Consider the following 245633-nt stretch of genomic DNA (forward strand, 5'->3'; position numbering starts at 1 on the left):
CGTACATAGAACACGATTTGTGAAAGGAAAATTATTGTAAGTAACTCCGGACTAAGATATGAACGTTTTTTTCCGTGCATGAAATCACAAAAACCATTATCCAAGTGACTTCAATCGCTCACTGAACGTTCCGATTACAATCTCTGCTGTATAAACCTGCAACGACCTTAATCCCGGAGCTTCGGCTCAGCTGTTGCCCGTTACTCTTACTCTAAACAGCACAGGTCGAGGTAGAAACATCTCGATTGAAAGCCTCGTCAAAACCGTTATTCCGTGATTCGATCCACGTAGTCCCTGGTTTTCCTTTGAGCGGGGGATTCAATTTGTTCGTGGTCAATGCTGAATCAAAACGAAATTATCACGGTTGGGAGTTACATTCAGTAATTTTCGTCGAGCGATTCGTGTTCTACGTGAAATTTTCAAGCGGAAACATGTTTCAAAATGCTTAGAATCGTACTTTGTCTCATGGTCTATTCACATCGCAAAATTACAGACTTTCGCGCGGCTCGGCAGCGAGGTTCACGCCAGTGGCGATTCTGCAGGTTGGCAAGACCGTTTAAATCCATTGAAAATATCGATTTTAGGTGAGTTAAGCTGCCTCACCAAGAATCGATTGTTTCACATGCATTTCAATGTAGGATACCCAGTATTGCCTACTTTCAATATCGCCACTGGTTCGCGCTTGGATGTCGAATTGGAATGAGAAAAGTACAGCGTTCCCATTCTAGCTCGAGTCGAAACGCGAGTTGGTCCGGAATAAATATTTAAATGAACACGCACTGCACTGGCTCCGTTAGACCACCGCTAGGAGTTGCTGTGTGCGATGCACAATGAAATTAATGTTATCCCGGGAATTGAATTGCTGGCTGCTAATTCGTTTCATTTGACGCGGAGATGGCGCGCGCGGGCAAACCGCGAAAGCTGAAGTGCGGACTGCGTGTGTCGGGTGCTCGCAAGTGGGCCACGCGGAGTTCAGCAGAGTCAGTTGCGCTTTCAGAATATTCACCTATACATGTAAATCGACTTGAGTTTGTTTAACTGAATTTCGTTAGCGTGAAAGATGACTGAGTAGTTATCGGCGGTGCACATAAACAAAAATGAAAACTCTTCGCTATAGCCGCTTGGATCCAGTCGATCCTTCACCCGATAATTGGATTGCATTTTGCAAAAAGGAATCACTAGCATTGCAATGATGCTAAGATTGTGCAACTTCATCTTTTGCAATAAAATTGCGGAAATCGCGAAAAACTATGAAATTTAGATATGTAATTTTTGTCTTAAATTTACAGTTTTTAGCGAGTAAAATAGAAACTATTAATGGATAATCGGGTTTTTCCTCCAAGACAAAAGAAGTTGCACAATCTTAGCAACATTGCAATACTAGTGGTTCCTTTTCGCAAAAATGCAATCCAATTAAGGGCCAAAGAAATGTAACATACAATTTTGGAAAAATCGAGTTATTTGCATTTTTGACATACTTGGGGGGTTTGCAGGGCAGCCACAAAATTTAGAAAATGAAATTCCCTGACGTTTCCCTGCTTTCCCTGACACATTTGGGTAAAATTCCTTGACGATTGCGGATATGCCAGATGCTTGAAAAGACTTGATTTGAGATAGTTTTCGAGCAAAATTTGTTGTTCAAAACGTCAAACCCATTCTGGAAAGGAAATGAAGGTCACTTGACAATTTTTCCCTGACATTTCCCGGGTTTCCCAGTATTTCCTGACTGCAGCAACCCTGGGTTTCACATGAGTGTAAAAAAAATGATTATGGTCAGCGCAGGCTTAGCGGGGGTGCAAGGGTGCTGTAGCACCCCAGGCCCCCTATGGCGGTTTTTTGCTCTGGATCCACTAGAGTTCTTCAAAGTCTAAAAGACGGATATAGAGAGGCCCTATGACTAGAATGTCGGGTGTCATTAGGCCGTTAATTTTAGAACTTGGGGTCCAGAGTGACCAGCATCCTGCAGGATCCCGGAGCGCTAGCCCGGTTCTGGTTATATCTGACACCTGCAGGCAGCAGAACTGTGAGCGCTTGTCGCATGGTTTTCCTCTGATTTTTTGATTCGGTGAAACTGTGGTTACGATTCTTCGGCCCTTAACTGTAGATATCGGGACAATATAGACACTGGGGGACTACTCAAGGGCTCGATAGGGCTATATCTCGGATCCAAGGGAGCTATAGCAAATTGAGTAAAATGACTTTAAAAAGTGCACTTATTAGTTTAAAACACCGTAAATTTGACTCAAATAACATCCAGAGTGTCCCAAACCACCCTTGCCAGTGTTTTCTCACGAGCACAAAGTCGGGGACGGCAGAGGCAGATCGCTTATATGTCTAATCATACACTGAAAAAAAAAGATTGGTAGAATTTACCATTCCTTCACGCTGTATTTCACACAGCCTCAATTTAGAGTCAATTCTACCAGAAGAAAGGTAAACGTTCTATATGTATACTGGTACAGGTAACCATTCCTCTGGCAGAATCGACTTGAAGGTTGGTAGAATTTACCATTCCTTCGCGCTGTGTGAAATACAGCGTGAAGGAATAGTAAATTCTACCAATCCTTGCTTTCAGTGTATTTATTACTCCACTTCAAAACAGATTCCTTCCCACGCACTCTCTAACCGAGAACATGCTTCGCAATGTGCGTACATCTCGTTCACACGTGAAAAAATCAATCGGATACCGAGAATTCAGTAAGGGCCGGCGTAGAATTATTCCCTCAACCTGCAACTCTTTCAATAGGGCGGAGAACCTGGATTTTCCCTCTCGAAAAATGCAACAAAATTAAAATATATTCCACACGAACCATCCGCGCACTTCAAGCACAGACAATCCGACGAGCGGCAAGGGCGGCCGCGACGGCACTCCAAGCGCTCGCCGCGCGAAAATCCGAAAACCTCGCGATTTCCTCGCGGGCGCTACCGAAAATCGCGGATCCGCGCATCACCTGGGAGTGGAAAAGGGGGGGGGGGGGCGCCGGGCACTCGGACCGAACGCGTCTCGCGAGATGAAGGCGCACAACTGTCATCTGAAACTGAAATCCGTGAACGGAGCCGATAGCTCTGTCTCCTTTCGCCGATTCCCCCTCCTCCCCCCCCCCCAACGTGGTGCTCCCCCCCCCCCCCCCCCCTCGGGCGAGAACCGGTAGTAAAAAGCTTTCAAACGCGGCCGGCAGTAGAGAGTGAGAGTGAGACGGAGCGAGAGGCGGAGAGGGGGGAAGGGTGAGTGGGCTAACGAGCTAATAAGCTCTGTCCGCGTTCGGCGCGGAGAAACCTGAAGGGACAGCCGCGGGGTCCTGCACTTGCGAATGACGAGAGGACCCCTCGCCGTGCAGTGGTGCGAATTTAAGCAATCTGATAGTTGTTTCTTAACCAGAATTTTACGTAAAACACGATTCTTACAACGAAAATAACTGAAACATACTTTTAACGAAGATATGAACGTTTTTTATTACACATTGGTTACGAGGAATTTGAACTACACGCTCACAAGAAACTCAAAGCTCTACGTGAGTCAAATCGCGCACTACAACGGTTTCAGCAAGCTTCTCAATCGAGCAATGTTCATTTCCCACCATGTGTTGTTCAAACTATAAGCAATTTGCTATAGCTGAGCCAAAGCGTCAAGATCGAGGTTGCCAGATTTTTATATCGCAGACTGTCGTGATAACGTTTGGCGCTCGATGTGAATCACGTAGAGCATTGAGTTTTCATGAGCGGATGGTTTGAATTCACGGATTAAGAACCGTTAAATATCTTCGCAAGGTATTGATTTCGGTAATTTTCGTTGAGCGCATCGTGTTCTACGTAAAATTTTGGTTTAGAAACATGTATCGGAATGCTGAAATTCGTACCTTGTCTAGTGGTCCATTGCGATACATCGATTGTTATGCCATTTAAACCTATGGTAAGGAATCGATTATTAAGGTGTTCGCTGCGAACACCCTGTTTATCGATCCTTTCCCATAGGTTTAAACGGCCGATCAATCGATATATCGCAAAGCACGCCACGCCACTGCTCGCCGTGGACACTTCAAGCGGATGCGTCCTCGGACACACTAAGCTCGTTAGACTGATTTGGTGACTACGTCATTCGATATGATATCAGGGGATCCACTGAAACAGGCTAGCCAAAAATCAGTACTTTTTCAGTGCGTTCCCAAGAAATTCAGTACCCGTTCAATAGAAAAATCCAGTCCTTTTTAAGTACCTCCGATTGGCGAAATTCGAAAAATTTCAAAAATTTGAATTTCTCGCTCGAATTACGTCAAGAGTGACAAAAAATTCCGGACCTTCTTGCGGAATTTCCGCACTTTTTCAGTGCTTCCGGACCGGCCTTAAAAAATCAGTACTTTTTCTTGACTTTCCGGAAATTCCGGACTTGTAGACACCCTGAATATCGAACTCTTGGTTCAAACCAAAACAAACTGGCATACCCTCATGTACGAATTCTTCATAAGTTAATTAAGTTAATTTACTCAGATTTGGTCGTTGACCGGTCATAAATCGATTAAAGACTCATTAAACACGAGAAATTCCGGTTGTAAGAAACCCTTGGACGCATTTACCACCATGGCGTAAGGGGCGCGAATCAGAAACAAGATTCCGTGTTTGTTTACATTTGAACACAGGATTCGATATTAAATCGAATTACGTATATACGTACCCGCACTAAATCCGTCTATTGGTGGCTAAAATTTTCGATTCATCGATGTTCGATAATGCGGTGAGAAAAAATCGTGATTCCAGTCCAATCTCCGAGTTGAAGTATTGGTCGTCTCAGCTCGTGGACAATTTTCTCAGCAATAAGTCGTGAATCAAAGCGTGATTTGTCGAACCCCGTAATTTCCGTTGTGAAAAACAAAAATGAAATGGAGGCATAGGAAGATATCGCCCACTTTATTCTTTAAGGGTGCAACTTTGGCTGCGCTACTCATTTGATGGCTATGATTTTCTGTGGATCGATATTCGGATGGTCCAATGTAAACAAAGAGATGATCGAGAAAAAAACACGATAAGATACATGGCCCGAACAAGGTGGGTCCACACAATTTCAGTGGGGAAACAAGGCCAAAAACTTCAAAAATTGCAATTAGCGTCAGACCTCTTCGGAGCTCTAATGAGTACCATCACGTGTTTAGCCCCATCCAACTTTTCTACTCTACGTTAAAGTCTCTGAGTCAAACGAAAAGATTTGACGCTTTCCTCAATTTTATCGATATGAAATTTTGACAACTTGGAAGTCAAAATAGGTGAATCACGCATTTCGCCCTGTCCAACTTTTCTTCTCTAGTCTTGCTCTCGCCTCGCGAATAGCGCCAAGTTCCAAAATACGGAAAAAATTAGGAGGACAGCATTTCGAGAGCTACATCTGCTCTCAATACAATCGTTAGTGCATCGTAAAACGCAGGTTTTTTTTTTTTTTTTTTTTTTTTTTTTTAATTTACCTTTGAATCAATTCAACACAATAGTAACAGAAACGCGTAAAACTCGTCAATTCGAGTATCAAACTTATTGGGAAGCATAAGCAGAAAAATAGAAAAAAAGTCATCACATTTTAATTTGGACGTATTTCTATTAAACGGAACTAAGCACCATAGGGGGAGGAAGGGAGAGAGGAGCTTGAATTGGCGGGTGTTGCGGAACGCGATGTTCGTTCCGTCCTATACTCGCAATACTTCTCCCTGGCGCTTAGGTCCGTTTGACAGAGCGCGCTATTCGGATTCCTCGAAAAGAACTCAATTTGGCGCTTAATTCCGTTTAACAGGGAACGTCCAATTGAAGGGAAATTCGGCGGAAAGGCGACCGGAAAAATGTGGAAAGTCGGCGGCCAGGCGCATGAAAGTACCGAGATCGACGGGCGCTGCACCTACTCGTGCAGCAGTGCCTTCGGCGAAATAATCGTCAATGGTTCGCGATCCGCGGGTTCACACGTCACTTCCGTTCCCGCGGTTAATTAGGAGCATTTCACCATCCGCGTTTTCTCGCCACTGAGAATTCTGCGGGCTGATCGTTGAAGTTGATAGACAAAGCTGTAGACAAAGAAGACAAAAGGGACACGGTGAGATCCTATCGGTGGAAGCGAGTTGTTGCAATGGGCAAAGGAGGTAGACCAAAGACTAACTAACGGTAACCCACCAGAGACCCTATAGTTAGCCCATCATTCACCCCGTAGCCACCCATTTCAACCGATAGAATCGCTCCATACTTCGTATATCTTCCTTGTCTATTGCTTTGTCTATAAATTTCAATTATCAGCCCGCAGAGGGAAAAATTGGGAACTCACCGAGGAAAAGTAGTCGTCGAAATCGGCCGCTCCATTTCCTGAGCCGACCTCCCCCACGGATGCAATGGCGATTTTGGAAGTTTGCAACACTGTTATTCCTCAATTTAAATCCATTAAAAATATCGATCGAGCGGTGAGGAGAGCTACCTCACCAAGAATCGACTGTTTTACACACATTTAAATGGAGGAACGAGAGTGTTGCCAAATTTCAAGGATCCACTGCGCGGATGGAAATGGACCACTGGCCAGGGAAAGAATTAAAGGTGGCACTTTCGAGAGAATGATTCGGCAGGTAGTCGGACGACTTGTATACCAGAAGACAAGATACAGATTTAAACATTCTGATACTGATTCCATTACCAAAATTTTACGCAGAAAACGATTCGTGGGATGCCCATTACTGAGAACTCCTTACTAAGATATTAACGTTTTTATTTGACATTGGTTGCAAGAAATTTGAATACTCCGCTCACAAGAAAAACAATTGTCTACTTGAATCAAATCACGTACCCCATCGGTTTTGGTAACCTTCTTTGTTAAGAGTGATAACAACATGCAATAGCTGAGTCGGAGCGCCGAAAAAACACGCGCGTCGCTCAAGTCAGGAGAAAGAAACATACTTAACGACGATGTAAGTCCGCAACCACGTATCTCGGTTTGCGACGTCGCAGACTTCCTGTCATACTATATTTTTTAAATGGAAAACTATTCATCGGCAATTCTTACAAACTGCAGTGATTTTTCTTCTCTGTGCCAAGAATATTCTGCGAAAATTTCAAGGAATGACGTCAATTTGTCCTCCTTTAAAATAATAAAATGGGAGCGGAGATTTTCAAACACCGCAAACTAGATACGGGGTTGCGGACCTAAGCCGTCGTTAAGTTTCAAATACCTAAATAAGGTAACTTCTATTACACAACCACCTTGTACACGTTGAGTAAGATATATCTATATGCAGATGCCAAAACAATGTAAGGCTTGACTCCGATTATTTTCAGTTGAGGCTCTAAATATAATGTAAGGCTTTACACGGAGAAAACAATGTCAGAATGCTTTGACTAGTACCTAGTCCTTGTCTACTGGTCCTTTGATGAATTTTGAATTTATTTCCTTCCAAAACATCCGCAAAATTTCCGGGCAAAACATTACGCAGTACAGGGTGTCAAGCAATTTTCAAAAAAAAAAAAAGATTCTCTGACACTTCTCTGACAGGAAAAGCGTTTTTGTTGTTTTTTTTTTTTTTAAAACAAAAAAAATTCAAAATTCCCTGACCGAGGGAAAAACATTTCCCTGATATTACTCTGATAAAAAGGAAAATTATACGTAATTTTTCGACACAGTTGAAGCGTTGAACTAAAAAGATGCAAGGAAGAACTTTTTCGTGTTTTCAGAATATAATGAAATAAATAGAGTGAAATACACGGTGCCTAAACTCATTTTCGAAAAATATAGATCATTCGATTTCCCTCATACAAAATCGCTTGCAAAGTGAAATTCCCTGACATGCTGAATTTTTGCGGCTTTCCTAACGTTTCCCTGACAAAAAAAAAAAAAAAAAAAAAAAAATTCCTGACATTACCTTGATCCCTCGGTCGCTTCACACCCTGCAGTAGTGTGTTAGGTATTAATACAAAAAATTTGACCAAGAAACATTTTGAATTAACTTCAGTACTTGGTATACGTCTCGAGTGAGTACAGCACATAGGTTTCCTTTTTGATTTGCGTCATTTACTCGTTGCGTACCTACTTTTAAAGCGATTGCAAAGTGTTTCTTGGCGAAATTTTGTAAAAAAAATACCTGACGTACTGCAGCGTGGTGAGGTACTTGGAAATTCTATAGAAATGTCCTAGAATCTAGTAATTATCAGTTCATTGACTGTCAGCTCATTCTTCAAGGAGCTGAAGCATCAATCTTGAGCAAGGTGGGGTATAATTTAAGGGTGCAATTTGAGGATACTTACAGTTGATGTTCTATGAGTCAAAAATCAACACAGTCTTCGTCGGATGGGGGGGGGGGGGGATATGAGTCTTCATTATTTTAATTACCTAGCGACTCAAATGATTAGTCGGAATTTCCAGTTTTTGACTAACGATGAAGCACATGAGAGGCTTCGAGGACAAGGCGCATAAGTGTAGTTTTTACTATTTTGAGAAATACTTGTATGAAGTTTCGAAATTACATGGATCCTTTTGGCGGGAAGACAGTCCAAACTTAATTTCTGATGCTCAAAAATTTAAGTTTGGGAGCGAATTTTCCAGGGAATTTGCATTGAGACTAAGTTTACTTGAGATCATTAATACCTCAATTTTTCCAAAAACTGCACTTGTGCGCCTTCTCCTTCAAGCTCCTCATTTGACGCTGAGCCACTGTTCAATCTTGAAGGAGTAGAAAAGAGCATGTTTCACAGTGCATTTTGAAGACACTTCTACTAAGGGAAGACCATTACAGTGATTGGTTTTTGGAATTTTTTTCACAAATAATTAGTGCAAAGAGCAAGGAGTATTTCCATGAAACTTCGTCTTCAACAAGAATCTAAAGTTTTTGGGTTCGCATTAGAGGTCTATTTGAAATTTTGAGCAACAATCAATTTCCTTGCATTCCTGAACCCAACCTAATATACCTCAACATATTCCTAACTTCAATAATGCAAATTAGACACGATCTAAATAGGTTGTAGGAACTGTAGAAGACAGTGTGCCAATAAAAAAAACAATCTTTATTGGTGCTAACTACATTGTCAAAGTGAACTACTTTACTTCATACTACTTTATGAAGCTTTTCACCCCATACCAATCGTCCGATAATGTCCCAAATCATTTGAATTCTATTCCGAATATGCTGCAAGTTAACATTTGAATTAGCGACAAGCCTACCAAATACTCAAGAGTTTCCTTACGTGGTTTGGACTGGTTGATAACTTCTAGTGAGCAGAGGACATTCGAAGTATCCCAGACGTTTACTTTGACAATAAGGCCACTATCAATGAGACTGAATCAATACCAATTGAGTATCCAATACCTGTATGTTATTTGAGACATTTACTGATGTTAGGCCTTGTCTGGAGCGACTAACTTAGAATCTCAAGATGATGACGACCTTAGCTGAAGCCCTTTCTAAACATTCAAAATGATAAAACATAGGTAAAGAACATTTGCTTTTATGATGGATTTATTACGCTTTACTTCTTTTCAAGAAAACATCAATTTGAACCAAATTTAACACTTGAGTAAGGAGAGGGTATACCTAGAGGAAAACTACGTGGCGAGTGATGGTGTTTTTTTAAGGTTAGAAATCAGCAACCTTTGTCCAAGTAGAACACTGATCCCTCATAGTACAATGGGGGCTTTGCTTTGAATGTAAGCTCTACCGATACTTTCCCAATTAGATGGTCTCTGTAAAAACTTGTCAATTAAGTATCTTAGGTACAAGAGACTTTCCTTCTAAGATAAAGAAGGCTTGTGACTGGAGTTTATCACAACAAGGAAAACAAAGGCAACAGAAGGTAGCTCATGATAAAGCCTATTAAGTTGGAGTCATCAGCATAAGTTGGAAAGATTAGAACAGGCTGAAGTATACATATTTAATGACAAGTTGGTACCTAAATATTACACCAGGGTCTGCAGACCTAGTGGTTCGCCTTGAACTGACAATCTTAATTAAAACAATATCAGACAAGAGGAGATCCAACTAAGTAGCAAGTAATTCGATATCCGAGGTCACTGAAATAATGAAGTTGTGTCAAGAATAAGAGCACCGCGCCTTCGGTAAAGAGCACTAGAGCTTTCTGAAAAGAAAGCTGATGGCATGTAGGTTAATGGTATAACCACAAAGTGGTGTCTAGAGGTTAGGGACCACTCATATGATGTGAACATGAGCCCGTGAGCCCATTAAAACCAAGCTACACCCATGAAAAGATACTGCGTTGAAAATACTGGACAGCTTCGTATACAATTGAGATAGGGTGTACATCAATCGTACAGAGAAACTGTGAAAAACTTGAGAGCGAGCTATGTTTACAAATTCAAATGAGTACGGATCAGATGGAGATCTCTATCAATCATGAGACGGAATATTTCGAGGGAGAAGCATGAGATGTGTACTTGTAGTCTGAGGAGGTCAAAAGAAAACAGAGAGCAACAAGTTAATTGAGCAACCTTCTGAAAGTAATTATGATCCCACAGTGAATGGGTCGGTGTTTGGAGGAGGAAAGTTTGAGCCCTACAGAGGACAAAGAGGGCGCAAGTAGGACTAATTGATGGGTTGAGGAGACAAGTGTTCTTTAGGAAAATTATGATCATACAAAGTGCATGCAGCGGTAATGACAGGTGAAAAATATCTCACCTGGTAATAACTCGAATCCGCCATCTTGATGAGAATTCCACTCCGAGTACTTGAGGTTAACGCGAAGAATAATCCTTCCCTGTCAGAAAGCACATCAAAACAAAGGCACTGAACTTAAGGAATTAACTTAATCAATTATTGAGCAAACTGTTTACAAAACACAGAATAAAAACACAACAAAACAAACATCCCGAAAATTCGACGGGAACCGCAACCGTTCACGCGCAATCCGGCCAACTACTTCACTGTTAATTCTGATGACCAATGAAATGCGAGGAAAGATAGCTATTTTGGGCAAATCCTGTTATTTGAATTGTGATTGGTGAGTTCACACCAAGCTTTTCTGAGAAACGTCGAAAGCGCCACCGTCGCCTTTCAATCTTCGGTTCATTCAAGATGTGTCCAAAATCATTAAGACGCGCCGTGCTAGTGCTGCAACTAAACCTACGTTGATAACATGGGTGTAGCCATCGATAGATGATTGAAGGCGTTTAGCCTCTGTAATGATAGTGCTGATACATAAACATTTAGCGGATTATCTCAACGCGTTCATCCCCCTCTCGACGATTTGGGGGAGGAGGGTGGAGAATTCACAACATATCCTGGATAAATGGAGAAGTTGAAAAAACAAATTACAACCACTCCACCCGTCCAGCTGGTTTAAATATACCAACTGATTCTGTCGTTAATGTGTTTCCCACAATACATTTCCTTTCTCTTATTTAGCAGTTACGCTAATCTGTCATAGCGTGCAATGCCAATATACCTCCTCTTGATTGCATGATTGCCTTGAAAATATCGCCCGGCTATTTTGGAAGCAATAGCTCCAAAGAATATGGACCAAAAAAAAAGCTCATATTTGAGTGACTAGCAGGAAACCCGTGCTACGCACAGGAAAACCCCACCATCAGCAATCACTGTGATTAGTGATCAGTTACTAATTGTGTTTCTGAATTATTATCTACTATTTCAAAATTGGCGAGACGCACTGGTTTGATAAAAATGCAGAGATTAGTAGTATGCTGATTAAAGCTGCTATTTTGGTCTGTTCTGCAGTAAGCGCATGTGATAATTATAATAATCAAAAATACCCAATCAAAAGTTGGTTATTTTCATAAGGATTTGTTACTTTTGTCAGTTCAATGTTTAATTGAAGTTAGCATGGTGAGTTTCAGCCGCGAAAATTACGGGATTTAACCAGCGGTTTCGTCTAATTCTCAGAAATGGCGGGTTTGTCATCTACATCGCGGAGAAAACGTGATTTTTCCAGGGATTTTGTAAAACAAATTAGAAATTACACGATAATCACCACGATATCACTGCAAATACGTCGTGTTCCTAGCGAATTTCTAAGATTATTATAATTGCACGTTATTCACATCAATATCGTGGTATACACGCGAATTTCTGACTCAATTAAGACTACACAATGTGCGCATAAAACTCGTAAACATATGTTACTTGGGATGGGCGAAAACGTATGATTTTCCTTCAATTTTGTATGATACCACATACCCACTCCGGAGTTCAAATAGTTGCTCGTCTTATTTCTGCTCGTTTAAAGTGACGAATTGGAAGAATCCAAATTCAATTTCACGAGAACTATGAAATGTAACCATGTGGAATGGTTTCCTTATATAAGATTTAATGTTTTGAAATAAAAAAAGAAAAAAAAGAAAAAAAGGCATGTCGAAGCTATGTTCTAGTTTTGCTCCGCTGTCAGCACCGCGTCTGCAGGCGCAGTGTGACCGAGCCGTCATCACAGTACAAAACGCCTTCAATCTAGCAAGCGGCAATGTGGACATCCCCCGTGGAGTAATAGTTCTATCAAAAGCGCCTTCCACGATCGGAGTCAAATATTGATGAAATGCGCGCGAAAACCCCGTTTCTCCTCCGATTGCAACGTTGCACATCGTCTTTATGGTCCATTTTGGTTTATTTATTTTATTTTTGAAGCCAAACAACAGCTTCTCTTAAAATTTCCGAGAATTTGCCCAAATCATTTCCAAACAGAAGATAAAAAAAGTAACAAAAAATAACCCTAGGCGATGTGAAGACTAAATCACAACAATTTATTTACTTTCGGACTTGAGCAGTTAAATTTTCGCAAAAAAAAAAGAAAGAAAAAAAACAGAAAACGGAAGGCTCCGCGAAGCACATTTTTCACCAATCTTTTGCAAAAAAAAAAAAACGGAAGAAAACAAAAGGATCCGCGGAGCAAATATCTCATACTTTCGCAGAGGAGACCAGTGCCATAGAATAAAGAGTCTATGCCAATGCACAGACAGATTTTCCAGATTTTCACATCCCCGAGAGAGTAGCCCGGCAACGGATGCACGAGTCGGAGCTCGCAAAAATCATAGCGCGGCGTTTCCAACAGCGCTACGCCGAACTCGTTCCATCTTCCTCGCACTCGTTGGACGCCGAACTCCTTCCATCTTCCTCGCACCCGTTGCGCGTACCAGAAGAACACACGTAAAATTTATCAGCTGTCTTCCAGCGTGAGCCGCGGAACTTGCTCCATCTCACTCGCACTCTCTCTCGCACCCGTTGTCCTTACGGGAAAATCGACCCACGCGGACCGCGATATCCCGCGATCCGCCCGCCGGTTCGCGAAATCCTCCCTTATCCGGCGCCTCGGGGTAGAGAGGGATCCCAGTGCGGAATCTCAGGGTCACACGGCCTCCCGTTCACGAGATCCGCTGATACGTGAGTCAGTCAGTCAGTCAGTCAGTGAGTCAAACAACGTGAAGTCTGCTTTATTAGTATAGATTTCAATTCAATTCATATCCGCATTAATCCCACTTTTTTTCTTTCTTTTTTTTTAAGTTGTTTTAGGCTTTATAACCGGAGGAAACTGCGGCCTTGGAAGCAGTGTTCGAAACTCACCTTATAGTTTTCGGAGCCACGTGGTCCATAAAGTCCTAAAGTCGTGGTCCAAAAGTCAGACGCAAGATGTTTTCGTTACAGAATTAGCAGTTGTAACTTGTAACTTTCGAAAAATCACCAAAAAAGAAAAATTAGGATTTTTTTTTTTTTTTTTTTGGGGGGGGGGGGACTTTTTAGGGGCCCGCACGTTGGTGCAGAGCATTCATTTTTTAGGCGCCATATGACCGATTTTTAAAGCGCATTTGGCGCCTGTGAATTTCGAACACTGCTTGGAAGGTAATCTCACTTTATTAGGAGATAATGGGGGTAGGTTAGGTACGTAATGGACTTCATAACGAAGGATACTATAGGTTGTTTTACATGGCCGTAAATGGGAGGGAGGGGGAAGAGGTCAAAAAAGCCAAAAAATGTACTACATTAAATTGGTGTACAATCCCGGAGGAATTAAACAATGTTTTTTTTTCTCAGCTATTTCATCATGGTCTTCTCCTAAAGAAAGAATTGTCACATATTCCTCATTTGGTGCTTTTAAAATTTGAGCCATTAACACCTTAGAAGAGAGATCAAAAATGGCTAAAAACGGAACTACGTATCTATTGCGGTGTTTCAAAATTTCCGGTTTCAGTATATTTTTTCGAGGAGAAACGAGTCAAAATTCATAGCTTGAAATTTTCCTGAATATTCTTCTGATGGAGAGGAAAACTCGAGAAAGTTTTCGATGAATTAGGTAAACCAATTTTTCGAGGAAACCATGAAATTAGACAGGAAGTCTGTAACCGTCGCAAACGGAGGTACGCAGTTTCACACTTTAGTCTTAGAAGTGATATCAGGTGTTAAGCAGAGTATTGCACAGAACGCGTGAAGATCATTATCGAATCGGGGATAAAAACGCCTTCAATGTGGATGGTATACTTCCAGACGAAGAAAGGCCCTATAGTTGGTCTAAAACGTTTGCTGAAGTAAAACAAGACACGACACGTCTCAATTACGTAGATTAGGGCTGTCACTGGCAGATAAATCGCACAAACACTTAAAATATAAAAAAGATCTACGGAGACTGGAAAAATACATTTCAAAAAGACCCATGTATTCAGATGGAGGGGGATGGGGGAACATGGCTTTGCAAAGGTGGCCCAAGTAGCATTTTGCAACGAAAAAATTGCAATTTAAATGAAATAAAATTTCCAGATGATTTCAACTTTCTTGCAAGAAAATTGCAATTATTTTACAACATCTGACCCCCTCATTGTAAAAAAGTTGCAATTTTTTTTTTTTTGCAATGAAATTTCAATATTGACGACCTTTAAATTTCAACCCCTAAATTTTCCGGGGAAATTATAATAATTCGAACCCATGCTTACCTAATGTCCTACTACGTTTAGCAGCATAAAATACCGGACGCCCTTGAGTGGGCTTGAACCCGACCCGCGAATGTCATAGCGGAGCACTCTTCCACTGAGCTACAGGGAGCTGATGATGAGCTTGGTTGAAATCACGCCTGTTAAGGCTGTTATCGCATGCATTGCGTCAGTGCGTGGCTCAACATTCATCATAGATTTGATTAACGCCGTTTTTCTCAGGCTTCTTTCTTTTGCCTATTATTTATTTTTTTTCGTGTTATTTATTTTTTTCGTATTTTTTTTGTCTGATTTTTTTTTTCGATATCACGTAATAGGTACTCACACTAAATTAACACCGGTGTAAATTATACCACATACTAACTTGAGAACTTAAAAATATTTTCAAAAAATATTTTTAAAATATTTTCAAAACTTTCTTAAGGAATATTTTTAACATGCATGTTTACAGGCAATATTTTTGAATTATTTTAAAAATATTTTTTTGTAAACATTTTCAAAATATTCCTTTAAAATGTTTTAAAAATATTTTGAAAATATTTTACTTACAATATTGCCATGAAAATATTTTGATAAAGGTGACAATATTTTCAAAATATGTTGGGCTATATGGGTTAGGTAGGTGAGACATTTAAGTCGAAAAAACTTTAAAACAACTAGAGAATTGGATGCCAGGCACATGGCGTGAATTTGTTACAACATGATTGCACCGAAATTGCAGTCTTTATAGTGCCTTGAAAAACAAGCATAATCTACATTTCTTGCAAACTTATTGCAATAAAATTGCAACTTTTTAAGCGCCTTCAAATGAACGTATAGGCAACAAGCAAAAATTGCAATCAACTCACAATCCATTGCAATGAAATTGCAATCCATGCTACTTGGGGGGCGAGACTCGGCTTAAGGGCCCCAAAACCTCCCTCTTAAGGGACGCCTGAATTAATCTCGCACCAGGCCGAACAAATTTGTAAAGTCTCTACGACTAAAAAACCCGGTAGAAGTAATTCAAGCTCACATTACAGCGAACTATATTTATTGATCATCTTGTAAAACGCATCCATCGGGTTTTGGAACTTTGTAAGTCCAAAATCAAGTTTTACTCCGGTGAGAAATTAGCGTTCATAGACAAGTACAATTTTCAAAGGAATCAGTTAACTTAAATGCTAACAAAAAAAACCAAAATAGCTCATCGGTAAAAAAAATCGGTTTGCAGCAACAAAACAATATGAGTAGCATAGCAAATAACAAATTTCTTCCTTCTACATTATGCTATTATAAACGGCCTTTTCTTCTTAAATCACCAAGTAAAATTTAGTACGCTGTACGAATTTATAACTTACAGATTCTCGCACAGCACACTGAATTTTATTTAAGGACAGGTTTAATATTTTGGTGACAGTCTATAAACGCGAACTCTTCGAACTTGGTCATTTCCGAAGTGTTCACAGTGTTCTACATCATGAAAATTTAATTTTATTCATCACCTGTTTCCATTTCCGCCGACATGAGTGGTTTTCGATGTTTCCGTTGGGAGCGTTTCCGGTTTCTTAAGACGTTGTAGTAGCGGGGGGGGGGGGGAGGGGCAGGACATAGTCCGCCAGTGGCGAGGCGTAAATGATCGACTATCGATATTTCCCTATTTGAAGTTATAGTAAAGGATCGATAGATAAGGTGCTCGTTGCAAATACCCTGTCTATCGATCTTTTTCCAGAGATTTAAATCGCAGATCAAACGAATCGATATATCGCAAAGCACGCCACGTCACCGGAGTCGCCGGGTCCGGGGGCCATTCGGCTCGGCACCCGGCGAACCCGGCCATTTTGATTCCGTGCCCGTGACTTGCAAGATCTTCTGCTGCCACCTGTAGCGCTTATGTCCGCCATTGTCAATGAATGTTCATTGTTCGATTGTACTTAGCAGCTAATAAGCTTCTTACTTTTGAAGAAAATAAGTGTCCTAATTGCTCAAGTTATCGTTACAATGATTAGTGTACATCATTCTACTGAATTCAGGAGCAAATCATCGGTGAGTTCTCGTGTATTTTACAATTTCTTCACTTGAGGTACTGCTTCGTTAGTTAGGCATTATCAATTCCTACGTGGCTGCTAGGGTAGGCGGTATTGCTGGCATCATAGTCTCAATTGGAGTCGCTCTATAAGTGCCTTATCACTGGGATCCTAGTTAAGCACAATTAATTCCTCCTAGGTTGAGAACCAGCCCTAATTCCTAACTCTCAGCTTGCCCTTTATTTACCCTTTACTGCATCGATGGAGTCAACTTTTGCCAGTAAGGATGGACGTAACTCCATTTTGTTTCTATGCTTTTTATGAAAATGCCTGCGTCTGCAAATTCCTCCATCTTCATTTGGGATTATGACGGTCGAATCTTTAGTTGCTCTTACCAAGTTTTGCCCTGTGCAGGAAAACCGGACAGCATCAAATCTTAGCTGCTGTAGTCTGCTCCTCAAACTTATTTGGCCATTCTTTTGCGATTGAGCACCAGGGAGAGCCAATTCCTACTCAGAATTCCTGGCCATTGGAGAATATGTGTGAGAGTGATTGAGTAATATCTCCGGAGAATAAAAGGTAGCCGTCGGACGACGTTTGGCGGGTTGCATCCGTTTTCACCCTTACCCCTTACCTGCCCTTATTCCATATAGTGTCTTACATTTAAGGTGATTTGATGGACGCCATATTTTGTGTCAGAACAGCATGCAATATATCGCATCAATCGGTTCCATTTTTTCAGCTACTCGTCATTTTTCTCCAATTTTAAGATCGCAATTCTGTTGTCAGGAGACCGAAGCACTCACTTACCAATTTTAACAGAGAAATTCTACGTTATGAAGGCATGGTTTTTTTGAGAGAAAATATTGCATTCGAGTGCAGTTTCGATATCGGTATCGGATGCGATGTTTTCTCTCTGAAAAAACCACGTCTTTATTCCGATGAATTTCTTTGTTAAAATCGGTAAGTGAGTGCTATAGTCTCCTGACAACAGAATTGCGATCTCAAAAGTGGAGAAAAATGACAAGTAGCTGAAAAAATGGAACCAATTGATGCGATATATCGCATGCTGTTCTGACACAAAATATGGCGTCCATCGAATCACCTTAATAATTTTTCCTTAATTTTTAATGTGATTCTGCTGAACAAATTTGTTTCTCTTGATAAAACTTGCCAAAATATTCAATTGAGAATTCCACGACCAGAATAAATTCACTTTTTCAAGTAAAAAATCATCCTTTTCTAAGTCCTCCCTATACGATCCTGTTTGTTCTCGGGAGTTACGAATATTTAACCCCAAACCCATGACCAGGTATGGGTAGATGGTATTGGGAGAGCTCCCGTGATGGAGCCCGCAGGTGATATCATGAAACGTCATCCGGATTTCGGGCGAGAGACAGGCGCAAAATGCTGGTGTTTTTGTTGGTTTTTGTCCACTCAGTTGTCGTAATCGTTTCTTCGGCGGCTGCTCCATCTATAGTGGATCAGGAAATCCCATCAATGGGTATAAATTAAACTAAATTTATGCTTTGTTTCTGACCCTTCAAGTAGATAAGTAAGTAGGTCTCGAGTTTTAATTTGACCCTGATAGACGAACAGTAAAAGCCTGGCGTCTCCAATAATGTCTTCCTTTTCTTCTTTGAGAAAGGCTATGTCTAATAATAGACTTAATTAAAGATGAACTTTGGAGTAACATTCTCCTCTTAATTTTGTACCATGATTTGAAGAGAGAGGTCCTCATGATTTTCCATTCCGATACTTGGAAGCAAGTTAAGTTTTTATAACATCTTTTCTAATGGCACCCAGCTGGGGCACTAAGTGGCTTCTTTTATTTATTTTTATCTGTTAATGTGATTAGACATACACATCAATGGTGAACCTAGAATAATTTCAATTGTGCAAGGAGTGATAGCGTCTCAGAATCGCTGCATTACACATATTTTTTTCTCCATGTACTGATCAGTTACCCTTCAAAATAGTAAAATGTTAAACAACATCTGCAATAATGTAATTGGAGATAGGATTGTGGTTAAGTGATCTCACCTTCATTATGCACCTTATAATGGAAGAATTAATAAAATGAACTTCAAATTTCTGCAATGAAAGTGAAAAACTCTACTAAAATTGCGTGTAAAAATCAATGCCTCATTTCTGTGAATTCAGAAACGAGTCTGTGAAAATGCCTCCCTTTTTTTAATTTCATGGAAAATAAACTTGGATTTTCTTCTTCTTTGAGTATCATATCCTACCGTGTTGTGCAAAAGGAACGCTTGACAGGTATGCCATAACTTTTTCCATGTTCAAGTAAAATGTTCTGCTTAGGACTGTTGTGAAAACTTTGAGACTGTAAGAACTTTTTAGCTGTAGAGAGAACTTTTTGGGGAGTCACATCATCCCGACCCAATCTTGTTGATGAGAAGAACAACGGTCCAAATCGGAACATTAGCTCAAACATTGAAAAAGTTATGAAGCATCAAGTAGGTATCAAGCATTTCTTTTGCCCATCTGGGCATATCACATGAAACAATAATTTTGGAGTTCAGTGTAAGCATTCGATTAGCAGCCGCTTCGCTTCTCGCATCGGTTGAGCTAAAAACACTCGGAAGCTCTCAATCCTGTTCACGGCGGACTAAGTTCAATCATTTTCAAATCGCATGGGCACTCAGCCAGCTGAAATAGATGGAGGTCCACCGTGGTAACGTTGACATTTCTTGATTCCACCTGCGGGCCCCACCACCCAGAGCTCTCCCTGGTGCTCAATCGATTCTTTTGAACTCTCAGATTTACCTCACTGCTGACGAGTGTCCTATTGGTACATGTACCGTTAAATTCACTCCTCACAACAAGCCATAGCCAAGTGATAAGAGGCTCCGTACACTACATGTGAGGATGAACGTGGGTACAAAGCCTGAAAGATTGGATTATTTTTTATTTTTGAAATTATTATTCTTTAATTTTGGTAAGGTTCTAAACCTTTCCATACGTTGATACGTCTTACTTTCCATGACTTGTGAGTGACGTTAGCAGTGGCGTAGCTAGAAATTCTCTAAGGGGGGGGGGGGGGTCCATTCAAAAGGTACAATTAATGAGGCCAAGGGGGAGGGGGGTCCAGATCCCCCTGCCCCCCCCCCCCCCCCCTATCTACGCCACTGGACGTTAGCAACTTTATGATTCCATTGGCATTTTTAATGCCATGTTAGGTTAGATTAAGAGTTAGTTTTAGTTCTTTGTAAATAGTCGTTTTTTCTGCACATGGTCAATCTCAGTCTCTCAGGCAAAATTTTAATAATTGACGCATTCTGAAAATTCAATTAAGAATGAAATAAACAGCAATTACTTACAGTATAATCAGTCCACCTTAAGTCAGAAGAAGAAAAAAAGAGCGGTGAAAAGTAAATTAAATGATCCTTGTGGACGGATGAAATTGAAGGAGTTGCCTTTACTCGAATTTCCTGCTAGGTTTTTTGGTGGCCATCAAACCGTCACCATGGTTTTTGTTGACATTCGGGTTGTCCGGTTATCCTGTAGATTGTCATGCCCTAACTTGCCTAGGTGAGTCCTTCCTTGAACTGCTAGCCCTTATTGATCAAGCGATATGCCCCAGTCTTGCCTCACTGATTTTTGTCAATGAAGCAGTCCTGAGAAATCGTAGTATTCCTATTTTTCCTGACATGCCATTATGGTCCTGCTTTGATAATTATCTTCTCATTTCATCTACCAGTGCATTTCATGTATATCAAATACTATATCTTTACTTGTTTCGATGTCTAAGTGATATGCTGGGAACTGCTAAACGATACTCAAGACTATTATATTTTCAATTGCATTTACTCTGTATTCATAATTTTCTCACGGGAGGAGTTTCTCTTTTATTTCTATCCATATGTATTTCTCTGAAAAGGAAGCTAAGCTCCACAAATGTTTGGACCAGGCTATGATGCTGGTCAGTCTTATGTGACAGAGTGCAAGGCCTTTTCCACACGAGCGCAGTTTGGGGGCATTAGTTTTACTAATCAGGGGGTTGCTAAACAAGTCATAGCTTAGTTTTAAAGAGATCCTGGCTCAAATTTGCCGGAAGTTCCGCAAACTGCACTTGTGTGGACAAGGCCCAGTGTTACTGGGTGTTTAGGACACGTTCAGTGTGTTCGACTTCATTTTAAAACGGTGCCTCTCTAATGAGGATAGGTGTTATTTCAGAGTAGTCATTTTAGAGTACGTATTGCATATATTTTAATAAAAGAGTACAAAAAACGTGGTCCGACGAGGAGATCTGAGAACGAACTAGCTAACAGGGAGGGGCAGCTATGAGCGTAAGTTCTTATCAAAATGGAAATATGAATCTCATTATTCGCAGTATGAGTCACCATCGGAATAATGCGACGTTGTCAAGTTGTCAAGATTATGTATAGAATTCCAGGGTTCAACACTCTCTAATGGAGCATTTGCATGCCACAGGAATCGGCAATCTTAATACTTCATTTTATGTAAATTTTTTGGGATCAACTTGATAGTGTCACTGGCTTTTTCAGACATGAGTTCTGTAAGCTGAGGCTATGCACGATTGAGGGGATCGCCTGCGTTATATCCAAGTAGCACAGTTTGAAATATGTGGCAATTGCATACTCATAATATTGCAATACCACTGAGTGTAGTGTATGTTGCCTGGCTCCTATTTGAAGGGGCCCCGTTTGCTGAAACTGACTGCAGTCAAATTTAAATAAATTGCAATTTTTCATTGCATTGCATATTGCCTGTATATATTTGTAACACATGCAGCTCATTTTTTTGATCGCTTAAAATCGGCATAAATCGACTAAATGATATAATAACATTGATATGTAATGGTATAGAAATTAAACTTTTATTGAAATCAAATTGCAATTCTTAATAGTAGGGTATCTAATCCTAGTTTTTAACAGAAATTTATATCTTTATTGTTAAGATTAGGTATCTAAATTTTAAAAATTTTACTTTATTTTCATCGCACTGTGCTACTTGGGAAGAGGAGTCCATCTCTATTTTTAGTCATAATCTCCATGGCCAGGCAAGATGCTCGAAGAGTTGTTGTGGCTGAAGCTTCAAAGTTCTTACTCCAAGTCCCTTTTCTGCCAAATTATTTGCATCTACCTATGGATGGAGAGCCTGGCCTGAAATAGAGATAGACTCCTCTTAGAATGTGGGCAATCTCCTCTCGTATACTTAGGGCCGTAACTGGGAGAGTTTATTGTTTAAGTTTGGGAGTTCGCTCTAAAGAGAATCATTGGCACCATTGTGTTTCTCGCAAAATCTTACACATTATTTTATGTGCCTTAAATTGCAAATCCCTGTAGTATGCCAGAGCTGCATTGCAACTTCTATTGTTCTATTTTTTTTATAGCAAATTGTTCAACAGTTCCTCTTGAGATTTCCTGCGTATTTTCTTCACTCGTTTCAAAATATTGACAAAAAATTTAAATGAGATATGTCGGCTAGTTTCCTTTTATTTCCTTTTAACATAAGCATTCGGAGATTATCAAAAGCTTTCTAGAATTTATAATTTTTTCAACTCCAGCCTTTAAGTGAAGTCACACAAAATGAAGAGATTAGGGCCAGAGGGTCTTAATTGAAATTTAACTGCTGGCAAAACAGCTCTTGAAAGTTATTTCTAAAAATTATCTTTTAAATCCATGTATTCAATTTAGGAGAATAAGGTCTTTAAAGCTGCAGTGCTGACAAAACTATCTAGCTTAAATGCTGTTCAGCAGAGAGCCCTGTAACTCCAGGATTCAGGATTTTCCAAAGCTAAAGCCGAAATGAATATCTCTGTCGTTTCTCAAGACCAATTCCCATTTCGATGACATAATTGCCAAACCACGAATCTCCATTTGCAATGTTGCAGACCTCCTATCATACCCAATTTCTCCCAGGAAAACCAGTCAATGTAATTTCTTGAAAAATATCTTGAGTTTTCTTCTCCGTTGGCATGATATTCTGTAGATGTAAAACTCGAGGAGTAGAGCTTGCTTATTTCTCTTCTAAAAAATAGAAAAAGGGCGGAATAATGAGACATCGCGATAAGGAGACGTGGGTTTGCTCTTGAGCCTTTGATATGCCAGCCCTTCCCATGGACAAGTTTTGAACCCGTCTTAATTACTGAACGAAACTGTGCCCAGTGTCAACGTAAAACTTATCTTCAGTAATTGGCCAAGTGCCTAGAAGTTGACGTCGAGTTTTAGTGTATTTTCCGAAGGAAATACACTATTGCGTTCTCCCCTGATGTCAGATCTGGACCAAAGACCATGTAATGAGCATCGATCATGGGTCGTAGATTACGAATATGCATGCCGTTTGAATTCATGTTTATATATATATATATATATTTATTTATATATCTGTTTATTTATGTATGTATTTCCGACTCATCGTGGTTTTTTCCGATTTTTGCTTGGTTATATTTCCCTCATTTTAAAACATTTCCGAATGAAACTTTTTGCGATGTAAAGAAGAGAAACAGGACTACCCTTCTGCGAAAAAAAAACGGAGATCGAAGTATTACATTTCGAATGGTGGGGGCGAGAAGTGGGGGGAGGTTCAATTTTGTGGGCGCGATAACTCGCGCAAATTAAAAGCTTTCCCCCCGAAATTTTTACAGAAGGAAGATCTTACTTAGTTCTAGGCTGGTATTGAATCTGAGCGAAATCGGTCGAGCCGTTTAAAAATGGCGAGCTTTGAAAGTTTTAGGCGGGGGGTGTGCGGCAAAAGGAGGGAAGCCGCACAGTGGGTCACGAACTGAAAATTGGTGGACAAGACGGCAATGTTGTCACACAGTGGGTCACGAACTGAAAATTGGTGGACAAGACGGCAATGTTGTCGCACAGTGGGTCACGAACTGAAAATTGGTGGACAAGACGGCAACGTTGTCGCACAGTGGGTCACGAACTGAAAATTGGTGGACAAGACGGCAATGTTGTCACACAGTGGGTCACGAACTGAAAATTGGTGGACAAGACGGCAACGTTGTCGCACAGTGGGTCACGAACTGAAAATTGGTGGACAAGACGGCAACGTTGTCACACAGTGGGTCACGAACTGAGAAGTGGTGGATAAGACGGCAATGTTGTCGTACAATGGGTCACGAACTGATGAACTGATGGCTATATTGCCGCACAGTGGGTTAAAGACTGATAATTGGTGGACAAAACAGCAATGTTGTCGCACAGTGGGTTATGGAGATTCATCCATCGTCATTCAAGCTTGCCACAGCGTTTGTTGACATTTTTTCATATCAGACATTACATGAGGATTGTTGTTACAATCTGGCGACATGAAGTCCTTATTCGAATAATCAATGCCTCCAACAGTGTAAACGTAGATCCAACCTCCAAAGATTGATAGCTCCCCACCCCCTCCCCTCCCTTCGGAAAATACACTCTTCCCGCGGTGGACGCGCGGGTCACTTAAAGACAGAACAACTGAGGCCGGACACTCAAACTAAAAAACGCGCGCGAAGCGCGCGTCCTGGGGGGGCTTGGGGGGGCGAAGCCCCCCCAAAAACCGGCGCGGAGCGAAGCGGAGCGCCGGTTTTTAACGTTACATTCTCGGGGAACTGCTGCGGAGCATACCACTAATAGTATCTCTCTTACAGCATTCTCACCACACTAACGTTGGTGATATTTTCCCCACTAAGCAACGTGTTATCCTTGTCGCTTGGACTGAAATGCTATCTCGCTCAATTTTTGGGCACATGGCCTGTAATCCATTAGAAGTCTTCAAATATCCGTCAGTCCTGTAGTTTCACTACTGACTTAGTTTTTTTTGACAAACTGTATACCCTCATTTTCTAATACCTATTCAGTTTGTTCTGGGGGAAGGCTGTCCAATTTTTTATACATTTAAAAAAACCAAAAACAAAAAGAAATTGGAACGAACCGTGATGTTTAGTATTTGAAGAAAGTGCTACATCTTTATTTTCTACCTCCAAAGAAAAAAATACAATTATAACAAGGAAACGTGTGACATTCTTAAGTGTTGAGGCACAGTTTCTGATCACCGCAGCACCGTTGATGGTACATTCTTCGCTTATCATTAGTGTTTTTCTTAAGAGGGAACTAGTGATTAAATTTTAAAATAATCTTTGCCTTGGTGTATGCACTCCAATATTCACCGCACTGGAGCAAGTCTATTCACTATGTAATTAGTATTCTGTAGCAACATGCACAACCATGTTTCTCTGCTGGTTGAAAATCAAGTGACAAAACATTGAAACGTCTTGGTTTTGTCTATACCTTTTTCAGGGTGGCTAGCGACCGGGAAAACAGGGATAAGTCAGGGGATAAGATTCGACGGAGAGAAATTAGGGAATCGTTAGGGAATATTTTGTGGAGCCCGCAGGTTCCACGTAAAAAACGGGTGGGCGGTAGGCTATACCTGATCGCAATGTTGTTCCAACGTGCCATAACCGGGTGGCGCTCTCAAGCTGTGTTTCTCATGACTTTCAAGTCGGGGAATTTCATAAAAAGTAAGGGAAAAGTCAGGGAATGGTATAATGAAATTTTGCTAGCCACCCTGGCATGGCGATACCGAGATGAAAAGCTTTATAACTTCTGAGGATTCGATGAATTCGGAGGAGACATGACGCACCTCTTGTGACATTGAAGTGCACGGAAGTGTATTTCGCGTAATATCTCATTTTTAAGGAGTGGAATCCTAAAGAGCAACTGTTCGAACTCCCGTGTAATATTGTGGTACCAAGCGAAATTGAAGGAAATTTACAGATTTTTGCCTATCTGGAGTTACAGATGTCATTGAATGATAAGCTCGCATCGATACGAAAATCGCGTAATTTCGGCAATAAAGTGAACATTTTGTCGATATTTTGTGATTTCAATGACCGCTGAAAAATGTGCGTTTTCGCCGCGATAATGAGGTAAACTACGCGTAATTTACAATGACTTTTCGAAACAGCTCTTTTGCCGCGATGTCGCTGCGATTATCGCGTACTATTTGAATTTTTATGTAAAATAAATGAAAGATCGCGTATTCACCGAGGAAGAATGCTGGTAACTTGCGAGGATTCGGTGAATTCAGAGGAGATATAGCATACCTCCTGCGATTTTGAAATGACATTCTCGTAATTTCTCCTTTTTCAAGAGGTGGAATGTAAGTGAGCAACTATTCGAACTCCGGTGTAGTTTTGTGGTATCACGCGAAATTGAAGGAAATTTATTGCTTTTAGCCTATCTCAAGTTACGGATGTTAATGACTATTTAGCTCGCATCAACACGAATAACGCGTCATTTTGGCGATGGGGTAAAATTTTAGTTGAATTTTTGTGATTTCAATGAACCGCTGAAAAATGTGCGTTTTCGCCTTGATATCGAGGTAAACGACGCGTCATTTTTAATAACCTTTCAAAGTATTGCATTGCCACGATATCGCTGCGATTATCGAGTAATTGCTGAATTTTTATGTAGAATCGCGTTAGTACCGCGATACTGAGTTAAAAAGCTTGTAATTTCGGAGGATTCGATGAATTTTGGGGGAGATATTGCGTCCCTCTCTTCTGTTGGGGAAAATGCCATCCACTAGTAATTGAATCTGATGTTGTGGATTGCTACTTGCTACTTGCTACTTAAAAATACACTTAAACTGCATTACTTAGGCTTGAGTTTTGAACTGCAAGAACGCGCAGTATTCCTAACTCACCGGGATACTTTATACACAACTCTAGCAACATGGACCGAAACGTCAGTCGGTCAGTGTTAAATATGGTTTCAAACGATGTCACTTTGCTGTACAATGCGCTCATTGCGGCGGTTTCAACGCTTTCCTACGCACTCACCTCTGGTTTTTTTTTCTTGTCGGCTTACAGTGGTGTAGTAGTTGTAGCACTAGCTCTACGAAGAGCATCGGAGACTGGAGGGAGGGGCTTTCACTGTAAATGTGGGATTATTTATGAAGCACTGGAAAAAAAAAAAAAACACATTGGATCTACAGTCCAGACTCTTAAAAACAGCGACAAGAAAAAGTACTCTTGATTCAATCAGAATCTAGAAATCAAGAACCAAACCTCTTAATTTAAGCGGGTTCCGTTGTGATTCAAGCAAAAATCCGATTGAATCAAGAGTATTTTTTCTTGTCAATGTTTTCAAGAGTCTGGACTCTAGATCCAATGTGTTTTTTTTTTCCAGTGAGGGGTACTTAAAAAAGGAAAGGAGAAAGGCAACTGATCTTAGAGTTTGCGCTTTTAAAACCGTTTTTTTTAAAACTCCCTCCATGTGTGATGATCTCATTGTTAGTGTTGGTCAGCAGGCTTTCCATGCAGTTAGTCTTCTTAGGTACAATTAATTAATTCATGCATCAGTTTCTAGTCAGTTACCAATGATGAATATTTTCTTCTCTGTTTTAGATGAATTGTACAGGTGTCATTCAGAGTATTCCAAGAGGAAACAATGTCTCCAGAGTACGGTGCTTGTACTTCATAAGCTGAATGAAAACAAGAGTGCTTCACATATCAAACTAGGTATATGTATTTTTGACCAGTTGGTGGTAAGTCTTAACTACCCTAAGTTTACTCCCTATATATCTCAGTGCTGTGCTGAAGAATTAGAGTTACCCACACCAGCAATTGAAGTGAGCAGTTTATTTGGGGAACAAATTGCTAGATCCAAGTTTCTGTGGAAACCGTGACGGTAGGGAACCAAAGAATAAGTTTTTTTTAGCCAAAGACAGAAGCAAATGTTTAGTAAGTAGTTTCAAAGCAGACTTTAGGGTCAGTTTTTAGGTATATAATTCGATCAGTTTTAAGTTTGAATTCCTCACTTATTAGCTCCTTCAAACCTGAAAGAATTTGAAACTCGCTATTGGATAGATGACCTTTATTCAAAGCACTTCTCGCAAATATATTAATAATACTATCGAAACTTCTTTCTCTGATAACATATGGGGTTATTTTATCTTTTTGTGACTTTGCTAAAGTCTGTAACACAACATTTTGAAATTGAAAACTGTACTGAGCTGGGTTACTATAATATAGTCCTAACGTATTGTAGCCACGATAATTGGTCCATAACTTAAGCGGCTCGGGTACTATCTTAGCTTCTTCAGGATGGAATTTTTCGAGTAAATCAACTAGATTTTTCAGGAGTGTCGATTTTCCTGCGGAAATGCCTCCTTCAATAGAAATGTATCGGGAAGAATTCATTTTTTAGGTAGGTACCTTGATTGGAGCTGTCGATGAATCAAGTTTACTCTCAAGAGCAATGCTCGGTCACTCTTGCTTGCCTCACATTTTAGCATTTTTTGTTCACGTCGCGTGTTCTGATATCACCCATTATTTTTGCATGTCGATAAGCAGCAGCAGTGCAGTGCCTTTACATTATCCAGCACCTTTCGACCTGCTTGTCTTGCAAGCTCTGTATTTTGCTTACCCACCAACTTAGTCGGTGTGAGCATAATTGACTTCATCATTACCTATCCATCGAGATTCGTGTGCAGTTTGCATTTACGTCATGTGTCTTGTCCAACCGTACTATGGGTCCCCCACCTCACACTTCTATCTCTTGAAATAGAAAATGAGGGAACATATGTACGGCTGAGCCCGCGCTCCATACTTCGTTGGCTCAGCCGGACCTAGGTTCCCGCATTTTCTACCTGCTTTTTTACTTCAAGGATTTAGTTTATTTGGAAACATACGGGAAATTGAATCTGAATTAGTTTATTTGGAAGCAAACGGAAAATTTAATCTGGACAGAGATCTTTTAATCGCTTACATTCCACTGGTGTCTGGAAATCTTTGAAATTGCTATCGGTCTGGTTCATAGCACGAAAGAGCCCCACACCTTCACTCTAGTTAGTGCTTAGTGACATGTTTCGCGAGATGATTGTGACATTCACGTCGTTAAGCTTCACCTCCTGGCTGACGAAGGACATGGAATAACTCAGAGTTCGTGTTCCATCTCGGCAGGGTGGACATGATGTAGGGCAGTAAAGAAGGGTGAGGATGCCGGCCGTATCTGTAGTTGGGATCTGGCGGTATCAGAGAGATATTATGGTCTGATCGCAATACCTTACGAAGGGTAAATCGTTCGATTCAAGCTACCATATCATCGGCCGGAGCGCTTGTTTACAAAATTTTGCAACGCGTTAACTGTCTTCAACACGGGCGTTGAACCTGATATCAAAGCCTTCGCATCAGATCCAACCCGACTTTTCGGGATACACATACACAACTTAGCTAACGCTGTGAAGTCATCGCGGAAAGGGCCGTTCTGCACACTGCTGATGGAGGAATCAAACCCTACATAGTCGCAGGGGACCATCTGATCAGCGAGCATGTCGGCTCGCTCTCCTATTTGGCATATACTTCGTATGAATCCTTCGTTAATGTCTCGACGGTATGTCTCCACCGACTGAGCCAGCTGTGGTAGCCGCTGAACTCAGTGGCATGTTGTATCCTTTACTGAACAACGACCCCCAATTTTGCGTTTCTGCGTACAGTAAAAACACTTTCGTGCAAATATGCAAAGAATGTTCATGCACAGAGAAATCACCATGTCTCCTCCTACTGTTTCTCATGGAGGACTGGATGAGACTTGGAAAAAAGAAACCGTATCTGGATGGATTTTCGTAATAAAGATCGAGAACATTCGTCCCATGATAATTCTGCCATATGTCAACAGGTTCCAGTTGTATATCGGTAAAGATAGAAAATTCCTGCAAAGCTTTCAACAGAGTGGATTTCCCACTTCCAATATTCCCCTCCACGAAAACAACAACTTTTTGTTTCCGTGTATTCTTTGCAGGTCCCTGCTCCGTAAATGAAAATGTATCATCTTCAGATTCAAGACTTCTTTTCTCGTCATTGTACATAATGATTTAACTCGGTAGCTTGAGTAGAAGAGAAGAAACAGCACAAATTGCTCGGATGAAAGTAGTGTAGATATAGGGATATACGGACACTTGACCTCACTTGACCTTTAAGACGGCCGCAGACAGAGGGAATCGGTGTGACGTCACTGGCGACTGGTTGCGGGTTGCCTACCTATCGTTACCAGTGTTGTAAAATTGTGCAGAAAAATGTTGATTATTACCAGTGTTGTAAAATTGTGCAGAAAAATGCCGATTATTTTAGGATGAGGGGTGGGGTACGGTGCATGGTGTGACGTCACTAGCGACTGTTGTGGGTTGCCTACCCATCACCCGCGTTGTCAGTCTGAGCAGGAAAATCGTGATTAATTGCGGGTATTGATGAAAAATTTGCGGGAAAATCTGTATTATTTTAGGTTGCCTGATCTTACAACCATGCTGTGACGTCACTAGCGACTGCTACGGGCTGCATACCTATCAGGGGTGATGGGTAATCGTTATCAGTCTAGTAAAATCGGGACAGAAAAATCGGAGTTAATTTACTGGGTGATATAGCTTCAATGATGTAAAATTGAGCGGGCTGTTTTACTGTATAAAATGATAGACGTCGCACCAAACAACATTGAAAATTGATCAGGGAGGGCCCGGGATGAATTTTCAAAATGAGGTCCGGCAATGAATTTTCAAAATTGAAGGATGTCTGATCTTATTTGTTTCGAGTGATGGATAATCGTTATCAGTCTAGTAAAATCGGGACAGAAAAATCGGAGTTAATTTTCGGGTGTTGGATGTGAAATTGAGCGGGAAAATTTCGAGAGTGTTACTGTATAAAATGATAGCCGTCTTTACGTGCTGTGTCGTCACACCAAGCAATATTGAAAAATTGAGCGGGGGACCGGGTTGAATTTTCAAAAATGAAGACCAGCAAACGATTTCCCCAGACTTTTGACAAGAGTCGTGCAATTTAATCACCCCGTACAACGGTGAAAATTTCCGAAATTAAAGATTGAAAAATTCGAGTATAATCTTTGTATGTATTTAATTTATCTGTCAACAGTCATCTAAATGCTCAATTTCGGAAATTTCCCCGTGTATAATCTCTCCTACGAATATCATCAGACATTAGTTTGTCTTTCATTTTTGAAATTTTCTCATCTTAAACACCAGCCGAAGGAAGGCGTGGAGAAAACTTTAACCTTTAAGGTTTCATATTAATTTTTTTTGTAAAATTCATGAATAAACAGAAGATGAAAAAATATTTCTTTATCTATTTCATATATGGAACAGGTGAGAGGGTGACACAGCAGAGGGAAGCCATCTCCTGTTTAGACTAAATCCTAGGATTACCATGAGTTAATCCTAGAATTTAGCTCAACATTGACAGAGATAGAGCCCTGCCACCTGCATTTTTTCATTGTAAATGTTAAATCACTCATTAGTTTAGTATCCCACCCACCCACTCATTCTCAAAGTGAGAAAAAGGAAGAAAGAAAAAAAACTCGGGTATTTCCTCTTCGTCTCCTTTATTTGTTTTTTTATATATATATAAAACATGAATAATATATAGATGAAGGAAACAGGGAGAGAAACCTATCCCCGGTATTGTTTCACGCTCCCATCAATACCAGGGATAGGGAACTCTCCCCCTCTGTTGGTCAGTATTGGAGCATGAATAAAAAATAAATTGTGGCAATTTTTGACAGGGAGAGAGAAAAAATAAGAAGTTTTGAAGAATTTATGGCAAATTGGCATATGACAATTGTGGCGGTTTATGCCTCAGCAGGGGCAGGGTCCTCTAGCTGGAGGGCCTCCACTGGCGGCGGGAAAAGTTCTTCTGGGTTATCTAAATGCCACGGGCGAAAGTCTGGTACAATTTGCCCATACAGGAGCTCTGGCATGGGTACACTGTGCAGATCAGGGTGGCACGGACAGCTGTCCTCTTCCGGAGGGGCGAGGTCTAAAATGAGCGTGCCTTGCAGTGCCATAATGTACTGAATTTGCCGCCATGTAAAGGCGTCCATGTGGAAAAATACATAACGAGCCAGATGGAGGTGGCTGCGGCACTGCCATGCTGTGACCGGGTCCAGGGTGTCGTGGCACGACACCCAAAACCAACATACCCTGTTTCGGAACGTCAGCAGGTCCTCCCGGGTGAACTCATGGCGGCGGGACAGAAGACACCAGTCGATCCTGTCCGCGTACCGACGTAGCTGTCTTGAAGTAAACTTGTAAGACAAGGAGGCTGCTTTCCAGTTTATAATCGAAGAATAATTTCGAAGGATTCTTCTTGGAAGTTTGTTATAGAGGGTGACCGGGGCGAGGAGGGCCTCATCTATTGCCCACCCTATGGCTAGGTAGAGATTTACAAGTTCATGGGGTTTCAGGAACCCCGTCAGCAACAACCAAGGAAAATTCGCTGAGCGTATGGCTTCGAAGCGGATGATTGTGTCGGTGTTCATTGTGACTGTAAGAGAAGAGGTATGCAAGTAAGTGAATGTAAGAAGAAAAGCATGTAGTGCCTACTTTAAATTCATGAATAAACAGAAGATGAAAAAATATTTCTTTATCTATTTCATATATGGAACAGGTGAGAGGGTGACACAGCAGAGGGAAGCCATCTCCTGTTTAGACTAAATCCTAGGATTACCATGAGTTAATCCTAGAATTTAGCTCAACATTGACAGAGATAGAGCCCTGTGTCTGCTCACCCTGCATTTTTTCATTGTAAATGTTAAATCACTCATTAGTTTAGTATCCCACCCACCCACCCATTCTCAAAGTGAGAAAAAGGAAGAAAGAAAAAAAAACTCGGGTATTTCCTCTTCGTCTCCTTTATTTGTTTTTTTTATATATATAAAACATGAATAATATATACATATAGATGAAGGAGACAGGGAGAGAAACCTATCCCCGGTATTGTTTCACGCTCCCATCAATACCAGGGATAGGGAACTCTCCCCCTCTATTGGCCAGTATTGGAGCATGAATAAAGACCCAGCCTCCTTGGACAGGTTATATCCACCTGGAACATTTTCAACGGTTATCTGCTGCTGCCTTGATGATATCCAGGTGGATATAACCTCTCCAAGTCGGGTGACAGTATTTTCCTGCATATGTCTCGGACCCATGATGTTGATCATGATAGGTAGTGCAGCTGGATTGGAGGCCCATACATAAAAATGTGATTGTATTACAGTGAGAATCTGTATCAAATGCATGTTTACTGCTGTTTTTGATACAGCTGGAGGAGGAGGAGCCGATGAAGACGAGTGGTGTGAGACCTGGAGAGGAGAAAAAAAAATTATTAGAAATGTAATAGAAAAAAATAAATAAATAAACTTAGGAAAGGAAAGAATAAGATAAATTTCGTATTTTGTTTGTTAATTCTCATATTGCTTAAACAATTTGACTAATCATATTGCTTCACAATCATATTGCTTAAACAATTTGACTGGTGAGACAATGGTTAGCACATTCCATTTGCTAACCACGAGTTTATACGGGAATATCTCTGTGAAAATTACTGGGACCGTGCTGGCCGTCTAGTTATAAATCTGTCTTTCGTTGAATGTTTTATCTTGCAGTCCTGGTTCATGGAATGCAAGACCAGCGTGTATTCCAGCTAACTGCAGTACCTGGAATAGATTAATAACTCCGTGAATTTTTGCCATTTGATTTTCTCTCACGTTTATTTCTTAAACTTACGGCTAATTCAGCAAATATCGCAACGCGCAACGAAGTGAAACGTTGACGAAATAACGACCAAAATGGGCAACTTCAAATCATATGGTATGTGGTAGGTATTATACACACACATCATGCCAGTGATACGTAGGTATGTATACATGAAGATTATTCAAAGTAATAGTTTTCAATAAGGGAAAAACGTGAGGAACAGTCAAGACAAACCAACTGACTTAAATACAAAGCGGCATACTAAAATACATGACAGTATTGACTTCGTCACTACTGACTGTTTTGACAAAGTAGCGGTAGGTAACCGAGGAATTTTAAGGAGAGAATAATATGAGTTATTAAATAAGAAAGAAAGGAAGAAATAAGAATGAACTCATTTTTGCATGAATGCGTCCTAATATAATACAGGTAGTACCTTAAGTTATTCGAGTCCTTTTCTTTTTGTCCAAAATGTGATTCGCACTTCGCCTACTTATTACTGTCCGTTTTTTCGGAAGGAAACAGATTCCTCAGTAGCCACTCGCTGAAATTACTTATTGCAAATCCGGTCTCAATCTGAAGAAAAGAGGGTTAAAAAGTAGATCAAATGGAAATATCTACAATAAAAGGAACTATACGCCACTTCGCCCCGAACCCCCCCTCCCCCAACGCAGTTGAGGCTTTACCCCGGGGCAACTCCGCTTATCCAGCGGGGGGTCCGGGGTAGAGCGAGTCAAAAAACATCGACTTTCAAATTTCAAAAACGTATAGGGGGGGGGGGGGAATTACGGCTATGACTGATTCCTTCTATCAAGTAAGTCCATTGTTAATGTGTTCCATGATCAATGCAATGGTTAAAATTGTAATAAATATTTTCTTTGCATGTGCATATATTATTGAAAGTCTTACATTAAAGATAATTGACAATTTAAGCCTATAAATTCATTTTCCTTGACACAGCGTGTCTTGTCCCATACTACTTGGGACTTTGTCGTATCGTTGAAACTGTGGGCTTTGAACTGGAAGAACTCCTTCAAAGTTTTGTCCCACCGAAACTAGTCATGGACCCTGATGGTTTCTTTCTCGACAAGAATGCCACACAGGTGATGACCAGTCACCCATGATAACATTCCCTCCGTATCTGAAAAAGTGTCTATTGTCAGCCATATGAGCATGAACCATACGACGACTAACCGCGCGTTGGCCCATCTCCTCGTCTGTTTACGGGCGTCCTCTATTCGTTTTTCGGCGTTAGCCAACTTTAAGTCATATTTTATCTTCAAGCGGTCACTGTTACCCTTAACGGTCTTTGCGTTAACCACGATGTCGTTGCTAGACGAAGCCAGCGCTCTAACCGTTGTCGGATGCTTGTCGTTGTTAGAATTCTGTAGTCCGTGATAGCTGGGTGGTTGAAGAAGGGGAATGTCATGGTTCATTTCTGGTGTGTAAGGTTTATATTGCGACATGGCGTTGCGCACCTTACGTAGCTCAGCAGCGTGCGACGAATCGCTTCTGATGAACTGGTCAAGCCTAGAGAGACTTAAATAACCCTAATAAAATGAAGATTCTGAAGGGGATCCTCGGCCGGCCTCGGCGTGGAGTTCATGTCTTACACCAGGCTCCCCAGTTGCTGGTGCGTCCGAGGCTCTTCTTTTTTGTCTTTTGCTAGAAGATTGACTCCTTCCTGCGGGGAGCAAACCCACAGGAAGGGTTTTGTAGCTGGATTTTTTTTTCAGCTCGCGGTGTACACGAACCTACTTCCTGGGATACCACAGGATCAAAGTTCGGTCGGCCAGGTGTCTCCAGCTACTGGCTCCGGCGCCAGTAGGTTAAAAACCGGTTCAATAAATCAAAGGCTGGCAATGGCGTGGATAGTTAGCTTAGCACGTCTGACTGAGACCCACAGTATATCATGGATTGCGCGGCAGTCCGGATCTACATTGGGATCACCACCAAACATGCACATGCGGAATATCCTATGGGCCCACGCGACAACCCGATCACTTATCACGCTGTCGGCGAGCGACGACGAACGTAGCGTGACGGCGTGACTAATGTCTAATGGAACACCATCCATGGCCTGCACTTTTGACCAACACTCTGTTTCCAGATGCACATCGGACTCTCCGACGATGAAGGTCCCGCGATAGAATTCGTCAGCCAGCTTGAAAGTAGCGTTAAAGGCCTTTCCCGCGGACACACCACACGCGAGACAGGCCACTTGACGCTCCCTCTCTAAAGCCGCCCGCAACTCATCCTGATGGATCGCTCCATTGCATAGCGCACGAAGAACAAAAGTATCGAGATTATTATATCCTAACGATGACCTTTTTATCATTAGCTGAGCAAAGACGGAGGGGACGTCGTTCACCACTATTCTCGAGATTAAATCTTGGAGCTTCATTTTACGGCCGGTCAACTGCACTACCCGCCTCACAGCATCATCACGACCGAAAAGGACTGCGTGGAGTATCTGTGCGCGCTCGCACAGCATCTCGCACTCTATATCGTCTATATTATCAACTGGGGTAGCAACATGAAGGATAGTATCTATGGGCTTACCCTGCAATGGTCCCGAACTAACTACCTCTCTACTATCCAGCCTATGCATAACATGATGCATAACAATCCGTCGGTACGCCGCGAGTGGAAACGCGCGAACGCAGATAATTTTGCTATCCGCAGGTACTGGCACAACAGGGTCGGTGAATTCGTAAGGGAAGAGCACTCCTCGGGCCTTGCCACGGACCCGGAGGAAGTACTTGTCTACATAACAATAAGCGTCCTTAGGTTTAAGAAAAGAAATCAAGTTAAAGTGACGTTCACTTCGGTAAGACATTTCGATATGATCGGTACGGATTTTTGTCAAAAAAGCTGCCGTCAAAGGTCAGTACAACATAGTATAGCACATTCCGGGTATAGTTATCGAATCTATCTCTCCATCGAATAATAAGTCAAAATTTTATTATTTATATTTATTTATAGGAATCATTTTCATCCATTTGTTCGACAATTGTACCATAGAGAGTCTGATCTTCCTCCTCTTCCGCCACCTTCTCGCGATATATATTCAAAACTCTGCACTTCTCCAACCCGAACTCCATACAAATATCAGCGGATACGGACTCCACAACACCCAGCAAGATCTTAAGCTCACCCGGCGATGAGGAGTAGATTTTAATATCATCTATGAACATCAGATGACTGAGAATATACAGAGTTTGTCTGCGCTCCTTAATATGAAACCCAAGTTCAGTGTCTTTCAAAGCATTCGACAGGGGATTCAAGGATAAACAAAACCACAATGCACTGAGCGCATCTCCCTGGAAAATTCCACGTTTAATGTAAATAAGTTCAGTTTCCAATTGGCCGTCCTCCGTTTTGAGGGAGATTTTCGTTTTCCAATTTTTCATTACGGATGCCAGGAAGTGTCTTAACACAGGGTGTATCCTGTAGATTTCGAGGACTCTTAATAACCAAGAATGAGGCACCATGTCAAACACCTTACGATAGTCGATGAATGTGGTGTTCAAGTTTCTGCGGTTCTTTTCCGTTTGCTTCAGAATAACTTTATCCATTATTAACTGTAGCTCATCGCTCCCCGAGCCACCCGTACTCCATGTTGCGCAGCACCTCGTCCACTACCCGAGAGATGTAATCCGACTTTTTGCCTTTTATGTTTTCTCCCTCCCTAATGGCCTTCAGCACAAGCGTGGCTTCTATCTTTTCCGCCAAAAAGACTCGTTTGGTAGCGTCAGCACTCTTCAGGGCCAGGAAACACGCGACAAATCCCAACATACAAGCAAGGCAGACTATAGGCGTGTGGTTCCAAACGAAAAGTCGCGTGCGAGTAGTTATGTAGTCAGCAGTCCCTAGCCATGTCGCGTTCACTGGCGCGTAACCACCTTCAGGTACGCACTTGGTCGCACCTATAATAGTCTTGTCCTGACTAGTCTCGTTGAAGACATGAGACTTAAAGACGAAGAACTTGCCTAAGGCATTATCCCATTTCATGAGGTCATGGATGCGGATTGTTTCTTTGTGACCTATGACATCGCAGAGATGGTGACCGCCCATCCAGCTAGTCATTTGGTCAGTGTCAGAAAACACGGTAACTACCAACCAGGAGAAGACAAACTAGAGGAGGTATTTCCTCAACTCCGACCATGTATGTTCTTGTTTGTTCGCCGAGTCTAAGCAACGCTCCGCGTTCTCTAGTTTCATTTCATATTTTATTTTCAATCCATCCCCGTCGCCGCGAACTGTCTTAGCACTCACTGCCACATCGTTACTAGACGTGGCGAGAGCGGAGACGGTTGTTGGTTTCAGATTTTGATTGTTCAAGGGGTGGTAAGGGTTGGAACTCCTCTGCATTAGAGGCAAATCGTGGTCCATATTGGGGGCGTATGGGTACATACGCGCCAATTTTCTTTTTGCTTGCGTTTATCTTGAATCATCAATTAGTATAAAATTTAATCTTCGTCCCCGGCAGATCCCCACGAGCATTTACAAGCAAACGATAAAAGCGTTGTCCCCAAAGCCTTGTAATTGGTTGAAGCTACTTGACCGAGATTGTTAATATGGATTATTGTCAATGGTCTTATGAGCAATACCAAATTATGCAAACTCAGTCCTGTACTGGGAGGATACTACCTACCTACTCCCCTGGGGGATTCTGAAGAGACTTCCCCAATAAAAGTCTGGATTTGTGGTCATAGCATCATTGATTGCCTTGTACAGTGCAAGGCCCTCCCACTGACACTGAATGATGGTCAAACTCACTCGAAGGCACTCTGGAGGACAGATGCTCAGCCAGTATTCTGCCATACCACGCACTAAATTCGCATCGACTGCCTTGTTGAATGCGTCAAAGATGTTTTTCAGAAGGGCTTTATCGACGGTTATATCAAGCTGAAACTGAGCAACTCCCTGCTTGAACTTGTTGACAAAATCGTCGGAGATGGTCCCTTTCTTGACCAGCGCCAATACATTGTGCATAAAGAGAGACTCAGCATACCGCGGTTCCACGGCGTTGAAGGCATTAGATGCAGCCACTAGGATTTTAACCGCGTTGACGGCTGAACATTGACTGACTGCTGTCTCAAGAGCTTCTATCGCATCAATGCCAGGATAAATGACCTTGGCTTCCGCGAAAGCAGCCTCCGCCACTGACTGGACCGGATACGCTAGAATCCTTGAGACGACAGTCGGGAGGTATTTTTGAGCAACCTCCTTAGACCGGGAAAGGCTTGACAGGTTTGGAAACAGAGTCTCCCCGGCTGCAGATGTGCCGTAGACAACTGTTGCCCTTGGTGTAGCCGATCCTCCCCAAGCAACAAGTCTAGATGATGACACCAGATTAATGCTGTCCCAAGGCTCCTTGAAAGGAGCGATATCCACATTTCTGAGGATAAATTCCCGGTACAGAATCTCTGATTTCGCCAATCTAGACCATAAGGGAGCTTTGGCTGGGCTGAGGAAGGAGTCTAAGCGGTAGTGGACGTCTTCGTGCGTCCGGTACCGCGTGCCTAGCAGATCAAAAGCAATGTACATGCCGCGACAGAGGTCTGCCTCCTCACCACGGGCGGTTGCGAGTTGACGGGCAAACTCGCGTATTCTTGCGGAAGATATCATCGCATTGGCGGGTGCTGCGAAATTGGCACCATAACCGAGGATGGTAACTATCACTTCCGGCCACTTGACGTAGCAGAAGTCGGGCGTACGCACGTTAGCTGCTGCCGCAACGCGGTAGCCTGGGGCAGCTAACCAACACAGTACGTCATACTGGTCGGAGGCAAAGTCCTTGTCTCGCGTGAACATGATGTGCCCGTTGTTGATGGCGCGCAAGAAATTGCCTGTTTGAGGTCCGGGGACACCAGCGTCTAGCTGGATGTAGTCGATGTAATTGGCCATCTGGGGGAGCGCTATGGCTTGAGTGGCCAGGCCGCTGTGATCCATGACATCAACAGGACCTGCCCAGAACATAAGTTTGGCATACATGGCGCAGTTGTCAAATACGGTCTGATTCTTAAGCAGCGAACCAGCTACACAATCCCAGAATCGTATATTGGCGGGTGTCGGGTAGTCCCCGGATACGATTGATGCTACAGCTTTGCTGTTGACGTTTGATTCCCCCGAGGTGTAGGGGGAGAGTACTGCCTTTGGGATTGCTCATTTTACGCGAGCAGCACCGTATTCCACCACGGCCGTGCGTGTTGCCTCCTCCAGCAAGGCGACTGCATTGTTTTCAAATACAGTGCAGTTCTTCTCCACTGGAGGAAAGGCCTGTTGTGGCTGGTTTCCCACTATGACTCTTGAGCGGATGCAAAGCTCATTGTGGTTGTTGATTATTATTATTATGTTCTCGTATCTCAATTCACAGCTCGAGGCCGGCAGATATTTAGTCCTCCCCCGGCAATTCAATGCAAAGGAGAGTCCTTGAATTTAAAATTGAAGTAAAAATTTAAAATTGGGATTAAAACTTTATAATTGGGATTAAAACTTTAAAATTAAAGTACAAAATTTAAAATTGGGACTAAAACTTTAAAATTTGGATTAAAACTTTAAAATTGAAGTACAAAATTTAAAATTGGGACTAAAACTTTAAAATTGGAGTAAAAAAAACTTAAAATTGGGGTTAAAACTTTAAAATTGGGGTAGAAATTAAAAGTTGAAGTTTAAAATGCAGGTTAATCTATCGGTTGGTGGTAACTATCCATCACCCAGAACTCGCCTCACAATCATGCAGCTCCCTAGCAAAGCTGCTTTCTGCAATTGTTGATACAGCTTCTCTCTAAGGTTGATCTTCCTAAGACCATCAAACAACTTCACAGGAATCTCCCCCGTTGCTCCAATAATAATTGGCACAATTATTACTTTGTCCAATTTCCAGAGGCACTTGATTTCGTCTGCCAAAGGCATGTACTTGCTTATCTTCTCAGCATAAGCGCTCTGGATATTCACTGCCGACGGCACAGCTACATCGATTATAAAAGCAATTTTGGCATCCTTCATTGTGAGCACTATGTCTGGGATGTTATTAGGAATGGTTCTATGGGTGCGAATCTTCCTGTTCCAATAGAGGCGGCATATATCATTTTCTTTCACCTGGGGAGGTTCGAACTCATAGTAAGGTTTCATGTCCGTTTCGTTGATGTGTTCTTTAGCCAGCTCTTGATAAAGTATCTTTGCCACAGAATTATGCCGCTCAAGGTATTGCTTTGGTGCCAAGTTGGAACATCCAGCTAATAAATGGTCGAGGGTTTCCTCTTTCGCTCCGCAAATACGACATCGTTGTCCGACCACGGTCAGCCTTACTTTTGGACTGCCCCTTCCCAGTGGCTGGTGTCCTGTTTGGGATGGGGCCCATGTCTATAGCTGAGGCATTTGCGGGACCTCCTCACCAGAGGGCACGCGCCGTATGTGGCGCTCATGAGTCTGCGACTCGGGATCAGTGCTTTCGCCGTCACTGCTCTTTTTGAGCATGTTCCGTCTCTGGCGAAAGGTTAGGCGAGCCAAAGGCGTGGGCTCGAATGACTCAAGCTGCACGCGAATTTGGCGTCTAGCTGGATGGGGCGAGGCGTTGGACGACGGAGCTGATTCGTCAGTTGTCAAGTCGATCTGCTCGAAACTATCCGTAGCAGCCGATTCATATTGCTCTCCGTCATCAGATTGCCACCCCGTTGTTCGGTGTGGGGCATGCGCCTCTTTGGGGATGGTGCCGTCGGGGTTGCGGCCTGAGACGAGGTTCTCGTCCTCGTCTCTAATACTCCCAATTGTGTGGGAATCCACATAATCAGAGATGGCCTGGGTGATGGCCGTCTCCAGTTCAGGCACCGCAGCGGTGGCGGCCCCGTCAGTGACCGCATCTAGCACGGCTACAGTGGGGATCGCCACAGTCTGGCCGATGACTTGGCCCTCGACACTGCGAGCGGTACGGGTGCCAGACCGTGAGGCGGACCGACTAGCTCCCCTGGATCCAGAGCTGCCTCTCGACACAGAGCGGCCTCTGGACCGGGTATGATAGCCGGTCACAGGCATATCCCCTTCAGGTTTGACGACGGGGGAAGAGGGGAATACTTCCTCCGCGCCGGTGCTAACCACACCAGGTTCAGCCTCGTGGCCCGGATTTGGGTGTCCGTTATTATTATTAATATTTATTTTTTTTTGTAACTCAGAAGAGGGAACACTTCCGGCACAAGTATTACTGACGGGCCACAGGCCAAAGTCAGTAACACATACTATCTTGCTTGAAAAAAAAGGGTAAACGTTATTTTAAAGTAAAATTAAAAAAAAAAAAATTTAGAGTCCAAGCCATGCGTTGCCTGAGTTTCCCTGCTTTAGTGGTCGTCGGCTGACTAGTCGACGAAACACTTGGAGCAGGGTTGGTATTGTTGGTTGGCCGTCGTGCCATACACTGGGACGATCCACGACCATCTTCGTTCCCAGCGTGGGGACTATTATGCGCGCCATGTTCCCCAACCCTTGACGCGACCGAGGCTCTTCTTTTATCGTCTTGTGCAAGAAGATCACTGACTGGGGGCTGCAAACCCCCAACCAGGGATGCGCAGCTGGTTTTTCAAGTTGGGAGAAGCCCAACTCTACTTCCTCGGACGCCCCTGGCGATGTTTTGGCCACGAGGATGCCCAGCCACTTGCTCGGGTACCGCGGGGTCGCCAGCCCTCGAAAGGGCCTCCCGTACGACATTGAGGTCGCCCCTGAGGTTCTTCAGTATCCTCGAGGGGGTCAGTCCCCGATATGACGACGCCACACCATCCCCAATAAGGACAGCAATATGGCCCGAACTACAATGCCATAGTTCGAGAGTCACCAGCTAGAGTTTTTAAGTTTCGGTAATCGTCGTACACGGCGATAATGCCCAACGCTTCTTGGTACTGAGTCACAAGAGCGTCTCTCTTTTCCGAGTAGGCTAAGTATCTCTTATCCATAAATTGCCTCAACACAAGGCTTGAGACGATAGTCATATCTATGACTATCCTTAAGACATTGATTAAGCCTGCGTTGAAGAGACTCTGTCCATAACTTGAAACTATTATGCTCATTATTGTCATTACAATTAATGCTAGATCAGTTAGAAATTTGAACTACAATGCCATAGTTCGAGAGTCACCAGCTAGAGTTTTTAAGTTTCGGTAATCGTCGTACACGGCGATAATGCCCAACGCTTCTTGGTAGTGAGTCACAAGAGCGTCTCTCTTTTCCGAGTAGGCTAAGTATCTCTTATCCATAAATTGCCTCAACACAAGGCTTGAGACGATAGTCATATCTATGACTATCCTTAAGACATTGATTAAGCCTGCGTTGAAGAGACTCTGTCCATAACTTGAAACTATTATGCTCATTATTGTCATTACAATTAATGCTAGATCAGTTAGAAATTTGAAGAACCCTATTGACGCTATATAGCGCTTGAGAGTCGCGATCTTTGGGACGTGTCCGTTTACTATTGTGTTGGCTTTCGCCAACATCGCATTGATTTTTTGCTCCTGTGTAACTGACCTCTGAAACACATCAGAGTCCAGCAGTTTAGCGGCGTCTTTATTTACAGCTTCTTTTAATAGCTTGCGTTCTCTATCGTCCTTCTTCATCTCCTTCTCAGTCTTGTCCACGCCACTAGTCGATGCAATGACGCGGGATTCCAGTTTTTTAATTTCCGATTTTAGAGCAGCGATGTGCTTTGCTTCGTCGCTCTTTAATGTGGCTATTTGTTTTGCTTCGACTTCATTATCTTTCTTTATGGCGTCCATGATCGAGTTTGTTAGTGCTGATTTCTCAATGTACTGCGGTGATTTCTTTACTAGTTGCTGAAGCTCATTATACTCTTTACCTTGTAATATTGGATAGCGGGATACAACGTCGCTAATCACGCTTTGTCCTAAGCGGTCATAGTGTAGTCTAACCCTTTCATCTATTAATCTAACATCAACCTCGTTATTTGCTTTACGCGCTGGCGAGCCCATATTCACACCGAAATGGATAGTGCTTCAGCCGGCAGGAAACCTCTATGAAGAAAATTACCCTATGAGAAAATTACTATTATTATTATTACTATTATATATGTTCTTATATCACGTCTCAAGGACGGCAAATTTTTCCTAGCGGCCGAAGTACCAGAAGTGTACCTCACTTCTCAGGTACTTCAGTCCATGACTTTTCTAACAATATGAGCTGTCTTCAAGATGACTGTCTTTTGGAGAGCGCTGAGGTTGTGTCTGCCCGGAATCTCTGAGATTGCCTTAGCTGCACTTTTAGAAATGGTGCCTGTTGCTCCAATTATTACCGGAACAACTCGTGTTTTCATCCCCCACATTCTTTGCGTTTCGATTGCCAGGTTCTTATATTTGGTTCACTGGGACACAGGAACATCGATGTTTGAGGGGAGCTGTACAACTTGTGAGAAGAATTGGTTTGCGACTGGCACTGAATTGGTAATGTTGCACTGGTTTTTCATCACGAGCGAGATTGTACGAGTGGCTGACATAGGATCGTGACAGTCGAACCCGTAGATGGAGTTCAGTCTATCGGATTGAGGTGGTCTCAAGTCCTCCGGATGATGTGCAGAATCGATTTGCCATGAAGTTGAAATCTGAAGACCGACCTCGATTACAAAGAACAACAATTTTGACGCCATTTCAATAGATGATCTAAAGGGCATTATTATCAGCATTAAAATGAGTTGGATATCGCAAAGATTTTACTCTCTTTGTTTATTCCTCATTATTATCAGAAGTATACTTTTCTCACAAAAATACGTTTGTGGAAAGAAACTCATTGAAAGACGGACCGTAGCCAAGTCTTTCAGAGCTAGAGCCTTTTAAAGTTGCTAAAATTTGATTTAAAACGCTAAAATTTGATTTAAAACTGCTAAAATTTGATTTTTGATTGACGGCACCAGCAAGTGGTGTCAGTAATATCTTGGGCTCAACCTCTGCAGCAGCCCTTGTGCATATTCTGCCTAAAACCTCTACAGCAAGCAGACTGGCTTGTTTTATGGTCAGCACTATCTTTGTTGTGTGTGCTTCACCCTTGTAGCTGCTGTTTGGATTCTTAAATGTGCTAATGTAAGCTGTCTTGATTACCAACTTATTGTCCTTATTGTAAGGGAAATGCATAATCCAAGTCTTGTCACTCATGCTTCCCTCGACTTTCCTGCTTTCCGGCCCAATCTCGTACAAGACTTTCCCACAAAAAAAAATATGCACATCATTGGTTTGTCCTTGTGTATAGCACTAGCATAATCCTCACAGATGTTTAAGAACTGCTTTTCAAGTTCGGCAAAGTCAAACTGAGCTCCTGTATGCAATTCTATAAACTCAGCATAAGTCATCCCCTTTACATACCATTCAGTATTAATGACATGGTTAAGAAGTTCGGCAGGTTTCTGAGCAACCACAGTTGTTGTCTCAGGGCTAATTGGGTCTGTTATATTAAGGGCTGCTGCAGCTGCTTGGATCGTATTGTATACTTGGCTTGTATTTGGCTCCATATTTAATGTAAGAGAAGTACTCTGCTAATAAATGTGTGAGCTCTACAGCGTTGACTTGCAACTTAGTGACTGCTAGAGCTATATCAGCTGTATGATTGTGCTCCTTATCACTAAATCCTAATCTGACTTTGGTGAAAACCCTTCTAGAGCTATGAGCGTGAAACTTACCCAAACCAGTAGCTAGGTTCAAGACACTTGGATATTCTACACCACAATCACAATATGTGACCATTCTGCTCCTTACTGACTCTGTAGTCCGTACAATCTTCACACCAATAAAACTAGTTGTGTGATGTGTTGTATGGATGTTAAAGGTGATAATCATCTGATGGCTCTGCGTGCTGCTGCTAAATTCTGAACTCACCCTCCCCCCCAACCTAACCTTATTATTATTATTATGTTCTCGTATCTCAATTCACAGCTCAAGGCCGGCAGATATTTAGTCCTCCCCCGGCAATTCAATGCAAAGGACAGTCCTTGAATTTAAAATTGAAGTAAAAATTTAAAATTGGGATTAAAACTTTAAAATTGGGATCAAAACTTTAAAATTGAAGTACAAAATTTAAAATGGGACTAAAACTTTAAAATTGGAGTTAAAACTTTAAAATTGGGGTAGAAATTAAAAGTTGAAGTTTAAAATGCAGGTTAATCTATCGGTTGGTGGTAACTATCCATCACCCAGAACTCGCCTCACAATCCTGCAGCTCCCTAGCAAAGCTGCTTTCTGCAATTGTTGATACAGCTTCTCTCTAAGGTTGATCTTCCTAAGACCATCAAACAACTTCACAGGAATCTCCCCCGTTGCTCCAATAATAATTGGCACAATTAATTCTTTGTCCAATTTCCAGAGGCACTAGATTTCGTCTGCCAAAGGCATGTACTTGCTTATCTTCTCAGCATAAGCGCTCTGGATATTCACTGCCGACGGCACAGCTACATCGATTATAAAAGCAATTTTGGCATCCTTCATTGTGAGCACTATGTCTGGGATGGTATTAGGAATGGTTCTATGGGTGCGAATCTTCCTGTTCCAATAGTGGCGGCATATATCATTTTCTTTCACCTGGGGAGGTTCGAACTCATAGTAAGGTTTCATGTCCGTTTCGTTGAGGTGTTCTTTAGCCAGCTCTTGATAAATTATCTTTGCCACAGAATTATGCCGCTCGAGGTATTGCTTTGGTGCCAAGTTGGAACATCCAGCTAATAAATGGTCGAGGGTTTCCTCTTTCGCTCCGCAAATACGACACATGACGTTGTCGACCCTTACTTTCATTATCCGCTTTTTATTGGGTCGCGGGGTTGCCAACGATGTCAAACACGCTATGAAAGACTACATACTTCCGCCAACTACGGACGTCGCAAGTAAGCTTCTCAAGCAGCCTCAACTTGTTGTACGTCTCTGTGAATTTAGTACGACCGGAATACCAATACTTGCGGGCCGTCACACCCAGCAAGTACGAATCCTCGGAAAAAGTTTGCCAGTGATCTGGCACCATGAACACTCTGGAGAACTTGTTATATCGTATGAGTTCAGCATTCAGATTGCCCTCACGCGCATTATTTATTTCTATGCCTCAGCCTCAGGAGGCCACTGACTGACTAAACATTCCTCATATCCCATCCAAATGGGGAGCGTATAACGACCCGGATGTCTGGATAGTTGGGCTATCAGTCGTCGACTACTCAGATGGAGATTCATTTCATCAAAAGTCATGGCTGCGATCTCATTGGGAGGGACTTTGGTATCGTTCTGATATAAAATCCCGGTGGTGCGTCGTTCTCTATAAATAGCTTCGGTTACGATGGGGGTTTCTCGGAATTCTCGTACAACGTTTTGCGTCATACCGAAGAACTCAGGATTACGCAGTACGTCTTGCGACGCAACTCTGTAATTGACAGCCTCGAAGTCATCAAATATGGCTGAGACGGCAGAGACATCGTTGAGGGAGAAACTTTTAGAACCGTCGCTTGAAAAGGCTATTTCAAGAATTTGTTTCGCGAAGTGATTAGACTCAGTGCCTGACAGAATAATAGACAACAACGACCCCTTCCCTATGAGATCAGCTCTGCTATCGACTGCAATCTGATCTCGGGTAAGCAAGATCAACGAGTACAGACGCTGCAGCTCAGCAGAGATCGCGCTCTCGATGACTGGTTGTTTAGGTAAATAAGGGCTGGAAAGATATTTAGCAGGCATCTGTCTCAAGAATAACATTACGGAACTGAGATTAATGTCCAGGATGATGGGTGCTTCCCTAATCGCGCCGCAGGGGTTCTCCGCTCGCGGATCGAGGATGCCCAGGCTATTCAAAGTTGACATGCGAAAACCCGTTTCGCCGGTGCGTAGTATGAAGTCGTTCAACATACTTATCGAAGTCAACCAAGGAGTGGCCAACGTATCAAGAATCACTTTGATCTGATGCAAGGCGCTCGACCTGGTGGCTTTGAGAGATACTATAGCACTTATGATGTTCGCAAGAACCGGCGGGTACGCAATAGCCTTTTCAAGATTATACGCATCTCGGGTACCGTAGTTAGAAATGCCTGCGTACTGTGGTAGTTGGATTAGATCCGGATAGAGAGGATCTTTAATTTGAGTATAGCCCGTAAAACCTTCATTTATCCATCCCCCCCTGTCGGTTAGACCGATGACGCGTTTCCAGAGGCTTGCGCATTTACTGTAACGCGATTCGAAACTTACGTTTCTGGGATCGGTTCTATCCGTTAACACTACACCAGACGAATATAAGAACTCGACTATCATATTGTCTATGTAGTCAGCGGTGTCAGTTGTTATATTAGTGTATCCTTTGGTGCGTGAAAAGAGCATCTTCGCACTTAAGGCGCATAGACCCTTGATGGTATCAGCTACTTCTTCGTCTCGCGTGATGTTGACCATGACCTGGTTCGGCATGATCATAGCCAAAATGATCTTTTGGTAATCCTTGAAGTTTTTGTCCGTAGGTGCCATGGAGAGGAAAAGACCTACGTCATCGCTTTTGTTAGTATTGAGCGACATATTCCTAGAAATAGTGGTGACATCAATGTCGTTAAGCTGCACCTCTGGACAGATAAATGGCATGGAGTAGCACAATGAGATAATATTCCATCTCGGGAGTATGGCAAGGAAACGAGGCAGTAGCCTGGGGTGGGGGTGGCGAATGTATTTACAGTTAGGATCAGGTGGAACTAGTGAGACCTTATGGTCAGATCGCAAAACTTTCTTGAGGGTAAAATCCTCAATCCATGTCACTAGTCTTGGACGGGAGAACACACAAATTTCTGTAAAGCCTCAACCGTGCTCAGCATTGGACGCGGAATTGCGATTCTGATAAATTCGCGATCAACATTAGGAACGGAGCGTGGAATGCATAACTTAGCTAGCGCCTTCAAATCGTCGTTGAAGACACCATTTTGCACCTTCATGATCGAAGAATCAAATCCCACATAATCGTAAGGGACGATCCTATCGGCCATCATGTCCACACGTTCATCTATGCGATACACGGTATACGCGTCTTTGGTGAGTTTCTCCACTGTGTGACGCCACCGCTTCAACCAGCTATGATAGTCGGAAAATGGCGTCGTGGCGTGAGCCACTTTCTGTTGCATAACGACCCAGTCGTGGGTCTCGTTATATGCGAAAAACACATGTGGATTAGCTCTAATTAGCTCTTTTGGAAGCTCAAGCTTTGCCGTACTAAGCACCTCTCCATAACTACACGCCTCTCTGACGTCGATAGAGAGGTCGATTTTGAGCGGACGATTTGTATGAAGGCTGATGGACATCATGTCCACCAGATCACTCAGAGTGATGATCGGGGTCATAGTAACAGTCTTCTTTACTACATCGCCGACTAACTCGCGATGCTCATCGACATTGTTATGCTCAGGAGGCAATGGAGCTCCCTTTCCTGGCTTTAGCTCAGACGCAGCGGGTACGGAGGATGTGGAAACATGCTGTGAGTTCGATGGTTTGTGAGAAGAACCAGAACTTTTGCTGCCATCAACACCATCCTCGTCGCTCGGATCTGCGTTCAGCTTGGGGCTATTTGCACCGTCTTTACCAGCCTCAGCATCCTTAGGCCCGCTTTCGACGGATTCATCGACCTTGAGAGATCTGTCATTTGCGTCAGCAGGAGACGATTCTTTCTCATGGGATTTCTTATCCTTCTTGGGGCTCATGATTGTGCGAGACGTTCGGTAATACGGAACTTGGACAAAATAGGGCTAGTTATGAGAGTACCAACAATTTGAAGGTAGCGAAAAACTTAAAGCTAGTGGTTTGGCTTCGGAATGTAGACGTGACATGCATTGTACTACACCCACTGGGATACCAGCTTTGAAACCATTAATAACCATTAACAACACCCACTGGGATACCAGCTTTGGGCTCCATCCTCCATGAGCTCCCATCCTCAAGGTGAGTGAGTCAGAGATACTAAGTGTCGTAACTACTGTGAGTCAAGAGGTTGAGTCACGGAGGGTGAGTCACAAATAGGCTATGAAATACGGATATAACAGGACCATTGACCCATTTTTTCCTAGAACGTAACAGAGTATCTATGGGGCGATAAGGGCGATGGAGTTGAATACCGACTCGGGAACTAAACGATACAAACGCGTGAAGAAGAGAATGGTACGCCCTACTAGTAGACGGAGCGATTATAGTGGAATCTAGAAGCCGTATTAACTTTTCTGCGGAGGTCCTGACCACATTTTTATCATTACTAAGAAACTGTCTTACATCAGAAAAGAACTCTCTATTATCCCAAGCTAAATTAATTAGGTTCTTCGGGCGCATAGTTATGAGAATAGAGGGAGACAGGTAATATACAGATCCCTGCAATTCGATCCATATGGAGATATCCGACAAGAAATGCGGTAACAGCAGGATGTGAGAAAGATGATCTAACATCACGAACCTCTTCAATGCGAGCATATTCCCTATTAGCCAAGGCTAAAAGAATTTCATCTGTGAGATAATACGCTAGGTGCGTCTTGATGTTCCTTACATACTCTTCGTCTAATTCGAATACTTGGTGTATGTTACGTATTTTAAGCTTCATTGATTTATTCAACACACTAAGGAAAGGAGCAAAATTTGATTTCAATGAATGAGCAATGTTGGAGTCATATGTCTTAGGATCCATGTAAATCTCCTTTCCACAAAATCTACGTAGAGCGGTATCGGAAAATAAGGCGCTGAGAAGGTTCAAAGCGGTCTCCTCAAATCGCGCAATCTCTAGCAAATCTGGCTGTCCAATACGCAACGCAATACGACACGCAGATCTAATCCCTAAAGCCCACTCAGCGAAAGAGTGCCGAAGTTGAGTATCCTCATTTTCAGGACAGAATAGATCCACGGTCCCACCAACAATCTCACACTCAACGGGTTTGCAAATGAAATGAACTGCGTAAACATCTTTCGATACCAAATTCCTTGATATACGTCTGCCATGTATCTTAAGAAACTCCTTTAAATTCTTCGATATCCTATAGAACTGACTATATGCGCAAGTCCTAGACATTATGTCGCTAAGGATACTTCGTAACATGTGCCCAAAAGGAGACACTAACTCATCACCCAATGAATAGAAGTTAGTCCATATTTTAGGAATTACGGTCCCATATTCCGCCGCTACAAGAGTACGTATGAAATCATAGCCTTCGGAACCAATATGTGAATATATAATAGATAATTGGTCTTTAATAACGTATAATTCGGAAACCATTAAATCATTGCAATTATCAGATAGATTAATACAAGGCACGTTAGTAATAAAATATAATGAAGATAACTTAGCTTTAATTAGCACCCTAGAGTCGAAGGCTTTATAACCGAAAGTCATAGCAGCGAGATATAGACAACTCAAGTCGTGCTCTTCAAGATCTAGCTTCCATTTACGAAAATAAGACATAAACAGTTTATACGAACGCATATGTTTTATATACATGTAGATAGACGCATACTCCATATAGTTAGCCACAAATAGCACTACGTGAATCGCTGAAGGTCAAAGGCCAGTGTACAGAGTATAGTTCTGTCGACTCTCCAAGCAAGTGTATTCAACGCTAGCAGACGATCCGTTTTTGACGCATCGATTCCAAGACCGAACTTATTTTCTGCAAACTCCCTCAAAGATTTAGCAATGGCGGTCTTAGTAGCACAGTCGAAAGAGAAATCTCCATATCCTCGAGAACCTATGGCCCTAAGTTCCGTGCAACGTACAAAGGATTTGTTGTCATCGTCAAAGGTGCGAAAGTAAAAAGGCTGCAAACATAACCGAACCTAATCAGAAAATCGAAACCGCTCCAGAAAATCGACGTGAACTTTAACGCGAACGACCGAGCCGAAACTTTACCGTGGCGCGTGACCCAAAGAGACCCAAGACGACGTTCCAATATTAGGGAGACTGCTCACTCACAGTTGATCCCCTCACTCCCTCTTAGAAGTTGCCTCCCGCGACAGGAAAGGGAAGTTTCACGTGGTGATACGATTGAACGTCCGGGAGCTGACTATGACACAAATCCCCGAAAACTTTCGGTAGGCGATTCGGCGCGGCGTGACACGATCGGGAGAGATGTAACTGGCGCGGAATTTCCCTGTCGCTTCTCTACATCCCGTTGCAATGTTACTCGGCCAATTTCCGACACTTGAAACTAATCGCGGCAGACTCCTCCTCTTGCTGTATTCGAGCCATATGGGTGGCTGGAATCCGCGATTCCTCACCCTCTAGGTCGTTGGCTAAATCGATTGGAAAACGATGCATTTTCGGATTAAAGCTAGTATCGTATAACCTACAAAGTATATCTCACTAAATTACTAACTTTAGTCATTTCCTTCCTCCTCCTCATTTTAAATTAAATCAAGAACGTCTTCGATGGCACAACGAGAATTATTATGGATACATGATATTTGCCAATCTTTATGATTCTTCAAATTTTTTCCCTCTCCGTTACAAACTAGTGATGCCGGTTTAAACGGAAATAATTTTCGAAAACATTTTCATTCTTTACATTCCAAATGTCAAATTGACTTCCTGTCAATTCTAAAATTCATTGTAAGGTACAGTTCCATCTTCATACCTGAATCCAGTTTCTTTACTGAAAAGAGAAACGTCAAATCTCTCGTTAGGATTAATCTGTGTCAAAGGAAAAGGGGGCTTGAAGTCCTACATACAGGGTGTACCAAAAGTCCGTCCCACCCCTGCTAACTTTTGAACGAAGTGAGCTAGGGTAATGCAACTTTGGGAATGTTCCTATTTCAAAGGGGACCATCTTTTGGGGGGGTCAAAATATTGGTCCCCCCTCAGGGGGGGCGCGGGGGGCCCCCAACTTTTTAATTTCAAATGGCAACCCCTATCTTGTGATACATCATTCGAAAGAGCATAAAAAACTAAGAATTTTGGCGCAAACCGCAGATCAATATCTTAATTTTTGACCGAGTTATGATAGGTCAAAGGTCAAATTTGACCTATTTTCAAAAAATCATAACTCCAGTTCAAATTATCGTAAAGAAAAAAATAAAACGGGAAAATCTACCAAATTGTGTCCGCTTTTTAGTAAAAATTGCAGAAATCACATCGCTGTAATTTTAAGGGGAGGCTCGGACCCCCAAATACGTCAAATCAAAGGTCATTCAATTTTCCCGCGAAAAAAGGCAATTTCCCCTAGATTTGCCTCCACATTATCTCAGTAAGGTCAAAATTAGTTCAACATTACGTTGGCAAGTCCCCAAATTTCGGGAAAAGTTTAAAAAAAAACGAAATTTAAACGGTCAAATTTAATCACCTTAAATTTCGTTTTTTTTTAAACTTTTCCCGAAATTTGGGGACTTGCCAACGTAATGTTGAACTAATTTTGACCTTACTGAGATAATGTGGAGGCAAATCTAGGGGAAATTGCCTTTTTTCGCGGGAAAATTGAATGACCTTTGATTTGACGTATTTGGGGGTCCGAGCCCCCCTTAAAATTACAGCGATGTGATTTCTGCAATTTTTACTTAAAAGCGGACACAATTTGGTAGATTTTCCCGTTTTATTTTTTTCTTTACGATAATTTGAACCGGAGTTATGATTTTTTGAAAATAGGTCAAATTTGACCTTTGACCTATCATAACTCGGTCAAAAATTAAGATATTGATCTGCGGTTTGCGCCAAAATTCTTAGTTTTTTATGCTCTTTCGAATGATGTATCACAAGATAGGGGTTGCTATTTGAAATTAAAAAAGTTGGGGGCCCCCCGCGCCCCCCCTGAGGGGGGACCAAAATTTTGACCCCCCCAAAAGATGGTCCCCTTTGAGATAGGAACATTCCCAAAGTTTCATTACCCTAGCTCAATTCGTTCAAAAGTTAGCAGGGGTGGGACGGACTTTTGGTACACCCTGTATGAAATACTTTTCCTTATTTACAGATGATAGCTAACTCTTGGAAAATAAACTTGTCTGTGAAGGATAAGCCTTTTACACCGATATTACAACTTGGCATGTTATTCATTTCTACGTGGACGAGAAGGGAACTTGAACTCTTGCAAAATCAATTTGTAAGGGAGTATTTATCTGATGCCCGCTTTGTGCCTCGCCGATTTATCACGGCATTGCTATTTTTGTTGGTTTCTGTCATGCAACGTCACCACTTTAGCCATATCGAGTACACTAAGAGTAAAACAATGTATCGTGACCAGAGGAATCTCCTACGAAAGCTCATTATCACAGGTGTATAATTTGATAAAATCTTCGTGACACAGACTGGAGAGAGGTACTTGGCACTACACAAATTATCATTGTTATGTAAAAATATTGTGTTCGTTAAATATTAAGGAACAAAGTAGGATTACAACACTGGAAAAAAACCATATTGGATCTAGAGTCCAGACTCTCGAAAACAATGACAAGAAAAAATACTCATTCAATCGGATTTTTGCTTGAATCAAAACAAAATCCGCTTAAATTAAGAGGCTTGGTTCTTGATTTAAGCTAGATTCTGATTTAATCAAGAGTATTTTTTCTTGTCCATGTTTTTAAGAGTGTGGACTCTAGATCCAGTAAGTTTTTTTCCAGTGAAGAAAAGAAGATAAAGGGAGAGAGAGAGAGAGAAAAGTGAAGCCGGAAGCGGAAGCAATGGAACATCGCTGCGCCCTATATTGTACTGAGAATTGTATCTTGTCCTAAAACAGTTGAATTTTTAATCCGTACCCGAAAAAATGTATGAGTAGAAAAGAAAGGGGAGAAACGAATTGGTAATTCACTTTTGAGCGTGCGGAGAAAATTTCCTGCAGTTTTATCATTCTGTGTTGGGGCAAATTCAACAACCATAGATCATTATGGACATGAGTTGCACCTCTTTTTCATCAAAATTTCAATCCGAATTTTTCCTCCAAAGCCAATAAGGGTACAGAATCCATTTTTTTAAAATCACGGGAGTAAAGTTATCTCTTCTTCTCTTTTTTTTTCCTTGTTTAAATCGGTCGTAGATTATTTTTCTCTTATGCTCAGGTTACAGAGGAAACAAGGAGTGCTCTTGAATTTACCTTTCTCTTTAGTGAGCATTCTTGCCTTAATTTTCAGTGCTGTCCAACCGGTTCTTCCTCATTGTTTGTTTTATGTCAAACCTGATTTTTCTCGGACTGCTGAGTTGAGTTTTTCATTGAAATCTGTAACCTGACCAACACATCCTTGGTCCATACCCACCCCTGGAATGTCTACTCAAACCCATGTTCCCATGTGATCAATTTTCGTCGGAAGTGGTAAAAACGTCTACCGATTTAATTCCCACGTGAGATGGGAAATAGGTTTGTTCATTTTTCAACGTACCCTTTTAGTAAGCTCTTGAAGGCTTTCAAGCATCTGAATGATAGCAATGCTTGGCTTCGGAGGCCGAAGAAAACACTAAGGTCGACGGAGGGCCGCACTTGATGCGAACTGGCCACTGTACAGCAAATTCTCTCGGTTAGTACGGTCACTGCTTGATTTGCCTAGCTGTCAGCAGGGCTGCCTCTAGGTCTATGGTACAGATTTGGGCAGGGGCAACACGTTTTTGTAGAACTGACGAGTGGGTCTGCAGAAACAGATTCCACTTGGCCTTAATCATGAAAATGTCGACGCCTCCGTATGGACTTGTACTCTTTCGCAAAGCAAACCGGTTCACTGCTGAATTTTCCGCAGATGAGTTAGTACGGTCACTACTGGGTAATCACTACCCAGTACACCGGTCACTGCAAAGACATTACTGCTAATAAGTACACCAGTCGCTGTTCGGCTGTTTGAAAGGGAGCTTTAAGGTCTATTTTTTTCCGTTTTTATCACTTCGGCGGAAAATACCTGTCTCTTTTTTTTATTTTGTCCCCTCCTGATTCCCTGTTTTGATTCCGGTCATATTCATTACTTTACTATTTATTTCCCACTCCTCTTGCATAAGAAAATGAACTTAATTGCAGTCCGTGGATGGTTGGTCACTTGCCTACAAACTATACCATGGGGAGGAATCTGTCGAATGCCAATGCTTCATAATTAGTCTTTGAACAGTGAAGAATTGAAGGATAGCAGAAAATTTAAGAAAAGATTAGTTTTGGCAAAGAGAAGAATTTTAACATATAACAATAAAATAAAGATAGAAGAAGAAGTAATTGATGAATGTGAAAGATCAAGGTAGAAATAATAAATTAGAAAAGAAAAATTAGAAAGTAGCATTAAGATAAGAAAATTACAAAAATTATGAAGATTAAAAAGGAAAAAATGTTGAGCTAAAAATTCGGAGGGAAACGGATGAAAAAGGAGGTTTCTCAAAACGAAGAAAAGTAAAATGTAGTGAAAATATGTAGATAAGAAAATTAATTTCGCTGGTACCGATGAAAAGTTCAACTGTTATGCCTGAACAGGCCACTAACCTTTTCCTCGTTTTCGCATATTTTCTGTAACGGTCGGGCGCTTTTGACCCCACTCCAGCCATCTGGCTACTCTCTGTCGAAGAAGTACTGAGAGGTCAAGACAACGCTTCAAAATTTTTTGATGACATCCTATTTCTTCCAATCACACCTAGTTAGCTTCTCAACGTTTTAATAGACGTCTTTAACGGACTCCTCAAAGCCGGTTGAAAATCAAATCCGAAAAAATGCGAATTCCCTCTAACAAGTATTGAATTTCTCGGTCATCAAATTGATAGGCTTGGACTGCATAAGCTAAATAAAAACAAGTCCTCGCTGTTGCAAATGCTTACAAACCTCAATATGTAGATACGCTCAAGACATTCCTATAGGCTAAGTCACCTATTATCATTCATTTGTTCCGAATCTCTCAACTCTCGCACATCCGTTAAGAGAAATGCTAAATTCCCAAAAGTTCAGATGGACCAAAGAGGCCGAAGATGCTTATTTTTTTTTTGTTTATTTTTTTTTCCCGTAACTTCAAATATCCATCAGAGGATAATCCCTCCACCACAGGAGGCCGACAAAGAGGTGCTGTGGATCGATTTTCCATATTTTGGGAATCGCTCCTGTTAAATCCTCCGTCGGCGGTTTGGAGCCCATCTTCGGGACTCTTTTGGGTCTAGAAAAACCAAATGAAGTGATTTTGTTTTACATGAAGTTTCTCGAGTAAAAAAACGCTCAATCAAATTGAAAGTTGTTTTCCAAATCAGTATTCGATGATAGATTATTATTTCATTATATTAATTTCCTATTTTATTAATTATATCCTCATCAGATAACTCATCTCAGATAGAGTGCTGACACTATTTAATACCGATCCGTCGTTGATACTGGCTGTCGATGCCAGCCCCTGAGGACTTGGTGTTATTCTCCCCCACGTTATGCCCGGCAAATCGGAACGAGATGACTGACTGTTCGGGAGTTAAAAAAGCTGTTATTTTTCGGCATCTCGCTCTCATTCAATCGCCCCGGCGAATCTGCTAACTCATAACAGAATACAGCATTCCCTCGTGTAATCTCAAATTGCTCGTCGGTAGTACATTATTTTCGAATAAAGCAAAAATCTGAAGTATCCAGGGTTGAAGCAAACCGATCCAAATTCGCGCTTAAAAACCGATAGATGTCTATGAAGTTTAAATAGAAATATGGATGTATGTAGACTTTAATATTAATACAATTTTCATCAGTTGATGGAATTACGTCAATTCGATTTTTTAGCCCCTTCAATCCCTACGTCACGTAATGAAAATCATATTTACTCCCGTTATGAAATCCGATTGTGAGATTTTTTGAATGTTGAATTTTAATAATACATAAAGAACAAAGCACCATTCTATAGTCAGATTCTTCGCCTGGGGGCTTATATTCATGAGAATGATCACGAACCATTTTGACGTTAGGATCATTAAAATCGACTTTACAGATGGCACAATGCGTAGCATCGTCAAAAATAATTTGATCCTCTTCACTCATCATTATCTCGCTTTCCTTATCATTATACTTGTTCGCAATCCGAGTACCGAGATCCATCACGTTCTAACGAAAGGCTTATGTGGTCCTTCACCATTATGTATCACGGGGGATTCCGTAGCAAATTCCGGATCCGAAGACACGGGCATATGCCCATAGCTTTATGGCTTATGATTATGAAAATCATAGGAATTAAGAGACGGTTCACGATCGATTTTCTTAAAATAACTTTCAAAGTCTGCGTAAACCTCATAATTATGTCTTATCATTTTATTATGATGTCTAAATTTCCAATTGAGATCATTCGGAAACGAGGTTATAGAAGAATTTTTAGTATGGATAAAAATAATCAAGCAAGGATTTAATTGAAATTACGGATTTTCATTTATTTCCATCGTATACATTATACTACAGCAAACGTCTTAGAGTATGAATAAATGAGTTCTCCCTGAAGGACCGAGGTAAAGGAGTTTTAGTTCATCAGCTTTTATATTAATGTCCTCGATTTCAGGATCCGTTAACATCCTAGCAAAGATTCCCTGTAGATTCATCTTACACTCGTAGACCTTCGAATAGAATGGTGGCAAATATGGCTTTTCCGTAACCGCCTTCATGCCTAGTGAGAGAGATGATGGGATAAAGAGCACGTTTTTTAAGGAATGGTACAATCAATATGATACTCCGAAAGTCGGCTATTCTCTGACTACTCTAGAGAAATAACTAATTTATCACCTCCATATTTCTTTTAAGTGTATCTAAATGATGAAGCTCTAAGTGTAAAATGTAATCTTCCTCCCCGGCAGATCCCCACGAGCATTTACAAGCAAACGATAAAAGCGTTTGCCTCACACATTTTTATTGTTTCATCTATTAAATCGGAACATAGTCGAATTCTTTCGAATATAGCTGACTGCATAACAAAACTATTCTCTTTTTCAATAAACAAAGTGGATTTGTTGAAGAGCCGTCGAAACACTAACTTGGAATCACCGATGATAATATCCTCAATCGGAGTCGAGATATGCATTAGGTGGTTATGTATGACATCAAAATACAGCTTAAACAAATTCCATTCTTCCATGCTCATACTAAAAAAATTATTCGGCATGTCCAGTTTGCCGAATAAAATTGAAACTGGGAAGTTAGCCGCCCATTCGATGCCTACACTTTCTCGCTTTAAACCGGTGTTGTTTAAGTCGTAAACTCTAGACAACAGTAAATATGGTTTGGTTCTCCACTCAATCAATCCTCTTTTTCTGAGTGGCTCACCTACTGAATCGGTAGAAGCAGCATCATTGGTATCAAGGGGGGTGGTGGGGGGGGGGGGGGGGGTTGTTCCTATTTTGTTGCTGTTGAGGGGGCACCTCTGCTACCAGCACATCAGCATTGATGACAGGAGAGGACAAGTCCAACGCTTTCTCCATTTCGGCCACTTGAAAAAAATAGAATTATACAAAATGTTTCGTGTAAAATAAATTTATTCAAACACAAAATGGTTGTTATTAATTATTTCAAATATCTCAAAAAAAAAAAAAAAAAAAAAAAAAAAAAAAAAAAAAATACTACGTAAAAAAACGTATAACGACGTGTACGTATAACGTAAAAACAAAGAAAAACAGAAAAAACAAGAAAATATCAATGAGCAAAGAGTACCAAGTAATTCCTAATACCTAAATCCAGACCTGTCATTCTTATCGTATCCGTCGCCATTTCCGATACTCTCCACGCCTTCTTCCTCGATCTTCTGTAGATCGTATTCCGCAGGTGGTAATACGGTATTATCTCCTCTTCTACCCCATGCTGCTGCACTTGAAGGAGCGGGAAGGCGGGAGAACCTGCGGGACGCGATCTTCTTGGAGAATACAGAGTCTGCCCCCCCCCCCCCCTCTTCAAATCCTGCAGCCTTGCAAGCGCCGTCCTCTCCCTTAGCATGCAAAACCGTCTTCGAGCCGTAACGTTCTTCATCTCGAAAACGTAGGATTTATGACCAAAACCGACCTCCTCGAATGTCGTTTTCATTTTTACGTCAGAAAGTGAAAGAGCCAATTGAAATGAACCTATGCTACGAGTAACACCGCGCTGTACCTCTAAGAAAATTGTCTTATCATTCTTGGACTTCGGGCAAATCTGGAAGAATGTTTGTATTGTGGAAAAAGGGTTCGAAAAGAACTATATCGGCACGAGCTTTGCTGTAAACCTTGCGGCAAGTTATGTATTATCGCTCAGATACTTTAGTTTCTTTCTCTTTGTTCCGAAAATGCTTAAGGTGAGACAGAAGGTCTTTTTCATAAGAAATGTAATTCACAGTATAATCCTTTCTGTGGAATAATTTCGCGTATAATCTACATGCGCTAATTTCTCGTAAATAAAGAACAAATGGCTTCTTACGATTGTACGAGGTAATTTTTCGAATCCAATGTTGCGGGATTGTCAAATCATGTGTTAGAAGGTGAAATATGTACGAAAAATAAAGATTACAACGTATTCGTACGTACTTAAGGCGAGACAGAAGGTCTTTTTCATAAGAAATGTAATTCACAGTACAATCATTTCTAGGGAATAATTTCACGTATAATTTACATGCGCTAATTTCTCGTAAATAAAGAACAGGTGGCTTCTTACGAATGTACGAGATAATTTTTCGAATCCAATGTTGCGGGATTGTCAAATCATGTGTTAGACGGTAAAATATGTACGAAAAATAAAGAATACAACGTACGAATTATGTCAAGAAATTATAATTTATATTGTAAACATAGCATTAGACTTCCATAACATCCCGCACCTTCGCTTGCAAGTCCGCAAAATCATTGCGCATAGTGAAGAGATGATTCAGTTCGGGCGGCCGGATTAAGTTGTTGTTGGCGAGCAACATTCTCCTCCGCCACCTGCGAATTGTTTGCGAAGGAGAGGATCATGTTCCCGCCATCAGAGAGGGAATTCGCTAAGGCACACCCACGCTGACAGGAGTTTCCGGCACTTTTCCGGCTTGTCAGCACTTCAAATGGAGGTGGGGGGTTGGGGGTTTGGGATTTCTGATCGATGATCTGGATTCGATGGCTGCCCTCCCCTCCCGAGATAGTACCCTTATTAACGCAGGATACCATCTCGTTTAAAATCCGCGGTAAATGAATCAAATGAGCGTCGCGGCGATATTTGATGTTCGGCCGTTCATTAGGTATCGGGGAAACCAGACTTAATGGCTCTACTCATACGTATTCGCGATATTAATTTCATTAAGTCGTCTAGATCTAAATCAGCCTAATGGCTAACGGAACGTTTTAAATCATAAGTTATCTCTCACAATTTACGATTCTACCTAAACATTACTCGGGACAGATCTTCCTGCTCCGTTATCTAGTACATACATTAAAGGAACATATCCTTTTTATAGCTCCATAAGAGAAGTTTAAGGAGAATACTATTTTTTCGATTCGTTTTTTATCTTTAATGTTTGATCGCAAGACGAGATACATACAACATTAACAAGATTATTTGTACACGATCCGTCCATTCCATGGTAACCGTCCCATTTTTATTCGCGGGTGAGCTTCCAACTGTTTCTGGTGAATCCAAAGCTTCTTTTTTCGAAGGCCTAGGGGCTCATTTAAACGTTTCAGGCGGATGGAACAATTTTTTAAAGTAAGAAATTCCTCCCACAGTACTTTAATTATAACCGGATCGGGGATGTAAACATATTTTGGGTCCAGCTTTACTGACCAAGGTAGCCGAGGCCCATTTGCCCAAGGCCCAAATTCCTTTAATGAATAATACTTAGCGAAGGCAGCGCACAAGAATGGCAGCTCCTTATTTAGATCTGCCCACATGAGTAGCACAGGGTTTAGAATGACGATCCACGTGGCTGGAAATTGGGAATTAGAGAATTAAGCGAATTTGAGCAGGATGATTGTCACATGGAATCCTCTTCCAAGTAATGTGGGTTTCAAACTTTGCTGCCAAATCTCACAGAAAAATTCCCTTCTTATCTGCCATAACGCGCGAACTTCACGGTTGAATGCATGGCATGACTGGAGTGTGGGTGCAAAAATCTGCAATTTAGAGTCATCATGCGTGAGACCCAGAGGCTGGGTGAAGGAACTTCGCCTGCGTTTCATTCAATGGACAAAGTTTGCGGATGTACGGGTTATGCAGTTGCGGTTATAAAATGTCTGCGAGATCGCAACGTCCCGTGCAAATGTGTTTGAGAAGCTCGGCTTGTTTACTTGCTTGACGGAGTGATAGGTCTATCACATAAGTGAAAATTTTTCATCTTCTGAAAACAGGTGCCATCTCGAGGAATCTAACATCCTCCCCACTTATGATCAGTGTTGGCGTATTACGTAGAATTTGAAATTTGACATGAAAAATTGAAAAAGCGTCGTAATGAATAGTTTCCCCTGCTAGAGCATCTGTTTCTTTACAAAGTTAGACAGCATTAGTGTTCCGACGATATAATCGGCTTTAGCATTCAGACAGAAGGTCTTTACTGTAGTACACTATACACACTTAGCATGGAACCAGAGATCACAAACCTGGCATGCCAGGCCCATATCTTCGTCTCTTACCGGTGCTAAGCAGTCCCTACATTCAGCTGAGACTGTGCTCATGCTAGCTTCTAAACTCTCTTTTACATTATTGTCCTTCCCTACTTCTTTTTCCATTTTATCCATCAATGAAGTGATACTCCTTGTGCTTCCCTTTTCGCTCTCTCCTTTCCCTTGTCTTACAATCAGTTTGTCAACCCTTTCTACTAGATCATCAACTACCATCTTCCCTACCTCATTTTCCGTACCCTTACCCTCCATGTTCCTATACTCAAAACCCAATCAAAATAAAAAATCAAAAAATCAAATCCCCACTTCCTAACTACTTCCAAAGATTCCCTAAACTAACTTCCACTAATTCCCTATACTACTTCTACACTGCAATCCAACAAATCACTCCAACACGTGTTCGCACTTGTTGCACTGTGCACGCCGCAAAGTATCACGCCGCCCGCACACACTAGTAGCACACACTAGTTGTCTTCCGATCTGAGACAGGAATTGTGGGTCTTTTAAGTCTCAGCGCTTTGACTTGATCCTCAAGGCTCTGATCCTCATCTTCATCTGAGGAATCAGATGAAGTCAATTCAACCTCAGTTGGGCCTGGCCCCCTCTTCAAAGGAGTCTTTACTCCTGACATGCCTGGTGTAGGCTGTACAGTCTATCCCGGCTGCCTGCTCTCCGGTACGAGATCTTGGATCAGGTGGAGGGGGACCCGAAGGAGGTTGGGGCTGAGGCTGAGGCCGAGGCTCAGGCTGGGGCCGCGCCATATCTTTATAAATCATTATAAAGATATTTACAATTGTGCGTAAAATATGTAGAGTGCAAAATAAAAGAAAAAATACCAGTATAATTGTCCCTGATAGTCTAATATCATAAACCACCGTGAAAAAACTATCACTAATCGACCCTTAAACTGTCATTTGAGGTATTTTTGATGGAACTGTCAGAGGATGATTCTGTGTCAATGAATAGCAACTATGAGGTGTTTTTTTTGGCAATGAAGAACGTATGGACAGTTCCCATGTTTAAGTTAACTACCGCTACCATCAGCTGCTTTCTTCACTCACGCCGCCCAAAAACCCAATTAACTTGAACCTTCTATGAGTTGCAGCAGTTGCAGGATAATAAAAACAGAAATTCTTACCTGATTCAAAAAAATAAAACTATAACCTAACACTACAACGAAAAACTATAAACTAACACTAAAAACTAAAAAAACCGAGGCACCTTTGGGTACGCGATTACCATTGGGTGGGCGGTGGAAGGTGTGGTACCTCAAGGAGCCATACGAAAAGTTCTTCCTGGTCCCCGGTTTCCCATTCAACTATAAATCGTAACAGTTCGCGGCCAACCCGCCCATCCCTATTAGGATCACCGCCCGCTCGGCCGTACTGAACTTCCCGTACAAAGCGGTTTAAAAGTCCGTGACACATCTCCTCAAGATGCCACCCGAACTGATAACGCGGCCCGTCGCGCAAGTAATACGCTGCAACACCATCTTCGTAGGGTTTTATCACGCACGGACTACACCATAAAACGGCCGTCATAAACGGCCATAAACGGCGGAGCACCGTCAGTACTCCGCCCACCCCCGCCCAGTTCCTCGAAAATCGGCTGGAAACATTGTTTTGACACTAGCTACGGAACTTTAAAAAGAAAGCAGCACGCGCAAGCGACGAAGCAATACCTTAGACTGAAGCCGAGAACCAGGCGTCATACGGACAATAAAAACTATGCGACTTCAGCATTTAAGGACTAGTGGGTGATGCTTCCCCCCCCCCCCCCCTACCGCAGGGACCAAGAGAAACTGATCACCAAATGGTAATTGCCAAATCTAAATAAAATTATACAATTACTATTTCTCATTAGAACACAAGACATACGAGAATACCTTCCACCATCATGAGATTCTTGGTAACAGACACTTCCTTCAATGTAGCAACCAAAATTTTATGTGCTCCCCCTTTCACTTCAAGGTTTCGTCCAAAAGATATTCTTACAAAAATAAATAGGTATCTTAATTAATTTTTTTTTTAAAATACACTTGCCTTAGTGAAAAAATTCAGTTCCCCACTTCAGAGCGCACTCAACAACACCTTTTAATAAGAGTGTATTTCACAGTTTGAAACTATAAAGCTAATTTCCAGGAGAGCACTTGGGGGCACGGGAGGGGCAAGGGACACGAGCGTTGCTTCAGAAAATTAAGAGAAACGTGAGTTGGTTTAGGAGCAACGTACGTGCCCTTGCTTTCCCTATGCACATAAGTGCTTTCCGACTAAGAAAGAATATGTGGGTCCAGATTGCAGACTGCAGTCCCGTCGATCAACGCCGGAAAAATTCACAATTTCTTACAAACTTGTTCACCAGCAATATCATTTATCGTCTCTGCGTTGCTAGCATGGACGCGCCTTTGCGCCGTGCCTTTGCTTACTGCATAACTACGCAATAGCGGGAAAAATATAATCACACAATAGGAGTGCCATGGCAGCGTTAAAGGACCACCTTCAGAGCACAGAGCATTTCTTAAAAAAATCGAGCAGACGCATTTTTTTCCGTCGAGCGGAACCGCGGGCATCGAGACGTGAGCCGTGAAACAAATAAAACCATGGGCAAACTACGACTCATGTCGCGGTGCGCGCGGTCTCGCCTGATGGAAGTGCGTCTGCCTTTCTTTACAATGAAACGTGCAGGATTAATTAAATTGAGTTTTCCGGTAGGGAGCCGCTGTCTTCGGCTCTTCCGTAGAGACACATACCTGCATAAGGAAACCAACCGACCATATGCTGTTCCTGGACTGAGCTGAGGATAGCGGTTCCTTATTGTGGAACGTACTCCAATTTCACCTCATATCAAAATATGGAAACTTCATTTTTCGCACAAACAGAGCGTTCGTTGTGGCCTGTTGGAGTACTTCAATGACTGAGGCTAACAAATAGGCACCTCCATTAGTAACATTGTTAATTTCCGTTCATATTTTGTATTTTACAGGAAAATTGCTCGACGTTTCTGTTGAAATTTTCAATTTTCCCCCTCACAATTCTCTCTAATTGTTTAATCAATAAACAATATCAAAATGATCAATTATAATTTGTATTTTGATTTTTCATGTGCAGGATACGGTTTTCATGGTTTACTGCGTTAGACCCAACCAGCAAGAGAGCTAAATGGACCAATAAACCGTGCATATGAGCCCGGTTGAGTTTCTGCGCGTGCATCCAGTCATGCAGCAGCCACTCGTCATCTTCAACTTTTTAAAATAATTTCCTAAAGTAGATTTTTTTCTTTAGCTTATCACCATTGAATTCCGAAAGTTTATTTTTGAAATTTTTGTATTTTTTTCAAAAAAAAAATTGAAGGTTGATAATTTAGTTTTTTAGAAAATTTGTCTCAATTATTTTCATAGAAGTAATCGAATGGTCTTAAAAATTGGGTATATGGGCTAGGAATTGTAATTCCTAATTGAAAAATGAAGTCTACTTGGTGATACTCACATTAGGAGCAGAAAACTTGGGAAGGGAGGAATCGTTTTCTTCCAATAAGTTAAAGCGTCTTCGCTCCATCATATAGTGTTCTTGGCGCTCCGATTTGGTCGCTAGTTCGATCGGAATTATGACTTTTCTGTCCTCCAACCTGGCTTTGATATCCGCATTGATGGACCTCGCAGTCTGAAATTTAATCAGATAGGAGTTAACAAACAAAATTTCATGAAAATGAATGACTCATGGACAATTAAATTCAAATAAGGCTCGTTGCGACTGCAGTATCTGTTTTCGACGCGCGGCGTACAAGTTAACATTGAGCCTTGACTCGAAAATCGTACTACCCGAGAGCGTTAAGGTTACAGTGCACCGCTCGAACTATCCGTTTCTGCGTTATACAGAACCAAACAGTCCGGTCGCAATTGGATTCGGTGCTTATTGATATGTAGAGAGTTTTACGAGAACTTAATTTTTCGCACGGAGAAGGACGCGCGAGAATGACGGACTACCGAGAGTAAGCACCAACAAATTGAATTTTACATAATTTATCGACAATTTCACTGCAGTTTTTTTTTTCTCCATCTTTCTTGCTTGCTCCGCACAAAAAGAGAAACAAAATGAACACGGCTATTTTTAATGAGCTATTACCACAATAACTTTCACCTGCAATGAAATTAGTAAGTGCGACACAGTCTTCGCAGTACTCGCGCCTCCTTTTCCTCTCTTAAAAATTTAACTAAAAAAAAAAAAGATATATTGAGAATCATCTGATTGGATCTTAATAGAGAATGGCAGATCAAGAAGCGACAAGTGTTCATAAATACAAGTATAGGACTGTTGCCACCGTTGCAAAGTTGCATAATGGTCTGACAAATCTTGTATTTCTCCTCCTTACTCCACCAAACATAAATCAAACAGTTCAAGAAGAACTACAAAAATGATAATGATTAAGATGGACTTCCCTTTATCTATTGATCTAATATATTTGAGTACTACTTTATCTAAATCACTGATCAGCAATGCTCATCAGACAGCACTGCAGTATAAGGCTCTCGCCGCACAGTGCAGCAAGTCAATTGGAGAAGCCGGATTTTTTGTTGATTTTTGGATTTTCTTTTTTTCTCAGTTGGATTTTTTTGGAAAAAAAAAAAAATTCCACCTCTCTCTCTCTCACACGACTACGATCAAGAACTACAAAACGCCTGCATGGGCGGTTGAAGTTACAGCAGAGAGGCAGTGAGGAACGAACGGGCAACGCCATTACAAAACAGTGGCACTATTCTTTCACGTCAGTTGACCTTTCGTTACTCCATGCCTCTCCGGAACATCATAAACTAAACCAAATTAGTTCCGGAAACTAATTCCATAATAGTCCGTAGTTTAAGCGTTAAAAATTACTAGATATGATGAATTTTAACAAAAAGTTACATAGAGTACAACTCAGTCATATCTGGATGCCAGTGGGATATCCACCCATTTCTTTTTTTCTCTCTCTTCCCTCACTTTCCATTTACGTAACATTCAGACCGAACGTGCAAATAGATTAATTTGCATCAAACACTTTTAAAACACGAATCATGCGAACAATTCATTAGAATTAAGAAGGTTTAGGGTAGCAAGTAAAAAAAAATTTATTAGAATTAAAAAGGTTAAGGGTACTTGGTGATACTCACATTAGGAGCAGAAAACTTGGGAAGGGAGGAATCGTTTTCTTCCAATAAGTTAAAGCGTCTTCGCTCCATCATATAGTGTTCTTGGCGCTCCGATTTGGTCGCTAGTTCGATCGGAATTATGACTTTTCTGTCCTCCAACCTGGCTTTGATATCCGCATTGATGGACCTCGCAGTCTGAAATTTAATCAGATAGGAGTTAACAAACAAAATTTCATGAAAATGAATGACTCATGGACAATTAAATTCAAATAAGGCTCGTTGCGACTGCAGTATCTGTTTTCGACGCGCGGCGTACAAGTTAACATTGAGCCTTGACTCGAAAATCGTACTACCCGAGAGCGTTAAGGTTACAGTGCACCGCTCGAACTATCCGTTTCTGCGTTATACAGAACCAAACAGTCCGGTCGCAATTGGATTCGGTGCTTATTGATATGTAGAGAGTTTTACGAGAACTTAATTTTTCGCACGGAGAAGGACGCGCGAGAATGACGGACTACCGAGAGTAAGCACCAACAAATTGAATTTTACATAATTTATCGACAATTTCACTGCAGTTTTTTTTTTCTCCATCTTTCTTGCTTGCTCCGCACAAAAAGAGAAACAAAATGAACACGGCTATTTTTAATGAGCTATTACCACAATAACTTTCACCTGCAATGAAATTAGTAAGTGCGACACAGTCTTCGCAGTACTCGCGCCTCCTTTTCCTCTCTTAAAAATTTAACTAAAAAAAAAAAAGATATATTGAGAATCATCTGATTGGATCTTAATAGAGAATGGCAGATCAAGAAGCGACAAGTGTTCATAAATACAAGTATAGGACTGTTGCCACCGTTGCAAAGTTGCATAATGGTCTGACAAATCTTGTATTTCTCCTCCTTACTCCACCAAACATAAATCAAACAGTTCAAGAAGAACTACAAAAATGATAATGATTAAGATGGACTTCCCTTTATCTATTGATCTAATATATTTGAGTACTACTTTATCTAAATCACTGATCAGCAATGCTCATCAGACAGCACTGCAGTATAAGGCTCTCGCCGCACAGTGCAGCAAGTCAATTGGAGAAGCCGGATTTTTTGTTGATTTTTGGATTTTCTTTTTTTCTCAGTTGGATTTTTTTGGAAAAAAAAAAAAATTCCACCTCTCTCTCTCTCACACGACTACGATCAAGAACTACAAAACGCCTGCATGGGCGGTTGAAGTTACAGCAGAGAGGCAGTGAGGAACGAACGGGCAACGCCATTACAAAACAGTGGCACTATTCTTTCACGTCAGTTGACCTTTCGTTACTCCATGCCTCTCCGGAACATCATAAACTAAACCAAATTAGTTCCGGAAACTAATTCCATAATAGTCCGTAGTTTAAGCGTTAAAAATTACTAGATATGATGAATTTTAACAAAAAGTTACATAGAGTACAACTCAGTCATATCTGGATGCCAGTGGGATATCCACCCATTTCTTTTTTTCTCTCTCTTCCCTCACTTTCCATTTACGTAACATTCAGACCGAACGTGCAAATAGATTAATTTGCATCAAACACTTTTAAAACACGAATCATGCGAACAATTCATTAGAATTAAGAAGGTTTAGGGTAGCAAGTAAAAAAAAATTTATTAGAATTAAAAAGGTTAAGGGTACTTGGTGATACTCACATTAGGAGCAGAAAACTTGGGAAGGGAGGAATCGTTTTCTTCCAATAAGTTAAAGCGTCTTCGCTCCATCATATAGTGTTCTTGGCGCTCCGATTTGGTCGCTAGTTCGATCGGAATTATGACTTTTCTGTCCTCCAACCTGGCTTTGATATCCGCATTGATGGACCTCGCAGTCTGAAATTTAATCAGATAGGAGTTAACAAACAAAATTTCATGAAAATGAATGACTCATGGACAATTAAATTCAAATAAGGCTCGTTGCGACTGCAGTATCTGTTTTCGACGCGCGGCGTACAAGTTAACATTGAGCCTTGACTCGAAAATCGTACTACCCGAGAGCGTTAAGGTTACAGTGCACCGCTCGAACTATCCGTTTCTGCGTTATACAGAACCAAACAGTCCGGTCGCAATTGGATTCGGTGCTTATTGATATGTAGAGAGTTTTACGAGAACTTAATTTTTCGCACGGAGAAGGACGCGCGAGAATGACGGACTACCGAGAGTAAGCACCAACAAATTGAATTTTACATAATTTATCGACAATTTCACTGCAGTTTTTTTTTTCTCCATCTTTCTTGCTTGCTCCGCACAAAAAGAGAAACAAAATGAACACGGCTATTTTTAATGAGCTATTACCACAATAACTTTCACCTGCAATGAAATTAGTAAGTGCGACACAGTCTTCGCAGTACTCGCGCCTCCTTTTCCTCTCTTAAAAATTTAACTAAAAAAAAAAAAGATATATTGAGAATCATCTGATTGGATCTTAATAGAGAATGGCAGATCAAGAAGCGACAAGTGTTCATAAATACAAGTATAGGACTGTTGCCACCGTTGCAAAGTTGCATAATGGTCTGACAAATCTTGTATTTCTCCTCCTTACTCCACCAAACATAAATCAAACAGTTCAAGAAGAACTACAAAAATGATAATGATTAAGATGGACTTCCCTTTATCTATTGATCTAATATATTTGAGTACTACTTTATCTAAATCACTGATCAGCAATGCTCATCAGACAGCACTGCAGTATAAGGCTCTCGCCGCACAGTGCAGCAAGTCAATTGGAGAAGCCGGATTTTTTGTTGATTTTTGGATTTTCTTTTTTTCTCAGTTGGATTTTTTTGGAAAAAAAAAAAAATTCCACCTCTCTCTCTCTCACACGACTACGATCAAGAACTACAAAACGCCTGCATGGGCGGTTGAAGTTACAGCAGAGAGGCAGTGAGGAACGAACGGGCAACGCCATTACAAAACAGTGGCACTATTCTTTCACGTCAGTTGACCTTTCGTTACTCCATGCCTCTCCGGAACATCATAAACTAAACCAAATTAGTTCCGGAAACTAATTCCATAATAGTCCGTAGTTTAAGCGTTAAAAATTACTAGATATGATGAATTTTAACAAAAAGTTACATAGAGTACAACTCAGTCATATCTGGATGCCAGTGGGATATCCACCCATTTCTTTTTTTCTCTCTCTTCCCTCACTTTCCATTTACGTAACATTCAGACCGAACGTGCAAATAGATTAATTTGCATCAAACACTTTTAAAACACGAATCATGCGAACAATTCATTAGAATTAAGAAGGTTTAGGGTAGCAAGTAAAAAAAAATTTATTAGAATTAAAAAGGTTAAGGGTACTTGGTGATACTCACATTAGGAGCAGAAAACTTGGGAAGGGAGGAATCGTTTTCTTCCAATAAGTTAAAGCGTCTTCGCTCCATCATATAGTGTTCTTGGCGCTCCGATTTGGTCGCTAGTTCGATCGGAATTATGACTTTTCTGTCCTCCAACCTGGCTTTGATATCCGCATTGATGGACCTCGCAGTCTGAAATTTAATCAGATAGGAGTTAACAAACAAAATTTCATGAAAATGAATGACTCATGGACAATTAAATTCAAATAAGGCTCGTTGCGACTGCAGTATCTGTTTTCGACGCGCGGCGTACAAGTTAACATTGAGCCTTGACTCGAAAATCGTACTACCCGAGAGCGTTAAGGTTACAGTGCACCGCTCGAACTATCCGTTTCTGCGTTATACAGAACCAAACAGTCCGGTCGCAATTGGATTCGGTGCTTATTGATATGTAGAGAGTTTTACGAGAACTTAATTTTTCGCACGGAGAAGGACGCGCGAGAATGACGGACTACCGAGAGTAAGCACCAACAAATTGAATTTTACATAATTTATCGACAATTTCACTGCAGTTTTTTTTTTCTCCATCTTTCTTGCTTGCTCCGCACAAAAAGAGAAACAAAATGAACACGGCTATTTTTAATGAGCTATTACCACAATAACTTTCACCTGCAATGAAATTAGTAAGTGCGACACAGTCTTCGCAGTACTCGCGCCTCCTTTTCCTCTCTTAAAAATTTAACTAAAAAAAAAAAAGATATATTGAGAATCATCTGATTGGATCTTAATAGAGAATGGCAGATCAAGAAGCGACAAGTGTTCATAAATACAAGTATAGGACTGTTGCCACCGTTGCAAAGTTGCATAATGGTCTGACAAATCTTGTATTTCTCCTCCTTACTCCACCAAACATAAATCAAACAGTTCAAGAAGAACTACAAAAATGATAATGATTAAGATGGACTTCCCTTTATCTATTGATCTAATATATTTGAGTACTACTTTATCTAAATCACTGATCAGCAATGCTCATCAGACAGCACTGCAGTATAAGGCTCTCGCCGCACAGTGCAGCAAGTCAATTGGAGAAGCCGGATTTTTTGTTGATTTTTGGATTTTCTTTTTTTCTCAGTTGGATTTTTTTGGAAAAAAAAAAAAATTCCACCTCTCTCTCTCTCACACGACTACGATCAAGAACTACAAAACGCCTGCATGGGCGGTTGAAGTTACAGCAGAGAGGCAGTGAGGAACGAACGGGCAACGCCATTACAAAACAGTGGCACTATTCTTTCACGTCAGTTGACCTTTCGTTACTCCATGCCTCTCCGGAACATCATAAACTAAACCAAATTAGTTCCGGAAACTAATTCCATAATAGTCCGTAGTTTAAGCGTTAAAAATTACTAGATATGATGAATTTTAACAAAAAGTTACATAGAGTACAACTCAGTCATATCTGGATGCCAGTGGGATATCCACCCATTTCTTTTTTTCTCTCTCTTCCCTCACTTTCCATTTACGTAACATTCAGACCGAACGTGCAAATAGATTAATTTGCATCAAACACTTTTAAAACACGAATCATGCGAACAATTCATTAGAATTAAGAAGGTTTAGGGTAGCAAGTAAAAAAAAATTTATTAGAATTAAAAAGGTTAAGGGTACTTGGTGATACTCACATTAGGAGCAGAAAACTTGGGAAGGGAGGAATCGTTTTCTTCCAATAAGTTAAAGCGTCTTCGCTCCATCATATAGTGTTCTTGGCGCTCCGATTTGGTCGCTAGTTCGATCGGAATTATGACTTTTCTGTCCTCCAACCTGGCTTTGATATCCGCATTGATGGACCTCGCAGTCTGAAATTTAATCAGATAGGAGTTAACAAACAAAATTTCATGAAAATGAATGACTCATGGACAATTAAATTCAAATAAGGCTCGTTGCGACTGCAGTATCTGTTTTCGACGCGCGGCGTACAAGTTAACATTGAGCCTTGACTCGAAAATCGTACTACCCGAGAGCGTTAAGGTTACAGTGCACCGCTCGAACTATCCGTTTCTGCGTTATACAGAACCAAACAGTCCGGTCGCAATTGGATTCGGTGCTTATTGATATGTAGAGAGTTTTACGAGAACTTAATTTTTCGCACGGAGAAGGACGCGCGAGAATGACGGACTACCGAGAGTAAGCACCAACAAATTGAATTTTACATAATTTATCGACAATTTCACTGCAGTTTTTTTTTTCTCCATCTTTCTTGCTTGCTCCGCACAAAAAGAGAAACAAAATGAACACGGCTATTTTTAATGAGCTATTACCACAATAACTTTCACCTGCAATGAAATTAGTAAGTGCGACACAGTCTTCGCAGTACTCGCGCCTCCTTTTCCTCTCTTAAAAATTTAACTAAAAAAAAAAAAGATATATTGAGAATCATCTGATTGGATCTTAATAGAGAATGGCAGATCAAGAAGCGACAAGTGTTCATAAATACAAGTATAGGACTGTTGCCACCGTTGCAAAGTTGCATAATGGTCTGACAAATCTTGTATTTCTCCTCCTTACTCCACCAAACATAAATCAAACAGTTCAAGAAGAACTACAAAAATGATAATGATTAAGATGGACTTCCCTTTATCTATTGATCTAATATATTTGAGTACTACTTTATCTAAATCACTGATCAGCAATGCTCATCAGACAGCACTGCAGTATAAGGCTCTCGCCGCACAGTGCAGCAAGTCAATTGGAGAAGCCGGATTTTTTGTTGATTTTTGGATTTTCTTTTTTTCTCAGTTGGATTTTTTTGGAAAAAAAAAAAAATTCCACCTCTCTCTCTCTCACACGACTACGATCAAGAACTACAAAACGCCTGCATGGGCGGTTGAAGTTACAGCAGAGAGGCAGTGAGGAACGAACGGGCAACGCCATTACAAAACAGTGGCACTATTCTTTCACGTCAGTTGACCTTTCGTTACTCCATGCCTCTCCGGAACATCATAAACTAAACCAAATTAGTTCCGGAAACTAATTCCATAATAGTCCGTAGTTTAAGCGTTAAAAATTACTAGATATGATGAATTTTAACAAAAAGTTACATAGAGTACAACTCAGTCATATCTGGATGCCAGTGGGATATCCACCCATTTCTTTTTTTCTCTCTCTTCCCTCACTTTCCATTTACGTAACATTCAGACCGAACGTGCAAATAGATTAATTTGCATCAAACACTTTTAAAACACGAATCATGCGAACAATTCATTAGAATTAAGAAGGTTTAGGGTAGCAAGTAAAAAAAAATTTATTAGAATTAAAAAGGTTAAGGGTACTTGGTGATACTCACATTAGGAGCAGAAAACTTGGGAAGGGAGGAATCGTTTTCTTCCAATAAGTTAAAGCGTCTTCGCTCCATCATATAGTGTTCTTGGCGCTCCGATTTGGTCGCTAGTTCGATCGGAATTATGACTTTTCTGTCCTCCAACCTGGCTTTGATATCCGCATTGATGGACCTCGCAGTCTGAAATTTAATCAGATAGGAGTTAACAAACAAAATTTCATGAAAATGAATGACTCATGGACAATTAAATTCAAATAAGGCTCGTTGCGACTGCAGTATCTGTTTTCGACGCGCGGCGTACAAGTTAACATTGAGCCTTGACTCGAAAATCGTACTACCCGAGAGCGTTAAGGTTACAGTGCACCGCTCGAACTATCCGTTTCTGCGTTATACAGAACCAAACAGTCCGGTCGCAATTGGATTCGGTGCTTATTGATATGTAGAGAGTTTTACGAGAACTTAATTTTTCGCACGGAGAAGGACGCGCGAGAATGACGGACTACCGAGAGTAAGCACCAACAAATTGAATTTTACATAATTTATCGACAATTTCACTGCAGTTTTTTTTTTCTCCATCTTTCTTGCTTGCTCCGCACAAAAAGAGAAACAAAATGAACACGGCTATTTTTAATGAGCTATTACCACAATAACTTTCACCTGCAATGAAATTAGTAAGTGCGACACAGTCTTCGCAGTACTCGCGCCTCCTTTTCCTCTCTTAAAAATTTAACTAAAAAAAAAAAAGATATATTGAGAATCATCTGATTGGATCTTAATAGAGAATGGCAGATCAAGAAGCGACAAGTGTTCATAAATACAAGTATAGGACTGTTGCCACCGTTGCAAAGTTGCATAATGGTCTGACAAATCTTGTATTTCTCCTCCTTACTCCACCAAACATAAATCAAACAGTTCAAGAAGAACTACAAAAATGATAATGATTAAGATGGACTTCCCTTTATCTATTGATCTAATATATTTGAGTACTACTTTATCTAAATCACTGATCAGCAATGCTCATCAGACAGCACTGCAGTATAAGGCTCTCGCCGCACAGTGCAGCAAGTCAATTGGAGAAGCCGGATTTTTTGTTGATTTTTGGATTTTCTTTTTTTCTCAGTTGGATTTTTTTGGAAAAAAAAAAAAATTCCACCTCTCTCTCTCTCACACGACTACGATCAAGAACTACAAAACGCCTGCATGGGCGGTTGAAGTTACAGCAGAGAGGCAGTGAGGAACGAACGGGCAACGCCATTACAAAACAGTGGCACTATTCTTTCACGTCAGTTGACCTTTCGTTACTCCATGCCTCTCCGGAACATCATAAACTAAACCAAATTAGTTCCGGAAACTAATTCCATAATAGTCCGTAGTTTAAGCGTTAAAAATTACTAGATATGATGAATTTTAACAAAAAGTTACATAGAGTACAACTCAGTCATATCTGGATGCCAGTGGGATATCCACCCATTTCTTTTTTTCTCTCTCTTCCCTCACTTTCCATTTACGTAACATTCAGACCGAACGTGCAAATAGATTAATTTGCATCAAACACTTTTAAAACACGAATCATGCGAACAATTCATTAGAATTAAGAAGGTTTAGGGTAGCAAGTAAAAAAAAATTTATTAGAATTAAAAAGGTTAAGGGTACTTGGTGATACTCACATTAGGAGCAGAAAACTTGGGAAGGGAGGAATCGTTTTCTTCCAATAAGTTAAAGCGTCTTCGCTCCATCATATAGTGTTCTTGGCGCTCCGATTTGGTCGCTAGTTCGATCGGAATTATGACTTTTCTGTCCTCCAACCTGGCTTTGATATCCGCATTGATGGACCTCGCAGTCTGAAATTTAATCAGATAGGAGTTAACAAACAAAATTTCATGAAAATGAATGACTCATGGACAATTAAATTCAAATAAGGCTCGTTGCGACTGCAGTATCTGTTTTCGACGCGCGGCGTACAAGTTAACATTGAGCCTTGACTCGAAAATCGTACTACCCGAGAGCGTTAAGGTTACAGTGCACCGCTCGAACTATCCGTTTCTGCGTTATACAGAACCAAACAGTCCGGTCGCAATTGGATTCGGTGCTTATTGATATGTAGAGAGTTTTACGAGAACTTAATTTTTCGCACGGAGAAGGACGCGCGAGAATGACGGACTACCGAGAGTAAGCACCAACAAATTGAATTTTACATAATTTATCGACAATTTCACTGCAGTTTTTTTTTTCTCCATCTTTCTTGCTTGCTCCGCACAAAAAGAGAAACAAAATGAACACGGCTATTTTTAATGAGCTATTACCACAATAACTTTCACCTGCAATGAAATTAGTAAGTGCGACACAGTCTTCGCAGTACTCGCGCCTCCTTTTCCTCTCTTAAAAATTTAACTAAAAAAAAAAAAGATATATTGAGAATCATCTGATTGGATCTTAATAGAGAATGGCAGATCAAGAAGCGACAAGTGTTCATAAATACAAGTATAGGACTGTTGCCACCGTTGCAAAGTTGCATAATGGTCTGACAAATCTTGTATTTCTCCTCCTTACTCCACCAAACATAAATCAAACAGTTCAAGAAGAACTACAAAAATGATAATGATTAAGATGGACTTCCCTTTATCTATTGATCTAATATATTTGAGTACTACTTTATCTAAATCACTGATCAGCAATGCTCATCAGACAGCACTGCAGTATAAGGCTCTCGCCGCACAGTGCAGCAAGTCAATTGGAGAAGCCGGATTTTTTGTTGATTTTTGGATTTTCTTTTTTTCTCAGTTGGATTTTTTTGGAAAAAAAAAAAAATTCCACCTCTCTCTCTCTCACACGACTACGATCAAGAACTACAAAACGCCTGCATGGGCGGTTGAAGTTACAGCAGAGAGGCAGTGAGGAACGAACGGGCAACGCCATTACAAAACAGTGGCACTATTCTTTCACGTCAGTTGACCTTTCGTTACTCCATGCCTCTCCGGAACATCATAAACTAAACCAAATTAGTTCCGGAAACTAATTCCATAATAGTCCGTAGTTTAAGCGTTAAAAATTACTAGATATGATGAATTTTAACAAAAAGTTACATAGAGTACAACTCAGTCATATCTGGATGCCAGTGGGATATCCACCCATTTCTTTTTTTCTCTCTCTTCCCTCACTTTCCATTTACGTAACATTCAGACCGAACGTGCAAATAGATTAATTTGCATCAAACACTTTTAAAACACGAATCATGCGAACAATTCATTAGAATTAAGAAGGTTTAGGGTAGCAAGTAAAAAAAAATTTATTAGAATTAAAAAGGTTAAGGGTACTTGGTGATACTCACATTAGGAGCAGAAAACTTGGGAAGGGAGGAATCGTTTTCTTCCAATAAGTTAAAGCGTCTTCGCTCCATCATATAGTGTTCTTGGCGCTCCGATTTGGTCGCTAGTTCGATCGGAATTATGACTTTTCTGTCCTCCAACCTGGCTTTGATATCCGCATTGATGGACCTCGCAGTCTGAAATTTAATCAGATAGGAGTTAACAAACAAAATTTCATGAAAATGAATGACTCATGGACAATTAAATTCAAATAAGGCTCGTTGCGACTGCAGTATCTGTTTTCGACGCGCGGCGTACAAGTTAACATTGAGCCTTGACTCGAAAATCGTACTACCCGAGAGCGTTAAGGTTACAGTGCACCGCTCGAACTATCCGTTTCTGCGTTATACAGAACCAAACAGTCCGGTCGCAATTGGATTCGGTGCTTATTGATATGTAGAGAGTTTTACGAGAACTTAATTTTTCGCACGGAGAAGGACGCGCGAGAATGACGGACTACCGAGAGTAAGCACCAACAAATTGAATTTTACATAATTTATCGACAATTTCACTGCAGTTTTTTTTTTCTCCATCTTTCTTGCTTGCTCCGCACAAAAAGAGAAACAAAATGAACACGGCTATTTTTAATGAGCTATTACCACAATAACTTTCACCTGCAATGAAATTAGTAAGTGCGACACAGTCTTCGCAGTACTCGCGCCTCCTTTTCCTCTCTTAAAAATTTAACTAAAAAAAAAAAAGATATATTGAGAATCATCTGATTGGATCTTAATAGAGAATGGCAGATCAAGAAGCGACAAGTGTTCATAAATACAAGTATAGGACTGTTGCCACCGTTGCAAAGTTGCATAATGGTCTGACAAATCTTGTATTTCTCCTCCTTACTCCACCAAACATAAATCAAACAGTTCAAGAAGAACTACAAAAATGATAATGATTAAGATGGACTTCCCTTTATCTATTGATCTAATATATTTGAGTACTACTTTATCTAAATCACTGATCAGCAATGCTCATCAGACAGCACTGCAGTATAAGGCTCTCGCCGCACAGTGCAGCAAGTCAATTGGAGAAGCCGGATTTTTTGTTGATTTTTGGATTTTCTTTTTTTCTCAGTTGGATTTTTTTGGAAAAAAAAAAAAATTCCACCTCTCTCTCTCTCACACGACTACGATCAAGAACTACAAAACGCCTGCATGGGCGGTTGAAGTTACAGCAGAGAGGCAGTGAGGAACGAACGGGCAACGCCATTACAAAACAGTGGCACTATTCTTTCACGTCAGTTGACCTTTCGTTACTCCATGCCTCTCCGGAACATCATAAACTAAACCAAATTAGTTCCGGAAACTAATTCCATAATAGTCCGTAGTTTAAGCGTTAAAAATTACTAGATATGATGAATTTTAACAAAAAGTTACATAGAGTACAACTCAGTCATATCTGGATGCCAGTGGGATATCCACCCATTTCTTTTTTTCTCTCTCTTCCCTCACTTTCCATTTACGTAACATTCAGACCGAACGTGCAAATAGATTAATTTGCATCAAACACTTTTAAAACACGAATCATGCGAACAATTCATTAGAATTAAGAAGGTTTAGGGTAGCAAGTAAAAAAAAATTTATTAGAATTAAAAAGGTTAAGGGTAGTATGTAGAAGAAATTTTTTTTTAGGAGGTCGCTCACTTCGCCTGAGCGACAGTTTCCAAACAACATGGAAATTTCATTGAATTCATGTAAAATTCATGTAATATCCATTATAACGCTTTTGTGGTTGTGTCTAGACACTATAATAACGACTAAAGGTGGGACGATATAATCGGCCTTATCATTCAGACTGAAGGTCTTTACGACCGCACGTGTATTTTTCAATTTTTCCCACTCACATTCCCACATAGTCACGAGATTGTAAACAGTGTCATTATTCGGGTCTCTTACGGCTTTAATGGTAGACTCTTTGGTTAAGGTTCGTTTGAAACGCATATTATGGGTCTCATCAGGTGCATTTGCGATTGGTCAGTCCCGCCTGTCTGTTTTACATTTTACTCAGCTATGGTAGAAACAGCCATATAACTCGAAAATTAGGTACATTTTAGGGACGTAACCATCAATTTAGCATCGAATGCCAAGAAGTACTACCTCGCGACCGTTACCAGTATGCCGAACGTCCAGATTCTGATAGTGAGTATTGCAATCTAACCACAGCAAAGCGGCTGTGCTTTGATGTCAGCTCTGCGGTAATCGATTTTCGGAATGATAGCTATAGTTCGAGGTTCGTAAAAGAGCATAACTAACACAGACATAAGACATAACTTACTGAATTCAGAGACAAGGTGGAGACGGAATCAGAAATACCACCCGGACAAAGATGCTTTGTGCATGGTACAAGTTGTCTTTTGAAATCCGGCTTTCGGGGGCAATGTTGGTGTTTTTGTCTTTTTAAAATAAGATAAGATAATAGAAGGTAATATAATTGATTTTTTAAAAAAAATAAAACAAACACAGTGGCGACAAACTACTGAGCTTTTTGTTTGACTACAGAAAAGTAGCCAAACCAATACGCAGCAACAGCAGCGCAAATAATAGCAGCCATATCTTCGTCTCTTACCGGTGCTAAGCAGTCCCTACATTCAGCTGAGACATTGCTCATGCTAGCTTCTAAACTCTCTTTCTAAACTCTCTTTTACATTATTGTCCTTCCCTACTTCTTTTTCCATTTTATCCATCAATGAAGTGATACTCCCTGTGCTTCCCTTTTCGCTCTCTCCTTTCCCTTATCTTACAATCAGTTTGTCAACCCTTTCTACTAGATCATCAACTGCCATCTTCCCTACCTCATTTTCCGTACCCTTACCCTCCATGTGCCTATACTCAAAACCCAATCAAAATAAAAAATCAAAAAATCAAATCCCCACTTCCTAACCACTTCCAAAGATTCCCTAAACTAACTTCCACTAATTCCCTATACTACTTCTACACTGCAATCCAACAAATCACTCCAACACGTGTTCGCACTTGTTGCACTGTGCACGCCGCAAAGTATCACGCCGCCCGCACACAGTAGTAGCACACACTAGTTGTCTTTCGATCTGAAACAGGAATTTTGGGTCTTTTAAGTCTCAGCGCTTTGACTTGATCCTCAAGGCTCTGATCCTCATCTTCATCTGAGGAATCAGATGGAGTCAATTCCACCTCAGTTGGGCCTGGCCCCCTCTTCAAAGAAGTCTTTACTCCTGACATGCCTGGTGTAGGCTGTACATCGTCTATCCCGGCTGCTTGCTCTCCGGTACGAGATCTTGGATCAGGTGGAGGGGGACCCGAAGGAGGTTTGGGCTCAGGCTGGGGCCGCGCCATATCTTTATAAATCATTATAAAGATATTTACAATTGTGCGTAAAATACGTAGAGTGCAAAATAAAAGAAAAAATACCAGTATAATTGTCCCTGATAGTCTAATATCATAAACCACCGTGAAAAAACTATCACTAATCGACCCTTAAACTGTCATTTGAGGTATTTTTGATGGAACTGTCAGAGGATGATTCTGTGTCAATGAATAGCAACTATGAGGTGTTTTTTTTGGCAATGAAGAACGTATGGACAGTTCCCATGTTTAAAATCATTCGGTGCATGATTGAGCCTGTAATTTTTGATGAAGGCTGAGGAGTACTTCTTCTCATTTTCCCACTTACTATTGTCAACATTGTCTAGAAATCGATTAGAGTAGTCCGACAATGTTGCAATGTAATTTGAACAGATGTTCTCTCCACATTGGCCTCTACTACAATAAACTACTTTGTTGGAAGGCTGGTAAATATACTCAAGTGAGTAAAGCAAACTGTTCTTCAACTGAGTTATCATTATCATAATTTTGTTACCATTTTTTTGTTCGAATACCAGTTTATTACAAATATGTAAACTGACCTTGTTACTATACATCCTTTCATAAATACACTCTGGCGAACAATCTTCAGTTATGAGGGTGTCTTCGTCAGGATACAAATTACTATATGACTGTGTGTATTTCTTGTACAAACTAAGTCTGTCGAGTCCGCTACACCAATTAGAAGAAGGAGGGTGGTCTTGCAGTCCAGTGCGCGGCCTACCCAGCGCAGCTGCGCGTCCTCCGCGTATCGCAACAGTCGCCATGTCTCCTCTGGTGTGCTCCCATCGAAGCCATAACACTGACTCAACAGTTTGGACACAGAAGACAAGGGCATCCAGAACCGTGTCGCGTCCCCAACATCGTCAACCGCGAGGTACAGTTCGTCCCCTTCCAGCACCAGAGACCTCCTGAGATCCGCCCCAGCGGGATGAAAAGTCTCCACTTTCCTCACTGGCGGAGTAGCAGGCGGAGTCCTGACGATGTCCGGAGCGTTTTGTTCGCCAAACGACGAGTAGTCCTCCGCATTCGGGTATATTAACCTCAATGCGGAGGATTTTCTTCCTGCCTTTATTTTTGCTCGAGGGGCTGCAACTGGGGGCACTTCCACCGGTGTGGGCAAGTCGTCCTCCAGCTCCAAGTTTAAATTCGGGCTCTAGCTCCAAGGATACAACGCCACTTGTTCTTAATTACTCCATCCACCCTTTCCACACAGTTCCGCGCTAAAATGTGTGCAGCCGTGCAGCGGCCCTCTGGAGAATCGGGGTCTGCACCGACGATTGGAACCAGCAACCAGGATTTCAAAGGATAGCCGCTGTCACTAGTGTGTTTTGTAAGCTGGTCTCGTTTATCTTGGACCTGGCATAATTCTAGGCAAACATAGATGCTGATATTTGAGAATACTCAGCATTAGACAAGATGGTCTGTTCGTCCGACCGGATATGACTCTCTACACCATCGATGTGCTCTTTGATCGCCTTTTGAGAAAGATAAGTATATAATCCCATGCCTAACGAGACTACACCAAATATCGTGGCGGCAATTGGAATTCCCGCAAATCTCTTGTTTCTGAGAGATTGCTGAGAGCGATTGAGAATCTGATTGCAATGTGTTCCAGGTAGGGTGCAAGGTGTATCACCCTGACCGTAAGATGTTTTTGGCAATGACTGAATAATTTTGGCAGTCCTTGCCTGGAAATCTTTCTTTAAATCTTCTCGACCTATATGCTGTTTGCAGTTGGAGTACAATTCAGCTCTGGATTCTGGAAGTACAGAGACTAATTTCAGGACCACGTGGTATGGTAAACATCATCATGATGCAGCACCAAGTTCTTGGGTTCAATCAATATACCGGGCTCGCGCAAGTACACGGATTTGGTGTCTAGAGGAGAGTTCTCGGCGAATCTCATGGATATGTCTAGAAAGAGAATGAGCAAGAGAATCATGGTGCCCTGAGAGCGGAGGAGTGACGTTACTAGACAGCAGAAAAAAACGACTGAACACAAACTATCTCTGAGATTGTATTGCGAAAGACACTTCTTATTATATATTATTATCATTATTTTTTTTTTTTTTCATTATTATTATTATTATTATTTTTTTTTTTTCATTATTATTATTATTTTTTTTTTTCATTATTATTATTATTTTTTTTTTTTTTTTTTCATTATTATTATTATATGGGGTGACACCGTGGACAAAAACATCCGTGATATAAAAGAAGGAAATTTGTGAACGAAAATATTTTTTTTTCAAAACGAGAGAATAATTCTTATAATTGATCATGACAGCGTGGACAAAAATCGTAAAAACAATAATATATATATTTACACAGATGTATATCATATATTTTTCACGCTTCCGGAAATGTATATATTTTTTTCCCCCTGTTCGAAATTCCCGTGGTAGCAATGAACTCATCGATCAACACATCGTTGCCAAACTGAAATAAAGCAACCAAAAAAGGAAAGGATGGAAAACAAAGCTAATCAGCCAATAGAGGTTATGGCTTGTAACATTATTATAATTTATTTTATCTTATCATTTCCGAGTCCCAACATTGTCTTCCTTCGGAACCTAACGTTTACATATAAAAAAGAATCTAAACCCATTTCCATGTCTCTGGGCTGTGACTTGATAAGTTAATTGCCCTTTTAAATTGAAGAACGTTATTGAGCAGTGTCAATTTTGTGTATCTCACACAGAGATGAATAGCCCAGAAACGGTGAAAGTAAATCTATCATCTTGATTAGGAAATTAATTCCTATCCACTAGCCGGCCTAGAAATGCCGATTCCTGTGTCCTGTCAAACCGGAACTTATAGAACCGGAATCTTAAACTGTCTATTTAACTCCAAATCAGATTCTTCAGAGAACCTCTTCGCTACTGACCACGGAGTGAACAAAGGGATGGTCCTTGAGAGAACAGATTCATTCCTCCCTTAGGAAAGAATAGATGCATCAGCTCATCAGCAAAATTGGTCTCTTAACTACCAAGAAGATAGTTGCTTTCATTGTGAATGTTTTTATTTGTTCACTGAAAACCTGAAATTCTCTCCTTTAAGATCCTATTCATTGCCCCATTACTGTGTCGCACTTACGCATTCTGAGCAGTCTTATTATTGATCAAGAAGAACGGGACACGTCATTATGAAAAAAAAACATATTTTTATAAAGTGAACTACTTGATGTAAGTTTCATGTCCAATATATAAAACCATCGGGTTTGACAGTTTATTCCTTCTCATTTCTACCAACCTATAACTAAGAACGGATCAATAGATCTACGTTTGAACGTGGGATGAAGTCAGCGGAATTGTTTCTTTATGGCAGTCTTATCAAAAGGAAGAAGAAAATCTAAGTCTAGCTCATTGCCCCTTTGACACTGGAATTTAACCCAAGTGTTTTAGTTATTTCGGTAATAGAGAACATGTGTGCCAGAAAATCTGAAGATTCAATAACATGAATCTCCAGTGAACTTCAGTTGCTTTAACGCTGAAATTGTGGCAATAAAATACTTCCTTTTAAACTATTATGGATGTTTTATGGATCTCCCCTAGTTCTTGGTTGTAATTTTAAGACAGTTGGCTCTCATCAGCCAGTAACAACGTAACTTTGAAAAGGCCAGTTGATAATCTGAAAATTCATCAGTTCATCGGAGGAGCCGATAGATTCCCTTCAAGAGATGGTTCATAGAGTGTAAGGATGCATACGAAATGTAACAATATTTTTTTATTTTCCGTCGGTACTTCTGGATGTAAGTAGGTAAATAGGTGAAAAGGTATTTTCAAGTGACATCTTTGCTGACAAACTTGTTCTTCAAGATTTTCAAACGCAAAATACAATTAAACCACTTCATGTGGTATTCTCGTTACCTTTGCCTAGTATTTGTAAAAGGTAATCCTTAAATCAAAACTTGTTTTCGAAATAATATCCAACTAGAAATTCCATAATTCGGCTAGAGCCTGTTTCAGATAACTTGTCCTTCTTCACTATGTGCGTGAAATAGCCGTCTCATTATTACCCACAACAGCAAAAAGAGACAAGTCATGTAAAATGTTTTCTATACCTGAATTTTCTGATAAGAAACCACGAATTCTTCCTTATCTTAGAAATAACATAATTTGTCCATAGTTTCCCAATGTAGATGGGTGCCTTTATAGATAATCGAGATTGTGGCTTCTTATTGCATAATGAAGTCTAATTGGACTTCCAATTGCGGTGTTAAGTGGAAAAAGAGCATTTCTTGGTTATCGTATTATGAAGACTCCACTCCTAATTTATGTTTCAGAAATGGCACTTATTGGGTGAGTTCTCTAGGACTTTCACGTTTTAGCATTGTTAAATCATAGAGAAAATTCAGTTAAAGTTACAACGAATGCCATCCATTTGCTTGAATTACAATGTCTACTTTCCTTGCATACGACCGTACGATAACTTTGATTAAGGAGGATTCAAAGGGAAACATTGCCAACGCTGAGCTGAACATTTTAGGCAACCAATAAAAGTATCATATTAAAACAAACTCATTTTTTTTTTCCATTTTTTTTTAATGAAAAAAGACAATGATAAACAACTAAGACTAAGACAAATAGCATCATAAAAGCCAAACATTGAAGTTCGACCACAAATTTAACCATTTAAAGAAGTAAAGCAACAAAACGTCATTTTCAGCCTAGCAGCTACCTACAAAAAATACCCACAAAAAAAAAAAAAAAAAAAAAAAGAAGGCTGGACAATTCAGTTGTTCGGAGTGTTTCAAAATTTTGAAGGATACTGTCCCCATACGAGCGTGAAAAATTACTTCTTTACTTCGTGGAGTAACAATTATAAAATGTGAGTTAATTAAGAGCTGATCATATATTTCCCCCAAGAACAAAAAGAGGGCATTACTTTTCAGAACACCAAGTCAAGATAATCTCAAATTTCTTCATGAAAGTGCCGGTTCATGAAGATTTCAAATGACTGCTAAAGTTCCAGACATTTCACAGAATCAAGGAGTCTTTTCCCCTGGAAACTTAATCAAAGAATTACTAAAATATTTGTGAGCATAAAATTAATGAGGTACCGTATGATATTACATTCATCAAAAAGGAAAAGCTGTCCATAATATTGGCACGTGACATATCAATCAATTAACACCAGTTAAAGGAAAGATGAAGTATGTATGTAATAAATCATTAATATTTTGAGCCTAAGTGTCTTGCCTTAAAAACAGATCATTCAAAACCTGGTGGTGAATACAGCCGTTTTTTGAGAGAAGAAAAACACTGTCAAACGACAAAAAAAAATTAAATAAATAAATCAATACTACACATTAATGATGACAACTTGACAACAACCTGTCATCGAAGTTAAAATTTAACCATTGAACTCAATCATGTCACTTACTGACGAAAGTAACCGAATGGTATGGTTCTCCCCTCAAAATTGCAAAAGTAGTATAATGTTAAAGAAAAGCATGAACTACCCTTTGAGGAAGTCCATAAATCTCAATTTGTTAGGATCAAATCTGATAAATTCATTGTGAAAGAGGGCAAAATATAATTTTGATTGCATGAAGAAATGAAAAGTCAATAATAAAACGATGTCAGTTTGCAAAAATACAGGTTTTACTTTTAAATCTTCCGGCGTCATCAGGCGTCCTGCATGACTTCATAGGGAGAAAAGTCTTTTCCCTTAATCTGAAAAATACACGCCTGAATCTTTTTGTGATGAAATCAGGACACCCTGTGGATCCCGATTCGGTCGGCCACTTAAACTTAGGGATCCTTTAAGATCATCTCTATTTGAATTCCAAGTAAACAGTAAGGTTCCCATACAGACCTAAAATCACAGGAATATTTGAAATAGACACCTGACATAAATAAACTCCTCCTGTAACCATTATAAATAAACGAAGAAACAAATAAATTTCATCTAAATATCTACCTGAGTATTTTTACTAACATACCTATGGGGTGTTACTTGCGACAAAAATATCTCTCCTGTAAAAAGGAAAAATTTATGGAAAAATTAAAAATATATTTAATTACCTATTGGAAAAATAGATTTCAATCTTGAATCATTTGTATAAATATTTCATTGGCTTCAGAGACTTGTAGCTTATCTTTTCCATCGAAAACTATTCACGAGTGAAATTTAGTCTTTGAAGTTATGATCAAATTAAGGAAATAATGTTAAGCCAGGCGTATTCTTCCACCATATACAGCGTGAGAGATAATTCTGTTCCCAAATTTACCCCATGAATACAAGAAAAAAAGGCAAGAATGTTCAAAAATAAAAATTACTAACAACTGATAATTCTAATCGTAGGAATTACAAAATTAAGTTTAAATTTTTGCAGGAAGACCTTTGATCATCCCTCCTCAAAATCGTTATCCAGGGTTCAATAGCAATAATGCAGAAATAATTACCTCTTCAATGAATGTTCATACACAACATTTAGCCTTTTTGCTGATCGATTTTGAGGAGGCATGATCAAGAGTTTCTTTTAAGGTGATCTGTCAAGGTTTCTGACCTACTTGAACGGGTATGTCGTATATCGCATCTATTATGTAAAAAAGTTTGGCAAATTTTTAAATTTTGCCCAAAAAAACCAATTTAAGTTCCTGCGCATGAGCTCAAGGAATTCATCCTACACAACAAAAAATTGGCAAAAAATCAGAGGAATGAAAGCGGAATCCTGTCCAGAAAGAACCTTGCATTGGATGCAGAAACCGATAACTGCATCAGATGCAAAATTTTTTTCGAAACAGGACTCTGCTTTCATTTTTTTGACTTTCGCCATTTTGTAGATGTAGAATGATTTATTAGGCTCATTTGCCAGGGCTATCATCTTTTTTTTGGCTAAAAATTCAAAATCTACTGAAATTTGTAACACAATATGTTGCACGCCATGAACCTTGAAGAATCACTTAAAGTTTTCTACGTTTGGTGGGACAAATGCATCGGTGGGCAAAATTTCTTATACTTAAGAAATAAAAAACAACAACAAGCTTACCAGCTCAGGTGGGTGTGGACGATTAAAAAATTAGGATTAAACAATAGTGTATTTTCTTTCAAAAATGCACTGAGAAGAGGAAAAGAAAGAGAAATCGGAATCTATTAACTAACACAGATATGCCTGCTCACAATCTAGACAGAAAAATATATAACTCAATTGTTTAGCTAGAAAATTATATGGCTCACAATCTGTCAAAAAACTTTACGTTTTTAAAGGTCCAAGCACACCGAGTCTTAAAAGTATCATATTCTGCTGTGAAGGCAGTCGGCAACAACAGAATATTCCCACATTCATTTGCGGATGGGAACTCCACCTGCGTGTGTTCATGATTGAAGCAGATTTTTGGCCGGGGCTGCAGACCCGATGGTGGTGGTTTTGCCAAGCCCGTAACAAAAATAAAGATATCTTTGAAAGACACATCAACATTTCCTGGAAAAAAAACCAGAAAAACGTACTTAATACGAGGATTCTGGAACTTAGGGGCCCAAATAACCCAGCATTACACAAAATTAAGATGCAATTTTACAGCAATGGTGTTAGGATTACCAGTTTTCTATTTTTAAATTAAAATAAAAAAGGGAACAAATAGGAACAATGAGTAATCAACAGATTAGTGGTACTTATGAAAACACTTTGTTAAAAAAGGTAATTGGAGTAATTTCTCTTCTTTTCTATTCTTCCTCTCTTGGAAATCTACTTTCCTCAACAGCTTCACATAGTCTAGCGAAAAGGAAAAAAATCGTTCAAAGTGTAATTAATCTTGGGTAAGAGGCTACACTTGCTCGATCCAGAATTGCAAGAGGAAGAAAAATTCATAAATACATGTTTTCATTACTTTTATAAATGCTTGCTTAGAAATACCCAATACCGCCATGTTGTGTTTTCAACAACCTTCATACCTAATTAATACATACATTTTTGAGGCGATCCGGGGTGGCAAAAAAGTGACAGGCTTGTGTACCTCAAGGCATAGCTTGCCTTCCCCTCAGCAACTCGCTTAGACGAGCTCAGACCTTACCTTCCTCACTCAGTGCCTCATGCAATAATTCAACAACCCCTAATGGAGATTTTTTTAAAAATCACAATACCTATCAATAATTTTCCATCAAACTTGCATTGGCAGCACATCTTTCAACATCTCTTGTGCCACAAGACTCCATGTAAGTTTTCAACTTTATACTTGTTTTTTTCTCTGAGGTATTGAATACCTCCTTCCTCCACTGGAAGCTTAAAAAATGTTGACCATTTTCACCAGGCGACTAAAATAGAAGCAGGACATTGAAAATAGGTGCAACATTACGTTATAGGTTGATTCTGAATTTCTCATGGGCATATGTAACATTTTGAGATTTTTTTCATGAGTCTCTTTACAAAGACACTTCGATACGTTCGATACGCATGAAGATGGTGACTGCCTGTATCTTTAGAATCTCTGCATCACATCTTCATTATTATCGAAGCCTCTCATCTCTGTTACATTTTTCCTCTTACTCCTTCTTTTGGTCAATCAGTAGACACATTTATCAATGTGAGGAGATTCTCACCCTTTAAGGTTTCAAAGTTAAACATACTGGAGGAAAAGAAGTAAAGAGAATGCCCATGTTACCTCCTTCAATTTCCGTCAGGAACCTTTCCCATAAGGCGATGATCCTCACTTCCTTTCGGAAGCGAAGACTGCCCAATGGGGCATACTCGATGTCAAATTGAACATTGAAACTGTCCAGTGAAAAATCCTCCAGGTGTCGGAGAGTGACGTTTCCGTGAATCTGAGATTGTCGGCAACGTCCCTCTCCGCCTCGCTATTGCGGCCCGAGCGCGCATGCGTTTGCGTCTGCGCACTCGCGGAGGCCGGCAGCCAGCGAAGCTGGTCTCGCGCTGGCGGAGCAGGAGCAGTCAGTCGGAGAAATGATCTAGCTGTGGCTCATGCCTGCGATCTTCCTTCACTCAATTTTCACAGCCAAAACCCTACCTCTCTCTTTGGTTTGTCATTGTCACCCGAATTTTAGCGAGTTGCTCTCTTCTGCCCTTGTTGGCTGCTTTACTTTCCTGATCAGGAGCTACGCATTCCGACGTTACGCTATTTGCGGCAACGAAGCGGAATCGCGGCAGCTCTAGACAGGGGGCCCAGCCAACACTCCCGTAGAGCCCTGGTGATCCCCACGAGGGGGATCCCCACATGGTGGAAGCGCCTTAGCATTCTCTCAGGCAGAGAAGATCCCTTATGCTGATGTTTGAAATTTTATTCGTCTCGATTCACCTTTAATGATTCTACCAGTACTGGAAAGATATTCTACAAAGGATTCGTTGGGAGCACGAATTTTCAATTCGCAACGTGGATCTTCAAGCTGAGCATCGGACCCGTTTCGCTCCGACCGCGCGACGAGTTGACACGTCCAAGATACGTCAACCGATAGATAGTGTCTAGATACAGTGCTGATATTCGTTCTCTTTCGCTCGTTAGGACAGAGATTCGATTCGCACCTTATCACGCACATAGCAATGAACATTATCTAACCGTTTTAATACTTAAGTATTTGAACACTAGCTTTAATTAGTCAATCACTGTTATAACAATTATTATTGCATTATTATTTCAATTAATGATTAATCTTTGTCATTAATAAGTAGAAGATATTTTTTCTTTCTTTTATTCCTCTTGTGCACGTTGAATTGCACGTTTTAATTTTTGCATACTTGCACATTTAATTACTTTTCAATTCGAAATTTCATCAATTTCCATCAAAAATTTGCATTGCAATTTCTTCGATTCACTGCATTTGCGCATTCTTGGAAAAATAAATTTGGATTTCCTTATGTGTTTCAATTTTTCGCCTTATCTAGGCATACATACGCAAAGCAATAAAATCCTCTCGGATTAATCAATTCTCAACTCCTTTATAATTTGTATTTTTGTATACATTTTTGAATTTTCTATTTTGGAAACCCGCACTAGTACGCGATGTCTTCAAACTCAGCATTTATATTGCGTTTTGGTACCATTTCTTTGCGCCTACTGCAGAGTGAACTAAACACATTTTTGCATAATGAGTTCCCTGCACTCGCAGACTTCGAGTCTAAATCCACCCCTGACCTCAACCGCCTCATCATAAAGTCAGATCGAAAGCGCCTGATCTCCTACCTTTTGGACCAACTCAACTGCTCAGTGCAGCCGGATCAACTTCCACTTTTGGATACGTCCATTCCGCAACTAGATTCAATCAGTGAGGACGAATTTTCTCGGTTAGAAAACGATCCAGAAAACCCTACATCAAAAGCTCCAGACACCACTACTTTTGCGCAGTCAATTTGGACGGACTCGTTTCTTCCTACTTCACACTCCGCATACACTCAGTCTATGGGCGCCATTCATCGACATCCCTCAGAATTTTATGAATGGAAATTTTTTTGAGCTCGCCCACTCGGGAGAGCTCTTTGCGATCGATTTCTTTTAGCATTGGTAGTGTCCGTGGCGACGAATGGATGGTTCTCGTTGCCGTCGGAGGAACGGCCAAAATCCCATTGATTTCAAGGTCTAAAAGTTGAATTTTCGCGGGTTACAGTTTTCCTCCGTCGAACATTTCCGTTCCCTCATTCAACTGAGGATTAATTGTTCCTCGTTTGCTACACTAGAGAGCAGCACTTTCCAGTGGCCGAGCATATCATAGCATGTTGCTATGGTTTTATATCAAATAACCTAATTGTATGTTATCATCCTCTTATTTTTTCAATGCAGTTTTTGTGTGCAGTTGTACTTGCAATTGTTATTATTTCTTAAAATAAAAAACATGGTGACCTCGACGTGATTTAATAATTTGTTCAATTAATTTTAAGTTACTAAGACTAAGATTGAGATTTGCGCATAATTAATGGATAATCCTTAAGATTGCCGTTATTGGTACCATAGAAGGTTAATTAACCTCAAAATAATTGCATGCTTGAGAGCTCGGTTGAGACTCGCATTGGGATCCTTTCAGAGTTTGTTTAAACCTCATATTAAGAATGCTTTAGGATTCGTTTGAGCCCCTCGCATCAAGAATGCTTGGGAATTCGTTTGAGCCTCGCATTTAGAATGCTTGAGAATTCGTTTGAGCCTCGCATTGAGTTTCTTTAGAGTTCGTTTTAACCTTAAAATACAGATGCATGAAGTGCTCTTTCGAGCTCCGTGCTATTTATAGTGCGCGAGGTGCTCCATTGAGCCACCCCATACCTACAAAGGCGTGATGTGCTCCATTGAGCCACTCGCATACAAAGGCTTGAAGTGGTCTCTCGAGCTCCACGCTGAAATTCAAGTGAATTCCTTTTCAGCTCTTAGTGTATACCATAAGTATTGTGTAAGAATTATGGCAGAAACGTTCCTCCAAACCGTGCTAAATTAAAGTTTCTTTGAACTCTGTGCCGATAAAAATTCAGAATTTCAGACTGCCAGCTTAACAAAGTATAACCTTAATTCAAGTTGGCGACTTGATTTAAAAAAAAAAAATTAAAATTAAATCATATGGTTTCATTACATTGTTGACAAGTTAAGAAAAAGCTTATCAACGATGAAAGCCAAAAACAAAAATGCGATGGCAAAAATAGCCATTGCAACATTTGCCGCAAAATCACATTCATAAAAGATAATTCCATTTCTCTCTCTTTATTTCTCTTTATTTATTGTAATGTGAAAAATTTGTCATATGAAATTACGTCATAACATTTTGCATCGGCATGTAACCTTTGATAATTGGGTAAAGATTCATTTAATACATATACAATTTCAGAAAAAATCATTAATAGTTGTTAATAGTTTCCCAAAGGCGAGCTCTCCAACACAGTAGTGTTGGAACCAGCAGCTTGTTTAAATTTTATAAATAGAATTTTATGAATGGAAAATTTCCTGAATTAAGTGTAATAATGTAATAGTGAAATAATGTTTCCTGATGTAAATTTTTTGTGAAAAAAAAAAACAAAAAAAAATTGTGCTTTCATAATAAAAGGCAAAACAAACAGAGAGATCCCCTTTTCAAAATTTCTATTTTCAAGCATTTCGTTTCCCTCCCCCCCCCCCCCCAAATTCAAACTTCCATTTTTCAATATTGTCTTTTCAAAATTTATCTTTCAGATTTCCGATCTCTTTTTTGCTTCTCCAGCCTGTGTCTCAGTTTTCGTCCATTTTCTCTTTTCGCCGAGTCGGTGGTATGTCGGAGAGTGACGTTTCCGTGAATCTGAGATTGTCGGCAACGTCCCTCTCCGCCTCGCTATTGCGGCCCGAGCGCGCATGCGTTTGCGTCTGCGCACTCGCGGAGGCCGGCAGCCAGCGAAGCTGGTCTCGCGCTGGCGGAGCAGGAGCAGTCAGTCGGAGAAATGATCTAGCTGTGGCTCATGCCTGCGATCTTCCTTCACTCAATTTTCACAGCCAAAACCCTACCTCTCTCTTTGGTTTGTCATTGTCACCCTAATTTTAGCGAGTTGCTCTCTTCTGCCCTTGTTGGCTGCTTACTTTCCTGATCAGGAGCTACGCATTCCGACGTTACGCTATTTGCGGCAACGAAGCGGAATCGCGGCAGCTCTAGACAGGGGGCCCAGCCAACACTCCCGTAGAGCCCTGGTGATCCCCACGAGGGGGATCCCCACACAGGGAAATTGTGAACAGACTTGCGAATAATTCTGGGTTTCCCTTGATCATGTCTAAAAACCCAAGAGTTGAGAGGCCTTTGCATAACTGCTCCATGCCCTGTGCCGGTAGTTGTTTGGCATAGAAATTGAGTGCATCTGAAACGAAGAAACATTAACAAATTGATACGTATTGGTAAGAAAGAATACAATACCAATTACGTCAACATTTCCATTAGTCACCGAGGTAATTGGTGTTCCTCAAAAAAAGAATGACTGATTGAACGGATCAATTAATTAATTAATGAATAAATGAAGCAATCCGAAACTTTGTTGGTCATTCGAAAATAATTAGGTGAAAATTTAATCTGATAAAGTCATAGCTTTTATAGCTTGAATGAGAGCAGAAGAACACTGGACAGGCATGAAAATAGAGAAATGAACTACTTCAGTAATTTGTAATTATTACATTTTAAAAGTGGAGAGTGCACTTAATTCAAACAAGTCTTCTTACATTTCATGGAACAATATCGACCGCCAAAAAAATAACTTCAAAGTTCCATACTTAGAATTCCCATTTAAACACACATCGTTGATAAAGCTTGTGATAGTGTGACAAAGAACAACCAAGACATAAGGATGATACATGTATTTCATTGACTGGCGTTGTTGAGAATAAACCTACAGAGAAGTAGGAAATACTATCGAATTGAAAAAAACATTCAAATGTGGGCAAGAAATTTAGTAAAAAAATTTCAAAATGTAACAAAGAATGCAAGAATGCCTCTTTTAAAAATGAAACTACAGAATAATTATTGTGAAAATTAATAAGAAAGTTAAATAGACGACTTGTTTCATCACAAGGTGTAGTGCGTCAGGAGGACAGTGAGTTGTAGAAAATTCCTCTGTATTGACAATAAAATGTTTTTTTTCAGGTAACTGAAAAACTTTAATTCAGATAACAGCAACTAGTATAGATGTAATTACCTCCGATAACTTCCTCCTTGTCTGCTGCTGATAAAATAACAGTTTTACTGGTTACTGCTCTTAGAGATTCAGCTCCTTGCAAGATATCAGAGCAAATAGCAACATCTTCTTCCTTCTGTAAAGCCATCAGCTGGCTTTTAACTGTCGCATTCCACACGTCACTGATTGATGGAACAGCTTTTGAGGCATCGCCGAGGATACTTTCAAACAGAAAATTGGAGAAGAAGTGAGGTGATGTACTATCGCCGAATTTAGTTTCACGCAGAGTCTCTGGTGACTATTTAGCGACGGCGCGGCGCGGCGCGTTGCCTGATAACGCTCTCATGAAGACGCACTGGTTCCTTTGTGAGCGCGTAGTCACTAACACAGACGCACATGAAACACACACAGACATTTTCACTCATTCACCGTGAGAATTCACGTTTTTGGCTCTTTGGAATGTAAACAAAGATTCGTAATGACGTATCGCGCATCGATTCCCATTCTCACTTGCCTCTTGTTCTTGTGACTAGAGCAAGGAAGAAAGGACCTCATTCCAAATTGTCCGTTTCAACCTTGGCCTGATCTTCGAAATATTTTCAAAGTTGATAGAGGATCTCCTCCCGAGTCTAAAACACTGACGCATTTTGAAATCGGACGATCACGGAGGGAGGGGGAGGGGAGTCAAAGTAAAAAAATTAAACTCGCAATATCTCGCTAACGCTTTGTCGTAGAAAGATGATATTGGTCTCAAAATGTAGAGAAAACCACCAGCTTTCAGGCGATAATTACAAAATTGGTCCATTTTGGAAATTTTATCCATTGTTGCCACGTTGCCGAAGTTCAAATGTTCAGTTTTTCACCTTTTTAGCTGCGACGTTGAAGGAATCGCACAAAAAGTAATCTAACTATTTTTTGATGAAAGTAGACCGTTTAAGCTTTAAAACAAGCACAAGTTTATCCTGAGGAAACAAGTTGGAGGAGAGATATGATTTTTCAAAGTGGATGTGGTACACTTGGACCTGGTTTGTTCCGAGTCCCAAGATCACCAAATGCCCCCAAACCAATCACGAATTGCAAGGTTGTGCATTTTTATACCCCATTATAGCTAATTCCCGAAGAAAATTATTAAAAAAGAACAAAATATCGAGACATATGAATGTTACAAGACTAGCCTCAGCTGACTCTCGTTGCATCAACAAAAATTCATGCCTCTTTTTCAAATCGTTTCTGTAGGATGGACTTAAATTTAAAAAGCTCAAATGGTACGATTTTATTAGCAATTCCTCTTTTTTCCTCTTATTTCTACCGAGCGAACCGTTGAAGGTAAACATACATTTTTTATGATCGAAAACTTTGATTTCCCTGTATCCATTGCATATTACTCATTTATCCTGATCTTGTCATTTTTGACGAATGATTTAATCTAGGAGTGACCTATAAAGGTATCGCCCCAGCTAAAAATTGAAAATTTGAACTACGGCAACGTGACAGCAATGGATGACATTTTCAAAATGGACCAATTTTGTCATCATTGTCTGAAAGGTGGTGGTTTCCTCTATATTTTGAGACTAAGATCATCGCTTTACGACAAACCGTTCACGAGATATGCGAGTTGAAATATTTATCTTTGAACCCTTTTCTCTCTATCCGTACTTGTTTGATTTCAAAAATCGTCGGTGTTTTGGACTCGGAAAGTGATCCTCTATCGCGAAAAATTAAAAGCGCGATGGCGTGAGTCGTGAGGCGTGAATTCGCAATATGCTCTTCTCTAGGCTGTTAGTCAGATCCGCGAGAAAAGTTAAAAAGCGAGGCCGGATTACGTTTTTCTTACCTTCGACTGTGTTGCGCTCACGTAGCCTTTAAAGCACCACTACAAGTGAGACAAACGAAACCAACACAATAAGGAAATGGAGCAAGGGAGAGGACTCGCGTTGATCACGGCGCAGAGATACGACTATTCGTGCTTGATGGATGTCCGTGTTGCATCTGCAAAATTGAAGGCGCAATGGCCCGGGGCATGAACTCGCATGCTGCCAATGAGGTGTCTCTTAGATCCAGGGAGAAAAGTTAAAAAAGAGGCCCAAATAGGTACTTCCTTTCTTCGACTGTGTTGATTTGATACTCGATTCTTTTTTGGAATGATTTGCAGACCAACATCTAAAGCTCGCGTGAACCGGCCCCATCCAATCTGCCGGGCAGGTTTTGTTAGGAAGCCTCGCAATTTGACCCGGCTTCAGCATTTAAGTGTTAATAAAAATATCATTAAAATGACTGCACCTTCCTCGCAAAAAGTCAGTATTCAACATTGGATCCAAAATAGGCCATTCACGCATTCAGTCTGTGAATTTCAATAAAATTTGGTTATGCTATCTCACAAAGTTAGGCTTCAATTGTTCGGTCACGTCTGAAAATATTCTCATTTCCATCAAAATTATTGCTGAATGGATCTTCCTGCCGTATATACCTGATGCATTTAATTGATTTGTTCCTATCTCTTTTTTTTACTTGCCCTACTAAACACCTTGTCCTTTGCTACACTCAACACTCTTTTTCCCTTTCTCTCTCCTTCAAAATTTCACCTTGTACTAACTAGATTGCATGTTTCATTTTCCAATCGAGGAAGCTAAAAAGATCTTTCCAGCTGTCATGTTTCTTGGGTTCATCATTTTCAGACTTTTAGTGTTTAAAAGCAGTATTTTAGGTGGCCAGATCTGCCTCAGAATCTCTAGAAATAACGGAGCTTGGATGCGTCTGGTAGCTGTGATTTGTTCTCTTTTTTTTCGTTTCACAAGTCCATCGGTTACTTTAACACGCTCAATTTTAAAACATTTTCCCTGGGGGTGCATCCCCCCGGGAAATATCATACGACACCCCCTTAACCGGCCAAGGGTCCACGCTCTTAGATGTGAGCCAGTCCGTCCATGCGAGGAACGTTTAATTTTACGAGGGAACTGGTGTCCGATAGAAATGAATAAGGTTTTTTGGATCGAGTAATACAAAAGGATACAGGTTATTGCACGTCCAACGAATGTCTCTCACTTTTTCTAATAACAATTTTTCTCCAGTCAAATGACATAATGCGCTTGTAAAGCCCCAAGTGGAACGCATCATTTTGTTTTTCGTCCGAAAGAACGGAAAAATTATTTCATCTAGGTCCTTAATGGAGGACCTTCCACTAACTATATGTTTGCTGCTAGATCAGAGAATGCCCGTGTTTTTTTTTATATATACCTACTTCTGACCAATATTTTGGAAATCCGAAGGTTTATACAAATGCGTATTTTTGGCATCTGAATAAGGGTTTTTTTTTGTTGCAAACTCGATCTTTTGGAAAATTAGTGGGTTGTGGAAAATACAAAGGTCGATTCGGGGTCAGAAGCAAAAAATAAGATATAGTAGCTCAATTATAGCTATCTGAATAAAATGATTTTTTGTCCTTCCGGACTCAAAACAACGGATCAGTTTTATATATGATTCGTGGGTGGATAATGCCATTTTGACCGGAAAACTCTCATCAGAAAAAGGGAGACATGTTTTTTGGACATGCGGTATGCAATACATGTCTGGCTAGTGTCTATGTATCCTTGGCCCCTAAATTCAAGAATTACTTCGGTTTATCTCGATCATGCATCAATTTCCAGAAAATCAAATTTTCCTTGGAAAATTCATTTTTAAATAATCCCAATTTGCCTGGAAAATGGCAGAGACAGGGACAACCCGAGGTCATACTTGGACCCAGGGCTGAATATTACACGAGAATTCGCTAATGAAGCATTCATTTTTTTTTCGGTGTATACTTGTGTAATCTTTCATATTCAACAGCGGACCAGTTTTGCGTCAATTTCAAACATCCTGCGCGAAGAAGTATATCCTGAATTAAGAAGTCCTTTGGAACAAGGGTGTGTGCTCAAAAAGGTAGTTCCGCGGAAATCGCATTTGAAAGTTCAGAGGTGCATAGCGTTGGTACTAGCCAATATCTTCGCACGAAATTTAATTAGTTTGAAAGAACAAGTCTTTGAGAGTATACTTGCAAAAACGGAACATTGTGACTACATTCCCCTATGATCCCTACAAGATAACGTGGATCGTTGTGTAAAAAGGGTGGGGGGGGGGGGCACGACTTTTTAATACACTATGTATATTTCCTGAAACTAGGAAGAATCCAGTTTCAGAAAACGCGTTCTCCGGAAAAAGGGCGGATGCGCGCATACGCCTTTGTCCCAAAGAACTCCATGTAACCTGCCGGCACGGCGGTGTCTAGAAGAAAAAAATCAGTTGCACCTCATGAAATTTTAGCTCTATTTTCGAGTGACCGCGTTGTTGCGCTGTCAATTATGGGTTTGCACCTATAGATGCTTGTCTGAGGGATATTTTCTTGAAAAAGTAGCAGATTTGTCAATTGTTCATGTGCCTCCGTTTTCCTCGTTGGCATGAGATGAGATAGGTCCAGTTAGCACCCGATATCTCCGAAACGCGCCACACCGCGCTGCGCCTCGTCGCACAGTTTACATTTGATTTGGAGCGGCCTATGCGTGAAACTAAATTCGGCGATAGTACCATACATAAATGACAAGGCAATAACAGCCCCTGCGAAAAAATACCAATTTTCCCTCAGAGAGGTGCCACTTGGAACTAGCTGTTTCTTTTTCTCTGGACCAGCAAAGATATTTAAATTCTGTATTGATGACGTAGCAAGGCGGAAGCACTCCCTGGTTAGCCCACCTTCATCTGCACCTGGCTCATTGGAAAAAATAACTCGGACCTTCCTTCTGAAGTTAAATGTTGGAGTTTAAAACTTCCTTCAAGTCTCGTAGAATGGTTTCTCTTCCTACAGTGATAACAATTTCATTACTCCCATCTATCGATGCCAGCATTTGGGTTACAGCTTCTTGTATTTCCTGAATTACAGGCGCAGCAACGACGGGTACATGCTCTTCCACTGGGTTAATATTAACATTAACTTCAGCAGGCACAGCCATGGGTTGAAGTTCATAGACTGGAGGCATCTCCTCATTTTCGTCCTCAGTGTCATTCCCGCTTTGACTATCGGTATCACTGTTGTAGCCTCCTGCATCTTCAATCATGCCGTAGTTACGGAATTCAGGCAAAGCCCTTTCGGGCCAAACATACACAGTTTTAAGGCGAAAAAGGTCGGCTAAGAGCTGTCCATTTAATTCCTCCCCCCTTGAGAGGACAATTTTCCGCACTTTCTTGAATTCTGGTCTGCCAATTGTAAAATCAATTCCTGTCAATTTTTCAGGGAAAGTTTCTCTTATAGCAGATTTCAACTCATTTTCAGTCATCGCGTTATTGAATGAGACCCCATGGCTCCGCAAATTGTTTTGGTCGTAAAAATCCACCGTTCTGGAATTCATGACTTCTGTCACCAAGTCAGCTGGTCCCGGTAGGACAATTACAGGTCGTGTGAAACCTCGAACAGATCTGGAACGAGACCGAGAGCTGCTGCCCCTCCTACGCTCACTGACGGCATCTGTAATGCAAAAAAAATTTCAAGTTAAGCTAGTTACAACTCCAAACCGGCAACGACTGTAGAAAAAAACAACATGCTTCTAAAAGATCCAATATCGATTCCTTGGACAGTATCTTTAACCGAGGCAGAACTGTAAATTTTGCAAGCCATCATTAAAGGCAAAAAAAACTTAGTGGTATCATTATTCACCGTAGTCTAGCTGAAGATTCAAGTGTCTCAGTGAAAAAAATCTTCTTCTCAACAGGCTCTTTCCAAAACACATTGAGACCTGCGTCCGAAGCTCAGTTTGAAGTGCCCGTCCGTATTACCAGTGTGAAGCTATTGACCTTAAAATAGGACACTTTTCAAGACTTTTTGCTTAGTGTGATTTGAAAAACATAAGACAAAATCAAATAGTTTATCCCTAACTTGTTCATGGCAACATCGCCAAAAGACGATGGACCAGCTACGTTGTTGACATTGGCAATACCTTGTCCTGTGAAAATTTAAACAAAAGAATGAAGTAAAGCTTTACAGAGAAGCATACAGAAAACATGACTTTGAAGGCACTTGCTGTTTCAAGTGATATTTCCCATGTTGTGGAAATACTTTGCTTTTCAAGGCTTCAACTTTGAGCCACTTCCCCTCTTTGCATAACAATTTCACACATCAATTTTTTGGTCAGTTTCAAAAGATTATCTTTAAGAATGCCCTCAAGAGTACAGACGTGAAGAAAAAAAATCAAAGCTTGTATTCAATGCAAGGAGTATACGACGTTTTGTTCGAAGATGTTGTTTGTTTCAGGAAATTTAATGGTTTGCGCATGCCATGCAGACTTTAAAATCTAAACTACACTTCCAATTTTTTTCCAGCGAAGAATTTTCACATGTCTCAAATGTTTCTGAGTATTTTTTCATATACAAATAATTAAACATCAATACAAAAAATCTGATATACAAATATTCTTGGTTTTTACGAAGGATCATGCCAGCCCAAAATGAATAAGCAAAATTGAAAAATATTGACTGTGATGGTCTGTTGGCAGAATGATAAAACGTAAAGATGGATCAATACACATCTTTTATTTTCTCTGGGTGTATGGTCTCCTATGGATTTTAAAACCAAGATCATCTCTCTACAATTTGCTGTTAAGAGGATCCATTGTTTTAAGTTTCGAGCTTGATCTACTGCCCTCCTTCGCAAATTATTCAATTTCAAAAATGTTGGGCTTATAGGACTCGGGAAAAGATTTTCTACAAATCCTTCAGATATTCTGAAAATACGGTTAAGGATGGAAATAACCAACTTATGTTAAGGCTTTCTTCATTAGAAAGTAGTTGCGTGAAAATACCAACTTCACATATTATAAATGAGGATTTTTTGACTGTCTGTTACACTTCGTGCTGCACTTCTCTCCAATGAAGAACGGACAGCTTTTGGGAAATTAGTTGGAAACCCAGTGGGGATAACACTATCAGCCGGCTTTACGGCCTGCTCCAGAGAAAATTTGCCGTTTTCCCTGGAAAGTGACTTTGGCTGCCCCTCAACTCCCCCCCCCCCCCTCTCATCACAAAGATATCTCTGGACACTGCAATTTCGTAATAAGTAGATTTAACATCCCAAAAATTCAATGGGGGAGAAAACATTCCAGTTGGCTGCTATATATCAATTTCATTCATTTTTTGGTGGGAATGCTTCCTAAATTGTGTTTGAAAAACCATGGTGAAGCAGCAACCACAACTTCGTACATGTGACAGCTTCCATAATCTTTCTCCATTCCCGCTCACATCTCTCTCATACAAAATGCAGTTTCGTTCCAATTCTTTGTCATTTCCACTTGTATAAAATGTATAACTGACAAGAGATTAACCTAGTGATGACTTCTTGCCTGATGCAAATTGTAGCGGGGTGGGTGATACTAGGGTGTCAATGAGTGAGATATCACAGTGCTATTGATGCAAAATACATGTTTATTAATAACGCATGTGAGAGGGCAAGGCCCAGAAGGTGAGAGGGCAAAGCCCAGCAAATGAGAGGGCAAAGCCCAGAGTACTAACCTATGGCCTGGTTACACGATCAAATTCCCGTTAAATTCTGATAAAAATGATGACCAAGATGGCAGTAGAGAGTTATCTAGATTGATGAGGAAAATTAATTAAAACAGCACGTTTATTGAAATAAGCATGAAATAAGCACGGTTGTGTGGAAATCAGATGAAGGATGAGCCCCACAGCTCCATCATCTTCCATCAAATTTTTGCAGGCCGCAGAAATTTGATGGTAGATGGTGCGCACCAGTCACCATTTGATCGGAATTTGACGGGAAATTGATCGTGTAACCAGGCCACTAGAGTTTTAAGCCCGAGCGGAGCTTCCCAAGTTGCTGCTTCGACCGACTGTAGATGGAGTGAGAGTGTTTTCGTGCGGGCTCCGCCGCCCAAATTATAGGGGATTGGCGATCTCCCTCCATGAGCCGCCTCGGGGTAGGGATCAGGGATCGTAGTGGGAGAGGCCGATCGCAGCACCAATATCGGCAATCGCGGGAGACACTCCACCGGACAAATTACGAATTTAAGCAATCTGATACGTGTTTCTTAACCAGAATTTCACGTAGAACACGATTCGCGCAAAGAAAATTACTGAAACCAACTCCTTACGAGGATATTAACGTTTCTATTTCACATTGGTTACAAGGAATTTGAACTGCCCGCTCTCAAGAAACTCAAAGCTTTGCGTGAGTCGAATCGCGCACTACAACGGTTTCAGCAAGCTTCTCATTTGAGCAATGTTCATTTCCCACCATGTGCTGTTCAAACTATAAGCAATTTGCTTTAACTGAGCCAAAGCGTCAAGATTGAGGTTGCCAAATTTTTATAACGCCAAAGGCTGTCATGATAACGTTTAGCGCACAATGTGAATCACGTAGAGCATTGAGTTTTCATAAGCGGGTGGTTTGAATTCACGCATCAAGAATTAATAAATATCTTCGTAAGGAGTTGATTTCGGTAATTTTCGTTGTGCGCATTGTGTTTTCAGTGAAATTTTGGTTAAGAAAGAAGTATCAGAATGCTGAAATTTGTACCTTGTGTAGTGGTCGATTCGCGAGCGCACAAAGCACGGCGGCTGGGTGAGCCGATGGATAGCATGGATGGCCAGCTGCCACAAAATTACACTTTAGGACTCAGTGACATCGCTCATGCCGTAATATGTTAGAGGGCTTTGATTGGTTAGGAGCAAAATGCGAGCAATGCAGAAAATGTCGTGGCTATTATAGGAGTGATCAGCATCTTGATCTCTCATCCAGTAAAAGAAATAAAACTGAAAATGGGCAAAAAATGAAACAAAGTTCAATTCAGTGGGACGGAGGGAAGGAAAACCAGATGTATGAAGTTACATTTCCTTCCACACGTGGATCTCAATTGCTGGGAAAAAAGAAATAAAATTTGGATTTCATGGGTTAAGAGAGAATCCAGAAGTGTAAAAACACAAATGCAATACACAGGCAAGCAGTATTTTTCTTTGAATTTTTCCATCTTTGAGTATGCGAAAATACCTATTCATAGTTATTCCTGAAAGAGGGAAGAAATAGGAAATGAAACAAAATATTCATCACTGAGGCTGGAATATGAAAAGCAAGCAACAACCATCATGTTTCTCATATCTTGCTTCATGAAAAAAAAGTATATTTAATATCATGGTTAAAGATTCAACTGTGGTACCTACATTTGCACTCATGAAAATGTGCAAGAATAATTATCAATCTTTTTACAAATGGCGCGCATCCAAAAGGAGCAGACATATTTTCCAAAGACAATTTATAATGAATAGGGTGAAATACAAACCTGCATTATTGCCATCTCCTAAACCACGATTTTCCCTCACTCGTATTAAAGCTGCTCTCCAATCCATGACTGAAAAAAAGGGTTGGAAGGATTAGAAGAAGCTAATAAAGGATTTGAATTGAAAATAAAAACTTTTAAATGACAGATAAATTTTTGTATACTTAGGCCATTATTTCCCAGTGATACGCTTGGTCTTCGAAGATAAAGGATCCTGTACCTTCATTATCGACAATTATTGTCAGAAGGGTTGGTCAAACATGACCCCAACTAAACGCTTCGATAGAAAACAAGCAGGAAAGCTCTGATATGTATACGTATTAGAGTAGCGCCCAGCGGTCAGCACGATTTTAAGAGTTTAAGCTTCAATTTAGTACACATTTTTACCTGTGTATGTTTAAATTTGAAATAATAAAAATAAGTGGTTCTTTACACCCAACCTAAAGGCTAAAGGTAAAAGCTAAAGGTGGTATGGAAAGAAATAACACTCGGAGGACGCTTTTAGATCACCTTTATGGGCAAGGTATCATACCGAACTGAAACTGAGAAATGAAAAACTGGAGGAATCAAAACTTTACAAAACAGCTGACGCTTTTCGCCAACACGCCCCCTCAAAATTTAACTTGGGGATTAAATTTTGACATTGAAAAATGAAATGTAAATTTGAAATGTAAATTTGACTTTTTTTTTTTTTTTTTTTTTTTTTGGGGGGGGGGGGTTTAAAACGTCAAAAAAAATTCTTTTTTTTTTTTTTTTTTTTTTTTTAAAAAAATTAACTTTATCTAATATCTGGGAAGAAAAGAAAATAGATTCAACATTCGTTGCAAGGATGAGGGAAACCCAGATGAAAACCTCATCAAATCTCTCACTCGGTACTGGCTGATTGGAGCCCAAATTCAGCTCTGAATTTCAAGAAGGTCGGAGTTGGTAGAGGCTTCGTGAGCAGATCTGCTGGCTGATCACCTGTGGACAAATGATGAAGGATAATAGTATTTTCTTCAACTTGCTCTCGGGAAAAGTGATATTTAATATCGATGTGTTTCGATCTTTTATGACTAGACGGGTTGTTAGCAATGCTAATACAACCGTTATTATCCTCATAGATAGGGATTGGCCGTTGTATTGCCAAATTTACGCTATGCAGTAATGACTTCAACCAGAGAGCTTCCCTAACCCCTTCAAATAGGGCCATGTATTCTGCCTCTGTAGACGAGGCAGCAACAGATTTCTGTTTCTTTGTATTCCAACTAACGGTGCACACACCAAACAGTTTGAAGAAAAACCCAGTGGTACTTTTCCTGTCCGTTGAATCTCCTGCCCAATCAGAATCAACAAATCCACTTAGAATATGCTCATGATCATTATTTCGTTTATACGTAAGTTTCAAAGCACGAGATCCTTTCAAATATCTCAGGACTCGTTTTAAACACTGCCATAGCTCCTTGTTATTTTTACTAGCGAATCGACTCAAAATATTTACTGCAGTGCTTAAATCGGGTCGAGTACTCAGCATTATATACATGAGACATCCAATAAGGCTTTGGCAAGGCGCGTCGCACCTTTCGTCTGAATTGAGAGCTTCGAAGTTTAATTTGCTCGGAAGAGGGTTGCTAATAGGATTGCAATCACTCATGTTGAATTTTTTAAGGACTGCGTCAATGTAAGCGCATTGACTCATGGTTATCTCTTCATTACCTCTTTCGAATTTAATTCCCAAGAATAATCGAATGCTGCCTAAATCTACCATGCTAAATTCACTCATTAAATAGCGTTTGAAACTCATCATTGTTTTAAGATCTTTGCAAATTATTACCACGTCATCGACGTAAAGAATAACGTAAATATTTTTGGAAATATCACCCCTATCCAAAAAGTAAATGCAACGGTCCGCAGGTGAAGTTTTGAAATCTACCTTAAGGAGTTTTATTTCAAAAGTTTCAAACCAGCATCGTGCTCCTTGTTTAAGACCGTATAGTGCCTTATTTAGTTTGCAAACGTGATTTTCTTTACTCTCCATCCCTTCTGGTATTCTCATGTAAATTTCCTCTTTTAGAACTCCATTTAAGAATGCAGTTTTGACGTCCATTTGGTGAATTAACAGGTCAAATTGGTTTGCAAAAGCTGTTAAGATTCTAAGACTAGCGATTCGAGCAACTGGCGCAAATGTTTGGTCGTAGTCCTCCGCAAATTTCTGACTATAGCCGCAGGCTACAAGTCTAGCTTTATACTTTACTTTTTCCCCAAATTCATTGTTTTTAATTGCAAATACCCACTTGCATGCAACAATGTTTCTTCCTATGGGCTCTGGCACAATATTCCAGGTTTTATTGATTAATAAAGAATCAATTTCTTCCTGAATAGCTTTTTTCCATTTTAATTTGTCGGGGCTTTTCTCGATCTCTTTAATGGAAGAGGGAATGTCACATTCGAGTGATTGAGCACTTAAAATGTACCGAGTTAAATCATCGGTTTCATCATAACTAACATGTGGCAATCCCTTAATTCGTTCACTCCTTCTCAGTTCATGGGGCTTTGAGTCACAGTTTGCTGTAGGTAAATTAACATTCACATCCTTATCATCCATTTTGTCCTTGTTAGAGTTTTCAGGTTTAAAAGGCTCACATGTTTTCTCACACGTGTTTGATTTTTCATTTACTCCAGCTCGTTGCTGTGAAACTGATACTTGACCATTATCGAGTTTATGGTTTGCACTATTCCTATCACCATAGGTTTCACCATATTTATCTCGATTTTCTAGAATATTATTCAAATTCAGCACAGGCCTCGAAACCAGGTAATTTGTCTCATCAACAATTACATCTCTAACTTTGACAAATTTTTCGTTTTCTACGTCCCACACTTTATATCCATTTGGTTCATAACCAACTAGAATGGCTTTCCAGGATTTTTCATCAAATTTTCGTTTCCTGGTTTTGTTGTGGACATAGACCGTAGAACCAAAAACTCTCAAAAATTCTATTTTGGGCTTTTTTCCATGCCATGCTTCATACGGAGTCATGCATGCTGATAAAGCTTTGGTAGGAGTCAAGTTTATCAGATACGTAGCTGTTAGGACAGCTTCACCCCAAAATGCAAGATCTAACTTAGCTCCATGAAGCATTGCACGTGCCCGTTCTGTGATACTTCTTACCATTCTTTCAGCCACCCCATTCAACTGAGGCGTTCGTGGAATGGTCGGATGATATGTTATTCCCTTATCTATACAAAACTGTTTCATCTCAGTGGAGAAATATTCGCCACCATTATCTGAGTAGAGAGTAACGAATTTTGAATTAAAATGAGCCTCACTTTTGGCTACAAAATCTTTGAAAGCAGGAAAAACTCCCGATTTTTGTTGAAGCAAGTAAGTTACACAGTAGTGAGTGTATTGATCAACAAATAAAACGAAGTAATTCTGATTATTCAGAATAGTTGGAGGACTAATTGGTCCAGACACATCTGAATGTACTATAAATAACGCTCTATTGACGTGACTTTTATCTTTTATCTTGTGAAATGGTAACCTTGCTTGCTTACCTTTAATACAAGCTTCACAAAAATGTTCACTCACTGCAACATTTTTGATCCTGTCAATATCATCAAACATGTTATGTCTTTTCAACTCTAAAAATTTTCCCTTGCCAATATGTCCTAAGCGTTCATGCCACAGTTTATAAGTAGTATTGCCCATCGCACTATAAACTTGCATGTTTGCATTCTGGGAATTAATCAAAAATGTAATCGAAAATAAATTATGAAAGGGCTTACCCTTGAAAAACACTGTACTTCCCTTTGTAATTTGTACGCCCTTTTGATCGAAGGTGACCGTGAATCCAGCTTCCTGGATTTTCTTCACGGACAATAAATTATGAGGAACTTCAGGGCAGAATAGAACGTCCTCGAGAAGTCCGCTGAACCCGGATTGAGTCGTAACGTTGATATTCCCTTTTTTAAGGGCAGTGATGAAGGCTCCACTCTTTGCGATGGCAATCTTCATTGGAGGATCTAGTGTCACGCTGCTGTTGAAGAATGCATCAGTTTTTGAAATATGGGCCGATGCTCCAGAATCCAGGATCCAGAATCCAGCTTCTTGATTTCCTTGAGATTCACCCGCCATGAAGGCAAAAGCAGAGATATTTGCACTTTCGGGTGAATAGTCATCTTTATCTTTAACTTTCACGCTCTTTAAGTTGGGTCTCGGTGAATTTTGGCTCGATTGATTGCGTCTGTAAATGCAATCCTTGATCACGTGATTTTTACGGCCACAATGGAAACATCCCATTGATTTCTTCTGAAAAGGTTTGAAGTTATTCTTCTTCTTAATGTTCGGATTGAACTTTTGAGAATTGAACTTTGAACCCTTTAGTGGGAACTTTCGTTTTTGGTGGTCCAAGAGGAGGACTTTGGGGCTTGTATCATCATCACCCTTCAGCTTTGTTTCATGATCAAGTAGCCTTGTCTTAACAAAAGCTAATGTCAAGTTGTTTTCTGACAAAGTCTCGATAGCTGTAACGATACCATCATAGCTGCTTGGCAACGTCACTAAAAGGTGAGCCACCTTATCAGATTCGGTCAACGTGGCGCCAGCGGCACTCAGCTCAGTCATCAAATCGTCAAAAACTGTGAAGAATTTCATTAAATCTGACTGTCCTTGGAATTTTAACGCGAGCAACTTCTTTTTAATCGATATTTGCGCGGCCAAACTCTTCCTCTCGTAAATGGCATCTAAACTTAAGAAAATGTCTCGTGCACTTTTTTCGTTGCTAACGAAGTGAATGTGAGAGTCCGCGAGATACTCGAGAATTACATTTTTCGCTTTTAGGTCCGAATCGTCCGAGATTTCACTTGCACCACTTGCAACACTGTTATCGCCCGACGCGGTCTGAGTCGTAACCGTGGTTACCGAGTCTACGGCGGATAAGACTTTTAACTCGGCCAAGACCGCTCGCACTCGCAACTTCCAAATTGAGTATTTGGTACCGTCGAACGGCTTAATATTTCTTTTAGTTTTATGGTCACCACTCATTGTTAATTGGACACTTAATGAAATCACGAATAAAAACTGCACTGCTCTGGGCCCATAACCTAAAGGCTAAAGGTAAAAGCTAAAGGTGGTATGGAAAGAAATAACACTCGGAGGACGCTTTTAGATCACCTTTATGGGCAAGGTATCATACCGAACTGAAACTGAGAAATGAAAAACTGGAGGAATCAAAACTTTACAAAACAGCTGACGCTTTTCGCCAACACAACCCCCCCCCCCCCCCAAAAAAAAAAACAATAAGACATAGATTAATTTTCACCGTCAATGCTGAGCAAAAAAACAATAGAGCCACCATTGGCTCAGCATTCCTTATAGAAAAAAAAAAAACGTTATCTTGGAGTCGAAAAAACATCGAAATATAAGCTTACAGTGAGTGGTAAATATACAATCACAGAAAATTGATTAGTAAAGGGATGCAATATTTTCGGTGAGGAAACATTAAGTAAAAATTAACTTAATATAAGATAATGAGGCAAATTAAAATCTGCAGGAGGGTGAGTTGTTTCTGTATTTAAAATTAAAGAACGATTCGGAATGTAAAAGGAGTACCTTCTTGGGCGAAGTAGGTGCGTAAGTCTATGAGGTCCCTTAAGGTGATTCCTCCCAGGTTGTAACCAAACATCGATGTATCGAACAAATTTTGCTAAATTACGATTTTGGCTTTTGCTTTTTTGTAGAAACAGAGAAGAGACAGTGTAGAAGCATTCTTAAGCAGTCTTTTGGTGAAAAAATATTTTCCAAAAATCCTAAATTAGAGCCGAATGAGACTAAATGCGAAATATCGCATTCGATTGGTACCAGTCGAATTTTGTTCCATATATCGATGTTTGGTTACAACCTGGGAGGAATCACCTTCAGAAGTCATAATCAAAAGTTAAACTTTTAGAAAAATGACAGTAGAATCAAGGAGTTGAATAATAATAGAAGTTAGTAGGAAACATTTTGAAAGTGATTTAAAATGACTTCAACTTGATATGAATGCTTCTGCTGCTTCAAAACGACTTTAATACTTAATAAATTATTGAGTATCATAGAGGAATTCCCAACTTTTTGTAGGGAATGAATATGAAAAATATGGTACGTCAAGATTTGGGTCATATTTCAATAAGCCAACTCCGGGGGAAACATTTGAAGTAGTAGGAGGAGTTATTATTGTAAATAGATATATTTAGTTACTTCAATATAAGGTCATTCAAAGAGTTTGCAAACCACAGTTCTTAGAAGAGCATAAATCTGTTTGCCATCATTGTGATCATCCATCAGAGGATCTGCTACAATTTGCATTGCTAAAAATTCAAAAAACTTTAAGTCAGAAACAGACATGACTGCTGAAAAATCTAGTAACTGCTTATGATAAAAGGAGTTGTCAGTTGACAACGTCTCCGAACTTTCGGAACAATCGCATTGTTGATGGTGAGGGGCAGGGTTGGTTAGACGTTGCTGAATGGTACTCATTGCCCACAGCTGGTCAGGAGTGTGGGAGCTTTCAGTGCTAAGTGAGTGAGCGTTCCACATAGCAACAAAGTTCTGGATGCTTTTATTCACTCTCCCATAGTAGATGTATGACAGGCAAAGAAGATCTACTAAAGAATGCTCATCTAGAAGCCCTTGGTCCTCCAATTGCATAAATATGATTTTGAATTTAGAAATGACAACACGGTTCACCTCTCCCCACAAACGTTCAATTCGTGTGTTATGTACACTCCTTCCTGCAATAAATGGGTTGTTGATTTCAGTATTGACTTCAGACATAAATTCTTTGATCAGAGCCATTTCAGTGCCTCGGTCCCCCCTCACTCTAATAGGGACACCATGAGCTCTCACACCATCGATGAAAACATCAAGAATTTTCTCCGCTGTTTTGTTGTGCGTCAAAGTCACGTATATGACCTTCCTGCTATAACCATCAATGGCGCCATGAATATACATTCTAAACGCGAAGAGTTTCTCATCACCATCTATACACCTGAAAAATTGACAGAATAGTATCAAATTTAAAACTGAAATGGAGAAAAACGTAGTTAAATGGAGTCGGTCTGGCTGCTAAAATTTTAGTCGCCTACTCAAACTTTGAGCAAAGGCAGCAGCAACCCCTAGGATTCTTCAAATTTTTACTGTTTATCGGAACCATTTCTGAGGTACATAAATGAGATTCTCTCGTAGGTAAGGAGGTCCAATGCTCTAACACAGCTATTGATAAAAATTTACGCAATGTCTAGCTGGAGGGATGCAAAACTTTCTGGTATAGTCGATGGTGTGAACCAGCTGAATGTAGAGAGAAAGTTATAAAAGATAATAATATGATTATGAATTTTATTCGTTTATTTGGCGTAAATTGGATGCCCATCCTTCAGGATTTGCAGGCTTGATCAAATAATTGGAACCCGGAGGTGAGAGGCCCTCAAGAGGCTATAGGTAAACAATAGCTACAGGTGGAAAGAGAAAAAATTTGGGAGGTCAGAGAATGAAAAAACAAATTGAGGTCAAATGGTTCTTCTAAAGCCTTCTTTCCAAAGCGGAAAAATATATGGCAGTCAAGCCAGGGGTGGAGATTATTCTCAACCACGACAATGCAGTTGAAGCGCAATTTTGGAAGATGAGAATTTTTTTTTTTTTTTTTTTTTAAATTAAATCAAACTTTTTTCTTATGTTCTAAGGTTTTGAGACATTCAACCCTTGGAGAATATTAAAGAGTTTGGCACACATTAGAAAAGGATTAAAAAATCAACACAATTTTGATCGTCGCACTGTGTTGACCTTTTCGCTAAAAACCAGGGGGTCGCAGAAAATTACGGATGCCTACAATTTAGAACCCTGAATATAACATTCTCCATGTGGGGAAAAAGTCTCTTGGAAAAAATTCTAAAAATGAGCTTTGATATACAAATTGAATGGGTTAATTTTTTTAAACATTAACCATAAAGATAGCAATTTCATCTTGAGATCAAACGAAAATTTTTTCAAACACATTCTACTGGAAGAGATTTGTTCCTTCATTCTAATTTCTGTGCCTTGGTTAAAATTACTAACAGTCAACATAAGCAGAAAATTGACTTGAGAGTTGAATTAAATTTTATCAGTTTCCTTCTGATAGGTTATCAATTTGAGATTCCTCGGAGTGAACAAATTCAAACAATGCTACTAGCTAGGAAAAGAAATAAAATCATGTCAAGAGAGAAAAGAAAAACCTTAAAAAAAGAGCCGAGTACAGACTCGCGCAGTAAGGATACTCACCACAAGTATCGAGAAGCCTTAACCTTAAACTTTCTCCTCAAAATTCTTCTGCGAGACCGTAGGAAAATGCCAATGGGGTCTAACACCTTCATCCGTGTTATGACACGTCTGAATGGAACAAAAATATTTCTGGCTTTGAGGGATGCCCAAACATAGGTGTAACCAGAGGAGGGATGTTCATCAATAATGTCTCTTAGGACGACATCCAAGTCATGGTCTTGTATGTTGGTCTTTCTTTCAACAAGTTGTAAGTTAGAGGCCTTCATTCGCCGTTTGAGAGTTTTTGCAGAAACATTAAAAAAATCTGCTATTTTGGTCCACGCCAGACCTGTATTCTTCAACATCTTGACTTCTTCCTCAGGGATAATGTATGATGGACGACCAGGACCATTATTTGCAGTTTTTGGCAGCCTAACACCTGCCTCTGTAGGGTGTTTCAGAACTTCTTCTATTATTTCTAGGATATCAGTCACTTGATTCAAGAAAAAGTTACTAATTTCTGCTACATCACCATCACTTTCATTAGCATAGATGTTTCCCAAAGCTCGAAAAATAGATTCCAGTTTTGGATACAAAGCACTTAGTTGTAATTCATCCTCCTCAATTATGCAAAATTCAGCACGATGCAAACATTCCTCCGCAGCAGAAAACAATTCTTCCATTTTGAGAGACAGAAAAGGCGAAAAAGCCCTGAAACATAAATATATATTTAGAAATGAAACTCGAGAGATAATTTTGTTTTTTGTATCTCAACTGGAAACACAGATACTTAAGGTACAAAAACCTGGTTCTAGAAGTTCTGACGATTTTCGAACACTGAATTAAAAAGAGATAGGTATTTATTGTGACACGGCCCGGACAATTTTTAAAAGGTTCATGTTTAGAAAACACCAAGGGGGTATTGAAGGATTACGTAAGACATTATGGGGAACTTTTCCGGTCCACTACACTTTTGTTAGAGGCACGGATAAGATAAGGTCTCACCCTCTTTTGAAAGAGAAAAAATTTATCTTAAGGTGATTTATCCAGGTGTCTGGCCTGACAGAACTGGCGTGCGATATATCGCAACAAGTAAGTTAAAAATCTCTGCAGATTCTAACTTTTTATCCAAATAGAGGGATGAGCAGTGCGAATGAGCCTAAGTGAGATTAACACCAGCATTGGTAGTTTTTTGTTTTAGCATTCTAAGCATTAGGTATTCCATGCTGACGTCAGAATCAGTGTGACGCCGCAATCACACGCTGAATGTGGGAGCTGAATGTGGCTTGAATGTGGGAGTCATCGGCCCGATGGCTTAATTTTGCGCGTGATGCGCAAAATTCAGCAACCATTCTCAGCAACCATCGGACCAATTTTGAATTTGTTTGAACTATTCGAGTACATTTGATACACATCTAGATGAAAATAACTCGAATCTGCTAAATTTCAGCCGTTGGGCGATTACTGTTGACTTCCACATTCAGCTGCTAAATTCAGCGTGTGATTGCGGCATCAGATTTCAAAAGCCTCTTGAAAGCCAAAAGATGCTCAGCATTTTGAGATGAAATACTTAAGAATTCAGTTGGAGATAATTAGAATTATTTATTTAGAACATTCAGTTGCAAATGAGAAACAAAACATTATTCAATTGCTACAATTCCTCACATAAATTAGCCACCTCTGAAGTGACCAACGAAGTTGGATATGACAGAGAAGTGAGGTTAAGTTAATATTCGAGTTCAGAGAAAGGGAATAAGTGGTTGAATTAAAACAACTCGACGTTATGATAGGGAGGAACAGAAACTTACCTACAGCACAAAAGTCGACTGGTCTTTATTTCCTTGGAGAATGGAGATCACCCGATCACCTCACCTCACACCTAACCATAAATAAATAACCGGACACCGGAGTCCGGACAACAGAGGATTCATGCGGTGATAATAAAAACAATAATATCGACGCGCTATTGGCACCGTTGCGTTGAACGATGGAATCGTGGCGTTGAGGAGGTACTCGGCGGGAAATACGAAAGTGGAAATATTATATATTTTTCTTTAAGTTTGTAGTAAATATTTCAAACTTTTAAAAATATTTTTTCCCCCCCATGAATTTCCTTCTTTTATATCACGGATGTTTTTGTCCACGGAGTAGAATCAAATAAGTTTTGCTCTTGGAGCCATCGTTTTTTAAAAAAGTGACTTTAGTTATTTTAAGACTTCAGCATGTTTTCTGAAGTCCTCATACTCTATGAAAGTCGATTTTAATAGTGGTCAATCTTCGTTTTCAACAAAAATTTTTTTTTGGCCTCTTTTATCACTGGAAGTTAAATTTTTTGTCCGTACCGTAGACCAACTAAACAGGCTTGTTTTTCCATCAATACGTGCAATAATAATACCGTTTTAAGTTTTTTTGCACTCATTGAGCTATATTCTTGTAGAAGAATAAAACAAAATACCCTTCAAAGTTTTTACTTTCAAAATTTAGCCCCCAAATTGCTCTAAAGTCCGATTTCTAGAATTTTGCGCCATCATTTTTCTCCTAAGAAAGCCAGGAAATGTATTTAAACGCTTAATTTTAATTATTGTCTTTAGAACTAACTTAGAAGATGTGGTAGACAACTTTTTTTAAAGAATTTCTACAGGTATGCTCTTCTTAAAGCTACAAATTGTACAATTTTTTACTGGTCTACGGTACGGACAAACGGGCTACGGTAAGGACGAAGAGGCATTCGTAAATATTACTGTATGCAAGGGCCGAATTATAAAGAACTGAAATTCATTGGGGAATAAACTGCTAAGTTATAGCATAGCTTATAAGTGCCACTTTCATAAATTATTACAGGCAATAAAGGTAAAAAGAGTAAGTAAATCAGTTTTTCAAAAATAATGAACTGCTTTTGTTTTAAAGTAAACGCATTAAATAATTAGGGACAAATCTTAGAAGCTGAGTTCTTAAAACAAGCTTGACAACGTTAGAACGTTTTAGGTGCACTTTTACAAAAAAAGAAAGAAAACAAAAAGGTAACTTTATCGAAAATGTGGTCACAAATCACCTTAAATAAATATTTAAAGAACGATAAGAAAAAAATAAGTTAGATATTAACGAGTAAATATTAAACGAATAAATTGCTATAAACTTCAGACGAAAAAGAGGACTCAAAGTTCTATAAGAAAAAATGAAAAAAATAAAAAGATGGCGATCCTTATGCAATCATCGAAAAAAAAAGCCTCCTTCTTCTAAGTCGCGTCGTACTAAAAAAAATACGTCTCTCTCTCTTTTTTTTAATTCCAAATTTTGGTGATAGATAAAATAAAGTAAAGTGGGATGATCTATCAAACAGCGCACCGATTTTTGGATGACTTTCGCATTTTGTCTGTACTTACCGTAGACCCGGCCGCATCGCGCGTGAGCTACGGGCTACGGTACGGACGGCTACGGTGCGGACAAATCGTGTGATTATTGGCAACGGTGCTCGGGCATATTCACGCATGTGGTTGAAATTCTGGATTTGAGGTTAAGATATCAGAGCGTATCAAAATATACCAAAATTCGAGAGTTTGAAGTGATTTATGCATTAAAAAGGTAGGTATACGGTAAGGACATCCTAGATGGTCGTTAAACCTAGAAACTCATAAAAAACGGTCAAAATTTACCTTTTCATTCCGGTTTTTTCCTCCTCTCGGCTACAACATGCACGGCAGTTACGAAAACACAAAAAAAAGTAAACAAAGTTCTTCAGTGCTCCACTTTAGCGGACGAAATGATGCTGAAAACAGGGGGCTACGGTACAGGACGCGAATTTCGCAGACAAGGCTGCTTGACGCAAAGACGGTCAATATTTTCACTTATTTGGATGAATATAACTGAAAATAATAAGTTAGGTACAAGTTGAGTGTGAATTTACAGCAGAAGTGGAAGTATTTAGATGCAAGATGATGGTTGTGAAGCGTTAAAGTTGCGCACTTGAGTCGCAGACAGGCTACGGTACAGGACATTTCAGCTGTTTAGGGCCAAAATTCTGATATTAAATGGCAAAAACTACCTAAAGCGATGTTGGGACCTGATTAAGCGTAAAATTTTGAACAAATTTAAAAAAAAAAAGGTCAGATTTTTCCATTTTGAAGGGCTAAAAAGTCGGGAGACATGGTAGAGCAAAACTTATTTGATTCTACTCCACGGTGTCACCCCATATTATTATTATTATTATTTTTTTTTTTTTCTTTTTTCATTATTATTATTATTATTTTTTTTTTTCATTATTATTATTATTATTTTTTTTTTCTTTTTTCATTATTATTATTATTATTATTATTATTTTTTTTTTTTTTTTTTTTTTTTTTTTTTTTTTTTTTTCCCTCACAGGATTTTTCCTGGTATTAAGAGCCCAAGACGAGTCAAAGACTAGAGTCTTGGGTCCTGTTTATGCCCTAACAATTAAGATTTTCAAGAATAGAAAACTAAAAACCAAAAAAGAAATTAGAGAGATGAAAGAGAGGGGACTATTCCATGTTAAGGAAACTCCGAACTATATTGCAGGTGCTGAGAATAACTGACTTCTGCATGGTGTGGAGAAGGTGATCCGGGAGTTTCAGCTCTTTTAGGTGTTTAATTAGGCTCTCCGGTACGACTCCTGTGACGGACATGATAATAGGCCTAATATAGACAATGTCCATGGCCCAAATTCTCTTAATTTCCACAGAGAGAGGCATATATTTTGATATCTTTTCCTCATACTTCGACAACAAATTGTGTCCGTTAGGGATGCTAAAATCCAAGAGCTGCACAACACGCGCCTGTTTATCTATCAAGATGACGTCAGGTCTATTAGCCATAACCATCCTATCAGTTAGGACTGGGTTGTTCCAATACAGGCGATATCGCTGATTCTCAAGTACAGGTAGCGGATTATACCGATAGTAAGGTTCCGGATTCTCCAACAGATCGCAATTACTTGCCAAGGCTTGATACACTATTTTTCCCATGGTGTCATGACGCTCCGTATATTCCTTCGCCGCAAGCTGAGCACAGGCAGAAGTGATATGATCTATTGTTTCAGGGGCCGCATTACATCTTCTACACTTGTCGCTACCTGTGTTTTCCTTCGTGATATACTTCCTATAGTTCCTCGTACCAATTACCTGATCCTGGATAGCAATTGCGAACCCCTCCGTCTCTGGGTAAAGCTGTCCCTTCGTGAGCCATAGATATGACTTAGCCTGATTCACATGCTCTTGCATGCTCTTATTATTATTATTATTATTATTATTTTTCATATTCATTGCTGTCACCAGCTTTGCTGGGTTGCTTTAAGCCCTCACACAGGGGCAAACAATGCTCCTAGGTATGAGGGCTGTTTGTGGTTTGGGTGGCCGGGTGGTGGTTATTTCACTCCCCCTTGGGGGGTGGCTCGTCACGGACTAGGATACCTGTTTTAGGAACCGAGGCAGGGTAGGTGTCTGGAGGACGCCTGCCTAAAGGTTTCTTTCCTGAGGTGGTAGGCGGTAGGGGTGTTTTTGGTGTGTGGGAACGTTCTAGGTGTATTCGCGCTGCTCCACCTAGCTTAAGACCTTCCGGAGGATTCTGGCAGTGCCTAACACAGCAGACTTCTGGGCCAATACTAGCGAATGTTTCCCAGGGATTTCGTTCTTCAGTTTAGTCCAGTCTTTAGAGACTGCTCCGGTAGCTCCTATCACAAAGGGTATGACTCGGGTTTTGGTCTTCCACATCCTGCTGATTTCGATCTCTAGGTCTTTATACTTTAGTTTCTTCTCAGCTTCCTTTTTTGTGATGTTCCTGTCTGCTGGGATAGAGACGTCAATCAGCAGACACGTTTGGCCTTTCCTACGTAGGATGATGTCCGGTCTGTTTGCCTCAACAGTTCTATCGGTTCTGATAGGGAAGTTCCACAGGATCGTTGTCTCTCCATCTCTGGTTGTTGCAGTGTTTTTCGGTTTTATTATTATTATTATTATTATTATTATTATTATTATTATTATTATTTATATAAGTACTTTTTTCACAAAAATACGTTTGTGGACAGAAACTCATTGAAAGACGGACCGTAGCCAAGTCTTTCAAAGCTAGAGCATTTTAAAATTGTTTGTTGTTTAAATAATTATGTTCTCGTATCTCAATTCACAGCTCGAGGCCGGTAGATATTTAGTTCTCCCCCGGCAAGTCAATGCAAAGGAGAGCCCTTGAATTTAAAATAGAAGTAAAAATTTAAAATTGGCATTAAAACTTTAAAATTGGAGTACAAAATTTAAAATTGGGACTAAAACTTTAACATTGGAGTACATTGGGTGTTCGCGGCTGAGAACCTTAGCTTGGGACGAGTCCAAACCTACTTCCTGGGACGCTACGGGTTTGGATTTGGCCGACCAGATTGTTCCCAACAGCTTGCTCGGGTACCTCGGGGTCGCTAGCCCAAAAAGGCCTCCCGTGCAACACAATGTGTTGCCCCTGCGGTAAAAAAACTGGAGGGGGTCAGTCCCCGAATTGGCGACGCCACATCAGCCTCCAAAAGGATAGCAAGATAGCCAGAACTACAACGCCATAGTTCTGGAGTCGCCAGCTAGTGTTTTTACATTCCTATAGTCGCCATAGACGGCGATGATCCCGAGGGCTTCTTGGTACTGAGTAACAAGTAGATCCCTCTTTTCCGAAAAAGCTATATATCTCTTATCAATAAATTGTCGTAGTACTAGACTTGACACAATAGTCATGTCAATAACTATTCTGAGGACGTTGATTATGCTAGCACTGAAAAGTGATAGCCCGTAGCTTGAAACTACGATGATAAGTATCGTCATGAATATTATAACGGAATATTGGAGTTACGGCGGTTTTGGAAGCAGCGAGCCAATATCGCGCCGCGAGATCGTGGATCCGCGAGTTTTTCATGACACAGCTTGTCACATCCGTCAGTGACATCGCTCGGTGACATCACCAGACACAGCCTTGTCAGATAGCCCGAGGAATCCCCCAATTGCGTATACCCCAGCCTCGGGCGCCGGGCGACCAAAGTCCACGGGGCGGCAACCTAACCAGTTGCTTTCCGCGGATTTCGGAGTCCTGACGGATATGACATGCTTGGTCAGGGGATTTTGGCGAGCTAACCGTGGGAAACGACGCCCAAGTTAGCAGGCCTAGGGGGCCCACGAGGAGTTCTCTGAAATCCCCTGAAGTCAGTCGTCTCGCCTCCTGTGCCTGCGCCTCCTCGCGGATCCCCGACACGCGTCTCACCCCGTAGTCGAGTCCACGAGTATCCCTCGGTCGAAAGTCGTGGTCCTACGGTCCGTCCCCGACCCTTCTTTCGCCCCAGCGGCCTTTCACCCCCTTCCCGAGTCTTTGACTCCTCAAGTTGCCCCGTCCCGCGTCTCACCCCGGTGATTGAGCTTTTGAGTATCCCTCCCCTCGCCGAAAGTCCCGTCCAGCGGCAGTATCCCCGACGGCTCTTCCTGCTTGGAGACCCCTCCCCCCCTTTGTAGTAGTTGTATCTGTGTGATAGTTGTTTGAGGTCTGTGTGACCTAGTTGTAGTTTTATACCATCGTTATATACCATCATTATACCATCGTTATATACCATCATTATCGTTGTTACCATACGAGTACCCAATACACGAGCGGCCACCCCTAGACTGTGAGTCTTATTCTTTCCTTAGGATACCACTCTCGAGGTAGGTGACCATCTATTTAGAGTGATAGGGCTCTTACACCCTCCCTAGACCATTTCCCCTTTCTCTAGGACTACCCTATCTGGTGGATACGCCCCCTTATCTGCGATCATCCCCAACGTGTTCAGCTGCTTGGCTTGAGAGCTGAGCGCGTGATAAATATTAAAGCTAAGCCTGTGAGAAATTTGAAAAACCCAATCGACGCAATATACCGTTTAAGGGTTGCGATTTTGGAGACATGTCCATTTACTACTGTGTTCGCTTTCGCGAGCATCGCGTTAACCTTCTGTTCTTGTGTCACTGATCTTTGAAAGACGTCCGAATCAAGAAGTTTCGCGGCGTCCTTGTTCACTGCGTCCTTTAATAGTTGCCGTTCACGGTCATCTTTTTTCAAGTCTTTTTCCACTCTTTCAACACTACTTGTAGAGGCGAAAACCTTAGATTCGAGCCTCTTAATTTCACTCTTAAGAGCTGCGATTTGTTTAGCTTCGTCGCTCTTTAGAGCAGCTATCTGTTTGGCTTCGTTTTCATTATCTAAAGAGGAAAAAAAAACATTTTCGTTTTCTAATGGCTTCGACTATTGAATTAGATACTGTTGCCTTGTCTACGTATTGAGGGGTCTTTTTTATTAACTGTTGGAGTTCCGTGTAATCTTTACTTTGTAGCATGGGATAGCGGGAAAGAACATCATCGATTGCGCTCTGTCCTAAGCGATCACAATGTTGCTTGACCCTTTCATCAATCACTGTTAAGTCCATCTCGTTATTTACTTTGCGCGCTGGCGAACCCATCTTCACACCGAAACGGTTGATGCTTCAGCCGGCAGGAAACCTCTATGAAGAAAATTACATTACATTATTATTATTATTATTATTTATGTTCTTATATCACGTCTTAAGGACGGCAAATTTTTCCTAGCGGCCGAAGTACCAGAAGTGTACCTCACTTCTCAGGTACTTCAGTCCATGACTTTTCTAACAATATGAGCTGTCTTCAAGATGACTGTCTTTTGGAGAGCGCTGAGGTTGTGTCTGCCCGGAATCTCTGAGATTGCCTTAGCTGCACTTTTAGAAATGGTGCCTGTTGCTCCAATTATTACCGGAACAACTCGTGTTTTCATCCCCTACATTCTTTGCGTTTCGATTGCCAGGTTCTTATATTTGGTTCGCTTTTCGGCTTCTTTCTGGACGATGTTGTAGTCTGAGGGGATAGCAACGTCGACAATGATGCAGGTCTTCTCCTTTTTGTTTTTGATTATAATATCTACAACTACAACGCCATAGTTCTTGAGTCGCCAGCTAGTGTTTTTACATATTGTGTCAGAATCGTTTTATCTAAAATCTTTATGTAATACGACATGAGCCGGTTTAAACGGAAATAATTTTCGAAAACATTTTCATTCTTTACATTCCAAATGTCAAATTGATTTCCTATCAATTCTAAAATTTATTGTAAGGTACAGTTCCATCTTCCCATCTGAATCCAGTTTTTTTACTGCACCAAAAGGGGCCTCCCGTACAGTTCAAAATACACGGTACAAAGTACTGCCCGTGCGGGCAATATTTTGCAGTATTGGTAAATCCAATTTCACCACATTATACATCTCAACAGATGCTAATTTAATGGGGCAAATTTCGCCTAGTTGCCGTACTAAATATACTTCTTATCATTTCAGCTGTCATTATCCGCAGATTCTATTTTGAGTAAGGCAGTACTAACCCACTCCCACTCACTTATATCTAAAGAGTAATCCATACCAAGATTTACATCTAATTGTTTTTTTTCTAATATCATTAGTAGCATTATCCGTTGTGTTGTCCATTATTGTGTTATTATTCAATAAGTGTGTACACTTCTGTGTATTACTTAACCTTATTAATAGTGTGTGTGTAAGGTGAAATATTCAATATATTTCAATGTGGACTATCACTAGCCTAAGTGCTATCAAACCTAGATAGGCAGACAGATGAAAGAGCCAAGAATTTTAAAAAACTTTTTAAGTTGGTGATTGTTACTGCGACGAGAGGCGGCGATCAGCCCGAAGTGAGCTCACCAGTGGGGGGGGGGGGGGGGGAGGGCTCAAATGGTAGATGGTAGCTTACCCGCAGTGCGGCGGCTGGTGGCAGTAGGTGGCGGGGGGTAGCGGGAGCAGTGAAAAAGAACACAATGAGTAGTGGCAGCACGTCTATGTATAATAATCCAATCCACCGTAGTTGCACAATCAACGTAATGCACGCGTCACGATGACGAGTACAGTCTAACAAGAATGTCAACACTAAAGTCTACAATAATGTCACTATAAAGGCTATACTAAGTAACGAGGAGTAAGTGGTACACGAAAGTCTAGCGAGAATTTACAATAACAGGAGTCCACAACGAGACGGCGAGAGTCTACAATAAGGTCCCAAAAAAGGCTATGATTGAGTAACGAGGGATACGCACTGAGAAAAAACTATGGTTTATAAACCTATTAGAGGTAAATATGGAACACCTATAATAGTCGTAAATAAACTAATGATTCTCGGTCTGTGAACCATACTAAGGTCTCTGTACCTAATTAAGGTACCCCGTACCATAACTAAGGTATATGTGCTATTATTATATGTAGAGGTACTACTATTAGTGGTGTTCCATATTTACCTCTAATAGGTTTATAAGCCATAGTTTTTTCTCAGTGCGGGGCGAGCAATATTCACACGGAAGTCTCACGATAGTTCACAATAGCGAGAGTCTACATCGAAACATCGAGAATCTACAATAAAGTCCCGATAATGGGCCTGTTGCAAACTTTTGCTAGAGCAAAAATAAGAGTTGTTTCTTGTAGATAATGCCTCAAAAATCACGATGAGCGCATCGGCAAAGTCTGAAATGCACTCATAACTTCACAATCTGCGTAAGAAATTTGCGTTTTTTTAAGCTTCCCGCTTCAAAAACGATACTACGGCGTAGGTGAACATTTTGTTAGAGGAGTCGCTCCATCGTCGGCGATATTCATCATGGCCGACGCTTGCACGCAGTTCCGCGCGTAATTCAAGGAGAGTTCAAGGTCAATCCATTCGGGCGTGGAAAATATGAACGTTAACACACCGATTATTATCTGGTCTAATCCAGTTCAGGTGTTATCTCGTCCCATCAAACGTGATTTGGCGGATTGGCGTCGGCTATGATGATTATTGCCGACGATGGAACGACTCCTCTTACAAAATGTTCACCTGTGCCGTAGTATCGTTTTTGAAGCGGGAAGCTCAAAAAACCGCAAATTTCTTACGCAGATTGTGAAGTTATGAGTGCATTTCACAGTTTGCCGATGCGCTCATCGTGATTTTTGAGGCATTATCTATAAGAAACAACTCTTAGTTTTGCTCTAGCAAAAGTTTGCAACAGGCCCATAGGAGTCCACAACGAGACGGCGAGAGTCTACAATAAAGTCCCGATAAAGGCGATAATTGAGTAACAAGGAATGTGGGGCGGACAATGTTCTCGCACGGAGGGCTTCCGAACTGGGGGCTTATGCGCGATGTCGCGGGGATGCAGGCCATACACCGGTTAGGAAGACACTAACTGGCCGCGGGCAAAATCGGGGGAAAGCTCGCCAATTTTCCTCAGTTCATTCGCCCCGAATTTCCCGCGATCAGCAGTTAGGTCCCGGCTTCAGCTTAGTCGCAGCCTGATTGCCGAACCGGGCCCCGGAAGAAGCTCGAGGTGCGAGCCTCGGCAGCCCCGGCGCTCGGTCTGGCGATCATGCCGCCGCTGCAGTTGTCCCAGCCGGACGTGACGTCATGGGGCCAGCGGCCCCGCTGCACCGCGCACAGGCCTTGGTTTAACGTCGCGATCTGGGGTCCCCGGCCAGGTCCAAGGGCTATTTTAGGCGTCACCCTTTTGTCCCTTTGGGTGCCTTGTCTCGTCACATTACAAAATACGCTTCTGTGTAGAAGAGATCAGTATAGATCCGAGGTTGAGCATCGGTGGATAGCGGACCTTCAAATGCAACACTGGTTCCCCGTATATCGTCGAATGTTTTTAAAAAAGTACCAGACTAGGTCAAAGGTTAACATGTATAAATTTTAAGAAAACTCACTAGTCAGAGAATTTTAACAAGCCGACGCGTTTCGACCCGTAAGGTCATCATTAGGGACGCGACTCCTCTCTGATTCTTTGATGCAACTCGTATTTTCCCATATTACTCGTGACTTATCTGTTTCATTGAAACTATGTGATTAAAAAACGAAAAATTCTCCCAAATGTTTGTCCATCGATACAGGTCGTGAACATGAACGACTTCCTTTTGCACTACACTGAGAAAAAACTATGGCTTATAAACCTATTAGTGGTAAATATGGAACACCACTAATAGTAGTACCTCTACATATAATAATAGCACATATACCTTAGTTATGGTAAATATACCTTACACCACCACTAGTACCTCTACCATATAGTATGATAGCACGTAGTAAGGTTTCTGTACCTTAATTAGGTACAGAGACCTTAGTATGGTTCACAGACCGAGAATCATTAGTTTATTTACGACTATTATAGGTGTTCCATATTTACCTCTAATAGGTTTATAAACCATAGTTTTTTCTCAGTGTAGTACACCGCACCAGTCGCCATGGATGACCAGTCATCCATGATAGCATACTCTGAGTGTTATAACGATCTTTCCAACGACTAGGTTATTAGGGTGGTCTTTAAACCATTTTTTCCTCGAATGATGTGAGAGTAGATACTCCTCCTCCAGCGCTTCCAAAATTCTTGGGTCATGAGTTCAACCGCGTCCAGCTACTCCTCCTCCAGCGCTTCCAAAATTCTTGGGTCATGAGCTCTACCAGCGTCCAATGCTGGACGCGGTTGAACTCCCTAGGGTCCATGGCCGGCTGAGCGATGCAAGGCAGGGGTCACCCAGTCCAAAAATGGTCCGGACCAACGGATTCAGATCATTCGGGTCGGACGAACGGGACGACAGGGGGCGCGAATTCAGAATCGCTTCGACACTGCAACAGAGTACCCATTGTAAAATTTATTGTGATTTTACTTATTTAAAGTACTTATTAAAAAATGTACTGTAATCTTGTTTTTTGTTGAAGTACTTGTTGTAAAATTTACTGTAATTCTGCTTATTTGAAGTATTTGTTGTGAAATTTACTGTAATTTTGCTCATTTGAAGTTCAAGTTCACTGAGAAAAAACTATGGCTTATAAACCTATTAGAGGTAAATATGGAACACCACTAATAGTAGTACCTCTACATATAATAATAGCACATATACCTTAGTTATGGTACGGGGTACCTTAATTAGGTACAGAGACCTTAGTATGGTTCACAGACCGAGAATCATTAGTTTATTTACGACTATTATAGGTGTTCCATATTTACCTCTAATAGGTTTATAAACCATAGTTTTTTCTCAGTGTTGATTATGTACTGTAATTTCACTTATATTCTTCTGTAAAGCTTCACCAACCGAGGGGGCGGGGCTGTTGAAGTAATTGTAGGGAATTTTTCATTCTTGCGGGATTTTTTGTTTTTCCCTTTTCCCCTCTTATTGTTCACTCTGACAACCCCCCACCCCCCGCTTGTGTGCGACTCTTCATTCGGAGTAGTTTTCATGTATGTCCGTTTTGCTTTGTAAAGTTCATGAATAAATTTATCTCGGGGCCGGTGGGACTCTTCCTCACTATTAACTGCGATTTTTCATTTCATTCTGGTCTCCGATTCCAATAAAAAGAATGCAGATATTCATTTCCTTCATGGTATAATAACATTTTATGTAGAAATTTCACTCGAGTATTTGATCATTTGTTTTATTAGTATTTTAATTTTTTGCTTTTATATTTCATTTTTTTGCAAATAGTACACATTAACAAAAGGATGTGATAACATGGTATTTACTTTTCGACTTAATGAAAAAATTAAACACTAAGAAGTGGCCCGAACTGTATGTAACAAGGTGGAGAACTTATTTGGAGAACTTTAAACTTATTTTAACTCTTTTCAACTTATTTGGTCGATTTTCAAAGAATACTACAGGAATTAATGAAAGAGAAAAAGTGAGTTTTCTTATTTCTTTATTAACTATGATGACAAGGGAAATACTAGTTATTGCGACAAAGTTGAAACTTCTTTGAAGTATCATTAGAAAAGAAGGTTCTTCAACCATCCCGAAAAACAATTTTAAAAAAAATTGAAAGCCGAAATTATAAAAAATAATTTTAGGGTGGAAAAATAGGGGTGAACTTTTTGAAAATTAGTTGGCCACGGCATTTATAGGGGACAGAGGTATAACTGCTATCTTCATTAATTGAGTAAGCCTAAAATTACGCGAGATCCGATATTGATTGGTACACACTTAACTTAAATTGCTTGAAATTTTTAATGGCGGCACTGCCCTACAGTGTGTACACCTTGATAATGAGTGTAAAATGTGGAGTGCGGCAAAGTTAGCGAAGTTTGAGGTCTAAGAAAGATTCGCGCGAAACAGATTCTCAATCAGTAAATAAGGTTTCTGTTCAATCACGGCAGTTATTGCCACAAGCAACAGAGGCAAACCAAAGACAATTATTTCAGTCCTTCAAGTATGATAAAATAACGATAAGATAACGAAATCAACACTAAAATTTGTCTCTTTATTTTTCCCTATTATTTCCATTATACCTTGGAAAAAAACACATTGGATCTTGAGTCCAGACTCTTGAAAACATTGACAAGAAAAAATACTCTTGATTCAATTGGATTTTTGCTTGAATCGAAACGAAATCCGCTGAAATTAAGAGGCTTGGTTCTTGATTTAAGCTAGATTCTGATTTGATAGAGTACTTTTTCTTGTCGATGTTTTTAAGAGTCTTGACTCTAGATCCAATGTGTTTTTTTTCCATTGTATGTGCAGTAGAGGTAAGCTTTTATTGCACCATCATCTATGAAATGATCAGGAACAATGCTTCTCGTAAAATGAATGAAATCAGGACATTCAGCGATTTAATTATCCCCAGAGGCTTCGAAGTCATCGGAGTCCTCACAGTCCTCCAAATCAGACGATAGGTTGTGGCATAGGGTGACTTCTGGATAAAGACCGGTTAGGTACAGCTCACTGGGGGTTTTATTATTAGCAGTTTTCAATTTATGGTGGTTCCACTGATCTTTGAAAACACCAAGACTTCTCTACATCAGAGGTAGAAAAACATATGCAATAGCTCGAACGAAAGTCCTCTATTTTCAACTGCTCGTTGTTGGAGGAGAGATTCCCTCGCAGAATTCCCCCGCCGACGATCAGCAGGCCAAAGCTGGCCAAGTCTCGTACCAATCATGATCAGTAACGACCAGACTTGAATGAAAAGCTGTGACATTCTTCTTTACATGTTGTTTAGAGGGGCAAGAACCAACACAGAACAATAATGCACAGTAGATTTTTATTCAAATTCATAACTTAGAATTACAGGTCAATCACAAGTTACAAAATTCTAATTTAAGCATACTTTACAAACCACCTTAAATACACGTTTGAGGACAACTCCCCAAGTACAGTGGAATTTCTTAGTTTTTCTGTGAATATTTTTTTGTAACCCGCGTTAAAGTCACTGAGCAGCATGACTAAATACCTCCACTATTCATCGCAATTGTAGCAAACGAGCATCTTAATATGGTTGAATGACCTAGATTCTGAGGCATCCATATTGCCAACCTCTATCAAATTGTGAGAACCGCCCAATTCTTGTCAAGCACGATTTATAGAATGATGGATCTATGATGGCCAAAACTGAACTGGTTATGTAAGCAACTCATGGCATAATCGCGCAACGTTAGTTTCATTTTTTACTTGATGTTAGAAGAAGTATTGTTTAAAACTCTTAACATAATAAAACCAGACCGGAAAGGAAACACTATGTAGCATCCTCTGAAGTAAAATCTGCGAAAGACCCAGTTCATCCATATTTATTTTTTTTCGGCATCATCGTTCCTCTTTTATGCCATACGCAAAATTCCGGACACTTTATATGTTTTAATTTTTTAAGGATCTTTTTCTATTTGTGATCTAAGGATATTCAAGAAATTTTCAACGCTGCACGAGCCCTGTAATTATTTGCACTGTTTTCGTTGCTTTTATCATGCACGGAGTAAAAAACCTCGTGCGTGGGACCCGAAGTTTAGGTCATGTGGATCTCTGAAGTTTTCAGATTGAGCATGTGAACACTTCAGGTCTAGCTGCTGAGGCTCGGATCACACACCTGAAACTTCAGTTTTTTCTTATGAAGAACTGCAGATGTAAGAACCGAAGTTTTTCGGTTGAGAGAACCGAAGTACTTCAGATGTAAGAACTGAAGTTTCAGACGTGTGATCCGAACCTCGACAGCTAGACCTAATGTGTTCAGATGCTCAATCTGAAAACTTCAGAGATCCATATGATCTAATCTTCGGGTTCCACGCACGAGGTTTTTTTCTCCGTGTGGAGATTCCTTTTATTTCCCCACTGGTCAACTAAATCAGCCTTTTACAACTACTTGATTATGAATTTATTCTGGACTATTTTCAGAAATCCTTCGAGTCAATATTGAATGTGTGTCATTTCGTTTTCCCGCGCCTACAGGGTTATTCCGAAGTCACGCACCACTGGCCTTAACTTTAGCTCTAATCAAGGTACCGACTTGCGGTTTATGAAATTTTTCCTCATATCGAGGGGAAAACTTTTTTTTAGGTACTTTCCAGTTTTTTACCCCCCGGTGGGGGAGGGGGGGGGGGGCAACTCTAAAATTCAAATGGCCGGCCCCCTCACGGCCAGTGGTGCATGACTTTTGAATAACCCTGTATACTAACAGATTCAAGCCTGTCAACAAGAAGCTTGTAGGAAGTAATCGCTATCGAACTTGGATCGATAGGCTATCTTGCCATTGGTCCGACCGGAGTCTATATACCTTGCAGTCTCTGCTCAGAGACAACTAGATCGCATTTAACGGAAGGGAATCAGCCTGATCATATTGTTGTTTTCCAAGTCTTTGAAATCCTTCTTTCTTTTAAGTATTATTGAATACTTGGACAGGAAAAAATAGTACACGATCGTTTTGCTTTGGAATCGTTAGTTATTTGATGGAAAAACTGAAACTACCCGTCACTCTTAGCATATATTTCAGACGCATGATTTTGACTACACTAATGGAACAATGGACATTACTCATGTCATACATAATGATCGACGGATAAGAAAACATCAAAATGGAGTAATCCTATTGATTGATACCGGCGTTTGTCAAAAACCAAAGGCGAAACCGATAGACTAACTTAAAGGGTTTCGCTCAAGTTGCCGTCTCTAATTTTACTTCCCGTCTTTGTCCATCGCAACTACCTGCTTTCACCGAGAGGATAGTTTTATTTCCTTCCTTTGTCTATTGTTTTGTCTATAAATTTCAACAACCAGCGTGCTGGTCCCTTTCTGTTAGATGCGATCCGAATGACTTCTGCCCTAGAGGACCTTTATAGATAGAGTATGGCCACTGAAGGTTCACTAAGGAGGCCCTAATGGAGCTCCTAGGATCCTGAAAAATAGCGGACGTCACACGCGGACATAATTAGTTTTGCAAGGAGTACGAAGGTTTACATTTTTACCCAGTTTCAATCGAATGTTGTGCATTATATTTGGAAACGCCTTTTTAACTTGAACATCTATAGCCGGGTTGGTTATAGGTGGAGCAGGTGACAGTCGTCAAAGCTTCCAACATCCCTTTCTCACCCGCTCTCACCTAGAGTCGCCGCCATTGTAGCTCCACGGAGCCCAGTGTTCATACTCTCCCGAGAAAGGTACTCGTTCTCTTCGCAGTGCTGCCGTTTCCTGGAATTAATTCAGAGTTTCGCAAATTTGCACGGAATCCTCGGAATTTTCTGCTACACGGAGAAAATTAAATCGTTGATTTAACAATTCAATTGCTAAAAAAAAGTGACTGCAAAGTTTCAATGTAGATTTTACAACACAAAAATGTTTTTTTAACCATCCCCGTGGGTAAATTAGCTTACAATAGTGGTCAAAGTTGTATTTCGTTGTTGTAATATCTACGTTGAGACGTTGCAGTCACTTTTTTCAGCAATTGAATTATTAAATCAGCATTTTAATTTTATCCGTGCATATTTGCGGAATTTCCTTGGAATCTCCGTTTTTTTTTACCGGTGTGGCCGATTATTCGATCAAATCGAATGATTTTTGGTTCAAACATGACGATCTCTCGAACTCCACCCGTGCATATGTAGGAATCTTTCTCCGGAACTTGCGAAAAACGGAAATTTTGGATATCTGAATTATTTCCGGGAACTCCGGCCTCTCCGGTACAATTTGATGGCAGCACCGCTTTTTCCTCCGGGGGATACCCAAGCCCCGTCCGCCGTGACCTCGAGCGACGCCTAGTTTTGCGAAGACGCGCATCAAGCGCGGAGCGTGTGGGACGTTCGTTAGGAGGAGGACGAGCTGGTGATCTGGCGCTCGTGGTCGTGCGTGTGGACGCTGTGGTCCTCGGTCGTCATCGAGAGGTCCTGGGCTACGTCTTCGTCTCCGTCGTCCGGTTCCTCCGGGCGAGCGGACCGGGGTCCGGGGGCCGCCCGCAGTCGGCCCCTGTCTCGCGCGCCGCCTCGCACTTCCCGTAGTCGCCGCTCCGGTGCTTCTCGCTCGGGGGGCCCGAAGGCGATATCGACATGTTTTCTGGTTGGACGTCGTCCTCGTGACTGTTTAGACAACCGAACCAAGATTTCAAGTTAGTTTCAGCTTTAAGTATCTATATAAAATGGATTGCATTTTGCAAACAGGAACCACTAGCATTGCAATGTTGCTAAGATTGTGCAACCTCTTTTGTCTTGGAGGAAAAACCCGATTATCCATTGATAGTTTCTATTTTAAACTTTTACGTAAGAATCAACAGTCAAATCGCAAATTCCTCACACATGCAACATCTCCATTGTCCAACAGTAATCGGAGATTAAACGCGGCCCGATTTTGAGCGTAATCGATCCTCTGTCTTTATTGGACGACTTAAGTTTTGGTCGCTTGCAAACGGAATATAAACAATAAGTGCCAACTTAGCTGATAGTACTAACTGTAACTCATCTTATTAACGTCCAGGGTATTAGTATGAAAGATAATGACGGGGATGCCTTCGTATCAAACAGAAATGATGATCATCTCCAACAAAAATGATGCTTATATAATGTTTCCCATACCTCAGGGCGGTTGGTGATTTCATCGTGTAGTTATTGTTCCTAGAAGGGCTGCTCTCAAGATACGATAGATAGTTCGCTTCGTCCTAAAATCGTAAAGAGGAGACATGTTAGTGAGATCAGCCAAAACTTCCTTTAATTTTTGATCAATCATAACTTGTATCTTTTGGGCCTGCTGTTGCTGATATGTTTGCTGATTTTCACGGCAACGTGACACTGTAAGACAGTCTCTTAATGTACAGAATCATGTTTCGATGGTTTTCTGTTTTTTTGTCACGTTTTTGTTGCTTCCCATCAATAATTTTCTCTGAATTATTTTTACAAGTTACTGAAAATATGCCAAGCAGGGCCCAAATGTTTACGAAGAGGTACGTTGTGAAAAGGCACACAGATATAAAAGGTGTGCTCTGGCTGGTGGCATTGCTGGGATCCTACATTTGGCATTCATCCTTCAATGTTTTGGACTTTAGAATCCTTTTGGATTTTTAGAGTCTTATAATAAAATCTTTCTCCGTCCTTATTTTACAAATGCATTTTTTCTCGGGCCTCTTACGTTTTTAGTAATTTTTATGTTTACTGTTCGCTTTTTTCGTTAATTTAAGTCGACTCTGGGAATTTTTGTGAACCAGAAACACTTGACATTCTGGCGTGTCGCTCATGAACCTTAAAAGTACCCTGTCCTGTCAATCGAATTATCTGAATGGGTCACGAAGCATCACGAATAGATCGGAGAAGCTGGCGGGGTTATAACTCTCAACTGGACCGAACAATTATGGTCGCAAGTTGCAGGTCTCTTCCTATGGAGGTACAACTTTCAGACCTCTTCCCTTTTTCACAATGTGGGATTTACGTCCAGAAATGACGCGAGCCAATGAGAAAAAGGGAGTCGGGAATGAGCAAGATGACCGGCAAGGGCCGGTTGGCGCAAGAGAAGGGTTACAGGTGCCCTAGCCAAGTTACCGAAAGTTTCATTTTCTCGGTCTTCAATTTTCCGTGCCAGAGAAAAATTCTGTTCAAAGAATTAAGACAAAAAATGATCTCTGACACATATACCATGCTTCACGCTCATATTGCAAGTCAATCTTCGCAGCATGCATCCCAAAGATTTTCAAAGGGTGGGATTCGCACCTTCCTCAACTTCTGCTTGATCCATACAGATGCCATTACATTCCACCTTTCTTTTTTTCTTTGTTAATTTAGTCAGAGTTCAGCTATACTCAACGAATCCCATGGTTTTAATACCATCGGTTATGTGAATCTCATGTGCCAGTTCGGATCAGCGTGAATTCAGCACTCACTTGGGCTCAAATGCCAGCTTCTCAACAATACCCATTACGTGCACCTGAAGAATGATCTCTTAATTCTTGAACCAATGCGCCGCATTCGTTCTACCAAGACATTATCGCCGCATGTTGATCCGGTACCGAAGATGGTATCTCAAGTATGGGATCTCAAATATGAGAGTTTACTTACTTACTTAGCGAGCAACGTACGCTGGAAAAAAAAAAAACAAATTTGATCTAGAGTCCAGACTCTTAAAAACATCGACAAGAAAAAATACCCTTGATTCAATCAGATTTAAGCTTAAATTGTAAACCAAGCCTCCTAATTTGAGCGGAGTTCCTTTTGATTTAAGCTTAAATCTGATTGAATCAAGAGTCCTTTTTTTCTTGTCAATGTTTTCAAGAGTCTAGACTCTAAATCCAATGTGTTTTTTTTTTTCCCAGTGTAATAGCGATGGGTTATCCAGCCGCTAAAATAGAGGAATTCTATCAAAATCGAAGGTAATATGAATACTACTAAGGACCACTAAAATCCCTCGTAAATGTGTTTCTCCAAACTGTAATTTTTTACGCCAATTTTTCAGTACTGAATGTGCACGATCCTTTCATGTGTGTGACTTGTGAAACGGCGTGTGTTAGTGACCGCTTAGTTCAATGACGCGACTCACCGGGCAAGGCTCTGCGTCTTCAAGGTGAGTACACTAACTTGATATATTTACCTGAGCACTGGTGTTGTGAGAGTCGTAAAGTCTTGGACTTTTGATTATCGGCGAGCTGTCGTCCGATTGAGCATCTCTGGAAAAACAAAAATCGAAGAAAGACTTCAAGACCTTGAGGAGACAAACGATGGGACTATTGAGACAGTTCGATTCAACTTTTCATACAATTTGATCTGACTAGCAGTTTGGGAAACATGATCTCAAAAGCAAATTGCGTTTTAGGCCGAATTTTAAATAGTTTTCTTCAGAAATGGCCATTTTAGTCGTAAGCAGTTTTTGTCGTGGAAAAGCACAGTAAGTAATGTCTTTGCTTCAACGTGTAGCCCAAAACTACGCACGATATATTTGTATGTCTTTGTGGAAGACCATCAACCGCTAAAATTTTCATTAAAATTGTATTTAGTATTGAAATTATGCAAATACATTTTTATATCCAGCGAATAAATGTAATTGATTCTCCATTTATTGTTTGTTAATCGGCCCTGCTAAAGAGGGGCAACATGTATCATCAAATATAAATGTTAATGTGTGCTGTAACTTGCAAAACTACGTTGTTCGCAGTCAAAAATTGCATCTTTCAATTAAGATCATGCATCATGCAGCTTATAGTAAAGAGCATTAAGCTGTGAAAGTGATGTTAAAATGGAAAAGCACCCCCCTAAGTTCCCCTCGACTTCTCATGCCAGTCCATTTTTCCTAGAACCTCTACCTCGCCGTTTTTTTCTCGGCTGGATAAATGTTTTATTCCCGTTGTAACCCAGCCATATTTTCATCAAAGCATCTTACATTGATTAGCGTCCAGTCGCGCCTCCTTTTTCTGTTTTTCACTCGAAATTTTGCTTGATTTTTTCTTCCTTCAGACGAAAGAAACATTTATTTCCACGCTAAAAAAGCGCACGGCGTCACTCCTCCTGCGATTGTCATTTTCCAGATGACGTGCTCGGCAATGTTACACGTCTAGGTAACCGAGTCACTCGTTAAGGTAACTGTGCCACGCGCACAGGTACCTATGCTACAATTGCCACACGCACAGGATACCTATGCGCGTAGCATAGTTACCTCAACGAGTGACTCGGTTACCTAGACGTGTAACATGGCCCAGCAGGTCGTCTGGAAAATGACAACCGCGAAGGGAGTGACACCGTGCGCTTTTTTCTTGCCTGCAGTCTTAGTCTTAAAAGCTCTTTACGTAAAGAGTCAAGGAATATCTTATGTCTATAAGAGGGAGAGGGTCATTAGTATTACAACTATTACAATCACACAAAAGCCATGCACATTTTTTGAGCAAAAATTTTGGATTCATCTCCAATCAGGCGTTTCGCTCTGAAGCTTACATTCATGCGTGAACATGCGCAGCTAACTAAGGATGACCGTGAACATGTTAACTGATCAAACCGTATTTTTAATTATCGACTAGCACGGAGAATCAAGTCAAATTATTATTCTTCTCGTGCATTTGAATGCCTCTACAGCTGAAAGAACTTGAGCATCACTAGGTTCGCGCGAGTGTCATTGAACCAATCACTCATGCTATTTCATGGTGGTTTGGAATCAGTGCCTAGGCTGATTATGATGTATAGTACAATTCATGATCTTCGATTTTCTTTTTTTTGTAGTTTATGATTTAGTTTTGAGTATTTAAGCACAGAAATTTATCAAATTTTTATTATATATCATCGTATAGCCTGTACGGCGTACAAGCTGAAACTTCTTAGCTCGTGCCATCCATCTAGTTGCCGGGGTGAAGCAAATTTTATCATTTCTAAGGATATGTATCAAAGCAAGTTTGCCTACGTACAAAAATTAACCTAGCGAATACCTAAGCTCAGCCAATACCTAATGTAACAAACTCGCAAGTTTGAGACCATTATCTTACATTATTGTATACAAATTATTGCATTATTGCAAATGCGGTTAGGGGTATTCTTTTAGTTTCAGCTTGTTTTTTAAGAAAAGTAATTGAAATGAATATGCTCGGTTGAAAACCGATGTACTTTCCGTTTGTTTTATACAAATTGCGTGCGGTTCTTATTACCTTTATGTTTTAGCGTCTAAATAATTTATATTTTAGTTAATCACCTAAACAGTGATCCATGTGATGGTCTCAAAGTTTCTTAATACTTCGATTTACAGAAAGCCGACTCAAACTTTTTTCCCTTCTCTGCAAACTTCGCTGCCTAATATGAGTTTCTGCTCAGACCCGCTCTCACTTATTATAATCGACCGAATGAGGTACTTTTATTGAGGTATAATTTATTTTATGTGAAAACGTAATTTGTTCTGGACAAAACTTGAAAAACGACTGAAGGTTTATTTGCATAAAAGGTAAAAAGAACTTCTCGGGTACTGTTGGCCTTGCTACAAAATCATGCACGTTAATATTTTCGTCTTTTACACTGTTCCTTGGAAGTCGGTGCGATGTTGAAATCAATCAGCTCCACAACTAAATCCTGTTGCCGTTTGGAAACAGATCCCATCATTGTAAATCTAAATGGGATAATTTCAAATATCTTGAGCATGATTAATGGATTATTCCCTCTGCGCAATGTAATTTTTCTTGATTTATAAAAATATATCATAATGATTTGTGTAAATGTTTCAACGGTCGGGGTTTAACGGAAGTTTCAAGTTGAATGTTCGTGTAATTGTAGAGAATGCATGTAGCAAAAAGTACCTTTCACAGAGAAAATCCTAGAGCTGTGCCAATTTCTTTGGCTACGTGAATCGTTTCCTAAAATTCGATACTCTGAATTTAATTGGCTTACTTGAAATAGGACATCTTCTAAAACCCTGGCTTCATCGAAAGAGACTATCAAAAGTGAAGAATCTTACCGGCAGCTGTAGAAAGCGAGTATGACGACTGACGCATAATCTAGTTTCCTCAAGAAATCGGCCATGCAGTATTTTTCTCTCTCTCTCTAAGTGTAATTGGATCGCCTTACGCAGAAAGGAACCAAGTCGCATCAGCTATTGCCAAATTTAATCGGGCAATTTAAATTTTTCCATGAAAACGGATGTGCGCATTATGGTGCAAATTTCAGTGAATTTTCTGCATAGTAATTTCGTAAAATTATCTAAGGAATCCTCACAAACGTTCATATTGTGGAAAACAGAATTTCCCGGTTCAATTTGGCCCTAGCTGTTGATGATTGGCTCCTCTCTGCCAAACTCGTTCCAATAAATAATAATGCATTCCCTTTCTGATTAAAAAAATTATATTATTATTAACAATCATGTATTAAATATCCACCAAGACAATGTATCTCAAAGGGGCTCTGCCCTGGGAAAATATCTGGTGCCGGGCAATGTGAGTTTTTAACCGACCGAGAAACAGGCGAACATAAAAGGATTCTGATAATGGATTAGCTGAAGATATTATTTCATATCTACTTATTTAATTATTGACGGAGGGATTACTATTCATGGTGAGGCCGTCAAAGAGACACTAGACCCTCCACTGGCCTCCTGCGATAGGTGGGAGCTCATACTTTCGGAGATTCAACACTTCCTTATAGACAATTAGAAAGGAGCAATAGTCACCACTCATTTTCCGGCTGGTGGATGATGAGCTTTCGGTGACGTCATAAGACAAACGAATCACCCAAACTTCGGTTTGTCCACAAAACGAAACTGCTACCACGTTGTTAACCGTCAACCAGGTAGGTAGGTCCACAGTTGAATGTTGAAGTTGCGAAAGTTTAAGCTTCCACCATTGCCAAGATACCAGTGGAGTACTGGAAAAAAAAGTCACTTGGATCTGGAGTCCAGACTCTTGAAAACAATGACAAGAAAAAATACTCTTGATTCTATCGGATTTTTGCTTGAATCCAAAGGAGATCCGCTTAACTTTTAGAGGCTTGGCCTTCGATTTAAGCAAAAATCCGATTGAATCGAGAGTATTTTTTCTTGTCAATGTTTTCAAGAGTCTGGACTAGAGATCCAAGCTACCAAGCTACTTTCCCTTCCAGTGTAGGGTCTCCTAGAGTACCTGTATAGCGAGAGTATAGACAGATGCGAAACTCCGAAAATCCCTGGCCTTCACCGATGTCTGCGCGAATAAAGTTAGGGTCCAGAAATGCAGCCAACCTATGAATTTCAATTATCCAGAGCGCTTTACTAATACAATTGTTACGAATAACCATCGTTTATAAAACTCGTATTTGACTTACTTTTTGCATAAATTTACTCATTTTTGCGGAAGAACGCTCATTTATGTACATTCTTAGCCATCTCGGTTAGAATTGGAATCTGCACTGGAAAAAAAAGAATCTTAAATTTGCCGCCAAGAAGTATTTCTTCTTAAATCAAGAATTTTGCTGGTTAATATAAGCTACTTTTTTGCTTAACCCAAGCATTATTTTTCTTGAATCAAGAAAAAGTCAGCTTGAAGCAAGATAATGAAAATTCTTGGCGGCAAATTCAAGAATTATCATGCTTGATCCAAGGTACTTTTTTTTTTCAGTGTGTAGACTGGCAGTGAAATTTTGTGCGTTAGAAGCTGGTTAGAAGGTTGGCTGCACTTTTGGGCCCTAAGCCCTCCATGAAGCGATCTGTCCATACTCTCGCCATATGGGCACTCTAGGGTCTCCTGTCACAGGGCCGTCATAATACGATTACATCCGTGAAAGGCACTCTAGATCCAAAAGCAACATGAAGGAAGCAGGCGAAGCAGGTTCTACAGAGCATCTAGCAACTGGCGAAGAGCGTATAGCTCCTACATTCGGGCTTGGGCCGGCTAGCGCGAGCGGCCTGAGGGCGGGTGTGCTTACGGGTGGGATGGAGTGGGTGATGGGATGGGGTCATACTTTCGCGGGCGGCCGCGGGACACGTGCCGTCGCTTGACAAACTCAGCATCGTCCACCATCCAGAAGGAGCCGAAGTCATCCTCATACCGTACAAAACACTTGTGGAGCGAGAGGTTGGTGCGGATCGCGTTCTGTACACACACATTGTCAACAAACAAACACAGGTGTTGAGGCCAACCACAAACATGAGAGATAGTCAGATAGCAAGTCGGTGTGAGAGTGATAGCAAAGTGCAGGTCTCTTCGGTCCACCCTCCTTCGACCAACCGGCATTCGAATCGTCGGCCGTTTCTGCTCGGGGACTAGGATCGGGTTCGGGGGGAAACTATACCCTCGGGGATGTCCAGCTTTACTTCGACGCTCCTCTGACGTAGAGTCCCTTTATACTGAGAGTCAAGACTATGTGAATCCATTTCTGATTGGTTCCCGTATTTTAGGCCTTCACAGTGTCACAAACGGGAATAAAGATTACAGTTTCACCGATTGCAAAGATTATAATCTGGAATGGACCGGGGAATTACGGGTTCATTAAGGAACAAACGGAATGAGGGAAGGAACGAAGAAAGGAATTCGAGAATGGACCGATCAAAGATTACGAAAAACGTTCAATCTCTGTAATCTTTATTCCCGTTTGTGACTCCATCAGGGGTGTTGTCTTGACTCTCAGTATAAAGGGACTCTACTCTGACGCAAGCACGTATCTTAATTTCAACGTGAGTCAGTGACGTGGCGTGCTTTGCGAGAAATCGATTGTTATGCCATTTAAACCTATGGAAAAGGATCGATAAACAGGGTGTTCGCAGCGAACACCTTAATAATCGATTCTTTACCGTAGGTTTAAATGGCAGAACAACCGATACATCGCAATTCACGCCACGCCACTGACGTGAGTCCTATCTTGCCGTGCTAGGGAATATACGCCGTATGAGCCTTCAGACGTTACCAGATTTCCTTTGACTAATCACGTGTTTTCGGGAAATTTTACAAATGTTTTCCGCCCAATTTCGTCATGTGGAAATCGAGATACGTCTACGCGTCAGAGGAGCGACGACTTATGATGCATATTCAGGTAGAGGACGCTGTACCTTAATACCCTAACATAACGGCGTCTCAATTGACATAGCGTTTATTTGCAAGCTTTTTTCGAAAAGCAAGACAATAAAAGCTGTTACTATATTTTCATGATGTCTGAGGTTTGATTAACTCTTCACGGATGATTCCTTAGCTCAAATTAAGACCTTCTCCCCCATTAAAAATGGATCCAATAATTTTATATCTACAAGCCACGGCGCACAGAATTTCAAAAAAAAATGTCGATCTTCTCAAATTCCTAAGGACCTATCAATTGCCGTGGAAAGCTTTGATCTTCACTGAACCTCTCTGAAATCGCAGTGGGGTAGCTTCACTCAAGTGTGATGTAATAACACATAGATTTTATCAGCAATCTGTGTGTTATTTATTTACTTATTTCTCTTCTTTAAAAATCACATTCGAGTGCCGTTTCTTTATTATTCGTGGATTAATATATCCACGAATAATAAAGACACATCTCATCACTCTAGCCCCACGCTATGTGGAAATGGGTCTGATCCTTAATGCATGACGTCTAGTCATCCACAGAATACGGCCATGTCATACTTTATTAAAACTACGACAGCATCTGATAATTTTTCACTAGTGGTTATATGGAGCGCTGAGGATTTACATTTCGTCAGCACATTTGAAGCTCGCGAGCAGTGCCTTAACGATTTTTAGGTCATTAATTGAAATTTTACATGAACTCCGAGGTTTTGAAAAGATTTCACGCAAATCTCGTATCTACTTAGTTTTCTTTTAACAGTGATAGCGTGGCTTGGCTTTAATTAGTACATTTCAAGTAACATGCACTGCGTGTTGCGGCGTCGAAGTTTCCCCCTCGTTTTATTTTTTGAATAATAACTAAGTAAGAGCTCCCTTTTGTCACTGTATATTGATGATCTGGGAAATATTCACTAAAATCTTCAAGAAATGAGCCGTCTGCGTTGTACTTTTAAGGCATTTAGTACTATGTAACTCAAATAATGCGAATATCGCTAACATAAGAACTATATTTTAGGTTAGTACTAGTGCCCAAACCGTTCAAGTTCCTGGTCCAAACATACGTTTCCGTTTCTCATTCACATTCTTCTTTCAATTACATTGTATCACATCGGCTTAAACTTCGCACAATTCTTTCTAGTCTGGAATAGCGCCGTAGTGAATTAGTACCAAATGATTCTAATTTTCGACTCCATCCCTCTGGATTAACTTTTCATATTTTAAATTCATGGTTGGACATTCCCTCTACACTATGCAACAGGGAATCAATTCTTCTGCTTTGTTTTGAAAAGAACGTATGTGCTATTAGTTTCTTATGCAAATAAGCCTTTTCATATGTAGATGATTCATATACGATCCACTTTTTAGTGAGTTCCACTTTTCAAATTGAAATCCTCATCGCCGAGGGGACCGGCGACGAATCGAGCGCGGTGGGGGAGGCTTTTCTAATCAGGTTGCCAAATTGCGCGGTAGACCATGGATAATATACATGGATTTAAATGGGGGAAGTTCTGAAATTTCAGCACTGTCTGGCAGCAATGTCTCCGACGGACGAGCCGACCGCAACTAGCTTTGCCCGTGAACAACGACGTGGTCAAACGGGTGGATTGAGTAACTACTTTCGATCCAAGAGCAAAGGGAAAAAAACAGAAAATCATACTCAGTAAACAATATGGATTCCATGCGTAAAGGATGCACGTCTACTGAAGTGTAAAGAAGAGAAGTAGAAGGGCCAAATACGGGTGTGTGACAGAGTGAGATAGAGGAGTCAAAACAGGGAGAATTCGAATGCGGGGTCAGAAAGGTGCCACCGAAAGAGTTGGGGGTTGCCTACCCAGGGAGGGAGCGTTGGGGCCGGCGTTTGTAAAACTCGACCTCGTCCACCGTCCAAACAGCACCCTTGACATTCTCGACGCGCATAAAGCACTTGTGCAGCGACAGATTGTGCCGCACTGCGTTCTATACATAAAATAAATCACTCATCATGGTTGCATCGGAAAATCATTCGTAGCTTCGCTGCCCGTCAACGGACAAAAGCATTTCAAATCTGTTTTATCATAAATTGACCCTCACCCCCTTTGTTTCTTTCTCAACGAGCTTGTGGCTCTGTGAAAGAGATATGTCCAAATTCTAATGAGCCCTGAAAGATGTACACCGTCAAAAATCGAAGAGTGGAATTCGATGACGGAATCCACACAGCACCCAAAAACCCTGAGTAACATGAATGCGAAGTAGAATTACACTGGAAAAAAAAAACACATTGGATCTAGAGTCCAGACTCTAGAAAACATTGACAAGAAAAGGAAATCCACTCAAATTAAGAGGCTGGGTTCTTGACTTAAGCTTAAATCTGATTGAATCAAGAGTATTTTTTCTTGTCGATATTTTTAAGAGTCTGGACTCTAGATCCAATGTGTTTTTTTTCCAGTGTAGCATCATCGAAGAGTGTCTCACTCCGCCAAATAAATAGATTCCGCTCTTTGATAGTGTAAGTCACTCAGTGAGGATATAAATTCCGCACTTTAATCAATCAGGGTTTTTAGGTGCCATACAGACTCCGGCGCAGAATTACACTCCAAAATGGGTAACGGTGTGTATAGGGACACAAGTACGTAATGATTCATTCTGAAAATCAGGCATCTTCCTTTTAATAGTGTAAATTCTCTTGAGCCGTGGTTGCAACAACGGAACATATTCATTTCCGGAAAACTCCTCGAACCGAATTTTATTGGCACTTAAGAATACTTAGGCTGAGTTCTCTCAAGTGCACTTACAGCCGGCGGAGCGCCTCTGATTAGCCGGCGGTGCTGTCTGGACCCATCGATGAATGTTGCGTCTCCGTATGCAAGTGCCTGCAAAATTCGGCCCCTTAACGTAGCAATTCGTATTCTTTCAGGGCTCATTTGAAATCGGGCACGTTGCTCTTAACGGTGTAAAGTCCTTAAAGCTGTTGAATGAGAATATATCAACTTCCGAGGAAGCTTTTGAACACAAACAGGAACCTGAACTTCTCAGCTCACCTGAAACTAGGTACATCCCTTCCTAACGACCATCGGTTCCGACTGAAGCGCCGCAAACCCCCTGCTTTCATCGGCTTCCTCAGTTTTTACATGTTACTTATTTCAGCTAGTGTATTTTTAAGCATTGAGTAGTCTATCTTCTCTTTATCTCTGTTCTTAGTAGCGATGACTAAGTCTTCGAATAAAATAATCATTCTGTAACTGGAGTTAGAACTCGTTCCCAAATAATAATTCTCTCTCTATTCGCGATACTTATCAAGTAGCTGAGGTTTCTTGAGGCGATCATAGTATTATTTCAAGCAGACCATTATTTTATGTCAAAATTGAATTTTTTTCTCATTCCAATGTAACTATCCCGAAAATAGGATTCAAATCTATGCCGAGACTTTATTTGTCTCAGAAATTTGATTTCCTGTAATAAGTGACTCGAATTTGCTGTCAAGAAAATTTCCTCCCGAATAACAAACAAAATCGCTTGGCTCGAGTAGGTTTCTGCCCGATACAAGCATATTTCTTTCCAGATCCAAGAAATTTTTTTTCCTTGCTGTCAATTGAAGAATGTGTATGCCTGAATCACGTCCTTTTTTTCTGTGTGTATGATTTTGGCTGAAATGTAGAACCTTATTTGGACTGAAAAATCTTCGCTTCTTGTAAGGAAAACAAAAACACAATGCAGGACTATTTTAAGTAGTTATTTTTTTAAAAAACTAGCAACTTCCACTTTTGAAAGTGAGAAGTGAAAGTGGTGAGTTTTTCCAATAACAATTACGTGTATCAAGCACTTTTATCGTTTGTTAAAATTACATCTTAATGCTGGATAATCTCAAAGTGATTTTTCAACTTTGTAAGAACGTCACAGTTATTTATGAATGGAATTTGCGGAAATGAAGCAATGAGTCAAGGTGACGAAGGAGATGAAATCTTATTAATGTAGCCAGCACTTTCCCTTCCCTCATAATGAAAGAAAGACCATAGGGCATCCATCGAGACATCCAAGAGAGAAGGTTAAAAAGTCTCTCTTAAAAGAAAACTGAAGCAACCTAACTAAGACCACTGGAGTCCATTGATGCCCCCAATGAAACGTTTGGATAATCGCTTCCCTCAGTTCTCATATATTCAGTTTATTTCTAACTTTTTAGCAGTTATTTCATATCTAAACATCTACTCGGCGTACTCAGCTCATGTGCAATGCTTTCGCCACAGAATTTTCAAGGAGAGCACCTAACGCATTTCAACATGTCAGATGTCGTATTCATATAGTGTCAAGGATTTGTGAAGTTTTCCAACTTGAGTGAAGCATACGTGTTGTCTACTCACCTTCCATGTAGCAGCGTTCCGCCGGAAGTAACAAAAGGTATTTTGGAACCAATTATATATTTCATTCAACGTTAACTGTTTATCTGGTGATTCTATAATAGACTGAAAGAAGAAAATAGAATAAATATAATCGGAAACCTGTGTAATGATGGACTGAATTTTGCAACAAGGAACTACAATTTCAGGCTCATAGAATCCTGAATAAGAACTCCTCTATGCACAGGAGAACTAATGACACATTAGGTGATTTTAAAAGAAGCCGAAAATTTTAGTTTCTAATTGCAACATGGGGTCCAAATCAGAATATTGACTACAGTTGGACGGTGCAGCGCAAAGGTGATTTTTTTCTCAAGCCTTCTAAAAAAAGTGTGAATCGACTGTAAAGAAAGTTGTATAAGTTGGGCTTTCAGAATTGATGTTTTTTCTTTAAATATTTGTTTGCCGTATCGTCTCCTCGTGACACTTTAAAACAAAGGGGTGTAAAATCAATCTGCTTTAGGGACATACTCACAGAAGTTGGCATTCTCTCATGTTTTATTCTGTAAATCGCTCTCATTCTCTGATGGTAAACGATCGCAGCATTGACACACTGTGACACCTCATGAGGTTTGTCTTTTAAAGTTAAAACGGAAACAAAAGGCATCTCGCACCTCAACAAACACATATACATATCATTTGTGCACGCTTATCTCTCATTAAGAGAGATCGAGCCACTAATAATCATATCAAGATCAGTATAGATCGGAATTATTTCCGAGTGATTTGTTTCAATGGTTTGAAGTTCTTTTATCTAGCATTGAGCCGTAAATTAATTATTTTCATTAGTTTACCCAGTTCATCGATTTGTTTATGTGTTTAACGTTTGCCTTGATTATCAACGTAACATACAACGAATCTTAACCGATATTTTAGTTTCAATTCTTTCGTCTGGTCTGTTTTTGATTTACTTACCTGTCTAATTAATGAGGCATACGTGAATGGTGGCCGAACATCAGCATTCTTGTAAAATTCTCTATTCCTTTGAATTTCTGAAAACATTAACGGTTCGGAATAAAGTTCAATTGTTATCCACAAATTAATTACGCCGTACATAATCTTTAATTCAATATTCATATTGCTGAAATGAAAAATGTCGACCTTCGAGTTCAGGAATTCAATTCGTTTAAAATGAATGGAAATTGATTTTTAGCTTGTATGTTGTTACTAATTGGAGCATATCAATTAGCGCATTAGTGCAGTAACGCTATCCACAAATGAATCGGTTTCTGTTCGACGGGCGTAAGTCCAGAAAGTCATGAGCCCAAGCTTTTGTTGATCACGCAGGACGCTAGGGCTCATGAATCTTGAACTTACGCCCGTTTAACCAAAACTTTCGCAAATCTGATCGGTGGTTTTGTTGTCGAGTTGTATTTCAACATATCAACCCATTACATACCAGATTTTTCAAGAATCGATTAAAGAATCAACTGCGTCGGTCTTTTATCCTTACATTTTTTTTATTCTCCTTACGTAGGGAAACCTTTGAACAATACATTTATATGGAGCATGTTGACGGTGAAACTATCAGATCACGTATCTCGTTTGCTATGTTTAAAAATATCCACTCTCATTTTATTTTTTTGGAGGAGAACAAATCAATTTAATGTCTTGAAATTTTCACAGTCTTCGGTTAGGGAGCCAAATACATGAAAATTATCAAGAATATACGTTCAGCAGTTTTCCATGCTGAAAAAATAGTACAACAGGAAGTCGTCACAATCCGATATACCTATGTGGGTTACACCGTTGAAGTGCGTCTTAGCGATCACACAAAGTACTGATTTGAGCTCATTCCATAACTCCCCATTTCGATATGTGGTCCGGCCTCGAGGGTGTCCGGTCCTTAACACCAAAATGATTCTAAAAATCCGTCATTCCAAAATAATGGACTCACCTTGCTGTACATCTAACCCTGCTCGCTCCAGCATGTATGGCAATCCTTGGGAAGCGTGCGCAAAACGACTCAGATTAATATCTTCTTCAATTGATTTCACCTTCAACGTAAGTCAATAGAATGTTAAGCAAGCATCAAAAATATCACATATGTTAAAGAAATCAACCCGACAATCTAGCAGTGAATTTTGAAGGATAGCATTCTATGGATGCAGAATCGCCTGGCTTGACGCATTTTTAGCTGGGCGCCCTGTTTTCCTGCCCTCTGGTCGGCGTACTTAGCTTGATCAACGAAATTTGTAATAAAAATTGTCAAAGATTTTCCTCGAGTTAGATTAAGATAGGTTACGTTGGTTATTAGTGTTTCAAAGTGAATCCTCTAGGAGAATAATATAGGGTCGGTTCGCGGTTCCAACTATTTCTCAAGGTGGACATTGTAATGGTGATGCATCTATCAATATTTTTTTTCAAAGTAAGCGAAGTACTGAAGAGGTAACTTAAGAGAGTTGCCAATACAGTTGTTGAAAAGTTAATGATTTTATTTTCATGGAGTGCTGTCATCGCTTACATTCAAATTGTTGCCTACATATATAGTCCACTTGGGGAGTTCCGTAAGGGCTCTCTGCATTTTTCTCTGTTAATTCTCTCGCTGATGATTCCAATATCTTTGGTTGCCGATATGTACTACGAACAGTTCGGCACATTACATACAGTATAGAATATTTTTGATATCTCTTGAGCCAGTCGCAAGAAAAAGGATTTTCCTCTCCTCGAAAGAGAGACAGATAGGTAGATATTTATTAATTTAATTAAAAGATTTAACTTCACTTTGATACAAACTGAAACTATTTACATATCGAAGAAAAACTTGAATGGCATATTTTACATGCACATGTAAGTAGAGGGAAGGGAAGGTAAAATTCCTCTCATCATATCCATCTTTTCTTCGTCCTGCATGTTATTTCAGAAATATGCTGCAGGTAATTCTGCGTGTAAACTGATTTCTTCCTTGTTTTTCTGTCTTTGGTAAATTACTCTGAAGAATCGTTTATGGCGATTGGAATGAGTTCTATAAACGCAAATAACTCAAGTCCTTTTATGCATTCGTTTTCTTGTTGAAATTCTGTTCTATTTCTTCACTGCAATGCTCGCAACGGTACCTATTTTTTTGATAATTTTCAAACGAAATTCGTGCATGAATAATTATCAACATTTGACCTAATTTGGTATGCATGAGCGTGTATGAGACGAAATGTTTTATATTCTTACTCGCTCCTCGTTAGAATTTCAACACCTTCACTGATATTATTGCAACCAAGCTGCACCAATTTAAAATTATATTTTGCTTCCAGACCCACTGTATGACTTTGGTCACACACTTGATCGAATTTTGCCAAAGGAATTTGTTTGAAAGCTGTCCTCTTGGCGACTGCCATAAGTTTTAAGTACTCAAGGAAGCAAGCTGCCTCAAGCTGCTATTTATACATAATTTTGTTGAAGTCTTATTTTCCATATTTTTTAATGCTGCATAGCATCGTTTGCAGCAAGAAGTCCGATTTCACTATTTTCTCGTTCAACCTGCCCTGCATCGACCAATGGCATTTAATTGGTTCCCATAAAACTGAATAGCGTAACCGTATCGATGAGACCTAATTAAAAATCAATACAAAAAAATTGGGATAAAAGACGTAAAACGTTTAAAACATAAAAATCGATGAGACAAATTAACTGGTATCACTTCATCATTGCCCTTCTCATCGCATTTCCCTACTCAAGAGGCCAGCTGTATCTTTGCAAGGCGCCAGGATACGACTTATTCGACATGCTTGTCGCCGTCTGCATCGTTCGTAATTGAAGGCGTTTCTTCCTTCGGCTGCGTCAAAGTCGACTTGTGTTTTAGTCATCGTAACACTCTCAGCGCGACCTTTTGTTTGTTAATCAGCTCGCTGAACAAATGTTTTGATTGCCAACGACGGTACATTTTATTTTAGGACAGTCTCGGTTCTGTTCTATCTGATATTTATTCCGTGAACTCGAAAACTTTATGCGCGGAGAGCTTTTATTGCTTGTAGAGTATATGATTTTCAGGGTTTAATTGATGCAAGTTTTTTTATACATCAGCAGGATATTACTCTGGAAAACAAACACATTGGATCTAGAGTCCAGACTCTTAAAAACACCGACGAGAAAAAGTACTCTCGATTCAATCAGAATCTAGCTTAAATCAAGAACCAAGCCTCTCAATTTAATCGGATTTCGTTTCGATTCAAGCAAAAATCCGATTGAATCAAGAGTATTTTCTTGTCAATGTTTTCAAGAGTCTGGACTCTAGATCCAATGTGTTTTTTTTCCCAGTGTAAGGTGAAAGATTCGCAACTACGAATCTTCAACTCTCGTCTGATACGTTTGTTTTAAATCGGTCCACGGGTAAACATCTAGTGACAATAATCCGACACGAAGCCGAAACTTCTTTTCTGTTTTGCCCGATGGGCGATGGGAGTCTTTATAAGCCTCCCTGCAACATGTCTTTGGGAAAATGATAAATTCACGTTTCGAGATACATTTCAATTGCGTACACTCATTTTTACAATCGTTCTGCTGTAAAGTAAAACAAAAAGAAAAACGGCGCTCAATTATCGTCAGAAAATTACAAGAAGGGTTCCTACTAAGCGTATTCGTGGGTCAATATCGTTCTAAATTTTGTATCCAATAATATTCTCTAAAGGGGTCGTCCTCATTCTGTAAGTGGACTCTATTCACTCTTGAGTCGTATCGGTTGCTCCGCTTTTGTCCTGCTGCTGCGTGATAGTTGAAATCTATCTTGTCTTATTTTCCCGAAAAATCTAGAAATAGTTTCAGCAATCAATTTGCAGGATCGATTCAACGATATTTTTCGAACGAAAGAACTTCAAAATAAACGTATGCTTTGTTTCCAACAGAATGAAATCTTCAGATTGAATTTTTTCATGTATTTATTGTCAATTCTTTGTTTATTTTCAGCTATGGAATCAGCCTAGATAATTTTTATTATTATAAGTTTTTTAGTCTCAATCTTATTAAAAAACTTGAAGCGCTCTGAAAAAAAAAGGGTCGGGTGATTTCGACATAACTAACTTAATTCGCAGTTGTGCATGTGCACCTAATTATCGGTACTCTCAAAAGTACTTAGTGGAGTTTTACGCCAATTTACTGGGGATGTGCTGCATCAATGAGTTGGATTACAGCTCCAATACGTCAGAAAACAAATCTATATAGTCGTATACCAACGAGTCGTTAGCAGTGTCAAAACCAGCCGAACCAGTTTTTAGTGTATTGACGTAGAACTTTAAGAATAACGTCTCCACGGTACCGTGATACCACTATTCTGCCGTGCTAAGGAAAAACGCCGCATGAACCTTCAGGCGTTGCCAAATTTCCTTTCATAAAACGCCAATTTTCTTGTAAACTTATGAATATTTTCTTCCCAATTTTTCAGATGATTTTGTTCACAATTTCACCTAAAGATTCTGAAAATTTAAAGGAAAAATATTCATAACTTTTCTCAAAAATAAACATTTTATCGAAGTAAATTTGGCAGCTCTCGAATGTTCATACGGCGTTCTTCCTTAGCACGGCAGTATTCTGGGCTTGCGTGTTTACCTGGAACGAGTTTCGTTGCAATTTTCCATCTACGTAATATTAAAAAATGTATCATACCTCCTGCGATGGACATGCCTGACTTTTCGCAGATCCTACGTTTGGTGGACACCCCGCTGAGGTTGTTAGTGGTGTTGGGTGTGTTCGGTCGCAGCACTGACATCGAAGAAACTATGGAAGACATTGAGACCGGTGTCGCCTGCGGAGGAAAATCTCCGAGACACATTTGTTGCTGGTTGAGGGTTTTCGTCAAACACTGTGCGTTCTGAAAGAATCCAAGCACATATTTTGCAATCCAGTATCGTAACGTAAAAATGTGAATATTCGTTAGAATTAAACTTACGTTATCACTTTTTAAAGGCTTTTGGTGACTATGAGGCAAATAATCGAAAACAGGCGACTTTCGGCAGTACGTGGTTTTTTCTGTTTTCCAGCTTCCAATTTGCCGCCCATCCCCTAATTCTATACTTTGCTGATTCCCGCCAACGGTCAACTTCTCGGTTTTGCTGACATTCACCTCGAGGCCCCATTTCCGATACTCAGCCACCAACTTTCGAGTCATGTACTCAGCATCATCCTGATATTGGGCGATAAGTACTTGGTCATCAGCAAAGCATAACGGGTAGAGAGTTTCTTCGTCACTCAGAGGAACACCCATTCCGGAACATTTTTTTCTGTTTTCCATCTTTTTTATTCCCTTTTCTTTTTTATCTAAATGTGAAGTGAAAAGCCTGATCAAGGTAATCCAAGTATATTCGGTCACAGCAACCTAATTTTGGTTCAACTAACCAAAGACGTCGATTGCCCGAGCCAATGTTCAGTATCTGCAACTGAACTATTTTGTTCAGTCCTCTGATCCACCTCGGAACAGCAAAAGGAGAAGTTTGTTCAATCTGAAAAGTGCGTTCGTGCGACTCACCTTGCCATTTAATACCATCGGTTCGTAAACCGTGGTTTCTTCTCCGCGCATGCAACGTACTTGAATTGTTTAAACACGGAACTAAAAGAGCACGCGTTCGTCGGATGATATGGACATTTCCAATTAATTTTGATACCACTCCATTGATTGTGCGGTACTACCCCATCAATAAATTAGTTTACTAACCCAACCTTTGCAGTACTACCCCAACTTGAGTTGCGGCACCATTAATTGAAAAACGCCCTATCATCCAGCAAATTGAGATAGTATCACAATTTTAGGGGGTAACCCCTACTACGTTTTTTTCCACGAAGCTATCCCGAGGACATGATACATGACGGATCAGGTGCCCCCGTTAATGAATACCTTGTAAACGTCGTTCTCTAATTCGTGGCCAGCTTGCTGCTTGGCCATGTGCAGGTGGATCATCATAGCCTGGAGCCGGTCCCTTTCCTTCTGGAGTTGGAGTTCCAGTTGAGATACGACTTGCATCTGAACTCGGGTTTGCGCCGTCGATCGGTCGTCCAGGGTGTGCTCCTTATTCAAGTGCCTGGGCAGAAAAGACAAGCACGTAGGCCCTAGCTTCAAAATTTCACTTATTGATAAACAAATATTCAATCCGGCAAGATACGAGTAAATTAACTTTCGACTCCGGTGTACTTAAAGAAAAACTCCGGCCGTGGAAGCCATACTTACGGGCTGTATAGACATATAGTCTGCTCAGGGTTCTATCAGGGGAAACAAATTTCATGGGCCTTAGCCGTAGCTTCGACTGCTCTCGGTCAGGCAACGGGTTCCACACCTGGAACTGTCGGCTTGAGTTCGGAACGGAATGTATACGTCCGTATGCTCGTAAGTACGGCTTCCACGGCCAACTTTTTTTTCAGTGTTTCCTGTGTTTTTCAGCGACTTCTTCTCTTTCCCATTTCTTAGGGTCTATATAACCGTTGCTTGGTAGCGATTCTCAAACATGGCAACACTGTTTTTCTTTCCTTTAAACGTGTGTTAGGCAATCGATTCAAATGAAAGAAAAACAGTGTCGCCAAATTGCCTTTTGGCCCCGTCAGTCTTTACTAGAACCAAGTGGCTCCTTTTGAAGAAATGTTCTGGATTTTGTCGTGAAGATGACTTCTTTTTGAATCAAGAGTAAAAGCACCGTAATCAAGCAGAATTTTGATTGGTATCTGTAAATGCGACTTTCTCATTAATATGAGTCTATTGTCTCATTGATTCCAGAAAGCATGAGGGCCTTGAAGGACGCAGGACAAGACGCATAAGTGCAGTTTTTGCTTTTTTCGAGAAATGCGTGTTGGTAGTTTCGAAATTACGTGGATCCTCATCGCGGAAAGAAAGTTCCAACATTTTGATACTTAGAAAGTAGAATTGGAGAGCACATTTTTCACAGAATATGAATTAAGAGTAGTTTTATTTAAAATCATTAACTTATCAATTTTTTTATAAAAAAACTCCCTTTATGGGTCTTGTTTTTCAAACCTCTCACATTTGATCATTTTTGCTTAAATCAAGTCACCTCTTCCCATTGTTTCTATCATCGTGCCAAGAATGTATGCAAGTATAGAGAGTGAAATACAAACAAGTCTACGAGGGGCGTTCAATAAGTAAGTATCCCCCCTCTCTAAAATCAATAAGAATGGACCAATTTTCAAAAACTTGGGCTCAAAATCTCCCTTAGGATATACTGAGTTCAACCAAACAAACCGCAACAAAATCGGACCATGTGCGGCCGAACGCGAGCCGTTTGAACGCGCCGAGGTGCACACCGCTCCCGCCAAATCCGCAGAAAGGACGACGGACCGGTCTTATGGGAAAAGTGGGCCCGGTTAAATCGGCTGGCGTTTTGATATGTTGTAGGTCTTAACCTACTGATCAAAAGTGTTAATGGGCATTTCTCCCTATCTCGAAGTTTTACCCCCATCTTGGGGTCAAAGTTGCCAATTCGGCGTATATTTGGCAGTTTTGACACCCCGGGTTTATTGGTCGCCTATGAGATTCTTTGATGGTTCTTGAGTCTTTTGTATCCTCTGAATAGGCTAGAGACCATCCAAACTCAAAAACTGACAATTTCGCCTTATGAGTAAGGGGGGGGGGGGGGTGTTCACGCCACCGATTTCAGAGTCGGCGAGCCGCATTGAACCGATTCTTTCGCCATGTTTTGGAGAATTTTTTATGCAAATGATTGCGACTGCATCTTGAAAGGTCGACTAAGATGCAGCTCAGAATATACCCCCGGGCGGGAGGGGGGGAGGGGGGGGGGGTGCGACCGAACTCGAGCAGCGTAACTGGCTTGCGCGGGTCGGATCAAATAGAGTCCCTTTATACCCAGAGTTACGACAACTCGATTATCAGCTGACTGACAGCCGGCCTTGGCTGGCCATGGAGGCCGAAACGAGTGCACCCAAACGAACGATATGAGGGATAAGGATCAGGAATCCTGCGATGTCTGTCACACAAAAACAACAACATCAACTAATTGATCAATTAAAAAGAAAATGAGATTGGTTTGTGAATAATTTCTTGATCTATTTTCATTTTGGACCGATGGAAATAACAATTTACTCTTGATAAACCACAATTAGGTAATAATTTCATTATTCTTGTTCACATACGAGGTACCGCCATCTTGGTGCACTCGTTTCGGCCTCCATGAGCGAGAACCAATCAGAATTGGATTTTTTTTTAGGCCACTTTCAGCCCAACCCTGGCCCAACCAAAGTGAGTTGTCGTAACTCTGGGTATAAAGGACTCTAGGATCAAACCGATCCTTCTATTATGTTTTGGAGAACTTTTTTGCAAGTGACTCAGGCTGCTTCTTGAAAGGTCTACTAAGATGCAGCTCAAAATATACCTCTCCCCCCCCCCCCCCCCGAAGCGAAAACTGGGCCGAAAAGCCGACCGAACTCGGGCAGCGAAAGTTGTCCGAGTTTGATTGTTGATCGGTTGATGGGTTGATAGGTTGACCGATGATTTTGTCATGTTTTGGAGTTTTTTTTTTTTTTATCCCAATGAAACAGACTGCATTTCGGAAGGTCGACTGAGATGGAGCACGGAATATGCTGTATGAGAAAGGAGGCTTCTCAATCCGCACCCTCCCTCGCAATAGGATCTCTCAGCATAGGTCAGTGTGGCACTGACACTAGTAGAGTGACACTTTTGAATGTGGCTAGGACGATTAAAACTTCATACCGTTTAAACGCATCATTCAATTTTCAGTATATCCTGATGCATTTCAGAATTTCGACGAGGGAAGGGTTATTTGCTTTTGAAAAGAAAAAAATTAAAAAGAAGAAGTACATGACCTTGTTTTTTTCTTAGATTTTCTGATTACGTAAAAAATGCCACTATACTAGTGTCAGTGCCACACTGACCTATGCTGAGAGATCCTGTTGCGAGGGAGGGTGCGGATTGGGAAACCTCCTTTCTCATACAGCATATTCCGTGCTCCATCTCAGTCGACACTTCGAAATGCAGTCTGTTTCATTGGGATGAAAAAAAAACTCCAAAACATGACAAAATCATCGGTTTGATGCAACTCGCGAGAGCTAGTTTCGCTGCCCGAGTTCGGTCGGCTTTTCGGCCCAGTTTTCGCTTCGGGGGGGGGGGGGGGGGGAGGTATATTTTGAGCTGCATCTTAGTAGACCTTTCAAGAAGCAGCCTGAGTCACTTGCAAAAAAGTTCTCCAAAACATAATAGAAGGATCGGTTTGATCCGACCCGCGCAAGCCAGTTACGCTGCTCGAGTTCGGTCGCACCCCCCCCCCTCCCCCCCCTCCCTCCCGGGGGTATATTCTGAGCTGCATCTTAGTCGACCTTTCAAGATGCAGTCGCAATCATTTGCATAAAAAAATTCTCCAAAACATGGCGAAAGAATCGGTTCAATGCGGCTCGCCGACTCTGAAATCGGTGGCGTGAACACCCCCCCCCCCCCCTTACTCATAAGGCGAAATTGTCAGTTTTTGAGTTTGGATGGTCTCTAGCCTATTCAGAGGATACAAAAGACTCAAGAAACCATCAAAGAATCTCATAGGCGACCAATAAACCCGCGGGTGTCAAAACTGCTAAATATACGCCGAATTGGCAACTTTGACCCCCAAAATGGGGGGGTAAAACTTCGAGATAGGGAGAAGTGCCCATTGACACTTTTGATCAGTAGGTTAAGACCTACAACATATCAAAACGCCAGCCGATTTAACCGGGCCCACTTTTCCCATAAGACCGGTCCGTCGTCCTTTGAAGTCCGCGACAAGAGAAGAGCTTCTCTGCCAACGCTTCAGTCGTTCATCACTGACGAAAAATCAAAGAAGTTTTTGTAGAATAAAGGGCTTACCTCACCTCTCCACATAACCAGCTCGATCCAAGCAGGTCTGATACTGATTGTGAGACTAAGAGAACAGCTTTTGGATACCACGCGTGTAGAGGTCTTTCAACTGGCTGGGGATGAAAGTGTTGACGACTTGTTTGACCTCTTCCGCTGATTCAAAATGAACTCCCTCAGTTCAGATTTCAGAAAAGGGAATAAATAGTGGTCTTTTTTGCCATTTATTACCGTATTTTTCGTCAGTGATGAACGACTGAAGCGTTGGCAGAGAGGCTCTTCTCTTGTCGCGGACTTCAAATTTCCGCGGATTTGGCGGGAGCGGTGTGCACCTCGGCGCGTTCAAACGGTTTGCGTTCGGCCGCACATGGTCCGATTTTGTTGCGATTTGTTTTGTTGAACTCAGTATATCCTAAGGAAGATTTTGAGCCCAAGTTTTTGAAAATTGGTACATTCTTATTGATTTTAGAGAGGGGGGATACTTACTTATTGAACGCCCCTCGTATTTTCATAAGTTCAACCACAAAACACTTTAGAATTGGAGTGCGAATTTTTCACAGAATATGCATTAAGAGTAGTTTTAATTGAATGAAATCATAAATGTATAACTTTTTTCAAAAACTACCCTAAAGCGCCTTGTGCTTCAAACCCCTCGCATTTGATCATTTCCGCTTAAACCAAGTCGCTTCTTCCCACTGTTTCCATCATCGTTCCAGGAACGTACGCAAGTGTAGAGAGTGAAATGAAAACTAGTCTATTTTCAAAAGTTCAATCACAAAACACTTTCGATCATTTTCTGGGGATGAGAGCCAGTCTGTTGTCCATCTCTGACAAGCGGTCGTCTTAGCGTCCGTCTTAGGTCATGGAACTATCTAAAACATGTATCTTTTTTTTCTTTTTTTTCGGATTAATAATTCCTGCTGGTTTCTCACACAAGTGCTATAACTGAAGAATGTCAATCTTGCCTTTCAAAATTCTCACTGCATTTGGCATGTATCATAACTCATTTACTCCTTTTTTTCTTTCTTTCTTTAGTGAAAGAACATCGAAGCTATCTGAAAAATATGATTGATTTTATTGCCGCGTTTTTCGGTGTTTTTCTTTGAAAAGAACCAAATCCTCATCAATCAGTCATCGGATCTACTCCTTGCGACCTCTGGCAATACTCACTGATAAAAGGCGTGAATGTCATCGCAAACAGTCTCGCAGCCGGGCCACTTGCAGACTCCGTGACCGTACAACATGTGCAGTTTCTCGTTGTCGCCGTTTTCGTCCTCGACCCCGACCGAGCCGCCGTTCAGACACTCCCGCCTACTGATTCCCATCGACACTAGAAGACCTGCGAACATAAAATCAAATACAAACCACCGGTATTAATTCATTGCGGACATTTGTCTCCCTAATCGCCAACCTGGACATTGGAATAGTGGGCCTTTTAAAATGTGTAAATCAACAAAGAAAGTATTAAATTTGACAACCTGGTAAATGTACCCATCCCCAGTAACATATACACCGGGCGCCTCCGTTTTAAATGTGTAAGTGGGAAGTGGTGGGAAGAACCTTCTCATAGGTATCAGCTGGCGCCTCTGCATTATTCCCGATGTAACATATGCAACACAATTTACGCAATAGAGAATACGTTTTTGAATTATTTGTTAATCTCGCATACGTCAGAAGAATATCCTAAGGTAAACAATTAATTTTCCTCTGCCTTTGCATAGTTACAGCCCTTTCGAAAAGAGGACGCTCTGGCTCTCTCACATGGAAATTCTGATGAAGGAAACACTAAAAGGTCGATCAAGTGGATTGAATTTTGCACAAAGGAACCACTAGCATTGTATTGTTGCTAAGATTGTGCAACTTCTTTTGTCTTGTAGGAAAAACCCGATGATCCATTAATAGTTTCTATTTTACTCGCTAAAAACCGTGAATTTAAGACGAAAATTACCATTTAAATTTCATAGTTTTTCACGATTTCCGCAATTTTATTGCAAAGGATGAAGTTGCACAATCTTAGCATCATTGCAATGCTAGTGGTTCGTTTTTGCAAAATGCAATCCAAGTGATCGGATCTTTCATCATTAAATAATTCATCGTCAAGTTTCACTCCGCGAAATGAAATTGCGAGGGCATATTCAAACTATTTTTTCTTGTAACAATAAGTCGCTCAACCAACAAGAAGTTTTCGGTTCCAAATTTCATTTCCTAAAAAATTAAAGATCCAGTCGGGACCGAAGCCGAGTGGCGCTAACTAGCGTGGGAGCTGAAAGCGAGCAAAAACTTGCGGGATGAATCGGTGTCCAATCGAGAGGCGAAACGACGTGAAACGTCGCGTAAATAATTCATGAACCGTTTTCCGAACCGGCTCGGGGGGCGCGGTAGAAGCGAGGAAATATCGCCGAAACAGGGACAGCGATCCCAGCGAAGGCGCAAAGTGACTGAATTAAAAGAAAAAGGATAAAAATGATAATAAAAATAATGATTATAAACAAAGTAAGATTATCGAGGGCGAGCGGAACCGAGTCGCGCGATAAAACACCACCGCAGCGTCGAACCTGATTCACGGACATTGTTGCCGCCGTCTTAAAATCTATCGCGGACATTTCCGCGTCGACCCTTGAATGGACCACTAGACAAGGCACGCATTCAAGCATTCTGATACATGTTTCTTAACCAGAATTTCACGTAGAACACGATTCGCACAACAAAAATTACTGAAACTAACTCCTAACGAAGATATTAACGTTTTTATTTCACATTGGTTACGAGGAATTTGAACTGCCCGCTCACAAGAAACTCAAAGCTCTACGTGAGTCAAATCGCGCACCACAACAGTTTCAGCAAGCCTCTCGATCGAGCACTGTTCATTTCCCACCATGTGTTGTTCAAATTACAAGCAATTTGCTATAGCTGAGTCAAAGCGTCAAGATTGAGGTTGCCAGATTTGTATATCGTAGAGACAATCATAGTAACGTTTAGCGCGCGATGTGAATCATGCAGAGCATTGAGTTTTCATGAGCGGGTGGTTCGAATTTACGCATCAAGAATCATCAAATATCTACGTAAGGAGTTGATTTCGGTAATTTTCGCTGTGCGCATCGTGTTCTACGTAAAATTTTGGTTAAGAAACATGTATCACAATGCTCAAATTCGTACCTTGTCTAGTGGTTTATTGTCGTCCCCTCCGACGTAAGGACGGAGCTCCCGTATCTCAACTCCCGCGTGAGCTCCGTCTCACGTATGATTCCGTGTTTGCCGGGGCTCGTTTAGGAATCGAGATACGCCCTTACGTTGCAGGGGCGACATTCGTGTGAGGTAACATATCATTAGCATCGCCCGCAGACGGTGCCTCAGCAAAACTGTTAGTTAAGCTCTTAATAAAATTATTGGGGTTTCGGCTAGGTACTCCTAATGATAAGAAGAACTAATGAGCTTTTAGCCGATTTTCTCTTCAATAACATGTAAACTCAGGTCGTGCTTTTTTTTTGGGGGGGGGGGGGGGTAGATTTTGAAGAAATATCTACCTTTTGCAGACGGTACGACCTCGTAATTTTCGGGAATTTTTGCGCACAGAGCATCGATCCTGAAGCCCTGAATTGAAAAATGTAGGTCTTAATAAAGTACGATTTATATACATATATGAAACTGGGATCTAACTAACCTCTGCGACCGTTTTTTTCCAGGAACTATCGATACAATCAAAACGAAACTAAGCATGGCTCTTCGCTGCTATGAGGTCTACATCAGGTTTCATTTTTGGTGAAAATCGGCCCATCCCTAAGTTCCGTAACGTCAAGGTTACTGGGGGATGATTTTTCGAACTCGTCCGATCTTAGCCGGTGATACCTCAAAAAACTCGTCTCGTCGTGGCTTTCAAAATAACCTATATTCATATATGCAATCCACGAATGTAGTTCTCCCAAAATTTTGGGGGGACCAAAAAGTTGCTACCTCAAACAGAGGAACATTCCCAAAGTTTCAAACTTCTATCTCAATTAGGAAAAAAGTTACAGGGGTGGTAGGTGACTTTTGAATAACCCTGTATATATTGCCTCTCTGTGCTCAACAAATTTGGACTGCGTTAAGCAAAGAGGAACACACACGCTGCTGCCACATCAGCTGTTGCAAACTTCTATTAAGTGTTTTAATTTTTTTGCATGAAAACGGAATTTTGTTAGCCACCCTTGCAACATTTTCTTCTAATATCGGACCCTTTAGAAGGTTAAAACCCGGATAAGTGTAGAAGCTTCTAGTGCTATTAGAATGATATAAATCGGAACTTTTAGACAGTTAAACGAGAGATAGTGGTAGAAGAAGGCTCCTTGGACATCTACCTGAAAATATACCTGTTTTGAGTCGAGTAAAAACTGAGAGGATGGGTCTGAGCTCCGAAAAAAAGGTCGATTGAGGCTCGAAAATGCCCGTCGAGGGTCAAAAAAAGGTCGTTCCGCTTTAATTGCGGCGGGGAGCGAGAAAGAGTGACACCGAAGAAACCACTTTGGCCAGTAGAAGACGAGGCTCTGTCGACTTTTAAAGGTTGCAGATGTTACAGCTCGCAGGCGAATTACGGGGGAGTTTCATTCGTCCGCGTTCGTCTTGGCAAGGAAGAGACGGACAGGCTCTACAAAACGCCTCGGAAAATCGCCAACTGACCCGTCCACTTCGGAGGAAACTCCCATTCCCTCCCTTAAATTAAAGAGTCAGTCGAGATAAGGTGCAATGCTACAGACTTACAGACAGAAAGTTATTGGGCATTCAAAAGGATGAACATCTCTTCAGATTGACGCAGTTGAAGGTGGACGTAAATATTTAGCGGACATAAAAAATTGGACATTTTGCAAGTGGACGTAAAGTCCGGACTTAAATATTTAGCGGACATAAAAAATTGGACATTTTAGAGGTGGACGTAAAGTCCTGGAACCCTTTGAGGGCTCATTTTTGGGAGTAAAGTGGTCCGATCTTGGATTTGTAGGGGTCGATTGCACGTGAAATTTTCCGTACTTTTCAATCCTAATGAAATCGAATCGAAATTCGATCAAAAACTCTGACTTTTAGGATCGTGACCCCCCTTCAGCCCCCCCAAAGACGGGGGGGGGGAGGGTTGAGACCATGAAATCCGAATTCCTTGGGGTCGATTCCCTATATTCAACCCCGTGGTCGCCGACTTCGTCCGACCTAAATCAATCGAGAAAAAGGCTTGTTACGGGGTGCTCTGGGACACCCTGTGTAACAATCTCATTAGTTTACATTTACAGAGATTTTAATATATAGCTAAAAAGCACATGACATGATGGGAATTCACGATCCAACATTGTGAGGTCAGCTATACCCACCTCGACGCGACCGCCTATTGTGAACGTAGAAAGCCATTCTAACGAGTGTAAGTTTTTTGATCTACCTCGAGCCAAAACTTATCAGATTCATGGAGAACAGTTTCTACTGAGTAATTGAAGCCCAAACAGTAAAAACTCTGTCGAGCTACTGGAAAATAAAGTCGATTCAAAGGTATTTTGGGGCTGTAATAGCTAAATCATCGGTAGGAAATCCCGTTATAATATTGAAAAGAAATTGACTTGATATAAATGCAATTTATTGAATTAAATATGTATTGATCATTTTATTTTCAACAATTTGCCATGCAAAGAAGTTCAGGCATGTCCCATGCTTTATTCATTCGTGAGTTGCAAGTAAGCAAACTACATCCCAAAAATTGCCCGATTTGCCGAAAAAAATTGCAGAAACTAGATGTATCCACTCGTTGACTTTACAAATCAATTCCATAAGTGCAATGATGTGAAAATCAATATGCTTCAGTCATTTAAGGTGCATATATTTTTTCGTGAAAAAATAATGACTGATTTCAATCCCAAAAAATTATCAATTTTCCGTCTAAAATCGACCCAACAAATCGACAAATATCGACTCCTTGACATGAAAATTCAATTCTACACGTATCAACCGTATTCAGGGTTCTATCATGTATCGATATGCTGAACAGAGACCATGTGCGAACACAAAAGCCCGCGGCAACATTAATTCGCCAAAAACACGGCAAAAATTAGATGAGATTTTTGTCCCTTTGCCCCTTCCCCTTATAACTCGGATACAGTTCCTATACACCCATCTAAAAAAATTTCTCAGAGTTATGGGTCACTAAAAGCTTTCATTTAAACCCCGGCTCGATGGCCGAATCGGCTGCCCGAGAAGAAGGCCAATTTTTGGAGGGTTCTATGAGAAATTCGTGCAATTATCGGGTCTCAGGAAACTACCACATGGCTAAAATTGGTAGTATACGTGTTCCGGTGCTTGAAATAATCTTACGTAGGAAACTCAGGCATTAAACTATTCAGTCAATTTCTTTTCAATAATATAATAGGATTTTCTAGCGGTGATATAGCTGTTTTAGCCCCAAAATATTTTTTAATCGCCTTTATTTTCCAAGATCTAGACAATTTTTTTTTCCTGTTTGGGCTTATATGACTCAAGAGACACTGGAGTTCGATAATCCAAAGACTTCTCGATTGTAGCAAATAAAACAATTTAAATTCGGTCAGGGACACCGTGTATTGTATGGGGTACTGCTACTATTCAAACCTTGTCTAACGGTCAAAATTCTTACGGGGAGGCGTCTTGCAAGGGACAAATTTTTGTGTAATTTTGCTCCAATTTTTGCTCTGTTACATAATTGAGTTGCTTGTACAATTCTGAGGGTACTTATATTTAATTGTAATTTACATTTCTTACTTTTTCCTCGGATTTCGAACTGTAACTTCTCTTCTATTCAGCCGATTTTTATAAATGAGGTCTCATTTTATTCGTGTTTTAACGGAAAATAAGGAAACACTTGCTAAATTCAGGCGAAACAATTTTTCTGAACATTTGGTGAATTCTAGCGTGACGGTGAAATGGTTAATCAAGCGTGAGTAATAGAGTGAGGGTCCGGGTCGGGTAGCCGGCGAGGTGCAATGGAAACTGGGCAAGAGGTCCAGTGTGCGGGGAAGAGAAGGGTTAGTAGATTTTCTATATGTGCTACGGTCAGCACACGGTCTAATGAGTCTTGAGGCTCATCACAGATTGCACTTACGGGTCCCTAGCTTTTTTATTAGGGCCGACAACGTAGCCAAAATGTAACCACGGTGCTGGAGATCTGTCAAAGCACCATTTAAACAGAACGGAGGAGTGAAATGCACTTTCGAGATTCAAGGATTGCTGAAGTGCTCAGCCATTTTCGAATCAGTTCGTTTCCTTTTCTTATACATATATGCATATTTTAAATCGGCGGGGCGCGGATTTGTGAGTATTAAAAAAACAACTAAATACCGAAGCCCATTCATCTGTAGGATTTACAGTAAGAAAATACCCAGAATACCAAAAATCCATCAACCTAATAGATTGAAGCATTAGTCACTTTTTTACAATCTCTCAACGATTCAGAATGAGCCCGCCAGTCACTTTCGGGTAAGCAACTTAGGCATTTGATACATTTGTATCGAGTAGGGGGTCAAAACGATCGCAAAGGCGGCATACTACGTATACGCGCTAGAAATTCCAGCTCGATTGGATCATCCTAAATGGTGCCGCTGGGGCCGACGAGTAGTCTCGAAGCGGGAACTTGAAATTTCGGATAATCGCGCTTTTCCGTCATTTCGCGAATTCCCCCCCCCCCCCCCCCGGTCAAATGTTGCTACGGCTTTGAAGTTGTTGGAGATAAGACACTTTTAGGGTACTTTCCGAGGAAATGACACAATTTACCTCGGCTTTTTTGAAATACCCCTCTCCCCCTCTCAAAGTAGCCGCATCGTACGATCTCGCCGAATTTTTCTAACATTCTCCCCGTACGGTTTGCCCCCCCCCCCCCCTTTATTTCACAATCAGACTTGGAACATGTAGGCTGATAATGCAACTATTTAGGAAAGTTACTGTTAGGAAAGTCGGTCCTACCCTCAAGTAAGAGCGGGTTGGGTGCGTATGTCATCAAAAACAACGCCAACAAACGCTCACCATTGTAACCAATTGAGTGCAGTGTTGCAAGCTTGTATGAATGCTGGAGAGCGTTTTCAAATATTAACCGACAACATCGAAGGCCGTCAAAAAGGCTCCGAAGGAAAATATTGTCTAGCTGCGTTTCTCTCCTTCGACTGTGAGAGGTGCTAGGTTTGCTTGGAGCGGGCCTTTCTGTTGGCACGGCGTAATAAATCAGGTCAATATTCTCGAGGCCGGGCTGACCCAAACCTTTGATGATTCGTCACACTTTCCAACTTCTCCGTCAATCCTCATTCATGCTAGTTTTCTTTGCGGCATCTGATCTCTCTCATTAGTCAATGCCGGGCGGTGTTTATATGATTCAATCAGACCTCCCCCTCTCCCCCATCGGGTGAATGATCGATTATCGATATTTCCTTATTTGAAGTTATGGTAAAGAATCGATTATTAAGGTGTTCGCTGCAAACACCCTGTTCATCAACTCTTTTTCATACATTTAATTGACAGATCAATCGATGTATCGCAAAGCACACCACGCAACTGGATGGCGTGTTGAATTGTGCATTTTCAAGACGTCTCGAGCGCGAAAAAACCGTGAGCCTTGGTATTATTTTATCGTCACGACCTCAAAGGCTCGCAAGTTTTGGAGGTTTGCGACAAAGGTTTGTGGGTTTTTGGCGCATCGACCCTTTTCAACTCAAATCGTTCAATTCTTATAATTTTATTATGCTAGTGTTATCTGTAGTGTTTATTTCACTGTCTGACGCCAGATAGGTAGTCCATTTCCTGATTAATCATGCAGAAATATACGTCCATAAACAAGGCATTGAAGAATTTTCTGAGGCGAAATTCTCTAGAGATGCACGACAAAATGAAAAATCTAAGTTTTGAGCACCAAAATACTGATATAATTACGGAGATCTGTCCCAGTTTCCAGCGTGATCGAACGGACGTGCGATATATCACATCGCCGATAAATAAAAAATCTCGTCAGATTTAGAGTATTTAGCCAAAATATTCACAATCTGCCAATATTTGTGATTTAATCAATGTGATATGGACTGCATTTTGCAATTTGGACCTATAAATTCTGGCTCATCTGAAAAAACACTTATGTGCATAGGGAAACTAATGGCACATACGTTGTTTTTAAACCGGGCCGGAATTTATAGGTCCAAATTGCAAAATGCAGTCCATATATTGTACGCCATACCTATCAGTCACGCCAGAAACCGTGAAGAATCACCTCAATAAAACCTAAAAAAAACTGACCAAAGTTTCCGGAAAACCATACTTGAAATGAATCTGGTACACGCCAGAGATGCAGCTGTGTGAATGGACTGGTAAAATTGCACGGAAATCACGCTGATCACATTAAAAGAGTCCAAAAGCCACTCCTTAGTGCACAATTATCGCAGTTTAGAACATGTTTTTAAGCGTGCCTATAGGGCTCGCTTTTTGAAATCACTCGGATGTACTATAGTACAGCACACCGATCGACCAATGCTTTTCAAGGGGCGGTCCGAATTTTTTTTCCGTCGGATCCGTTCTTCCGTTTTTGAACCGTTATAGTGTCAAGCCCTGAAGGTCATTCATCGAGAAACCGAATTATCCTGTTACTGGAAACCCTTGAGAACATTTTCCCGTGGAAACCGTATTATTTTCTTTCATAGGTACGTCAAATAAGCTTTTCTACGCTCGGAGGATTTAAATTAGAAGTTTAAATGCCGCCATAACTATTTAGCGAATCAGCGTCTTTTCAAAAGCGGTTAAACCCAAGTTGGCTGCATCTCCATAGTTACAACTGCAGCGAAGTGAGCAATCTCCAATTCGACCAATTGGAAGAAGCCGCCATTATCCCACCTCAAATTTGAAAAATAGAAGTAAAGAAATAATAACCATCGTACAAGGTGGAAAATTGTTCTGGAGGACTCGTTACGGATAAAGAAGTCAAAATCAGAGCTCGATTGATTGATTTAATTCATGGATACGCAAATATTGCCTTAGCTCAACTGTTGCGATCGGAATGCGTGCTGGGATGAACCTCAAGACGCATTAAAACAGTGCGAACCATGGCTCCTACAGCAATGCGCTTCATATTCCAAAAGCAGTCAAGGTCTCTTGTGATAAGTCCCGCCCATTGCCCGAGTCTTTTAAATGCTATTTTTACTCCCGGTCACGTGGATCCGTCATAGCCTAGTTGACTAAACCGCCTCGTATATGTGATCAGATGCGAGTACCTGGCGATCGTGAGTTCGATACCCGACGATGGGAACTACTTTTTAATGGTTGTATTGAATGTTTTAGACTAATCATCAAAAAATAATTAATAGTAGATGATAAATGTACGAACATTTTCTCGTGAGTTAATATGTTAAACAAAAATACTGGAATATACCTCCTTCATATAATCAGCCACATGTTCCCCCAAATTAATGACGTTATTTTCTTTTTTCAATAAAGTTAATTTGCATTCAACGTTCGTAAGTTAAGCAAAAAGTACCTATTGATACAAATAGAAAGACATGAAAATAGTATGTCTAACATTTCAGTTGTTTTTTTTTTATTTATTTTTTGTTTTTTTGTTTTTGACAAATTGACTGGGACTAGAATCATCGTATCTCTGAAGACAAAAGCTAAGTTTTTTGATACAGAAATACTAATATATTCATCCTTTATATAATCAGGGAGATGTTGACCCAAATATTGATGTATATTTTCTCTGTTCGCCCAAATTAATGATGGTATTTTCTTTTTTCAATAAAATTAATTTACATTCCACGTTCTTAAAGCAATATTTTCTCCAAAATTCAGCAAAAAATAACAATTTATACCTACGCAAAAAGTAAACAAGTTGGATTCTGCAATCGCTAGCGATAGCAATATTCGTCATGGGAACGTTAGCTTCTGGGATATGAAAATGTTAAGGTACAGTTCGTTTGTAGTATCTTCTGAATTGAAGGGGCTATGTAATTTTGTGTTGACATCTCTTTTTTAACATTTTTAATTATTTTCTTTGCATACAAGATAGCTGTTATGTACCAATCATTTATTTTCGTTGGATTATTTATGGTTTTCGGAAGTTACCGCATTTAAGTTTCAGGTTCGCTTATTCGGCGTAAAGTATACAAAAGGTCTCCCAAAAGCACCGGGACTTGTTCTGTAACTTCGAAAGTAAGATGGATACAGACATGATCTTGATCTCATTTTAAAGATCAACTCAATACCTATCGATTAAAACCAAGATCAGCTCAATCGGATAAAAATTGACCAAGTTATGGCACTTTGAAATCAGCGAGGAAAGTTTACGCCTACGGTTTTTAAGGAAGATTCTTCATCGCCGTAAATCAAAAAGTCGGCCTATAAAGTGATGCTTATTGTGTTTTTTTCATTTTCGAGGTGTCATTTATCAACATTTTGTACAACCAAACACAACAGTTGACAGTGCGTATTATTGCAAAGTGCTAAAGGAGTTGAGAATGCACATTTCCCGGAAACGGTCGGACTTGAAAGCTTCGTGGATACTCCATCAAGACAAGCGCGGCCTCACACATCGAGCTTAACACGTGAATTTATGAGTAAAAATGGAGTTGAAACAATCCCTCATCCCCCTTACAGCCCTGACTTGGCTCCATGTGATTTTTTGATGTTTCCTACACTTAAAAAGGAGCTTCGTGGACGAAGATTCGAATCGAAGACCGAAATCCAGAATGCAATTCAAAACTTTTTCAACGCCATCCCAGAGGAAGAATTCAGGAAAACAATGTTGGATAAGTGGCAAGAGCGCATGAAAAAGTGCATCCGGTTTGATGGACGGTACTTTGAAAAGCAAAAGGAAGTTATGGAAGATTCGGAGGAAAGTGGATACGAATATTAACTTTTTGAATCCTGGTAAGCGAAAAATCTTCCTAAAAACCGTAGAGGTAAACTTTCCTCACTAATTTCAAATTGTCATAACTCGGTCAATTTTTATCCGATTGAGCTGATCTTGGTTTTAATCGATAGGTATTGAGTTGATCTTTAAAATGAAACCAAAATCATGTCTGTATCTATCTTACTTTTGAAGTTACAGAACCAGTCCCGGTACTTTTGGGACACCCTACGTATGATATTTTTACTCTACACATATGCCCGAATACGCATCGTAAGGGACCTATGTGCTTCCTAAGTTGCCAAGTATTAATTATTGTTTGATGATTGGTCTAAAACATTCAATATAACCAGTAAAAATTAACTGTCCCCTGCGAGATTCGAACCCCCGCTCGCACAAAAAGTGACATATTCCCGACGTCAGAATGGTGACTCTACTGACTGAGCCATCTCGCCGTATGAGAGAGATGGGAGAAAATAGCACAGTTAAGTGATCTCGGACGCTGAGCGGCGCTTCACAAAAGACGACCTTGAGATTTCGGCAGTTCGGCCACTGGCGTCATAAGAGACATCGGATTAAAGCGCATTACTCTGTGAGACATTGTTTACCTATGCTGTCATATGTCACAAGGTTCATCTCAGTATGGATTTGCGATCGCGGCAGTAAGCTGAGGCAATATTTCTGTATTCATGGATTAAATCCATCAATCGAGTTCTGATTTTGGCTCATATATCCGTAACGGGTCCTCCAGAGCAATTTTCCACCTTGTACGATGGTTATTATTTCTTTATATCTATGTTTAAAATTTGAGGTGGGATAATGGCGGCTTCTCAAGAACACCGAGGTAGGCGATCTTTTGCACCAACGAACAGAAAACTGATGGCGAAAAATAACCAATGAGAACCTCCCAAAAAAAAGAATTTGCCTAAAAACGGAACTTCGTGGTTCTGCGCAGATTTACCAGTCAGACACGACATCTCAAGGTGGAAAAAAACTCGCTGAAAGCGAATTTTAGCAATCAACACAACTTGACGTAGAGACATGATTGGCTAAAAAATACAACGGTTTTTGATACATCGGAAAATCAACCAAAAATCGGAGACTGGGCGAAACGCTCAAGGTCATAGAGGTATAGGGAATCCCATGGCGAAAGCAACGGAACGATTCCAATATCATGGGGAACTCCGTTCCCATGACAATAAATAAATAAAGCAATAACATGAAAGTAGTATAGGTAGTACACATCTAACATTTCGGTTACATCTATTTGAATGAAAAAAATGGCAACTTAGGAAGCACATAGGTCACTTATCGACGGTGAAACTACCAAACCACGTATCTCGGTTTGCGACGTCGCAGACTTTCTGTCATACTTTATTTTTTAAATGAAAAGCTACTTAACGTCCAGTCTTGAAAATTTCCGTGATTTTTCCTCTTCGTGGGGAGAAAATTCTGTGAAAATTTCAAGGAATGATATTGATTTGGTCTACTTCAAAAAAATAAAATGTGAGCGGAGATTTTTAAACACCGCAAACGAGATACGTGGTTTGGTAGTTTCACTGTCGTTATGATGCGTATTCGGGCATATGCGTAGAGTAAAAATATCATACTTTACGCCGAAAAAACGAAACTGAAAGTTAAATGCGTTAACTTCCAAAAACCATACATAATCCAACGAAAATAAATAATTGGTAAATAACAGCTTTCTTGTATGCAAAGAAAAAAAATTAAAAATGTTAAAAAAGAGATGTCGACACAAAATTACATAGCCCCTTCAATTCTGAAGATACTACAAACGAACTGTACCTTAAAATTTTCATATCCCAGAAGCAAAAGTTCCCATGACGAATATTGCTATCGCTTGCGATTGCAAAAACCAACTTGTTTTTTTTTTTTTTTTTTTTTTTGGTGTCACGTTTTTTTTTTATTTCCAGAAAAGATACCTTAAAGTCTCATTTTAATACAAATCAATCGAAGAAAAGAGAAAAGACAAAGTTGGACTCATTAAACAGAGTAAACTCCATACTCAGCTGCTGCAAACTGAGCAATCTCCAACATGACGCAACAAACTGAACAATTTCCAAACTTTAATTTGAAATTCTGAATGAACCAATTCAGTTAAATGATTTATGATGTTATTTTCTTTGTTCATCCAATATAATTATGTTACTTTCTTTATTCAATAAAATGTATTTTCAATAAAATGTATTTACATTCAACGGTATCAAATCAATAATTCCTCCCCAATTTGCAGAGAGTACTAATTTATACACACCTCGTTGAAATGGAAATAGTGCACACACTAGATTTCAGTTCTTCGGCACGCTTTTCCAACATATTCATGTTGGATGTTTCTTCTTGTTTTTTTTTAAATTTACTGCGTCTAAGGGCAGTTTCTTAAACACCGGAAAGGAGCTAGCAACTTCAGGCTGCCTCCGTAGTTACCAGTAAATGCTAGTTGCCGATTAGTTGTTCATTTTTGTTTGTTTACCAGTGAAACGTGGTCCGTCTGATTGTGGTCCATGCCCATGCAGACCAATTCTCTGTTTCATTGATTTGCAGATTGTATTTCTAAATATTATGTTTGGAATTGTCAGTTTTTGTTAACCGGAAATTGCCGCGGAGTTGCCGTTTTTTGTTTCCAAATGCCCCCGGACGGACACTAGGTATACCCCTATACGCGAGAAAACCGTAAAAGCGTGTTCCAAACTACGTAAACTGCTGCCTAAAGAGTAGCTTTCAGACTTTTAAGCGCTCAGCCGATAGGCAGCGCTTTTTGATTTCGACTTGCCTCTGAGTACTAGTATACTAGTGCTAATGCGTTTAAATGGAGCACTAGCTCATCGATGTGTAGGCTTTTTGGGGGGGGGGGGGTCCATTTTTAAAATAAATAAAGCTGTGAAAACCGTATTTTACGCTTTTAACGTAATGCGCAGGTAGTTTCGATCGTTTGTCTATAAGAAAATTCCTTAGCGGTAGAGTAATTCTTATCGAAATTGATCGTTGAACTCAAATGAAGCCTAAAAAAACGCGCCTGATGAGCTCAACGGTGAGCTCATTTTCGGGAAACGAAAATACGCATTTACGGTTTCCTTGGTAACCTTTGTTTGCTATCAGCTGATGTTTTATTTCCATTATCCAGCCAAGTCTAGAGTACCTTTATAGCGAGAGTATAGACAGATCGCTTGATGGAGAGCTTAGGGCCCAAAAGTGCAGCCACCCTTCTGAGCAACTTCTAACACACGAAATTTCACTGCCAGCCTACAGATTTCAATTCTAACCAAGATGGCCAAGAATGTACATAAATGAGCGTTCTTTCGCAAAAATGAGTAAAATTATGCAAAAAGTAAGCCAATCACATGCTTTATAAACGACGGTTCGTAACAATTGTATTTGTAAATCGCTCTGGACATTTGAAATTCATAGGTTGGCTGCATTTCTGGGCCCTAACTTTATTCGCGGAGGCATCGGTGAAGACCTGATGAATTTTCCGAGTTTCAAATCTGTCTATATACTCTCGCTATACAGGTACTCTAGCCAAGTCGACGGAGTTTATACTTCCTTTCTTCACTAAATACATTGACTAACACCTGAGCGCTTTTCTAATACGACAGTATTAGAACTTTCCCGCTTGTTTTAATGTTGCCTTCGTAGTTTGGCGCCATTTTACTCCTTCAAAGTTTATTCACTTGGTTTATCTCTTGGTTCTTAAATTATGAAGGTTTAATCCTGCAGGTATAGGCATGGTGAAAACATGCATGATAATTCATGCACAAACACGTATTATGCAACCACCAACACGAGCCGTACGAGCCGTCCAAACCCCCAAATCTTACTTTCGACGAAACTTTCGTTCGTGGGGTTGTATTATTTACTAGGCCGCTTCAACATCTTTAAATAATAAAATTTTATGAGGTGTATAGGGGTGATACCACGATAAAAGGAATAGCTAAAATGTGCAACACCTTAAAAATAAAAGTGCACTAATTTTAAAGTTTCATTACTTCATTTAAAAGGTACTAAACTTCCTTTTTCCAGCTTTGGCACGAACTATTTTGATTCTGTACAAAGTTATAGTGATTCATAAACAAGCCATTGAATCACAGGTATCAGATTCTCCCGCAGGATTGCTGGAGGTCCATGCAAAGATGGCGGGACTGCGAAATTTTGTCGGTTACGTAACCGACACTTAAAAATGTGAAATTGAAGATGAAAAAGATTAGACTCGGCAATTCTTGAGTTATGAGGTGAAATTATTGCTGCCTTAAAATTTTTCTAAGCTTCGGGGACTTCCTGTTAGTTTAATAATATTAAATTAAGGATTTTGTATAGGTAGTGTATCACATGCCAACTAAAAATCACCTGTTGTCACCTGTGTTTCCGACCTGAAAATCAATAGTTTTCATACGAATTAAAGTGTTCAGTGTAGAATAGTGACGGTTTGGTCGAGAGACTTCAGGGAACAATTTGATGATAGTTTTGAAACTCCTGGTTTCATCTGGCGAATTCACCCAACTATATTTACTTAATACAATTACAAAAATACGTTGCCAATTGTGGCGATATTCTTATTTCTAATGATTTACCTCGCTTAAAAATAAACATTTCAGTTCAACATTGCAATTTTCTTGAACATTAGAGTCTCCTTTTGGCAAATATTGCCAAAGAATCAATGATCAATACATACTGACGGAAGTTGCTCTTTTGCTTCAATATCGAGGTTGGCGACGCGTAACCGACCGGACATTTTTGGCCTTTAAAGTCTCACATTATTAAGTACAATCATAATTTATCATACTTTTTAGCATAGGTAAGTTCAAGAACATCATTCCTATTGATTTATCAACTTGGTTTTCAATCGTTTTGCCCTAGAGTCGTTTAAAATCCACGGCGGCACGACTATTCCTTTTATCGTAATATCACCCATAGCATCAAAACTTGCCATTTTCACTTTTATGCCGGATTCGATGACAAATTCGCATTTCTACGCCGACTTTCCGGTGACATGTAAAAAAAAAAACCAGATTCTCGAGTTATTTTTCAACTGTCTGCAACTCCACGCAGTAAAAACACAGTAACTGTGGAAATGGAGTTTGCAACTTTTAGAAGCAACGACTAATCTCCTAAAGTTGTAACGCAGCAGGACACCAAACTTAAGGACACGTTTTGGCATACGCACATTGTTAACTGATGACTTTTCTCTTTTTCTACAATTTTCAGTGAACCTAATAAGTTAAACTTTTAAATTATCGCCATATTTTTGCAAACTATCTCGCCAATTAGCTCGAGAAACGGATCGAACCTTGAAACCCAGGCCCGCCAACATGGTGTAAAGCTGACATTTTTGCCATTAAAAACAATCTCAAAGCCATACAATAGACCACTAGACAAGATCTGAAGTAGAAGGAAACGTCACATTTTTCTCTTCAAAATCTATACTAATAAAGCAGACTTCACGTTGATTGACTCACTGTCTCACTCACGTATCAGCGGATCTCGTGAACGGAAGGTCGTATGACTCTGAGATTCCGCACTGGGATCCCTCTCTACCTCGAGACGCCGGATAAGGGAGGATTTCGCGAACCGCCCGCCGGTTCGTGGGAATCGTGGGATATCGCGGTCCGCGTGGGTCGATTTTTCTGTAAGTACAACGGGTGCGAGAGAGAGTGCGATGTGAGATGGAGCGAGTTCCACGTCTCGCGCTGGAAGACAGCTGATTAATTTTACCTAAGATTTTTGCGAGTGCCGACTCGTCCATCCGTTGCGTTGCCGGGCGACCCTATTAGACACGCAAAAATCTGGAGCGTCTCTGCTTCGGACGGGCGGAGCCTTTTTTGGGGGGGGGAGGGGGGAGGGGGGGAATACATTATCACAAAAACGCAGCTGCGATCTAGAGGAATGGATCGTTTTCGATACATCAAATAGGTGAGATTGTATCGATATCGATTGGTTAAACATGTAGGCATAGCCTCAAAAGTCAATTGAGTAATAATCTGGGGGAACGGGTTATTGATTCTTTTCAGTATAAAATGGCAATTAAAAGTGAAATTGACAGGGGTATTCTCATTTCTAGCTTTTCCCACTTAGATCCTACAATTTTCGTTTGGAGTGTTCTCTTGTTTGAACCGAACAATACATCGAACCACTGTCGAGTACGATCCATACAGGGTCATGTAAAAGTTCAGCCTCCCCCCCCCCCCCCCGTTAATTTTTGATCGGTTGCTTTCAGCCAAATGTTCTTCGGACGAAAGGAACTGCTTTAGGGCATAATTGCAACGTCTGAGGCGGCGCCCCCAGGCTGCTTGGCGGACTCAAACTAAACATTTTCTTCACATTCTTCGTCGAGATATTCCCGACCAAAATTTAAAAGAACCCTGTTTTCAAAAAATCGTGTGCGCTGATTACAAAATCCTGAGGAATTAAACTTGTGATTTCAATGTTCAACATTGGAAAACTTTCAAGAAAAATTGCAAATCTCATCATCCAAAGGTCGCAGACCGACCCCTTCGGCTACTCCGCAGGCACCCTCCCCCCCCTCACTTAACATAAGAATCACAAATATGGTTCCCTAGGATTTTGCGATCGGCGCACACGATTTTCTGAAAACAGACCTATTCTAAACATTGATCGCAAATATCTCGGAGAAAAATATCGTAGCCACGTAAGCAGAAACAGTTGGAATCGCCATTAGAAATAGGGAACACACTTAATTGACAATTTTGAACCCCTTTCCCATATAACACTACTATGCAACCCAACCCACCCCCCTTATTGATTATACACATAATGCTTAATAGACTCTCCTCCATCCCCCAAAATATCCCATTAATTGTAGGAAGACGAGAACATATGGCTGGACCAAATTCGAAGTTTTTTTTTTAAAAAAACCAATGTGACATGTAAACTTCACTAATAAAATTTAACAAGAGAGGATGATATAAACGTATCAATAGTATGCTTCACAGACCAGTGAGCGGCTTAATCACTTAGCAAGTACCGGCGCACGTGAACTTTACCAATATTTATTGATTTTTAACAAACAGTGACCGTTAAATAATGTTGTAATACTTTGCAAATATCTATTACAAGAAAAATCCTTTAATTAATACCACTAATTTCTGCATGTGTATCAAAGCAGTGCGACTCGCCAATTTTGAAAAAGTAAATACAAATCCAGAGACAAAATTTTGTAACTGATCACTAATCACCGTGATTGCTGATTGTGGGGGTTTTCCTGTGCGTAGGACGGGTTTCCTGCTAATCTTACATAAAAAACAACTAACACTACGGGAAGTTTTGAAATCAACTGCTCCTAAACGAGATCAAACAAGTAGGTACCCTAACACATAAATTCTCCTAAACAAACTTAGGTAAACATAGATCCGGACGGGAGGTTCGATTTTACAAATGACGTCATTTGTATTTAACCAATGTTGATAGGAAACACTTATATCTTGTTTAAGAGTTGATTTTCAGACTTCCCGCCATATGATTATTGTTTCCCTTGTAAAATTTAAAGAGAACTCACGTAAAGCTTTGTGCTTTAATTCATACCTTTGTCTAGAGGCTCATTGTGTTTCAGAGGGGTTTAAACATTTTATTTTCTTTTTAATTTTACCTACTGGTATTAAAGAAAAAATAAAGAAGACGTGCACTATATAAGGGGTGGCCAAAAGATTCGCCGAACACCCGATTTGAAGGGAAAAAACCACCCGCAAAAAATCCGTGATCACATTTTAACCTCTAATTTTATCATGAATCGGCAACGCTGTCCGGAACTACCTTTTCCGGTAGACGAAGGTGCCACGTGAAACACCAAATACGCGCGATTCTGGATAACATATTGAGAGGCCACATGAGTCTTGGCAGCATTGTTGAACGATTCACCGCAGGCCGAGTAATCTTCCGGATTTACAGGCGGATCTTTAGTTCCGGATCCCCAGTTCCAGATTCCGGCCGGTTAAAATTACGTTTCTGATTCTTTCTTTACAGGCTCTCCCCCCCCCCCTTTCCCAATATTATTCCTATCAAAATGACAATACCTTGAAATCGGTTGAGCTTCCTTTTTTTCAATCTGCAGTTGTTTTTCGGACCTTACTGACTGCTATCTTAAGTTTTTTTCCGAAATCTGAGAACCTAAATGAAACATTTAAGGAGAGATATTCAACACCTGGTTAGCGAAATTACGTGTTGCACAGATTGTACCTGGATGTTCTTTTTACTGTAAAAAAATCTGAATTATTACCCTCATTCATGCAATTTTTATTGGGAAACTCTTAAATTTTAGTTTTATTTCCACCTCAGGAGTTGCTTTAATCTCAGGCCACTGGAATTTCTTGGCATATTCCAGGGCAACCCCTTAATGGCGCTTACCAGATTTTGAATTTGCATATTCATTGGCAGAATATCACTGTCAGATACAGTTCAATCAAACTTAGAATGGCACAAAATTTAGATATTTTACGTAATTTTATACAAATTGACAAAAATGAAAGGAACACCTTTTTTACGTAATCCACCGAATTTCTATGTTAACCTCGTAAGGAGGAGCCATTAATTAGTGGTCTAATCGTCATGGTGTTCCCTCTAAAAATCTCTAAATGTTTTAGTGCGTGCTGATTCTTAAATTGTTAATCCATCCAAATTGTGGTTATGTGAAACCTAATCAGTGAGTACCCAGTACCTATAGTTTTCCTCGTCCTGTTTAAGCGTTTGGGCGATCAATAATATTAGTGCATACCTACAATAAGCTTATCTCTACGACGAAAATACGGAACTTACAATTAGTGACTCAGAGACGCTGCTAGAGGAGAAATGTTCAGTCACTTTTTTTGCTTCTTTCTCTTTGGTAATAATGTCTAATAGTTTGTAAATAGTATAATTCTTACTACTATTTTTGTCTAAGCACAATCCCAAAGGTCATTTTAAAGGTAAAGTTCCTTCTTTTATATATTTGGAACTAAAGTGGATAAATCAAACCAATGGAAGATATTCAAACCCTCCTTGATAACATATCCAAACCTCATTTCAGTTCTACAACGGGCTCGGCGCTGAATTAAGTGTGCACTTAGCATCCGCGGCATTTTAAAATAAATCCAAGGGGGCCCGCCGAGAGCTCCCCCTGTCATGAATTCTTCTGCTAACACACAGGGTTCTTACTTTTGTTGAGAAGGTCTTTACTATAGATAACATCTAGAGGGAAAAAATCATGAGTGGTTTCAAAAATTGTCTACGATATTTCTTTACAAAAATTGAAAGAAGTTACCGAATATTGCTTATAGGGGCTCCATAGAATCCCCTCTGTTGCTGAAGTTAAGGGAGTGTCAGCTTCCGTTATGATCAGGAGCGCAAAAAGTTTCGGATGCAAAAATTTGTTCGAAACTCACAATTAGCCTAATAATTTCAGCATCCTTTGAAAATTTCATCAGTTCCAAAATAATTAAAAAAGACAAGGGTGTCCAGAAAGTTGAAAGTTTTGAAGCAAACTTGTCATAAATTGATGCACATTCTATCTTAGGGCGCTTTAACTCTCGCCGTGTATCTAATACTACATTGAAGTGATGATTTCTTATACTGCCATCATATCTATATCTAGTGGAGCGTTTAAAAAAAAACCTATTGTAAATTATTCCTTTATCATAACCTGACCGAAGCCCAAGAAATTTTTTTGGCGAGAGTGGGGGGGGGGGGGTGATGACGTATAATAATCCTTTCCTAAGCAATCTATTTCGGTAAAATTTCTAGGGATTTTTCCTGGTTGTCCAACCGTAAAAAAATGAACTGTCAATTTAATTCTGTTTTGATTGGGGATGAAAAATTTCTCAAGATTTCATAAAATGATATTTTCCGATAAAATTTAAGAGTTTTTAAAAACGTATTAAAAATGTTTTAATACACCTAAGAAGCCAAAAAATGCGTAAGAAATGGTGGAAACTACATCGTGTGGAAAAATACAGGGAGTGTGGCGTCGAGTCACGGTGGAGACCATGATGACCAATACTGCAGTGCTGAGGAAGAGTGTGGAAACTTGAATTTTATTAAAATTTTCCAGTAAAATATTATTATAATCAAGGAAAGTCATGAAAATGCTCCTTTGAAATTTTCAATTACTGTGAAACTATCTTAAAAAATTGGAAAGAAAATATTCGTAAATTAAGATGAAATATACTCCGTTCCATTTCGGAGCGTCCCTGGAAAATGCGTCATTAATATACGAGTTAATCCTGCAAATGGCAACAGCGAGGGACGAACAATGCAGTTGGAGACCGAGGCTAGAGGGCTCTTTTTCCGTCAAAAGACTCAAAAGCCGCGTGACTACTGTACCGTGACCCTTTCCCCCTTTTTGTTGTACTAATATTTCAAGGCAATCACAAAATTGCGTCTTTCACCTCAAAATCAGGTTCAGAGTGAAATTCTTAGAGGAAATATATTTGAAAAGTAAAAATCGAGGCTTCTAACGAACTTTATCTTTGTCGGAAGCTCTCAGATTTAATTGGGATAGAGGTCGAAATTCAGTACAATTATTCGAATTTGGTATTTTTTTAGACACTTTTCTTTAGAATTTGACTCTAAAATTCATTCTGGGGTACAATTTGCAATATTTTGAGCAATTAAAAAGTTTTGTATTATTGCTGAAAGAAGAGAAAAGGGTCTGCGGCGGAAGTCTTCACGGTTCATCACGAAGAACAATAGTAGTGGCATTTCTGGGTCCTTAACCAACGATCAAGGGTGCTACGGTGTTGCAACACTGTGCAGAAATCGTCAGGTACTCAGGGACGTTCCGAAATGGAAGATTATAGGTTTTTTAACAAAGGCAATTTGGCAACGTTTGAAGGCTCATGCGGCGTTTTCGGCAGAATAGATGAGGCACTAAAGTCATGGGTCCTTGCCCTACGAACTACAGCAAAAAGGAAGAAAGCGAGGGCCAGTGTCGGCATTGTCAGTCCATCTCCACCGACTGGCAGGCATGTGCAAGTCAATTTAAAATCAAGGAGATGCCGATCTAGAACAGGGCGAGTGAGAAAAAAAAAGGGACGAAGAGGATTGCCACGTATGATTATTTTAACTTCTCATTCACTCTGCTTACTGGTTTGATTACAAAAGGCTGCGCGGAAATGTTTAAACAAGGAGGTGTGCCCCCTGGCCGCTACCAGCCCAACCCTGGGAGGGCGCGCTTCGCGCTCTCTTTGGCCCGGATTGCAGGTTCCTGAGAGGTAATCTAAATAGAACGGACTCATCTAGGGACAATTTTGTATCAATCGCTGCAAAAATCATGAAAATCAGCCCCATAGATCTTTGGGAGGCCATATTTCCAAAATGTAGACAAATGAGGCTTATTCGGGGACTATCTGCCATCGAAACTCGCAAAAATGACGGAAGTTGACCCACCAGGACGGTGGAATGACCTGTGGAAAAAATGGAAAAGGAGTTGAGAGAGCTTATAGTAATAGTGGCTGGCTACAAATCAGAAATTACTTCACCGCTTGAGTACTTTCTCTGGAAATAACGACTGTAGCAAAGAAATATAGACTGAAACGGTCTCTTAGCGGAATATTTTTCATTAATTGAGAATTTGTGATAGTGGTTCGCGGTTGGGTTCGCGCCATAACCCAACACATGCCAAAAAGCGCTCCGTTCCGCAATGTCACAGATTTATTTATTTGAAATTGGTTATACATATCTTTGACTTGAAACATGAGTAAAATCACTTACGTGCTGATTATCGAATGGTAAAAATCTTGATCGTTGTATTACTTCAGATAAATCGCATTTGACTTTTTTAACAGTCTATGTTAGTGAAATGAAATTGATTGATTAGTTATTACCACGCGTACCCTGATCAAATCGGCCGATTTTAAGAATTTCCATAAAGGGTGAAATCTAAGTTTTTTTTGTTTTTATTTTATCAAGAAATATCGCTGTTGAACACAGTTGAAAAGAAAAGGAAAGATTTTCCTTGCTTTATCAGGTTAAAATGCATCGGTAAACCCGTTTATCCATTTAACTTCAAGGCTTCAGAGTCGCATTCATAGTCGTACCTTTAACATAAAGACCTCCTTAAACCATAAGAATTGCATATTGGTTAAGGAGGCCTTGACATTTAAGGACGGTAAGGATTAAAGCAGTATGCAACGTGTTCCCTCCTCAAAATTTCAACAGGTAAACAAGTTACTCAACGAATAGTCTAAAAATTAACTCCTAAAAAAGATGTAAGTGTTTACAAATAACATTAGTTCAAAGAAAAATACAATACAAATACGTCATTTGTAGAATACAGTTTCCATTGGATCTTTTTGGATCAAATCTCTTAGTTTACGAGTTGACCTTCGAACTTCCCGTTATGTGAATGGTTCGCCTCTACGTCATAATTTGACGAAAAAACATGTGATGCTTGTTGAGTGGCCTATTGTAGGTCGGTTGGAATGAGTTGGAAATTCTAAACGCTCTCTGCGCTTTTAATCGTATTTCCTTCGTTTTTTCATCTAAACTATAGAGTTATTCGTTAAAATTTTTAGCAGTATACATTCTACATGGTAACGATGAGAGAATTTATAAAAATCGGTTCCTAATCTTAAAAGTCAATGGTTAGGGGGACAAATGCACTTTTTCGGGAGATGCTCCAGAGGCGCGCTCTCTTGGATTGGACGAAGAACCTTTCGGGTAGGGAATGCCTCTAATATTATCAACGACAGTACGTTTTCCGAAAAAATGCCTGCCAGTTAGGCAGGGGTCATGGAACAGTTTGTACCCTCAATCGGCAGCATGCGGTGAGCCGGGTTAGTCCTTTCCGCAATCGGACCCCATCCCCGAGACGGTGAGCATGGATGCTCCAAAAAGCATTCCCTTCCACTGCGTATAGAGGTGCTCAAAAAGAATATGAAACACGCTATATGCAGAGGCTATTCCAATTCTAATAAATAATGAGATGTTGAAGTTTTTTAGCCAACGTGCGTAAAAAATTCAGCTTAAAGCTGAAATCTCATTAGAGTGGGAAAAAGCTCACACACAAGCACCATTTTCCCTCAAAGAGATATGCTGTTTGGAGCAACACTAGTTACGTCCATTCAGGAAGGCAACTACAGACGCGTTTCGGCCTTGTTGGGCCAATCCTCAGTGCAGTGCAGCCTCCTGAATTTTCTGCTACCAAGCTCGAGAGGTCGTGAAAACCAGCCCGAGACTTGGGCAAGCGGACGCGGCGGCAAGTAAACTTTACGCACGTTGGCTAAAAAACTTCAACATCTCGTCTTTCGACCCGTGCGTTCACCGCAATTGGTTGGTGTAATAAATAATGGTACAAAAAACCTTTCGCTAAAACGGGATCGCAATTTGAACTCTTGCAAAGCTGAATAATCAGATGCAAAAAATTGTGGGCTCATGAGGTCAGGCGAAGAAGCTAGGTGACTGCCTGAATAGTCTTCAGTAACCCGTGCGAGTACTTACTTTAATGTAGAACTCCACCTACAAGGCAAAAAAAAAAAAAAAAAACCCACACATAACCTTCCGGATTGCCTTCAATGTTAGCAAATACAAATTAACATACAGAGGTGATATTCAGTCAACCACGATGTCCATAAGGGAAGAAGGATTTTCTTGTTACCGGACTACCTGACTACGGCAACTTAAAAAAAAAGGTTCTTCATTCATGTCATTGTTTCATGACTGGGGATCGGGAAGGGTACACTCTCGAAGGATGAAGGGACCCAACACGAGACCTTTTTTTCAAAAAGGTTCACTGGTGTGTCAATGTGGGTCCAGGTAAAATTTATTTGACTCTAAAAGAAGGTTTTTAAACGTCTAACGTTCGAATGCGATTGCAACGAAAACCAAGGTTCTACGGGACCCTGCCAAGATTTAGAAGTAGAAGAAAATGTTCCAAGGGCAATTCTTCTCTTTCTTCCAGCGATGATGTTTTATCTTTTAATGTGATTAGCCATACTCGTCAAAGGTGAACCTAGAACAATTTCGATTGTGCGAGGAATATGGACTGAAAGCGTCTCAGCATCTGTGCATTACATACAAATTTTCCTTATGTACTGATCAGTCATCCTTCAAAATAGTAAAATGTTGAACAACATCTGAAATGGTGCAACTGGGGATAGGATTGTGGTTAAGTGATCTCTCCTTCATTATGCACCCCCTTAAAATGGAAGGATTACTAAAATGAACCTCAAATTTCTTCAATGAAAGTGAAAAACTCTTCTGAAGTTGCGTGTAAAAATGAATGTCTCATTTCTGTGTTTTTAGAAACGAGTCAGTGAAAATTCCTCATTTTTTTTTATTAAATTCATGGAAAACAAACTTGATATTTCTCTTCTTTGAAAGTATCATGTCCTACCGCGATGTGCAAAAAGAACGCTCGATAGGTATACCTACGTCATTTTTTTTCGATGTTCGAGTTAAAATGTTTCGGTTAGGACTGTTGTGAGAACTTTTAGACTCTGAGGACTTATTAGCTGTAGAGAGAACTTCATGGGGGGTTACAACATCCCGCCCCAATCACGTCGATGATTAGAACAACCGTCCCAACCGGATCACTTCGCATGGAAGAAATATCGTCTTTAATTTTTATTCTAACCGTTTCATAAAATATCGCGTAGATATTTCCATCTGAGAGAAATTGCCCATTCGGGCAATTAAATTACCGGTAGATTAGAATTTGAAGATAGCTCAATGGTTAGTTACTTGGCTGCAAACACATAGCTCAAGGTATGTGGTGCCGATATGTGTGCCCCTCATTCTATGTTTTTCTCTTCATATTTGCTCATTTTTTAACCTTTTTCGTATCGACGATTTTGTTTTTCCAGCATCACCTCTCAGAGTAAGACCTCCAAGCAATTGAAAACTTTGCAAAGGCTTTGTTTTTGTACGCTAAAGTGATCTACCCATATTAGTTCAAATATGGAGCCGTTTCGAAAATCCTCCGCGACTTCCTCCGATTTTCATTGTCAAATGAAATTCAAGTGCCAATTCTATAAGCTTTACAGTTGCACCAACTTTTAAAATTCAGTCCGTGAGGAGACAGTCAGACAATGGAATGGATACGCTTGTATGTGTTTAAGGTTCTTTTCATTTCAAGACCTCACTGGAAAAAAAGACACATTGGATCTAGAGTCCAGACTCTTAAAAACATCGACAAGAAAAAGTATTCTTGATTCAATCAGAATCTAGCTTAAATCAAGAACCAAGCCTCTTAATTTAAGCGGATTTCGTTTTGATTCAAGCAAAAATCCGATTTAATTAAGAGTATTTTTTCTTGTTAATGTTCTCAAGAGTCTGAACTCTAAATCCGATGTGTTTTTTTTTCCAGTGCTGTACACTGAGCGAATCGCAATCACATTCGCGTCTATCATTTAGTGTGTTATTTTAGGTACGATATTCAATGATTTTGAACACAGCGTTACCTATACACACCAGGTACCTTTTGACGCTGGAGAACTGATAAACTTTCATCGAGATCTTGTATAATATCACTGAAGGGAGTCATATGGTGCCTTGTACCAGACCGAAGAACCAAGCACACCGAAAAAGAAATACAGTTAATTCTACCGTTACAACGGTAGTAATATTACACGGGATTCTACGGTAGTAGAACCGTGGAATTTTATTTTTGTAACGATGAGCACGGTGATATGACCGTGTTTACACGTAATATTACTGTGAGCACAGACATACTATTATGAGCATGCTTATGCTACTGTGCTCATCAATAATATGACCAAAATACACGGTTCCACTAACGTAAAATCCCGTGTGACATTATTCCCGCACTGGAAAGAAAAACACATTGGATCTAGAGTCCAGACTCTTGAAATCATTGACAAGAAAAAATACTTTTGATTCAATCGGATTTTTGCTTGAATCAAAACGAAATCCGCTTAAACTAAGAGGCTTGGTTCTTGATTTAAGCTAGATTCTGATTGAATCAAGAATACTTTTTCTTGTCGATGTTTTTAAGAGTCTGAACTGTAGATCCAATGTGTTTTTTTTCCAGTGCACAGAACATATGTGAAGTTTTATTAATAATTTGTTCACCCATTTTCCGTGGCTAATGATTTTCTTCAGTTCGTTCACTGATATGCAATAGTAATAATAATCGATGTACCGTTTTTTCTCTTCGGATCTAATTCTCACGTTAGTCTTCCAAGCATCACGCCACATAAAAGAAATAGGGAACCAGCAAGGTACGGAAATAAGCAAGGTGAATGATGCGCGGTGATGACGGCGCAGAGATACAACTATTCATACGTGATGGATGTCCGTGTTGCCGCTACAAAATTGAAGGCGCGCTGGCGCGAGGCGTGAACTCGCAACGCTCCGCTTTATGCTGCCAATGAGTGCGTGCGTGATAACCGTCGAATAACCGTGATTTTTTCTCCGTGCAGAGCATCCTCACAAAATTGCACAACACAGTCCCTACACCAGCAGGACTCGGAATGAGGGGACTCCTCTAAACTTTTAATACCATTAGGGAACTACACAAGTTGAAATTCTTTAAAAAATTATTTAAAAAACACAAAGATAAAACACACTCACTTGCGTAAAATTGTATAAAATAACCGGGACGCGTTTCGGGAGCTTAGCTCCCATCCTCAGCCGCCTTTTGAGTGTGTTTTATCTTTGTGTTTTTTAAATAATTTTTTAAAGAACTCCTCTAAACTTTCACATCGATATACTGACTTACTTTCATCGCGATTTATCATGATATCACTGATAGGGGTCGCATGGTGCCTAGCACCGGTCCGAAGCACCAATGCGAGAATGCTTACGAAATCTCACAACACGGTCCTTCACTGAAAGAAAAATATCGGTGTTTTTACTAAGAATAGGGTAAAATCACCAAGATTTCAGGGTTCTATTTGATCCCAGTTTCTTCTTGGTAAAATTACCATTTATGGAATATGTAATTTTACCGAGAAATCTCGGTAAAATTGTTGAACTTGCTCGGTAATTTTGCTGGACCTTGGTAAAAACCCCAATATTTTTTATCGACTGTGGTAAAATTACCGAGATAAAATGGAAAAGATATACCGGGAATTAATTACCAATAAAAGTGGTATTCTTACCTGAAAAAAAACCAGTAAAAATACCGGTTTTTAGGTAAGCTCACCAGTCTGTCTTGGTCAAATTACCAATAATATGTAAAAAAAAAGTGAGATGTTAAAGGTACCAACAGACCTTGGTAAAAACGCAAAGAATTTTTTTTCAGTGCAATGCGAGCATGCTTACGAAATCTCACAACACGGTACCTCCTCACGCAGAACTCGGATGGAGGAAAATCCCCCTCCTGCCAACTCCCAACCGAAATCGGCTAATTTTCCGGGGAAATCGAGCAATCCTGTCGAAGCGCCGCGACGGGCCACGGTGTCGCAGGACCCGCGAGGGGGGTGACCGGGGGGGGGGGGTGTTAGAGCTCGGAGACTCGAGAGCATCTCAAGTTGCAGATTACTTCTGTGTTATAAATATGGTCCATTTTGATTCGAGAGCAATGTAAATCGAATTCCCTTGCCATTAATCCGGACGAGCATTAATGCATATTCCAATTCGCCCGCTTCGATTCATGTCACGTACGGATCCCCCGCGCGCCCCGCCCCGCTCCCAGCGCCGACTCCGCCGAACATTTCTTCAAACTTACGCAGATAGCTCCGTTGTTGCTTCCGTAAACACCGATATATCCTCCGCGACCCCCCCCCCCCCTCCCCCGGGGTATCCACTTCATTATCTTAACCTCCTACCCCCGAGCCCCCACCACGGTGCGACCGCTTTTACTCCTCCGTCGTTTAATCTGGTCGCCGCTTAAGCTTCTCCTTTTCCTCTGATCGGTCCGACGTCGCGTCGTTCCGGCGCTAAAAATCTTGGGTTAATTCTCGCGCCTGATCCCTGTCGGGATCTTGTAATCCCTGGTTTTTATCGGGAGCGATCGGGAACGAGTTGGGGAGATGAGTTCGCGAGCGGATTCGGAAGTGTTCGGCCGGATCGCTCGAGGTGCTGACGACTGCTTCTGTCCAACTCGAAGGCTGAAGGTGGATCTTCAGCTTTTCCTCAGTACATTCTCCGCACGAATAATACATTCAAAATTTTAACCCATGCATACGTAGATTATTTTGAGAAAACTGAGTTTTCAATCTGTTTAGTATGTATATCGACGGTGAAACTACCAAACCACGTATCTCGGTTTGCGACGTCGCAAACTTCCTGTCATACTTTATTTTTTAAATAGAAAACTACTCAACGTCAATTCGTGAAAACTTCCGTGATTTTTCCTCTTTGTGCGGAGAAAAATCTGTGAAAACTGTAAGGAATGATATTGATTTGATCTCCTTCAAAAAAAGAAACTGTGAGTGGAGATTTTTAAACACCGCAAACGAGATACGTGGTCTGGTAGTTTCACCGTCGATATGTAGAATGTTTGTGACGAAAATCATCTTCCAAAGCCTCAAAAGCAGTGACCATTGATACAATTAACCTTCGATTTTGACGCGTTGAAGTCACCAACGAAATATCAACAGTATAAGATTTACTTCAAGATTTTGTAAGATTATATTCAGCACGCATATTCTTCAATGATTGATTTAGAGACTAAAATTTCGATTTTCCTCAAATAGTCCACTGAACTGGTTTCAATTTGAAATGTATCGATCGTGTAAAGAATGCATTGTAAAAAATCTGGAGGTCCACAATGCTGCTCTTATTTGGATTTTTCATGTCACTTTATTTTTCCTTTTTTAATTATGTTGTGTTCGGAATCATGAGAAGAGCATACCGTTTCAATCTTTTTGCATGGCCTACTACTTCGCCTATTTCCATTTGAAGGAACAAGGAACGTGATTCCATTTTAACGCCTTAAAATTTCCCTTCTCTATAAGTATTTTCTTACTGCCGAACTGGTGAGCATTTCTTACTTAAAACTCGGGTCGTTTTTTTACTGATGAAGAACAAAAATCACTAAAATTTTGGACAGAAATTGTGAAGTCTTTTTCTTGTAAACAATTGATTTGTTTGAGCCAATGTCGAAACCTTGAATGGGAATAACGTTTTGAGATCGGCGACTCGTTTTAAAGAAGAACGCCGCGTGTGCATTTAGATGTTGCTAAATTTTTGTACAGAAAAAACCTTTCTATAAGGAAACTATGAATGCTTTTCTTCTAATTTCTCAGACGCGTTCAATCAAATCGCGAACTTAATTCTCCGAAAAATTGGAAAAATATATTAAAAATTTTCCCGTGTATTCATGATTTGTTCGGCAACGTCTGAAGACGTACACGACGTTTTTTCCGAAACGCAGAAGTATAATAGCGTATTCGTAGTGGCAGTTGTCTCCCTCGGTCAATAAAAACTTCACTGGGAAAAGCAGTCTATTGGATCTAGAGTCTACTCTTTAAAAATTCGACAAAAAAAAAATACTTTCCATTCAATTCGACTTATTCTTGAATCGGGCCAAACATCTTAATTTTAGCGGATTTCCTTTTGATTCAGCCAAAACCCGATTCAATCCAGAGTATTTTTCTGTAGAATTTCCTAAGAGTGTGGGCTCAAGATCCAAGAGCCTTTTTTTCCAGTGTCCCATGAAAAGGTGCCCCGTAAAAGTAGTCGGCGGGGAAATATCGAAACCAACAAAATGGGGAGTAGTATACCTCGAGGCGGAGGTCATGGTATTCAAACGGGGCGTAGTATTCGCTTTGAGTACATGCATCGCCTCGCGGGAGAAAAAACAAAGAATTGCGATCCCATTTGACAACAGCAATGGGGACTCCAGAGAACCCTCTCTCATTTAAAACCGCGGAGTCGATTTCGACGAAATGACGGAGGTCCTCAACCGGAAAGATTTAAGGTAAAAAATGAGCCGTTTAAGCGTGAGCCACCGGCGGGGACATACTTAAAAATGCAAAACTTATCGCCGCGATCTCCTTGTTGTGCGAAGGATTCTTCGAGGGCGCTGCGGGTCGCCCGCCCGTGAACTCAGAGCAGGCTGCCGGATTTCACGGCCTGAAAAGAGCATGGATCTTCTGATCGGAAGGAATGTTCATTGTTCGCACCCTGGATATTTTTAATTTTAACTAGCTAATTATTGATCATATCAATTCTTACTAGTCCTTCCCAGCATGTCAACACTGTTAAAAATCCCGGCGCAAAATTCACGCTTATTCAGTTGCTAGTTTGACCACCTGTTACTCTGAGTGTATGGATCCGGCGCGAATTTCGCGCTCTGGCGGGAGTGAAAGTTTTACATGCAAACATAAAACGAAGCTGCCGCAGCATGGATTTGAATTCGAGTCGCAGCGGTGATAGACGAGTGCGCTGCCACTTAGCCATTCGGCGCTCGTATCAAAATTTGATTTTTCTGACAAGTGAATAGTCAATCTTAGCTGAAATTGGAAATTTAGTGTCGAAAATTTCCTTGGTTTTCGCGTATCGTAAATCGTGATAGCATTAACGGTACATTGCCCGAGAGTTGCGGCTCTTACGTTGTTTTAACGCGTCAAGGTGCGTGGGGCGCCCCTCCTCTAACCTCGCGACCCCTTGACCCTATAGAACGAATGAATTTGGGACTCTTCTTTCGGAAGTGATTTCGGAACCGAAACAGATGAGTTGTCAGCGCTCCATTTGAGAATCCGGCGATCCTCAATCCACTGTGACTTGAAAAATCCCATCTTCTAGATTTTGACTCATGAATTTTTCTCGTGGTTGCAATTTTCATTCTTTCTCCCAGACTTGGCATTTTCAAATAGGTGATAGAAATTTCTGAATTACGAAATGAAAGCGTCACTCCAGAACTTTTCTCTTACACTATTTTCAGTCTTAGGACTGACCAAAGAAAATATAATTTTTTGGGCGTGTTAAAAAAGTTATTTTCTTTTGTTATTCTCTTCTACGAGGACTCTTAAATTTTTGAAATTTAAGGATAATGGCGAATTTATTCCGCTTTAAATTGACGTTTTGTTTCGGAGGTCGGTAAAATTTTGCATTCCAATTATGTCGTTCGCACGTGAACATCGACGCCAAGAACCCTAGAAGTGGAATATGAACTATTCTTTACTTCTTCTGTATTAGTTTTTGACATGGCCTCTGCAGAGATTTTCCTTTGCTCTGATATCTGAGAACGGTGAATACGAGCGTTCTCTAATTTTTCTTCTAAATTGCCTTCCTTAAGGAAAGCAATATTATGAAATCGTGTGTACGGGGGAAATAAGTTGATTATTTCGTTGAATCACAAGCAGAGAACTTCAACACGTGTTCCTCTGACATAGGGCAGCCACCCGCGTTAACAACATGAATTTATAAGACCCGTAGGTAGAAAAGCTAGCCAGAGTTAGGTGTTCTCGCTAAAACATGCAAATTTGCCGTATTTATGACCTGAATTCGTCGACGAAGATTGGGATGCGAGTGATGAAATAGTCCCCAGGGTCCCATGCCCACGACTTCGTGAAACAAAAAGTGGTGATGTTTCCTTTAATCCTACCGTTGCTGTTCGCACATGCATTCGCCCTCCTTCACTCGGTACTTTTCCTTCGATTGTACATCAATAACCATTTTTCCAAGTTGGCAACGCTTTCCATTTAAACGCATGTGAAACAATCGATCTTTAACGAGACGTACTACCTCTCTAACAATCGATTGCAAACGGTAGAATTACATACCTTAATAGAGGATAAACTGCGATGCCAACTTATGAATGTCGCGACTGATGTTGCTTCAGTTGCTTGACTTGACTTTATCCGTTATTCCTTGCCAAATTATGCTTGGTAAAGGAAATGTAATGTCACGAGTTTGCTTAAACCATGAGACCTCAGCGATGAAGAACCATCCCTATACGAAACTAAATCAAAGGTCGATCAAAGGTAAATCCTAAAAAGGAAGCTCTCATTCACAGTCAAAAATAACCCTCCCCCCCCCAAAGCTTTTTACAAGCTCATTCAGCTTGATTTTTCTCATGCCGCAATCACACGGTGAATGTGGGAGCTGAATGTGGCTTGAATGTGGAAGTCATCGGCGCGATGCCTGAATTTTGCGCGTCACGCGCAAAATTCAGCAACGATTCTCAGGCACCATCGGACTAATGTTGGATTTGTCTGAGCTATTCGAATAGATTTGACACACATCTGGATGAAAATAACTCGAATTTGCGAAATTTCAGCCGTTGGGCGATGACTGTTGACTTCCACATTTAGCTGTTATATTCAGCCTGTGATTGCGGCATAAGGCACATTTCTATGTGGTGTGACAACAACCTGTCGCTACCCAATGCCGAAGCAGGACGCAGCAACACCGACAACCCACGTTAGAAACGATGTACCGCCGTTCTGTGAATTAACGCCTCATGAGCCTTGCGACGTCGCCAATTGTCCTCTAGTAATATTCACATTTTCAGGAAAATACGAGATTAATTTTCCTCCAATTTTTGAGTGAATTTTATCCGCAACCAGCTCTACATTATCTGAAAACTTTCAGAGAGAGTATTCACATCTTCTATTAATAAATAGAACTTTAATCGGAGGAAATTCGCACCGGGAAAAAAACACATTGGATCTAGAGTCCAGACTCTTAAAAACATTGACAAGAAAAAATACTCTTGATTCAATCGGATTTTTGCTTAAATCAAGAACCGAGCCTCTTAATTTGAGCGGATTTCGTTTTGATTTAAGCAAAATTCTGATTGAATCAAGAGTATTTTTTCTTGTCAATGTTTTCAAGAGTCTGGACTCTACATCCTATGTCTTCTTTTCTTTTTCCAGTGCGGCAACGCACGAACGTTAATACAGCGTTTTTCCTTAGCATGGCAGTACAGGAGAAGGATACAGAATCGCTACAGAGCCGCGGCATGCGGGCAGATCCGGGGTCTGCTGCGCACGGAGAGGAAAGCGGCCCGGGGGGGGGGGGGGGGAGGAGGGGGTAGCATGGCAAATATTAAAAGTAGCTGACTGAAGGATTATATTATTCGATGCGAGAAAATGAGAATAATTAATAAACGGGCACATAAAAACAGGGAAATAAATATTCAAACGAAACAGAGTAAATAAATAGGATGATGGAGTAGTAAGTAATTTGAATAAGAAATGGGAAAGACCGCGGGAGCTTTCGAGGCCCGGGGCGCGGGCGGGAGCGGCGAGACGGGGCGGTTAATAAGTAGCTCAAGTTAAAATAAACAGCAGGAATAAATGCTTAGTTTTATTATGGAAGACCCTGGATGTTTGTACACAATTATCGGGAGGTGGGTTCCGCCGTGGAGGAGCAAGAAGGTCGACCGAGCCGGGGATGGACAGGAAAAAGGGAGAGCTCTTGCTTGTCTAAAGTCTAAGCACAAACACAATTACGCACTCACACACGCGCACGGGGGATGAGGAGATACAATTGGCTCCGGCGGAGGAGATATGCATAATGAAGCCGCGGCTCTGATCGATATCAGTTAAAATTTACTAACGAGTCCTCCCGGATGCCGAGTAACAATTGCTCGCCGTCTGAAAAATAATGAAAGAAAGCTTATTCGAACCCGAGGGAAAGGTAGTTCCCACTCGGACCGCGCTGAGCAGAAAGGAACCAAGTCACGTCAGCTATTGCCAAATTTATTCGGGCAATTCAATTTTATACTCGAAAACGGTTGTGCGGTTTTTTGTGCGAATTTCAGTGAATTCTCCGTATAGTACGAAGAAAATTCCTTAGAACTTTCGAAGGAATCCGCCCAACACTGGAAAAAAAACACATTGGATCTGGAGTTCAAACTCTTGAAAACATTAAAAAGAAAAAATACTCTTGATTCAATCGGATATTTCCTTAAATCAAAACGAAATCCGCTTTAATTAAGAGGCTTGGTTCTTGATTTAAGCTAGATTCTGATTGAATCAAGAGTACTTTTTCTTGTCGATGTTTTTAAGAGTCTGGACTCTAGATCCAATGCGGTTTTTTTTCCAGTGAACCGTTTTGTCGCGAATAATTTAATTGCCCAGTTAAACTTGGCAATAACTGATGTGGCTTGGTTCCTTTCTGCCAAACGCGGTCGACTTGGGCTCTCGTGCCCTGCTTTTTCGTCCTTCCCGCCTTGGAGCTTTTAATCTCGGGCGACGCGAGTGGCCGGACAAACAAGGGGCCCTGCCGTCCTACGCAAGAGAGCAGTAACTCCATTCTGAAGCGCGCCGCGACGCACGTACGAGCGCGTGTTCGCCGTGGCTCAAGTCGGAGCGGAGTTGCTGCTGTTTTTCGCGACACGGGGGCCGTTCGATTCGCGGGTTTAGCGCGCCCGGCGGTTGACTCCCACTTCAACCCTTTGACTGAAAATCGAGTACACTTCCTTGCGTCGCTCGGCAAGAAAAGGGGGGGGGGTCTATAGAATGTCCGAATTCCCGGCGATTTTCCTCTATTTGCACCGAGAGGGGAGGGATCCGATCAGCAGTGAATCTATACGCGGGAGCCTTGAGTCGAAATTTTAAGGGTGGTATCTACCTGGATTTCCCGTGTTCTTGAAAGTTTGACGCACGGTTTTGGCATCTCCATACGTGTAAAAGAATCCAGTTTACACGACTTCTTGTGGAATATGTCGCGATAGGATTATCTCTAGTTGAAACCACACGAAATCTTGTTCCGAACGGGTTTTCTGTCATCTGAAAATGACGATCCGTCCCTTTTAGTGATTTCTGGTTGATAGTTCAAAAATTCCAGTCGCGGCCGAATCAGGGAAATTATTCTACCAGTTGCTAACCAGTTATTCTATCCAAGAACTGTGTAATTGAACAGCTTTTTTTGAAGCACACGTCGCTTGCTATTTTTTTTCTTCTCTTCTTTCTCCTCCTTCCTCTTCAGTGCTGCCTCCTCCCCTTCTTTTAGTCTTGAAATTCAGAGAGTATTTATTCTTCTAACTGTCAGCCTCTACTTTCCTGAATATGAGCATTTCGGGCCATATTCAAATTGATATCTTCCTCTGATTTGTATTTTAAAAAAAACCTAATGCGGGACATAAACGAATTTATATTTAAACATGTTATTCGTATAAATTTACCAATAGCTTTATATGCACTAGATCCCAGCGATGATGGGTCGATTATCATAAGCGGAAAAGGGACTTGGCGCAGAAACAGATAGATTACAATTATTCCTAACCAATCGACCTCGGGACTAATGCTCTCGAGGAGACATGATACGTCAATGATGTTTTTAACCGACTTATAAATCATGAATCACAATAATCGAACTCATATTCAACGACACTCTAACACCGTGTAACTTTCAAGCCCTATAGTACTTTAACTTACATCTCCACGATACTCAAAGGCTTCTCACCTTTCGCAATAATAACGACCAGAAATAACTTGACGAGCTTCGGCCGCGTCTCGAAGAATTCATCAGGGCACCGATTCTCGGAGCTCTAATCAGAGCCGCTGTGTATTTGCCAAATGAGGCGCACACCGCGCCGAGCCCCGCGAGAAAATAATCACAGACCCACCGGAGTGTCGGGTCCAGAGGCGTGGCGTGCTTAGCGATGCACCGATTGATCTGCCATTTTAACCTATGGAAAAGGATCGATGAACAGGGTGTTCGCGACGAACACCTTAATAATCGATTCACCGTAGCTTCAAATGGGAGAATATCGATAATCGATCATTGACGCCTCGCCGTTGGTCGGATCCGCGGTTTCGGTGGTGACTAAGCGGCAAGGGTGACGTATCCGTTTTAATTATCGGAGCTGAAGACGACGGTGGCGATGATGAGGATGACGATGACGACCGAGTGACCTTTGGTTCGCGACGAATGATCCGAGAGTGATCCTCTCGCGGTGTTGTGATTAAATACGCATCCCTGCGATCCCCCCCGTTTCATCATCTGCGACCCTCTTCTTTATCGCTGTCCGTCCACCATCGGTGTTAGTGGGGATTCATTCAACTGAGTTTTCAGTCTGAGAGATCCTTGATGGAAAATGTGTACTTTTTTTAAAAAATAAGGAAGCGATAAATTATGTCCTAAAAGTTGTTACAAAGCTCTAAACATGCTTTTCCAACATGCTCGCACAAAATTATGACCCCTCCATTCTTGAAAAGACGAGATTTTTCTTCAGAAACAGTCATACACTAGGAAAAAAAACACATTGGATCTAGAGCCAGGACTCTTGAAACATTGACAAGAAAAAATACTCTTGATTCAATCGGATTTTTGCTTAAATCAAAACGAAATCCGCTTAAATTAAGAGGCTTGGTTCTTGATTTAAGCTAGATTCTGATTGAATCAAGAGTACTCTATCTTGTTGATGTTTGTAAGAGTCTAGACTCTAGATCCAATGAGTTTTTCTTTCCAGTGTAAGTCAGTGTATTTTTCAATTGCCTTTACGTGGTGTATATTGCAAAGTAACCCATGAGAGTTTCATGGGCACTTACATTTCTTTTTTGCCCGATTTGAATTTTTCTTCGGTCGTCATACTTAAATCCCTGTCACCATTTCGGCTGTATCAGCCATCATCAGGTGAATTACAAAAAAAACGTAGTGCGAACAGAAAAACGAAAACGGAAGCTAAAACATCTATCTCTATCTCCGGACTATCTCCTGTGGCGCGTCATAATGAGAGTTAGTTTTTTTCTCGAAGTTTTGTACTTTTTTCCCCGTGATCCTCTATTGATTGTACACAGTAAGAAAAAGTAACTAAAATCTTGTGTCATATAGGAAGTAAAACGCAAGGTAATACAAGCTTTTGGTTAATTTTTCTGTTTTAGTTTATCCTTTGTGAAATCGACCAAATCTGTGTGTTGAAAATTTGCGACACTTCCAATCCTTGTAATTATCCGAAAGTGAAAGATTTAACTACTCCAGGAATCGTGCCTTCGTTCTCTGCGAAACTTCGCCTGGTCATTACACAAGCTCCTAGCAGCCCCATCAAAGTGCATCCATAACACAAAAGCGAAGTCAACGGAAAAGAACTAACTTGGGACGAAAATTGGAAGTATAAGGACGGCGAAGACATATGTTGAGGGTTCGGGGAATAAAAATGATAAACACTAACTGCGCGCATACAATAATTGCGAGTAAAGAGCAATTTACATGAGTTATACTCGAATAAATTAACGCGCGTGCAGGAATTGATGACGATAAAACGGTGCATTTTAAACTTCTTATAAATTTGATAAAACAATTTATTATTTATCGCTATAGTTTGATCGTTGGAAATTGATAACTTTGATATATGCCGGTAATTCCCATCGAATAGTTGGCTCGTAAATTCCTCGGCTACCTGCCTCATCTCTTAAACATTCCCTCCCCAGCCTCCCCCCGCCACTGTGCGTCACGACAAACAATATTACCGATACCGGCCACCGTTAAAGTTTCTGTCTTCAACTTGCACACGTTCCATTCGTTTATAATGGTGTTTCCCCTCAGCACCGCCGTGTGGAATTTTTCGTTTTTTTTCTCTCATGCTTTGTTGCTACATAACACCGTTCACCCTTTACGAGGTCCTACCGAACCGAATGACTTCAATTCTGCGATACTTACTTATTCCGGAAGCTCATTAGCGTTTTCTTCTGCGTGCTGCACTCGGAGAGGTTGTACAAACTCATCATAGTGCTTAAACTCAAAGGGTTTGAGCCAAGATCTAAAACTCTCTTCCATCAAGCGCGAAGCAGGTGCAAACGCAAATCGGTTTCTGGAGGCGGAGGGAAAATATGGTCAAAGGACGTAACAAGTCATTTCTTTAAGCTAGGGCATCGGGGAAACCTACTTATTCGGGGGGTATTTGGTGGGAGAGCACGCACTTAGGTAGTAGTTCGGGCTCGACGGTTGATACTATGTAATCCTCGAAGCGTAAATTGCGTAACTAAATTCAATACTAATGAAATTTAAAATGAATAGTTTCTAGGGCTTGTTTAGGTATATTACATTATCTTACGCGTTTCTAGATGATACGAAAAATTCGACATTTAGGGGCAGCAATACATACGTTGAAAGAAACGGAAATGTCCTATCGGAGCTGGCGCACCCATGCGGAACGTCGCTGAGGCAGGCTGCCGTCCGCGGCGCGAGTCGCGATGTGCGGGATGGCGGCCAATCAGAGAATAATGAGCGTCCGGCAGAGGCGCGTACATCCCGGCGCCCCTTCAAATAATTGAATCAAACAAAATTTTGATAATTACTGCCCTACATATTCGCATTTTAGCTTAACAAAAATTATCTTGTTTAAAAACGACTTGGGTGAAAAAGCAAACGGCTCGTGTTATCGGACCCTATAGACTTTGCATTAATTAGCCGAAACCACCCACCATAAGATCCTGAAAGATACTTCTCCTCTTGGAAAGGTGATGAGGACTTATTGCGAAAAGAAGGGTGTCGACATGAAATTAATGAAATTCTTGTCCGAAGGAAAGAGAATCAAGAAGACCTCAACGTGTCTGAGAAAGGAAATCCCAGACACTGCTACAATAGAAATATTTCAAGAACAAGCTGGTGGTAATTTATGTTAATGTATTTTCATTTAGTGGAATACACAAACTAATGAGGTTTTTTTTTTTTTTTTTTTAATGGGCATCACAATTGAACACTTTCAAGTGATGTCACACAAATAAAAAAACCGAACCACAAAACATCACACATACACACAAAATCATTCAAAAGCATGATCATTTTCATATTATAATATCAAGGCAAGTTATAATTTCACACTTCATACTAACTTCATAGCTGCTTTTTTTACAATTTGTCTTGTCACGTGCCAAGCCACTTCGCCCAACTTAAAAATTTCAATATGTCAGAAAACATGACTGAAGGAAAACCAAATAAGGTAAAATTAAATGTTAATGGGCTTGACAACACCTTAACACAATTCATCCTGAAAGATACTCCTTTTCTTGATGCGAAATGAAGGGTCTCGACGTAACATCAATAAAATTTTTGTTCGAAGGAACGAGATTTAAGAAGACCTCATCGTGTCTGGGAGAAGAAATCCCAGACCATGTTATACAGGAAATCTTTCAATACGAAGAGGGCGGCTATTTTGTTAATGTATTTTCTTTTAGTGAAACTCACAAACTAGTGAGTGGTTATCGGACCAGCAAATATATGAAAATAAGAGTAATTTCGTCTCTTAAAACTCTTTGAAGTAGCGATGGTGAGCTTCAAACCGAATGGTGGTCGACTGCGACAGCGGCCCTAGTTTTGACGTAACAGTAGCATAGTGCCCAAAGTGCATTTGCTAGCTGCACTAATTTCGACTTTGTCTATATTTGTATCTGGAATGTTTGGCCAAATTAACATTACTTAGACATCTTACTTATCATTATAGTACCGATTGCGTATGACGTATTTACTATATTTTTTAATTTGTCAAATGTAAGTCTATCATCTACAATTTTAAGTTGCGTAATGTCGTAAATAATTTGATTGTTGAGTTCGAAGGGCTACGACATTATTTATGTAGTCAATGAATCTTTGAAGTATCGAAGGTCCAACGTCTTTATTATGTAATGGAAGCTTCTAACGCGAAGTCAACTCGAAGTACAGCGTCCCTAGTTTTGACGTAACAGTAGCATAGTGCACCATAAAGTGCATTTTTGGTATAATTGTTTCTGCGGGGTACACATTTTTAAATGTAGTGAGGAACTCCTCTACTAAGTCTCTCATTTGTTCGATCATGCCTGTATTGATTTTTGGAGCAAAACAAATTAACACGATTTCCTTAAAAAAAGGTGCAGGTTTCATTATCGTCAGTTATGAGGTCACCAAGAATTAAAGGCAGATCTATAAGGCAGGCTATTTTCGTGCTGTGCATTAAGGAATGTGTGGATGAATTTGACAGACCGAGCACACCATAACTGAAACCACACACTTTCAACATAACATCATTCAGAAGTCTGCAAAGCAAATTATTTTGATGATTTTATGAAAGCTCATGTCGCTGGACTTCGTCATGTATTGTATTTAATCCCACCTGGTTGTTCCGAAAGGGAGGTTGCGTGTCTATGCTTTCCTGGTTCCTTTTCCTTTTGACCTTTTGGATTGACATTTACGTCGATACCACAACCAGTGCAGAACGAACTGTCATTTAAAGATTACCGAAAATTATACAACTTGCACAGAATAATTCATCTAAAAACTTAGATAATTTCTCAACATTGGAGGCAGTTTGTAATATTACATAAAAGTGATTGAATGTGAACTTCATAAACCTATTTACTGAACTTTCACATTGCTCCATGTATTTATAAGCGATAAATATTAACAAGACAATATCCGCGATCAGCAGGTGACGGACCGCTCAACATTCAATCAGCCGGTGGGCTCCTAATTTTCTTCCTCGGCCGTTGCCGCGGGAAGAGAGCACACCCTGTCTCCTGGACTTGTGTCAGTATTGTCATCGAAACATTTAAAATTTGAATCTAATGTAATTTCAGTGAGATATTTCATGGAATTTTATGGGCTTTGAAATATTTCAAAAATATTTTTCCTAAGTTTCAAAAACGACAGTGTTTCTCGTTTATTGATGGCTTGTTTTTCCGAGCATTTCGAAAATACCTCTCTTTCCGCCTTTGGTAGGCTGCCGACTCGGATCGTACTTCATCGGTAGCACGATCTTCTCTCGCTATTTGAAGACATTATCATGTTCAGTGTCCGATCGAAGTAATTCCGATCCTAAGAGCGCGCCATTATCTTCTGAATGATTCGAAACAAAGTTAATTGCAGCGGGGAAAATAACGAAAACGAAGGAGGAAAAATTAAGGAAAATGTTTATTTAAATTGAATGTCGGAGGAAAAGAAACAAGTCGCAAGTATGAAAATAATTGGTTCGGGTCTCGGCGAAAACCGTTATGTTAATTACTCAATTAAAACCATCGATGGCGAAAGCCGGAGATGTCTGTGTTTTTATTTATCTTGTTAAAATATCAGTTTTAATGAAACCGGGACTCATTTTTACAATCGCGCGGCTCCCGTCCTCCCCTCCCCCGCCCCCCGCGCCCCCTTTTTGACTCCGCGGCCCTCTCGAGGCCCCTGGAGGAGCGGCATTAAATCAGCCTCGAAAGGAGACTTTCCAGTTGGGTTCGATTCCGAATGTATTGAGAATTTAAAAGTCAAATCCTCGGTGAGACGAATGAATAGGCGCTACTTCCGCCGGGAAGCTGACTGCTCCCTTAATGGGCTCAACCCATCTTAAAGCGCTTATTATTTCCGGCTGAAGTTTTTATTGAAAACACTCGAGGATTCTTTTATTGCCGTGTTTTAATATTCCTCACTTTCCAATCGCCGCTTCTGACCGCGAGTCGTATTCCTCCATGTATTGTATTTCTCGCATCTTGTCTTTAATTTACTCAGGCCTTTAATGGTGGAGAAGTAATACGAAGGACCAAAATGAAAAACAACTTAATCAGCCAAAATACACATAATATAAGAACAACTTAATTTGGGGAAAAGGCTGCAAAAGAACAACAAAAGATGGACAAAACCCGGAACGTTTCAAAATAGTTACAATTTCATTTTCAACCGGCAAAAAATCGAAAATAAAAAGGAGCCGTCGATACGCTACTATTGCGAGACCGAGTCGACGCCTCCTTTTTATTTTTGATTTTATCCCGGTAGAAAATGAAATTGTAACTGTTTTGAAACGTTCCGGGTTTTGTCCATCTTTTGTTGTTTTTTTGCAGCCTTTTCTCCAACTTAAGTTGTTCTTTTATTACTAAGAACCGCTTTCTCTGATGTGGTAAAGGATATGCCATTTTTAAGGCTCCTTTTGTCAGGTTTGCTGTCGGAGCAGAAAAAACACTGCATTCACCTTTTATTCCTAGCTCGCCGTGTCCGTTATCACCATTGGGGGTAGCTCCATTTCCCAAAGAATATCTAACTCAGGCTTTGCAATGTCCCACGTATTCGACTGCAAACTTATACACAACATTATCCCATCAGAAATATACCAAAAAAATATTAATAGGAAATCATATTCTTACCAGCTCTGAGGCTAAGTGCCTCATCAAAGTAATCTACGCGTATTGTAATATCACCGTAATACACGTAAGGCTGCTTCTTTGTATTATTTACCTCGAAGGAGTGGAAATTGACACGTATTGGAAAGCTCTCTGTTGATTCACTTCTTTTGTGAGTTGTCATAAGACACATCCTGAAAGTATGTATTCCCTCCACGACATTCCGCCGTATCTTAGAGGTTTCCCCGCACGAAATTCCCCCGCTTATGTTTCCCCTCAAAGAAGTGATATAATTGTTCTCTGGGTTAATAATTACGTACTGAACTGAATAATGCATTCCGGCCTGCCCGGAGACATCTCATGTGAAATTTTCCACGGAAAATGCACCGTTTTATATTTCATGAGTTTTACCACTCACTTTTATTTTGTCGTCCTTTATTCGTCCGACGTCCTATTTCTTGGTATTCTTCAATCCAAAAATGGGTTTGGTTTTGACGGCACAAAACGAATCGGGTACGGGTATTTTCGTCAATATTTACCTGCCACTCAATTCGATAATCTTGTCGTTTGGATTGCTGACTTCGCTGTAGAATCAGCAGAAACTAGCTCAGTTAGGTTTGAACCTAAGAATACAACTAAACGTACTCTACGGAGCGATTTTGGCCTATCTTAGACGATTGAAGGCGCACCAGGACCTCAATTCCGTTACGTCAATATGCTCATTCAAGACGCGCTGTTTCTTATTTCGGGATCCTCTTTCTCCTGAGCGAATCCCTCAATTAGCAATGAATTGGACTTCTCCACCGCATGAAACGTTTTATAATAATAACCTTCCATTTGGTGGAACTTCTCCTTTTGCGAAATAAAGTCCTGCTTGGTTTTCATTTTCAAGGAAAATTCCGCGAGGATTTGGCCATGCGGGAAGTGGAACGGTAACCCGTGTGTGCGGACACCCATTAAGTATGGTGCAGCACCTCCAAGTATGATTGAGCCCAGCGGGTTGATCATTTAAATTGATAGACAAAGCTATAGACAAAGAAGAATAAGAGGAAATGGAGCAATCCTGCAGTTGGTGGTCTCAATGCACGAAAGAGGAAGGTATTAGAGTAACTAACGGCAACCAGCAAGAGACCCCACAGTTAGTCCATGACTTTCCCCCTTAGTCTGTAAGAACCATCCACTTCAACCAATGGGATCGCTCCATACATGTCTGCTTTGTCTATAGCCTTGTCTATCAATGTCAATAATCAGCCCGCAGGTAGATAAGGAAGAGGGATACCTCCTCAACGACGAGACAAGCTCCTCTGTATGTATTCCAGCTGGGCCGTTTGACCTCGATGCTTGGGAAAGCTCGATTCAAGGACCCGATTTTAGACTTTGAGAGGCGAAGAATTGGCAAGAGCGGACGCGGCGGGGGATAACGAGCCGGCGCTGAGCTAAATATCACAACAAAACGCATCCATAATTATTGGCTAAACAAAGACGATGGATTCTGGCGGTCGGAGCTGGCTCGGGACTTTCGATCGCAGTTCTTTTCACGCTTCTCTTCGCCGCCGCGTTTGCCCTCTCCCCGAATCACGCTCGATTTTGCCAGTTTTCCGACCTTACGCTCGATTTTGCCAGTTTCCGACCTTACTCCGACTCGAGGAGGAATTAACGGAGGCGAGTAAACGGTTCACGCTTTCGTTCGTGAGTGCTTGCTTCACGCAGGTGTTGATTTCCAGCTCAAACGATCAAGAAAAGAGTTTATTTTGAAACCATTTTTAGCACAATTTCGGACTTGGATTGGTGAATGCAACCGGCGGGTTGATTATTGTAATTGATTGACAAAGAAGACATAAGGAGAATGGAGTGATCCTATTGGTTAAAATGGGTGGTTCCTCTAGACTAAGTAAGAAAATGGTGGACTAACTCTAGGATCTCGTGGTTGCTGTTCGTTAGTCTATTATCGACCTCTTTTGTCCATCGCAACCACCCGGTTCCACCAACAGGATTCCTCCATCCTTTTGTCTTCTTTGTCATTAGTTTTGTCTATCAGTTTCAGTAATCGGCTCGCTGGTATGGTGGCACGGCAGGGCGGCCAGTACTGATAAGCACAGGGGATTTCGCTTAGGAACTTGGAGAGTTTTCTTTCCTCACCGAATACCACTAATTTCTAGAAATCCGGAACCCGAAACAACACTGGAATCTTAAGAATATTTTAGGATACATTAATTTTTAATCCATTCTTTATTTATTATTTTTTGTAATATTTCATTGAATGTCAAGTTCTGTACACCACGCAGTATTTTAAACATACATACATACATACATACATATCAAGCCGCTACCTCAGCGCACTAGAGCGCTCTGCGACTCCAAATCGCCATCGGAATCGATCCTCCCACAAGGGAGGAAAGGTCCAAAGGTTGGTGAGAGGGAGTGGAGGGGAGATCAGACGGTATTTTAAACACTTTCATTAAATTACATACAGTAAGGTCAGCCTCATGAGCTGACAAAATTCGATGTAACCTTTTTTCCTCGTTGGTATTCTGATTTTGAAAAGAATTTCCCACCACATTAATTTTTAATTCATTCATTTTCATTTTTATTTATTATTTTTTGTAATATTTCATTGAATGTCAAGTTCTGTACACTGGAAAACTGAAACACATTGGTCTAGAGCGACTTTCATTAAAATACATACAGATAAAGTACTCATCAATCAATGTAGCTTGAACAAAATTCGATGTAACCTTTTTTCTCGTTGGTATTCTGATTTAAAAAGAATCTCCGACCACATGAATTTTAATTCATTCATTTTTCTTTATTATTTTTTGCAATATTTCATTGAATGTCAAGTTCTGTACCTACACTGCAGTATTTTAAACGCACTTTCATTAAATTATATACAGTAAGGTCAGCCTCAACAATATTCGATGTAACCTTTTTTCCTCGTTGGCATTCTGATTTTGAAAAGAATTTCCCACCACAAAATCTTTTCGAAGTAGAAAGTCGGAAAATACGCCGAAGATTTTCCGGTGAAGCCGACAACGCTGGCCCCCGGTTATGGAGTCGAGGAGCCCGGACCCCGCGAGTCGCTTTGTCGGAATGTGTGAGCAAACAGCCGCCATTAATTAATTACACTTATTGTGAGTGTATAGTCGAAAACTTAGCATTTTCTTCGATCAGGATGCGCGGCGGGCGGGGGGTCGGGGCGTTGTTATTTCGCTCACTTTTTAGCGGACCCCATAATTCCCGGAACTGCTCGCGCTTCACGATTATTTCCAATTTCTATCCTCCCCCCCCCCCCCCCGCCATCCCTCCGCCGCTTCGGAACCCTTTAACCGCGAGCGCGAATAAACAAGCGAATATTTGCGAGCCGAATTTCGCCGTATCGCTCTCCGTTTCCGCCCCTGACCGGACGGACCCTCGCCTCCTCGCGACGACGAATTAATGCGGGCAAAGCGCTAGCTGCGAGGAAACAAAGGATAACGCGCTTCGCCCTCGAGCGCCTTTCCCCGCCAGGTAACGCCACCGCTCAATTTTTGTCGGGATGGATTATCCTGACGAGCATATAGTATCGAATAACGATAACCTTACCAGCGGGCTGATTATTGAAATTGATAGACAAAGCTATAGACAGAGAAGACATAAGGGGTATGGAGCGACCCTATCGGTTGAAATGTGTGGTTCTTATACACTGAAAAAAGAAGTAGCTTGGATCAAGCCTGATAATTCTTGAATTTGCCGCCAAGAATTTTCTTTATCATGCCTTAAGCTGACTTTTTCTTGATTCAATATAAATAATGCTTGGGTTAAGCAAAAAAGTAGCTTATATTAACCAGCAAAATTCTTGATTTAAGAAGAAATACTTCTTGGCGGCAAATTTAAGATTCTTTTTTTCCAGTGTAGACAAAGGTAGAAAATGATGGACTAACCGTCGGGTTTCTCGTGGGTTGCCGTTAGTTAGTCTATTACCTACTGTCTTTGTCCATTGCAACCACCAACTTCCACCAATAGGTTTCCTCCATATCCCTTTTGTCATCTTTGTCTGTAGCTTTGTCTATCAATTTCAATAATCGGCCTGCTGGTGGCGATATGCGGGCTGCAGGCTGATCGTTGAAATTGAATCGAGTTCGAAAACACACCAACTCGGAAAAAAAAATTGTTCAGGAAACACCTAAAACTGCGCAGCGGGCGAAGAAGTTAGTTTAAGAAAAACCTTTATGGTGCCAAAGGACAAGTTCTTAGAGACTTTGTAAAGCACCAAGTTGAAATCGATACACCATGTTTGACGACGGGGAATTAAGCGTTTAAAAATTTCCGAGTTGGTGTGTTTTCGTTCTCACCAACTTTCAGACACTGATTTTTCATAGTCTGCCCTGAAAAATTTATATGTATCGACCTGAATAATGCTTGAATATTTAAATAACTTGTCGGTACAAGGTATACTGAACCGAAAAAAGAAAACTCGCAAAATCGGATGGTCCAATCATACTGGAACCTAATCAAGGTAAACTTTCACAACGTTTAACAAATTTTGCATTTGATTCAACACGTTGATAAGTAGTACTTTGACAAGTGATAAGAGAGACACCACGCAATAGCCCGAATTCATAACGATGACAAGCAAGGAACACACTACCAATGGGTTCAATGGACTAAAAATCGAGTAAAGAAACACATCCAGGACGTTTAGGGCCAATTACATGCCCATTCCCAACAATAAGTATAACTAAAATTAAAAATCAAAGTAAGAAAATGAGCATGCAACTGACTTAGGTATGAAAGAGTAAGAACTTACACTGGATAAAAAACACTTTGGATCTAGAGTCCAGACTCCTAAAAACATCGACAAGAAAAAGTACTCTTGATTCAATCAGAATCTAGCTTAAATCAAGAACCAAGCCTCTTAATTTAAGCGGATTTCGTTTTGATTCAAGCAAAAATCCGATTGAATCGAGAGTATTTTTTTCTCGTCAATGTTTTCAAGAGTCTGGATTCTAGATCCAATGTGTTTTTTTTCCAGTGTAATACGGAAGCCACCCTACCTTAACAAGTGTAGGTGCTTTTCTCACCGCTCGTACCGTGAATGGCCCTTCTAGTTGCCTTTTTATCCTTCCCCCTCTTCGATACAGGATAAGTCTGCGTGTGATCAGTCAGCTTACACACCAGCAGGTCGATTGTTGAATCGTTATCGAATGACCTAGATCGATTATAAGCATTGCCAAGATAGGGACTTATCGATCGAATTCATTCGATAACTATTCAACAATCGATCCGCAGGACACTTCGAGTGGTTCCTCAGCGGTGATCACAAATGACGTCGTTGGAAATAGACATAATGCCAAGCCTATATCATGCACTTGATTCAAATGTAAGGTTTTTAAACAACTTTTTTTACGAAACTTTTAAAAACTCACCATTGATGCCTACAATTGCTTTTTCTGATATCTGCTTCTTGTGTAGATCTGGAGACTCCATGTTGAAATTACTCCAGAATGCATTGAAGTCTGCCTGTCCTAAGTCTGTTAAGCAAATATCAAAATCTTATTTAATTTTTGCCGTGAAAGGATCGGTAAGCCGATCTTAAGCGAACTTAAGTGGTAGTCGACCTTTAATCTTCCGCTCTGTTCTCACATGGCACCAAGCGTTTTTTTTTAAATTTTATGTGTAGAAATTTTTTGCAAAGTATTTGCTTCCGGTTGCAGCACTGTAAGCTGTTAAATGGATGTAAAGGAAAATACAGCGAATTACTATTATTATTATTATTTATCTTTTTTTGTTTCAGAGTAATGTTAATTGTACAACTATAGTAATTAAACTATGATCGAAAGTTACGAAATCATTGATTTTCCAAGGAGGGGGGGGGGGGCATCTCCCTGGAAATCTTTGTAAAACAAAAAGTCTTATTTTGATCTCTAAAATTGATTCTGAGAAAATTCGCGTTTAACACCGGGACAACCGAAAGCTAGCCTCAGCTGACTATGTGCAGGGTCAGATTAGCGCTCAGTTTTGGTGTGCCAATCATTTTGTGTTCCAAATACTCCAAGTCCTCATGACACCCGAAATTTCATTCCAGGGCCTCCTTAAATTCGTCTTTTAGACTTCAAAGACCATCTGGAGGATCTAGAAGTAAAGATTCGCCGGGGGGGGGGGGGGGTGCAAGAGCACCTCGGCCAATCTGGTCCTGCAGGCTGATCGTTGAAATTGATCGACAAAGGAATAGACAAAGGAGATAAACAGAAATGGTAGGGATCCCATTTGTGATGACAAATGAGGTAAATAGTAGACTAACCAACGGCAATCAACTAGACATCATTAGTTAGTCCATCGTTTTCTACCTTAGTCTATCTTTAAGAACCAACTTTTTCAACCTATAGGATCGTTAAATTTTCCCCATGCCTTCTTTGGCTACGGCTTTGTCTTTCAATTTCAACAATCAGCCTACCGCTGAAGTGTGCGGCCAATTTATGTATGAAGTTCACCCAATAGCACCTACTTTGCTGAACCGCCTGAGGATCGACAAATCTTCCCAATGCCTTCTTTGGCCACGGCTTTGTCTTTCAATTTCAACAATCAGCTGAGCGCACTGCTGAAGTGTACGGCCAATTGATGTATGAAGTACTTACTTTGCTGAACCGCCTGGGGTGCGGGTGGGTGGGGGAGCATGGCGGGGAGGCTGATGCCGTGCTGGAAGACGTACTGGCGTTGGGTCATCTGGAGCTGGTGGACGAGCTGCTGCTGCTGGAAGGCCATCTGCTGGAGCGCCTCGGCCGTGGCGCCGCCCTTGTGGTTGGTCATCCCGCGCGGCGAAGCCTCGAAGCAGCCGTTGCCGCCGCCGCAGCCGCCCTTCTTCCCGCTGTTGTTGTTGTTGTCGTCCTCGGCGGCGCAGCTCCCGTTGCTCGTCAACCCGTTGCGGGTGATGTTTATATTATTGGCCGCGCTTTGAGCCAGAGATTGCTGGATCAAGTTCAGCTGGAGTTGATCCTGGAGTTGCTGCATAGCCGGTCTGTGTCGTTAACATACTTCTCGCCGCAAGCTCGATTCCATGGTTACCTGAAACAGGACGGAAGGAGAATTAAACGCGTGCTCAGCGTTTAGTTAAAGTAGTGATAGAAATTTCAGGGTGTCTACAAGTCCGGAATTTCCGGAAAGTCCAAAAAAAGTGCTGCTTTTTTTAGGGCGGTCCGGAAGTACTGATAAAGTGCGGAAATTCCGCAAGAAGGTCCGGATTTTTTGTCACTTTTGACCTAATTTGAGCGAGAAGTTCAAGTTTTTGAAATTTTTCAAATTTCGTCAATCGGAGGTACTGAACAAGTACTGAATTTTTCTATTGAAGACGTACTGAATTTCTTGGGAATGTATACTGAAAAAGTACTGTTAAAGTACTGATTTCCGACTAGCCTGTTTTAGTAGACACCCTGATTTAATATTCCACGTCTTTGTCTACGCTACCTGTTACAGAACTCAGCAAAGTACGAGTCAAACAGTTCAGGCCCATTCTGCCGTGCTAAGGGAGAACGCGTATGAACATTCGAGAGTATCCAAATTTCCCTTGATAAAACATGAATTTTCGGTATTTGCGCACATTTTTCTTTGAAATCTTCAAATATTTTAGATTAAATTGCGTACAAAATAATCTGAAAATCTTGGAAAAAAATATTCACAATTTTTCCAGTAAATTCGGTTTTTATCGAAGGAAACTTGGCAACGTCTGAAGGCTCATGCGGCGTTCTTCCTTAGCATGGCAGCATTAGGGATCACCACGCGAGAGCTTTGGCATTCAGGCCGAGAAGGTATCATGGCTGGGACTTAAACTATTGGAAGAGTATCTTGGATTAAGAGTCCATACTAATAACAAATTTCGCAGGATATTCTATCGATACAACCGGACTTTAGCTTGAATCCAAAAGAAAATCCGCCTTAATTAGGGGGCTGGTCTTTAGTTTCAAGCAGAAGTCCTCGTGAATCAAGAGTATATGTTTTTCGTGTCGATTTTTTCAAAAGTCTGGACTCTGGGTCTGAGAAACTTTTTTCTCCATTATTGAGTCCAAATTCTTCTAATTCCCATTACCACGCCAATGTTGGGCCGATCTGAGACTTTCAGCTACACCCACTACCACTGCGACTTACTAAACCGGTTCACGGGAACTCAACTTTGTCCTTCTGGATTATTTTGGTTCCTAAAATAATTCTATGACTTGCCGATTTTTCTAGCCGTTTGTAAAATTTTCTCAAATAGAAATCTTAAATGAATTGAAAATACGGTAGTTAAAAAGAGCCATGTGGTTAAGAATGAAATCACAGTGTTTAAACTTTTCGGAAGAAATTAAAATGTGATTTAAAAGAGAATTATATGTTCTTTTGCGAAATCACTGTCTTATACCAGTGGTTTTTCAAAACAACGTGTCAATCGGAGAGGAACTTTTTGTGTGAATCGTAACTTAGTGCGCCAGTATTGATAAGATCCCAGAATCTTCGCAGCAAACCGTTTGTTACCGGACTTATCTGATGATTGGAGAGGTTCCGATGTGCGAATTGCAGGTTTGCAACCGGGAGGGGTAGCATACCGAGTTTAATTTTTCAAGCCGTAAGTAAAAAAAGATGGAAACAATAAAACGAATAAAATATTCATGAAGAGAGACGTTATAGAAATGTTATTTGTTTGCCGGCTCGAAGGGACCGGAAAAGGAAAGCACAAGGGTCGAAGTCTCCACCCCCCCCCCTCCGGCACTGCGCGCCCCTTTCGCGGTCTGCGCTCTCTTCAGGATCCTGGCGGATCAGTCAGCAAACTGAACGTCAGTCTGATGAAGGATTCCATCGCACTAAGCAAGAACAACGCAACAGGGTTCGAATATTGCCAAATCTCTCCCGACGAAATATCCTTCATCAAAAAAAAAGTTTTGAATGAAGTTATAAACGTGCACGCAGTGCACTGTATTAAATTGACAATTCGTAACGAAAGGAGTTATTCAAAAACTCACTCCCTTGCATAACTTCACTGGAAAAAAACACATTGGATCTAGAGTCCAGACTCTTGAAATCATTGACAAGAAAAAGAACTCTTGATTCAATCAGATTTAAGCTTAAATCAAAAGGAAATCCGCTCAAATTAAGAGGCTTGTTTCTTGATTTAAGCTTAAATCTGATTGAATCAAGAGTATTTTTTCTTATCGATGTTTTTAAGAATCTGGACTCTAGATCCGATGTGTTTTTTTTCCAGTGCACTGTATTAAATCGACAATTTGTAACGAAAGGAGTTATTCAAAAACTCACTCCCTTGCATAGCTTTTCAAATACAAACCCACTTGGATTTTGAATTCCGATTATCTTTTTCATATCAATCATAAATCATAATCAGTTAAATTCACATTTATTTACTTATTTTTTCGCCCGATGTAAGTATATTTGACCTACATCAGGCGAAAAAGAAAGTAAAGAAGTGTTGCAAAGCAACCCGATCAAGAAAGTTAAAACAAAGATAGTTGAATTCAATTGAAAAATTGAATGCAGACTATCAACTGTAGTTGTGAAAATTATTTTTTTCATAAAATGTTATTAAATGTTCTGGTCTTCGAATTTGAATCGCAAATATTATTCTGTGACAAAGTCGAAGGTTAGTTCTCCGGAAAAATACCGTTGCATCCGTGTGTGCAAAACCTCAAAAAATCGAGTATCATCGAGGATTATTGCATTTTCAGAAATCTGAGAATTTCCGGGGGAATTGCTTTCAAGACAGTGACTTTCTACTGGTTTCGCTCGAGCGACTTCATAGTGTCTGCATTCGGTGTTGTGTGATACGGCATTACGGCAGAACGCAATCATCAGGGAATATAAATCGCAATAAAATGGGATGTATCTTTTGCTTCACAGCAGTTATCGATTAAATCGATAAAATTAAAAGGTATAATAATGCCCTGATCGATCAGGAGCCGCATACCGTGGGATCAGAGCTCCCCACATAGTGGTATACAACAGCCAGTTTGCGTACGGTAGTGCGCCTTCATTTTCCCCTGATACTGTGCAATACTTCTGCGGCGGAATAGTTGCTCGAAGCGCCTTAGACAGCATATCCTTTGACTTGGTGGCAGGTCACAGTTTGTCGTTTCCCGGACGCACGGACGGAGCTCCATTCCAGGATTGTTAATTTGGCTCAAACAATTCAATATTTAACAAGTATATACCCGTGCAATTTTTATCGAAAATATTGTTGGTTTTTGCATCAAATCAGAAAAATAATCTGTGAAACTTTCAGTTAGAAATTTCTTAAATTCAACCGGTAAATATCCAATCTACCAAGTAAAATTTGGCAACATTGCAATGTAGTTACGTTCTTTCCTGACGTGAATGACGAATTGCCGCCGGTCAAATTCTTCGTATCATCAAGAATATCCCTCTCTTATTGTCTGTGTGACGGCAAAAGCTTTTCTTTGATCGATCGAAATTTTCCGCGACAGATTCGCCTCTCCTGACTTCAACACGAAAGAATCCGGCAACATCTGAATTACCATACGCCGTTCCATCTTGTAACGGCAGGGATCCACCTAAGCAACCCCGTATATCCCTTTCTTATCGTCTGTGTGACGGTAAAAGCTTTTCTTTGATCGGTCGAAATTCACCGCGACAGATTCTCCTCTCCAGACTTCAACACTAAAAAATCCGGCAACATCTGAATCACCATACGCCGTTTCATCTCGCAACGGCAGGGATCCACCTAAGCAACCCCTTCCCCTACCCACCCTCCCCCACGGCCGGGTCCGGGGCCGCAGTCCTTCCCTGCGTTCGATGGTAATGTAGAACAATTCAATTAAAAATTAAGGATTTCATTTAATTCTATTCGTCGCGGTTGTTTGAACAACAGCGCTCGAGGAACAAACATTTCAACGATGTTAATATACTATTTTTGCAGTCCGACTCCGCCTTGTGTGTTGTTTACTCTGGCCCGCGCTCGCCGCTGCGCCGCGCAGTGGATCGAGTCAGTAGGAGAGGTCGGACAAAATTCGGAAACTTTAAAAGTTCAAGACTCCATTTTAACTAAACTTTGAGGTTTTAGAGGTGGTTCAATTCGCTTTTCTCGTGAAATTTCCTTCCAGCAGCACCCCTTGAAAGTTAAAATGTGACGAAATAAACGTCAAAATTTGCAGTTTTAGTCAAAAATGTCATGTCCGACCTCTCTGATTGACTCGACCCACAGTGCGCCGCGCCAAGGCAAGGCACTGTCGAATTTATTTCCAACTTAGCGAGGCCCTGCACTCTCCCTTGTTTCTCTTTTATTCTTCCCCCACCCCGCCCGGTCCCACCGCGGGCGAACAACCACTCCGGACGTGCATGCATTTCTTTGTTGACTAAACGGTGTTTTTATGATTCGCGAGCTCGCCGGATTTACGGCGCGTAACGCTGAAGCCTTAAGAGAGAACCACGTAACTCCGGTGGGAAGTGTATGTAGATACGTCGTTTTTGCGCAGGACGGCGGGACGTCCGCACGACGTTCCACGCTCGCTTCGCTCCATCTCATCCTTTCGTCCGTCCGTCGGTATTGCGGTCTCCTCCGGAGGAATTCGCGCTGGGTCTCTCGGTCGCTGCCAACATGGTAGATTCGCACGGTTTTATTATACGGGGTGATCCAAAAAGCAAGGGTATGCCAGACTGCGGGAGCGTGTTCTATGGTTCAGAGAAAGGCTTTTTCTTGTAAGGCATTTTTTTTGTTACTGAATTTACCTGTGTTTCCCGATCACTTGGCCTCAGAATTTAGGTCTTGGTAGGCGATAGCTATTTCGATGGTACGATCATCATCACGCCATGATCAGTGTGGATTCGTAATTTCTTAAAAATCTGCCGAGGTGGGCACCTTGAAAGGCTCTGGTCCAGCTGTTTAATTTAAAGTTGAAAATCTTTTTATCGGGATGCGTTTTATGCATTCGGTAAATTCAACAAATAAAATGCATCTCTAAATAGAATTTCAACTTTAAATTAAATCATTTTTGCCTATAGCGCTTTTAAAGGAGGCTCATCCTAAGTTTTGGCTGCGGCAATTCCTCGCATGCACCGTAATGGACCTATCGCTAACTTCAGCTGGAGCAAATAGGAGAGCTGTCTCCTAAAGAAAATGGCTCCAAAATTAAAAGCGTATCGGAATAGTCCGGAACACATTCCTTACTTCACAGTCTGCGTAAGAAATATGCGTTTTTTTTAAGCGTCTCGCTTCAAAAGTGTTGCTGCAGCATAGGTAAACGTCTCGCAAGAGAAGTTGTTCCATCCAACCCTTGCGCAGTAGGATGCTACGCAATATTCACCTTTGCTGCACTCCCGCGCGCATATCGTGAGGAAGCATCACGGTCTTTCTAGACGCTAGGAAAATATTAACACTAAAACGCCGGCTTCTAAATTCCCGTCTTTCCACATGTGTTTCGGCGGGCTGGCGTGGGCCATGTTCAATATTGCGTAGCATCCTAGTGCGGACTGAGCAAGGAAAAATAGATTTGTTGCACCAAAAAGGTACACCCAACTGTATACACTATTTTAGGGTAGACTCGGTCGAAAACCGCGTTAGGCACATAAAAAAAGTCTGAAATTCACTCCTCAGTGCGCAATCTACGCAATTTTTAACACGCTTTTGAAATTTCCCACTTCTGCGGGCAGTTTGTTTCAGTCACCGCCGGCCAAGTTTGCATAGGCAGAGGAGTAAGAAATAACTACCCACAGCAAACACGATTAACTAATTTTTTATAGTGTATGATTTCATTGGTTTTCAGCCGTCTGTTTCCTTTTTCTCTCTGTATTTTGCCAAAACAAAACTGTAAATCAATTGAAAATTTTCGCAAGTATAGTTACAAACCTGACTGCCAGCCACCGAGAAGAACTGTCCGCAAACGAGGTAAATTTGAAAACACGTCTTCACAGAAAGAAATAGATATTGCTGACGACCAAACCTTCTGTTCACAGGGTTCCTGCAGTTTCTTTGTTACACTTACAGAATTTTTCTGTTGTAAGAACAGAACTTCGGTCGTGGGAACAGATTACGGTCGTAGGAACAGAGTACTCTGTCTCTGATACTGAGTACTCAGTACAAAGCAGTACTCATTATCAGAGACAGAGTACTCTGTTCCCACGACCGAAGTTCTGTTCTCACAACAGAAAAATTCTGTAAGTGTAACAAAGAAACTGCAATTTTAGAATGTGCCCAGCGTGATATTTGAGCAACTTTGTTCTCGTGAAGTGTAAAGTGTTCTTAGTCGGCTTTATGTTTTCCTTGCAACAGAATTATTCCTTATCGCAAAATGCCGATCAGACGACGTGAAAGTGAGGAAGTAACGAAGAAGTAGACAAAAATCAACCGTAGCATTGAGAAAGAGTTTGAATTGATTAATGAGCGGTAATATTTCATTTGCGTAAGCCTTTTCACAACAATTATCCCCTCTCGGCTTCTTTCAAATTTCCTCCCTTCTTCTTCACTCTTCTATCTATTTGCCCTCCGTCGCGTCGGTGCGAAAAAAGTTTCATCTGTGAATAAAAATCCGAATTCTATGTTTATGCTAAATTGAACTCATTATAATAATGACTTTTGATTGGACACAATAACAATCGATGACTGGCGGGGGACGCTGTAAGTAATTGATTTCGTTATCTCTTTTCTCGAATCTTGTATTTCACGTCTCAAAAGACGAACGATTTGACGGCAATAATTAGTTGTCCACAGTTAGCAACTTGCAAGTGTCATGATTTATTTCCAAGCGGTATTTTCCCGGGGTGCTCTCTTCTCGAACTCCCTCATTTTCCTCGTAATAGTTTCATCCGTATATCTTCTATCTGCTCTCAGAGTTGTCATGCCCATAGCGTGTTTTTGAATTCCTTTCTAGCTTTAGAATCAATAGGTTTTTTAAGGTCAAGAGAAATGGAGCTGAGAGTTTTCTTCAAAATTGAATTTGAAGTGATTTTACGCCACGCTTAAATGCACACTTTCAGCGTATTATCAATGTCAAACGTAGGTCAAGTGGCCCCGTATTTAAATGCATTGTTTTTGAAAGTTTTTCAAGTGTTGCCTGTGTTTTTAAATGTAATAAATCAAATGATGATGTGGTTCGGGAGAGGAAAAAAAATGATAAATAAAAACTCACGTAGCCCTTGAAGCTATACTACAACAATTTAGTAAGACGAACAGAACCAACACGACATGAAAATAGAGAAACTGAATGGACGCGCGTTAATGACGGCGCAGAGATACAACTATTCGTACGTGATGGATGTCCGTGTTGCCGCTGCGAAATTGAAGGCGCGCTGGCGCGAGGCGTGAACTCGCAATGCACCGTTCTATGCTGCTAATGACGCGTCGCTCAGATTCGGCAGAAGAGTTATTAAACGAGACCGGAACAAGTCTCTCCCATTTTCGGCCATGTTGAGTATTAACATTGGAATTTATATTTTTTTTCTTTCTTTCTTTTTCAATTTGATGCCTGATTCTTTTTCTCAGGATGCGTTCGTAAACCTACGAGGCCTGTTAGATTAGAAACCGGATTTTGGTCATAACTAGCCTACCTTGCGTTCAAATTAGGTTTTCTTGGACTTTCCTGATAGCAGGAACTACGAGTAAGATCAATTTCACAGATTTTGTTTATTTTGATCAGTGTTTATTCTGTATCATCTTGAATACGAGTAAGTCAGGTGCGTTCTGCGATTTTCATCATGCGATCACTGATAGAGCAAAGATTTATCATCATTAAATTTTGTTTTAAACTCGGTATACCTTGTATCGAAACTTTAGGTATGCTAAGTTTAGTTTACCAAGATAATTGTATGAGTTGTTCTTACTGTTTTGAGTGGGTTAAACGATTCAAAACTGGTCAGGAGTTCGTCGAAGATGAGGAGCATGGGAATCGACCATCAACGGCAACTAACATTTGTCACGTGGAAGAAAAGCTAGCAAAAGTGCTCGAAAATGGTTGTTTTGAGCTTGCTGAACAGTGTAATATCTCTGAAGGCTCTGTACATAAAATCTTGATAGAATATTTAGACACGCATCGAGTTTCAGGTACACTTGCCCCTTGATTGTTGTCCGTTGAACAAAAATCCAACCAAATGTCAATTTCCCTATAGCTGCTTGAACGACCGAACAGTGGTCCTACATTTTTGGATAGGATAATCTTTGGTGACAAAACTTGAGTGTACGGCGAAGACACGGAGACGAAACTCCAATCATCCTTGTGGATTGAAAAATGTAGTGCAAGACCGAAAAAGAGAGAAGTTAGGTCAAACATAAAAATCGCAGAACACCCACGAGGTTGCCTTACTTCAAGCCATAAATCAACGAAGTTAATTAAGATTTTTTAAATTTGTGAACGTAGCGTTCTTAAGTATATTTTCATCTATCAGAAAAGTCGAAGAGAACCTAATACGGATGCACGGTAGGCTAGTTATGACCAAAATCCGGTTTCTAATCTAACAGACCTCGTATATGTAAATCTCGTATGTGTCAGCACCCTAACTTCTCAAGAAGGACATTCCTTACTTGTATATGTTACATCCCTGTTAATTTTTTCATAATTTCAGATGTATCTTTTTAATTCCTTGTAGTTTCCGACAGTGGACTTCGGGCTCTAAGGGTCTATTTCAGAACGATCGAATTGCCCCTTTTCAGTCGATCGTTTCCCTTACCTTGTGAATACCGCGCAATATCTCGCTCGGCTATTTGCGTGTAAACTGCAAACGCGCGTTTACATTGCTGAACGTGGTAAAGAAGAAAAAAAAAGAAATAAAAACTTGAGATTGAAGCAAGCGGACTCCGCGTTTATTTTCCTTCCCCACCCTCGAGCTCTCGAGTCCATTTTCCAGCCGAAAGCCGTTGGCGTAGCCTTGAGTCAGCAGTCTACCGCAAAGAAAACATGTTCTGGCCGGGCAAGTTCCCGCCCGGGAAACAGCTTTTTATTATTTTTAATAGGTGTTGTTTTCTCAAAGTTTTGGGAAACGTGCAAGGCAACTTAAAAAGCAGTAATTTCGCCCCCGCCCGCCCGCCGCCGCGCCGCGCGGGCCCGAACAAAACAAACAAAATAAAAACAACATTAAAAGAAAAACAATTATTTCTCCGTGTTTACTTTGTCGTGTCTAATACAATTTGAGGTCGGTCGGCGGTTGTGAATATCGGCGCGGAAGGAAAAAATAAATACGGATAAATAAATATCCAAGATAACGCCGCGCCGCGCCGGCCAGGATAGTGCGCGCTAGGAGCATTGTCAAGTGAAGCTCATGGTAATTGCTCCCCTTTCAGAAAATGAACATAACAATAACACTGTCACAATACAGTATTACTACCGTGTTTGTCGTTTTCGTCTGCTTTTAATTTCGTGTCCACTGTTTACTATGTGCAGACTAACGTCCTTCTTAACAAGGCGGCTGTTGCCGCTTCTTGCGCCGCACAGTGGATCTAGTCCATGGGATAGGTCGGACATGAATTTTTCAACTTAAACTGTTAAATTTCGATGTTTCCCTCTTGAAATTTGAAAGTTGGAGGGATACTCCCTCTAGCAAACACGAGGAAACCAATGGTCCCGTTTTTAAGACCTCCACTTTTTGGAATAATGGAGTCATGAACTTTACGGTTTTAAACTTTTGTCTGACTACTCTCAATTGTGCGCCGCCTGGTTTTTGGTTACGGGAATTTCCCGCATCCGGGTAACATTCTTCAACGGAATAATCGCGTTTCTTCAAATTAAGGTTTGATTACTTTCCAATTTTTTGGACATTAATCGTAGGATCATGTTGCAATTATATCTCTGAGAATCTTCGTCGATACAATCGCGATTTTATTGCTAATTTCTGTGATGAAATAGCAATTTGTTTATCCGATCATATTGCACCAAATCGGCGTTGACAAAATCGCAGTACATTCTCCGATCAATTCGGAACTTATCACAATTAACGACTTCTTTCATGTTGCAATTATACCTCTAAGAATCTTCGTCGATAAAATCTCGATTTTATTGCTAATTCATGTGATGAAATAGCACTTTTTTTCCGATAATATTTCGCCAAATCGGCGTTGACAAAATCGCAGTACATGCTCCGATTTATTCGGAACTTATCACAATTTACTGCTTCTTAGGAGTTGAGTTTCATTTGCTTCTTATAAAAGAGAAGAATGATCTACAGTCGAGATTTTAACCATAAATGTTATCGAATATTTTTAATTTACAAACTTAAGAAGCTTGTTTGATGTTTTCTATAGTTTATCACTTCCCAATGCGAAACTTTTCCACGTATGAATCATTTATGTTCACTGCCTAGGCAAACGCAACTTGCCTCAGAAATGAACCTGTTTCGCCTGGGAAAAAATTGAATGGGGCCAGGGGACCCAAGCAATTATGAGCCACATGACAATGTACGATTCGGACTGCATTTTGCATTCGGGACTCAGTTTAGGAACAACGTGAGTACCATTACTTCTGCTGTCCCATTAATTTTTTTACGAATGAATCCGAAATATTAGTTCCCAAGTGAAAACTGAGGTCCAATTGAAGTTCTTTGCTACTATATTTGTCTCTTCACTGCGGATCTCTTGTCTTGACGACATCTAATTTTTCGTCTCTGGTCGCATTTCATCCACCGTGATAATGTAATACAGCGCGTGTGGTGGCGTGTGGCGGTGGGTTAAACGTCGATACTGCAAGAATATATTATACGAGTTATTTTGAGCAGACTTTTTTCTTTAAAGTGCCTCCTGTTCAGTGTTCCCAGGCGTACGGATATTTCCGCGCCGCGCGGACATTCCCTATACCCGCGCGGACAGCGTACGGACAAAAACCTTATGGGAAAATTTTTCCCTATCTTATTTTGTCCGTACGCTCGCCCGGCCCTGTCCGTGCGTCTGTTTATCCGCTTTTCTTTGCAATATTTATTACTTTTGCGTAAGTTATTGATACAATGATGTTTAGTATGAAAGCCGGGTATCGTTTGGGAACAAATTAGATACTTTTTGCATTAATTATATTGTATTCTTATCAAAATTCAGTCATTTCATTTATGTCCGTGCGCCCGCCCGGCCCAGTCCGTGCATCTGTTAATCCGCTTTTCTTTGCAATATTTATTACTTTTGCGTAAGTTATTGATACAATGATGTTTAGTATGAAAGCCGGGTATCGTTTGGGAACAAATTAGATACTTTTTGCATTAATTATATTGTATTCTTATCAAAATTCAGTCATTTCATTTATGTCCGTGCGCCCGCCCGGCCCAGTCCGTGCATCTGTTAATCCGCTTTTCTTTGCAATATTTATTACTTTTGCGTAAGTTATTGATACAATTATGTTTAGTATGAAAGCCGGGTATCGTTCGGGAACAAATTAGATACTTTTTGCATTAATTATATTGTATTCTTATCAAAATTCAGTCATTTCATTTATGTCCGTGCGCCCTCAACAAAACAACAAAACAGCCGGAGCCGGAACCGGAAACGGAAACGGAATTCACGGAACACGGACGGAGCACGGAGCGGCACGGATATACACGAGCCCATCCGGAGAGCGTACGGACATTTTAAGATAGGAGCACCTGGGAACACTGCTCCTGTTGCAGCTACCCTCATCCCCCCTAATTCTCAAAAATTCCAATTTCCCCAAAATTAGGGGTGGGGGGGGGAGGGTAATCATTGCAGAATCTTCATACAGGATTAAAAACAAAGGTTCTTTCCCGTTAAGGAGAGTATTTTGGCCCTAACTTTGGTCGAAAATTGAAACAGCTTAGAATAATGCCATGTATGGTCAAATCGACATTTAATCATCTACCTTGTGGAATAATCACTCATTTTCGATCCTAAATTAGATTTTTTATGTATGAGCGCAAGCAGGGAATACCACTTTCATATTCGAATATGTTAATCTTTAGTACACCCATTACAACATATTTAAAAGAAAAAGTGGTAGTCGCTTGCGCTCATACATAAACAATCTGATTTAGGACGGAAAATGGGAAATTATTTGAGAAAACTGCAAAACTTCACTACTCTGCGCTGGTGAATGAGGCAAAAACCTTTCAAAAACACCTCAAATGAGGACAAGTTCTCACCGGGTAGATAGTTAAGAGTCGATTTGACCATACATAACATTATTCTAAGCTGTTTCAATTTTCGACCAAAGTTAGGGCCAAAATATACCCTCATTAATGGCTCATCGAACACGCTGCTGCAGTATGCTCGTTTAACTTGAGGGCCTACGATGTGTTATTAATTAATGGGCTCGAGACCATAAGTGAAGGTCAGTCGGGAGATTCTCAAAGGAGTCGGCGGCTTTAATTGTTTGTCCAACGAAGCACGGAACGCCCGCCGCTTGTCCCGAGGTAAAACGTGGAGGACGTTAGCTTGCAGAAAAAGTTGGGCGAATAAAGCACTTACCGCGCATTTTTAAAGCGATTCCCCGTAATTTATATCGCCCGCCATCAACCTTAAGTACATCATAAAAATATATTAAAGTTTACTTTAAAATCGCTTGCTCCTCCGCATCTTAAAAATAGCCTCGTCAAGAAGTTTTCTGCTTCTATTTATTTATTTTAATATTTGACACCGAGAATTACTCATGACTTATTATTTTTTTTAAACATTAACATTTTAATGGGCTTCGAAAGTAATAAAAAGGCATCGGGCGGCGGGGGAGGGGCGCGGAGGGACGAAGTGCGGGGCGCGAAAGGCCAGCGTAATAGGTTAATGTATGATATATTTACGGTGTATACTTCAACTATGTTGCTTGTTTTCGTGTATTTTTTGCCCCCACGTTCCGCTGCACCGTTGCTGCCCCGGCAAGGAACCGGTGAGATTTTCCTTGGCGTTTTATTTGGAAAGTTGCTAGCCGAAGAGGGTAGTTAGAGCTATATTTACATATTTCCGCCATAACTCGCCCGCTGTAGTTCATAGCGAGATGTACCTCGCTACAAATAGCTCATTGAACTCTGATATCGTCCATTAAGATGCATGAGCCAAACGGTAATGTAAATATTTGTTAAACATAACTACAGGCGCGCGAACACGGGCCGCATATAGAATGTATGTTTAAGTTTTATGTGAATAAATGATATTAACAAATTGTTGGGAGCGCATTCTTTCGCCCTGCTCCCGACTCGGGCGTATTTAAATAATTTATCGGGAATCAAGGATCTGTTCCCGCTCGATGGGCGCGCGTCCCTCCCCGGCGCCCGATCCACCCGGGCCAACGAAACACGAATCGGCGATATTTTCTAATTTTAAATCCTGCAAAACCACCATTATCGCCTCGGCACACGGTGTAACGACTTGCTCGAGTCTAGTTTACAACATTCTTATGACCTTTTCACCGAGTTTTCCTCTCCTCCTCGGATGCGCATGGACCCTCTCCCATCGCTCTCGACAGCTCTTTCGCCGGGATGGATGGATTTGTTGTCCGCATCCCCCTTTTCCCCTACCGATAATCCCTCACTGGAAAAAAAAAAAAAAAAAAAAAAAAACACATTGGATCTAGAGTCCAGACTCTTGAAAACATTGACAAGAAAAAATACTCATGATTCAATCGGATTTTTGCTTGAATCAAAACGAAATCCGCTCAAATTAAGAGGCTTGGTTCTTGATTTAAGCTAGATTCTGATTGAATCAAGGGTACTTCTTCTTGTCGATGTTTTTAAGAATCTGGACTCTAGATCCAATGTGTTTTTTTTCCAGTGCTGGGCTAAATGATCGAGGCTATCCTCGGTTTTAACCAAGTTTCAAGCATAGAAATTACAGCTGAAGTTTCTGGTTTCCTGATCTGATTACTCATTCACGGCTAAAACCCGTCAGTCTTGGTGAGGAGTGCTTGGGGTTCAGGTTCAGGTGCCACATTGGAACTCATCAATTCACTCTTCTTATTGACTGATAATTTCTATGGTTATAAGGAATTTTTCACACCGACAATTTTTTCCTTGGGCCTCCAATTTTTTTGTTTATGCTGACAGCTTTTTTCCATGGAGGTCGGCCCATCATTTGATCAAAAACTAACGTCGAACCCTCTTGCTGAATAGATTTTTACGAGTCGGGAACGAAGGGAATACTGCGATGGTCTTATATGCGCATCAAACCGTTAGACGCGCCAGCAGATCAAGACAGAAGATTTATAGTTTACGACGAATAAGGAACGTCAATTTTTTAATTTTAGAAACAAAATATTTGCGCTTTTACTTTCTCCTATATAGTTATGTGCTTCCATGGATGCAACAGAAATAGTGCGGTTTCTTGTTGCAAAATTTAGTCCGACTAATCCACTAATACGTTGATTGCATTTTTGAAGTGGGAACCAAAGACCATTCCAATGTCGCTAAGATTTTGCAATTTCTTGCCAATATCAATATGAACTGATCATCTAAACAAGCTTTATCTTTCCAATCAACCATAAATTCAATACGAAAATAACCTGTGTAAATTTCTTTTTTTGCGCGATTTCAGTAATTTTATTGCCAAGAATATAAGTTGTACAATCCTTCGTGGAATACTCTCGGTTCCTTTTTCCGAATTGCAACCTAAGTAATCACAATTATAAACTCGAGTAAAAATTGTATACCCAGTCAAAATGTTCAAGCTACACTGGGAAAAAAACACACATTGGATCTAGAGTCCAGACTCTTGAAAACCTTGACAAGAAAAAATACCCTTGATTCAATTAGATTTAAGCTACATCAAAAGGAAATCCGCTCAAATTAAGAGGCTGGGTTCTTGATTTAGATCTTTTTTTATTTTTTAAATACTTTGCTTTTTTTTCTATTAAATTGTTGATTCTTCTTTTGCCATTTCTGTCCTGCTTTTCTTCCTATATTTCCTACAACTTTGCTCTTCTTCTTTCTTCCTTTTGTCTTTTCTTTTTTTGCTTCTTCTTTTTCTTCTTCAGTAGCTGTTCCTTCTGGTTCTTCTTCTTTTTCTGCTCCTGTTTTAACTTCATATAATTTTTCCGCTTTTTCTTCTTCGTTTTTTCCATGTTCAGTCTGCTTTCTGGTTTCCGTATTTGCTGATTATTTGCTGGTATGTTATCTTTTTCTTGTTTCGTTATCTTACTATTCCACATATAAGTCAGTTGTTTATTCCCCATGTATGTTCCTAGCTTAACTTGTTTGATAAAAATGGTTTTTCCCAAGTCTTCGTGTTCAATTTCATTGGTAGCTTCGTTCCACAGGATTATGTCAATCTGGAAAATGTTAAAATATGATTTAATAATGTTTTTTTTTTTTTTTTAGAGGCTGGGTTCTTGATTTAAGCTTAAATCTGATTGTATCAAGAGTAATTTTTCTTGTCGATGTTTTTAAGAGTCTGGACTCTAGATCCAATGTGTGTTTTTTTTTTCCAGTGTAAGTTTCCCTACAATCCGGCGAGTGGTGACTTTCGCAGATCATGAAGCGTTACACGTTTTAACGAAGGACGCCACACACAGAGATCCATCTCAAGTGTGCTCTTTTCGCTCACCCTGTACATCATACGTTTTACTCACTTGCACAACAACGCCTAACGTTTTGAATCGTTCTTGAAGTTTAACTCCAAGCCACTACCATTAAACTTTCGAATTTCATTTTGAAACACCCAATTATTTGAATATGTTCGAAGGCAATATAATGTGAATACGTTCCACGGCAGGAAATCCAATGATACACGTCTTTAACTTCCGACCAAAACCGAGCCCTTTAATCAAGGATCCTCGGATTCAGCGGCATGAATTCTAAGCTTGCAAGCATATTATACGTGTAAACGTCCGATGCACCACTCAGGTCATATTTCTCGTGTTCTTTTCATACGCCGCGCCGAAGTCGCTTCGAAACTATCCGCGGAGGACGTATTTACACCGGCAAACACGGTCGAATTCCATCGGCGAGCGAGCGCAACAACGCCTCGAACAATGGCGAAACAATCGGCGGGAAAATCGGAGACAGAAACTTACCGATAGGGAAGCGGCCGGGAGTAATTACGCCCTGTAAAGAGGCGAAAGTAGTCGAAGGGATGAGAGGGTGGGGGTGGGCGAAGCGCCGAAACTTCGAAAGTCGGGCCGCCGCCGGCGCACAATGAGACCCCCATCGCGGGCCCAAAAGTGGCCGCACGGTGGGTCGAGTCGATGGGAGAGCTCGGAAATGAATATTTTCACTAAAACTGTTCATTTTAATGATATTACGTAAAATTTTAGGCGCGTTTCGTAAAGAAAATTTTATGAAAAAACACGATGGAGCCACTTTTAAAATGCCAATGTTTGGTATTATACATTGGATAACAAAAGTCTCCAGAGGAGAGTCTAGATTCAGAGTCCAGCGGGCCGATTATTGAAATTTAAACCAGCCCGATAAGACATCGAATTGCGATATATTGCACGGTTAAGATAGGTCTATGTCTTGTCGTAAGCAGCGACTTAGAGTCGATGACATTTCAATAATCGCCCCGCAGATTATTCAAAAAACCAAGGAAAAATACTCTTGGTTCAATCGGACTTTTTCTTGAATCGAGAGCCAAGCCTCTTAAATTTAAATCATCCTCTGACCACAGCAAAAATCCGATCGACACTTGTGTATTAAGCCTTGTCAATTTTTTTACGATTTTGGAATCTGAACAGAGTGACTTTTTTTTCCCGATGTAAGCTTTTAAAGTTTGTACATTTGGTTCGATTTCTCCCCGGGCTTGCTCTATTGTGCGCCGGGTCGTAAGAGTCACGAATTCCAGCCCGCGCCCGCCAGCCCCCCCCCCCCCCCTCTCAGGTTCGGTAAAAACTTGGGCTATTGTGCGTTTCCAATCCGCGGGCTAAACAGGTAGAACATGCGCGAGATTTATGATTTGACGCGGACGCCTTTAATTAAAAGGATGCTGCAATTCGCAAGCTGGTCGGCCACCGTTCGAAGAGCAAACAACCCCCCCCCCCTTCTCTCTCCCCTAATCGTGGGGGGGGGGGGGACCGCTCGAGCTTGTCGCGGTTAGCTATGGTTATCGGCGTAGAGCCTCGCATCGTCGCAATAAAATTCGTATGAGAAGAATGTCCACGCTGGAAAAAAAAAAACACATTCGATCTAGAGTCCAGATTCTTGAAAACATTGACAAGAAAAAATACTCTCGATTCAATCGGATTTTTGCTTGAATCAGAACGAAATCCGCTTTAATTAAGAGACTTGGTTCTTGATTTGAGCTAGATTCTGATTGAATCAAGACTACTTTTTCTTGTGGATGTTTTTAAGAGTCTAAACTGTAGATCCAATGTGTTTTTTTCCAGTGCACAGAACACAGGCGAAGTTTTATTAATAATTTGTTCACCCATTTTCCGTGGCTAATGATCTTCAGTTCGTTTCATTGATATGCAATAATAGTAATAATAACAACCAATTACAGAAAGCAGCTTTGCTAGGGAGCTGCAGGATTGTGATGCGAGTTCTGGGTGATGGATAGTTACCACCAACCGAAAGATAAACCTGCATTTTAAACTTCAACTTTAAATCTCTACTCCAATTTTAAACTTTTAACTCCAATTTTCAAAGTTTTAACCCCAATTTTAAGTTTTTTTTTTTTTCTTTTTTTTTCTACTCCAATGTGAAAGTTTTAGTCCCAATTTTAAATTTTGTACTCCAATTTTAAAGTTTTAATCCCAATTTTAAATTTTTACTTCAATTTTAAATTCAAGGACTCTCCTTTGCATTGAGTTGCCGGGGGAGAACTAAATATCTACCGGCCTCGAGCTGTGAATTGAGATACGAGAACATAATAATAATAATCGATGTATTGTTTTCTCTCTTCGGATCTAATGCTCATGTTAGTCTTCGAAGCATCACGTCACATAAAAGAAATAGGGAACCAACGAGGTATGGAAATAAGCAAGGCGAATGATGCGCGGTGATGACGGCGCAGAGATACAACTATTCGTACGTGATGGATGTCCGTGTTGCCGCTACAAAATTGAAGGCGCGCTGGCGCGAGGCGTGAACTCGCAACGCTCCGCTTTATGCTGCTAATGAGGTGTTGCTCATAATCGACACAAAGACGATAATAATCGGTCATGACGAGACCCGAATATACGTCTTTCCTGTATTCGACTGCGTTGACTTTCGATTTGTTTCTTCCTTTTTTTAAACAAATTTGGTGCCTGATTCTTTTTTACAGGATTCAATCGTGAACCTATATCTAAAACTCGTGTACGTACCGGCATAAAATGAGACCTAAAAACTTCGCTTTTATGTATGGCCGTGTCAAGTGTTGACACTCAATTTATTTTATTTTTTCATTTTTTTCTCTTTTTTTTTACTTAGCGTTGATGTACGATTCTTTTCTCGGGTGTATATGAGACTTAAATCTAAATATCATTAGTATCGGCACCATAACTTCCCGAGAAGAGGCATATTTTGGCCAACATGACCCGGCTGGGGATTCCTACGGTTAATTTTAAAGAAAATCTTTGACGCTCATTATCTTTTTTCTCCAATTTATTTATGATTCTTTTAAACCTTATAATCGTAGAACTTTAGACCTAAATCTAAAACTCGTTTGCGCCGGCCCCATACAACACTTGGGTCATTTTTCTTTAGCAAGTTTTGAGTCAATTTGACCCGTTGTATCGAATGGTCAGCGTTGCCGGTCGTGCAACTGTCAATGTCAATAAGCCATTTAACAAGGTTGAACTGGAAACCAATGCGGTTCGTTGTGTATTCTGCAGAATCTTATGTAGGAAACGAGTCAAAGAACGGGAAAGTGGAAAATTAACTCTATGTTAAACAAGAGAATGGGTACGCGTTATTAACTTTTAAGCGTAACGCCCCAAAACAACGCTATTAAGAGCTCGGGTTTATGAATGGTTGCTTCCTTTCCTTAATGGTGAATCTACTCTTCAATCGAAGCCGGCTTCAATTTAAACATTAGGGAGAATGTGGGGTTTAAGGCCTCTAAATAAAGAAAATTTACTTACAAGGGATGAAATCTCAGATTAGGCCATCCATGGATCAACTAAGAGACGATAACTGAAGATTTACTCGGAGGACACGAAAACCTGGACGAATATATACCCACTGCTACAGCCGTTTTTTCCGTGTTCAGCGCCTCCTCACATGGCAAGTTCTTGATCAATCATCCGGCACTTATTGTGACATTTTCTGGGCGATTCTTACTCCCAATTTACAGATTGATCCTGGTAATACGTATCATCAGAGCTGCCATGATTCATCGATATGTTAGCGGACAAACCCGATTTTAGGACAAACTAGAATTTCCTAGGACAAACTCGTTTGCCGGAAGAAATCTCGTTCGGCCTAAGCACCTAGGATAAAGTAGTTTGGCCTAGGCCGGAACTAGTTTGTCCTGAGCAATTTAGTATAAACTAGTTTGTCCTAGGCCAGAGTAGTTTGTCCTAGGTGCTTTAGGAAAAACCTCGAGTTATAATTTTATTTTTTCAATATGGTTAGACGGGGTAAAGTAAGGAAATGATAGGAAGATTATTTTAAATTCTTCAATGTAAATTTATTGCTTTAATTTTTAGTTTACCCGTATTGTTTTGTACATTTTAATGAGTTACTTGAAATATTCTTGATATTTGATTATTAAGATTGATCATCAGCAGCTAGCATCACTTGGCAACTCCGCGGACAACGGTACGTACGGCACTCATGTGATTCAGCGTCTTATCACTGCTCAGCGTGGACTGGTGTTTTGATTGAGACTCTTATCGATAGTTAATTCGATAGATAAGTACCAATTTCTGCGATAGAATCAATAGCCGAACGTTTCTTCAAAATCCTAGCCGAACTAGTTTCGCCACGTGCTGTAGGATAAAGTAGTTTGCCTAGGAAATTCTAGTAGGGCCCGCGGTAACTAGGCCAAACTAGTTCATCCTAGGAAATTCTAGTTTGTCCTGAAATCGGTTTGTCCGCTAGCAGATGCAAGAAGGAACCCTCCCTTCAATATCGTCAATGTTCAAATATGTAAAATTACAAGATAATGCTTACGCTTAATGTTAAATTTTAAGGTAAATAATATCAAATTCAATTAATATTATACTAAATAATAATCAATTTCAGAATGTTCCAGCGGTTAGGCAAACGCACTGACGGTCCTCGTGTGGATTCAGCGCATTTCAGATTTTTTTTTAAAAAATAGGAAAAATCCGGAAGATCCAAATTGAATTTTAGTAGACATCCTGCATTCACCATTTTCTGCTCCGAGTCGAAAAGCCTCATTTGCGTGGCGGGTCTCGCGCCGCCGAACCCTGGGCGAACACAGGGATGCGGTCGGCGGGACATCGGAGGCTGAGGTGGTCGTGAGGAGAGAAGAGGGGGGGGGGAGCACACATGCGCGACCTTATTCGGGAAAGTAACTATGACACTTAAAGACCCTCGGATTCAGTCGGATGTTGGCGTACACTAAAAGGGCGTTATAAATATCGATTGCGGGGCAGCGTGAGCCGCGCCCGCCGCGCAATTAGGGCGCCGCCGCGGCTCAGGCCGCCCCGAACGTCCCGAACTTTAATCGTTGCAAATCTGATTTGTGCCAAAACAAGACCGGCGGGCGTCCCTCCTCCCCGTTCCTCCGCCCGCTGCACCTCCGAGCCCCTTCCTACCGGGCTGTTAACCTCTCCGAGATCGAAAATGCTGTGCGAGAAGTGGAGTATGCAACAACCGCGCGCGACTCCAAGAGGAATCCCATTTTCATCCTCGGTTTTTTATTTTGTTTCTTTTATTTTATTTTTAACCATGCGTTAAAGGGAGCTACATAATTTGTAGGACTATGGCAAAAGTCAAACTCCCCCTCTACCCCATATACAATCAGTTACAATAGGAACAAATTTGACAATTAGTCACAAGCACAATAAGATCATAACAACGACTGTAAATTGCCAAAATGTCATTTATCTATCGCCCCTGACATCCCCTATATTCTTCCCTAGTCAAAAGTCTTCGGGTTCAATAACTTATTTCACTTAAAAAAATCTCTTTGTGCTGCAGAAATCTCATTTTAAGAATTTTCTATAATTAAACCAGTTTTGAAAAGACTATAAAATAGCGACCACTTTCCGATGACACGACGAATTTCCATCACAACCCGATATCACCTCGACAGACCTATGAAAAAAACTAAGAAACGTACATTTTGATCGATCCAACAATTTTCTCCAAATATTCTCCCTTCGGAAAACCGCAAGCTCGAACTCCAATTCCAGCCGACTCGCACAACGCACAAGGACAAGCGATGAGGACTCGAAGCGCAGACCCGCGTTTCGGGGATCTTTCGAGCATCTTTCGAGCTTTCGAAGGGATCGACCGCGGACCCTGCCTGGAGCTCTCCTCGGGAAACACAATTACGCCTTGAGCGCAACAACAACACCCAAACAAACAGCGCCGGGGCGGGGGCGGAGGGGCGATAAAACAAACTCCTTTAAAAACGAAAACAGAAACAATAAACAATTTTTAATTAAATAAATACGGAGTCGGGCATCGGGGCCAGTGCGAATCGGGTGCCGAGTGGCGAACGTCAACAACCCGACTCGGCCGAATTAATTACTCGGGTCGCGAGTCAATAACGGGCACCCAACTCGGGAACAACAAGACGCATCGCCACGGCCGGCCGCCGCCGCTGGAATCTGACCTTCGCATCCCACCGACCGTCTTCACCGACGGACGGTTTCATCCCCCTAGCCACCCTTCCCTCCCCTTCACGCCACTGCGTTCGGAAAAGCGCGCGGAAAAGCTTGAGAGACAGTTGATTTTTTGGCATCTGGAAATCTTGCGCGGTAGTCCTTCACAATTTCTAAAACCACCCTTCCCTCCCCTTGCACGCCACTGCGTTCGGAAAAGCTCGAGAGACAGTTGCTTTTTTGGCATGGAAATCTTGCGCGAAAGTCCTTCACAATTTGTAAAATGTATTGAAGTTGTTCCTCGTCCTCTGTTACAAATCCGATGTGGTCCTGGATAAGTTTCATTCACGACTTTTAATTTTGAAAGAAAGAAAAAAAAAAACAAAAAAACAACTTAATCGGCCCGAAACACTCACAAAGAAACAACTTAAAACGGGACGAAGGCCGCAAATAATAAAAAGAAACACATTAAATAAAAGGAGAAACCCGGGACGTTTCGCAGGGATCACACCGCATTTTCAACCGGAAAAGCAAGAAAATTAAAAGAAGGACACTATGAGAGCCTCACCGTTGTTATTGTGAGACTTGAGGTCAACTTCGGATTGAATATCCTGTTTATACATCGTTCTTTCTCTGAGCCCTCATTAAAATTTGCTATTTGCCACAGTCTGCCGAAAGAGAAGAAGAAAATCGGATTTGCGGAACTTCAAATTATGTACTCCTGATGGCTCCGGGTTAGCGCGCCTTCTACTCCGTGTGATACCGTACGCGTTGTCTTGGAGCTGGTTTAGTTGCGTGACCTAATCTAACCTAACTGAAGTCTAGCAGGCCACTTTAAAACCAAGTTGAGTCACTAGCCATTGCCAAGATTATCTTACAAGCGTGCCGTACTACGATCTGAGAGGAAATCTCTTCACGGGGCGCTCTTCAGCTTCCAAATAGCTGTTATTCATCGTTACACGACTTGAATTTAAACTTAACCTTTACCTATTTACACTTACAGTAACTTTCTGTCGTGCAACTAAACGAAAGAATCCGCTGGAGTAGATGTATATTCCAGCCATTTTTCCGTCTTTGAATCTGTACATGAGATTCCGATCAAGGCACATTATTCCCCTAATTTCAATTATGCACTGGAAAAAAAAAACACATTGGATCTAGAGTCCAGACTCTTGAAAACATTGACAAGAAAAAGGACTCTTGTTTCAATCAGATTTAAGTTAAATCAAAAGGAAATCTGCTCAAATTAAGAGGCTTGGTTCTTGATTTAAGCATAAATCCGATTGAATCAAGAGTATTTTTTCTTGTCGATGTTTTTAAGAGTCTGGACTCTAGATCCAATGTGTTTTTTTTCCAGTGTGGTTGACCCAAGCTTTATCGTTATGTAATTGAAATGGTCTATAAAAATATTGTGATGTCAAATGAATGAAAGCTTTAATAAGTTAATAATTCTACTTACATCACCATATTACCCAGAAAATTGTCTATTATAATAACGGAACAAATGTTAACATGTCCGGGAGGCGGTGGGGTTTCATCGGGATCCGCTGGGCTGAACCTTCGGCTCATCCAGGAGAATAGATGGTCCCTTTGCGGATATATATTTTTTTAAAAAAAATCAATGTCAAGCGTAACAGAATGCCTCAGAAAATTAAGTTTTGTGTTATTTTGGGTTATTGTTTTATGAAATCCTGTTCGTAGGTAGATCACGGGGGAAAAATAAGGGGGTTCTTGGTTGATATGGACATTTCCAATTGATTTTGGTAGTAACCCAAATGATGTGGTACTACTACAATTGGAGCGCGTTAAGCAGGAAGGAGCCAAGCCACCCAGCTATCGCCAAATTCAATCGGATAACTTAATTTTTTAGATGAAAACGAATTTGCGGACTTGAACAAATTGAATTAATGAACTGAACAGATGACAAACTTTGACAAATTTATAAAATTGTAATTTTTCTGCACAGCACGGAGCAAATTCCTTACAATTTAAAAGGAATCCGTACAAACGTTCTCTTTTAAAAAATAAAATTGCCCAGTTTAAATTTGGCTACAGCTAATGCGGTTTGGTTCCTTTCTGCTAAACTCGGTCCAATTAATCGGAAATGCCCATATTATACAACAAATTGGGATAGCACCACAATTTTACGGGATAACCCCTTACATTTTTCCCCGTGATCCGTCCCTCTTAATTACGAATTCAACTTTTCTACATTCACGAATCAGGCGATCGCGCGAGGAGAGACTCCTCGCGAAACGGCAAAGACTTCAGTCGCTCCAGTGCCGAGCGTTTAGCCATTAAACGATCGGAACTTGCTTTTATTGGTTTTCGCCTCCGGTCGTGTTTTCGTCGCGGGAACAAGCGGCCGGGGGCGGGGAGGGGGGATTTTCGGCGTTGAGTGTCCGCGAGGTGGCCCCATAAAAATGATAAATAAAAAGAGCGGTTACCGCACGTCGGGAAACTTGCCGAGTCGCTAAACAAAAATTAATAAATCGGAATGCGCACGAAATTTCGGAGATAACTCACGGGTCGGGAGACGCGGCCCGGGCGGCGGAACTACCGCCCCTCCGAGATTCTTCGCGGGAAAAGAATGTTATTTTTATTTCTTTTGACGTAAGCACAAACAACAGACTTGGGAGATGAGCTATTCCATTTGTATTGATATATTGTTCAATATGTGTTCACGACTATTTGCACTGAGCTCGCCTCCCTGCCGCCCCCCTCCCCGCGGGCGCCCTTCGCCTCGCGGCGCGGGCTCCCTGCCTTTTCCCTATCTTAATCGCTTAACCTCCGCGAGCCATCCCTCTCTCGCCGGCCCCGCCGGGAGGACAGTCATTCGAGATGACGTTGCGAACCCCGTCATGCACTTTTTCACTTATTATTCACGTTTCAGGATTTATCTATTTTCTCCCTTTCCATGTGTTTGTATTTCGGCAGCGGAAACCGCGCGTCGTCTCTCGCTTTGCCGGACTGATTTTTGTTTCCAACGGGTATGTTCCTTACCGCAGTCCGTTTCAGCCGCCCTATCCTCGTGGACCTAGGATGTCTCGGTTTTCCATTTTGTTTTTCTAATACCTGCATTTTTGTGTCCTTGTTATGCACTGGAAAAAAAAAAGAAAAAAGAAAAAAAGAAAAGAAAAAAAAAGAAAAAAAAAAAAAAAAAATATTGAATCTAGAGTCCTGACTTTAGAAAACATTGACAAGAAAAAATGTTCTTGATTCAATCGGATTTTTGCTTGAATCAAAACGAAATCCGCGTAAATTAAGAGGCTTGGTTCTTGATTTAATCTTAAATCTGATTGAATCAAGAGTATTTTTTGTTGTTGATGTTTTTAAGAGTCTGGACTCTAGATTCAATGTGTTTTTTTTTCCAGTGTGGTCAAACTCAGTATTTTTTCACCTTAGGAAGCCTCCGATCCTTATTGAGAATTTACGGGGGGAAAAAGTCTCTCGGATCCCGAGTCTTGATTCCTAAGAGACAAGAAATAATACGCTTGATTCAATCGAATTTTGGGCTGAAAGTATCTTAATTTAAGCAGATTTTATTTTAATTCAAGCGAAAATTCGATTGAATCAAGAATACCTCCCCTTGTCAATTTTGGAATAGCCTGGATTTTCGATCTAAGTGGTTTTTCCCAGTGTTTCTGTTTTAAATTATGGCGACGTTATGATCTGCGTCGGTGGACATCGTCAGGTCGTAACTGTAATACTTAACACATTTATTTAGTTGCTGCTTTCATTGTGTCCAGAATTTTACTTAAAATTAGATGCTATCAGCTGAAACCGTAACTTCCGCTCCTCCGATCGCTGAAACTTACGCACAACAAGGAGCGATGCCATACAATGATAGTAAGAAAAAGATTGGATACATTGCATTATGTAGTACAAGAATTAGACAGCTCCATTTTCTCTGAGCATCTAATTAGGAATCAGCTCAAATAATAAATCGTCTGCATAGGCTTATATTTTGAATAACTATTTAAAAATCTATTTAATCTGTTTAATTATGGACTGCTCCGCCCGCAGATATCTCCAATCACAGATCTACTCACCTACAATCAGCAGATATACAAATCCACTTACATGCGATGAACCCAATGTCGCTACCATAATTCTGAAACTCTTCGCCTCTCCTAATTTAAAAATCTAAATTTTCGTACATACACCCATTTTCAAAATTCTCTGTAAAGACGTTAATAACCTGTGACGCTGAATGTCTTAAAACATATTAACTAACTAACTATTAAATGTAAAATATAAATAAACGAAACTTTGTGTATGCTTGAAGAAGCTAGTGACCATCGTCAACCATGAAAATTGATTTCTGTTCGCTACCTTAGTGCATAATATTAGTATTTTTCTCATAAGTATATTGTATCAAGCGTTTTACAATCCATGAATGGTGGTCATAAAGTCCTCTGAAACCCACTAACGCAGACTTCAAGTTCTCGAAATACTCGAGAAGACGTAACCACCCGAAAAAGCACGCAAACCAACCAAGTTCAATGTCAATGATGCAATTTTAATGGAAGCTAAGGCTTGGAGCAAAGTATTACAGAAAACAACAGTTGAATACTTCTATGTTGCAGGATTTTTTGCCTAATTTGCTGCATAAGATAATGTTGCCGATGAAATCTTTGTATGTTTTCCCAATGCAAACCCCAGAACATGATAAATACCGCAGGTCACTCTGGGTCGCAGACAGAAAATTAATGCAACCAGAAAACTGTATTACATGCATCTAAGACAACATCCTCCGTACACAGCTGCTGAAACCTCAATTTTTATTTATTTACAATTCTTCTACAAATTCTAAGAAAGTACTTGAAATTTCCAAGTTACCTACACTGGAAAAGAAACACATTGGATCTAGAGTCCAGACTCTTGAAAACATTGACAGAAAAAGGACTCTTGATTCAAGCAGATTTACGCTTAAATCAAAAGGAAATCCGCTCAAATTAAGAGGCTTGGTTCTTGATTTAAGCTTAAATCTGCTTGAACCAAGAGTCCTTCTTCTTGACAATGTTTTCAAGAGTCTGGACTCTAGATCCAATGTGTTTTTTTTTTCAGTGTACGTCCCATGAAATGGAGATTCGTTTTGGCGTAACTTCCACCGGGAGGTACCGGTAACAGGAGATCTCATGAATCCGCGAGAAACAATCGTGGAGCCTGAACAGCAAACAAAAAATAAACAGACAAACAAAAACATCTCCAAGACGAAACGGGGATAAACAGAGCGCGGTCTGAAGGAGGGACGGCGCGTAATTATGTTAGATGCAAATTATCGAACGTATCACGATTCCAGCCCGAGTTCCGCCGGCATGGCGCGGCGCTCGTTCGTAATCAAGTTAAACAACAACTTTTGCTCCAAACATGGAATATTAATGTTAATGATATTGATGTAATTATTTTAAAAACGATCTTAAGTCTCCGGGAAACGCGCGCTCGCATCGACTCATCGAATCTCGATACGTTCGTTTACCCGCGGCCGGTCGAGAAACGACCTATCGAATCGCTGGCGGTTCGAGCGTTGTTTCGTGTTGTGAACGACGCGAGGGCTCGGCTCAACCCTTTCGCTCTCTCGAGCTCGGATTACTGTTCGTCTCATTTGCGGAAACAAAAGTTTGATGCTTTATCTTTCAATCTATTTATGAAGTTCAAGCAGCGCCGTACGCGCCGACTTGGCGGGAACGGTGTTGTGATGAGATCTGCGCATTGATCCCGGCTGGTATGCCGTGGGAATATCACACTCGAAATCATATGTCAAGGCGTTGAAAATCTCGGAGATGCGATTTGTCGTCGATTTGATTGGTTTGAGCCAAGAAGGCTTGACCTTTGTGGATTACCAATTATCATTTTTTCAGCCAATTGACCTCTAGACAAGTTACAAATTTAAGCATTCTGACATGTATCTTAACCAGAATTTCACGTTGAACACGATTCGCGCAACGAAAATTACTGAAACCAACTCTTAACGAAGCTACAACCATTTTTATTTCACATTGGTTACGAGGAATTTGAACTGCCCGCTCACAAGAAACTCAAAGCTCTACGTGAGTCGAATCGCGCACTACATCAGTTTCAGCAAGCCTCTCAGCATTGTTCATTTCCCACCATGTGTTTTTCGAATTATAAGTAATTTGCTATAGCAAAGTCGAAGCGTCAAGATTGAGGTTGCCTGATTTTTATATCGCAAGAGACTTTCATGATAACGTTTAGTGCTCGATGTGAATCACGTAGAGCATTTAGTTTTCATGAGCGGGTGGTTCCAATTCACGCATCAAGACTCATTAAATAGCTTCGTAAGTCGTTGATTTTTGTAATTTTCGTTGTGCGTATCGTGTTCTACGTGAAATTTCAGTTACGAAAAATGTATCAGAATGCTGAAATTCGTACATTGTCTAGTGGTCCATTATCATTTTTTCAGCCAATTGAGGATGTGCACGCAAATTTGTTATTGCTTCATTTAAGTTGAAAATCTGATTGCGGAGTATTTTTATTTATTATTTTTTTCTTGTTCGGAAAAGAGTGTGAAAATAGGGTTTCAGGATATTTCGTCAACGATTTTTTGTCTGCGCGCCTGTTTTGTTCAGGAGTTTACGTCTCCGCGTGAAATAAGCAAAGGTGACTTGGTCCAAGCGGAAAATTTTAGCCCGTACCTATGTAAAATTATATTGAAATGAGGAAATTGAGAGAGAGGCAGATGTTGTTATGGAAAGTCATTTTTTAAGTGAAATGTTACTTTCTTCTTTTGATTCATCTTTTCAAATTGTCATCGGTGAATACTGAACATTTGGTTTTATTTCTATCCTCAAAATTTTCGTTAAAAATATCGTTTATTTCACCTTTTTTTTAAATGGAAAGATTACTTCATTTTAAAATCATTTGCATTTTTAAAACGTGGCAAATATATGTAAAACCTTTTCCAAGAGATGACATCGATATTAATCTCAATGAGCCGTAGCTGCGTTGAAAGAAACCACACAAAAATGAAGAAAAGAGGGAAAAAACCAAGAATCACGCGCAATCTTCAGTTTTAACCCATTTGAACATCGATCTTTTAGAGTCATATACGTCTTATTTTGAGCGTTTGGTTGCACGCACACCTCGCTGCAGCACAGTAAAAGCAAAAAGTTTAAAAGAAAAAATTAAATTGCTTTGGACTTTATTAAACTAGACACAGGACCATCTTAATATTTGCAAAACACACATTATATTTTCTTCCAATATATATATATTTTTTTCATCATTTTAAATGACAAGAATTCTTGTAAAGTGTGCACAAATTTCAAAATCAGGAGTTGAAAAACGCTAACTCCACCAGTTTAAAATAGTCTAACAAAGAGCGGCGTGGCCTGCTGCCGCGCCGGCGCACACTGTGGTATTGGACCTGAAAAGCTGGCCAAAACTATTTATCACCAGATATCGCCGAGTTTTTAAAATATTTTATAATCAGTACTTCTTCTTAAGTGATAATATGCACAAATTAACCACCTAACACATCATAAGACAATTTGCGGAGAGTTTAAAGAGGGTGCAAGAAGCCCTCCAAAAAGCCTTTAAAAGGACGCAAAGTATCTGACTAAAGGGGTGCATTTAGACGAGTTTCTCCTTCACCTATGGTCTACTTTTCGAAATAAGGACTTTCTATTACCTCAGTTATGGTTTTTTTTTTTTAAAAAAAAAACAGCGTATGTCACTTCAACATTTTTGACGAAACAGCCGATCTCTCACATTTAGGAGTAATTATACATTTCTCAAAAAAATTAATATGAATCATTCTAGATTTTAGATTTTTGACAGTTTTGAATCAAAATTAGTGCTAGTATGAAAGTGCCGGGACCTTCTTATGATGATTTGAGGTTAAATTATAAGATGAAAATGAGTTTTATCATAATAAAAACCATTGTAAGGGCAGAATGCACCTGTGAAAATGATTCATTTTGATGGGTTCCTTCCTAACCCATGGTCCACATCTCAAAGTGAGGGCACATCACTGCAAAATTCGTAACAAAACCACATATCTCACTTTTACGAGGCTTCAAATGTGCCTCTCAGCGTAATTTCATGGTGCTAGAGGGCCACTTTTAAAGCCCCACCCCGCGGCCGCATGGACTCAAATTTGTCTGTCAAAGTAAAACATGGCATAAATATGTCTATACTCAAGGATAATGCACGAAGAGATTGTTAGATAACGGATTAAACACTTTTGAAAGACTTTAAAGTGACCCTCCCATCCGCTTTCAAATTATTTTTTTCATCCCTCTTTCTAGGGTGCAGGGGCCAGAGAAACAGGTTGCGTGACCAAATGTCACCCAATTTGGTACTAAATGGGTCAGAGTTGTTGGAAAAATACAGTTTCAGTCGTTAGTATTGACATAATTTTTCCCATTCATGTTTGTGAAAATCGCTCAAAAGTCCATCTTTAAGGTCAAAAATTTCCATTTCCTCAGTTTTCCTCAGTCTGTCACCCCTGAATCCTGAAAATACCCACTTTGGACTATAACATTCCGCCTTAAACTGCTTGAGCGCAGTTGAGCGCAAAAAGAAATCGAACCTTGAATTTCGGAAAAAACGTTTACTTTTACGTCACTTTTCAACCTCCTGTGAAAATCACTAAAAAAGGAAATTTCGAAAATACTATGGTTAGTTGTGCAGAATATACCCCTAAGAATGTGTTGCATATCGCCGAAGTTCCGTTTTATGGCCGCACAGTTGAAGTAAACTGATCGACGAGTAGCGCGCCAAAACATATCAAAATAATCGCTGAGAATTAGGTAACTTCGTGGTCTCTTCGCGGGAAATTGAGCCACTCGAAAAATGGTATATACATGGCTACCAGGGTAAAAAACAGTGTAGATTTCGAATATCATATTGGTTTTCCGATAAAAAAAATTTAAAATTGAGGTTTCGGCCAGGTTTTTCGGTCAAATACCACAGTGTGCGGCGCAAACCGCGCGCTGGCGCCTAGAAACCTAACAGGAATACTTTCCGCATTGCGCAATGCGTGAAGTATCCCTGTTAGGTTTGTAGGCGCCAATGCGCGTTACGCGCTGGCCAGCCGCTCACGGCGTCGCAGCGTGTCATGTCGCTTCAAGCAACTACTTCACAACAGAGGTATTGCACAGCATCATACGAAATTAAAGGCGCTCGAACATATTAAGAATGACAGGCATCCTTTAGGAGTAAGGTGGAGCGTTCCTCGCAAAATAAATCAAGATACTACCGAACAAAATTAGAGCGGTAGTCCAAAAACTCTATAGGTCCTAGCATCTGCATTTAATAAAGTTTAGCATAATTTTTGAATTTCATCAAAGAAAAGAGTGACTCGATTTAGGCAGAGACATTCTTGAGTATGCCGTCAAGAAAATTTTATTTTGAATCAAGAATAAAAAAGCTGAATGAAAGCGGGTTTCTGCTTGATGTGACTTTTCTTTTCATATAAGCCTATTTTCTTCTTTGAAAGAAAACAAATTTCTTTTTTTTTTGCATTCATAGGAAATCTTCTCTTAGGCGATTATATTTGAGCCATTTTCTGCTTGGATCAAGTCATTTTTTCTCTCTATAATGAATGTGCAAAATGTCATGCCTAAACGTTATTGAATACAGACCCTAGGACCTAGTAAGTTTTTCGACTTCCGCTCTCTTTTTGTCGTAACACTCAAGTTTACTTGTGAGTGAACTTTTTACTTTTGAAAGATACCATCAATCATGATACGTTGGGGTGCCTTCCATCTTGTATGATACTATGCAACACCTCCGTGGCCAAATAGTTGGAAGCGCCGCGGTACGCCGGCGCCTTCGCGAAGTTATCGTAAACAAGAAAAATCTACGAGCCTTTTGCTGAAGCCAATCAAAAGGTTTACCTGTTCAGATATAACAAGATGGGATTTTCTTGAAAGATAAGTAAATCCTGTTGTACTAAAGTGGTGTGGAGAGTTTTAGTGAATATTTCCTCATGGAATTGACGCTTTTCCATTTTTACCAACTATCTCAATTATTTATTTTCTCTGTTGGACCAATCGAAGAAACAAAAAACACAAAAAAAAAAAAAAAAAAAAAAACAAGGAGCCCTCATTGTTCCAAAATATTTTACAGTTTCATCCAATAGTACAGTTTCATCTATTCGTTAGCAATTGTCGTTTGTATTTACACGTGGACCAAGTAAATTTTGGTCTCAATTTGTAGAGGACCAAAACTCCCCTGCCGAAAAAACGCGATGACGTAAACTACTAGAAAAAATAAAAGCGCGGACAAAAAATCGTTGACAAAACATCCTATAACCAGAACATGAATTAATAATGAGAAAGTGCACCGGCTAATGACGTCATCTGATGACATATCTCATCGAAACACGTGTATTTCAGCCAATGAGATCACTCCGTTGTATTTCCTCCAACAATTGATCAATTTACGAACTGAGGGTATCATAGTGTTCAGTTCACTTAGTAGTTTCCACTTACACACGAAATGCATCAAATTTCAGACACCTGCAAATTCCCCATTTCTTCCTCATAATTCCCGATGTAGTATAAATGCGACTTACGTAACACAATATTTCTAAATCATTTGACTATTTCAACGTTGGGAATGCCATCATCAAGTTTATGTGACTAAGTTGATAACGGAAAAAAATTGACGACTAAAAATCGCGTCACGGTGTCAGAAGAAAATTGCTTGCCAATAAGAAATGGTAACTTAACATTTTTTTCCTCGTGCTTATGAAGGATGTTTTTTGATAGCATGCTTCTTTGTAAACTTCTGCATAAATTCAACTAAGCAATTAACAGAAGTATCTATACTATAAGCTCCAAGACCTCCTAATTTTGCGAAACTGGTGACGCTTAGTTCCAGCGTTCTACCGGGCCGATTTTCATGATTTTTGCGGCTATTGACGGGCAATTGTCTCTAGATAAGCCAACTCTTTTCAGATTTTGAAAATATGGCCCAGGTTTTTTTATATTACGTGGTAAAGTTGCGAATTCTCCCATATAAACAATGTAAATTTATGTGTTTTGTCATAGTTCGTTTGAGCATTCTACTGGGCCGATTTCCATGATTTTTGCGTAAATCGACAGGTAATAGGCTCTAGATGAGCCCGCTCTAATCAGATTTTGGAAAAAGGACCCAGGTTTTTTTAAAATCACGTTATTAAAGTGAGTGAATTTACAGAGTGCTCCGGGACTGCTACCGCTATGCGCGGGAGGATGCGCAGTGGTCGAGGAGGTTGCGCAGTAGGTGTGTAGCCTGCGCATCAGCTCTACACTTATCTACACAAGATTTCCGCCGATTACCTCAAGACGAGCGGTGGCCGAGTCGTCTACGACGTCGGAAGTGTCCACATTGATCAAGGTGTGGGTTCGATCCCCGCCTCCAGAGATACTTAATAATTATCCGATTTAAACAGATCGTTGTTTTACTGTAATATTTCATCAAGCAGTCATTCCAAAACGCGTCCTTTTGACTTCAAAAATTTTTTTTTTCTTTATTCATCAAAACCAAAAATTATTTCATTCTATTAAGTATACCTCATATCGAATTTTTTTAGGGGAAAAATAAAACTAATACTAATAGGAGGGTAAAAATAGGGCCGCGAAGCGGCCCATTGATGGCGCGGAGCGCCTTCGGGGGGTTGGGCCGCGTAGCGGCCAGGGGGCGTAGCCCCCTAGTAAATTAATACTGCACTAAACTTGTCGTAGGCAATTACCGAGTTACTGTTTTCTTTCAATGTTTTCTGATTCAAACTCTAGCGTTTATCGAACGGGTTGTTATTTTTGCACCTTGGAGATTAAATTTTGAGCCGCATCCGGACCTGCAATTTCAAGAAACCGTATTTTCATGACATCATTAGAGGCAGACTGTAACGTGAAATGAATGGACAACAGAAATTTGTTTTCGTCGATGTACTGTGTCAATATTCTGCAACGAGCCTTTTTTCTCTATTTTGCGAATTTAAGAGGAACTTAATCCGTGGTTTTATACGTTGCTTGCACACCGGGCATCTGTTGTAGCGGTTGCTCTTTTCTCTTTCTAATTATTCCTGACCGCTTGCGGATGAATGCACAGGATACCCGTCATAAATAAGAAATATTTTGCTTACTACTTACGATCAGAGAGCAGGTAACTGTTAATATCTCGCAGGTTAGCCCGTTTTGATGACTTTTCATAATGTAAAAAGGGAACTACCTCCAGTACTATGCCGAAATTTCTCGATATATTATTTACTCCCAATCATATCCGAGATATGAATTCCGAAATGATTCGCATTGCGAATTTTAACTTTTTCTTATGATTTTACTCTTTTTAAACATTCAAGTCAGAAAGGGGTCCAATTTATAATTAAAATACGCTCGGTTTTGTCTAAGCGGAAGGCTTTAAAATTATTTATCACAGTGATTTTACCTCCACAAAATTGTTACCCATTCTTTCTCTCCTCACATCCAACTCAGTCATCTGAGAATCACTGCAATTTAAGAATGTGTTCGCTAGGAATAAGCCCCGTAGCAATACCTGCAAGATCATCTCATCTTTGCTTGAATGGTGAGTGAAGTTCAGACACAAAATTAAGCATATCAATTTAGTCGCGTCCCCCCCCACCCTTCCGGCTCAGAATGTAATATGCTGCTCATTTGAAGCAAATTGAAAAGTTAGGAACCATCGGATTTATCATGTTCTTCTAAAAATCTGTAACGGTGTTTTTCTCAAGTCTCACCGGTGAAATTTTGAAGAAAGAAATTCGAAATGAGAACTTTTTCGTTTCGTGCCCCATTTTATTTTAAGCATGTGAGTATGCATTGCTGATTTTGGCCTGTGGCCCGTCAGTGGTACTTATGCCGGAAGTGATCGCTCTTCTGGGCTGAAAAAAATGAACTAGTTTGAAATAGGTATAGGTAACAGTTTAAAGTGCACCGGCGCTATTTCGTTAAGACGCGTTTCTTTTTTAGAAGTGGTATTAGTAATTTACATGAAATTTCTTAAAAACCTTTTTTCCCCCTTGTATGACTTTAAAAAATAGCGGCGATCTCCAACGCTACGAGCTCATCTTCTGGAGCCGAATCCTCTCTCATTAGCCAATAAACTAGAGTCTTATCAGAGATGAGATATGATAGACGTTCCTGGTCTTATTGGAGGTCACTGAACCACTCTCTTTCGAGAGCAGAAGTCGAAGAAGCAAAGGAAAGTCAGCGTGAAATGAAGCATCCTCTTCAGACTATGAGCATGGTGGCAATAAATACTCGATCTCGAACCTTGCATGATATTCCGTGGTAAAGCAGCAGATTACGCTCGGCTTTAACGCGTGATAATTATTTTTATTTATAATAGACGTTATATGTTCCCGCCGAAATTGATTTGAGCGGCTCACCCGGGAATCGCGAGTATAATGACGACGGCAGTTTTTACGAGTGGGATATTCGTTTAATACTCCCGAGCCGTCCGATCCGTAATCGCGATTCTCCGGAAGATAAACAAATCGTAAATTTTCGGGTAAATACATCAAAATCAAGACGCCCTCATTTCGCGCTCAGCCAAATAATCGTAACTGCCGAACGGTTGAAATCCTAGATAACGATGAAAGGACATTCGGGTCTTGCGCTTTAAAATTATGGCTACTATTATTTTTCAATTTTTACGAGTCTGAATTTCGGGAATGTTATGTTGCTCGTAAAGTTACTCAGACTTTAAAAGAAAATCCTCCTTGATACGTGTAAAACAAAGAAGAGAGAGGGACCCAAAAAATGAATTTAAAATTTTTCACGGCCCTCACGGTGGCACCAGCGCGTGTTTGAGATGAAACAACTCTCTGTAGATCCGTTCCGAGAATCCAAGGGTTTTCTAACCTTTGATGTAACCGCAAAATAGATAGCGTGGCAGATTTTGATTTTGAATCGACCCCCAAGATCAAAGATATCAATTGTTTTCTCGGTAACACAATTCCAAATACAACTTTACGAGGGCTGTCTCTCCTGATTAAAAATTTCGATTTGGAATGGAAAAGATTGAGCACCATTGATGGAGACGCGTTTATTGATTTAATGTATTTCAGCTATCCAACAATGACCCATGTTTTATGGATATAATTTACGAAATTTTTGGTCCGATTTCTTCTCCATTACTATACTGCACAGAACTTAAAATCTCTCTCTCTCCGGTAAAAATCTTCACGGAGACCATTTTCTAAAATTGGTTGCTCCTAAAATCCTCGCGCATTCTTGACCTCAGTCGGAACGAACATGAGTAAGGAAGATTTTTATTTGTGTCAAACGATGTGACGGTGAATTTGAATGATAAAGAAATGGCAATGGCCAATTTCCTGTGTATCGAATAGTTCGCTTTCCTCAAAATGAATTGTAGAAGTTAGAACTGGAGTAAACTACGAAAAAGAGAGAGAAGGAATCAATTTCAGTTCTCGTGCACTTAAAGTTCATGCCAATGCAATGCTTATGGACTACTCAAACACATATTTATTGGATCAGTTTCCCGACAGTATATCCTGTGTCAGTGATTAATGAAAACAATTGAAATTGATAAACTCAGTATTAATTCCTATGACCAAAATTATTGCCATTGTATCGAAGTCTTGTGTATGCTGTATATTCACTAATAGTGAAGGTTTCCTTTTTTGAAAAATAATTTTTCAATTTTTAGGTTTTTGCCCCGTCGGGAATATGTTATCCTGTAAGTAAAATTTTTTATTGGAAAGTCTACCTACCGATTGAATCGTCGAGTTTTCATGTAATTTGTTCCGTTATTTAATGCAATTAAGTTCAATTGACTCTACACACTGTTGACACTCATTCTCATTATCACCTTCCTACAATTTAACAAGTGATAATTTCCAGAGTTTTTGTTGAAAATTCTGTAATTTATTCAGAATGTGCAGTTCGTACGCGTTTCAAAAACCGCTTGTCTCCTCGTTGGTTTGAACCTCAACCAACTGATTTTCCTAAAGTAGGATCCGATAGTCAGTCAACTTCCAAATGATAAAAAAAAAAAAATTTACCGACACAATTATTGTATCTTATGTATTTACATTCTCTGCGGACGGCTAATTTTTGTTTTTAGTCGGTATCATGACGAAACTAGATCTCAATAAAAGTTTCATTTGGTCAACTTGATATATTTTGGTTTTCACGAGCCATCTTCGAAAGTAGTATAACTTTCACGCGCCATTTCTGTACTAACAGTTATTTTCTATTTTATTTGAATCATTGTTTTTATACCCGAGCTTTACTGTTTAGATACCGGGATTTTCAATTTTTTTCTTGTATTTTTTGTTCTTGTATGTTTTGTTCTTGTCTTCTATGATTTCCATTTAGAGCAGGAAAATCTTTAGGGTCCAGGAAATTCTTTTTGCCGTCTAGCTCCAAGTTTTCGTGGAATCCTTCATCTCCGAAGAGGTTTTCGAGGGTTTCATTCTGTAACACTACAGGCATCTCAATTTTCCGAGCTGTAACTCCGTTAGTTACAGTTTCAAACTGTACTCTACTTCAAAAAATCAACCTCGTCTTGATGACAAAAACGAGAAGAAAAGAAGAAGAATAAGAAGGAAACAAAGCAATACTAACAGTTTCAAAATATTTGAAACAGCAACGCAGTGTATCGAGAAAATTACTTTTTAGGTAATATAAACGTTAATCCCCTCTTTCATAATGGGTAGATCCAGGCAGAGAAAACCGTAGAAAATCAAGTAAAAACACAACGCAATAACCGAACAAACAGGAAGTAATCGCGTGTACAGTAATAGCAATTTTTTCAGGTGTCGCAGCTTAACGCTCACTCTTGTCCTCTCGTTTAAGCGACAAAGTTGTGAATCATCACTTAGTATTCCTTTTTCTCTTGAATCGCAGAGCTTTTTCCCGAAACAATCCGAGGAAATCTGCAGAAGTCAGTGAGTTGCAATCCCAATTTCTCGTGACAACCATGTTAAAAATCTACGTGTCGTAATCTAACTTCTAAACGAATTTTCCAGAACCTGGTTACACCTCAAAACTCGGCATTACTTTCTGTTTATTCGAGCATGGAACCCCACAAGAGCGGCAGCGGTGAAAGCTCAAGATAACAGGAAAGCTGTGTTATTGTTTCGGATTGAGCTAAACCTGCGGTCGGCGGCACGACAGGACGCAGCGATAGCAAAAGGACATAAAACAGGAGAGCAGTTAAGAGTTTGTTTACACGTGAGATGGACTAACCTGGTCGTGGGAACGTGCGGGCGGTCTCGTGGTGCTCGCGGGCGCGGTGCGGGTTGCGTTATGCGTCTCTCGAAGGCGTCGAAGACAGAACTAACCTCACCTGCGAGGAGCGCGGAGCCGGAGCGGCCACGTGAAGGAGCCCGAGCGGCGCCGAGGAAGCCCGAAGACGCCCGAGTCGAAGTGTTTACCAACACACCTTCCGCACGCGGGCCCAGATGCCCATTGATCATCCCCCCGCGCGGAGGGCGCCGCCAATCACGAGACGCCCTTTTGGCGGGAAATTCGAGCGGGAGGCGGGCGACCGGCCACCTGCTCCGCGCCGGCCTCTTCCGCCCCCGCGTGAATGAAATATAGCTTCTTTGTCGCCGGTGACGCGCCCCTCGTCCACGTTTCCCGCCCCCTTTTTTTTCATCCCCGCTACGCTTCCGCGTTTGTGTTCGCTCTAATCTTCTCGGGTTCGCGGATTCGATTCCCCGTTTCTCTCATGGAAGAACGTATCTACATTTCAATGTTGCCAGATTTTTCAGCGAGAATTGCAGTATTATCAGGAAAGTTTTGAGGATCTCTGACTGAAAATTTTATCAATTTTCCCTCTGATCCAATTCAAAAATCAGACACGTTTTCGTCGAAAATGATGCAAATTTGCTCTCGTTGGAAATTGGATTGTTTGAACTAGATTTGCTAGCCGTCTATGCAGCCCTTAGAATATGCAATAGCACGTAACCGCACAACTTCCGCGCTTTGTGAGTTTTAAACTCACAAGTGAAAAATCTCGTCTCGTATCGTGTGTTTCACCGAATAGCCGTGTACACAGCCATTAGATTCCCTAAATACACGTAATCGCACATCTTCCGCGCTTTGTGAGTTTTAAACTCACAAGTAAAAAATCTCGTCTCACGTGATGCACTCGACCAATTAGCCGTTTATGCAGCCCTATGAATCTCCAAAGCACGTAACCACACACTTCGCGTTCTTGATTTGCGTTGATCGAACAGCCGTGTATGCAGCCTTAAGAATCTCCAAAAGCACGTAACCGCACAACTGCCGCGCTTTGTGAGCTTTAAACTCACAAGTGCAGGATCTCGTCCCACAAGATTCGCTCGACCAATTTGCCGTGTATGCAGGCATTAGAATCTCCAAAAGCACGTAACAACACAACTGTCGCGCTTTGTGAGGTTTAAATTAAGAAATGAAAGATCTCGATTCGCATGATGCGTTCGACAGATTAACCGCGTATGCAGCCGTGGGTCTCTCCAGAAGCACGTTACAACATAACATCTGTGCTTTGTGATCTTAAACTTAGTAATGAAGGATCTCCTCTCCCATGATAAATTCGACGGATTAGCCTTGTATGTATCTTTTAGTATCTCCAACAGCAGGTAACCGCACAACTTCTGCACTTTGTGAGTTTAAACTCACAAGTGAAAATCTCGTCTCGAATGATGCATTCGACCGAACAGCTGTGTACACAGCCCTTAGATTTTCTAAATGCACGTAATCGCACATCTTCCGCGCGTTGTGAGTTTTAACTCACACTTGAAGGATTTCGTCTCCCATGATAAATTCGACGGATTCGCCTTGTACGCAGCCCTTAGAAGCTCCAAAAGCAGGTAACCGCACAACTTCAGTGGTTTGTGAGTTTTAAACTCACAAGTGAAAAGTCCCGTCTCGTATAATGTGTTCGACCGAATAGCCATGTATGCAGCTATTAGATTCTCCAAATGCAAGCAAGTGCACATCTTCCGCTCTTCGTGAGTTTTAAAGTCACAAGTGAAAGATCTCGTCTCGTATGATGCGTTTGACCGATTAGCCGTCTATGCAGCCCTTAGAATCTACAGGGTGTTCGAAAAGTCCCCTCCCCCCCTCTAACTTTTGACCTAATTGAGGTAGAGATTTGAAACTTGGAGGGTGTTCCTAGATCAAAGGGAGCTACTTTTTGACCCCCCCAAAATTTTGGGGGGCCCCATTTTGGGGGGGTTACGGACCCTAACTTTTAATTTTCAAATGGGAAGACCCCCTTTGTGATACCTCGTTCGAAAGAGCATAAAAAAAGAAAATTTTTCGCGCAAACCGGAAGTCATTATCTCAAACCGTTTCAAAATGGCGGCCGGTCAAAGTTCCAAATGGCCGAAAATTGGCACCTGTGCTATTTGCACATGGATTTGCTTGAAACTCGGTATCTGGGGGTATTTTGGCACGAGAAAAACGAATTTGACGTTAGATTTTCAAAAAAACCCTAATTTTTCAAAATGGCGACCGGTTTAGGCTCAAAGTGGCCGAAAATTTGACAAACTCGATTTTTTTGCCAATGGATTCACCTGAAATTCGGTATCTGGGGGTATTTTGACCCGAGAATAACGAATTCAACGTTAGATTTTTAAACAAACCCTAATTTTTCAAAATGGCCGCCGATTAAAGTTCAAAATGGTCAACAATTGGCAACCTCGACTTTTTGCCGATAGATTCGCCTGAAACTCGGTGAAATAACGTCGAATTCGTTTGTCTCCACCCAGATACCCTCAAACACCGAGTTTCAGGCGAATCTATCGGCAAAAAGTCGAGGTTGCCAATTGTTGACCATTTTGAACTTTAATCGGCGGCCATTTTGAAAAATTAGGGTTTGTTTAAAAATCTAACGTTGAATTCGTTATTCTCGGGTCAAAATACCCCCAGATACCGAATTTCAGGTGAATCCATTGGCAAAAAAATCGAGTTTGTCAAATTTTCGGCCATTTTGAGCCTAAACCGGTCGCCATTTTGAAAAATTAGGGTTTTTTTGAAAATCTAACGTCAAATTCGTTTTTCTCGTGCCAAAATACCCCAGATACCGAGTTTCAAGCAAATCCATGTGCAAATAGCACAGGTGCCAATTTTCGGCCATTTGGAACTTTGACCGGCCGCCATTTTGAAACGGTTTGAGATAATGACTTCCGGTTTGCGCGAAAAATTTTCTTTTTTTATGCTCTTTCGAACGAGGTATCACAAAGGGGGTCTTCCCATTTGAAAATTAAAAGTTAGGGTCCGTAACCCCCCCAAAATGGGGCCCCCCAAAATTTTGGGGGGGGTCAAAAAGTAGCTCCCTTTGATCTAGGAACACCCTCCAAGTTTCAAATCTCTACCTCAATTAGGTCAAAAGTTAGAGGGGGGGGAGGGGACTTTTCGAACACCCTGTACAATAGCACGTAACTGCACAATTTCCGCGCTTTGTGAGTTTTAAACTCACACGTGAAAAATCTCGTCTAACGTGATGCACTCGATCGATTAACAGCGTATGCAGCCGTGGGTTTCTCAGAAGCATACTAACACACAACTTTTGTACTTTGTGAGTTTTAAAATCACAAGTGAAAAATCTCGTCTCGTATGATGCGTTCGACCAATTAGCCGTCTATGCAGCCCTTAGTATCTCCAAATGCACGTAACCACACAACTTCCGCGCTTTGTGAGCTTTAAACTCACAAGTGCAGGATCTCTTCTCACATGATGCGCTCGACCAATAGCCGTGTATGTAGCCCTAAGAATCTCCAAAAGCACATAACCGCAAAACTTCCAAGCATTGTGAGTTTTAAACTCACAAGTGAAAGATTTCGTCCCACATGATGCATCCGACCGATTAGCCGTGTATGCAGCCACAAGAGTCTCCAAAATCACGTAATCGTACATCTTTCGCGCTTTGTGAGTTTTAAACTCACAAGTAAAAAATCTCGTCTCGTATGACGTGTTCGACCGAATAGCCGTGTACATACCCATTAGATTCTCTAATTGCACGTAATTGCACGTCCTCTGCGCTCTGTGAGTTTTA

General features: G+C 40.6%; 7 protein-coding genes and 2 long non-coding RNA genes across 16 annotated transcripts in view; 2 read left to right on the forward strand and 7 right to left on the reverse strand.

Annotated features, from left to right (window-relative positions):
• Pkn (serine/threonine-protein kinase N) overlaps positions 1–10896 on the reverse strand; it is a 111450-nt gene extending 100554 nt beyond the window's left edge. The window contains exon 1 of one of the 5 annotated variants that reach the window (XM_019059959.2): positions 10632–10896. In XM_019059959.2, the coding sequence (XP_018915504.1) occupies positions 10632–10655 (24 nt within the window). In that variant the 5' untranslated portion in view covers positions 10656–10896. Of the gene's footprint in view, positions 1–780; positions 1127–2687; positions 2958–10631 lie in introns of those variants that run through there. The other 4 variants (XM_072302006.1, XM_072302008.1, XM_072302009.1 and 1 more) reach the window with 4 other exon arrangements.
• Positions 10897–16697: 5801 nt separating this feature from the next.
• LOC109042973 (uncharacterized) lies at positions 16698–29799 on the forward strand. Its single transcript, XR_011900032.1, has 2 exons — positions 16698–16903; positions 27272–29799. It is a non-coding gene; the product is annotated as an uncharacterized lncRNA (long non-coding RNA).
• Positions 29800–40116: 10317 nt separating this feature from the next.
• LOC140224829 (uncharacterized) lies at positions 40117–40545 on the reverse strand. The gene has a single exon (XM_072301557.1). The coding sequence runs from the start codon at positions 40543–40545 to the stop codon at positions 40117–40119; it is 429 nt and encodes a 142-aa protein (XP_072157658.1).
• Positions 40546–56278: 15733 nt separating this feature from the next.
• On the reverse strand, positions 56279–94065 carry LOC109041426 (uncharacterized). The gene is made up of 2 exons (XM_072301449.1): positions 93933–94065; positions 56279–93104 (listed from the first exon to the last, which is right to left on the reverse strand). Exons 1-2 carry the CDS (start codon positions 94057–94059, stop codon positions 92902–92904), a joined length of 330 nt encoding a protein of 109 aa, XP_072157550.1. The 5' UTR covers positions 94060–94065; the 3' UTR covers positions 56279–92901.
• Positions 56279–103815, reverse strand: LOC140224787 (uncharacterized). 2 transcript variants are annotated; one of them, XR_011900033.1, is made up of 3 exons: positions 103226–103815; positions 88960–99405; positions 56279–87782 (listed from the first exon to the last, which is right to left on the reverse strand). XR_011900033.1 is itself a non-coding variant. In XM_072301448.1 (2 exons), exons 1-2 carry the CDS (start codon positions 103290–103292, stop codon positions 98690–98692), a joined length of 783 nt encoding a protein of 260 aa, XP_072157549.1. In that variant the 5' UTR covers positions 103293–103815; the 3' UTR covers positions 56279–98689. The 2 variants fall into 2 exon arrangements, 1 of the variants encoding a protein (XP_072157549.1); XM_072301448.1 differs by having other exon boundaries at positions 56279–99405.
• Positions 103816–104808: 993 nt separating this feature from the next.
• On the reverse strand, positions 104809–115654 carry LOC109041427 (uncharacterized). Its single transcript, XM_072301447.1, has 4 exons — positions 113288–115654; positions 111501–112190; positions 108308–110232; positions 104809–104962 (listed from the first exon to the last, which is right to left on the reverse strand). Exons 2-3 carry the CDS (start codon positions 112160–112162, stop codon positions 109455–109457), a joined length of 1440 nt encoding a protein of 479 aa, XP_072157548.1. The 5' UTR covers positions 112163–112190; positions 113288–115654; the 3' UTR covers positions 104809–104962; positions 108308–109454.
• A 324-nt stretch (positions 115655–115978) lies between these two features.
• Positions 115979–116716, reverse strand: LOC140224830 (uncharacterized). The gene has a single exon (XM_072301558.1). It carries the CDS (start codon positions 116714–116716, stop codon positions 115979–115981), a length of 738 nt encoding a protein of 245 aa, XP_072157659.1.
• Positions 116717–121239: 4523 nt separating this feature from the next.
• On the forward strand, positions 121240–124839 carry LOC140224804 (uncharacterized). The gene is made up of 2 exons (XR_011900041.1): positions 121240–123552; positions 123614–124839. It is a non-coding gene; the product is annotated as an uncharacterized lncRNA (long non-coding RNA).
• Positions 124840–125911: 1072 nt separating this feature from the next.
• Positions 125912–242774, reverse strand: FoxP (forkhead box transcription factor P). Of its 3 annotated transcripts, none has more exons than XM_072301272.1 (13): positions 241835–242774; positions 203724–204150; positions 202515–202619; positions 154552–154720; positions 149416–149599; positions 148191–148395; positions 144496–144540; positions 143514–143590; positions 142563–142664; positions 137150–137280; positions 132345–132420; positions 130346–130428; positions 125912–129853 (listed from the first exon to the last, which is right to left on the reverse strand). In XM_072301272.1, the coding sequence occupies exons 2-13, from the start codon at positions 204094–204096 to the stop codon at positions 129670–129672; spliced, it is 1734 nt and encodes a 577-aa protein (XP_072157373.1). In that variant the 5' UTR covers positions 204097–204150; positions 241835–242774; the 3' UTR covers positions 125912–129669. The 3 variants fall into 3 exon arrangements, with proteins under 3 accessions (XP_072157373.1, XP_018915549.2, XP_018915550.2); XM_019060004.2 differs by having other exon boundaries at positions 137114–137280; XM_019060005.2 differs by lacking the exon at positions 137150–137280 and adding an exon at positions 140060–140184 and having other exon boundaries at positions 125913–129853.
• Positions 242775–245633: the final 2859 nt, after the last annotated feature.

The sequence above is a fragment of the Bemisia tabaci genome, chromosome 6, assembly GCF_918797505.1.
Source record: "Bemisia tabaci chromosome 6, PGI_BMITA_v3".
Taxonomy (NCBI): Eukaryota; Metazoa; Arthropoda; class Insecta; order Hemiptera; family Aleyrodidae; genus Bemisia; species Bemisia tabaci.

Excerpts from the sequence above, each read along its gene's own strand:
- LOC109041426 (XM_072301449.1), bottom strand. The coding sequence starts at position 94,059 with ATGGCTTTACAGAAGGAAGAAGATGTTGCTATTTGCTCTGATATCTTG. Across the intron at positions 93,105-93,932 it reads CAAGGAGGAAGTTATCGGAG|ATGCACTCAATTTCTATGCC; the intron begins GTAATTACATCT and ends TCTTCGTTTCAG.
- FoxP (XM_019060004.2), bottom strand. The coding sequence starts at position 204,096 with ATGCAGCAACTCCAGGATCAACTCCAGCTGAACTTGATCCAGCAATCT. Across the intron at positions 202,620-203,723 it reads ACCCCAGGCGGTTCAGCAAA|ACTTAGGACAGGCAGACTTC; the intron begins GTAAGTACTTCA and ends TTTGCTTAACAG. Across the intron at positions 154,721-202,514 it reads AGCAATTGTAGGCATCAATG|GTCTTCTAGTGTCGATGGGA; the intron begins GTGAGTTTTTAA and ends TTATGTTCGCAG.
- LOC140224787 (XM_072301448.1), bottom strand. The coding sequence starts at position 103,292 with ATGGATTGGAGAGCAGCTTTAATACGAGTGAGGGAAAATCGTGGTTTA. Across the intron at positions 99,406-103,225 it reads AGGAGATGGCAATAATGCAG|ATGCCGTCAGTGAGCGTAGG; the intron begins GTTTGTATTTCA and ends TTTGCATTACAG.
- LOC140224829 (XM_072301557.1), bottom strand. The coding sequence starts at position 40,545 with ATGAAACCTTACTATGAGTTCGAACCTCCCCAGGTGAAAGAAAATGAT.
- LOC140224830 (XM_072301558.1), bottom strand. The coding sequence starts at position 116,716 with ATGCAAGAGCATGTGAATCAGGCTAAGTCATATCTATGGCTCACGAAG.
- LOC109041427 (XM_072301447.1), bottom strand. The coding sequence starts at position 112,162 with ATGGAAGAATTGTTTTCTGCTGCGGAGGAATGTTTGCATCGTGCTGAA. Across the intron at positions 110,233-111,500 it reads AAGGCTTCTCGATACTTGTG|GTGTATAGATGGTGATGAGA; the intron begins GTGAGTATCCTT and ends TCAATTTTTCAG.